Source organism: Heterodontus francisci, chromosome 7 (genome assembly GCF_036365525.1).
Source record: "Heterodontus francisci isolate sHetFra1 chromosome 7, sHetFra1.hap1, whole genome shotgun sequence".
NCBI classification, from domain to species: Eukaryota; Metazoa; Chordata; class Chondrichthyes; order Heterodontiformes; family Heterodontidae; genus Heterodontus; species Heterodontus francisci.
Window position 1 is genome coordinate 113609229 of NC_090377.1, and position 282869 is coordinate 113892097.

General features: G+C 43.1%; 2 protein-coding genes across 5 annotated transcripts; one reads left to right on the forward strand and one right to left on the reverse strand.

The window, feature by feature from the left end:
- Positions 1-16886: 16886 nt before the first annotated feature.
- On the reverse strand, positions 16887-215941 carry traf3ip1 (TNF receptor-associated factor 3 interacting protein 1). 4 transcript variants are annotated; one of them, XM_068035904.1, is made up of 16 exons: positions 215698-215941; positions 186196-186264; positions 180059-180220; positions 164011-164160; positions 147503-147937; positions 143484-143567; positions 140768-140797; positions 131056-131131; positions 115948-115968; positions 101255-101348; positions 100034-100117; positions 87531-87666; positions 76670-76706; positions 73119-73195; positions 37846-38069; positions 16887-23113 (listed from the first exon to the last, which is right to left on the reverse strand). In XM_068035904.1, the coding sequence occupies exons 1-16, from the start codon at positions 215818-215820 to the stop codon at positions 22948-22950; spliced, it is 1968 nt and encodes a 655-aa protein (XP_067892005.1). In that variant the 5' UTR covers positions 215821-215941; the 3' UTR covers positions 16887-22947. The 4 variants fall into 4 exon arrangements, with proteins under 4 accessions (XP_067892005.1, XP_067892008.1, XP_067892007.1 ...); XM_068035907.1 differs by lacking the exon at positions 147503-147937; XM_068035906.1 differs by lacking the exon at positions 140768-140797.
- A 24544-nt stretch (positions 215942-240485) lies between these two features.
- On the forward strand, positions 240486-279066 carry si:ch211-227n13.3 (uncharacterized). The gene is made up of 5 exons (XM_068034625.1): positions 240486-240613; positions 249011-249585; positions 272003-272081; positions 274196-274309; positions 277787-279066. Exons 1-5 carry the CDS (start codon positions 240507-240509, stop codon positions 278394-278396), a joined length of 1485 nt encoding a protein of 494 aa, XP_067890726.1. The 5' UTR covers positions 240486-240506; the 3' UTR covers positions 278397-279066.
- Positions 279067-282869: the final 3803 nt, after the last annotated feature.

Consider the following 282869-nt stretch of genomic DNA (forward strand, 5'->3'; position numbering starts at 1 on the left):
AATGCATTGTGATGGATAGAAAATTGGTTGGCAGACAGGAAACAGAGTAGGGACAAATGGGTCTTTTTCCAAATGGCAGGCAGTGACGAGTGGGGTACCGCAGGGATTTGTGCTAGGACCCCACAATATACATCAATGATTTAGATGAGGGAACTAAATGTAATATCTCCAAATTTGCAGATGACACAAAACTGGGTGGGAGGGTGAGTTGTGAGAAGGATGCAGAGAGGCTTCAGAGTGATTTGGACAAATTGAGTGAGTGGGCTAATGCATGGCAGATGCAGTATAATGTGGATAAATGTGAGGTTATCCACTTTGGTAGCAAAAGCAGGAAAGCAGATTATTATCTGAACGGCTATAAACTGAGAGAGGGGAATATGCAGCGAGACCTGGGTGTTCTCGTACACCAGTCGCTGAAGGTAAGCATGCAAGTGCAACAGGCGGTAAAAAAGGCAAATGGTATGTTGGCCGTCATAGCGAGAGGATTAGAGTACAGAAGCAGGGATGTCTTGCTGCAATTATGCAGGGCCTTGGTGATGCCACACCTGGAATATTGTGTGCAGTTTTGGTCTCCTTATCTGAGGAAGGTTGTTCTTGCTATCGAGGGAGTGCAGCGAAGGTTTACCAGACTGATTCCTGGGATGGTGGGACTGACGTATGAGGAGAGATTGAGTCAGTTAGGATTATTTTCGCTGGAGCTCAGAAGAGTGAGGGGGGATCTCATAGAAACCTGTAAAATTCTAACAGGACTTGACAGGGTAGATGCAGGAAGAATGTTCCCGATGGTGGAGGAGTCCAGAACCAGGGGTCATAGTCTAAGGATATGGGGTAAACCTTTCAGGATAGAGATGAGGAGATATTTCTTCACCCAGAGTGGTTAGCCTGTGGAATTCGCTACCACAGGAAGCAGTTGAGGCCAATGAGTGAATGTTGAAGATAGTAGATTGGGTGCCAATCAAGTGGGCTTTGTTCTGGATGGTGTCGAGCTTCTTGAGTGTTGTTGGAGCTGCACCCATCCAGGCAAATAGAGAGTATTCCATCACACTCCTGACTTGTGCCTTGTGGATGGTGAACAGGCTTTGGGGAGTCAGGAGGGGAGTTACTCGCTACAGTATTCCTAGCCTCTGACCTGCTCTTGTAGCCACAGTATTTATATGGCTACTCTAGTTCAGTTTCTGGTCAATGGTAGTCCCTAGGATGTTGATTTTGGGGGATTCTGCGATGGTAATGCCATTGAATGTCAAGGGGAGATGGTTACATTCTCTCTTGTTGGAGATGGTCATTGCCTGACACTTGTGTGGCGCGAATGTTACTTGCCACTTATCAGCCCAAGCCTGGATATTGTCCAAGTCTTGCTGCATTTCTACACGGACTACTTCAGTATCTGAAGAGCTGCGAATGGTGCTGAACATTGCGCAATCATCAGCGAACATCCCCACTTCTGACCTTATGATTGAAGGAAGGTCATTGATGAAGCAGCTGAAGATGGTTTCGCCTAGGACACTACCTTGAGGAACTCCTGCAGTGATGTCCTGGAGCTCAGATGATTGACCTCCAACAACCACAACCATCTTCCTTTGAGCTAGGTATGACTCCAACCAGGGAGAGTTTTCCCCCGATTCCCATTGACTCCAGTTTTGCTAGGGCTCCTTGATGCCATACTCGGTCAAATGTTGCCTTGATGTCAAGGGCAGTCACTCTCACCTTACCTCTTGAGTTCATCTCTTTTGTCCATGTTTGAACCAAGGCTGTAATGAGATCTGGAGCTGAGTGGCCCTGGTGGAACCCAAACTGAGTGTCACTCAGCAGGTTATTGCTAAGCAAGTGCCGCTTGATGGCACTGTTGATGACACCTTCCATCACTTTACTGATGATTGAGAGTAGATTGATTTGGCGGTAATTGGCCGGGTTGGACTTGTCCTCCTTTTTGTGTACAGGACATACCTGGGCAATTTTCCACATTGCCAGGTAAATGCCAGTGTTGTATCTATACTGGAACAGCTTGGCTAGGGGTGTGGCTAGTTCTAGAGCTCAAGTCTTCAGTACTATTGCAGGAATGTTGTCAGGGCCCATAGCCTTTGCAGTATCCAGTATCTTCCTGTCCGGAGGCCAATTGAGGTGACTTGTGGCTTTTTAACAGCCATTTAAGGCCTCTTCCTGCTGCCGCTGGGATCTAACCAGCAGCTGGGGGTTTCTCCACCAGCTGCGGAGGGAGACATTCAAACAAGGCATCCTCCCTGTGGGCTTGGGTGGGTGGGGGGTGGGGAGTTGTGCCTCCTTCGTGGAAAATCTGTAGCCCATGGAGGACGTCCCGCTGGCAAAACCTCCATCTCCATGGACCCCCTGTCCCCTGGACTTCATGTCCATTCTCTCACCAACCTCCTCACCCAAGCCTTCCAGACTCGTCCTGGAGACCCAGTCTCACTTAGCTGAGGTCCAGGGTTCCAGTCCTGGCCCTGGGTCCGGGTCCAAACCTCTGCAGTATCGGCAATGTCCACCACGAGTAGTGGCGCTGCTGATACTGCTGAGCTGCCAGCCCTGTGATTGGTCGGCAGCTCTTGTAGGCAGGATCCACGTCTTTAAAGGGAGAGGTACCCTGGTGCGGGACACTTGGGCAGCAAAATGACGGAGGATTGCTCTGGGCGCAAGAAAAGGCGGGAATCCCCTGCCTTCTCAGCCTGGCACCGGGAGCTTCACCTCCTCCACAAAATCCAGCTCAAGGATCGCACCCGGCAAACTGCAATACAACACAGGAAGACTATGCTACCTCCTGTTATTCTGTCAAACACATATACAAACAAGGGTGGATATATCTGGATTGGCATAAGAGGCTACGATTAGCCAAGGAGGCAGTGACAAAATTCTGGCAGGTGCGACAAGCTGACATGCAGCCTAAACTCCAATGCAAGCACAGCACTGCTGGTCACTCTGGCTATGATTGTTTTGCACTCGGCTCATTCTAAGGGAATATCAGTCAATCTGCAGTCCACATATGTATAAAGCAAGTGACTGACACATTATCTGCCATAACAACTTCATACTTTTGCCAATGGCAATAGAAAAAAGGAGGGCCCTGACCTTTGAGATTGCACAAGTTCCTGAAGTCCAATGTGTTATAGATTTCACATAGGTAAATCTGCATGCTCCTGCGTACAATGGTGTTATGAATTACAGCAACATTCACTCAATGTCCAATTCCTCTATGATCATTTCTACAGTGAGGTAGGCAATTGACCCCTTTTCCAGTGGCTGTCATGATAGCTTTAGTTTACAACAATTCATTATTCAAACTTGAATAAAAGTACAAAGTTGGCTTCTTGGAGATGAATGTTGCACCCTGCATCCCTGGTTGGTGGCACATGAACAGCATGCACAGACATCTTCCAAACACAGGTATAAATGAGGTACATGCATTAAAAAAGGCATCATCAAATGTAATAGAAGGATGGATGGTGAGAGTTTATATTTAAAGGGGAAAAAAACTTGCATGTATATAGCCCTTTACAGCCAATGAAATATATTTGAAATATAATCATTACTGTAAGAAATGCAGTTGCAAATTTGCCAAAAGCAAGGTCCCACAAATAGCATTATGATAATAAAAGCAAAACCCTGCAGATGCTGGAAATCTGAGATAAAAACAGAAAGTGCTGCAATTACTCAGTAGGTCAGGCAGCATCTGTGGAGAAAGAAGCAGAGTTAATGTTTCAGGTCGGTGACCTTTCATCAGAACTGGTTAGAAAAGTATTAGGTTTTAAGTAAGTGAAGGGGGTGGGAGGGTTTGGTGGGGAAGAGAACAAAAGGGAAGGCGTGTGATTGGGCAGAGGGCAGGAGAGATTAAATAACAAAGCGGTCGTGGGACAAAGGCAAAGAGCGTGTTAATGCTTGTGGTAAAAGACAAAGCATTAGTCCAGAGAGAGTGTTAATGGCCGAATAATGAGCAGCTCTGTCCACATGAAAAACAAGCACATAGTTAAAAAATAATATAAAATAATCAAAAATAGAAAAATATGAAGAAAGGCCAGTCATGCTCTGAAATGGTTGAACTCAAGGTTGAGTTCGCAAGGCTGTAGAGTGCCTAATTGAAAGATGAGGTGCTGCTCCTTGAGTATGCGTGGATGTTCATTGGAACACTGCAGCAGGCCAAGAACAGAAACGTGGGCATGAGAGCAGGATGGTGAATTGAAATGGCAAGCAACCGGAGGCACGGGGTCATGCTTTCAAACTGAACAGAGGTGTTCCACAAAGCAGTCACCCAATCTGCATTTGGTCTCCCCAATGTAGAGGCGACCACATTATGAGCAGCGAATACAGTACACTAAATTGAAAGAAGCTGCTTCCCCTGGAAGGACTGTTTGGGGCCTTGGATAGCGAGGAGAGAGGAGGTAAAAGGGCAGGTATTACATCTCCTGTGATTGCATGGGAAAGTGCGGTGGGAAGGGGATGAGTTGTCGTGGGTGGTGGAGAAGTGGACCAAGGTGTTGCAGAGGAAACTATCCCTTCGGAATGCTGACAGGAGAGGGGAAGGGAAGATGTGTTTGGTGGTGGCATCACGCTGGAGGTGGCTGAAATGGCGGAGGATGATCCTTTGGAGGTGGAGGCTGGTGGGGTGGAAAGTGAGGACAAGATGAACCCTGTCGTGGTTCTGGTAGGGAGAAGGAGTGGGGGCAGAAGTTCAGGAAATAGGTCAGACAGGATTGAGGGCCGTCAACCACAGTGGGGGTGAATCCTCGGTTGAGGATAAAGGATGACATGTCAGAAGCGCTGTTGCGGAAGGTTGCATCATCGGAACAGATGCGTCAGATATAGAGACTGGGAGAATAGGATGGAGTCCTTGCAGGAGTCAGAGTGTGACGAAGTGTAGTCAAGGTAACCGTGGGAGTCGGTGAATATTAGGAGACAACCTAGCCCCAGAGATGGAGACAGAGAAGTCAAGGAAGAGAAGGGAAGGGAAGTGTTGGAGATAGACCATGTAAAGGTGAGAAGGGTGGAAATTGGAAGCAAAGTTGAAGAAGTTTTCCAGTTTGGGGTGAGAGCAGGAAGCGGCACCAATACAGTCATCAATATACTGGAAAAAGAGGTGAGGGAGGGTCCTGAGGGAATAAAGAATGTTCAACATATCCCACAGAAAGATAGGCACAACTAGGACCCATGTGTGTACCCATCGCAACACCTTTTATTTGAAGGAAGTGAGTGGAGTTGAAGGAGAAGTTGTTCAATGTGAGAACAAGTGCAGCCAGGCAGAAGAGGGTGGTGGTGGATGGGGACTGATTGGGCCTCTCTTTAAGGAAGAAGCAGAGAGCCCTCAGACTGTCCTGGGGTGGGGAGATACAAAGAGATTGTATGTCCATAGTGAATAGGAGGTGGTTAGAGCCAGGAAACATGACAAAGGCCATATGATCTGTTTTAGTGATGTGGGTTGATGAATAAATATTGGCCAGGACACTGCGGGGAACTCCTCTGCTATTCTTTGAAATAGTGTCATGGGATATTTAACATCCACCTTAGAGGGCAGACAAGGCCCTCGGTTTTAACATTTAAGACAGAACAGCACAGAGAGTCAGCCTGCATTATGTGCTCAGGTTTCTGCAGTGGGACTCTGGAGTATATAATCCACATTCATATATACTCTCTTCTGGCCATAACATATACATAATGTCCCCATTTCATATTTCTCATCGTTTCAATGCATAATTTTTTCTCCTATATAACGTTACAAAAATGCCTCTGTTTTGTTAAATATATTTTTTGAGGATTCATTTTTGAAAGATTGAAGAAATGTTAAACTTTGGGGTTTGCAAAGGGGCTCATGTAAATGCCACTTGACTTTGAAAAACAGTCCCTGGAAATGTTTTTTTTTTAAAAGGGGCACTGAGAGGTCTTGTGAGGAAAACAAGCCTTTCTGGGAAACCACCTGACTTCCAACTCAATAAACAACAGAGAACTTTGGACACCTGGAGAAGTTGTTTACAAATAAGTGACAGGTCAAGATTGATGGAGGTCAAAAGGTTGACCCCTGTTGTCAGTTTTGCTTTTGAATTATTTTGAGTTGGGGTTGAACTGTATAAAAAGGGACAGAACTTCCTAGGAGAGAAGACAACTTCCAAGGAGAGAAGAGAATTCCCAAGATAGGAGAGACGACCACAACCCAGCTCAGCTTTCCAGCACCTCTCTAAAAGACCCTGAGAAGACCATTCTGTCAATTCATCTCATCTCCTGTCTTTGAAGAAAAGCCTGCTAAATTAATTCTCAACGCTGCCTGAAAAGAATAGTTCTAAACGATCCCAGTGACCCGTCTATGTGTACTCAGAGGCCAGACTCTGCCAGTTTTAGGAACACAACATATCTCATCTGATGTTTCTTCAGGAATGAGCAAGTATTCAGCCCAAGTGTTTTGATGTCTGCAATAGAGCTTTAAAAACAAAAATCCCTTTATTTTTCCGGTTAACCGGTGTGTGAGAGTGTGAGGGGCTAAGGTAAAAAGGGAACTTAAATATTTCAGTCTGTGTGTTTATGTTTTACTTCATTACTGGTTAAGACTGGTTTTATAATAAACTGATAATTTTGTTGTTTATTAAAGAAACCTGGTCGGTGTGTTTTATCTGGGATAAAAGTAGATTCTATGATTGATTGTATCAGTAAGTGGGAAATGTTTTAAATATATGTTGTCACCTGTGACAAGAAGTGGAACTAGAATAAACAGTGCAGTCCTCCCGCCTCAGTTGCAACATATAATTGGGGGCTCTTTGTGAGATAAACACAAAGCCGACGATGTACAATTGTAAGTGGGGTCATAATAATCGACCAGGTTTCTTGTGCAATAGAGTAAAATATACACCACCGGAATGTCTTGAGCAGTTGCTGCAACTTTTCTGGGGATGGAGGATGTATCCCTGAGTGATTTGAGGAACTTGGTTTAGAGTTAAAACCAGGAGCTAAGAAAGCAGACATTATTGAAGTAATAGCACATCATTTGCAATTAGAAGAAAGCAAACCAGAGGTTAGTGCAGTTGAATTAGCTAAAATTCACTGACAAATGAAGCAGCTTGAGCTTGAACAAAAAAAGGAGGAAAAAAATTGAAAAAATTTGAACTTGAGGAAAAGGAAAGGGAAAGAGAAAGAAAGAGAAGAAAGGCAATTTGAATTTTAAAAAGGTGGAGCTAAAACAAAGGAGTGGTCTTGACTTCAGTGAAAGTTCTGGTGAGGAAAGATCTGACTCCAGCCCAGGACCCAGTGGAGAGCTATTTAAATTTGCCTGAGCTCCTCCCTGCCCTCCTGTGCCCTGATTCTGATTGGCAGGTTGGTCCGCTGTCCGTCACATCACCAGAGGATGCATTGGCTCTGGCGCAACCGGTGGAGGCAGGGCAGATGCATTCACCAGGGAAGTTTCCTGGGGGTGGTTTATCGTAATCATAGCCATTTGGCCCTGGCTGTATTGCCAGGCTTCCTCATCTAACCGTCCCCAGTCGGGTGTATCATTACCCGAGTCGTCATCATCCTGCCCCCTAGATTTATCTCCAAACACACAAATGATTCCTCTTTGGACTGATAACTGATTTCTTAGCCTATTTCTTTCTGACATTTAGTGTGGCTAGCCAGCTCTTCGAGGTCTGATGCAGAACTTGTAGTGCAGCTTGGAGGTCGGTACATTTCTGTTCTACCTTCTGTTTTTCTTCCCGTGACTGTGTGGCATCTCTTTCCGCCTTACAACGACTGGACTCCGCCTTCTCAGCCTGAGTCTGAAAACTACTCAAATGTAACATATAACTGGCACACTGTTGTTCCCAGCGTTGTGCCTTTTCCTTGCACTCGTCAGCTTGTTTCTCCATTTGTTCCAGGCGACATTTTAAAATACCGCTTCTGCTTCCCTTTCTCCTAATTCTTACAGGCATCAAGTAATTGCTGCAGCCTTTCGGATTTCCGCAGCTTTCCTTGTACTGTTATTCCCATGAACCTTCATCCATATTGATTTGGACAAGGATCCCGGTCCCGCATAACTGTCTGTATAGTAGTCCATCCATTTGGGCCACTTCTTATTCACATAATCGCGCAATGCCACATACCACCTGGGCTGCTGCTCCATCATATTGTTGTCACCTATTGGTATATTTAAACTGCTGTTTCAGGTTTCGGACACAGCGGGGTCTCTTTAATTCTAGTTAACCCTTCAATCCACGCCCACCCAGGGGCACCAAGTTCTGTTGTCCAACTCCTGGCCAACGGCGTCAAGAGCCAACATGGTAACAGCAGCAAATGTTGCAGACTCCAGTCGTGAGTACAACATATTTTATTAATAAGTCACATAAGAAACCCAGTTACAAAGAATATGCAAACCTCACAATTCGCATACACATTACCCATGTCTAGCCAAGGTGATCAGTCTCGGACCTGTCGGTTCTGTCACTGAGTCCCTGACTCAGAGTTCCTCGTTCGAGTGTTGGTCCCCGGGGTTCTCGCTCGCGATCGTCCCGAGAGTTCAACCTTTATACCCTTGTCTACATGACTTGTCTCCTCTGTCCGAAACTGCCCCTTATCCCTCTTGCGTGACCAACCATCTCCTGATTCAATTATCACCTTTCTTTAAACCTGTTAACCCACTAGACATTCTAAACTACGTTAATCATGTATTGCAAAGCTGGCTAGCTAAAATAGATAAGCTTTATGTCAAGATACGTGAAACTAATGCTAAGTTCACTCTCAACAGAATACAGGAACACAAGAGCAGGAGTAGGCCATTCAGCCCGTTAAGCCTGCCCTGCCATTCAATACGATCAGGGCTGATCATCCACTTCAATGTCTTTTTCCCACACTATCCTCATATCTCCCTATGTCATTTGTATTTAGAAATCTGTCAATCTCTGCTTTAAACACACTCAATGACTGAGCTTCCACAGCCCTCTGAGGTAGAGAATTCCAAAGATTCACAACAATCTTGAGTAAAAACTTTTCTCCTCATCTCTGTCCTATGTAAAAATGTTGACTAATACGTGAGTTTATAAGCCCAAACCCTTTGTCCGTCAGCCCCACAAACCTGAGAAGGATAGAAGGTGGGAGAGTGAAAGGAAGGCAAGTAGCCGGGGACAAGAAGGGACAGCTGGGAACACTCTGGGATCTTCTTCTCAGGCCAGAAAGGAAGATGCCGAGAGTGGAAGTGAGGTCCGCAAGACTACATGTTACCATTGTCACAAGGTGGGACACCTGCGTGCAGAATGCTGGAAGTTGCAGGGTAAACCTTATTGGGGTGCACAAAGCTAATGTAGAGAAAGGGGCCCTGACTGAGAGTACAGCAGATCAGGCTGTAGCTCTGATTGCAGCTGTAAGGCCAAGTACAAAAACCTGAGAGTTATAGGGAATTCTTGTTGAAAGAAAAAGTAACTCCTTATCCCTCAAGTGAGGCAGGAAAACCTATAGTTATACTTAGGAATACAGGAGACACCCAAACACTTTTTCTGGGGAAAGGCATAACATTTCCACCAGAGGGAGCACTGAATGCTAAAGTTTAAGTGAATGGTATTGGCCGGGAGTATATAACCGTACTTTGTATCAGGTGCACAAAGAGTGTGACCTAATGTCTGGAACGGTAGCTGTGGGAGTTGTCCATAGTTTGCCAGAAGACGGAGCTGATCTACTCCTGGGGAATGATTTTGCTGGAGTGAAAATAGTAGCTTCTCCAGTAGTCACGGAAAAACCAAGTGAAGTTAAAGAGACAGAACAGTCGCAGGAAAAGGTTCCAGGAACTTTTCCTTCAGGTGTAGTAACCCAAGCAATGGCTAAACAAGTTCCATTGTTGGAGATAAAATTGGCACCACAGACAGATAGCCAAATATCTGAAACTTTCTTTGGGAATTTGGATAATCTGAAGGAAATGTTTAATAAGTCTTCTCTGATCCCAGCTCAGCAAGCTGATCCAGAGTTAAATAAATTGGCATAATCAGCTCTAACAGAAGCTAAGGCAAAAGGAGTTCCAGAAGGCTAATATATTAAAAATGGGATTCTGATGAGGAAGTGGAAACCTCCTCACAGACCTGCGGGCGAAGAATGGATGGTAGTTCATCAGATAGTGGTACCGCCAAAGTATTTCCGGGAGCTATTAAGGATAGTGCACACAATTCCTATCGCGGGACATGTGGGGATCCGGAAGACCAAATCACGTATAAGTCGACATTTTTACTGGTCAGGTCTTCCCAAGGACATGGTACAGTTTTGTAAAACATGCCATATGCGCCAGATTGTGGGAAAACCTGCCATAAAATCATCACCTCTAATTCCCATATAAGTTATTGGGGAACCATTTAGTAGGATGTTGGTAGACTGTCTAGGACCTTTACCGAAAATAAAAGCAGGACACCAATATATACTCACTATCATATTTATGGCTACTCCGTTCCCAGAGGCCATTCCCTTGAGAGAACAATTTCTGCTAAGGTTGTGGTAGAGAAGTTAACCCAGTTCTTCACTAGATATGGATTACTGCTTGAGATTCAGTCAGATCAAGGTTCCAATTTTATGTCTAAAATATTTCAGGAAGTTATGGGCAATTTGGGTATAACACAGCTAAGGTCTTCAGTATACCACTCACAGACACAAGTAGCTTCAGAAAGGTACCATCAGATCCTCAAAACGATGATCAGGGCATACTGTCATGAATATCCCCATGATTGGGATAAAGGGCTAGAATTTCTTTTGTTTGCCACTAGGATTAACCTAATGAATCTACCTGTTTTAGTCCTTTTGATTTAGTTAATGGACACGAGATAAGAGGTCCACTAAAACTAATTGAAGAAAGGTTATTAGAACAGAGGGATGAATCTTCTGTGCTAGTTTATGTATCAGTGTTCCGGGAACGGTTCACGAGAGCTTGCAATGTGGCTCAGGAACACCTTAAAGCTTTCCAAACATCTATGAAGAAATGGGCAGACAAACATGCCAAAACCTGAGCATTTCAAGCAGGGAATGAATGTTTGTATTACTACCTTTACAGGATGAATCGTTGAAAGCACGGTTCAGCGGTCCATAAAAAGTGGTCAAGACAATTGGTAAATTAAATTATTTGATTGACACCCCAGATCGCCAGAAAAAGAACAAACTGTGCCATATCAGTATGTTAAAACAATACTATCGCCGTGAGAAGGATAAGCAAGTACAGATATGTCAGCTAGTAGGGACAGTGAAGAATGAAAGGGATGGTGAGGATGAGGCAGTGAAGAAGGCCTAGACAATTCTTAAATTGAATGTCCTACTATCTGGTTAGCTAATACTGAATTGTTAGAGAGATTGGACACTACGCTTTCATATTTAGATACAGAACAACGAGAAGACCTAACAAGGCTACTCACAGCATTTTTAAAAATGGTCTGCAGGGATAAGCCAGGATGTAAAACCTTAGCCATACATGATGCGGATGTAGGGGAATCGTTCCTATAAAACATCAGAAACACTTTTGTAACACCTCCATCCTTGGAGGAATGAAACACCATTTTAAAATACATTTCATTACAAAGTGTTAAAAAAAAGATGAAAACATCTTAAAACACATTTTCACACTCAACCCCATTCACTCTTTACCTGTAGTTAATACAATTCTGCTCTGTACCCTCTTTTCATTCAGATAACTCAAAACAAAGTTAGATTCTTGATAAAGCATCTGCAATAACATTATTTTTGCCTTCAATGTGGATAATCTTTAAGTGATAAGGTTGTAATAGTAAACTCCATCGGAACAGTCTGGCATTCTGGTTTTTAAATTTTTCCACAAAGACTAGGGGGTTATGATCAGTATATACCAGTGTCTCTCTGTAGTCGTGGCGGACATAGACTTCAAAATGCTTAATTAGTTATACAAAGAAACTCTCATCCTCTTGTGTTTCAATGGTTGTGTAAAATTTTCTATAAGAAAGCTCCACTCCTCATCATCCAGAAGTATACCTCTTAGGTTGTGTTGTTTAGTGTTGTGCTGCAGTAATATTGTACACTGGAATTTATGTAGGATTCCCTCTGTGTCTATCATCAATTTAAATATGGAAGTATCACCTCAGGACCCAACTACATAGGTAGTTGTTTATCAAAAATGTTTTTTACAGTTAAAACATGTATAGAAGCAGTAATATTAGGTTTGTAGTACAGGGTACAAGATACTGTTATAAAAAAAAGTATCCGGGGTGGCGGGGTTTGGGGTGCAGGGGACAGCTAACTTGTTGCAGACAAGTGATTGAACCTGTGACCTTCCCAGTCTGTATGGTTCAGTTTCTCACTGTGTAAGCCTGTGGAGACACTGAAACCATTTGACATTCTTTTAACAGAGTATGGTTTAGTCCATGGGATGCACAAATAGTGAACTAGAATCCAACCTGAGTTCACCTGTTTTTTTTATTGCTTTTTCTGATAACTTCAGATAATGCAGATGCAGATAAACACTTCATTATGAATATGAAATTGAGCAAGTGATTGCATTTTCCATTTATTTCATGCACTCTTATATGTTTTGGAAAACATCAGGAATGGTTCCCAAAAATGTACTTTTGTCATTGGCCTGGTCTCAATGGGACTTAAAGTTCAGCACAACTCAAGGTCAAGATACGAAATGACCACAGACATTAGACAGGTTCTTTCTTAAATTAAGGGACCTCACAAAAATTCTGCACCATGCTTTAGCAATGTAAATCAGGAGAAAAGGCAGTGCAAAGTTCTGAAAGATGACTTCTGCTGCAACTAGTCTGGAGGATCAGTTTATCAAACGTTTGAGCATCCTGCATACAGTGACACAAGTGAAATAAAAGCAATCAATGATGTAATTATAAATGAATTCTGGTTTGTGGTACAGCATTTTTTCCTGCAAGTGTAGAGTGAAGGTTGAATATTGCAAGCAGAAAGGTCACAGCACCTTCTGCAGGCTGCTCAAAAATGGTGCAACAGGGAATAATACGTTTCTCGACATCCTAGAGTACTTCTCTTTTTAACTTAGTTAAAAATCAGAAATTTGAAGCAACATGAATCTGCCAAAGTATATAAAGCCTTGTAAATAGAATCTGCATTGTCAGTCCGCTGTTCCGAAAGACCCAATGCTGAATGTTTTATTTACTCTTTTTAAAGCTTAATTTCCCGGTACTGCTAAAATACCCATTTAAAATAAATTCTGAATAATACTGTTCCAATTTACTGTATTCTCTGAATACTCTTAAATGACATGTCATCCTTAATAGCATACCACCAACCAGGTAAATTGACAGAGACCTTTGGAGCTCTACAAGTGTTTCCTGTTACAATATTGTGCCAGTATTATAATTCAACAAAACATGATGATTCATATAACTTCTGGCAATCCCATCTATTGTGTACATTTCTACATGCTACTTATAAAAATATGAGGGTTTTTTTTTAATTTAAAGAAAATAGTTGCATTATTGTATTCCTAAAACTAACCAACAGCAGAAAATCCCATTATAAATTTCAACTGCAACACAGTCTTTCCCAGTGGGTGGCCAAAATGATGACTATGGAACCAAAGTTTTCACAGGAGGTTGTTCCAGTAACTGAACCTGGCTGAAAAGGCCGTTTAAAAACAAACACACCCACACATCCATTAATTTGCGAATCTGCCATTTTTTAAATAGCTCATATTTTCTTTTTGGTCGTTGCCTGATACAGCAAGATTACCATCTGGGGAAAACCCTCTAAAATAAGCAACCGATTGCCAATGCTTTTGAAGGTAACCTTAGGAGGGAATTTGCCAAGAGTCTCCCACATTTAGCGGTTTCCAGTCGCAAAAGTAAATTGCTGTTAACAGCAGCACTTGAATTGGGCTGGCCTGTAAATATAATTTTTTGTTATTTTTTTCTTTTTTTGTTTATTTTATTTTAGTTTGTTTCTACTGAGCCTACCCACTGCTTTTTTCATGTTTGTGCTTTGGCCAGGGCTGTTCATTTTTCTGTCAATTCACACCCTCTCTGCACTAAAGCTTTGTCTCTCAGCACACTATTAACATACCTTTTGCCTTTGCTCCCTGACCTTCTGGTCAGTTATTCTCCATGACCTTGTCCTATCAACACCTTCTCTTTTGTTATCTCTTGCCTCACCCCCACTTTATTTGCTTAAAACCTATTACATTTCTAATATTTGCCAGTTCTGATGAAGGGTCACTGACCTGAAATATTAACTCTGCTTCTCTCTCCACAGTTGCTGCCAGACATGCTGAGTATTTTCAGCATTTCTTGCTTTTTTTTCAGATTTGTAGCATCTGCAGTATTTTGCTTTTATATTATGACCACCTGTAAATTGTTGGCCAATGTGGAGCTTCCTCCCCTACAGAGAAAGGCCGCTGCTGAATAACATCATCTTTATGCTGTGTAGACAACAGAGGAGGAGATGAAGAGTTGTCTCAGACATTGCAATTCTGCATAGCCCAGGATATTGGAAAGACCAAGATAAAGAGGTGTGAAAAACCAGGCAGCTCAATAGGCTGATAACTGATACTATGGCCTGAGGCCCAGGGGTGGGACAGCATGACTGAAACACTATAAGAAAGGATAATATCGGAATGTGGGCACTGCAGTCAGGTGAAGACGAATGGGGACTGGTCATCTCCAGATCCAGGCCGACAATCAACATTGGTAACAACCAGCCGTGTGGATGATTGTAAGTTTTCAGTAAATCATAAAGGGATTTGTACTGTGGGGACTGCAGTCTGGTGAAGGACGGGGACCAGTCATCTCCAGATCTAGGCCTACAATTAACATCGGTAACAACCAGCTGCATGGGTGATTGTAAGTTTCAGTCAAACCATAGAGGGGCTTGTACTGTGATTTTGTTGGTCTAATAAACAAATTTAGTGTGAGCCAAAACCTGTTTTGTCGCGTGTATTTTGTTCTTGTAATTGCGAGGTCCATTGTAAGGAGGGAAGGGAACAGAAACCCTTACACTACTAAATGACTTGTGCATGCACAATCATTCCATTATTAAGCACTTAGGATGTTTTTCTGTTATGGGCACTATATAAATGCAAGTTGTTGTTGCTAAATCTACCTCACAATTTAAACAGAGTGCATTCAGCACAAGGGCATCAGGCAATAACCCACTGGGAGGGCTCCATAATAAAAATGCGGTATCTGTTTTCTTTGATGTCCAAAACCAAATCCACAAGCATTTTCTTTACTGTGTATTGGCACACCACCCGTATAATCTCCAGTTGTTTTTTCCTGCTGTTGATGTTTACTGTGACAGAGAAATAGTTTCTGCAGGAGGCCCGTCATCTATACTGGACTGTGTCTGCTGCTAAATCGTAATTTTGCTGCCTGACTTCAGCCAGCGTTATCTACAAAGGACAAAGTATTATCCTCCTGGGAATCCAACTCAGACCAACTTGATGAGTTCTATATTAGGTGAGGAAGATAAATAACAGGATATACAGGCTGCTTCAACTGGATATCAAAGCTGTTTTTAAATTATCACCCTGAATTCTCTGTAAAATTGCAACGACTGCAATGTTGCTGCCCCTAATTTTCTTTCTCTTCTAGCCAGGTGATTGGCACATTAAAATAATAGTACAAAATCTATAGTTAACAAAATGACAAATGCTGGCAATTCTGTGACAAGTTTGTTACTGGGAGAGGAGAATTTGTAGAGCCCTCATATTTTCTGCTTGACAGGAAAAGGCCAGCAAATCAATGACAGTCCTGACAAGGTATATCCAGCACCTACTAGAATAGATGAACAGTTTTGGATCTTGTTGGCTAAAGTCTGTTGCCTATCACAGTCAAAGGGATCCCTCTGGTCTAGTGTCAATGATTGATGAGACTCTCTCTAACAGACCTGTGAGAGTATCCTCAAGATCGAGAGAAAATCTATTCAGTTGGCATCTGACCCAGCAAGCCAAAATAACACTCCTCCTGCATGTTGATTGGAAGAACTGGTGGAGTGTATTATGCAGATCATAAGCCTTAATAAACTAGTCCAGTGAGAGGAAATGGACTCTGTGCTGCATTATCTAGTTAGCGGTAGGTCTGCAGTTGTGCATGATATTTGTGCTGAATCCCTAAAAACTGCAGGGGAGATAAGTGTTGGTATGGGGGAAGAGAGAAAATGGTTCCAGATAAAATTCACCAGCTACTAGAGAAGTTAAGTCTGAATATGATTCTGTTGATGGTGCATGTACTCCAGTTTTGCTGGGGCTCCTTGATGTCATACTTGGTCAAATGCTGCCTTGATGTCAAGGGCAGTCACTCTTACCTCACCTCTGCATTCAACTCTTTAGTCCATGTTTGGACCAAGGCTGTAATGAGATCAGGAGTTGAGTGGCCCTGGTGGAACCCAAACTGAGCATCAGTAAGCAGGTTATTGCTGAGTAAGTGCCGCTTGTAAGCATTGTCGACGACACCTTCTATCACTTTGCTAATGATTGAGAGTAGACTGATAGGGCGTTAATTGGCTGGGTTGGATCTTTCTGTGCATAGGACATACCTGGGCAATTTTCCACATTGCCGGGCAGATGCCTGTGCTGTAGCTGTACTGGCGCGGCCAGTTCTGGAGTACAAGTCTTCAGTACTATTGCCAGAATGTTGTCAGGGTTCATAGCTCTACAGATAAAGAATTTGCAGGGCTACTGGGAAAGGGTGAAGCCGTGGGACGAACTGAATTGCTCTTGCAGAGAGCGGACGTGGACTCAATGGGTGAATGGCCTCCTTCTGTGCTGTAACCATTCTGATATTCCAGTTTCATGTTGTACCTGTCAAATTACTGAGTGCATGAGATGCAGCACTAGCCTTTTCACTCTTCATGGATCAGAGGGAGAACAAGGAGAATTTTGTCAACATGTTTCCCACTGCTAATTCATATCCCTTTGATGAGCCTTCATATAAGCAGTGATTAGCTTAACAGCTAATGCAAACAGGGCGTTCAGTAAAGCCACACACTTTATTTCACTCCACTACAAAATTAATTTAACTATGTTACAGTGACCAAAATTTACAAAAATGTACAATAATGACAGTTAACAATGCATTGAACACCTGATGCTCTGTAAAGCATTTCATTTTAAATAAATTATCATGCCAATGAATGATCCGAACTCGCATTACTGCAAACTAGCAATCACCTGCAATCTAGTGGAGAAAATTGGCTGCAATGTCAATGGCTTCTTTTGCTTGAGAGCTGTAGCACCCTTTTCTGTTGCTCTATTGAATTACCAAGTATCAGCTAAAGTTTTGTTTGTCTACTACTCCTCAAGTATTGAAAACCAACAATCATTTGAATACAAGTCTTGGGAGGTAATAAATAAATTGCCACTATCATTAATTCACCTTTAGAGACATGCCAATTGTAGTTTTTATGTTATAGGACAACATTGTGAAATGTCAGATTTTTACCAATTTGTGATACTGTACCAATTTAGAAATAAATACAGCACATCTGTTCAGTTGTGAGTAAGAGTATCCCACTTTACTCACTGTATTGTAGAAATCACTTATCGGGACATAGGTTGTTTTTCAGGGAAATAGCTCAATATCAAAACCAAAATTGTTATTTTAACCTGAAAACTGCTGACAAAGGAGATTAAACAAAAACCATTTAAAAATGTGCTATTTGCACAAAACACTAAGAACTCCAGATTAAAGCAATAGAAATATTGTTTTTAATGTTTCTTCCAATGTTCTTTTTGATCATTGACCCTAAACAATTTTTCAGAACTTACATCTTGCTCTAGTTTTAAAGAGAGATAACTATTAAGAGATTTTTTAAAATGACCAATTATTTTTATAGTTTAATTAGTTTTCTCCCTCTCCTGAGGATGCAAACATCCTGCTCAATTTGTCAAATGACATTCTGTCATTTTTCATGTATGCATCAAAGCAAGGAATGTCAGAATAATCCTTTCCTTAGACTACACCTACATAGTCATACCTTTCAGCAGGAGTAGTCACTAGATAGCAATTAGTAATGGGAATCCTTGCTGATTTTCTTCGTCCCTAACCTGTGGAACTGAGACCAACTTCGTGCCCAAGCGGAGATCAGCTAATTTAGCTCAAACCTGGAATTCACTCAGAAAAGTGTGAAGTGATTCATTTTGGAAGGTTGAATTTGAATGCAGAATACAGGCTTAAAGACAGGATTCTTGGTAGTGTGGAGGAACAGAGGGATCTTGGGGTCCATGTCCATAGATCGCTCAAAGTTGCCACCCAAGTTGATAGGGTTGTTAAGAAGGCGTATGGTGTGTTGGCTTACATTAACAGGGGGATTGAGTTTAAGAGCCGCGAGGTTATGCTGCAGCTCTATAAGGCCCTGGTTCGACCACACTTGGAATATTGTGTTCAGTTCTGGTCGCCTCATTATAGGAAGGATGTGGAAGCTTTAGAGAGGGTGCAGAGGAGATTTACCAGGATGCTGCCTGGACTGGAGGGCATGTCCTACGAAGAAAGATTGAGGGAGCTAGGGCTTTTCTCATTGGAGCGTAGAAGGATGAGAGGTGACTTGATAGAGGGGTACAAGATGATGAGAGGCATAGATAGAGTGGATAGCCAGAGACTTTTTCCCAGGGTGGAAAGGGCTATCACCAGGGGGCATAATTTTAAGGTGATTGGAGGAAGGTTTTGGGGAGATGTCAGAGGTAGGTTCTTTACACAGAGAGTGGTGGGTGCGTGGAATGTGCTGCCAGCGGTGGTAGTAGAAGCAGATACATTAGGGGCATTTAAGCGACTCTTGGATAGGTACATGGATGATAGTAGAATGAAGGGTAGGTAGTTAGTTTGATCTTAGAGTAGGTTAAAGGTTCGGCACAACATCGTGGGCCGAAGGGCCTGTACTGTTCTATGTTCTAACCCTTCTGCAGCTTAATGTGCAACTTCTTTATACCCACTAGGACTGGTCATCACAGGAACTTTGATTATTCAAAAGAAGTCTTTTAAAGGAGCTATTAAAGCTTTAAACTAGGCCATCAAGCTAAGCAGTTGCTGCAATTTTGGATAATCTTAAAGGTACAGGGGAAATAGAAAATAAAGTTCATCAGAGCACATTGAGGCGCTCAGTGGGATAATACCAAGAAATATTAAACAAAAATAAATTTTCTTGGGAGTAATTGTAGTTAAAATATTGTACAGCTTGTTTAAATTGCAATTTTACTCTAATGAGCAAGTAAACAAACCATACAAGTGCTACACAAATATTTTCTTCAAGTATGTTTACACAAAAATGAACATGCCACGTACAATAGACTTTGGATGCCCAGAACAAGTGGCATAATCTCAATTATAGTCAGAATATTTGGAGCTTGGAAAGGGGCTTAGTTCCTTCACATTATCAATATCTTTTTAAAATCTGTGAAGTAAAGATATCTTACTACACAGGGCATTGGTGAGACTACACCTGGAGTATCGTGTGCAGTTTTGATTTCCTTACTCAAGGAAGAATAGACTTGCCCTAGAGACAGTGTAACGAAAGTTCACTAAACTGGTCGCTAGGATGAGGTGATTGTCCGACAAGGAGAGATTGAGTAGACTAGGCCTATATTACCCTTTAGTTGAGGGGTGGTCCAATTGAAACATATAAAATTCTTAAGGGGCTTCATAGATGTTGAGAAAATGTTGCCCCTGGCTGGAGAATCTAGAACACACAGAGTAACAGTCTCAAAATAAGGGGTTGGCCATTTTGGGACTGAGATAAGGAGAAATTTCTTATAGTCACTTGGTAGTACAGAACTTGAGTACTGCTGAAAGAGGAGACATGCTGTCAAAGCTTTCCATCTTACGCCTATCAAGACAGAAGCAAGAATGTCACATTTCAAAGGGAGCAACAATTTATACTGCATGAGAAAAGGGTGATTAGTTGGCAGGTCGACCCTGATTGGTATAGGCATTGCCATGGAGAATGCACCAGAGAACTATTGTTCCCCACGTTTTTGTTTAATTCAAAATGGCACAAAGCATGTGGCTCACTTATGCTTGCTAAAAGCTACATATATTCACACACAGGGACCTGTCCTCTGCAGGCAAAAGGAACATGTCCAGGCTTTGAGCTTTTTTTGAATTAAGGGATAGGAGGATGGTGCGGGGAGGTGGAGTTGAGGTAGAGGATCAGCCATGATCTTGCTGAATGGCAGTGCAGGCTTGAAGGGACAAACGGCCTACTCCAGCTCCTATTTCTTATATTCTTATGAAGTAAAGAAGATTTTAAAGATTCAAAGATAAATAGAAGTTGTAATACTACTAGATCACAAGCCACCTAATGATTGAAATGTATGCTCTATATTCGACCCAAAAGGTTTGCATGTGCAAATGGGGCCAAAATTGCTGGAAAGATGATTTTATAATTCTCAGATGGTACAAGTGCTGTTCCAAGGCAGTGGTATACACAGAAGTTTGGTCAATTAAACTAAAGATGAATTGTACAAAGTGTGCCACTGTCACAAGGAATGCACTCATTGCACACACAAAAACTCAAAGTAAGTCAGTCTTATTTGAAAGCATTCACCTTCCAGGGTGGGACGGGAAACATTTTTCAAGCTTTGGCTATATTAAAATTGAAGGGTTAGGTGACAGCGCTACTTTAAAAAAAGTGTTGATTTTCAAAGTAGTATTCTTACTGTTGACTTGGAATGTGTAAGGGCAAAAAACCTTCTACAACATTTCTATTCAGCTCAGCTAGGTTATAGATTCTGTCAGCCTAATAAATGTAGAAATTATCTTTTCTTTTTGCATGGGCAAATTAGCTGCATTGTCCTAGATAAAATCAGCTGGTAACAATGCAATTCTATTTGAGGGGGTGCTCATAATTTTGGATGGTAAAATTGGACCTAAGTCAAGGATATCCAATTGCAAAATATTATTTCTATTAAACCATTAGCTAATTTGTGATGGGGTATATATTGACCATAATAGAACATAAGAACAAAAGTCAGAATGTACAAGTGATTATCCTTTCCAAAGGCTCTCAGGAGTTGACTGATAAAAGATCATTAAACCTCAGTGTTACTATCTGTGATGCAGCGGCTTGTGAAATGCTGTGCAACACAGGATTTACATTTAACAGGTTAGTTATTGGAAAGCATTTGAAAAAAAATAGTAGGGTCTGGTTACATGTCCAAGTACTAAAGATAACAATTTCTTATTCAAATTGGCAAACGAGTTCATCAATAATAAAATTTAAAAAATATCAAGTCCCAGGCACTACACCTACTTGATTCCTAAAATTCATATCCCATCCAAAATAATCCTACATTAGCAGGAAAAAAGTGTAACCACTGTGCACGTATTCATGACAAGCAGCAGGTGGTGGTTTGGAATGTGAAGGATGTGTGTGGTTACTGTTGAAACAGCATTTTTAGTCATGCTCACATTCAAAAGTAAAAATAAACTTGTGGATTTTCATTTAGAAGTAAACCACTTCAATACCCGAATGTAGCCTTCAGCTTCGTCATCATCCTGACTCCTCAACCACCTCATACCTATTACACAAATTGTCTGCAGCTGAGGACTCCAATATTCAGTATTGCTTTTATAGCTAAAGTGGCTGAGAATACATCATGTCTCCTGACATCAACACACACTCAAGGATCTGTAAACCAAGGAGCAATATTTTACCCATAATGGCTCCCAAGCAGTGCTCAGTCCTTCATTATGTTCTTGAGTATAGTTAATTAAGGGCAACATTTTCACCCAGTGAACATTCAAGCAGGCCTGTGTTTTGTGATACAAATGGGTGACAATCTGCTTCACTATTTAATGAAGCTGTGTACATATATCAATGTCAGTGCAATGGAACTATTTTTATTCACCAGGTTGCCTCACTGACTTAATGCCTTGTTCCATCTGCATCACAGAAACATGAATTCTATATTTACATCAGTCCATGGCCAACAGTAGAGGGTGTTTGCCTGTGCTTAGGATATTCAGAAGGCAATAAATAGTAGATGCTTATCTGGTAACGCATTACGGCTCCATAGCCAATCGTGTTTAATAGAAGATAACAGGTACTTATTGGTGATCTGACTGAAGTGGTGATTTGACACTTTAAAGCCTAATGACAAAGCTCTGGGAACCTGAATCTGAACACCTAGATCAAATTACTAGCTTCAATTCACCAAGTATCATCACCTATTATTGTACAAACTGTCACAATGCTGCATTTCCATTATTTGTATAATGATATTGATATTATGTTAAAACTTGAGGATATATCAAATCTGTGACAATCACTGCTGTATTAGCAAAGCTTAACCTGTAAAATACAGGGACCTGTAAAGCCTTGTGTCTGTTCCATTATGATACAGCAAACGATCAACGATACCCAATTACCTTGCTTTTAAAAGACTTTCATATGTGTAAATGAAAAGATAAAATAATCTACATTCAGGTGGCCTAGCCCATCAGTCTCGAGTGGTATGGATAAACCCAGGTTCTTTTCCCCTAGCCGCGGGACAGGCAAGGTGTCTAGTGCCATGGGCAATGACCAGAATGTTGGATTGCTCTTATGCCTTGGTGCTGTGATGAGATCTATTGCTGCAGAGAACACTGTAGCTAGTTGGAAACATTCAGACATTTATGGGATTATCAAGAGTAACAATCAAACAAAGTGGGTGAAATTCCTCTGATCAATAATTTTACCATCCTGCTTTGTATGCACATTGACTATCTTGCTAAAATTGCCAGCAAGACTTTCAGACCAAAGAAGGTAATCAAAGAAGAAAACAGTACAAATCCTGCTTTCAGAGCTGCAAGCTATTTATAAACATTGCTTTTATTTGATGTATGCATTTGTTTTCTTTAAACTATGTAAGATAATAAGCTCTCTGGCAGAATGCAACTGATTGAGAGATAGGAATGCAAAGAAATGCTTTTTTATCCATGTACACGTTATTTGTCAGTCTGCTCTCCTACGAGGTTTGACCTCCCCATCATTTCTTCACCTTATTTGCTGAACTGCATTACTGATTTCTGTGCCAACTGTGCAATAGCCTCTCCTCCCTCACGTTCTTGAGGAGAAGTTAATACTTGAAATCATCTTCTGGATCTTATCCTCATTTTTCAGTATGTGAGCCTTGACAGCACAATTCTTATCCTGTTGATCCTTGATCAGTTGCTCCAATTCAGCGAGTTCAGTCTTTAATGGCTCCACAGCAGTGTCTGTGATGCTGCAAGGACAAAAAATAAATTAACTCACTCAAGTGTGTAATGTGGTCATTAATTGCCATAAAAGCTACATAGGTTTCCACAATTAAACTGGTGAAAAAACAGCAGTTGTATTGCTGTGGCCCACAGTCCAAGCAGCAATTGCTTAAGGGTTATTTAGGAATATTGTCCATCATGCCACAGTGGAAAGCTGCTGAGTAATCCTCTCACTTACGTTAAGGATACTGGAATATTCGCTATCTAATCATGTTGCTTATTCTCTGACTGGAGAGTTAGAGAAAGAGAAGGGACAGTATTGAATTTCAAATCTGAAAACACCCATTACTGGTTGTGAAAATATGGAATGCACATCTCCACAGTGCTACAAATGCAAAATAATTTCAGATACTTATTTGGGAAGCAATGGCATTAACAGATTTGCAGAAGTGGAATGGAACTAGGATTAAAAAGATGAAAAGCCACCATACATATCAAAACAGTACAGCTCAATGGGCCAAATGCTTTATCCGCTGTTCCCATAAAGGCCACAGGTATATATGGGGAGTAAATCAGTCAAGGGCCACAGGTGTGTAAGTCAGAGACAGCAATGTTCAAGCTGTAGAACTCTAGTCAGACTATACCTTGGGCCCACTTCTCATCACCACATCCAGTTCTGGTTACTGAGACCCAAAGGAAGATATTTAAACTTGAGGTAATTTAAAAAGAGTCACTTGACTGGTCCTTAGTGCCAGAAGACTGAGTTCTGATAAGAGTGCAGAAACATGATTTTCAGGCAGAAAATAAATGGAAGGTGACCTTATAGAAATATATAAGACATAGAAAGCTGTACAGAAAAGGTAGATCTGGAACAGGAATTCAAACTTAAATCATGACAGAAGGACAAGGGAGTACAGCTTCAAACAGTAAAAGGCAAATGTAGGACTGATATCATGAAGTGGTTCTTCATATAAAGAGTGATCAACATATAGAATGGGCTTCTGTGAAGAATAATGGAGGCATACACCTTGAAATCTTCTGAAGGAATAGATGGCTACCATGAAAGGAAGACTGTAAAGTTTTCTGAATGAATGAGTCAAGATATGGCAAATGGTCTTCTTCATCTCTATATGCGTTGAGATTCATGAGAAGTGTGCCCCAAATGCCCCAAACTATACTGAGTAACAAGTGTAAGTAATAAGTATAAAAGTTAAGAATTAGATTCCATTACCAAGCCAACTGAAAAGAAAAGGTACAGAACCACCATGATACTGTTGTTAGCAATATATTAAAGTTTTTGTATTTCAAAAGTTACATTTTTAAAGGATAAGTAAGAAAATTAGTGTATTTAACCTCCAACAAATGTCAGCTAGTTTCCCCAAATCATAATTGCAGAACTTAATGAGGTGGTGGGGTTGGTCGGGGTGGGGGGTGACCAGGGGGAAGAGGGGAGAAAGTTCCTGTGATCGCTCATGTAAAGAAGCAGACATAGTTCAGTGACATAAGGAGCATAGGTATTGTTACATTAGCAACAATGGGATTGAGGCATTTTTCTTTTATTCCTAGTTGAACATGTGCTAAAGGAGCTCAGCTACTTCTCCTGGCCAGTTTTTGGATGTCATCCACATTCACTGATAATTTACATTTAATTGAAATAGAGAAATAAATCATTCGCTGTAAGCTACATTCAAATTAAAATATTACAAAACTGTACAGAGGCTGAATTAGTACAATAAAAATGGTGGATTGGTTTGAAACAGCCTCTGTAGATCAACCAAAAGGATATGTTCAGAAATGGATACATAGCACCATCTGGAGGTTTTGTCTACGTTCCAGTTGCATACCAACCATCCATTCTGATAACATTCATTTCAATGTTGAAATTCTAGCAAGTCTTTCTGTTCTATACTGCAGAAAACAATTATGTAACTATACTTAGAGTATGCCCTTCAAAAGAAACTCAACCTCCATGTACTGTGGGAATTTCTGTCCTCCCATGGAGGAAAATTACCAGATGCTCTGCTTTTTAATGAAAACTTATGCCCTGTGCAGTGGGGATCTTACACGCACGCGCGCCCCCCCCCCCCCCCCACCCCCACCCCCACCCGTCGCCTCAACCTTGGTCTAACAGCGCTGACCTGCTTTCTGGAAAAGGCTGCACTAGGATATAAGGAAATGGAGAGAGTATTTAAACAACACAGTAGCAATAAACTTTTTTCTTTAAAGTCGCAGTATAACAGTTTCAAAGCATGCATGGTCAGATGAGAATAAGGGGTAGGCTGGGAACATAAGAATTAAGAGCAGGGGTAGGCCCTCCGAGCCTGCTCCGCCATTCATGAAGAGCATGGCCGATCTCCTACCTCAACTTCACCTTCCCACACTATCCCCAAATCCCTTAATCCCCTAAGTATCCAAAAATCTATCAATCTTTGTCTTGCATGTACTCAATGAATGAACATCCACAGTCCTCTGGGGCAGAGAATTCCAAAGATCCACAACCCATTGAGTGAAGATTGGGAACCTTGTGGTACAGAATTAATGTTCTTCCAAGAATGAGAAGGATTCTACCCAAGGTAAATAACCAACATTCTTCCTTATTCATTGATTATTTATATTAATGAAAGTATATCAAAGCTGTAAAGACTGATGGCAAGTCTTTGAGGACTGATACCTTGAACCCAGCTTTGAATACAACAAAGTCAAACCTCTTATTATCTTAAGATGTCAAGCCATGATCATCATGATGAAAGCATGCAGACTCACTCATTCAGGCAGCTGAAAATGCCTCTGAAAAGAACCTTTACAAGAAAAGAAAATTTATTTCCTATTTCCTTAAGTGCCCCTTGTAGTAGTTGCTCAGCATCAAAATCCACAGATTTGATAACATTTCAAGAGCTGTGCAGCCCAACTCAGGCAGTGCCAAAAGGTTACACTTCCAGCAGAAACTTGGTTAAGTGCTTGTGACCAAGATGATATGGTCATTCAGCTGGTGGAGACATCAAAGAATGACCAAATGAAAAGGTTGTGCCAATTTGGGATCAATGCTAGAGGGGCTTGTGTAGATCCAAGAACCTCCTGTTGCTTTCTCTCTGACACGACAAGCTGGTATTTAACATGGCTCAACTATCTTAAAAGGGTTGCTCTTGTCACTGCTCTGACAGAGACTTAATTTACTGTTTGACCTTTCACCTATGCTCAATTCCGAAATATCCCCTCTGTTGGGATGAAATATGCTTGCAAATTCCTGCCCCAAGACTCCTTCCCACAGCTGATCAGGTTTCACATGCAGAAGACATGTAGTGATGGAAGGCAATGGAGAGGCATCATTGTGAAAGAATCAAGGTATCTGTTATTAATTCTGAAGACAAGTTCCAGCACTGAAACAACGAGATAGCTATAAAAGACTAGAACCAAACTGGTTGAATAGAGACTGATTTGGCTATGATCCAATATGCAGTCAAATGTTACACAAACCAGTTTTTGAACTCTACTAATTGTTTAGTTTCTCCACCATTTCCCTATTCTCTATTCTAAATTCTCCTGTCACCACCTGAAATGGACCCACATTTGCCCTTGCTAATCTTTTCCTTTTCACATACCTAAAGAAGCTTTTACAGTCCGCCTTTATATTTCTCGCTAGCGTGCATTCATATTCTCTTTTCCCAATATTTATCAGTTTCTTGGTCATCCATTGCTGGATTCTAAATTGCTCCCAATCCTTTTTTTTCTGGCAACATTATAAACCACTTCCTTTGATCGAATGCAATCTTTAACGTCTTTTGTTAGCTATGGTTGATTTATCTTTCCTATTGGGTTTTTGTGTCTTAGAGGAATGTATATTTGTTGTAGACCATGTAATACTTCTTTAAATACTAGCCATTGCCTGTTTACTGTCAAATCTTTTAGTGTATTTCCCAATCGACCATAGCCAACTTGCCCCTCATACCTTCATAGTTTCCTCTGTTCAGATTTAAAACCCTAGTTTCAGAATGAACTATATCACTTTCAAACCTAATGTAAAATTTTATCATATTGTTATGATCGACCGTTCAAGTCAAAGCCCCCCAATCAAAATATACGAGCCTGATTGTGGGGGGAGAAACGCACTGATTTAGATTTAGTCCCATCTCTTCACAGATCACCTAACATATCATTTTAAACTTTACAAGTTAAAGGAAGACCCAGCTAAATTGGACCATCTATTAACCCCCGAATGAGGCCAACAAAGCCAGGTATCTTTAGATCAACAAATTAACTGTTTAATTAGAAGAACTAAATTCTTAAACACTACTAAGATATAAACATTTAAAATAGAAAGAATTATTGCATATTTATGTTCCTGCCGAAGTGAAATCTTCCAATGTGAAATAGTCCAAGGGTGCTTGAAGTCCTCACAGCCATCCGATACAGGGAAAAAAAAAGGTTCTTCAACAGTAGAACAGGAGATCAAATTGGCCAATGGTACTGATGTCCCCAGTGGAACATAAGAAATATAAGCAGGAGTAGAGCATACGGCCCGTCGAACCTGCTCCACCATTCAATACGACCATGGCTGATCTTTGGCTTCAACTTCACTTTCCCGCTCCCTGTATCCCTTGATTCCTTGACAGAAGCTTACAATAACCCAGTGGCAAAACAGTTAAGACTGATTATGACCTTAACTGTCACTGGCAATGTGGCGCTTGTGGTGGATGTCAACTGCAAGTTGGTTACAGCAACCTGTATATCTTTCTTGGCAAAGTGAAGATTCCACATTGGTATTATTTCTCTAACATTCTCCACCACTAATGGTCATGCCTTCAACTGCTAAGGTCCTGAACTCCCGAATTACCTCCCTGAACCTCTCCACCTCTCTTTCCTCCTTTAAGATATTCCATAAAACCAACCCTTTTGACCAAACTTTTGGTCATGTGCCCCAATATCACCTGATCTGGCTCAGTGACAAATTTTGTTTGATAATACTCATGCCAAGCACCTTGGTATGTAATATTACTTTAAAGGTGCCACATAAATACAAGTTGTTGTTAACAAATGAAGGTATTTGCATTTCTGCCTGCATATTACATGTGAGTACCAATGGATAAGATCTCTACACCTCTAGCACTGCCTGACCATCCCAGAAAACCTATTGTGTCATGTGAGAAATGATGATGGTAGAGGGGAGGGAGGGGGGGCGGGAACTGAAATAGCAGCCACACAGCTAAGGACCCAAAGTCAGATATCGAGGTAGCTTGCAATGACAAAGCAAAACACACACCCACAAAATGAGTTGGAGATTAACTTTAAACTGATGCCAAGAAAGGTGAGGCTATCTCATTAAATCCTCTTCCATCTTCTCCCTAATACTATGCAACAGGCAAAATGAGGAGTTAGTATAAATGAGGTTAGAAATGACCAGAGACAATGCATATGACATGATGCTTGCCTCATTAACATGAAACAGCCCAAAAACAGGCAGCATTTCCCCTGGCAGTGCAGGAAAAAAAGGGGGTCTGGACAGAGTAGATAGGGAGACACTGTTCCCACTCGTGAAAGGATTGCAATCAAGAGGGCACAGATTTAAAGTAAATGGCAAAAGAAGCAAAAGTGACATGAGGGAAAACTTTTTCACGCAGAGACTGGTTAAGGTCTGGAATGCACTGTCTGAGTGTGTGGTGGAGGCGTTAGGGGAGACTGTGGCATTGTGTTCGTGTTACTGGACTAGTAATCCAGAGGCCCAGGCTAATGGCCTGGGGATGTGGGTTCAAATCCCATCACAACAGCTGGTGGTTTTAAATTCAATTAATTTAATAAATAAATCAAATTAATTAATTAAATCTGGAATTGAAAGCTAGTCTCAGTAATTGTGCCATGCATCGATTGTCGTAAAAACCCATCTGGTTCACTAACGTTCCTTTGGGGAAGGAAATCTGCCATTTTTACCTGGTCCGGCCTACATGCGACTCCAGACCCACAGTAAAGAGGCTGATGCTTAACTGCCGTTCGAAATGGCCTAGCAAGCCACTCAGTTGTAAAGGACATTTAGGGATGGACAACAAAAGCTGGCCTTGCCAGCGTTCCCCCACATCCATGAAAGAATAAAAAAAGGCAGGTTCCATCATGGGAGTTAGACTGTTGTCCAAAACGGAAGAATGTGCAGGGTTACAGGGAGAAGGAGGGGGAATGGCATTAGGTGAATTGTTCATTCGGAGAGCAGGTGCAGTCATGATGGGCCAAATGGCCTCCTTCTGCGCTGTAACAATTCTATGATTCTAACAGCTGTGTAACAGAACTCTGCTCAACTTCCCAATTGTATCCATGCAGTCAGAAAATCAAGGTTTCTTTGTCTAGGTTCATACCAGTGGAGAAGATCTTCATCTGGGATTGTGATTAAAGCCTACTGCTGGGCCAGAAGGTAGCTTTACTTTGTACCTAATATTTGACCCCAAAGTAACTTCTGTTTTTTGAAAAAAACAGAGGGTGTTTAAATCAATCATTCAACTGATGGATGCAAAATAATTTTACAAAACAGAAAAATCAACATACAGAGCTTGCATTTTGGTATGAAGATAGGGTCTTTTTTCTGTGCCACTAAAATAGCCAAGTTCACAACTTCACAAGAAAGATACCATTGATACTCTTTGGAACTTATTGAAAATTTGATTTAATTTTGTTCCAGAATACTAAGCATTGTGACACGGAAAAAAAAGCATAACAGTGCCCAGCTGAAGACCGTACTTGAAGACCATGCCTCAGCTAATCACTGCTGAAACATTTAATAATGTCTGTTACCTCTAAACTTGACTTTGCAACACACTCCAGGCCATCCTCCCCATTTTCTGCCTTCCATAAACTTGAGTTCATTGAAAACTGCAGCCTGTATCCAAACTTGCACCATGTATTCACCCATCGCATCCCATACTTGCTGAACAAAGACGGCTCCTGGTCTGGGAACATCTCAATTTTAAAGTTCTCATCCTTGTTTTCAAATTGCTCCCCTCCTCATCTCTAACCTCCTCCAGCCCTACAACCCTCTTAAGATCTCTGTGCTCTTCCAAATTTGGCCTCTTGCCATTTAACTGTTCCACCATCGGTAGCCGTGCATTCAGCTGCCTAAGCCCTAAATTCTGGAATTTCCTCCTTAAACATCTCTGCCTTTACCCCTCTCTCCTCCTTAAGATGCTCCTTAAAACCCATCTCTTTAACCAAGCTTTTGGTCATCTATCCGAATACACTGGGATCCTGCTATAACATGGAACACTATGGACCCCAAAACTTTCATGCAAATTTATCATTTCAGAATATTGTTGAGGTACCTGTATAAATGGTCCACAAATGATTTAGAATTAGCCAATGAGATGGCACCCTTGTGATTATTCAAGGTGCCATTTTTCCCTAGATAAATACTGGTCAAACTTGCAAGGATACCTGAACAATGATCAACATGAAACCAGGTGTGCTGAATCACAAAAGAGAAACTCTTACACCATCGCCAAAAAATTGAAAATCATCACCCAGATCAAGGAAGATATGAAAGCATCAGTTTCTCAGAGAATGGGGATCGCTGAATTAAAACTTTGTGAGTGGCTTAAAGATGAAGAGAAGTTGAGAAGGGTTGGCGATGGAGATGGCTGAAGGTGGCCAAGTGAGAAAGAAAGCCTGAAATGCCAACAACACACCTCTCCACAAGACCATATACTGGTGGTTCACTTAGAGAGTTGACGCCACACCCATATCCAGTCCGGGGTCTAAGACCAGTATTTTAAAGTTAAATAAGGGCAATTATGAGGGCACGAAAGCAGAGCTAGCAAAAGCGAACTTGCAAAGTAGTTTAAGGGCTAGGTTAATAGAGATGCAGTGGAAGACATTTAAGGGGATATTTCCGAATACACAGAATAGATACATTCCAATGAGAAAGAAAAATTCCAAGGGGAGGACCCACCATCCGTGGTTAACTAAAAAGGTTAAAGATAGTATCAGACTGAAAAAAAAAGTATATCAATGTGCAAAGATGGGTGGTAGGTCAGAAGATTGGACAGAATATTTAAAATAATGACAAAGATTAATAAGGAGGGAAAAATCAGAGTATGAGAGAAAGCTGGCTAGAAATATAAAAACAGATAGTATGAGTTTCTATAGATATTTTAAAAAGAAGAATTAACAAAGTGAGCGTTGGTCCTACAGAAAGTGAGTCTGGGGAATTAATAAGGGAAAATAAGGAGATGGCAGATGAATTGAACAGGTATTTTGCATCGGTCTTTACCATAGAGCATACAGATGGCATCCCAGAAATAGCTGTAAATCAAGAAATGGAAGGGAGGGAGGAACTCAAGAAAATTACAATCACCAGGGAAGTAGTACTGAGAAAATTGTTGGAGCTGCGGATTGACAAGTCCCGGGGTCCTGAGGGACTTCGTCCTAGGATCTGAAAAGACATGGCTAGAGAGACAGTTGATGCATTGGTTTTAATTTTCCAAAATTCCCTAGATTCAGGGAAGGTTCCATTAGATTGGAAAATAGCCAATGTGCTCCTTTATTCAAAAAGGGAGGGAGACAGAAAGCAGGAAACTACAGGCCAGTTAGCTTAACATTTATCATAGGGAAAATGTTAGAAGCTATTATTAAACATGTTATAGCAGAGCACTTGGTGAGACCACATCTGGAGTAGTGTACACAGAATTGGTCTCCTTATTTAAGGAAGGATGTAAATGCATTGGAAGCAGTTCAGAGAAGGTTTATGAGACTAATGCCTGGAATGGGCGGGTTGTCTTATGAGGAAAGGTTGGACAGGCTCGGCTTGTATCCGCTGGAGTTTAGAAGAGTAAAAGGCGACTTGATTGAAACTTACAAGATTTTGAGCGGTCTTGACAGGTTGGATGCGGAAAGGATGTTTCCTCTTGTGGGAGAATCTAGAACTAGGGGTCATTGTTTAAAAATAAGGGGTTGCCCATTTAAGACAGAGCTGAAGAGAAATTTTTTCTTTGAAGGTCTCTGGCACTCTCTTCCTCAAAAGGCAGTGGAAGAAGTGTCTTTGAATATTTTTAAGGCAGAGGTAGATAGATTCTTGATGAGCAAGGGGGTGAGAGGTTATTGGAGGCAGGCAGGAATGTGGAGTTGAGGTCACAATCAGATCAGCCATGATCTTGTTGAATGGCAGAGCAGGCATGAGGGGCCTACTAGGGAGGGTCCAGCCGCAAGATCATTTCCCACTAAATTAACGATGACTTTACACGAAGGAGGATACACTGAAGAACAAATCATCATAAGAAAATTTGCTTCTAAAATCATTGCAATGCCAATACGCAAGTAGCGCCAAAGCCTGGATAACTTCATTAATTTTCAAAGATTGGTTCCACCATGAATTCGTACTAAACGGCAGAAAACATCTCAGACAGAACAAACTACCGAACAAGGCAGCCTGCTGCTTAATAACTGCCCTGCACACCCAGCCACAGAACCTGGTAACACAATAATCAACTGCATCAAAAAACCCTGGAAACACACCAGGGGTGCTGCATTTGAGACAGAAATCAACAGCGACAAGGAGGATTTCAAAGGCTTCCCTGAAGAAGAAATACTTCAAAGCCAGAAGAGAGCTGTGCACTACAATGGATTCAATGCCCATGCTTTAAACCATGCCACATCCATACTTGGAGCCGGATTAAATACTGACGACATCAATGCATGGCTGAATATCAATGCCCAAGAAGCAACCAATGAGATGAAGAAGACCTAGAAGAATTGCTGAGATAGTTGGAATCTAACGAAAAATCAACTGCTGCAAGAGTGGCACAACTTCAGAACATCCTATATCTAGCAAGGAGTAAACATAAATAGTTAAAAATTACGACTTCAACACATGTCCATCCATTCAAAAATGGCCATCTTATGGTTTTCAATAGTACGATTGTATATGTATATTTCACATTTTTGTTACCAGAAGAAATAAAATTGAATTTATTTGAATTGATTATCCTCATTTTGTTTGTTTTACTATTCTGGCTACTGGCTTGACGCTTTGGTACTTTACTTTCTGCCTTCAAGAAGGTAAACTTTGATCAGTGTGCTGTATATGAATACAAGGTTAAACATTTGATTCATGCATGAGCCCTTAATTGTGGTGTTGTACCACTACACTGCCCAGTAGAAAAATAATATACAATGGAAGACATAGGCTTGTCAGCTTATAATGCTACAAGGTACTAAATGGACCTTATTGTGGAATCTGTAGCATGTATGATGTATTAAGAGAGTCAAAGATTCAGACATTTGAGAAAACCAAAGATTACAAAAGATGCACTTGCACCAGACAAGTAACTTGAGGCAAGTTATTTCCAATAAAAACAGACAATGGAAACTTTGACAATCAACTGATCATATGGCAGTATATTATTGAGCTGTATGACAATTCAAGGTCCTGTTTCCTTATAAATGACTTGTTTATAGCTGAGCACTATATTCCAAAATAATTCCAAGTGTTGAGGACAAAAGGATGCCTATGAAAGGCATAAAGAAAATGTGCATAGCATGGTCAGAAAACCTAAAAAAAAAGAGACTTAGAATATTGTCAGTGCAGTCAACACTGGCAAAATTTAAAATAACATAAGAAACAGGAGCAGGAGTAAGCCATTCAGCCCCTCGAGCCTGCTCTGCCATTCAAAAAGATCATGGCTGATCTGATTGTGGCCTTAAACCCACTTTCCTGCTGACCCCCCCATAATCCTGGACTAAATTAAAAATGAGAAATATTGTCATCGACAAAGACTGCATCTCCTTTCCACTTGCCAGTTTATTGAATGCTATTACCCCGTGCTGTTTGCTGTTCAACGACAAAAGTAGCTGAAGAAGGGAAAAAGCTGTTGAAAGTCACTAAGGATCAAATGTAGCAGGAAAGATGAGGAAACAGCAGAGGTAAGAAGAGTATAGGAAGAGACACTGGTGTTACTTGCAATCTGGTGAGTTCCATTTTTGTTTAACCTTACCAGAAGCTGGAAACTCACTCCTAGCTAGCTGGCGAGTGGAACTTTCCAACCCTGACTGGAAGCTTATTAAACGTGATCTGAAATTTAGCCAACTTGGAGATATCATGCACCACTAATAACTACTCAAATCCCAAAATCAAGTTAAGATTCAACAACTATCATGGATTTTCAAATTTTAACCATACAAGTTCTGATCACACAAGACATTTTGTTCATTTGTTTACCTCACCCCTTTGGATAGGCATAAACTAAAAGATAACAGCCTATCGTAGGTTCTGAGAAATTTATTTAACAATAGAACAGACTTCTTTTCTTCTTTAAAAATTAATTCATGGGATGTGGGCATCGATGGCCAGGCCAGCATTTATCGCCCATCCCTAATTGCCCTTGAGAAGGTGGTGGTGAGCTGCCTTCTTGAACTGCTGCAGTCCATGTGAGGTTGGTACACCCACAGTGCTGTTAGGAAGGGAGTTCCAGGATTTTGACCCAGCAACAGTGAAGGAACGGCGATATAGTTCCAAGTCAAGATGGTGTGCGACTTGCAGGGGAACCTGCAGGTGGTGGTGTTCCCATGCATTTGACGCCCTTGTCCTTCTAGTTGGTAGAGGTCGCAGGTTTGGAAGGTGCTGTCTAAGGAGCCTTGCTGCATTGCTGCAGTGCATCTTGTAGATGGTACACACTGTTGCCACTGTGCGTCGGTGGTGGAGGGAGTGAATGCTTGTAGATGGGGTGCCAATCAAGCGGGCTGCTTTGTCCTGGATGGTGTCGAGCTTCTTGAGGGTTGTTGGAGCTGCACCCATCCAGGCAAGTGGAGAGTATTCCATCACACTCCTGACTTGTGCCTTGTGGATGGTGAACAGGCTTTGGGGAGTCAGGACGTGGATTACTCGCTGCAGGATTCCTAGCCTCTGACCTGCTCTTGTAGCCACAGTATTTATATGGCTATACCCAGTTTCTGGTCAATGGTAGCCCCTAGGATGTTGATAGTGGGGGATTCAGCGATAGTAACGCCATTGAATGTCAAGGGGTGATGGTTAGATTCTCTCTTGTTGGAGATGGTCATTGCCTGGCACTTGTGTGGCGCGAATGTTACTTGCCTACTTGCCACTTATCAGCCCAAGCATGGAAATTATCCAAGTCTTGTGCATTTCTACATGGACTGCTTCAGTATCTGAGGAGTCACGAATGGGGCTGTACATTGTGCAATCATCAGCGAACATCCCTACTTCTGACCTTATGATTGAAGGAAGGTCATTGATGAAGCAGCTGAAGATGGTTGCGCCTAGGATACTATCCTGAGGCTCTCCTGCAGTAATGTCCTGGAGCTCAGATGATTGACCTCCAACAACCACACCCATCTTCCTTAGCGCTAGGTATGACTCCAAACAACGGAGGGTTTCCCCCCTGATTACCATTGACCTCAGTTTTGCTAGGGCTCCTGGATGCCATACTCGGTCAAATGCTGCCTTGATGTCAAGGGCGGTCACTCTCACCTCATCTCTTGAGTTCAGCTCTTTTGTCCATGTTTGAACCAAGGCTGTAATGAGGTCAGGAGCTGAGTGGCCCTGGCGGAGCCCAAACTGAGCGTCACTGAGCAGGTTATTGCTGAGCGAGTGCCGCTTGATGGCACTGTTGCTGACACCTTCCATCACTTTACTGATGATTGAGAGTACGCTGATGGGGCGGTAATTGGCCGGGTTGGACTTGTCCTGCTTTTTGTGTATAGGACATACCTGGGCAACTTTCCACATTGCAGGGTAGATGCCAGTGTTATCGCTGTACTGGAACAGCTTGCCAAGGGCACAGCAAGTTCTGGAGCACAGGTTGTCAGTACTATTGCCAGAATATTATCAGGGGCCATAGCCTTTGCAGTATCCAGTGCCTTCAGTCGTTTCTTGATATCACGTGGAGTGAATCGAATTGGCTGAAGTCTGGCATCTGTGATGCTGGCGACTTCAGGAGGAGGCTGAGATGGATCAACAACTCGGCACTTCTGGCTGAAGATTGCTGCAAATGCTTCAACCTTACCTTTCGCACTGATGTGCTGGGCTCCCCCATCATTGAGGATGGGGATATTTGTGGAGCCACCTCCTCCAGTTAGTTGTTTAATTGTCCACCACCATTCACGACTGGATGTGACAGGACTGCAGAGCTTAGATCTGATCCGTTGGTTATGGGATCGCTTAGCTCTGTCTATTGCATGCTGCTTACGCAGTTTGGCATGCAGATAGTCCTGTGTTGTAGCTTCACCAGGTTGACACCTCATTTTGAGGTATGCCTGGTGCTGCTCCTGGCATGCTCTCCTGCACTCTTCATTGAACCAGGGTTGGTCTCCTGGCTTATGGTAATGATAGAGTGGGAGATATGCCGGGCCATGAGGTTACAGATTGTGATTGAGTACAATTCTGCTGCTGCTGATGGCCCACAGCGCCTCATGGATGTCCAGTTTTGCATTGCTAGATCTGTTCGAAATCTATCCCATTTAGCACGGTGGTAGTGCCACACAACGCAAAGGAGGATATCCTGAATGTGAAGGCGGGACTTCGTCTCCACAACGACTGTGCGGTGGCCACTCCTACCAATACTACCATGGACAGATGCATCTGCGGCAGGCAGATTGGCAAGGACGAGGTCAAGTATGTTTTCCCCTCTTGTTGGTTCCCTCACCATCTGCCACATACTCAGTCTAGCAGATATGTCTTTTAGGACTCGGCCAGCTCGGTCAGTAGTGGTGCTACCAATGGACATTGAAGTCCCCCACCCAGAGTACATTCTGTGCCCTTGCCACCCTCAGTGCTTCCTCCAAGTGCTGTTCAACATGGAGAAGTACTGACTCATCAGCTGAGGGAGAGCGGTAGGTAGTAATCAGCATGAGGTTTCCTTGTCCATGTTTGACCTGATGCCATGAGACTTCATGGGGTCCAGAGTAGATCTTGAGGACTCCCAGAGCAACTGCCTCCCTACTGTATACCACTGTGCCGCCACCTCTGCTGGGTCTGTCCTGCCGGTGGGACAGGACATACCCGGGGATAGTGATGGCAGAGTCCGAGACATTGTCTGCCAGGTATGATTCCGTGAGTATGACTATGTCAGGCTGTTGCTGGACTCGTCTGTGGGATAGCTCTCCCAACTTTGACACAAGCCCCCAGATGTTGGCAAGGAGGACTTTGCAGGGTCGACAGAGCTGGGTTGTCATTTCCGGTGCCTAGGTCAATGCCGGGAGGCCGTCCGGTTTCATTCCTTTTTATTGACTTCGTAGCGGTTAGATACAACTGAGTGGCTTGCTAGGCCATTTCAGAGGGCATGTAAGAGTCAACCACATTGCTGTGGGTCTGGAGTCATGTAGGTCAGACCAGGTAAGGACAGCAGATTTCCTTCCCTAAAGGACATTAGTGAACCAGATGGGTTTTTACAACAATCGACAATGGTTTCATGGCCATCACTAGACTCGCTTTTTAATTCCAGATTTATTAATTGAATTCAAATTCTATCTTCTGCTGTAGTGGGATTTGAACCCATGTCCCCAAAGCGATACCCTGGGCTTCTGGGTTACTAGTCCAGTGACAAAACCACTACGCCACCACCTCCCCAACAGATGCTTGTTCTGCATTTGCCCTATGCATTGCAATCCCTGCCTTATACTTGAGAGTTGCTGCATTTTAATCAAAGGACTGATTGGGGTTAAAGAATTCCATTCCGGAAAATATAGAAGGATGGCCAGTAACACTTACCTACCACCCCACACCAACTGTCCAGGTTTCTGCACACATTTTCACAGATATTCTACAGCTCCTAACCTTTGTTCTCTTAGAAGAGATTCCGCATGCTTCTTGTTTTCTCTGCGCCACATTGATAACTCATTCTGCATGGAATCCATGTCTTCCTGTATGTAGTCCATTATTTTTCCCAGAGGCAAGGCACTGCGGCACAGGGTCTGGATGGATGTGCGTAGTTTCTCTATTTCCTTGGCCACAAGTTCCCTCTCCTTCTTTTTTGCTGTTTCAGAGATAATGGTTTTCTCCTGAAAAACAATTTTGCAGCAACATTAAAGAAATAGAAGACTTGCCTTCGACATTATTCCCAACCATGTGAAACAGTAACATATTTAAATTTTAAATGAAACACAAAATTAAAATGGTGTCAATTAAATTGTGTGGATGCCAAGAAAAGCCGCTTACCAATCACAGCTTACAATTACACACAAAGTAAAAACAGCAAGTGCTGGAAATACACAACAGGCATCCAGCATCTGTAAAGAAACAGGCTAATGCTTCAGCTGCAGATCTTTTATCAGAATTGTTCTGATGAATGGAAGCTTTTTTGTAGTTCAGTAGTTAAACAGATAAAATAGAGCATCTTGCACTTTAGGAGATATATTACTGATCAATCAATTTCAATATATCTGTGCTATAATTGATAACATTTAACCACAATAAATTCAGCAGAGTGTTGTGGAGCTTAAGCTTGCTACACTAGGAATGTCAGACAACTTCCCAAAGTTAACGATGATGTCCAGAGAAGCAATAGAACAGGTACTTCTAGTACTGAACTTTTAAAAAGAAAGCAGACTTCAGTCAACAATTTGCTCAGCACAAGTCCTTGGCTTTCAAGAATATGTCGTTCTTTTTTATTCGATCATGGAATGTGGGCATCTCTAGCTCGGTCAGCATTTATTGCCCATCCCTAATTGCCCTCGAGAAGGTAGTGGTGAGCTGCTTTCTTGAACCACTGCAGCCAATGTCGGTAGGTGCGCCAACAGTGCTGTTAGGAAGGGAGTTCCAGGATTTTGACCCAGCGACAGTGAAGGAACAGCGATATAGTTCCTAGTAAGGATAATGTGTGGCTTGGAGGGGAACTTGCAGGTGGTGGCGTTCCCATGCATCGGCTGCCCTTGCCCTTCTAGATGGTAGGGGTCGCGGATTTGGAAGGTGCTGTCTAAGGAGCCTTGCTGCGTTGCTGCATTGCATCTTGTAGATGGTACACACTGCTGCCACTGTGCGTCGGTGGTGAAGGGAGTGAATGTTTGTGGATTGGATGCCAATCAAGCGGGCTGCTTTGTCCTGGATGGTGTTGAGCTTCATCCATCTAGGCAAGCGGACAGTATTCCATCACACTCCTGACTTGTGCCTTGTAGATGGTGGACAGGCTTGGGGAGTCAGGACGTGAGTTACTCACCTCAGGATTCCTAGCCTCTGACCTATTCTTGTAACTATGGTACTTATATGGCTACTCTAGCTCAGTTTCTGGTCAATGGCAACCCCCGGGATGTTGATCGTGGGGGATTCAGTGATCGTATTGCCATTGAATGTCAAGGGGAGATGGTTTCATTCTCTCTTGTTGGAGATGGTCATTGCCTGGCACTTGTGTGGTGCGAATGTTACTTGACACTTATCAGCCCAAGCCTGGATATTGTCCAGGCCTTGCTGCATTTCTACACAGACTGCTTCAGTACCCGAGGAGTCGCAAATGGTGCTGAACATTATGCAATCATTCGCAAATATCCCGACTTATGATTGAAGGTCATTGATGAAGCAATTGAAGATAGTTGGGCCTAGGACACTACCCTGAGGAACTCCTGTAGTGATGTCCTGGAGCTGAGATGATTGACCTCCAACAACCACAACCACCTGCCTTTGCGGTGAGAACGACGCCATACAGCAGAGGGTTTTCCCCCGATTCTCATTGACTTCAGTTTTGTTAGGGTTCCTTGATGCCATACTTGGTCAAATGCTGCCTTGATGTCATGGAGTTCAGCTCTTTTGGCCATGTTTGAACTTAGGCTGTAATGAGGTCAGGAGCTGAGTGGCCCTGGCAGAGCCAAAATTGAGTGTCACTGAGCAGGTTATTACTAAGCAAGTGCGGCTTGATAGCACTGTTGATGATACCTTCCATCACTTTACTGATGATTGAGTGTAGACTGATGGGGTGGTAATTAGCCAGGTTGGACTTGTCCTGCTTTTAGTCCTGGGCAATTTTCCACATTGCTGGTTAGATGCCATTGTTGTAGCTGTACTGGAACAGCTTGGCTAGGGACATGGCAAGTTCTGTAGCACAGGTCTTCAGTACTATTGCCAGAATATTATCAAGGCCCATAGCCTTTGCAGTATCCAGTGCCTTCAGTCGTTTCGCAATATCACGTAGAGTGAATTGAATTGGCTGAAGACTGGCATCTGTGATGCTGGCGACTTCAGGAGGAGACCAAGATGGATCATACACTCGGTACTTCTGGCTGAAGATTGTTGCAAATGGGAGACTGCATATGCCACTAGTTCAATAAACATATACATCTATTCCTCAGTATATGTACAACAAAAACAATACAAAATGCGATAAAGCAACTCGCAAGATGGGTTGACGACATACAAATGCCATGGAAGTTTGAGAGTTACTAATCCCTATGTCACTCAGGTTTCATTTTTTTCAAATGACTGCAGCACACCATGCACTAGACATCTTTTGTACACATTTCCATAAAATCGTAGGTGTGTTTTCTTTTGTTCGTTCCGGAGATTTGAGCGTTGCTGGCAAGGCTAGCATTTTTTGCCCAACCCTAATTGCCCTTAAGAAGGTGGTAGTCAGTTGCCTTCTTGAACCACGCAGTCCATGTGGTTTAGGTTCACCCATGGTGCTATTAGGGAGGGAGTTCCAGGATTTTGTCCCAGCAGCAGTGAAGGAATGGCAATGTAATTCTAAGTCACGATGGTGTGTGAGGAGAACCTGTAGGAGAACCATGCGTCTGCTGCCCTTGTCCTTGTACGAACATACAAATTAGGAGTAGAACTAGGCCATTCGGCCCCTCTAGCCTGCTCCGCTATTCAGTAAGATCATGGCTGATCTGTTTGTGTGTCAAATTCCACACTCCCATCTACCCCCGATAACCTTTGATTCCTTTGCCTAACAAGAATCTATCTACCCCCATCTTAAAAATATTCAATGACCCTGCCTCCACTACCTTCTGAAGCAGAGAGTTTCAAAGTCGCACAACCCTCAGAAAATATTTCTCCTCATCTCTTTCCTAAAAGGGTGACCCCTAATTTTAAAACAGTGCCCCCTAGTTCTGGACTCCCCACAAGAGGAAACATCCTTTTCACATACACTTTGTCAAGACCGTTCAGGATCTTATATACTTCAATCAAGTCCCCCCTCACTATTCCAAACTCCAGTGAATACAAGCCCAGTCTGTCCAACCTTTCCTCATAAATCAACCTGCTCATTCCAGGTTTCAATCTAGTAAACCTCCTCTGAACTGCCTCCAATGCATTCACATCCTTCCTTAAATAAGGAGACCAAAACTGCACACAGTATTCGAGATGTGGTCTCACCAATGTCCTGTATATAACTGAAGCATAACATGCTTCCTTTATTTTCAATTCCTCTCATTATAAGGGATAGCATTCCATTAGTCTTCTTTAGGATTTGCTGTACCTGTATACTAACTTTTTGTGACTCATGCACCAGAACACCTAGATCCCTCTGCACCTTGGAGTTCTGCAGTTATTCTCCTTTTAAGAAATACTCTGCTTTTTTATTCTTCCTGCCAAAGCGAACAACTTCCCATTTTCCCATATTATACTCCATCCGCCAGATTTTTGCCTACTCACTCAACCTATCTATATCGGTCTGCAACCTCCTTATGTCCTCTTCACAACATACTTTTCTACCTATCTTGGTCTCATCTGCAAATTTAGCTACCATGCCATCGCTCCCCTCATCTAAGTCATTGATATAAATTGTAAAAAGTTGAGGCCTCAGCACAGACCCCTGTGGGACTCCACTCGTCACATCCTGCCATTCAGAGAAGGACCCATTTATACATACTCTCCGTTTTCTGCTAGCCAGCGAATCTTCTATCCATGCAAATATGCTACCCACTACACCATGAGCTCCTATTTTGCGCAATAACCTTTTATGTGGTACCTTGTCAAATGCCTTCTGGAAATCCAAGTACTGTACGTCAATGGGCTCCCCTTTATCCACGGCACATGTTACTCCTTCAAAGAACTATCTAGGTGGTAGAGGTCGTGGGTTTGGAAGGTGCTGTCGAAGGAGGCTTAGCAAGTTACTGCAGTGCATATTATAGACGGTATACATTGCTGTCATGGTGCGCTGGTGGTGGAGAGAGTGAAAATTTAAGATGGTGGATGGGGTGCCGATCAAGCAGGCTGCTTTGCCCTTGAGTGTTGTTGGAGCTGCACTCATCCAAGCAACTGGACAGTATTCCATCACACTCCTGACTTGTGCCTTGAGAAAAGGGACAGGCTTTAGGGAGTCAGGAGGGGAGTTACTCGCCACAGAATCCCCAGCCTCTGGCCTGCTCTTGCAGCCACTGTACACTGGGACCTCGCTACTACGCGGTATGCCATAACACGGAACTCGATATGCGAGAGCCCGTCTTGGACCCCAAAATTTTTCATGTAAATTTATCATTTCAGAACATATTTCAGAACATTGTTGAAGTACCTGTATAAATGCTCCACAAATGATTTAGAACTAGCCAATGAGATGGCAGCCTTGTGATTAACTAAGGCACCATTTTTCTCTGCATAAATACTGGTCAAACTTGATACCCATAGAATGATCAACTTGAAAATGTGCACTGAATCACGAAAGAGAAAATCTTACACCATCACTGAGAAGCTGAAAATCATCACCCAGATCATGCAAGGCGTGAGGTGCGCATCCGTTTTGCGAAGATTGGGGATCACTGAATCAACACTTCGTGGGTAGCTTGAAGGTGAAAAGAAGTTGCAAAGGGTGCCCATGGAGATGGATGAAGGTGGTCAAGCAAGAAGGAAGGCCTGAAATGCCTTTGACAAAGCCATATATATGTGGTTCACCCAGCAGAGCTGAGGGCATACCTGTATCTGGTCTGTTATTCAAGCACAAGTTAAGAAATTTTGTCACCAAATGAATGAAAATACCAGTGTCCCAGTAGAGTTTGGAGCCATCAAAAGGATGGTTAGCAAGATCAAAGAACCAGAATGGCATTTCACAAGACACTATAAGAGAACAGTGGTCTTTTTCTTAAATCTTTCACCGGATGTGGGTATCGCTGGCAAGGCCAGCATTTGCTGCCCAACCCTAATTGCTCTTGACAATTGAGTGGCTGTTAAGAGTCAACCACATTGCTGTGAGTCTGAAGTCACATGTAGCCCAGACAATGTAAGGATGACAGATTTCCTTCCATAAAGGACATTAGTGAACCAGATGGATTTTAACGACAACCGATGATAGCTTCATGACACCATTACTGAGAATAGCGTCCAATTCCAGATTTTTATTAATTAACTGAATTTATTAATTCATTGAATTTAAATTCCACCAGCTGCCATGGTGGGATTTGAACACATGTCCCCAGGGCATTAGCCTGAGCCTCTCAATTACATCCAGTGACATTACCAGTATGCCAGCTACAACATCATTTCCTGCTGAAGTAAAGAAGATTTTACACGAAGGAGGATACACCAAAGAACAAATCTACAACTGAAAGAGACAGTCCTGTACTACCAGAGAAGATGTGAGCGACAAGCAAAACCACCAACAAAATGTCCAGATTTAAACAGAAAAAGAAAGGTTGACAGGCGTTCTCTGCTGCAACAAAACTGGTCGACACAAGCTGACTCCGCTCATCATCGGAAAATTTGCCAAACCACACTGCTTCCAGCATCCAATACTTGAGAAATGCCAAAGCCTGGATAACTTCATCAATTTTTGAAGACTGGTTCCACCATGAATTCTTACCAAACATCAGAAAACATCTCAGACAGAGCAAACTACCAAAGAAGTCCATCTTGCAGTTTGACAACTGCCCTGCACACCCATCCAGAGAACCTGGGAACACCAAATACATCTATCCAACAAAAAAGCACAATGTCCAAATTCAGCCCCTTGACCAAGGCATCATATCGACCTTTAAACGTAACTACAGAAAAGAACTGATCAAGAGAATGGTGGACAGTAAGGACGACATGACAACTTGCCTGAAGAAACGCAAGAGGAAATCTACATAAGCAGCCACCCCCATCAAGAAGTGATAATCGACTGTATCAAAAACTCCTAGAGGCAAGCCCTTGGTGCTGCATTCATGATGGAAACCAACAGTGATGACAAGGAGGATTTCGAAGGCTTCACTGAAGAAGAAATACTTGAAAGTGAGAGGAGAGTTGTGGACTACGATCAATTCAATGTCCACAATTTAAACCCGTGCCAGGTCCGTACTTGGAGCCGAATTAGATACTGATGACATCAATGCATGGCTGAATATTGATGCCCAAGAAGCTACAAATGAGATGATGACAGATGATGAAATATTGGCCAATGTAACCGATCCACACCCACAAGTCGTCCAGCAAGTTTAAGATGATAATGACGACAACGCTGAGACCGAGCCACAGGCATCTGCCCATACCTAACTACCATCCACTATTGCGAAGAATCGCTGAGATGGTTGGAAGCCAACGAAAAATCAACTGCTGCAAGTGTGACGACTTCAGAATATTCTACATCCAGCAAAGGCAGAGGCAAGTAGTAAATGTGAACACTTAAAAATTACTGATTTTTTTCAACACATTGACTTCAATTTTACGAGTGCTCCTTGATACCACACTCAGTCAACTGCTGCCTTGATATTAACGACAGTCACTCTCACCTCAGCTCTGGAGTTCAGCTTCTTTGTCCATGTTTAGATTAAGACTATAATGAGATCTGGAGCCAAGTTCCCTTGCCTGAACCCAAACTGAGCATCAGTGAGCAGGTTTTTGCTGAGTAGGTGCCACTTGATAGTACCGTCAATGACAGCTTCCATCACTCTGCTGATGATTGAGAGTAGACTGATGGGGCGATAATTGGCTGGATTAGATTTGTCATGCTTTTTGTGGACCGAACATACCGTGGCAATTTTCAACATTGTTGGGTAGATGCCAGTATTGTAGCTGTACTGGAACAGTTTGGCTACAGCTGTGACTAGTTCTGGAACACGTCTTCAGTACTACAGCCAGGATGTTGTCAGAGCCCATAGCCTTTAGCTGTATCCAGCGCCTTCAGCTATTTTTTGATATCACGTGGAGTGAATCGAATTGGCTGAAGACTGGCATCTGTGATGATGGAGATCTGAGGAAGAGGCCAAGATGCATCATCCACTCAGCACTTCTGGCTGAATATGAATGCAAATGCTTCAGCATTATCTTTTGCACTGACGTGCTGGGCTCTGCCATCATTGAGGATGGGGATGTTTGCAGTCTCCTCCTCCTGTTTGTTGTTTAATTACCCACCATTCATGACTGGATGTAACAGGACTGCACAGCTTTGATCTGATCCGTTGGTTGTGGGATCACTTAACACTGCCTACCACATGTCGCTTCTGCTGTTTAGCGTGCATGTACTCCTGTGTTATAGTTTCACCAGGTTGGCACCTCATTTTTAGGTATGCCTGGTGCTGCTCCTGGCATGTTCTCCTGCACTCCTCATTGAACCAGGGTTGAACCCCTGGCTCGATGGTAGAGTGAGGGATATTCTGGGTCATGAAATTACAGATTGTGCTTGAATACAATTCTGCTGCTGCTGATGGCCCACAGTGCCTCATGGATTCCCAGTTTTGAACTGTTCGATCTGTTCAGAGTCTATCCCATTTAGCACGGGTGGTAGTGTCACACAACATGAATTTTGCCTCCACAAGTACTGTCAAGCGATCAGTCCTACCTACACGGTCATAGACAGATGCATCTGTGACAGGTAGATTGGTCAGGGCAGGGTCAAGTAGGTTTTTTCCTCTTGCTGGAGGCCCAGTCCGGAACATACGTCCTTCAGGACTCGGCAGCTCAGTGTTACCAGCCACTCTTGGTTTGAACATTGAAATCCCTCACCCAGAGTGCATTCTGTGTCTTTGCTACCCTCAGTACTACTTCTAAGCTGAGTTCAACATGGAGGAGTAATGATTCATCAGCTGAGGATGGGCAGTAGGTGAAAATCAGCAGGAGGAGCAGCTCTACTGCAGAGTAGCTGATTAGTTAAGCAGCTAACCAGTCCAATCTGGTTGCTGCAGTTTCAGCTTCAAAAAGTATAAATACTGAGATCTGGGTGCAGCCTGCAAATGGAGTGCAGATTGCAAGCAGAGGGTGGAGATATGAGCTTGATGAGTGGGGAGTTTGGTGAAGAGGGAGAGGAGGTGCTCTTTTTTCTACTTTTTTTAAACCCTCCACCATTTAGTTCTTACTTTGGTGCAGTGGAAGGAGCTGGTTCGTGAGTCACTGGTAAGCTATTCCATTTATAATAAATAGTCTGTAAAGTTAAGGTATGGCAGGGCAGCTTGGCCGAGTGAAATGTACAGCCTGTGGCATGTGGGAAGTCATGTCCTGGACAAACACATCTGCAGGAAGTGTCCCTGGCTGCACAAGCTTGAGCTCCAGGTTTCAGAACTCGAGTGGCAGCTGGAGTCACTGTGGTGCATCTGCAAGGTAGGGAACTATGTGGATGACACGTTTAGGGAGGTCACACTGAAGGTTAGGAATATGCAGGCAGATAGGGAAGGGGTGACTGCTAGGCAGTCTAAGAGAACCAGACAGATAGTGCAGGAGTCTCCTGAGACAATCTTACTTGCTAATTGGTTTTCTACTCTATTTGGGTGATGATTCCTCAGAGGAGTGCACTCACAGCTAAGATTGTGGCACCACAGGTAGCTCAGCTGCACAGCAGGGGAGGAAGGAGAGTGGAAGAGCAGTACTGATAGGATTCATTAGTTAGGCAACAGACAGGCGTTTCTCCAGCCATAGACATGACTCCAGAATGGAGTGTTGCCTCCCTGGTACCAGGGTAAAGGACGTCACGGAGCGGCTACAGGACATTCTTCTGGGGGAGGGTAAACAGCCAGAAGTCGTAGTCCATGTTGGTAACAATGACATAGGTAGGAAGGGGGGATGAGGTCCTGAAGCAGGTTTGACAGAGCTAGGAAGGAGATTAAAAGCAGTAATCTCAGGATTACTCCCAGTCCCACATGGGAGTGAGCATAGGAATAGGAGAATTGAGCGATTGAACAAGTGGCTGGAGAACTGGTGTAGGAGGGAAGGCATCAGATTTCTGAGGCAGGTGGGACTTGTACAAGATAGACGGGTTGCATCTTAGCAGGACTGAAACTAATATCCTTGCAGGGAGATTTGCTAGTGCTGTTGGGGAGAGTTTAAACTAGATTGGCAGGGGGATGGGAACCTGAGAGGGAGCTCAGATTGGAGGGAAGCAAAACTGGTAACTTGTCAAGGATGTGGGAACCAGGAGCAAATATCAGAGAGGAATACCAAGGTGCACAGAATACTGAGAAGATAGATAGCACCAGAGTAGGGAATAGTAAGTTATTAGGTAGGGTCAGAGTAAGGGAGAAAGTAATAAAGTGTAAATTAGGGTGAATGTGTATGTATGCGAATGCATGGAATGTGGTAAATAAGATTGATGAGGTACAGGCGCACATTGCAATGTGGAAGTATGATGTTGCGGCTATAACAGAGACCTGGCTCAAAGAAGGGCAGGACTGGGTGTTAAATATTCCTGGATGCAAGGTGTTCAGGGAAGATAGGAAAGGGAAAAGAAAAAGGGAGGGGTGGTGGTATTGATCAAGGAGAGCATTGCAGCATTGGAGAAAAAGGATGTCCCAGAGGGGTCAAAGACAGACTCAATTTGGCTAGAGCTAAGGAACAAATAGCTGCAGTTACATTGCTCGGTGTTGTCTATAGGCCACCAGCTGGTGGGAAGGATGTGGAGGGACAAATTTGCAAGGAAATTACAGAGTGGTGCAAAAATTATAAGGTAGTTATAATGGGGGACTTTAATTATCCAAACATAGACTGGGATAGTACTAGTGTAAAGGGCAGTGAGGGGCATGAGTTCCTAGAGTGTGTTCAGGAAAGTTTTCTACAGCAGTATGTTGCTAGTCCAACAAAAAAGGAGGCACTGCTAGACCTGGTTCTTGGGAATGAGGTGGGCCAAGCGGATCAAATATCAGTAGGAGAGCATTTAGGGGATAGTGATCATTGTATCATAAGGTTTAGGCTGACTGTGGAAAAGGAGAAAGAGCAATCCAGAGTAAGATTAACTAACTCGGGGAAAGCCAACTTCAATGGGGTAAGAATGGAGCTGGGGCAAATAATTTGGAGTTAAAGGTTGTTAGGAAAAACAGTAGCTGAACAATGGGCTACCTTCAAAGAGCAGATAGTTCGGGCACCTTCAAGGTATGTTCCCTTGAAGGAGAAAGGTAGGGCAAAAAACTCCAGAGCTCCCTGGATGACAAAAGAGGTAGAGATTAAAGTAAAGAAGAAAAAAAAGTGCTTATGACAGGTACCAGGTAGAAAATATTATTGAGAACCAGGCTGAATATAGAAAGTCCAGAGGGGAAGTGAAAAAGCAAATAACAGAAGCTAAGAGACCATGAAAAGAGACTAGCAGCTAGCATTAAAGGGAATCCCAAAGTTTTCTATAGACATATAAATGGTGAAAGTGTGGTAAGAGGAGGAGTGGGGCCATTTAGGGACCATAAAGGGGATTTACACATGGAGGGAGAAGGCATAGCTGAGGTATTAAATGAATACTTTGCATCTGTCTTTACCAAGGAAGAAGATGCAACCCAGGCAATGGTGAAAGAGGTGGTAATTCAGACACTAGAAGGGTTTAAAATTGATAAGTAGGACATATTAGATAGGCTGTCTGCACTTAAAGTGGATAAAGCACCAGGACTGAATGAGATGCATCCAAGGAAAGTGAGGGCGTAAATCGTGGATGCACTGGTCAAAATTTTTCAGTCTTCCTTAGACTCGGGGGTGATGCCAGAGGACTGGAGAATTGCTAACGTTACACCCTTGTTCAAAAAAGGGTGTAAAGATAAGCCCAGCAACTACAGGCTAGCAAGTTTAACTTCGGTGGTGGGGAAACTTCTAGAAAAAATAATTTGGGACAAAATGAATATGAGGAGCACAGTAACAGATTTCAGGAGGATATGGACAGACTGGTAAAATGGGTAGACACATGGCAAGTGAAATTTAATGCAGGTAAGTGTGAAGTGATTCATTTTGGTTGGAAGAATATCGAGACAATATAAGCTAAATGGTACAATTTTAAAGCGGGTGCAGGAACAGAAAGACCTGCGCCAGGGTGGTGGGGAGGACGACAGTGTTGTACGTACACAAGACTTGGAAGGTGACAGGACAAGTGGAGAAAGTTATTAAAATAGCATGTGGAATCCTCATCTTTATTAATAGAGTACAAACGCTAGGAAGCTATGCTAAACCCTTTATAAATCACTGCTTAAGTGTCAGCTAGGGTAGTGTGTCCAATTTTGGATACCACACATTAGGGAGCTTGTCAAGGCCTTAATAGATGGTGCAGAGGAGATTTGTTAGAATGGCATCAGGGATGAAAGATTTCAGTTAGATCAGAGACTAGAGAAACTGGGGTTTTTCTCTTTACAGCAAAGAAGGTTAAACAAATATTTGATGGAGATGTTCAAAATCCTGAGGGGTTTTGACAGAGTAAATAAGGAGAAATGGTTTCCAGAAAGGTCAGTAACTAGAGGTCACAGATTTAAGATAAACGGGAAAGGACCGGAGGAGACACGAGAAAATAAAAAATTTTACGCAGCGAGCTGTCATGATCTACAATGCACTGCCTGACAAGGTAGAGGAAAAGAGAATTGTATAAATACTTGGAAGTGAAAAAATTGCTGGGCTAAGGGAAATGAGTGGAGTGGAACGAATTGGATAGCTCTTTCAAAAGAGTTGGCACAGGCATGATAAACCACCAGACCTTCTTTTGTGCTGCATCATTCTAAAAGTCTAAGTGGCTGAATGCACTGGACGCAGCAAAGGCTACGGCCCCAACAACATCCTGGATGTAGTGCTGAAGACCTGTGCTCCAGAACTAACTTCCCCTCGAGTCAAGTTGCTCCAGTACAGCTACAACATTGGCATCTACCTGACAACGTGGATCTTGTCCATAAAAAAACAGGACAAATCCAATCCTGGTTAATTACCACAGTATCAGCTTACTTGCAATCATCAGCAAAGGTGCCGACACTGCTATTAGCAGTACTTACTCACCAATAACCTGCTCACCAATACTCAGTTTGGGGTCTACCAGGACCACTTACAGCCTTGGTCTAAATATGAATACTAGACATGAAGTTAGAGTGAGTGGCCTTGACATCAAAGCAGCATTTGATCGAGTGTGACAACAAGGAGCCCAAGTACAACTGAAGTCAATGGAGATCAGGGGGAAATCTCTCCACTGGCTAGAGTTATATCTGACACAAAGGAAGTTGTTTGTGGTTGTTGGTGGACAATCATTTAGCCCCAAGACATCGCTGTAGGAGTTCTTCAGGGCAGTGTCCTAGGCCCAGCTATCTTCAACTGCTTCATCATTGACCTTCCCTCCATTATAAGGTTAGAAGCAGTGCTGTTCATTGATGACTGAATCAGCTTAATTCTTAACTCATTAGATAATGGATAGATTCATGCCTAAATGCAGCATGTGCTGGATAACATCCAGGTTTGGGCTGATAAGTGACAAGTAACATTCAAGGCACACATGTGCCAGGCAACAATCATCTCCAACAAGAGTACCTAAATACCTGCCCTTGATATTCTATGGCATTACCATTGCTGAATCCTCCACCAACATCCAGGGAGGGTCACCGCTGATCAAAAACTGAACTGGACCAGCCACAGAAATGTCGTGGCTCCTTGAGCAAATCAGATGCTGAGTATTCTGCTGTGACTACATCTCTCCGAACTCCTCAAATCCGCTCTATCATCTACAAGGTACATCAGGAACGTGATGGAATACTCTCTGCTTGCCTGTATAGGCGAAGCTGTAACAACCCAAGAGGCTCACCACCATACAGGACAAAGTAGTCTGCTTGACTGGCACCCTACCTACCACGTTAAATATTCACACCCTCCTCCACCAGCGAACCATGGCTGCAGTGTGTACTATCTACAAGACACACTGCAGCAGCTTGCCAAGACTTCTTCGACAGCATCTTCCAAACCCACGACCTGCACTACCTCATAGGACAAGGGCAGCAGATCCATGGGCAGGCTATTAATTTAAAGTTAATCTCCAAACTACATACAATCCAGAGTTAAACATATCGCTGTTCCTTCATTGTCACTGGGTCAAGATACTCAAACCCCCTACGCAAGCACATTGTAGGATTACCTTTACTATATGGACTGCTGTAGTCAAGAATGAGGCTCACCATAACTTTCTCAAGGAATAACAGGATGGGCAGTAATTGCAGGTACTCCTACAATGGCACCCATATTCTGAGAATTAATGCTTATTTTTTAAAAAAGCAGTTGAGAAAGAGTAACTTTTCAAATGTTATATTTTTAAGGCAAAATATAATCTCACAAATTAAAACACACTCAGTCATCAGACAGATAATATGCTAATAAAGCCTCTTCCTCTCTTCAACTACCACTGCACCACCACCCCCCCCCCCAACCCCCAGACTGTAGACAATAAAAAATTAATTAGAAAAGACTTTCATTTCTATAGCACCTTTCATGGTGTCCCAAATTGCTTTACAGCCAAAGCACTTTTGAAGTACAATCACTGTTGTAATATAGGAAATGTGGCAGCCAATTTGTGCATAGCAAGCTCCCACAAACAGCAATGTAATAAAGACCAGATAATTTTTTTTTGTGATGATCAAGGAATAAATATTGGCCAGCACACTAGGGATAACTCCCCTGGTCTTTTTTGAATAAGTGACATGGGATCTTTCATGCCCACCTGCAGGGCAGATAGATAGCACCTCAGTTTAATATCTCATCTAAAAAAGAACACTTTCAACTGTGCTGCACTGGAGTGTCAGCCTAGATTTCTGTGCTCAAGTCCTGGAGTGGGACTTGAACTCACAAACTTCTGACTCAGAGGCAAGAGTGCTACGAACAGAGCCGCACCCTGTCTTGATCAATAAATACTTCAAATGCATTGTAATGGGAAGCCTCTGGTCTAGGGCACAGCAGGTGTTGTCTGGCAGACCTGCTCTTCTGGCTGTGAACAGCAGTTAAGAGACAGGCAGTCAGGAGGGGTGCTTTTAAAGACAGAATGCTGTGACAACAGTCAAATCTACCAAAGACAATCAGCTTTGTTTGAAACAAAGGTGCAAAGGCAAGTTTTGGCCATGGGGTAGTTAGGAAATATGTTGTTTAAGTCAAGCAAGATGAGCTACTAATGTGGGAATGGTGACATGTTCATCATTTTTGTATTATTATGCAAATAGAACCTGTACTGATTGAGCCACAGTTATGATCACGTTCAATGAATTTAGTGTTCACTTGCTGTGAAATAAGACAGCTTAACCATCATTTAGCTGGGAAGAAAACCATTTGGTAAAATATTTTGACATATTCCAGAAAATCTATTTAAAGAGTCTTGGAATAAAATAAAGAGAATCAACAGCATTTTCTCTTTTTTTGCTTATTGTTCTTTGTTCTGGGATCTGAATTTAGCTAGTTAAACTAAATGCTATTCCTATAACATATGTAATTATATAAACATTTTGAGAATGTTGAATTATTCCAGTCTCTTCATAAAGAGAAGTCTATCCTCAGCAAGCCTACAGTAAATTTTTGTGGTGCATTTCTATATTGAGATGCACTACACTTCATACACCCTGAAATTACAACATTAAAATGCAATATCCCTTTTTTTAAACAAATGATACCAATTCTTCATCAACAATTCAGTTATAATTTGCCAATGGGAAGCATAAGGACTAAGGAATCTCAGTGTGCTCTTTTTAATAACTCAATCGTATTACTGACAGAGCTCATTGCACATTTTAACTCATTATGGACAACCACAAACCTGAGGATGGTCCATTCATCTTTCAAACTCATTTCATAGTCAAGAGCATATTTCGTTTGATCATTCTGATGTTAGACCCGATGCTAGGGAGACTATTACATGATATTTTTTGTTACACCAATCAGTACCATCAATAAAATCTTTATAAACGCACAGCTGATATTTAGAAGTTTAGCCTGCCTCTCAAGAACTGCCTGTGCCAAGTCATGTCAATCTGTCATCCCTCCCTCGCCCTCTCCCCACCCCCACCCCCTCCCCTTGGCCCCGTTTGCTATAGAAGCCCTGAACTGTTTGTACAGCTGTGTTTGTAAGCCCTGGGGAGACCTGCCAATTGCACCCAGTGCTAAAACTGCCTCCTGCCCATTACCACACTAAGACACACACATTTGTATCAAGAAATGAAACAAACAGCAGCGCAGACAGTATCCAGACTGAAGTTTATTCACTTGCTGTCAATTTTATAAACAATTCAGTTCAGCAGCACGGTATTTCTTTGCTCATTTTTATACAAATATGTGAAATAGCTGTGAAGCAGTTAATGTATATGGGTGAGTGTGTGGGTGGCTTTCTGCACTGAATTCTAATGACAGACACCCATAAAAATAAATCATGGTACATCTCTTTCTTATAACATGGGAATAAGAATAATTCAGACCATTTACTCCCAGTCTTTACTGCCTCCTTAAACCACCACTGTCCTGTCTCGACAGCAATAACTCAACTATTTATAGGTTCTCACCATGGCCGACAAGCTCTGGGTTCCTATATTTTTATTATCTTTCATGAGGCACCAAGAAAAATATTTATACTCATTGCAGCAGAAACAGTCTGATTTCCCCATTACCTCATTCAACGAGAAAAACACTGTTCCCATAGGTGGCAGGTGGCTAACAGACAACCTTTTTTTTTCAGAAAAAGCTTGAAAGTGACCCAGTTTACTTAATACTGACATATCCAAAAACATTTGAATATTAAAACTGAAACAAAGTAGTCATTAACATGTTAAAGCCCAGTGAGCAGCTGAAGTTTAGACATACTGTTATGAAGTATCTTTTGATTTCCAAGGAACTTTTGACAAATCTGTCAAATTTTGCAAGACAGCCACAAGCTTGACTAAAGTTATTTCAGATAAGAAGTTTTGCAGTGTACTTACAATTAATTTCATCATATCCTACTTCCAAACCTACTCTCAAAATATGCTTCAGTCAGCTATTCCGATTAACTACCATTAAAAGCACAAGCTCTAATTCCATCACTTGGTGATGCCAACGACTGAGTCACATCAGCCAGAGAAAATTGTATGGTCTGGAAAATCCTTTGTTAACTTCAAAGACAAGCAGCACAAGCAGAAAGATTTAAAAAATGACAGGAGAGATGTCAACAAATATGGCACCTCATGTCTTATGTTCACAAATTCTGGATGTAAGATAATGCATTATAGATGAATGTTGTGAAGGCGCTACCTCCAAACAATGACTATGTAAAATATACGTAACTTATAGCAAAAATATATACAGTACTGTACTTTATGAACATTAGTTGCTAGTCACTAAGCATGATATTTGTTTTTTTGCAAGTGATTGATAGGTTCAATATCTCTTATTTTTGCTAGCAACAGGAGCTCTCAAGGAATTAGTTCAGACACTCTCATCTCACTCTCAAAACACCAGAGACCCATAAAACCCATAATTAGTGGACCGTCTACTAATATTCATTATAACACACCAACTCCTACGGCTACCATGACTACACTTCCACACACTCTGTTTCCTCTAAGGACTCCATCCCATTCTCCCAGTTTCTCTGTCTCCGACGCATATGTTCTGATGATGCCACCTTTCACAACAGCACTTCTGACATGTCTTCCTCTTTGCACAACAGAAGATTCCAGCATCCTCCCCACCCCCTCCCCCACTGTGGTTGACAGGGCACTCAACCGTGTCCAACCTATTTCCCGCATTTCTACCTTCACCCCTTCCCCCCCACCTTCCAGAACCCTGACTCTAACCGTGGCAGGGCTCCCCTTGTCCTCACTTTTCACCCCACCAGCCTCCACATTCAAAGGATCATCCTCCACCATTTCCGCCACCTCAGCATGATGCCACCACCAAACACATCTTCCCTTCCCCTCCCCTATCAGCATTCTGAAGGGATCGTTCCCTACACGACACCCTGGTCCACTCCTCCATCACCCGCGACACCTCATCCCCTTCCCACGGCACCTTCCCATACAATCGCAGGAGGTGTAATACTTGCCCTTTTGCCTCCTCTCACCTCACCATCCAAGGCCCCAAACACTCCTTGCAAGTGAAGCAGCGATTTACTTGTACTTCCTTCAATTTAGTATACTGTATTTGCTGTTCATAATGTGGTCACCTCTACATTGGATTGGGCAGACCAAATGCAGATTGGGTGACTGCTTTGTGGAACAGCTCTGCTCAGTCCGAAAGCATGACCCCAAGCTTCCGGTTGCTTGCCATTTCAACACACACCCCTGCTCTCATGCCCACATTTCTGTCCTTGATCTGCTGCAGCGTTCCATTGAACATCAATACAAACTCGAGGAGCAGCATCTGATATTTCGATTAGGCACTCTACAGCCTTGCGGACTCAACCTCGAGTTCAACAATTTCAGAGGATGACTAGCCTTTTTTTATATTTTTATTGTTTTATTATTTTATTTTTTAACTATGTGCCTATTTTTTAATGTTTATTTATTTTATTTATTTAGAGATACAGCACTGAAACAGGCCCTTTGGCCCACTGAGTCTGTGCCGACCAAGAACCACCCATTTATACTAACCCTACAGTAATCCCATATTCCCTACCACCTACCTACACTAGGGGCAATTTACAATGGCCAATTTACTTATCGACCTGCAAGTCTTTGGCAGTGGGAGGAAACCGGAGCACCCGGCGAAAACCCACACGGTCACAGGGAGAACTTGCAAACTCCGCACAGGCAGTACCCAGAACTGAACCCGGGCCCCTGGAGCTGCGAGGCTGCGTGCTAACCACTGTGCCACCCACTGTGGACAGAGCTGCTCATTATTCTGCCATTAACACCCTCTCTGGACTAATGCTTTGTCTTTTCACAAGCATTAACACGCTCTTTGCTTTTGTCCCATGACAGCTTTGTTGTTTAATCTCTCCTGCCCTCTGACGCATCTTCCCTTTTGTTCTCTTCCCCACTAAACCACCACTCACCCCTTCACTTGCTTAAAATCTAATTCTTTTCTGACCTTTGCCAGTCCTGATGAAAGGTCACAGACCTGAAATGTTAACTCTGCTTCTCTCTCCACAGATGCTGCCTGACCTGCTGAGTATTTCCAGCACTTTCTGTTTTTATGTCAGATTTCCAGCATCTGCAGTATTTTGCTTTACTCCAATTAAGGATGGTGGGCGGGCTCACGAAGTTGGAGGGCCACTCAGAGTCCTTGCAGCTTGAAGGGGGCAGCAGGCTGCATGAAAGGTAAGGGAGAAGGTGCTCAGAACAGAAGTACCCTCTCTGGACTTAGCTTTAGGGAATGAAGCTAGGCAGGTGGAAGGACTATCAGTTGGGGAGCATTTTGGTGGAAATGGTCATAATTAAGTAGATTTAGAATAGTTACAGAAAAGGACAAAGATAGACCAGGAATAAAACTTCGCAATTGGGGAAAAGCTAATTTTATTAAGCAAAGATGTGATTTAGCTAAAGTGGACTGGAAACAGCTACTTGAAGATAAAGCAGTCCTGGATAAGTGGAAGGCATTCAAGGAAGTGAGATTCAGAACAAGTATGTACCCTTAAAGAAAAAAAGAGAGGGAATAACAAATCCAGAGCCCCCTGGTTGTTGAGGGGTTTAAAGGAGAGGAAAAGAAAACCCAAAGAAACCTGTGTGTAGGGGGGGGAAAGAGCGGGTGGGGGGGGAAAGAGCGGGTTGGGGGGGGAAAGAGCGGGTTGGGGGGGGAAAGAGCGGGTTGGGGGGGGAAAGAGCGGGATGGGGGGGGAAAGAGCGGGTTGGGGGGGGAAAGAGCGGGTTGGGGGGGGAAAGAGCGGGTTGGGGGGGGAAAGAGCGGGTTGGGGGGGGAAAGAGCGGGTTGGGGGGGGAAAGAGCGGGTTGGGGGGGGAAAGAGCGGGTTGGGGGGGGAAAGAGCGGGTTGGGGGGGGAAAGAGCGGGTTGGGGGGGGAAAGAGCGGGTTGGGGGGGGAAAGAGCGGGTTGGGGGGGGAAAGAGCGGGTTGGGGGGGGAAAGAGCGGGTTGGGGGGGGAAAGAGCGGGTTGGGGGGGGAAAGAGCGGGTTGGGGGGGGAAAGAGCGGGTTGGGGGGGAAAGAGCGGGTTGGGGGGGGAAAGAGCGGGTTGGGGGGGGAAAGAGCGGGTTGGGGGGGGAAAGAGCGGGTTGGGGGGGGAAAGAGCGGGTTGGGGGGGGAAAGAGCGGGTTGGGGGGGGAAAGAGCGGGTTGGGGGGGGAAAGAGCGGTTTGGGGGGGGAAAGAGCGGTTTGGGGGGGGAAGAGCGGTTTGGGGGGGGAAAGAGCGGTTTGGGGGGGGAAAGAGCGGTTTGGGGGGGGAAAGAGCGGTTTGGGGGGGGAAAGAGCGGTTTGGGGGGGGAAAGAGCGGTTTGGGGGGGGAAAGAGCGGTTTGGGGGGGGAAAGAGCGGTTTGGGGGGGGAAAGAGCGGGTTGGGGGGGGAAAGAGCGGGTTGGGGGGGAAAGAGCGGGTTGGGGGGGGAAAGAGCGGGTTGGGGGGGGAAAGAGCGGGTTGGGGGGGGAAAGAGCGGGTTGGGGGGGGAAAGAGCGGGTTGGGGGGGGAAAGAGCGGGTTGGGGGGGGAAAGAGCGGGTTGGGGGGGGATAGAGCGGGTTGGGGGGGGATAGAGCGGGTTGGGGGGGGATAGAGCGGGTTGGGGGGGGATAGAGCGGGTTGGGGGGGGATAGAGCGGGTTGGGGGGGGATAGAGCGGGTTGGGGGGGGATAGAGCGGGTTGGGGGGGGATAGAGCGGGTTGGGGGGGGATAGAGCGGGTTGGGGGGGGATAGAGCGGGTTGGGGGGGGATAGAGCGGGTTGGGGGGGGATAGAGCGGGTTGGGGGGGGATAGAGCGGGTTGGGGGGGGATAGAGCGGGTTGGGGGGGGATAGAGCGGGTTGGGGGGGGATAGAGCGGGTTGGGGGGGGATAGAGCGGGTTGGGGGGGGAAAGAGCGGGTTGGGGGGGGAAAGAGCGGGTTGGGGGGGGAAAGAGCGGGTTGGGGGGGGAAAGAGCGGGTTGGGGGGGGAAAGAGCGGGTTGGGGGGGGAAAGAGCGGGTTGGGGGGGGAAAGAGCGGGTTGGGGGGGGAAAGAGCGGGTTGGGGGGGGAAAGAGCGGGTTGGGGGGGGAAAGAGCGGGTTGGGGGGGGAAAGAGCGGGTTGGGGGGGGAAAGAGCGGGTTGGGGGGGGAAAGAGCGGGTTGGGGGGGGAAAGAGCGGGTTGGGGGGGAAAGAGCGGGTTGGGGGGGGAAAGAGCGGGTTGGGGGGGGAAAGAGCGGGTTGGGGGGGGAAAGAGCGGGTTGGGGGGGGAAAGAGCGGGTTGGGGGGGGAAAGAGCGGGTTGGGGGGGGAAAGAGCGGGTTGGGGGGGGAAAGAGCGGGTTGGGGGGGGAAAGAGCGGGTTGGGGGGGGAAAGAGCGGGTTGGGGGGGGAAAGAGCGGGTTGGGGGGGGAAAGAGCGGGTTGGGGGGGGAAAGAGCGGGTTGGGGGGGGAAAGAGCGGGTTGGGGGGGGAAAGAGCGGGTTGGGGGGGGAAAGAGCGGGTTGGGGGGGGAAAGAGCGGGTTGGGGGGGGAAAGAGCGGGTTGGGGGGGGAAAGAGCGGGTTGGGGGGGAAAGAGCGGGTTGGGGGGGGAAAGAGCGGGTTGGGGGGGGAAAGAGCGGGTTGGGGGGGGAAAGAGCGGGTTGGGGGGGGAAAGAGCGGGTTGGGGGGGGAAAGAGCGGGTTGGGGGGGGAAAGAGCGGGTTGGGGGGGGAAAGAGCGGGTTGGGGGGGGAAAGAGCGGGTTGGGGGGGGAAAGAGCGGGTTGGGGGGGGAAAGAGCGGGTTGGGGGGGGAAAGAGCGGGTTGGGGGGGGAAAGAGCGGGTTGGGGGGGGAAAGAGCGGGTTGGGGGGGGAAAGAGCGGGTTGGGGGGGGAAAGAGCGGGTTGGGGGGGAAAGAGCGGGTTGGGGGGGGAAAGAGCGGGTTGGGGGGGGAAAGAGCGGGTTGGGGGGGGAAAGAGCGGGTTGGGGGGGGAAAGAGCGGGTTGGGGGGGCAAAGAGCGGGTTGGGGGGGCAAAGAGCGGGTTGGGGGGGCAAAGAGCGGGTTGGGGGGGCAAAGAGCGGGTTGGGGGGGCAAAGAGCGGGTTGGGGGGGCAAAGAGCGGGTTGGGGGGGCAAAGAGCGGGTTGGGGGGGCAAAGAGCGGGTTGGGGGGGCAAAGAGCGGGTTGGGGGGGCAAAGAGCGGGTTGGGGGGGGAAAGAGCGGGTTGGGGGGGGAAAGAGCGGGTTGGGGGGGGAAAGAGCGGGTTGGGGGGGGATAGAGCGGGTTGGGGGGGGATAGAGCGGGTTGGGGGGGGATAGAGCGGGTTGGGGGGGGATAGAGCGGGTTGGGGGGGGATAGAGCGGGTTGGGGGGGGATAGAGCGGGTTGGGGGGGGATAGAGCGGGTTGGGGGGGGATAGAGCGGGTTGGGGGGGGATAGAGCGGGTTGGGGGGGGATAGAGCGGGTTGGGGGGGGATAGAGCGGGTTGGGGGGGGATAGAGCGGGTTGGGGGGGGATAGAGCGGGTTGGGGGGGGATAGAGCGGGTTGGGGGGGGAAAGAGCGGGTTGGGGGGGGAAAGAGCGGGTTGGGGGGGGAAAGAGCGCAGGGGGGGAAGAGAGTGCAAGCGTAAGAAATGAGATATAGAGATCAAGATCGCCACATCGCTCCATCAAGTTTGCGGGCAGACTTTGACTACTTGTGCAAGCAAAAACAATGCCAGGTATCTCGCTAAATAGGAGCAATGCATTTTAAATTTGACTGTGTTTTGATGGCATTAGGTAGGCTACACACTTTATATACAGATTATTGCCCCTATGTCTGTGGCTGAGTCAATAATTTTGTCAAATGTCCGTGGAGCAAAATGTTGGTGCCTATTCCTGGTGTGGAGGTACAGAACTTTGGTATGGTTCTTCATGAATACTTTGTGTCTGTTTTCACAAAAGAAAGGGATGATACAGACACTGCAATCAGGGAGGTGCAGTTTGAAATACTAGATGAAATTAACATAGTAAGAGACTAAGTATTAAAAGGGGTCTATCATCTTTGATAGTGGATAAAGCCCCAGGCCTGGAGGAAATGTATGCTAGGCTGTTAAGGGAAGCAAGAGAAGAAATAGCAGAAGCTCTGACCATCACTTTTCAATCCTCTCTAACTTCAAGTGTGGTACCAGAGGACTGCGGAACAGCTAATGTCGTACCATTGTTTAAAAAGGGAAAAGGGATAGACCAAATAATTACAAGTCAATCAGCCTAACCTCGGTGGTGGGAAAATTACTGGAAAAATTCTGAGGGACAGAATAAATCTTCATTTAAGACACAGATTGGTTAAGGGAAGCTGGTGGCTGACTAACATGATTACATTTTTTGAGAAGGTAACAAGGAGGGTCAATGAGAGTAGTGAATTTGATGCAGTCGATATTGATTTTAGCAAGGCTTTTGATAAGGTCCCACATGGCAGACTGGTCATCAAAGTAAAACGCTAGTTAGACCAGAGCTGGAGTACTGTGTATAGTCTGGTCGCCACACTATAGGAAGGATGTGACTGCACTGGAGAGGATGCAGAAGAGATTCACCAGGATACTGCCTTGGCTGGAGCATTTCAGCTTTGAAGAGAGACTGCATAGGCTAGGGTTGTTTTCCTTAGAGCAGAGAAGGCTGAGGGGGGACCTGATTGAGGTATACAAAATTATGAGGGGCATAGATAGGGTAGATAGGAAGAAACTCTTTCTCTTAGTGGAGGTATCAATAACCAGAGGGCATAGATTAAAGGTAAGGGGCCGGAGGTTTAGATGGGATTTGAGGAAAGCAATTTTCACCCAGAGGATGGTTGGAATCTGGAATGCACTGCCTGAAGGGGTGGTAGAGGCAGAAACCCTCACAACATTTAAGAAGTATTTCGATGAGCACTTGAAACGCCATAGCATACAAGGCTACGGGCCAAGTACTAGAAAATAGGATTAGAATAGACAGGTGCTTGATGGCCAGCATGGACACGATCGGCCAAAGGGCCTGTTTCTGTGCTGTATAACTCTGACTCTAAAAGTCCATGGGATCCAAGACAAAGTGGCAAGTTCCATCCAAGATTAAGCACAGAGTTAGAAAGAAAAGGGCAACGGTAGATGGATGTTTTTGTGACTGGAAGACTGTTTCCAGTGAGGTTTTGCAGGGCTCAGCACTAGGTCCCTTTCTTTTTGTGGTATATATCAATGATTTGGACTTGAATGTAAGGGCATGATTAAGAAGTTTGCAGATGATACAAAATTGGTCGTGTGGTTGATAATGAAGAAGAAAGCTGTAGACTGCAGAAAGATACCAATTGTCTAGTCAGGTAGGTGGAACAGTGGCAAATGGAATTCAATCCAAAGACACAGTGGTACAGTGGTTAGCACCGCAGCCTCACAGCTCCAGCGACCCGGGCTCAATTCTGGGTACTGTCTGTGCGGAGTTTGCAAGTTCTCCCTGTGACCGCGTAGGTTTTCGCTGGGTGCTCTGGTTTCCTCCCACAGCCAAAGACTTGCAGATTGACAGGTAAATTGGCCATTATAAATTGCCCCTAGTATAGGTAGGTGGTAGGGGAATATAGGAAAGGTGGGGATGTGGTAGGAAGATGGGATTAGTATAAATGGGTAGTTGATGACGCACAGACTCGGTGGGCCGAAGGGCCTGTTTCAGTGCTGTATCCCTAAATAAATAAAAAGTGAGAGGTAATGCATTTGGGGAAGGCTCACAAGGCAAGGGAATTTTTTTGTTTTTTAATTCTTTCATGGGATGTGGGCAGTGCTGGCAAGGTCAACATTTGTTGCCCATTCCTACACAATATATGGTAAGATAGTAAGAAGTGATGAGGGAGCAGTACCACAGGACATGCGCGATGCCAATATCATCACCCTCTTGAAGAACAAGGGTGACTGCGGTGAGTTCTTCAACTACCGTGGAATCTCCCTGCTCAGCATAGTGGGGTAAGTCTTTGCTCGGGTTTTAAACAGGCTCCAGAAGTTGGCTGAGCATGTCTATCCTGAGGCACAGTGTGGCTTTCGAACAGAAAGATCCACCATTAACAGGCTGTTCTCCCTTCACCAGCTACAGGGGAAATGCCGCGAACAACAGATGCCCCTCTACGTTGCTTTCATAGATCTCACCAAAGCCTTTGACCTCGTCAGCAGACGTGGTCTCTTCAGACTACTAGCAAAGATCGGATGTCCACCAAAGCTAATAAGTATCATCACCTCATTCCATGACAATATGAAAGGCACAATTCAGCATAGTGGTGCCTCATCAGACCCCTTTCCTATCCTGAGTGGCATAAAACAGGGCTGTGTTCTCGCACCTACACTGTTTGGGATCTTCTTCTCCTTGCTGCTCTCACATGCGTTCAAGTCTTCAGAAGAAGGAATTTTCCTCCACACAAGATCAGATGGCAGGTTGTTCAACCTTACCCGTCTTAGAGCGAAGACCAAAGTATGGAAGGTCCTCATCAGGGAACTCCTCTTTGCTGATGATGCTGCATTAACATCCCACACAGACGAGTGCCTGCAGAGACTCATCGACAGGATTGCGGCTGCCTGCAACGAATTTGGCCTAACCATCAGCGTCAAGAAAACCAACATCATGGGACAGGACGTCAGAAATGCTTCATCCATCAATATCGGCGACCATGCTCTGGGAAGTGATTCAAGAGTTCACCTACCTAAGCTCAACTATTACCTGTCAGTAACCTGTCTCTCGAAGCTCGTGTCCTCAGTACCTTGCTCTACGGCAGCGAGGCCTGGACAACGTATGTTAGCCAAGGGCGACGTCTCAACTCATTCCATCTTCGCTGCCTCTGGAGAATCCTTGGCATCAGTTGGCAGGACCGTATCACCAACGCAGAAGTCCTTGAGGCGGCCAACATCCCCAGCATATACACCCTGCTGAGAAAGTGGCGCTTGAGATGGCTTGGCCATGTGAGCTGCATGGAAGATGGCAGGATCCCTAAGGACACATTGTACAGCGAGCTCGTCACTGGTATCAGACCCACCGGCCGTCCATGTCTCCGCTTTAAAGACGTCTGCAAACGCGACATGAAGTCCTGTGACATTGATCACAAGTCGTGGGAGTCAGTTGCTAGTGATCGCCAGAGCTGGCAGACAGCCATAAAGGTGGGGCTAAAGAGTGGCGAGTCGAAGAGACTTTGCTGTTGGCAGGAAAAAAAAAAGCACAAGGAGAGAGCCAACTGTGTAACAGCCCCGACAACCAATTTTATCTGCAGCGCCTGTGGAAGCAGTCTGTCACTCTAGAATTGGCTTTTTTAGCCATTCCAGGCGCTGTTTCACAAACCACTGACTACCTCCAGGCGCTTATCCATTCTCTCGAGACAAGGAGGCCAAAGAAGAGGAGTAAGAAGTGCACAGGAACATAGGGACCTTGGAGTGCATGTAGCGGCAGAAACCGTCAAAACATTTAAAAAGTACTTGGATATGTGCTTGAGTGCTGTAACCTACAAGGCGATGGACCAAGAGCTGGAAAGCAGGATTAGGCTGGATGGCTACTTGACAGCCGGTGCAGACACAATGGACTGAAAGGCCTCCTTCCATGCTGTAAATTTCGATGATTCTATGAGTTCTTAATGTTTAAAACTTTCTTCTGTGCTTGAGCTAAGCTGCTTAATATTCAGCACTTGTTACTTTCAGTACAGTTCCATTTTGTTTGATGCAGCTCATGTGGAATTTAAAGTAGCATTTATTGTTTTGGTTAAGAAGAACAGCATATACAGGGTTATGGAGGGCCTCCAGACTGGCATTTTCACTCACCAGCTACAAGTTATTATGATGTTTATTTGGTCTTCAAGGAACCTTCATCAAGTGCAATTTTACGCATAAAATTGCCATATTAAGACATTGCTGCTGAAAATGCTTTAGTCTACAATATGAAAGCTGCACTGAAAATGTAGGTTATAATAATATACAAGGCGTTTGGGTCACACTAAAAGGTCACTTTACAATTCTGTGCAAGGCTTGGTTTAGTTACAGCAGAAAATAACTTTCTTTGAATTTACAATTTGTAAATTTCTAAATTTATTTCATGAAATGCTAACCAGACATTTGGTAAAACTTTCATAAAGTAATTTACTAGATTCAGAGTTATATATAGTAGGAGGACTTTGGAAATTGGTTTCTATTAGTTATCTTAAAACAGATGAGGAAGCCTGAATGAGCACACAAATTGAGTTGAAGGTGGTCTGAAAATTTCAAATATCTTTTGTTGTTAAACTGCTTGCTATCCATAATACGTAGTTGAAAGAATAAGTAATCAGTTACAACCACCAAAAATCACATGTTTTACTTCCATGTGCAGAGTACATGGATTTTAGTGGGTATTTTATCTCCACCCCACCTCTCATTTTTGTTTTAAAATCTGAAAACGCAATATAATCACGCTGAAATCATGTTGTGCCTTTGCCTCACCTGTCGGGTTACTATTGTTTGCAAAAATAGTTATACCAGGAGGGTACAAGTAGTTTCGCAACGTGCACACCATTGCCTGATTGCATCATGCCATTTATATTTAACCCCCATCTTACTCTATGACTTTTACATACTAGCAGAGTCGATGTGCTTTCAACCAGTTTGCTGTTTTCAGGTTTAACCACAATCCAGATATTTTTTTTATATATTAAAGGGTTGAAAACTGGATAAAGCCCAAAAAATTACAAGTTCTGTAAAAACACAGATTACATCTCAGAATGTGTGTTCTAGAAACAGAATACATTGATCCTTGTCTGACAGTTCCACTGGTGAATGCCCTTCCACATTTGTTCATCAGAAAGGGGCAAGAGCATCCAGTTTTATAGCATTAACCAATGTTTCACATTACATTGTATGACAAAGGGCTCTGAGCTAACTGCATCATCGCATATATGTTTGTAGTTTTGCAATATCTTTTGTTCAATGTATTGTTTATACATATTGTAGGTCAGCAATACTAGTAACTGTATGAAGACCTCACTGTAAAATAGTATGGCATCTGCTTCCATATCAGAAAGTGAAAGTACTGAAATCATTAGATGGTTGGGGAGTGGAATGCAAATTCCTGTGTTGATTACTGGCTTTGCATTAAGGTAGAAAATATTTTCCCATGGTTAAAAATCTAGCATAATATAGCAAGGCTCCTAAATTTATTTGATTTTTAAAGTAACACAAGGACAACCACAATGTCCATTTAAAATCTTATACCAGTATTATTTTCCTTCTTTTCTGGGAGGGAGGCATTTGTTAGTGAAAGGTATAAGCAGTAATCATGGTGGTGATGGTGGGGAGGGGTGGTGGCAGGGAGGGGGCAAAAAGAGAGATTCAGCCAAGTGCCACAGATTGGCGGATGGCATGCTCTTTTCAGCCACAGGTGGTGGGTAAGGATGTGGGAAGAGATCAGGCTGAAAGATCACATTTACGATTGCGAAGGGTGGAGCCTTGCCGGCTTTTAGTTCATTGCATCTTACAAGACAGCAGACCCTCTATGTGCTGTTTTTAAAAAAATGATAGATTGTAGAAAGCAACTTATGGTTTAGAAAGGCATCTGAGCTCAATTAATTTCAACATTTGCTTCCATTCACTCTTATCTTTGTCAAATAGTGAGCGCTACCCTCATGTATCTTACAAACAAATTCCACACAAAACAAGGAATGCAATGTAAAAACGCCAGTTGAATCCTCAGGCAATCTCTAACCCAGAATGATTTGCAATGTCGCAGTTTAAGGGACAACAACACATGCAGCAATGATTATAACTGTTAACTTTAAGGGAGAAGTTTATGAAGTAAATGTAAATTTATAGCTATTGACAATCCAAGATCTTCTTGTGAAAGAATGCATTTTAAAACAAAATGAAAGGTTAATTGTATGGGTTATTTACTAATGGCTTTGCATATGATTTAATAGCACATGAAACACAAATTAAAAAACGAGATCATTTAGTTACATTTAATCTTAATTAAACTCTGAGGGACCAATTGTGAAGCAGGACTACTATATACATAGGTGTTACCCTTATCATACTACAATTTTCATGCTCAATTTGTGTAATACAAATGCAAATACAAATATTAAAAAGTAGCCTAATCTCATTTTACTTAAGTGCCAAGAAAGTGCTATGTTATTAGAAGTGCCATCTTTCAGGAAGTTTTATCTGCCTATTCAGATAGAGATAAAAAATCCCATGGTACTATTCAAGAGGTGCAGGAGAGTTCTCCTGGTATCACAGGCAACACTTATCCCCATCCAACACCACCAAAAATAGATTAACTGGCTATTTATCGCATTGGTCTTTGTAGGGCCTCTGTGCAAACTGGCTGCCATGTCCGCCTACTTAATAATAGTAATTATTTCAAAAAGTACTTCGCTGGCTGTGCAGCACTTTAGGACAGACTGATGAAATGAAAGGTGCTATATAAATGCTCTTCTGTCTTTTCCCGCACTGACCCTCACCAAATGAGATGGTTGAGCAACAATGTATTAACTCCAGTCTAACAGCTGAAACTATCAGAATGCACTCTGCATCTGGACATGTACTGAAACAACACAATCTCTTCCGACCAGCATTTAATGTCTGTTCATCTGAATTATACTCATTCTACACAATGGGTTTTTGAACGTCAGAACCACCACTGAGCATGTGCACTATAGCATTCAGTAGAATACAAAGCACAAAGTGAGCATTTCAGCCAATAATGTGGCCCGAACACTGTGCCAGCTGCACCTGCGGAGAAAGTGATAGACCTCCCCAGATAACGTGCATCGGGCTGTACTGCATGCCTCACAGGCCTTAATGCCTGGTTGCCCAGGACAGCCACAATATTATCAGCCCCAGAGAATTCAACCTCACTGTCGCACACTCGTTGATATATTATGCGCTTCACAGTCATGATCTGTATCATCACTGTTGTACTTTTTCTTTAAATAACATTTATTCCAAAGAATACTATAAATGTATACATTTTCTATAATATAGAACCCCAATTTATTGTACTTTTAACATTTTGCAAAACAAATTACCCATTTATGATTATGAATTGATTGAATAAAGGGCAAATTATCCAATGACATCCTTGTGCTGATGCTGGATACACACACACAGGTGCAAAATACTATTTTAACATTTTGCATGCACTGGAATAAATTTACACCCTGCATTCTTGATATAGTGCATTTAATGTTAATTCTTTCCTAACTGACTGTCCAGTGATTATATTACCCTTTCCCCCTCCATCCCAAGCCTGGCTAACCTTTTTCTTTAAGCTTGCAACTTCTTCAGACCTCCAATCAGGTCCTCCAAGTGGTTACATATTTGGGGGCCAATTTCCCTAATCAAAAACCTACTTGCATTCCTCCAAAACACAGTTCATTAGGATGTACAAGGCTTGGTGAGTGAACAGGCTATTTTCTGTCATTGAGACATTTTCCTCCAAAATTGCCTACTCCACAACTGAATTAATCAGCTTTGACGTTTAGACTAGTTAAGGGTCTCATTAGCTGCTTGAGAAGTGTTACAGGTGCACTGTGAATTGCTATTTTACAGCTACTGCTAACAAAATTGTATTTTAGAACTCCATTCACTGGTTTTTATTAGCAGGTAACAAATTATGAAGAAAAGCAAGCATTTCTCCTTTTTTTGAAGAGCAGATAATCTAGCCGATGTTGTCCATAATTCAAGCTTACCAATGTCAACATGTAGTATATTACTAGGATACTAGGACTGCAGATGCAAACCTTGATTAGTTTTACAAAATATTGTCCCCATTTCCAACAAAATGAGAAACTGAATTGAGACAAGAAATATTTCAAGCAGAATTGAGAAACACAATGAGATTCAGATTTGTTTTGTTCAGAGAAAGGCCTGTGGTGCCACTATATTTATTTACCGAGTCTGTGCCGACCATCAACCACCCATTTATACTAATCCTACATTAATCCCATATTCTCGACCACATCCCCACCATTCTCCTACCACCTACCTACACTAGGCGCAATTTTTAATGGCCAATTTACCTATCAACCTGCAAGTCTTTGGAGGTGGGAGGAAACCGGAGCACCCGGCGGAAACCCATGCAGACACAGGGAGAACTTGCAAACTCCGCACAGGCAGTACCCAGAACTTAACCCGGGTCGCTGGAGCTGTGAGGCTGCGGTGCTAACCACTGCGCAGCAGACTAATTTTATTCAATTGCATTTTACATTGAATCCTTTCAAGTCAGGAAGGAAACAATTATAACTACCTTCAGCTGACTACACAAAAAAAAGTACAAAAATACACTAAATTCCTTGAGTGTGTAATGATCTTAATGAGGACCAGTTGTTTCCAGCCACCGATCTGCTAAATTTCTTTTTACACTTATTTAAAGCACAGCAGTCTCACTCCTGACCAATACACTTGTAAATGTTTCCTTGTGTAACTTCTTGTGTGTGCTTGGATCGCAGCTGTCAATGCTGGACAATTAACTCAGAGCACAGATGAACATAGTCAACTTAATTTAGGCAAATACCAAACTGCTGAAGGTTTAAGTTGTATAAAATTGAAAAAGGAAAAACGTCATTACTCATTTACACTGATTAATCCCTCACCATTACAAATAAATTAAAAATGAAGTTATACGAACAATGAGCACTGATAATATATTTGGGACAGGAGGTAGGGCAGGAGAAGTAACAGAACATGGCAGTGGGCAGGAGGGAGCTAAAGCATCAATAGTCACACCCATTCACTTGGTGATTCTCAGAACGGGCGGCACAGTGGTGCAGTGGTTAGCACTGCAGCCTCACAGCTCCAGCGACCCGGGTTCAATTCTGGGTACTGCCTGTGTGGAGTTTGCAAGTTCTCCCTGTGTCTGCGTGGGTTTTCCCCGGGTGCTCCGGTTTCCTCCCACAAGCCAAAAGACTTGCAGGTTGGTAGGTAAATTGGCCATTATAAATTGCCCCTAGTATAGGTAGGTTGTAGGGAAATATAGGGACAGGTGGGGATGTGGTAGGAATATGGGATTAGTATAAATGGGTGGTTGATGGTCGGCACAGACTCGGTGGGCCGAAGGGCCTGTTTCAGTCCTGTATCTCTAAACTAAACCTCTCACACTCTTCATTCAGCATCCTCATCCTGCTGAATTTTTAAATGTCAATGAGGCAATCCATATAGCCAGTTTTAAAGAGAGAAGAGTAACTAAATTTACCAACTCTGATCTTAAAAAAAAAGACAGGCCCATCTCACCCCATTTCCCCTTCGCCCTCAATCTCCTGGGGCAGACAAAAAAAACACCTTGTGTCAATCTAAGAAAAACTCATGAAAAATTCATCTTAGCAAAAGCAATCAAGCAAGTTCCAGGAAACAACTATGCTGGTACCATTATCTCTGTCAACCTATCTACCCTGTAACTCAAGAAGTCCTGCACTCAAAAACTCTTCCAGATCCCTTTTGAATGTTTGCAGAAAATCTACATTCACTGCACATACTGGAAACCTATTCCAGAGGTTCACACACTCTGCAGGAAAAAAAATCCCTTGGCATCTATCCTACCTCCATGCTTTTGTAATTGTACTGATGCCCCTGAGGTCTCAGTCTATCTAGCTCAAGTAATCTATTCACAGATAGAATCTAATCCCTTCATAATTTAAGGACCTCAATTATATCACCTTGAAGCCTAAGCTTTTCCCATGTAAATAATTCCAGCTCTCAAAGCCTGTCCTGATAACTAAGGGCTCTTAAACTAGGTATCAAGCAAGCAGTTTGCCTTTGAACCTTCTCCACAGCTGCAATACCTCATCATGTGACGGCATCACAACTGGACACTATTCCAAATGTGGCCAGATCCAGGCCTTATTTATGACCTGAACTGCCCCCACAAAAATGCATCATTCTACCCCTCTCAATGTTAAAAGATATATACCAGACATAGGACTATTCAGTATCCAATCTGTCTGCAACCTACTTTCTTCATCCAAGGACCTGACACCTGTACATATCTTCATTTCATCTGCAAACTTGTGAATTGTTTCTCCAATGACTTCATCACCATCTCTACTAATGTTCTGGAAGAGCAACGGCCCCAACACCAGTCCCAGCAGAATTCCTCCAGTGTCCAGTCCCAAGGCAGAGCATTAGTAACTATCTTGGTTGCAAATGCAGCCAATTCTTGAACTAGCCTAGCATCTGCCCATCAATCCCACAAGGTGCAACCTTCCTTAGCAGTCTTTTGTGCAGTAGTTTAATAAAAGACCCTTGAAAGCTCTGTTATACAATATCAACTGAGCTCCCAGCCCTTTTTGCAACCTCTTTGAATTAATCAAGTTTAGGAAATAGGATTTCTTTCTCCAGAACCTGTCCTGAGACTCCTAGTAAACCCTGCTCTATTAAGATGTTCATATAACACATCCCTAATAAATCCTTTGAGCAACTGGCCTTGATGTTAAACTAATGGGCATGTAATTTCCTAGTTGAGTTATTTCTCATTTTAAATATAAGCACCAAATCCACCAAACTCCAGTCCCTGGGAAAAATTCCAGATCGCAGGGAGTAATTAAATATATGAGCCAGTGGCCCACATGACAACGATCGATTTTTTTAAGCACCCTAGGGTGAATACCATCAGGCCAAGCAGCCTGATCAGCTTCAAGAGTTCCAATTTTGACAAAGATAATTTACATATTCACATTTACACATTTAATTTTAGCATGAACACTATGCTGCAATATTGGTAGTTAAGTATCATCATCAATAGTGACGACTGATGCAAAGTAGCCATGAAAACCCTCAGCTACATCGGAACTATACCCAAATATTCCCTTCAGAATCCCTCAATGACTTTGTACATTCCTCAGAGGCCTTCTGCCTCCTAACACAACATCTATTTTCCCCAACTCCTGTTATAATCTCTGTTCGATTCCCACCCTACCAACATTCTTCTGTCCTTCCCAGTGTCTGTTTCCCCTCTTCCAAGTCGTATTCCATGCCCATTTCCACCCTTGTGAAGTATCTTGGGGGATTTAAGTTAAAAGGTTTTATATAAGCACATTGTTGATGCTCTTGTACTTTAGTTTTCAAATCTCTTCTTTAACCACTGAAATTCAGCTTTGAGTTAAGTATCACTGCCTAAATCTTTAGGTTGCAAGATAATACAGTACATGATTTTAAATTTCAGATCGTACTTTAGAGTTAAGCACAAATACAATTTTAAAAATCTGAAAACGTAGTGTTATTTTCCTTATTTTTAATTTCAGATGTGGAGCAATTCTGGAAGGAATTGCCTTAGGTTTGTTTCTTAGTTGTCAATCACACCACCATGAACACAAAGTTATGTTTTAAAAAGAATTACAGAAATCGGCATCCAACTTTCCAACTGTAACAGTTAAACAGGCAATTTTATTTTAAAAGTATGTATAATAAAAAAAAATCACTTTTCTCAGGTTCAAATGGTCTTAGGACATCTGAAAATACCTGAATTATACTGGGTTTTGGTTTCCTTAAAAATATTTTCGTTGTAGCTTTGAATTTTCAAAAGTGAACATCGCAGTCCCTTCTTTCACAAGATCATCATCTACAGGATAATCTGTGCATTACAAGATTTCATTGGGGCGAATTTGAAAAGCTAAGAACACATACAGAATTAACTCCAACCTTTTCCAAAAAAAGCATCCTTGTTTACACAGACAAGATCAAAAACTATCACTGTATCTGCAATACTGTCACATACATAGCAACAGTTATATCAAGAAGGTCCCTTTAGAGTATTTTACAAATATTTAATTAAAACAAATAGATTTAATATGAACATCTGCTATAAAATCAGTGAAATGAACATCTGCTATAAAATCAGTGAAACGAACAAATGTTGCATTAACTCCCTTGTTATTCCGGTCATCAAAAGGATGGAGAAGTGCATTTAAGAAGGAAACTACTAGGCATCAGAGTGTTCTGCTCTAGGAGGTTAGGCACAACACATGAGAGAAAACTTGATAATACAATCTCAGAGGACCATCGCTTCCTGCATGGTTTACTTTCCCTACACAAACACAATTCTGGTTATCTCAGAATACAAGATGATTTGGATCAGATTTGCGGTAGAGAACAAATTACCAGAGACCAAGCACAAAAGTCATTTGTTCTAGATAGATCTATATCTCCTTTTTTTGGCTCAAAAGAATTCAGACCTGCTGCCCATAAGATGAATTTCTCCATTAAGATAAGCTAGAATGCAACAAAGAGCACATTACAGAACATTAATAACAAAACGTGTACGCACGCAAAAGCCAATAGTTTGTTAACTAAAATGGACTAGCTTTAATATCAGAGGTTACAAAGCTGCAGTTTCTTTTTAAAGCATAACTGAGTCACATGATCATGTCTACTTTTGGATTTTACATTGTTGAGTGATTTTATAAACAGTACAATCCAGGTAGCAAAACCAAAATCTGACTCAGATTTCTATTTACCAGTTATCTATGGCTATGTTTTTCAATCTGCTACGGGGAAGGAGAGCTAAACCACAATATTCAGTTTTTTATTCCAATTAAAAGACAGGAGAGTTTCTATATCAATATCATAGAGTTTTACTAAGCAACCATATAATACATAGAGGCATGTACACTGGATTGTATGATCACGTTTGTCAAATGTTTGGAAACATTTGAGTAAGCTACAGTATAGACTAAAGTTACTCTCCTTGTATGAGCTCCTGTATTTGTACTGTGAACAAAGCTATCTCTTCCCACTTTGGGTGGAAAATAAACAGTAGGGTGCTTCTAGAAGTAGGAATTCAATAATTGCATTCATTGAAGAAAAAAAAAACTATACATAGAGGGATCCATTAATATTGAAACTTAAATATCAAAATGAGATGAAGAACAGACTGGAGACTATTTTCCATCTAAACTTGTCATACTTAATAATAAAATGGTTAAACATTGATGTACCCAAGTTATAAAATGGCTGGCACAAGTACCGATTACAAATTATGGTTCCTGTAATTTTTCCTTACCTGGTCTTTGGGTTTTGTTGCAGACTTTGAAGATTCATAATCCTTCTTTGTTTCTAAAATCTTCCGGACAAGCCCACCTGTGACAAAAATAGATTTGCCTGAGTCTGCTAGCAGTGAAATTTGCATCATGTGCAAAATTCTTCCAACTTTTTTCAGGATTTTTTTCCAGTTTAAGTTGATCGAAATACAAGACAGACAAGAGGGAAACTGGCTCCCACTTTTTACAGCGAGTGTCAGTATCACAAATTCTCAATTCAAATGCAACAATTTAAATTTATATAGCGCCTTTAACACAATACAATATCCCAAGGGGCTTCACAGGAGCATAATCAAACAAAAAAATGACCCAGGTGAAGCATTGGGTGTAATGCAAAGCTTCCTCTAGCTTGGAAAATCACTCCCTACTGGAATATTTCGATGTTCCAGGGCAAACATTCTTATTGAGTCTGCTAATTTATTTTCTGTTGTAGATTCTTACCCACTGGGAATTAGAATGAAATCAGACAAAGTCATTTTGCTGAAGTCATAGACAGTAGTTTAATCTATCAGTTTTGATATGACTCAAAGTCAGGAGCCAAAGATGAAAGAAAATGCCGACAAACTGCACTACACAATCAAGAGCTTTCCTTCCTTCCACTTACAAGCAAGCTGTAAACATGTTTAGATACTCCAAAGTAACCCTCTATTAATGATCTTGCCAAAGTAAGTTTTATTTTTTCAAACCAAAGTTTTAGAAAAAAAAAAGCAACTCACCATGAAGTGGCTGGCGTTCCACTTGGGATTGCTAGCTGTATGGCACTTGCAAGGCTCAAGAATCAGAAAAATTACATTTTGGCTTTGGACCCCAGGATCTTTCTCCCTGATAGTTTCAGTAAGATACAACTGGATCAAAAACAAAATCCCTTAAAATTGCTGGTCACAGGAAGTTTGGGTCTAGATCTTCTCTGAAGAATTCCCTCTTCTCCTCCCACCCCTAAAAGCAGAATTTCATGAGGATCCTACACAAAACATATGTTCTCACACAGCTCCGGCTAGCAGCTTCAAAACATGAACATGGTAAGAGAGGAGCATTTACAAAGCAATAGTTGTAATGATCACTTTCTTTGAGAGTAAGTTACAGTTCAAAACAGTAAAATTTTCCACTCAAGTAGGAAACCCAATTTATTTAATATCTGGTACATTCACATAGGTATTACCGGATTAAAATTATGAAAACAGCAGATACAGAAATAAACATATCATGGGGGGCATACAAAGAATTTTTTCCCCTTTGAAATCTAGGGGAAAATCTAGTAATGACTTTGTGATTTCTCCACATTACAGGCTACGGATTAAAATGATTTAGTGGGAGCTCAACACCTTCACACAGCTGAGGTAAACAGAAACATGCATACATATATATATATATATACATTCTGACGGCATGTGCCACCAACCCTGTATACTCAGAATGATGCATGTATTTAACATGGAGTAATTACTATTTTGTATGAAAACAAATGCAGAAAGGTAGTAGCAGTTTTTCTTTGTATTGTAGAGAATTCCCCTGTGACCGACCAATTAAACCCTAGGGCTTAGATGTGAGATATATTTTCACGCATTTCTAATCCAACTCACCGTAACCATTCAAAAAAAAAAACCTGGCAAATACTACACAAGTAACAGATGTTTGACAATTCAACTGCAGTATTGTTTTCTGGCTTTCATCCGTGTGAGTAATACGTTGTTCTGGTAGTGGAAACTTGTAACAAACACAGGAAATAATACAATATTGAATTCAGATGTAGGTTGCACATAATCACTAATTTAAGTGACATTGCTGCAGAATAGATTGGTAATGATGACACTTAAAACTACTGAATGTATTGTGGAAAAACCCAACAGATTGTAACTTGAGCATTCATTTTTGTCAGCCTTCCACCTTAAATATTTTTCAATTGAAATTCCAAGTACTGAAGGCCATAGTAAGGCCAGGGAAGCAGCTGAAGATGGTTGGGCCTAGGACACTAACCTGAGGAACTCCTGCAGTGATGTCCCAGGACTGAGATGGTTGACCTCCAACAACCACAACCAGCTTCCTTTGTGCTAGGTATGACTCCAACCAACAGAGAGTTTTCTACCGATTCCCATTGACTGCAGTTTTGTTAGGGCTCCTTGATGCCATACTCGGTCAAATACTGCCTTGATGTCAAGGGCAGTCACTCTCACCTCACCTCTGGAGTTCAGCTCTTTTGTCCATGTTTGGACCAAGGCTGTAATGAGGTCAGGAGCTGAGTGGCCCTGGCGGAACCCAAACAGAGTGTCAGTGAGCAGGTTATTGCTAAACAAATGCTGCTTGATAGCACTGTCAACAACTCCTTCCATCAATTTACTGATGATTGAGAATAGACTGATAGGGCAGTAATTGGCCGGGTTGGATTTGTCCTGAACTTTGTGGAAAGGTCATACCTGGGCAATTTTCCACATTACTGGGTAGATACCAGTGTAGTAGCTGTAGTGGAACAGTTTGGCTAGGGGTGCGACCAGTTCTGGAGTACAAATCTTCAGTATTATTGCCGGAATGTCATCAGGGCCTATAGCCTTTGCAGTATCCAGTGCCTTCAGCCATTTCTTGATATCACGTGGAGTGAATCTGATTGGCTGAAGACTGGCATCTGTGATGCTGGGGACCTCAAGAGGAGACTGAGATGCATCATCCACTTGGTACTTCTGGCTGAAGGTGGATGCAAATGCTTCCGCCTTGTCTTTTGCACTGATTTGCTGGGCTCCCCCATCATTGAGGATGGGGATGTTTTTGGAGCCTCCTCCTCCTGTTAGTTGTTTCATTGTCCACCACCATTCATGACATGATGTGGCAGGACTGCAGAGCTTAGATCTGATCCATTGGGTGTGGGATCACTTAACCCTGTCTCTTGCACGCTGCTTCCGCTGTTTGGCTTGCAAGTGGTCCTGTGTTGTAGCTTCACCAGACTGTCACCTTATTTTTAGGTATATCTTAGAGGTTATAGTGTGCAGAACTGAATGCAGTATTCCAGATGGGATTCAACCAGAGGTTTATACAACTGTAACATAACTTACACCCCTTTGTATTCCAGCCCTCTTGAGCTAAAGGCCAACAATTCATTAGCCTTTTAAAAAAAAATCATGTCCAGTAGCTCTTCGCGATTTCTATACTTGGGGCCCCTAAATCTCTGCTCCTCTTCAATTCCTTGCTTCTTGCCATTTAGAAAATACTCTGATCTATCTTTATTAGGTCTAAGGTGAAGGCCCTCAACACTTCCCCACATCGAATTCCAGCAGCCATTGTTGCCCATTCACTTAATATAGCAATGTTCCTTTGCAACTTTCTGCTCCCATCTACACTGTTGTGTGACCTAACTTAGTGTCGTCAGCAAACTTACATATATGGCTCTCCATTCCTTCATCCAAGTCATTTATAAATATAATGAAAAGCAGAGGCCCCAGTACCGTCCCTGGGATAGACCACTAACAACACAAAGGGAAAAAGAAGTAAATTATCACATTAAGGAATATGTATTAGCTACACATACCATGGTCTTCACTGCTGTGCAATTCCACTGCTGTAACCTAGCAAAAAACAGAAGTAAAAACATCCAATTAACCATTTAAACACTCTAGGCCAAATGGCAATGTTTCATCTTAACAATAGCTTTGGAGATTGTATGTTTTAAAATACTTAAAAGTTTTCAAAATAAGTACTTAACAAGCAATACTGTCCAATCTTTACTGTGTTGTCATATCTGTCCATCATTGTAAAATACATGCTTTTCTAGCTTTGAAGTTTAAAAACATATTGAGGCTACAATCCCAGCATCAAACTGGGTCACTGTGCCAGCAAGGCTAGATAATATTTTTAAAACTCTCACAAAAAATGGAAAACTCGCAGACATCCCTCCAGTTCAGTGAATTAAGAAGCCCCTATCCACTTGTGATGGTATTGCAGTCGTGGGCAAGGGAAGCCCAAGGTTTCCTGGTGGGCTCAGAGGAGCACTCTTACTCCTCCTGGCTCACAAGGAACAAAAAAAATTAATTGACCTTGTCTGGCTCCAGCTTCTTTTGCCATCACATAGGCCTGATGGGGAAACCCCGTGCTGGCCCCGGGTTAAAATTGTAGTCAGGCGCCAATGTCATAATAGGAAACAAATTTAAAGCAAATTTAAAAGGAGGACCCTACTGGCTTTTGGTACGTGCCTGTCCTCTCGCCTGCTTAAAGAAGCAGGTTAAAATTCCAACCCACTGGAAGGCAGTGTGATCATAAGGACATAAGAAATAGGAACTAGAGTAGGCCATTTGGCCCTGCAAGCCTGCTCCAGCATTCAATAAGATCATGACTGATCTTCTCCCTCAACTCCACCTTCCCATCCTATCCCCATATCCCTTGATTCCCTTAGTATCCAAAACCTATGGATCTCTTAAATATACGCAATGTCTGTGCATCCACAGCTATCTAGGGTAGAAAATTCCAAAGATTCACAACCCTTTGAATGAAGAAATTTCTCCTCATTCCAGTCCTAAATGGCTGATCCCTTATTCTGAAACTTTGACCCTTAGTTTTGGACTCCCCAGACAGGAGAGCATCCTCCCAGCATTTACAAGAACTAGCCCTTTAAGAACTCTATGTTACAATGACACCACCTCTGTCTTTCTAAAATCGAGGGAATACAGGCCTAGTCTACACAATCTCTCCTCATTGGACAATCCCCTCATTCCAGGAATCAGTCTAGTAATCGGTGGACTAAATTGCTGTGACCATTTTAATTCTCCGCCCGGTTTCTGCTGGACAGGCATGATTAAAAACAGTCTTTAAGAGCCTAAATATATGGGGAGAAACAAAAGTGATTTCAAACAGACAATTTCAGCACAATAATAAATAAGCCAAATTTCTGTTCATTGCATCAGAGTTCAGATTTTCATCACTGTTTTGGCAATTTTTATTAATTTTTCCACGAAAACTACAAATCAATGGCTTTAATAATAGCAATTGTTAGAATATTCTACAGCCTTCTTGAGGAAATAAGGCCTTCTTAAAAAAAAAGTTCTAACTAATGTTGTAATATGTAATCACACCCGCAATAATAGAAACAACGGGCTGAAAAAAAAAGTGGCCCACATGTTGTGGAGCCGCCGCAATCTTCCGTGCGCCATTTTTAAAGGGCTGTCCAGCCCTACAGTGAAATCGCCGCTGCCATTACTATCAGGCCGAGCCCTCCCAGCATCGGGCTGCATGGCAGCCCTCTCTCCGAGGCATCTTCAGACCCCGATGCCTGGGGGAGAAGAAAATCCAGCCCAATATGTTAACTATTTTGGTGCTCATTAATAGAAACAATAGCAGCTGTACTGAAGTTCATATAAAAGTAAACTTGTGGACAAATAGCTGTGTGTTCAGGAAAGGTACTTTTTTGCGCTCAGATCTAGGCTGTTCACTTTCTAATCGATTTAATCCGCTAATTAGTAAATTGAACTGAGGTGACTGTGTGTGTGTGTATGTGTTGGCTATTGCTCTAAAATGACTGATATTCTCATCAAAACTTAGTGGATCAATTGTGTCTAACCAGGAGTATATAAATAGTATTTTAGTCATCCTTGGACATATTTAAAGTCAAAGAACTGGAGGAAATTTGCAAATAAAATCAATCATGTCCATTTATAATCTTTTGGATACTGTCCAGATTTATTTTCTATCAACTCTGGCTGCAGCTGTGGGATTTTCCTTTGCTCCTGGCCAGATTCTATATTTGTTTCACTCTTTCCCTTTCTCACTGATATATTTTCTTTGTTGCTGTCTTCCCTTCCCAACTCTTCAAAAGAAATTTCTCAAAAGAAACCGGACAGACCACCCGGCATCAACCTAGGCACTGGAAGCGACAACGACACACATGTCAAACCTGCAAAGTCCTCCTTGCTAACATTTGGGGGCTTGTGCCAAAATTGGGAGAGCTGTCCCAATTTTGTCAATGACACTAATGGTAGCAGTGACCACTGCACAGTCCCTGTGGAGACTGATACAAGGGATGGAAATTTAAGTTAAAAAAGGCACTACAAATTTGAATTCTCATCATAATGTACTTAGTGGATCATCAGTGTCGAACCAGGAGTATACAAAGAGTATTTTAGTCATCTTTGGACACATCATTGAGGATTACCACCATCGTGCTAAATGGGACAGATTTCAAACAGATCTAGCAACTCAAAACTAGGCATCATGAGGCGCTGTGGGCCATCAGCAGCAGCAGAATTGTATTCAACCACAATCTGTAACGTCATAGCCTGGCATAGTCCCCCCCACTCTACCATTACCATCTAGCCGGGTGACCAACTCTGGTTCAATGAAGAGTGCAGGAGGGTATGCCAGGAGCAGCACCAGGCATACCTAAAAATGAGGTGCCAACCTGGTGAAGCTATAACACAGGACTACATGCATGCAAAACAGCAGAAGCAGCATGAGATAGACACAGCTAAGTGATCACACAACCAATGGATCAGATCTAAGCTCTGCAGTCCTGCCACATCCAGTCGTGAATGGTGGTGGACAACGAAACAACTAACAGAAGAAGGAGGCTCCCACAACGGTCCCTATCCTCAATAATGAGGGTGCCCAATACATCAGTGCAGAAGACGAGGTGGAAACATTTTCAGCCAGAATTGCTGAGTGGATCATCCATCTCGGTCCTCCTGAGGTCCCCAGCACCACAGATGCCAGTCTTCAGCAAATTTGACTCACTACATGTGATATCACGAAACCACTGAAGGCACTAGATTCTGCAAAGGCCCTGACAACATCCTGGCAATAGTACTGAAGACATGTGCTCCAAAACTGGCTGCGCCCCTAGCCAAGCTGTTCCAGTACAGCTACAACACTGGTATCTACCCGACAATGTGGAAAATTGCCCAGGTATGTTCTGTCCACAAAAATCAGGACAAATCCAACCCAGCCAATTACTGTCCCATCAGTCTACTCTCGATCATCAGAAAAGCGATGGAAGGGGTCGTTGACAGTGCTATCAAGCGGCACTTACTCAGCAATAACCTGCGCACTGGCACTTGCTTGGGCCCCGTCAGGGCCTCTCAGCTCCTGACCTCATTACAGTCTTGATCCAAATATGGACAAAAAAGAGTCGTGCTCAAGAGCAGGTCAGAGGCTAAGAATTCTGCGGCGAGTAACTCACCTCCTGTCACCGCAATGCTTGTCCACCATCTGCAAGGCACAAGTCAGGAGTGTGATGGAATACCCACCACTTGCCTCGATGAGTGCATCTCCAACAACACTCAAGAAGTTTGAAACCACCCAGGACAAAGCAGCCCGCTTGACTCGCACTCCATGCACGACCTTCAACATTCACTCCCTCCGCCACTAAAGCACAGTGGCAGCAGTGTGTACCATCTACAAGATGCACTACAGCAATTCACCAAGGCTCCTTTGACAGCACTTTCCAAACCTGCGACCTCTACCACCTAGAAGGACAAGGGCAGATGTGTGGGAACACCACCGCTTGCAAGTTCCCCTCCAAGTCACACACCATCCTGACCTGGAACTATATCACCGTTTCGTCACTGTTGCTGGGTCAAAATCCTGGAACTCCCTTCCTAACAGCACTGTGGGTGTACCTACACCACTTGGACATCAGCAATTCAAGAAGGCAGCTCACCACCACCTTCTCAAGAGCAATTAGGGATGGGAAATAAATGCTGACCTAGGCAGCAGCTTCCACATCCCAGGAAATAATTTAAAAAACACCCTCTTTGCCTTAATAAAAACAAGAAATGCTGGAAATACTCAGCAGGTCTGGCAGCATCTATGGAGAGAGAAGCAGAGTTAACGTTTCAGATCAGTGATCCTTCTTCAAAATATCCTTAATGCCCTTGGTATCAGACCAGACAAAACGCTGAGGAGTTAGCACAAACGTTTGCCAAGCGGCTGTATGATGTGTACAGCCACTCTCAGAATGAGCATGCTGATGATCCCCCCTATGGCATGGAGAATGAATAATTTAAGCTCACTTTCCTTGATAATCTGGTGCCCTTCATCAAACAGACAATGGGTGTAAATGTGGGTTGGAACATCTGTTTCGTAGCATAGTAGACAGCACTACCCAAGCCTGGGACCTCATAAAAGGGACCAATGCAAAGGGGTTTTGAGCGAGAAACCAGCTGTGGCGGTGGAGGGCCCTGGATACGCTCCCAACCGGGGCCCCGGCCCCACCAATACGTCCCTGGCCTGCTATCACTGTGGAAGACTTGGTCACTTGGTCTGTGACTGTTGGAGCCATAAACCCCCTCCAAGAGATGGTAGGACTCAGGAACCACCGGAGCGCGATCCACCCCCAAATTATACCCCATTGCCTGAACCCAAGCCCTCAGGACTCGAACGGGAGCTTACACAACTAGTGGCATTAATGAAGACCCAAATAATTACCGGTGACCCCCAACCCATCTGCCCATTCACGTCGCCAAGTGCTCCTCTTCCCCCTCCTATTGAAGGGCCATTGGGGGCCAGGTTCCCTCTTGGTCTGAAGTGGAGTTCCGACGTGACGGTAACTGACGACCAGTCATCTCAGTTGCTCTACTGGGAGCCAGAAACAGACTATGCTAATTGATACCGGTTCCGCCAATATATACCCCACACCTTGAGCGCTTTGTGGTGGCGGGCAAGGTTTGCTTATCACTTTTGGGATTTGATGGAAAGGCTACTACTGCTTACACAGGAAAGGTCTCCGAACTTCGATTGCAAGGTCTCACCTGCATATCATCACCTTTGCTAATGTCTATGCCTGATGGATGAGGTATTTTGGGAACTGATGTTTTGAACCAATGCGGAGCTGCCATTGACTACAACCGAAATTGCATTTGGTTGGGGTCAGGCACACAATATTTTATTGAAGTTTATGATGCTCACTCTCTCTTGTTATTAAAAGGCCACACCCCCACTATCCTCCTGAACATGTGGACCCTCAGTTGTGTTGGCTTGTTCAGCAGCACTTGGACACTTTTGCTACGAGCAAACATGACTGTGGTAGGATGGAAGGAAAACAGTCTGTGAATGGACCCCCCTCACACCTTTGCTAAACAGTACCCCATCCCCAAAGATAGCTATCCTTACATCAGGGACACAATTCAGTCCCTTGTTAAACAAGGCATTGTCAGGCCTGGCACTTTCATGACCAATTCACCAATTTGGCCAGTTAAAAAAACAGATGGCAGCTGGAGGCTAACCATAGACACCGTAAACTCAATTCTGTGACTCCAGTATGTTTCCCAGTTGTGCGAGAAACTGCTACCCTCTTGTCACTAGTGCGGTAGGATCGAAATATTTCTCCACTTTGGATATTTCAAATGGGTTCTGGAGTATCCCCGTTGGAAGGGAAGATTAGTATAAGTTCACTTTCATGTTTGAAAACCAAAGCTATACTTGGACTTGCTTACCCCAAGGTATCATAATGCTCTGACAATCTTCCACAAGCAAATAGCAGCAGCTCTCAAAGGTTTTTCTAAACCTGACTGCCTTTTGCAGTATGTGGACGATCTGCTCCTAGGAACAGTAACTGTGGATTAGCACCTGTTACTGTTCGATGAACTGTTAATAATTCTGACATGGTCGGGACTTAAAGTAATTCCTAAGAAGGCCCAATTACTCCAACAGGACGTCACCTTTTTAGGAGTATTGATCTCCCGCTAAGGCACAAGTCCAGACACTCAAAGTTGGAATCATCTAAAGACTTCTGCTCTCTATCTCAAAAACCACACTTCCATCGTTCCGAGGCCGAGTTGGCTATCAGTGAAATTTTATTCTCGGTTTTGCCAAGTTAGCGAAGCCCCTGTACAAACTTTTAAAAGGCCTGATTAATACAGAATAAATATGTTTTATTATATATATTACAAAGAGATAGTTGCAAGTAACCTAGCATTCCGCTGTCACACAAACAAATCAGCTTCACGCTCGTGGTTTAGGAGTGCCACTGGAACAGTTCGATTGAAACACTGCTAGCCACATTGTTACATTAGCAATGCATAATTACTGTTTGCTTTCAGTGCAAGAGTTAACATCAAGAGATGTTTTACACAACCAGGTCTTTTTCCACAGTGTTGATGGAATCTGTACAGGAAATGCTTTCGGATCCAACTGAGCGTTGATAACATTTTCATTATAGTACAACTTTAAATGGGGCATATTCCAAATAAGGAAAAAGAACTGCAGCGTATAAATTAGATCCACTACTTCGCCTGAATGATCACATTGAAATAGTCCAAAAATGTATAACATGCTTTTTTTTTTAAATTTATGCTTATGCTAAGTTTCAGAAGTGATGCAAAAAAAAATTCTAATCTACAAGTCTTCAGCAGGTATGGATTCAGTATATAACCAAAAATCTGTTGTAGGAAAAGTATGAATTTTATTGTAAAAAAATTGTTTTCTCATTCTGAGCCAGACAGCCTATTTTCAGATGCACTCTATACCAGGGTTTCACAAAGTAATGACTATGCCATCGCACGTGACCATCGCATCGCAGATAAAGCCATCGCTGATCACTTCCTTGTATTACTCTCCACCCACATCATCCTTCCCCAACCCAACCCTACTTCCTTCGGTGTCCGCCCCAGAAAAAAAAGCTGTCCCAATTCACCTACACTGCACTTGCTAAATCCCACTGCCTAGCCTTAAGCCCTCCATTCAACACAATATTTCTGCAGCATCTGTTCAACCACATCCTCACCTCCACCTATGATAAAGCACGATAAAGTCTTGCTCTCATCTGCCAAACTGCTAACTATTCCGGGGTCACCCTGGAATGCAAAGATAATCCTCAGCTTCTTTTCTCTACTACAAACCATCTTCTTAAACCCCTCACCATGCCTCCTCCACCCTCAACTCCAACAAGTGCAAGGAACTCATGGACTTCTTTGTCACTAAAATTGAGACCATCTATTCAATTGCCTCTGCCGTTTCCCTCCCTTCCCCTAGCCCATTGGGTCAAACTTCCTCTAAAGACTGTCCTGCCCTAGCCTTGAACCAGCATCTTTCTCGAGTTTCTCTCCCATCTCCCCTCATGCCCTCTCCAAACTCATCTTGTCCATGATACCTGCCTCCTGCTCCCTCGATTCTAATCCCATTAAAATTCTGTCCACCCAACTTTCATTCCTGGTTCCCATGTTAGCTGATATTGTTAATGGTTCTCTCTTTTAGGCATCATCTCTGTCCCCTTCAAATCTGCTATCAACACTCACTCCTCAAAAAAGCAATCCTGGACCACTTGTCCTTGCAAACTACCACCCCATCTCTAACCTCCATTTCCTTGCCAAAGTCCTTGAACGTGATGTCGCCTCCCAAATCAGTGCCCATGTTTTACGCTACTCCATGTTTGAACTCCTTCAATCAGGCTTCAACCCCCGCACAGTACTGAAATAGTTCACAAATGACATCCTAAGTGATTGTGACTGTGGTAAACTATTCCTCCTTGCCCTTGGAGTTTGCAAACATGTATAAGCACCATCACTAAGAATGTCTATTGCACCTCTGTATCATCTGACTCTGCCCCACCTCGGTTCAGCTACTGCTGAAATCCTTATTCATACCTTTGTTACCTATACACTTGACCACTCTAATGCACTCAACCTCCCATCTTCCACCCTCCATAAACTTAAGCTCATCTAAATGTCTGCTGCCCATTCTTTAATTTATGCCAGGTCCACTCACCATCCCCTGTGCTTGCTAACCTACATTGGTTCCCGGTTAAGCAAGGTCTCAATTTTAAAATTTCCATCCTTGTTTTCAAATCCATCCACAAATTCACCCGTCTCAGAAACCTTTTCCAGCCCTCCACTCCGGTTCAGAATGCTGTTGGGGAATGTATTTGTGCTCTTCCATTTCTGACCTCTTGCGCATCTCCAATTTTAATCGCACCACCATTGCCTTCAGCTGCCGAGGCCCTAAGCTCTGGAATTTCTTACTTAAACCTCTCAGCCTCGCAACCTCGCTTTTCTCCTTTAAGACTCTCCTTAAAACCTACCTCTTTGACCAAGCTTTTGGTCATCTGTCCTAATATCTCCTTATTTGGCTCAGTGTCAAAAGAAAACAGTGGTTGGATTTGCAAGTTTTATCAGAGTATTTTGCCAGTCAGGTTAATATAAATCATATGACGAACACTTGTAAATGCTTCATGAGTTTTAACAACCGTCAAAAGAACCAAATACTTAAGTAAAAACTTTTCTAAGACATTGATGAGTCTCTAGCCAGATATTTGGGACCCACAGTCAATTTGTCAACCAATTCACTTTTGACATGAACCCGAAGAAAATCAAGTCACTCAGGAAGTTTGCTTAAAAATGACAAAGTGAGTTCAAGCTTTTAAGTCTGCAATCCTTATATAAAGTGACACACAGGGTGATGCTGTAGACAACTACAAAATGAAGGGATGTGTCACAATAATCCTGGTGATTACTGGAAGTACAGAAAAATTTAGACAGCTAGTATCAATGGACAGGCCTCCGATATCCTGCAGTTTAATGCATGTACCAAACACCCTGGGTCAGCAATTTATTAATGAATTTTGCATTTAAATTTCTACATACAAGGGGAAGAGTTCCAGTTGAGAATACTGTCTGGGAATATAGCTCCATATAGAAAAGATGCACTGCATGAAACTTTGGCACTGACATTTTGTGCAGATGTGTTGATGCACAAATTGAAAGCTGATAGCCAGCAGTATCAACACTGATATAAGTATAGTGGTCTTGTTAAAGTACTAGAAAATCTTGTGATGGTACTACAGTCATAATGCTAAAAAGGACTGATTAGTTCAATGTTGAAATAATTTTCTGGGCTATGTGAAGAAGGTCACCTCATTGACTACAGTTTGTACAGCTTTGGAGTGAGCTGACTCTAGCAGTAAACATTTGATTAATTTGCACTGAAGCCGATTTGACAACCACATAAATAGCAAGCGGTTGTGACTAAGATGTTCCACTGTGATTTCCATGACCTTTGGTGTGACTGAAAATTCTAAAATGTAGTTATTAGGATCTGACTTTCATTCTCTTCTTGAGGACAGACATGATGTTTGACATTTCGTCCATTCAGTGGCGCAGTGGTTAGCACCGCAGCCTCACAGCTCCAGCGACCCGGGTTCAATTCTGGGTACTGCCTGTGTGGAGTTTGCAAGTTCTCCCTGTGTCTGCGTGGGTTTCCTCCGGGTGCTCCGGTTTCCTCCCACAGCCAAAAGACTTGCAGGTTGATAGGTAAATTGGCCATTATAAATTGCCCCTAGTATAGGTAGGTGGTAGGGGAATATAGGGACAGGTGAGGATGTGGTAGGAATATGGGATTAGTGTAGGATTAATATAAATGGGTGCTTAATGTTCGGCACAGACTCGGTGGGCCGAAGGGCCTGTTTCAGTGCTGTATCTCTAAATCTAAAAAAATCAAAATAAAATGGAAAGCAAGTTCCGAGACAGTTGGAATAAGTGAGCCAGTAGGATCCTTAATTAGTTCACTAGGGGTTTGAAACCATATATAGATAGACCAATGGGACCTGTAGCTTTTACCAGGATCATATTTAAGAGTCTGGCTCTCTTGTACTTGATTTCAATTTGGCTGCTGCACTCTGATGGAACATTTCCTGGCCTTCGATTTTTCAGCAAATTATGTCCATCAACTTTGGCTGTTTCATAGAATGTGGCTTACAACTTGGTTGTTTCAGGAGTAAGTGGGGTTGAGTCCAAGATAAAAACAGTAAGACCTTTCTCCACTAGTCTTTTAAATTGTCTGAGAATCATGAAATTTGGAAATAGTTTTAGACTTGTACCTCTAGTAATCGTATGACAGGGGCATCAGAATAAGGTTCCACATGGCTTTTGATTACCTGAACTTCCCCATCTACAAAAGCAGTCGTGGCTCAGCATCCTGATCTTGTACACACATATATATATATATATATATAATTTATAGAGTACAGCTTCCCTTTATTACATCCTAACACTACTAGTCTAAAAAGCGTACCTCCTGCACTAGAGTGAACTTGCCCACTACTTTCACCAGCCATTATCAGAACTTTTTGAATAAATTTGTGTCCAAAAGCAAGTGTTCATTTGACAAAAGTCATTTCACTTAGTGCCTGTAGGCAAGTCAGAGCGAGGTTTGTAATCTTTCCATCTGAGCTAGTTTTGAACCCAATACCTAGACGTGGAAAAAGGCAGTGTACTAATCAATTGTGCCACTCAACTGCTTTTTTGAATTAACTAAATTAAGTCCTTCACCATCAATGAGCTGGATAACCTGGGCCCTCTTGTCAAAATATAAAGTGATTATGTGTGCACCATCCAGATGGTTAATACTGTAATACTAGTGAAGTCTTTCACTCTTATTCCCAAACCACATTTCAACACATGGATGTGACTTACAGGTTCCATCTCAGGCATATCTGGCAGCTGTGAGACTGCTTCTTCCACCACAAACTGTTCATCATCATCCTCTTCCTCTTCAACATTCTTTCTTTTATCCACAATTACATTAGACACAGGCTTTGCACTACCAATTCTGGAAAAGCACAACAAAGCAAGTTAAATTCGGTTTCAAAAATAATATTGTTATGACCGAGGCAGAAGGAGTGCACTGTCTTTTCTAGTTCCACTTCTCCACAGGTCACAACATACATTTAAAGGTTTACCCAGTTACCAATACGGTCAATCATGTACTCTACTTTTTATCCCTGAATAAAATACACCAATCCAGTTTCTTTAACAAACAACAAAATTATCAGTTTATTATAAAACAAGACTTATCCAGTAGCGAAGAAAAGCATTAACACACAGATTGAAATCCGAAAATTTCCTTTTTACCTTAGCCTCATGCACACACAGGTTAACCAAATAAGAGAGATTTTCTCTGCAGAGCTCTTTTCCAAAAAAAAACTTTAGCCAAATACTTATTAATTCTTGAAGAAAACTGATGAAACGTATCCAAAAATGGCATACAGTCTGGCATCTGAGTAGATGTAGACAGGTCACTGGTATCTTTTCTGGAGCAGTTCTTTTCAGGCAGCATTGAGAATTAATCTGGTAAGCTTTCCAGGAGCTCCTCAGGAGAAACGCGGCATTTCACAGAGACAAGAGGAAGGAGGAAAACTGGGCATTCCTCTCTTGGCAGGTTGATCTCCAACTGCTTTCAAACAGAATCCACACCCCAAATGAACCAAAACAATATCTCACAAGTGAAACCAAACAGCAAATCAGAACATCCTGACCTTCTTAAATCGTGACATGTCACTTCTCTGTAAACATTTCCCCCAGTAACCAAGGTTTCTGAGCTTAAGGCCTGTGACTTCCAGTAAAGGTTGTTTGCAAACAAGACCTCAAGTGTCCTTCTGGAATTACTTCAGTTCTCCAATGAATCCATCTCCACAATTATAAAACACAAATCCTCAAAACAAATATTAAAAAATAATAGAAGCACCTTCAAAACACCTCCATCCTTGGAGGAATGAAACACTATTTTTAAATGTGTTTCATTACCAAGTATGGAAAAACAGAAGATGAAAAAAAGTATTAAAACACACTTACACACTCATTCCCATTCACTCTTTACCAGTAGCTAATACAGTTCTGCTTTGTACCATCTTTGCACTCAGATAACTCAAAGCAGATTTAAATTCTAGACAAAGCATCAGCAATTACATTATGTAGGTCTGGCAGCATCTGTGGAAAGAGAAGCAGAGTTAACGTTTCGGGTCAGTGACCCTTCTTCAGAACTGACAAATATTAGAAAAGTCACAGATTATAAACAAGTGAGGTGGGGGTTGGGCAAGAGATAACAAAGGAGAAGGTGCAGATTGGACCAGGCCACATAGCTGACCAAAAGGTCACGGAGCAAAGGCAAACAATATGTTAATGGTGTGTTGAAAGACAAAGCATTCGTACAGATTAGGTGTGAATATACTGAATATTGAACAGCAGCAAGTGCAAACCTGAGGTTGTTTTTCTTCAGGTTTGCACTTGCTGCTGTTCAATATTCAGTATATTCACACCTAATCTGTACGAATGCTTTGTCTTTCAACACACCATTAACATATTGTTTGCCTTTGCTCCGTGACCTTTTGGTCAGCTATGTGGCCTGGTCCAATCTGCACCTTCTCCTTTGTTATCTCTTGCCCAACCCCCACCTCACTTGTTTATAATCTGTGACTTTTCTAATATTTGTCAGTTCCGAAGAAGGGTCACTGACCCGAAACGTTAACTCTGCTTCTCTTTCCACAGATGCTGCCAGACCTGCTGAGTGAATCCAGCATTTCTTGTTTTTGTTTCAGATTTCCAGCATCCGCAGTATTTTGCTTTTATTTTAGCAATTACATTATGTTGCACTGCAATGGGGATAATCTTTAAGTGATAAGGTTGCAATACTAAACTCCATTGGAATAGTCTGGCATTCTGGCTTTTTAATTTTTCCACAAAGGCTAGGGGGTTATGATCAGTATATACCAGTGTCTCTCTGTAGTCGTGGCAGACATGTATCTCAAAATGCTTAAGAGCTAGTAATAAGCCCAGGGTTTCTTTTTGCACTGTTGAGTATTTCTTTTGGTGTCAATTGAGCTTTTTGGAAAAGTATCCCACTGTCCTTTCTATGCCCGATTCATCGTCTTGTAACAGGACTGCACCAATCCCCAGGTCACTAGCATCAATTTCTACCTCGAAGGGCTTGGTGAAATTTGAGGCAGCGAACACTGGTTCGTGCCTCTCAAAAGATGTTTGGCACTCCCCTGACCATACTACCTTTGTTTTCTTTTTTTGCAGCAAGTCTGTCAGTAGAGCAGCTATAGTACTAAAATTTGGTACAAACTAGCAGTAGAAAGCACACATCCCCAAAAACCTCATGATTTCTCGCTTAGTCCTAGGGGTAGAAAACTCCACCAATGCTTGTACTTTTGCTGTTCTTGGCAACACTTGTCCTTGCCCTACTATATGCCCAAGGTAGATTACCCTCACTTTTGCAAATTCACTTTTGGCAAGGTTTATCACTAAATCAGCATATTGTAATTTTCTAAATAGATCTTCTAGTTGTTCCAAGTGGTCCTTCCAAGTGTCACTGTATATCAGTACATCATTAATGTAAACCACACAGTTAGAAACACTGGTTACCACTTGGTTCATTAGGCTCTGAAAAGTGAGTGGGACATTTTTTTTTAGTCTAAATGGCTTCACTCGGCATTGGAAAAGACCGTCTGGTGTGACAAAGGCCGATATTTCTTCAGCTCAGGGTGTTAAAGGAACCAGCCAGTATTGCTTTAACGGATCTATTTTTGTAAGAAACGTGGCACTGCTCACTCTGAATACAGTCTTCCAAGTGAGGAATTGGGTAGGAGTCTGCCTCTGTTACTGCATTAACCTTTCTGTAGCCTATGCGGAATCTAGTTGAACCATCAGGTTTAGGCTCCACATCAAAAAACAAGAAATGCTGGAAATACTCAGCAGGTCCGGCAGCATCTGTGCAGAGAGAAGCAGAGTTAACGTTTCAGGTTAGAGATTCTTCTTCAGAACTGACAAATATTAGAAATGTAAAAGGTTTTAAGCAAGTAAATTGGGGGTGGGGCAAGAGATAAAGGGTGAAGGTGTTGATAGGACAGGGTCACAGAGAATAACTGACCAGAAGGTCATGGAACAAAGGTATGTTAATGGTGTGCTGAAAGACAAAGTGTTAGTAAAGAGAGGGTGTGAATGACTGTAAAGCACAGAGCACTCCAAGACCACATTGTGAACAGCAAATACAGTATACTAAATTGAAAGTAGTACAAGTAAATCGCTGCTTCACCTGAAAGGAGTGTTTGGGGCCTTGGATGGTGAGGTGAGAGGAGGCAAAAGGGTAGGTATTACACCTCCTGTGATTGCAAGGGAAGGTGCCGTGGGAAGGGACGAGGTGGTGAGGGTAATGGAAGAGTGGACGAGAGTGTCGCGGAGGGAACGATCCCTTCGGAATGCTGACTGGGAAAGGGAGGGGAAGATGCATTTGCTAGTGGCATCACGCTGGATGTGGCAGAAGTGGCTGAGGATGATCCTTTGGATCTGGAGGTTGGTGGGGTGGAAAGTGAGGACAAGGGGAACCCTGTCGCGGTTCTGGGAGGGAGGGGAAGGGGTGAGGGTAGAGGTGCGGGAAATGGGCCAGACACGGTTGAGGGTCCTGTCAACCAAAGTGGGGGGGAAAAAGGAAGACATATCGGAAGCACTATCGTGTAAGGTAGCATCATCGAAGCAGATGCGTCGGAGACGGAGAAACTGGGAAAATGGAATGGAGTCCTTGCAGGAGGCAGGGTGTAAAGAAGTGTAGTCGAGGTAGCTGTGGGAGTTGGTGGGCTTATAATGAATATTCGTAGACAGCCTATCCCCAGAGATGGAGACAGAGAAGTCGAGGAAGGGAAGGGAAGTGTCGGAGATGGACCATGTGAAGGTGAGAGAAGGGTGGAAATTAGAAGCAAAGTTAATAAAGTTTTCTCATTCTGGGCGGGAGCAGGAAATGGAACTGATACAGTCATCAATGAAAAAGAGTTGGGGGAGGGGGCCTGAGCAGGACTGGAACAAGGAATGTTCGACATATCCCACAAAAAGACAGGCATAACTGGGACCCATGCAGGTACCCACAGCAACACCTTTTATTTGCAGGAAGTGAGTGGAGTTGAAGGAGAAGTTGTTCAATGTGAGAACAAGTTCAGCCAGGTGGAGGAGGGTGGTGGTGGATGGGGACTGGTTGGGCCTCTGTTCAAGGAAGAAGCGGAGAGCCCTCAGACCGTACTGGTGGGGGATGGAGGTGTAGAGAGATTGGACAGCCACAGTGAAGAGGTGGTGGTTCGGGCAAGGAAACTGGAAATTGTCAAAATGACGTAGGGCGTCAGAAGAGTTCGGATGTGGGTGGGAAGAGACTGGACCAGGGGAGAAAAGATAGAGTCAAGATAGGAAGAAATAAGTTCAATGGGGCAGGCTGAAACAATAGGTCTGCCGGGACTGTCCTGTTTATGGATTTTGGGAAGGAGGTAGAAGTGGGTTGTCTGGAGTTGCGGGACTATGAAGTTGGAAGCTGTAGAGGGAAGATCTCCAGAGGAGATGAGATCAGTGACAGTACTGTGGACAGTAGCTTGATGTTCAGTGGTGGGGTCATGGTCCGGGGGAGGTAGGAAGAAGTGTCTGAGAGTTGGCGCTGAGCTTCTGCAAGGTAGAGGTTGGTACGCCAGACAACAACAGCATCACCCTTGTCTGCAGGTTTGATGACAATGTCGGGGTTAGACCTGAGAGAAGAGTGCAGCAAGTTCAGAGGAGGGCAGGTTAGAGTGAGTGAGGGAGGCAGAGAAATTGAGTCGACCGATGTCTCGCCGACAGTTTTCAATGAAAAGATAAAGAGCGGGTAAGAAGCCAGAAGGAGGGGTCCAGGTAGAGGGAGAATGCTGGTGGCGGATGAATGGGTCCGCTGGTCGGGGGGGAGGACTCCTGGTCAAAGAACTGAGCACGAAGGCCAAGGCGACGGAAGAATAGCTCAACGTCATGCTGGGCATGGAATTCATTGAGGTAGGGGCGAAAGCGGATAAAACTGAGTCCTTTGCTGAGTACAGAATGTTCAGTGTCAGAGAGGGGAAGGTCAGAGGGTATAGTGAATACACAGCAAGGGGTCAGATCAGAAGGGATGGGGTCAGAGGGAAGTGAAGGGGAAGAAGGATCTGGAGGGGCATTAGACCCCATCAGCTGCTGGAGCTTGCGTTCCTTAACACCTGCACTAACATCACTGGGGAACTCTAGCTGCTGTGACTGGGTTCAATTAGGTGTTTTTCCAGCATGTATTGAATTTCTGCTTTTACCTTGGCCTGTTTCTCTGGACTTAAGCGATAAGGATGTTGTTTTATAGGAAAGGATTCCCCTACATGATCATGATGTATGGCTGAGATTGTACATCCCAATTTGTCCCTATGGACCCCTTTAAATGCTGTGAGTAGCCTGGTTAGGTCTTCTCGTTGTTCTGCATCTAAATATGAACGCATAGTGCCCAATCTCCCTAACAATTCAGTATTAGCTAACCGGATATTAGCAGGTTCAATTTGAGAATTGTCCAGGCCTTCTTCTGCCTCATCTTCTCTATCCCTACTAGCTGACATACCTGTGCTTGCTTATCCTCCTCCCGAAGATATTGTTTCACCTTATTGATCTGACACAGCCGATTCTTTTTCCGGCGATCTGGGGTGTCATTCAAATAATTTACTTTACCAATTCTTTTGACCACTTGATGTGGACCACTGAACTGTGCTTTCAGTGGTTCACCCTGTAAAAGCAGTAATAAGAACACCTCATCCCCTGGTTGATATGTTTGGGTCTTAGCATGCTTGTCTGCCCATTTCTTCATGGTTGTTTGGGAAGCTTTCAGGTATTCCTGAGCCATTTTGCAGGTTCTCATGAGCTGCCCCCAGAACACAGATACATACTCCAAAACAGAAGATTCGTCCCTCTGCTCCAAAAACATGTCTTTAATTAGTTTTAGAGGACCGCTTACCTATATACATAAACTAATTCAAAAGGACTAAAACGAAAAGACTCATTAGATGAATCCTGGTAGCAAACAAAAGAAATTCTTGCCCTTTTTCCCAATCATGGGGATATTTATGATTGTATGCCCTGATCATCGTTTTGGGGGTCTGAAGGTACCGTTCTAAAGCCCCTTGTGTCTATGGGTGGAATGCCGAAGACTTCAACTGTGTTATATGCAAATTACTCAACTTCTTGAAAAGGTTTAGACATAAAATTTGAACCTTGATCTGACTGAATCTCAATCGGTAATCCATATCTAGTGAAAAACTGGGTTAACTTCACTACCTTAGCAGAAATTGTTCTCTCAAGGGAATGGCCTCTGGGAACCAAGTAGCCATATCCATGATAGTGAGTATATATTGGTGTCCCGCTTGTTTTCGGTAAAAGGTCCTAGACAGTCTACCAACATCCTACTAAATGGTTCCCCAAAAACTGGTGTGGGAATTAGAGGTGCCAGTTTTATGGCAGGTTGCGGTTTTACAAAACTGCACCACGTCCTTGAAAAGACAAGGCCAGTAAAAATGTCGACCTATATGTGATTGGGTCTTCCGGATCCCCACATGTCCCACCATAGGAATTTCATGGGCTATCCTTAATATTTCCCGATGATACTTGGCCAGTACCACTAACTGCTGAACTACCGTCCAGTCTACATCCGCAGGTCGTGAGGAGGTGTCCACTTCTTCATCCGAATCCCATTTTTAGTATAGTAGCCTACCGGAACAAGCTCATAATCATCAGCAATCTCAGCTGCTTGTCTTGCTGTTGAAACCTTCTGGTTCTCCACCTGGGTTCTTACTAACAGAGGAAGTGAATTTTTAAATTTGTCCAGGAGAATTATTTCCCCAAGATTCTCATACGTGGCCTCCAATACCTGCATCGAACGAAAGTTAATTTGCTTTACCCTCTCAAATTCTATACAAGTCTGCCCAGGTTGTCTCCGGAGGTTCCAAAATTTCTGCCGGCAAGCTTCAAGGCCTAACTCAAACAGTGAGAATAGCTGTTTTTGCCATCTCATAATCTGCAGAAGCCTCCTCAGAAAGCATGGCATAAACTTCACAAGCTCTACCCATCAACCTGCTTTGCATAAACAGTGTCCAGCTTTCCTTTGGCCACTTCATCTGCCTGGCTATCTTTTCAAAAGAAATGAAAAATGCCTCTACGTCCCTTATCTCAAATTTCAGAAGAGCTTGTACAAATTTAAACAGCTCTCCACTGGGTCCTGGGCTGGTGTCAGATCTTTCCTCACCAGAGTTTTCCTTGGAGTCAAGGCCAAACTTTTGTCTTAGTTCCAGCATTTTTAATTCAAATTCCCTTCTCTTTCTTTTTCCTCAAGTTCAAGTTTCTTCATTGTCAATTCTCTTTCAAGCTCAAGTTTTTTCATTTCCAATTGCAATTCAATTCTAGCTAATTCAACTGAGCTACTATCTGAATCACCTTTTTCTTCTTTCAATTGCAAATGCTGTGCTATTACTTCAATTATATCTAGTTTCTTAGCTCCTGGAAGGATGTTCTTGCTATACAGGGAGTGCAGACTGATTCCTGGGATGACAGGACTGAATATGAGGAGAGATTGAGTCGGTTAGGATTATATTCGCTGGAGTTCAGAAGAGTGAGGAGGGATCTCATAGAAACCTATAAAATTCTAACAGGACTTGACAGGGTAGATGCAGGAAGGATGTTCCCAATGGTGGGGGAGTCCAGAACCAGGGGTCATAGTCTAAGGATACGGGGTAAACCATTCAGGACTGAGATGAGGAGAAAGTTCTTCACCCAGAGAGTGGTGCGCCTGTGGAATTTGCTACCACAGAAAGCAGTTGAGGCCAAAACATTGTATGTTTTCAAAAAGGATTTAGATATAGCTCTTGGGTCTAAACGGATCAAAGGGTATGGGGTGAAAGCCGGAACAGGCTACTGAATTGGATGATCAGCCATGATCATAATGAATGGTGGAGCAGGCTCGAAGGGCCAAATGGCCTACTCCTGCTCCTATTTTCTACGTTTCTATGTAACTCTAACCCCAATTTTGCTGCCAATGCTATTAGCTTAACCTTGATTAAGTTTGTAAAATCACTCAGGGATAAATCCTCCTTCTCCAGAATGGTCGTAGCAATTAACAAGTCCATTCTGGTGATGTAAACTTTACTCTAATGCACAAGAAACCTTTTTTTTTTCCTTTTGCCTTTTCAATTATCATTATCCCACTTACAATTGCACATTGTCAGCTTTGGGTTATCCCGCACAGAGGTCCCAGTTATATGTTACGACCGAGGCGGGAGGAGTGCACTATATTTTCTAGTTCCACTTCTCCACACATATATTTAACAAAGTGATTCATGACAACGCTTCGTCATCGCCGACATCATCAGGATGCGCCGCGGTGCGCACATTCCCTCTGTGCATGCGCTGCGGTCCGGCGGCTTGCCAGGACCGTTTTGCGCTTGCGCAGGCGACGCGGTACGCACATGCGCACACGGTCTCCTGATCTCTGCGCAAGCGCTGCGGTCCGGCTTGCCACGGACGCTTTGGGCATATGACGTCATCGCGTTACGTCGTCTTCCACGGGCAACGTGCCAGGTTGGCCTCTGCGCATGCGTCAATCTTCAGATATTCACGCATGCGTCAAAGCTTCGGCGCGACTTTTGGAGACTTGCTTCATTTTTATTAGACACAGGAGATTGTTCCAAGGTAAGTTGCTCTGCCTTTGTAAGTTGCTTTGAAAACATTTCCATTGTCTGGGGAACTGCATGTTCTCCAGTCCCTGTTGTGAGTTGCTGTGTGCAGGCAGTACATGTGCTGCAATGTACCATCTAAATGGTCACTTTCGTTTCACTGCAGAACTTAAAAAGGTGCACAACAGTAATTTCAGTGGATGGAGGGAGGCAAGCTCTGACTCTGATTTGCTTTATTTCTTTTCATGTAAAACATGCCGTCGAGAAAACAATCCTTGAGACTTAAGGTCAGCATTCAAGCAATGAAGGCAACTGGATCATGCTGCGGAGCTCGTCACGATGTGGAAAGGAACATTGCATTTATGGATGAATTGGGAATGCACATTGGGATGCGCTTGGGGGACATTCACCAAGAATAGACTGAGCTCAGACTCTTGTGACTTTGCCTTCTTCACATGGACAATACAGTAGTGGAATAGAGAGCCAAGCGTTCATTCACCACAAGGCTCTCCAGGAACAATCTCTTTAGCTGTGCGTAGCAGAGACTCGGCCTGTCTGTCTAACGGGAATGCTGGAAACACAACACTCATGTATCCATGCACAGCAGTGCCTCGGATGCTTAATGAACTTAATAAAACTTCTCAATAATTAACCCCAGAATTGTTGAGGCTTTGTTTTGCATGCTATTTCCCCAACTTTGCAACTGCACTTCAGATATTCAACTGTGGTGGAGGTAGTGGGGTAGGGGGGTAGAGGGAGGGGTGGAGGTAGGGGGGTAGAGGGAGGGGTGGAGGTAGGGGGGTAGATGGAGGGTTGGGTGAAGAGGGGGATGGAGGGTTGGGTGAAGAGGGGGATGGAGGGTTGGGTGAAGAGGGGGATGGCGGGGTGGGTGAAGAGGGGGAGGGAGGGGTGGGTGAAGGGGGGAGGGAGGGGTGGGTGAAGAGGGGGAGGGAGGGGTGGGTGAAGAGGGGGAGGGAGGGGTGGGTGAAGAGGGGGAGGGAGGGGTGGGTGAAGAGGGGGAGGTAAAGATGGAGAGGGGTGAGGGGTGGGGAGAGCAGGGAGGGGTGGGGAGAGGGAGCATGCAAAATGCAGGGACCAGACAGTTGCAATGCCTGAAGTACTGTGGAGAAGTAGGGGAGAAGCAACTGGATTGGGCATCCGCAGCTGGAGGGAACGGCTGAATGGAGGGGGCCGGAAGCGAGAGGCCGTAGAGAGCTGCGGGGAGCGAGTGTGCAAAGACCTTGGTGTCGCCGGGTCCAGGGACTGGCCGGTTAGTCTTTTGCTGTTGTGTTTCTGGCGCATGCACAGAAAAAGGCACTCCTCTTCCACTCCGCTGCTCCCCCCCCACTCTCCCCCACCTCCCACTCTTCCCCCCCCCCCTCCCCCCTCCCTCTCTTTCCCCCCCCCTCCTCTCTTTTCCCCCCACCTCCCTCTCTTCCCCCCACCACCCCCCCCCCCCCCCTCCCTCCCTCCGACACCCTCAACGCTGCTCTCCCCGGCCCCCGCGCTGCTTTCCCCGGCCCCCGCGCTGCTCTCTCACTCCGGCCATTGTATACTGCCACGTGCTCGTTAGGTTTCCTCTGTGTGATTCTTTGAGCAGCGCCATCTTTAGTCCTGGCAGCTGCGACAGTCGCAATCTGTGACGTTTTCGTGGCACATGCTGTATTTGCGCCACCTACCGTTCGCGTTGTCAACAAATGCGGTCTATATTTAAATGTTTACCCAGTTACCAATACGGTGAATCATATACTCTACTCTTTATCCCAGAATGCACCAACCAGGTTTCTTCAACAAACAACAAAATTATCAGTTCATTATAAAACAAGACTTATCCAGTAACGAAGCAAAGCATTAACACAGATTGAAATATGAAAGTTCCCTTTTTACCTTAGCCACACACGCACTCCAGTTAACTGGAAAAGAGAGATTTTCTCTGCAGAGCTCTTTTACAAAAAAAATTCTTGAAGAAAACGAATGAGATATGTTGTGTCCCAAAAAAGGCACACTGTCTGGGATCCAAGTACATGTAGACGGGTCTCTGATATCTTTTCTGGAGCAGTTCTTTTCAGGCAGCATCGAGAATTAATCTGGTAAACTTTCCAGGAGCTCCTCAGGAGAAACGAGGCATTTCACAGAGACAAGAGAAAGGAGGCAATCTGGGTGTTTCTCTGTTGGTAGGTTGATCTCCAAGTGCTTTCAAACACAGCCAATGCCCCAAATGAACCAAAACAATATCTCAGAAGCAAAACCAAACAGCAAGTCAGAACATCCTGACCCTCTTAAATCGTGACATGTCACTTCTCTGTAAACATCTCCCCTGAGTACCAAGGTTTCTGTTGTTTATTGAACTTAAGGCATGTGACTTCCAGTAAAAGTTGTTTTCAAATAAGACTTCAAATGTTCTTCTGGCGGCCTCTTTTAAAAATAAGTCCAACAACTATGGAATTACTTCAGTTCTCCAACGAATCCATCTCCACAATTCTAACACATGAATCCTCAAAAAAAAAATTTTCAATAAAAGTACCTTCATAAAAATATATTAAAGAAAGTTATGTGAAATTGAATAACACGTTTATGCTAAATGACCTCTCTCTGTGCTATAGAACTCTGTAATGCTACGAAAGCTGTCAAGGCAGTCATTAGTAACCAGTGTTTTTAATGTGTGGCAATATCTTTGAAAATGACGTACTGAAACTCATCCCTCTAGTACACAAATTCTCCCCGTTTATCATTCAATTACATTACGAGTGCCCTCTAAAGTCTATTAACTAGCCTGACAAATTATTGAAAAAATGTATTACCTTTTTTGAAATAATTTTTCTAATTTTAATATTGGCAATAATTTTTCACAAATTTAAATTTTTGCATTCTGGTCCCACTAGCCTTACTTCATTTGAGATAATATTCAGGGTTTATTTTCTATACCATTCGATGATTTGATATACTTTGATGAACCTTCTTCATTGAAGTTTTTTCTCCAGACTGCAGGTTTTCTAATCTTTCCTCAAAGCTTTTCCCAATCACATTTGGGATCGAAAAGGTATATAACTGTCTTGGAGACTGTATTACCACAATAATAATGGCACACAATATTTTGTCTCACTTCGCTATTTCAAAATCAAATTTAATCCCAACAATTTTCAAATACATGTGTGCCACATCTCACTCATATAACTATTTGCACCCAAAATTAGAGGAAACGGTAGCTTATTTATGCTTTGCTTTTAGCTGTGCCTAAGAGAAATCCATTGCCACTTAAACATAAATAAATGAAGCATTGCATTTCCAACATCATGTCAAGGATGCTTTTGTTTTCATAACATTGGTCAACTAATCTATCTCACTGAAAGGAGTAATCAATAAAGATTTCGAAGATCCATCCAATCATTTTGCATGCATTCATATTCTAAATATTTTGACCCATCCAAACTTATGGCTTGACACTCTGCCCAAATGGGATGATGTTAGTCTTTTGTCGTTACAGAGAGTTGTGAATCTTTGGATTTCTCTGCCCCAAAGCGCTGTGAATACTCAGTCAATTGAGCATATTCAAGAACAAGATCGATAGGAAAGGGTGTGATATAAAACCCAAGTATTTGCAGGATATTATTCTTTTGCTTTATATGCAGTGAATTTCATATGGCACCCACCAAATCACAATCATAAAAAGAAAACATCTACCTTTCTGATGGAGAGTCTGCACTTTCCTGCTTCTTGACTTTGGGAGGTGCTGGTCTTGCACTGCCTGGTCGAGCTATTCGCTTGCTGTTCAAAAAAATATCATTGTTTAATTGAGTCACATAAATATGGAAAAATGGGTATTTATTTGAAATTACAATGGTAATCAAGTAAGTTCCCTTGTGATCAAATCTCAACAAGTCATTTAGCAGCTAAACACCATGGAATATTTCCGGAAATGGAAAGTCAAGCCAAACCCCCACAAAACATTCACTATGTTCCATCGCGAAAACAGGAATGTTAAGCCCACCCTGAATGTGGCCATCTGTGACAATACTGTGCAATATGACCCCACCGACCTATTTCGCAGAGAAGTTAGGCTACACATCAACATTCCATGGCTACCTGAAGAAGGTAGATGCCAAAATGGAGAAAAGGGTCAACCTGGTCCAGAAACTGGGAAGCACAACCTGGGAAGCACCAGCGCTTCAGACATCAGCAATGACTCTTGTGCACTCTATAGCCGAGTACTGTGCGCTGGTATGGACCAGAAGTACCCACACTCTACTTGTTGATGACCAACTGAACACTGCAATGCGGTGCATCACTGGAACCTCTCAAGCTGACCACAACACCCTGGCTGGCCGTACTGTCGCACATTGTTCCCTATCCATTCGTCGCAATGCTCCGAACTTTTGGGAAGTCCAGAGGATCTAGGAAAATGAATGTCGCCCCATCCACCAGGACCTCAACAAGGTTCAACACTGCTTGAAGTCATGCAAGCCTTTTTGGACCCATTGGCTTGACCTTTGACAATACGACTTCAAATCTGATGAAGCTTGCAAAGCCGAATAGAGTTCACAAGCAGTCACAAGCAAACATCTCATGAAAGACCTGCGCAGAAAATACCTGGCTTCAATCTTCCGTGAAGCTCATGAGCAACCATAAACTGCATTCGCACAAACTATGGCAGATGCAAATACTTGATGCACAAATGGAAAATTAAAAAAACTTATCAGTTTGTGCCTGTGGGCTCCCAGAACAGAGCATGGAACATATAACGACTCAATGCCAATTCATAAGCACAAAGGAAGCAGCACAGTGATACACTCCACTATTCCTGATGCACCTGAATATAAAAGCTGTGGCTCTACATCAGCCATATGAAAAAAGATTTATCAGCTATGAGGGTCAAATATTTAAATAAATAAAACAACATCAAACCTCTGTACAATTTGGGAAGAAAGCTCATCAGGAATCTCTCCATTCACCTCAGCTGCATGCCTCTTCTCGATGGAATTGTGGGCAGCTTCAAGATCTGCAAATATTGATACATCAATGACGAGGATATGCAATATTAGCAAGGAAAGGAAGCAAGACAGATCTTAAACATTTAAATTGCTCAAACAAGTTACTGTAATATTCAACCAGGACTGGGTCTATCCTGCCCACTAAGCTGGTAAATTGCATCTTCTAAAACAAATGCTATGGAATAAAGTTAAAGATTTAGCACTCCCAGAACAGAGCTTTGCATGGTGAGGGCACATAGTGGGAATTTTGGCACAAAGATCAGCACATCTAATTTGCACCCTTTTTATGAAGCTCAAAAATACACAGCCAGAGGTCAAGAAACCTTTAACCACACTAACCAGAGCAAAAACTCCCTTTCCTGACTGATTTTGATCGACTATTTTTTCCAAAATTGTTTTTTTAAAAAAAACATTTAAGTACAAAATGACAAAACATTATAAAGGCCGGAAGAATGGCGTAGGCTGTAGTACATTTAAAGAGTTTTTCTTGCAGCCTTATCAATACAGTGTTACGGCCTTGAATGTAATTCTAACAATACATAATATTCAACTTTATTTAATTTTTAGAGCTTTTTCAGTCGGACTCTGAGCAGAGTTGGGAGCCTGTCACTGCTCCCTTCTGGCAGCAGAGATTTTCTTGAAGCTCTGTCACATGGCAAGGAAGATGACATTTTGTAACTAAATGATGGTAGACCAGGATTATAATGTGATAAAGTACGACAAATGTGAGCACTGTCCTGCATTAGTTATAAAGTATCATAACTTGTTCACGTTATTTTAGTTAGACCAATGTGTTGGTATTTTGAAATAGAACTCTTGTTGTTCGAATCTCCTTTGCTCTGAGGTGGGATGAGTTGCCTGGACTGGTATATCTGCTGCTAGCTCTCCCGGTTTTCAGTTCACTCAGCCCAACTGTATTTCCATATCATAGCCCTGAAGTGAGCTCCATGAATCTGCAGCAGTCACACTACATTCCACCAAAATACAGTTCAGATCCTGAAATGGAATCCTTAAGCATTTTAAAATGCTTTATTTAGATTTTAGAAAACCATTAATAAATACAACATTGCTGTTTATCTGCCACATTATTTTCCTTCTGTATCAATTTACATCTTTGATTAAATTTGACTTGCAGCTTTAGCCTCAACTACATGGTTTGTCAGTAAAGTGTTTATTTCCCACTTATCAAAACAATCAGGGGCATACTGTAAACATCTCATACAATTTCCAGTACAAACAGGGTTACTATCTTGTGGCGCATGAACACATTCATTCCATGCACCCAGCTTACAAATACAAAATGTTAATAAATAACTGATAAATAAATATAACTTGTGAAAGAGCCTAAACACCATTAGTTTACTGTGTCCACAGAGCACGTAAAATATATTTCTATTTAAAGATTAAAGACCATCGTAAGAGGTAAATAATCTCAATTATTTCTTCATTCCAGATCCTGATTCCAAGTGGCACACTAGATTCAGATATGGGCTTATAGTCCTCATCAAAGCACTCAAAATTCAGAGCAGTCTTAATCAGACATCTTGGATGTAGATTAGATATAAAAACACCTATACTTAATTCCAGAAAAAGAGTACTTCTGTTCAGTCAACCTATATACAGATGATGAATCAGCAAATACAGTGATGAATCCATGGCTGCAAGCTCTTTCATGGAGGTGTTTGTGATAAAGAATCATCAAAAATAATTTTCAATTGAGGAGAGCATCATGTGGATAATGTTACCACAGACAGATAGTGAATGGAACCCTGAAAGTCCACCTGAGGTACGTTCAGAATTATGATATACCTTTGCTAGGCCACTGACTTTACTAGAGAAAACCCTGAAGAAAGTTGAACCACCAAAAATGGGATCCAAGTTCTGTGAAGTTTACGTCATGCAGAATCACATTCAAAAAGATCCCTTCAATTCTGCAGCCACATTTATGAGATTTTGGTATTGGCCGCAACTATGTCTGTTCATTAATAAACCAAGGGCTGAATTGGCGGCCCATATGTTGCAGGGCCGCCGCAATATTCAGTGCGGTAGCTCATTGAAATAGACGGGGCGGGGCGGCCCCGCCTCCCCCACGATCATATAGAGAGGGCTGGCTGTCCATCCCCGGCAATGGCGTCACCTGCCTGTACATAGGCACTGATGCCATTTCTAAATGACAAGGGCAGCAGATGCATGGGAGCACCACCACCTGCTAGTAAATAAAAATAAATAAAGACCTTTCTTCTGCCCCTCCCAACCCCCCCAATAACAATTAAATTATTTGCCCTCTCCCCCCCAAAACACTTACCTTGTCCATTTGACCCCCCTCCCCCACAATTGCATAAACTTTAAACTCCAAACCTTCCCACCATCCTCTACACCCATGATGTTACTTTTATCCCCATTTCCACACCTCCCACACTGATAAACTTACATCCTCCCCCCTCCCCACCAGTGTGGAGCCTCATTTCATCGGACGGGATCCGAAGGCACGGGAGTGTCAGCCACCAGACCAAAGATCGCAGCAGGACATCAGGCAGTGGCATATCATTTATTCATTCATTTTACTTTATTTAAATATTCAAAGAGGGGGTCCTGTCGCCAAGCAGCAGAGGGCCACCACGAGGCCTCGCCACCACCGGTAATATCGGGTTGGGCCCTCCCGGCGTCGGGGTGCGTGGCAGCCCTCCCCCAGAGGCATCTTCAGGACCCCTCAACCACCGCCACGGAACCTGATGGCTGGGGGAGAACAAAATCGAGCCCCAAGTGTTTGACTCAATTTAAACTCCAGCTTGCCAAATAGATTTTTTTTTTTAATACTTGTTCATGGGATACTGGCGTTGCTGGCCAGGCCAGCATTTATTGCCCATCCCTAATTGCCCTCGGGAAGGTGATGGAGAGCTGTCTTCGTGAACCGCAGCAGTCCTTCGGCTGTAGGTACACCCACAATGCTGTTAGGAAGGGAGTTCCAGGATTTTGACCCAGCGACAGTGAAGGAATGGCGGGATAGTTCCAAGTCAGATTGGTGTGTGGCTTGGAGGGGAACTTGCAGGTGGTGGTGCTCCCATGCATCTGCTGCCCTTGTCCTTCTAGGTGGTAGAGGTTGCGGGTTTGGAAGGTGCTGTCTAAGGTGCCTTGGTGCATTGCTGCAGTGCGTCTTGTAGATGGTATTCATTGCTGCCACTGTGTGTCGGTGGTGGAGGGAGTGAATGTTTGTGGATGGGGTGCCATCCTGGACGGTGTCAAGTTTCTTGAGTGTTGTTGGAGCTGCATCCATTCAGGCAAATGGAGAGTATTCCATCGCACTCCTGACTTGTGCCTTGTAGATGGTGGACAGGCATTGGGGAGTCAGGAGGGGAGCTACTCGCTGCAAGATTCCTAGCCTCTGACCAGCTCTTGCAGCCACAGTATTTAAATGGCTACTCCAGTTCAGTTTCTGGTCAATGGTCGCCCCCAGGATGTTGATAGTGGGGGATTCAGCATTCGTAATGCCATTGAATGTCAAGGAGATATATTTCGGTTCTCTTTAATTGGAGATGGTCATTGCCTGGCTGTTATGTGGCATGAATGTTACTTGCCACTTATCAGCCCCAAGCCTGGATATTGTCCAGGTGTTGCCGCATTTCTACATAGACTGCTTCAGTATCTGAGGAGTCGCAATGATGCTGAACATTGCGAAATTATCAGCGAACATCCCCACTTCTAACCTTATGATGGAGGGAAGGTCATTGATGAAGCAACTGAAGATGGTTGGGGCTAGGACACTATCCTGAGGAACTCCTGCAGTGATGTCCTGGGACTGAGATGATTGACATCCAACAACCACAACCATCTTCCTTTGCACTAAGTATGACTCCAACCAGCGGAGAATTTTCCCCAATTCGGTAGGGTTCCTTGATGCCATACTTGGCCAAATGCTGCCTTGATGTCAAAAGCAGTCACACTCACCTCACCTCTGGAGTTCAGCTCTTTTGTCGATGTTTGAACCCAGGCTGTAATGAGGTCAGGAGCTGAGCGACCCTGGTGGAACCCAAACTGAAAATCACTGAGCAGGGATTGCTAAGCACGTGTCGCTTGATAGCACTGTCGACGACACCTTCCATCACTTTGCTGATGATCGAGATGTTACGACCAGGTGAGAAAGGTGTCTAGGGTCCCTTTCAGCCTTCACCTGGTCTTACTTTAACAGGGTTCTGTTTTAAACACTGTATTTTGAGCTCCCCCTTGGTGAATCCTTGTTCACTGCTTTCCAATTATAAGGCAAAGAAATGAGCACAAACAGACTTTCTTAGTTTTAAAAAAGAAAAATGAAATTTATTGAAACTTAAACTCTAATTTGGTTAATTAACACTTACGGATACACACCGCCCCCCCCCCCCCCCGCTAGCATGCATACGCGATAAGCACATGCAAATAGAGACAGAAAAGAGCAGAAAAATAGAGAGGTTTGAGGCAATCTCTGAAGAAGGGTTTTTGTTACTGCGCTTCGAGCCCGCTGTAGTCCTTGCTTGTAGGTTGATCTTGCTTTTCGTTGGGGCCCAGTATTCTTCTTAAACATTGTTCACAGTAGGAGACTTTTCTCTCTTGGGTTCATATGTCTTCAATGGATTCCGAAGCTGGTGAGAGTGAGATGAGAGCAGACAGGGGAGGCGGCGGCAAGCAAGCCACGAGATTTTGTCAGTTCAGGAACAAACAGCTTTCTCAGTTCAAATTCTCTGTGGCAAGTTCAAATTCAAAAACTCAGGCCGCCCAGCAGGTTAGTCATGTGACTGGGAGGGTGGGACCACATCCGTTTGTGTAATCAGCCATCATCGCAGTCAACCTGGAATGCAAGCTCCTCCACCCTGAACGTCTGGTAATCAAAAGTCCACAGTGGATTAAACTGGAGCAGGGAGTGGCCCCTTTGTCCTTTCCAAGTACTGTCTGTTACTATGCAAATGTCTTTCCAGTCAAGGGTCTGTTGTTGCTTTCTTTTAAAAAGCAAGTTCTTTCTTTACTCCAGTAACAGTTTAAAAATGAATATTCATGTGGCGAAATTATTGTGCCTCAGTCTTGGCGGGTGGGGCCCTGTATGACAGAGAGTAGACTGATGGGGCAGTAATTGGCCGGGTTGGACTTGTCCTGTTTTTTGTGTGCAGGTCATACCTGGGCAATTTTCCACATCGCCGGGTAGATACCAGTGTTGTAGCTGTACTGGAACAGCTTGGCTAGGAGCACGGCAAGTTCTGGAGAACAGGTCTTCAGTACTATTTCCAGAATGTTGTCAGAGCCCATAGCCTTTGCAGTATCCAGTGCCTTCGGTCGTTTCTTGATATCACGTAGAGTGAATCAAATTGGCTGAAGACTGGCATCTGCGATGCTGGGACTTGAGGAGGAGGCATGACTGCAGCCTTTATCTATAATAATTGAAAATACAAAATTTGCATTCCTAACAACTGGATAGTTAAGAGTGGAACCAAGCGAAGGCAGTCCCACTCATCTGGAGATTTGGAGGAGGTCTATGTGGTCGACCGTGTCAAAGGCTGCAGAGAAACAGAGAAGGATGAGGAGAGATAGTGCACCATGGTCACAGTGGATGTAATTTCGGGCTTTGATTCGGGCCAGTAAACTGATTGGAGATTCAAAACTGGAGTTTCAGGAAGATGAGCACCGATGTGGGAGCAGGAAAGTACCTAAGGACAAGGAACCATTTACAATGTCAGTTTGCATGGAGGCCTGCAACCGAAATTGGACAGTCGCTAGCTTAGTGGAAATAGAGAATGCAAGCTTGAAGAGGCCATGAAGGAAAATAGGAGAGATGTTGCAGAAGCATGTAGGTTCAGAGCTCGGGCAGCGGAGGTGAAGCAGTCTGTGTCCACATGCAGTAAGACCTGGACAGCATTCAGAATTGGGCTGAGAGGTGGCAAGTTACATTCATGCCACACAAGTGCCAGCCAATGACCACCTCCAATAAGAGAGAATCTAACCATCTCACCTTGACTTTCAACTGCATTATTATTTTTTTTAATTTTTATTTAGAGATACAGCACTGAAACAGGCCCTTCGGCCCGCCGAGTCTGTGGCGACCAACAACCACCCATTTATACTAACCCTACAGTAATCCCATATTCCCTACCACCTACCTACACTAGCGGCAATTTACAACGGCCAATTTACCTATCACCTGCAAGTCTTTGGCTGTGGGAGGAAACCGGAGCACCCGGCGAAAACCCACGCAGTCACTGGAGACCTTCGCGCAGGCAGTACCCAGAATCAAACCCAGGTCCCTGGAGCTGTGAGGCTGCGGTGCTAACCACTGCGCCGCCACTCAATCCCTCATCAGCATCCTGGGGGTTACCATTGACCAGAAACTGAACTGGACCAGCCATATGAATACTCTGGCTACAAGAGCAGGTCAGAGGCAGGGAATTTTGTCGCGAGTAACACACCTCCTGACTCCCCAAAGCCTGTCCTCCATCAACAAGGAACAAGTCAGGAGTGTGATGGAATACTCCCCACTTGCCTGGATGAGTGCAGTTCCAACATCAATCAAGAAGCTGGACATCATCCAAGACAAAGCAGCTTGCTTGATCGGCACCCAAACATTCACTGCCTCCACTTCTACCGGCATGTAAATAGTAAGCGGGTAGTAAGAGGTGGAATGGGGCCCATTAGGGACAAAGAGGGTAATATATGCTTACAGGTGCAGGACAAGGCAAATATACTCAATGAATACTTTGCATCAGTGTTCACTAAGAAAGTGGAATCTGACAAAATTTCAGTCGAAGCGGAGAGAGTAGAGGCGATGGATAGGGTAAGAATTGGGGCGGGGGGGGGGGGCAGGGGGAGAGGTACTCCAAAGGATGGCTATGCTTAGGGTTGATAAGTCACCTGGTCCAGGTGGCTTGCATCCCAGGTTGCTAAAGGAAGTAGGGATGGAGATAGCGGAAGGGCTTGCCATAATCTTCCAATCTTCCCTGGATAAGGGGGAGGTGCCAGAGGATTGGAGAGTGGTAAACGTGGCACCCTTATCCAAGGAAGGGTGTGAGCAACTATTAGTCAGTTAGTTTAACATCAGTGGTGGGTAAGGTTTTAGAAACAATAATCAGGGTAAAAAAAAAAGTACTCAACAGACACTTGGACAAGTTCGAGTTAATTAAGGATAGCCAGCACAGATTTGTAAAAGGCAGATCATGCTCGACTAATCTAACTGAATTAACAGTGCGGGTTGATGAAGGGAATGTGGTGGATGTTGTTTATAAGGATTTTAAGAAAGCATTTAATAAGGTACCACATAAAAACTGGTTAACAAATTAGAGGCTCATAGAATAGGAGGGCCAGTGTCCGAATGAATAAAAAAATTGGCTTAAGGATAGGTAAATTGGCCATTGTAAAAAAAATGCCCTTAGTGTAGGTAGGTGGTAGGAAAATTCAGGGAAGGTGGGGATGTGAGAGGGAAAAATGGGATTAATATAGGATTAGTATAAATGGGTGGTTGATGGTCAGCACGGACTCGGTGGGCCGAAGGGCCTGTTTCGGTGCTGTATCTCTCTATGACAGAAAACAGAGAGTCGTAGTAAATGGTTGTTTTTCAGACTGGAGGATGGTAGACCGTGGTGTTCCTCAAGGGTCAGTGCTGGGACCACAGTTTTGTTTGCTACATATAAAGGACTTGGATCATGGAATACAAAGTAGAATCTCAAAATTTGGTGATGATACCAAACTTGGGGATATGGCAAACAGTGAAGACAATATGAACCAGCTGCAACAAGACATAGATAGGCTAGCAGAACAGGCAGAGAGGTGGCAGGTGAGGTGATGCATTTTGGCAGAAGGAATAGGGAGAGGCAATATATACTTAAGGGCACAGTTCTAAAGACTGTGCAAGAACAGAGGGACCTGAGGGTGCATGTGCATCGATCTTTGAAGGTGGCAGAACTCAAGAGAGTGGTTAGTAAAGCACATGGAATCTTGGGCTTCATAAATAGAGGCATTGAGTACAAAAGCAGGGAAGTTATACTGAACCTTTATAAAGCTCTGGTTAGGCCCCAAGTGGAGTATAACATCCAGTTCTGGTCACTACACTTTAGGAAGGATGTGAGCGTCCATAAGAAGGTGCAGAGGAGATCCCTGATAACAGGGATGGGGGATTTTAGTTACAGAATTAGGTTGGAAAAACTGGGGCTGTTCCCCTTAGAATAAATGAGATTGAGGGGAGATTTTTTAGAAATGTACAAGATGACAGGCTTAGATAAGTTAGACAAGGAAAAATGGTTTCCATTAACTACAGGGACTAGGGGGGTCACAGATTGAAGGTTTTGGGATGGTACAAGGACTAGAGGACACAGATTGAAGGTTTTGAGCAAGAAATTCAAGGGGAATATGAGGAAGCACTTTTCCTTTTACACAGCGCGTCGTAATGACCTGGAACTCGCTGTCTACAAGGATAGGTGGCACAGTGGTTAGCACTGCAGCCTCACAGCTCCAGCGACCCGGATTCGATTCTGGGTACTGCCTGTGCGGAGTTTGCAAGTTCTCCCTGTGACCGCATGGGTTTCCTCCGAGTGCTCCGGTTTCCTCCCACATGCCAAAGACTTGCGGGTTGATAGGTAAACTGGCCATTGTAAAAATTGCCCCTTGTGTAGGTAGATGGTAGGAGAATTGAGGGAAGGTGGGGATTTAAGAGGGAAAAATGGGATTAATGTAGGATTAGTATAAATGGGTGGTTGATGGTTGGCACGGTGGGCCAAAGGGCCTGTTTCGGTGCTGTATCTCTCTATGACTCTGTGGTGGAAATGGAAACAATCAATGGCATGAAAAGGAAATTGGATGGCCACTTGATGGAAATAAATTTATAGGGCTAGAAGTATCAAGTGACTGAATAGCTATTTGGAGAGCCGGCACCGACTTGATGGGCCGAATGACTACCTTTTGTGCCATAAATGACTCCATGACTATCAGCGCACCATGGCAGCAGTGTGCCCCATATACAAGATGTACTGCAGTAACTCAGCAAGCTTCCTTTGACAACTCCTTCCAAACATTTGACCTCTGTCACCTAGAAGAACAAGGGCAGCAGAACAATGGGAACACCAGCACCTGTAAGTTCCCTCCAAGTCACACACCATCCAGACTTAGAACTATATCACGGTTTCTTTACTGTCGCTGAGTTAAAAACCTGGAACTCCCTTCCTAACAGTATTGTGGGTGTCCCTACACCAGATGGACTGCAGCGGTTCACCACCACCTTCTCAAGGGGATGCAGTAGAGGACCATGGGTTTTCAGGTATAGAATCACTAATGCACGAATACCACTATATGATGATGCAGAAGACATAAAAGCACAGGACTCTGCAATGGGAGTGGCTGAACATCGACAAGTTCAGAAGAGTCATCCAATGCCACTCTATCAAGTGTCACGACACAGTGCAAAACAATTTTACCCCACCACTATTGCAAATATTTAGATAAAATAATTTCAACATAATTTATGCATTAGTTTAATGAATTAATTGTTTCAGAAGTTAAAATGACAAACTGAGATACTATTTATATATAGTTCCAAAATTCTGTGAAATGAAAATACTTATTTGTTTTGTGAAGGAGGTACAAGAACCGCATCTCCACGTCTGATTCAGTTGGTAGCATTATAGCTGCACAGGTGAGTAAATTATGTTTTGCATTATTTTCAATTTGATGCAGAAGAATTATGTTATCATGAAGGTTTATTCCTACAATTTTGAAATCTGCTGCATTGTCAACATTATTCTGTCACCTGACTTATATGACAGATAGAAGGCAGATGAGAACTCACCAATGACCCTTTTTGCAGACCTTCACTACTGGACAGAATATCAAAGTCACTAATATTTTCCAGCAATTCACATCAAGAAATTTAAAGAAACCACTCGTATTTGCAGAATGCTTCGTCACATCGTTAAGAAACATCTCTAAATTTTCGCATACAATTTATTACTTTTGAATGCTTCATGTACAGTGAATTACTGTCGGGGATAGAGTTTCCACTTTAGGCGCAATTTGCGCTAGAAATTGCTTTGGTTTCCTGAAGTGAAGTTGCGGTTTCAGCTTTTGTTCAAACTTACTTGCATAATCACAAACATAAAATCTTCCTTTGTGGGCGGGGCTGTTTCCAGTACAATGCTTTTTAAACCAGCATTAAAGATCACAGAAATTCAATATGTGCTCGACTTAACTCGCGCATAAAATTCCTGAGTCTTTTGCACTGGTTTGGCCTATTACAGACGAATTGCATTTCAAGTGCAGTCTCCATTCTTATACACTTGGACACTCACCAGACACTTCAATACAGTACTGACGTAAAGCTGCATTGTCAGAGATGCTGTCTTCTGAATGAGATGCTAAACTGAGGGTTCCTTTGTCTGTTCAGCTGGATACAAAAGTATCCTATAATGCTATTTGAAGAGGTGCATGCAGTTCTTCCAGAGTCCTGGCCAGCATTTCTTTCAAGTAACTGGTCATTACTCTCATTTTCTGTTTGTGGGATGTTGTGTGTAAACTGTTTGCTGTATTTGTCTAAATAAAAACTGGTTCAAAAGCTAATTTGAAGTCCCTTGGAATGTCCTGAGGATGTGTTAAGGTGCTGCATAAATAAGAAGTTTTTTCTTTTGTAGGCAAACATGGCATCTATTTTGCATACAGCAAGGTCGCACATACAATAGTGAAATGGATGGCCAGTTAATGTGCTTCTGGTGATGTTGCCTGAGTGAAAGTGGAACTTGTTCGTAAGTTATTTGGAAATGAAATGAGGAAACACCTTTGCCATAAAAGAAAGTGGAGATCAGAGCTGTCTCCCAAAAGGCTGTGGACGTTGGGTGAATTGAAATTTTCAAAGCTGAGATCAACACAGATTTTTGTCAGGTAAGTGTATGGATATGGAGCGAAGGCAGGTAAATAGTATTTTGATACTGATCAGCTATGATCTAATTCAATGGTGGAACAGCTCAAGGGGCAGAATGATCTACTTCTATTCCGACGTTCAATTGCCACGAAACTTGTATTTATTTTCTCCTCGGATTGAAAACAGCGTGTGCCTTTCAGACTCTGTTTGAAAACAGTGTACCTTTAAAACTGAGCACAGGGTGCCAGCTGCACCTGTCCCTAGGCCACAGCAAGAGAGAGAGGTCACACGGTATAATATTTCAATTTGACTGTGTAAAACTGGCAAAAAATGGTCTGAACCAGACACCAGTGAAGCGTACTACTGAAGAAAAGAACTGTCTTTCTCAGCAGAAATTCTACAATGAGCTACAAGCAGTGTTAATTGCCTAAGGAGGAATAAACCTTTTGAAGAGACAGTTTTTATTGCTGACAAAGTTTCGACTGAGACACTGTCGGTTTTAAAATTCAAGTAGACCATTTGTTGTGCTCATCACTGAAAGAACGGTTTGATGCCTGCTGCAGCTGAAGTGTTTGAATGCCTATCTACTAAAGGACTGTTTCATTAAATCCTTGTGAAGACTTTGAGAGGCATTTGATTATTTTCACACTAGAATACCTCGCCCATCAGAAACGTAACCCACAAAGACTTATTTATTTTTAAGAAACAGCTAATTTTTTTTTTTAAAAACACCGCTTTTAAAACCGGTTAACTGCTAGTTTTGAATGTGTGTGTGTGAATGGGGGAGTTATTAAAATAAGTTATAAAGTCTTTAGACGTAGGGTTATCTTAATGGTGTTTAAGATTTAGTTTTTTAATAAATAGTTAATTTGTTGTTGTCTAAAGATACCTGATCTGGTCTGTTTTGTTCTGGGGGTTACTAGTGTTTAAATTTGGTTGTTTGCCAGTTGGGTGGAAAAACTTTAACAATATGCTGCGACCAGTGGAGTGATGGAACTGAACAAATGGTGCATGGCTCCTGTCTCAGTAGTAACACAATACCATGGAATTTTTTACCATTTGCCTCAAACACTGGAACAGATGGACAAGGTTCAACTTCTCATTTGAAGAATGGCATCTCCAACAGCTTAGTATTAAGGGTGTTGCAGCGTAAAGGTACAAGCCTAAATAGAAGTAGGGATTGAACTCACAACTTCTGAGTAATGTGAGTTCTACCAACTGAGCAAAGGTAATACGTAAATAATGAGTACAAGAATTATCGAAGAGATTGAGTGAGAGCAGATCTTTTGATGTGTGGTGTAACGCTTTTATTATTTCAGAAGGAAGGTGAAAACTCAGAAGTCCAAATTGTTTCCATCGCCTAAAAGTGTTTTTTTATCTGTTCAAAAAAAAAATAAGATACCAGACATTTGGATCAGTGATAAAGACAAAAAGTGCTGGAAGTACTCAGTAGGTCTGCCAGCATCTGCGGAGAGAGAAGCAGAGTTAACATTTCAGGTCTATGGCCTTTCATCAGAACTGGCAAAGGTTAGAAAAGAATTAGGTTTTAAGCAAGTGAAGGGGAGGGGTTGGGGGAAGAGAACAAAAGGGGACAGCTTTGATAGGGCAGAGGGCAGGAGAGATTAAATAACAAAGCTGTCCTGGGAACATGCCCCCCCACCACTGAACATCAAGCTACTGTACACAGGACTGTCATAGGCCTCATCTCCTCCGGAGATCTTCCCTCTACAGCTTCCAATCACATAGTCCGCAACCCCGGACAGCCTGCTTCTACCTCCATCCCAAAATCCACCAACAGGGCTATCCTGGCAGACCCATTGTTTTAGCCGTTCCTGCCACACTGAACTTATTTCTTCCTATCTTTTCTCCGCTGGTCCCGTCTCTTCCCACCTACATCGGTGACTCTTCTAACGCCCTACGTCATTTTGACAATTTCCAGTTTCCTGGCCCCAACCACCTCCTCTTCACTATGGACATCCAATCTCTCTACACCTCCATCCCCCACCAAGACAGTTTGAGGGTTCTCCGCTCCTTCCTCGAACAGAGGCCCAACCAGTCCCCATGCACCACTACCCTCCGCCGCCTGGCTGAAGCTATTCTCACATTGAACAACTTCTCCTTCAACTTCACTCCCTTCCTTCAAGTGGAAGTTGTTGTTATGGTACCTGCATGGGTCCTACTTATGCCTTTTTGTGGGATATGTCAAACATTCCTCGTTCCAGTCCTACTCAGGCCCCCACCCCCAACTCTTTTTCCGGTACATTGATGACTGTATTGGTGCCGTTTCCTGCTCCTGCCCCGAACTGGAAAACTTTATCAACTTTGCTTCTAATTTCCATCCTTCTCACCTTCACATGGTCCATCGCCGACACTTCCCTTCCTTGACTTCTCTGTCTCCATTTCTGGGGACAGGCTGTCCACTAATATTCATTATAAGTCCACCGATTTCCACAGCTACCTCGACTACACTTCTTCACACCCTGCCTCCTGTAAGGACATCATTCCAATCTTCCAGTTTCTCCGTCTCCGACGCATCTGCTATGATGATGCAACCTTCCACAACAGCGCTTCTGATATATCTTCCTTTTTCCTCAACCGAGGATTCCCCCCGTGGTCGACAGGGCCCTCAGTGTCCGGCCCATTCCCCGCACTTCTGCCCTCACCCCTTCCCCTCCCTCCCAGAACCGCAGCAGGGTTCCCCTTGTCCTCACTTTCCACCCCACCAGCCTCCAGACCAAACGATCATCCTCCGTCATTTTACCCACCGCCAGAGTGATGCCATCACCAAACGCATCTTCCACTCCCCTCCCGTCAGCATTCCGAAGGGATCATTCCCTCCGCGACACCCTAGTCCACTCCTCCATTACCCCCGACACCTCATCCCCTTCTCACGGCACCTTCCCATGCAATCGCAGGAGGGCTAATACCTGCCCTTTTACTTCCTCTCTCCTCACTATCCAAGGCCCCAAACACTCCTTTCAGGTGAAGCAGTGATTTACCTGTACTTTTTTCAATTTAGTAAGCGGTTTTCGCTGCTCACAATACGGTCTCCTCTACATTGGGAACACCTCCGTTCAGTTCGAAAGCATGACCCCGAGCTTCTGGTTGCTTGCCATTTCAACACTCCTCCTGCTCTCATGCCAACATTTCTGTCTTTGGCCTGTTCCAGTGAACATCAACACAAGCTTGAGGAGCATCACCTAATCTTTTGATTAGGCACTCTACTGCCTTGCAGACTGAACATTGAGTTCAATAACTTCAGAGCATGACTGGCCTTTTTTTGAAAAAATATTAAATTTTTAATCATGTGCCTGTTTTCATGTAGTCAGAGCTGCTCATTAATCTATTAACACTCTCTCTGGACTAATGTTTTGTCTTTCACCATGAGTATTAACACACTCTTTGCCTTTGTCCCAGGACAGCTTTGTTATTTAATCTCTCCTGCCCTCTGCCCTATCAAACACCTTCCCCTTTGTTCTCTCCCCCACCCCCTCCCCTTCACTTGCTTAAAACCTAATTCTTTTCTAACCTTTGCCAGTTCTGATGAAAGGTCATAGACCTGAAACGTTAACTCTGCTTCTCTCTCCACAGATGCTGCTGAGTATTTCCAGCACTTTTTGTTTTTATTTCAGATTTATAGCATCTGCAATATTTTGCTTTTATTTGGATCAGTGACCTTACTTAACAATTTATCTTTTATTTCCAATTTCAAAGCAGAGAGAAAAGGTTAATGCTGAAATATAAGTGCTTACCTCCTTCGACATCTGACTCATCTGGAAAGGGAAACAGAATATACTACAATGAGATGCTTGGATCACTAGTTCTATTTTCAATTTCAAACCTAAAACCATAAATCATTCAGAATTCATTACAGAGTTAGAGAGTCACAGAGTTATACAGCACAGAAACAGGCCCAACGCGTCTGCTCCGACCATCAAGCACCCATCCAATCCAATCCCATTTTCCCACACTTGGCCCGTAGCCTTGTATGTTATAGCGTTTCAAGTGCTCATCCAAATACTTCTGAAATGTTGTGAGGGTTCCTGCCTCTACCACCCACTCAGGCAGTGTGTTCCAGATCCCAACCACCCTCTGGGTGAAAATATTTTTCCTCAACTCCCCTCTAAACCTCCTGCCCTGATCCCTAATGGGTCCCACTCTTTCCCTGGTTATCCTCTTGCCCTTAATATATTTATAAAACGCCTTGGGATATTCCTTTATCTTGCCTGCCAGTGTTTATTCATGTCCCCTCTTCGCCCTCCTAATTACCTTTTTAAGTACCCCCCTACACTTTCTATACTCCTCTAGGGCCTCCGCTATTTTCAGCACTCTGAATCTGCCATAAGCCTCCTTTTTTTTCCCTTATCTAATCCTCTATATCCCTTGACATCTAGGGTTCCCTTGACTTGTTGGTCCTACTCTTCACCTTTCCGGGAACATGTTGGACTTGAACCCTCATTATTTCCTTTCTGAATGACTCCCACTGGTCTGATGTAGACTTTCCTACAAGCAGCTGCTCCCAGTCCACTTTGGCCAGATCCTGTTTTATCATATTGAAATCGGCTTTCCCCCAATTCAATACTTTTATTTCCGGTCCCTCTATGTCCTTTTCCATAACTACCTTAAATCTTAGAGTTATGGTCACTATCCCCAAAATGCTCCCCTACTGATACTTCTACCACTTGTCCGGTTTCATTCCCCAGGATTAAGTCCAGTACTGCTCCTCCTCTTGTAGGACTCTCCACATGCTGGCTCAAAAAGCTCTCCTGAATGCACTTGAAGAATTCTGCCCCCTTTAAGCCTTTTGCACTATTACTATCCCCTCTAAATAGGGAAGTTGAAATCCCCTGCTATTATTACCCTATTAGTTTTACACCTCTCTGAGATTTGCCTACATATCTGCTCCTCTATCTCTCCCTGACTGTTTGGAGGCCTGTAGTACACTCCCAGCCAAGTGATTGCCTCCCTTTTGTTTTTAAGTTCTACACATATAGCCTTATTTGAGGAACTTTCTAAGATATCATCTCTCCTTACTGCAGTAATTGACACCCTAATCAACAGTGCAATGCCACCTCCTCTTTTACCCCCTCCCCTATCACGTCTGAAGATTCTATACCTTGGGATATTGAGCTGCCAGTCCTGCCCTTCCCTCAACCATGTCTCATGGTAACAATAATATCATATTCCCATGTGTTAATCAGTGCCCTCAATTTATCTGCCTTACTAGTAAGACTCCTTGCATTAAAATAGATACAATCCAGCCTTACATTATTTGCTTGAGCCTTAACAGGTCTATATTTACTCTGTCTTCCAGACTGACTCCATTTCTCTTCTATATTTGATTGCACATCACCCCCTACTGTGCTTCCGTTCTGTATCCCATCCCCCTGCCAAATTATTTTAACCCCACCCGCTCTCAACAGCACTAGCAAACCTCCCAGCAAGGATGTTGGTCCCATTCCAGTTCAGGTGCAACCCATTCAACTTGTACAGATCCCACCTACGCCAGAAATAGGCCCAGTGATCCAGGAACCTAAAGCCCTCCCTCCTGCACCATCTCTTCAGCCATGCATTCATCTGCTCTAACCTCCTATTCCTATACTCACTAACCCGTGGCACCAGGATAAACCCAGAGATCACAACCTTTGAGGTCCTATTCTTTAATCTGCTACCTAGCTCCCTAAATTCTTTTTGCAGGACCTCATCCCTCTTTCTACTATGTCATTGGTAGCAATATGGACCACGACCTCCGGCTATGCACCCTCACCCTCCAGAATACTCTAACTGCTCGGTGATATCCATGACCTTTGCACCAGGGAGGCAACATACCATCCTGGAATCATGTCTGCGACCACAGAAATGCCTATCTGTTCCACTAATCATAGAATCCCCTAACACTATTTTCCTCTTGTCCCTTTTTCTCCATCCCAGCACAGTTGAGTCACCCATGATGTTCCGGTTATGACTCGGTGCATTTTCCAGAGGAACCCTCTTTCCCATCGGTACTCAGAATTGAATACCGGTTAGAAAGTGTGATGTCCTCTGGGAACTCCTGCACTACTTGCCCTGACTTCTTTGTCCGTCCGGCAGCCACCCAGTTCCCCCCAACTGTGCTTGCCTAGGCACCGGGTTTGTTACCTCCTGCAACATGCCATCCACGTAGCCCTCCACCTCACGGATGCGCCACAGTGACTCCAGCCGCCGCCCAAGCAGTGAAACCCGAAGCTCAAGCTTCTGCAACTGGAGACACTTTCTGCAGACATGTTCGCCAAGGTAACATGAAATGTCCATGACTTCCCACATTGCACAGGAGGCACATTCTGCTTGGCCAAGCTAGCCTGCCATTACTTAACGTTACAATGAAAACTTGCTAGTGTAATAACTTACCAGCTATTTACAATATGCTTTTATCCCCTGTATCTTTGAGGCTGAGAAAGAAAGAGATCAAAAAGCACTTTCCACCACCCCCAGCCAGCAAAAATATCCACACTCAACTTACAGCCTCACTCCGAGCAAACAGCACTAGTACAGCTAGTAATTACTAATAATTTACAGGTAGTTATCCTAGGGCTTTAATTTAAAAAGGAACCTCTTTTTTTTAACTCCAATCTATTTCAGCTATCCCCAGGCAATAACAGCTGCTGCTCACCAACCAATCAGCACACAGAATTTCAGTGATGTCAATATTAACGTTTTTCCCCACTTAACAGAGCGCACGCAGAAACAGTCAGTCAGAGAGCCTGCTGCTGCCCCGGACATTAGGTAGGTGAAGGGCTCAAGCCCCGCTCTTCCTTTTATATCTCTTCTCCGGCCTTGTTCCTTCCAGGTCTGCTACTGCCCCAGACGTCACGTCCGTGAAGGGCCTCGAGCCCTGCTCTTCCCTTTATAGCTCTTCTCCGGCCCTGTTCCTTCCAGGTCTGCTGCTGCCCCGGACGTCAGGTAGGTGAAGGGCCTCAAGCCCTGCTCTTCCTTTTACAGCTCTTCTCCAGCCCTGTTCCTTCCAGGTCAGCCATTGCCTGCCGCTGCCCCAGACGTCAGGTATCTGAACAGTGAAGGAACTTTAAAAGCACACACAAGGACAAGGTGTCAAATCAGGGAATGAATGATTGATACATCTGGGAGAGATCGGAGGACATTTTGTATCCAATTAAGAACACGCCTTTTCTCATGGTTGTTTTCTCGAATGTAAGGTAACCCACAAAAAAGACAATCTTTATTTTCCTGCCAGAAGTCCTGAAAAATACATCATCCAGATGTAAGGTCACCACAGCGCTCCAGAGAGTGGAAATTTTAATTTTCATGCACATGGCTGTGCTTGAAGCACAGCCACCACTGCATACAGGCATGCAGCCGGAGAACAAAAAGCTGCAGAGTTTGGAATGAACAGGAAAGCAGCAATAAGATGTAAAAAAATGCAGCCTTCTATGCATTACTTTTTCATACTATGTGGGTGTTGCTGGTTAGACCAGTATTTATTGCCCATCCCTAATTGCCTTTGGGAGAAGGTGGTGGTGAGCTGCCTTTTTGAGTCCTTGGGGTGTAGGTACACCAACAGTGCTGTTAGGAACAGTGATAGTTCCAAGTAAGATTGGTGTGTGGCTTGGAGGGGAACTTGCAGGTGGTGGTGTTCCCACGCATCTGCTGCTCTTGTCCTTCTAGATGGTTAAGGTCGCGGGTTTGGAAAGTGCTGTCGAAGAAGCTTTGGTGAGTTCTGCATTGCAGCTTGTAGATGGTACACACTGCTGCCACTATGTTTTGGTGGTGGAGGGAATGAATGTTGAAGGTGGTAAATGGAGTGTCAATCAAGCGGGCTGCTTTGTCCTGGATGGTGTCAAGCTTCTTGAGTGTTGTTGGAACTGCACCCATCCAGGCAAGCATTCCATCACACTCCTGACTTGTGTCTTGTAGATGGTGGGCAGGTATTGCAGAGACGGGGTGAGTTACTCACTGCAGAATTTCTAACCTCTGACCTGCTCTTGTAGCCACAGCATTTATGTGGCCTGTCCAGTTCAATTTCTGGTCAATGGTAACCCCCAGCATGTTGACAGTGGGGAATTCAGTGATGGTAATGCCATTGAACATCAAGGGCAGATGGTTACATTCTCTCATGTTTGAGATGGTCATTGCCTGGCATTTGTGTGCCGCAAATGTTCACTTCTCAGCCTGGATGTTGTCCAGGTCTTGCTGCATCTGGACACCGGTTGCTTCAGTATCTGAGGAATTTGAATGCTTCGCAAATGGTGCTAAACATTGTGCAATCAGCAGCAAATATCCCCACTTCAGACCTTATGATGGATAGAAGGTCATTGCGCCAGGTGGGAAGTATTCAAAAGCATGATTCTACAGGCACAGTGAAGACCTGTCCCCACAAAGATAAAATGTGTTACAGCCAAATCTAGAGCCCCCTGGTTATCTAGAAGCATGCAGGGTAAGATAACGCAAAAAAAGAAAGCTTATGACGGTCACAAAAAACTTAATACTTTAGAAAGCCTGGAGGAGTACAGGATGGACAGGGCTGAAGTAAAAATGGAAATTAGGAAAGCAAAGAGAGCACATGTAAAATTATTGGCAGGTAAAATCAAGGAAAACCCAAAGACGTTTTATCAGTACATTTAGAGCAAGAGACTAACGAAGGATAGGGTAGGGCCTATCAGAGATGTACAAAGGAATTTATGTGTGGATGCAGAAGATGTGGGCAGGGTTCTTAATGAGTTTTTTGTCTAGGTCTTCACAACAGAGAGGGATGATGCAGACATTGTGGTAAAAGAGGAGGAATGTGAAATGTTAGATACAAAAAGCACGAGAGAGGAAGTACTAGTGGGTCTGACATCCTCGAAAGTGGATAAATCACCAAAGCCAAATGGATTGTATCCCAGGCTGTTAAAGGAAGCCAGGGAAGAAATAGTGGATGCTCTGAGGATCATCTTCAAATCCTCACTAAATACATGCGAGGTACCAGAGGACTGGAGGTCTACAAACATTGTACCATTGTTTAAAAAGGGTGCGAGGGATAGGCCAAATAATTATAGGCCAGTCAGTCTGACCTCGGTGGTGGGTAAATTATTAGAATCAATTCTGAGAGATAGGATAAACTGCCACTTAAAAAGGCACGGATTAATCAGGGATAGTCAACATGGATTTGTTAAGGGAAGGTCGTGTCTTACTAAATTGATTGAATTTTTTGAGGAAGTAACAAGGTGGATTGATGAGAGTAGTGCCGTGGTCTACATGTATTTTAGTAAGGCGTGTGACAAGGTCCCACGTGGCAGACTGTTCAGAAAAATAAAAGCCCACGGGATACAGGGGATTGTGGCAGGATGAAACCAAAATGGCTCAGTGACAGGAAACAAATGGGTAGTGGGCGACAGATGTTTTTGCGACTGGAAAGTGGTTTCCAGTGGCGTTCCACAGGGCTCAGTGTTGGGTCCCTTACTGTTTGTGGTATGTATTAATGATTTGGACTTAAATGTGGGCAGATTGATTGGGAAATTTGCAGATGACACAAAATTTGGCACGCAGTTAATAGTGACGAGGACAGCTGTAGACTCCAGACTGATATCAAGGGTTTGGTTGAGTGGGTGGAAAAGTGGCAAATGAAATTCAATCCGAAGAAGTGTGAGGTAATGTATTTGGGGAGGGCAAACAAAGCGAGGGAATACACAACAAACGGGAGGATATTGAGAGGGGCAGAAGTGAGAGACCCTGGAGTGCATGTCCGCAGTTCCCTAAAGGTGGCAGGACAGGTAGATGGAGTGGTGAAGGCGGCATATGGAATGCTTTCCTTTATTGGCCGAGGTTTAGAATACAAAAGCAGGGATGTAATGCTGGGAAATGTATAAAACGCTGGTTAGGTCACAGCTGGAATATTGTGTACAGTTCTGGTTACCAAATAAAAGCAGAAAGATAATTGCTCTGGAGAGAGCACAGAGGAGACTTACAAGAATGTTGCCAGGGCTTGAAAGTTGCAGCTATGAGGAAACATTGGATCGGCTAGGGTTGTTTTCCTTAGAACAGAGGAGGCTGAGTGGTGACTTAATTGCGGTGTACAAAATTATGAAGGGTCCAGATAAAGTAGACAGGAAGGATCTGTTTCCCCTAGCAATGAGGTCAATTACCAGGGGGCACAGATTGAAGGTGATTGGTAGAAGGATTAAACGGGACATGAGGAAACACTTTTTCACCCAGAGGGAGGTGGGTTTATGGAATTCACTGCCTGGATCGGTGGTGGAGGCAGAAGCCCATAACTCATTTAAAAGGTACCTGGATATGCACCTGAAGTTCTGTAAGCTGCAAGTCTACGGAGCTGGTGCTGGAAGATGAGATGAGATTAGATTGGGCGGCTAGTTTTTTTTCAGGCAGCTCAGACATGATGGGCTGAATGCCCTGCTTCTGTGCTGTAACTTTTCTATGGTTTCTATGGTTCTATGGTGCAGCATCTGAAGATGGTTGGGCCTAGGACACTACCCTGAGGAACCCCTGCAGTGATGTCCTGGGACTGAGATGATTGACCTCCAACATCCACAACCATCTTCCTTTGTGCTAGGTATGACACCAACCAACAGAGAGTTCCCCCCCCCCCCCCCCCACCCGATTCCCATTGACTGCAGTTTTGCTCAGACTCCTTGATGCCACACATTGTCAAATACTGCCTTGATATCAAGGTCAGTCACTTTCACCTCACCTTGAGTTCAGCTCTTTTGACCTGAGTGGCCCTGGCGGAACCCAAACTAAGCATCAGTGAGCAGGTTATTGCTGAGCAAGTGCTGCTTCATATTACTGTCGACGACCTCTTGCATCATTTTGCTCATGATCAGGAGTAAACTGATAAGGATGGCAATTGGCCGGGTTGGATTTTTCCTGATTTTTGTGGACAGGTCATAAGTGGGCAACTTTCCACATTGCCGGGTTGATGCCAGTGTTATATCTGTACTGGAACAGCTTGGCAGTGGGCAGCTAGTTCTGAAGCATAGGTCCTCAGTAATATTGCCAGAATGTTGTCAGGGCCCATAGCCTTTGCAGTATACAGTGCCTTCAGCCATTCCTTAACATCATGCGGAGTGAATCGGATTGCCTGAAGACTGGCATCCATGATGCTGGGGACCTCAGGAAGAGGCCGAGATGGATCATCCACTCGGCACTTCCAGTTGAAGACGGTTGCAAATGCTTCAGTCTTGTCTTCTGCACTTATATGCTGGGAACCCCCATCATTGAGGATGGGGATATTTGTGGAGCCTCCTCCTCCTGTCAGTTGTTTCATTGTCCACCACCACTCACGACTGGATGTGGCAAGACTGCAGAGCTTAGATCTGATCCATTGGCTGTAGGATCGCTTAGCTCTGTCTATTGCATGCTGCTTCAACTGTTTGGCATGCAAATTGCCCTGTGTTGTAGCTTCACCAGGTCGACAACTCATTTTTAGGTATACCTGGTGCTGCTCCTGGACTGCCCTCCTGCACTCTTCATTGAATCAGGGTTAGTCCCCTGGCTTGATGATAATGGTGGAGTGGGGGATATGCCGGGCCATGAAGTTACAGATTGTTATTGAATATAATTCTGCTGCTGCTGATGGCCCACAGCGCCTCATGGATGCCCAGTTTTGAGTTGCAAATCTATCCCATTTAGCATGGTGGTAGTGTCACACAACACGATGGTGGGTATCCTCAATGTGAAGACGGGACTTTGTCTCCACAAGGACTGCGCGATGGTCACTCCTACCAACGCTGTCATTGACAGATGCATCTGCGACAGCTAGATTGGTGAGGACGAGGTCAAGTAGTTTTTTCCCTCTTGTTGGTTCCCTCACCACCTGGTGCAGACCCAGACTAGCAGCTATGTCCCTCAGGACTCGGCCAGCTCAGTCAGTCATGGTGCTACCAAGCCACTTTTGGTGATGGACATTGAAGTCCTGCACCCAGAGTACATTCTGTGCCCTTGCTACCCTCACTGCTTCTTCCAATTGGTGTTCAACATGTAGAAGCACTGATTCATCAGCCGAGGGATGGGGGGAGTGGGGGGGGGTTGGTGGCAGGTGGTATATCAGCAGGAGGTTTCCTTGCCTGTCTGTTGTATCTTTATTTTCAGAGTTAAGATCACATCCACTTAAAAAAAAAAGTCTGCTTGATACAACAACTCAGGATAATATGACAGTAGCAGTTAGCTGAGCAGCTGTCCATTTTGATTAAAATGTGACAAGCATCCTGTTATTGTCACTGTATAGGGGCAGAACATAAATTTGTGTATAAATATATATTTATAAAAGTAAAGTTGAGAATAGGTAACGCTCAAGATGGCAAACCCAGTTCCAGCACGTCCAGTTTTCAGGAGACGGCTTTAGTCTTTGGCTTCTAAGCACATTCAATGTATTAAGCTAAACGGCTCTCCAGGGAATCAATTCAACCTGGAGACAACTAACGTTTTATACATAATTCGTCAGGAATTTACTACAGACTCCCTAAATTTCAAAACAAAAATGGTGCATTCAGGTATGGGAAACTCTAGAGAAAGACACACAAAACACGAGAATCAGGATGGCCTTGGGTTAAATGAAATGAAAGCAAGTACAGGGGCATGTAATAGACTCTAACTGTATGTACTATCAGGCCTTTTTTACTGCTGCCATTATACTTGTTGTTCTTGCATTCTTACTTGTTTAATTTCTGCAAATAAATCTACGTAGTTAGTATAGAATCTGAACTAATATAGAGTCAGAGATACAGCACCGAAACAGGCCCTTCGACTCACCGAGTCCATGCTAACCATCAACCACCCATTTATACTAATCCTATATTACTCCCATTTTTCCCTCTCACATCCCCACCTTCCCTGAATTTTCCTATCATCTACCTACACTAAGGGCATTTTTTTTTTTTACAATGGCCAATTTACCTATCAACCCACAAGTCTTTAGAGTGTGATGTGTTAATAGCACTGTCCTCTGGAGTGTCTTGGATAAAAATAAAGTGCAGTGGATTGACAGTCTCCCTGGGAGCAGTTAAAGAAAATGCAGCAAGATCACTATAGGAGGTAATGGCTCATTGAAGTCCCCTCAAATTACATCTCACTGTGACAGCAATTAGTGAGCGATACTTGTCCTGTCTCAATACCTTTGCACAGGTCCTGAGTTATCATATTGGAAACAGTTTCCAAGAAGCTCAGGTCATAATCTGCACTCTCTGGTGCTGGTACAATTAGGACAGTATCATATTTGATGCCTCTGTTCACTAGTTGAACTTTTATATACTTGCCCAAGCCAGCTTACCTTTGAAATGAGAGAGAGAGAATGAAAGTGAAAGAGAAAGAGATCAGAGGCTTTGTAGAAAGTTAGGCACCTCGCTTCAAACAGCATTTTACTATAATCTTTAGCACAGGGGATGTTAGCACTATTTTCTATGTTTAGAGGAGGAATAGGTAGATTCTGTATATTATCACTATACAGTCCATATTTACAAGAACACAAGAAATAGGAGAAGTAGACCATGTGGCCCTTCGAGCCTCCTCCGCCATTCAATACGATCATGGTTGATCTTGGGCTTCAATTCCTGCCCGCTCCCCATATCCGTCGACCAATGATCGGTCTATCCCAGCTATAAATGTATTCAATGATGGAGCATCCACAACCCTCTAGGGTAGAGAATTCCAAAGATTCACAACCCTTTGAGTGTAGCAAGTTCTCCTCATCTTAATCCTGAATGATTGGCCCCTTATCCTGAGACTGTGCCCTCCACGTCTAGATTCCCCAACCCGTGGAAACAATCTCTCAGCTTCTACCCTATCAAGGCCTTTCAGAATCTTGTATGTCTCAATTAGATCACCTCTCATTCTTCTAAACTCCAAAGAATACAGGCCCAATTTACTCAGCCTGTCATCATAGGACAGCACCCCCCATCCCAGGGACCAATTTAGTAAATCTTCGTTGCACCGCCTCCAGTGCAAGGATATCCTTTCTTAAATGTGGGGATCCAAACAGCACACAGTATTCCAGGTGTGGTCTCACGAAAGCCCTGTACAATTTTAGTAAGATTTCTTTATTCCTGTACTCCGATCCCCTTGCAATAAAGGACAACATGCCATTTGCCTTCCAAATGGCCTGCTGCACCTGCATGTTAACTTTGTGCATTCCTTACACGAGTACCAAGTCTCTCTGAACATCAACACTTACTAGTTTCACACCTTTTAAAAAATATTCTGCTTTTCTGTTTTTACAACCAAAGTGAACAACTTCACACTTCCCTACATTATACTCCATTTGCCATCTTGTTGCCCACTCACTTAACCTGTCTATATCTCTTGCAGCTTCTCTACATCCTCCCTGCAGCTTACCTTTCCACCGAGCTTTGTATCATCATCAAACTTAGATACATTACTCTGTCTCTTCATCCAAGTCCTTAATATAGAGTGTAAATAGCTGAGGCCCCAGCACTGATATTTGCAGCACCCAACTATTCACTGCCTGCCAACTTGAAAATGCCCCGTTTATGCCCACTCGCTGCTTCCTATCTGTTAACCAATCCTCTATCCATGCTAATATATTACCCCCAACACCATGAGCCCTTATCATGCCTATTAATCTTGTATGTAGCGCCTTATCAAATACCTTTTGGAAATCCAGGTATACAACATCTACTGGTTCCCTTTTATCTACCCTACTAGTTACATCCTCAAAAAACTCAAATAAGTTTGTCAAACAGGATCTCCCTTTAGTAAAACCATGCTAACTTGCTGTTTGCTATTGTTTTCTTGCCCATTTATTAATCAATAAATTCATTCAACAGCCTAAATCACAAAATTGATGGAAAGTTTATTCTACAGCCTTTTGGCCTACTTTCAAACCCTAATGACCCAAATGTATAATATTTCATAGAAGTATATACACTATGCATGAAAAAATAAATTCAGCAAAATACTTGATATGTTATTTCAGTTTTTAGCTATATGCTCCAGATTAAAGGGAGCAGGTAAGTGGCTAACTAATTCCAAGACATGGACAATGCAGTTCTTCAGATGATTCATGTAGGAAATACATGAGTACAATCTAAATTGAGAAACATTCAACTTTGCCTCCTTCTGGGAATGTATCACGACCACTCTATATGCCAACTAAACTGAAACCTTGCTTGTGGGGAACTGTGGAAGAATATCAGCAAAAAATCAAAGTTTTTGTGTTTCTAACTTGGTTAGCAACCAGAACATTTATACTCTACAAATACAATATCATTAACCTACACCAAAGTTTGCATTTAAGTTTCGACAGAGAAAAGTTAATGTTTTTAAAAATGCCAGCTTTGAAATTTGCTGTGCATCCTAACAGACACCTGTTCAGTGCGTTACCAGAGGAAAAAATTTCATGCAATTTTAGAATAGGCATTAAACTGTGTATTTTAATCAGCTTACTACCTGTGCTAAAATATCTGAAGAATGACCTTCATGAAAGTCAGAACTAAGAGGTGAAATGCATTTTGCATGACTGAATTAAATATTTGTACGCTAGATTCCGACAGCATAATTTAGAGGTTGTGCTGTAATTTTGTATTTTAAGGACATTTAAATCAGTAGCAACATATTAAGACCAGTGTAAAGATGAAATTACCATTTATTTAAAAGTAAAATTGGTTAATTTTAGTTTTGAAGTGGTAACATTGGAAAATTATATACTAGCAGTTTGCTGTCTCTTGCTACTCTTGTAGTCTATCCAGAAGTCAATCTGTCATTTCAATCTTACCTAGCTTGATTATAATGGTCTCTTTCTCAGGTTTTTGCTCTAGCATCTCTTGCTGACTAACTGATGTTTTAGATTCTTTCTCTTCCTCTGACAGACAGTGGCAAAAAGAATAAATTAGTGTTACAAGTCGCTCTTAAAATATTTCATCAATGATTTTAACATGAAAAAAATCCATTGTCTAGCTGGCAATACATTATTTTATTTATTTTATTATGGTAAGAGCTGGACAAAAGCAGAACACACCAGTATGCATCCTAAATAAATGGCTTAATGCTAACATGGATTTACAAGAATTGTTTGTCTTTCTTATGGGGTTTGTAATCATACTGATGTGACACACACTTATTAAACAGCAAGTTCTGAATTCTAATCAAGCTTTCCAGGGAAAGAACTTCTTTACTGAAACGGAAATATTTCAGTCACAGAAGGTAAACTCCTAATAATGTACTCAACACTTTAAGCTTAAGCCAGATAGCAGGTAGCTTCCAATTTCCACCCTTCTCTCACCTTTACATGGTCTGTCTCTGACACTTCCCTTCCCTTCCTCGACTTCTGTCTCCATCTCTGGGGATAGGTTGTCTACCAATATCCATTATAAGCCCACTGACTCCCACAGCTACCTCGACTACACTTCTTCACACCCTACCTCCTGTAAGGACTCCATTCCATTCTCCCAGTTTCTCCGTCTCCGACGCATCTGCTCTGATGATGCTACCTTCCATGACGGTGCTTCTGATATGACCTTTTTCCTCAACCGAGGATTTCCCCCCACTGTGGTTGACAGGGCCCTCAACCGTGTCCGACCCATTCCCCGCACCTCTACCCTCACCCCTTCCCCTCCCTCCCAGAACCGTGACAGGGTTCCCCTTGTCCTCACTTTTCATCCCACCAGCCTCCATATCCAAAGGATCATCCTCCGCCATTTTCGCCACCTCCAGCGTGATGCCACTACCAGTCACATCTTCCCCTCCCTTCCCCTGTCAGCATTCCGAAGGGATCGTTCCCTCCGCGACACCCTGGTCCACTCCTCCATTACCCCCACCTCGTCCCCGTCCCAGGGCACCTTCCCTTGCAATCACAGGAGGTGTAATACCTGCCCATTTACCTCCTCTCTCCTCACTATCCCAGGCCCCAAACACTCCTTTCAGGTGAAGCAGCGATTTACTTGTACTTCTTTCAATGTAGTATACTGTATTCGCTGCTCACAGTGTGGTCTCCTCTACATTGGGGAGACCAAGCGCAGACTGGGTGACCGCTTTGCGGAACATCTCCGCTCAGTCCGCAAGCAGGACCCTGAGCTTCCGGTTGCTTGCCATTTCAACACTCCCCCCTGCTCTCATCTCTGTCCTGGGATTGCTGCAGTGTTCCAGTGAACATCAACGCAAGCTCAAGGAACAGCATCTCATCTACCGATTAGGCACGCTACAGCCTGCCGGACTGAACATTGAGTTCAATAATTTCAAAGCATGACAGCCCCCCACTTTACTTTCATTTTTAGTTTTTTTTTCTTCCTTTTTTTTTGCATTCCTTTTTACATTTTTTGCATTTATTTCATTTCATCTTAGTTTGTTCAGTTTGCTTACCCACTGTTTTTTTCAGGTTGTTTTTCTTCAGGTTTGCACTTGCTGATGTTCTATATTCAGTATATTCACACCTAATCTGTACTAATGCTTTGTCTTTCAAAACACCATTAACATATTGTTTGCCTTTGCTCCGTGACCTTTTGGTCAGCTATGTGGCCTGGTCCAATCAGCACCTTCTCCTTTGTTATCTCTTGCCCAACCCCCACCTCACTTGTTTATAATCTGTGACTTTTCTAATATTTGTCAGTTCCGAAGAAGGGTCACTGACCCGAAACGTTAACTCTGCTTCTCTTTCCACAGATGCTGCCAGACCTGCTGAGTGAATCCAGCATTTCTTGTTTTTGTTGTAGCAGGTAGCTTGCTTGACTTATTGATCAGGGAGCTGTGTGTGCCATAGGAAACAGTGTGATAAATATATACAGTTGTGAAAGGTGTTGAATTTTCCAAGATGCTGTATGCATTTGTCAAAGGGTCACAAAAGGAGGCTTTCATTTGTCATACTCGAAGCAGCCTGAGTAGTATAAGCAATAGTAACAGTCGGTCTTGGACCCCAGAACAAAAAAACTTCCTGCAAACTAACATTGGTTTAACTATAATGTGGATCAAAATCCAGCATAGGCTCAGTGAGGAATTGAGACACATTGACAGACCAGGAAGGTTCTACAATCTTGGTTGAGTTGGTGGATATGAGGTAAGGCGGCACGGGTGGTGAAACAACTGGCTTCATTGCCCCCCACCCACCAGTTAGGGCTAAAGGAGAAAAACAGCCAGAGAACCCGGCTAGAATTGAACATCTGCAAACGTTAGTTGAGGGCAGGATTAGGCTCAGCCCAGATGCTCCTCAACAAATAGCCTGTTTTCTCACTATTTATGCTCACACATGAAGCATGCCACCTTGAGTGATTTGCTGAAGGGCTGGAGGACCATGAACAGAAAAGTGAAATATAATCTATTCACTCCTAATTGTGAAACTACTAATGTTTATGTCAGCAATATACTTGGAAAATCTCAAGATTTTGACAGTTTCAGGTCACAAACCAACCATGCATCTTCACAGTTCCCAATAATTTAAGATTTTCAAATTAGTTCAAGCTTCTGGAATCTGAAACTGGTGCATTCAAGAAAATGTTTTACAAAGCAGAGTTCAAAACAAGTTGGTCGCTGCTGGTTGAATAATTTAGGTTTATAAGCTTCTCTCTTGAAATTAATTTTAATATGTGTATTTCAAAATAAGTACTTTTTTAACACATCATTAATTGCTTGCAATTTCCTGTTACAATTCTCAATTTCAGAAAAACAAGTAATGAGGGAGGCCATTCAACCCATCCACTTATCCATAAATACCTATGGTTTTAATCATCTCATGAAGGATTCCAGATTATTTTGCTTTCCCTATCCGACTCAAAAGGTGAGTCGGTTATTGATTATACTTTGCAGAAAACAACCTATTATGAAATCAAGCATAAAACATCTATATTCTTCCTACATGAACTATACATATTAGAATGCATAAAAGGATTTTTGTCACAGCTAGGCTAGTTTATGGTAAAACTTAATACCTTCAACTCCTGATTTTGGTTTTCGTCTTTGGCCCTTTGCTGATGAGGGTCTGGGTATCCTCACAGGGCTCTCAGCCTTCAAAATAAAAAGCATCTATAAATTCACAAACACTGCAGAAATTCCGCATCATAATTACAAGTAGGTCACTGCCAATTATTTAAAGAGTCTAATTCTAGACATTTATGATACATCATAGCCAGTGAAAAACGATTCATAGTGACACATTTGAATTGACAATATAACTACTATGAAGGTTACAGTCAGCCTTGTGACTGGAGATATTAATCATTCCACAATGATTAAGATATACTGGGGACTAAATCAAGCTCTGTAGTGCCTTTTTTTTTTTAAGGTGCTGCGCAGCAAACTAACACTCAAAAATGCAGTCCGAAATGCACGCTTCCCAAAGAAAGTGCGCAGGATGCCATTCGTAAAGATGCTTGCACCTAACAATAAAAACTTGTATTTATATAGCGTCTTTCCTAGTAAAACATTGCAAGGTGCTTCACAGAGGCATTATAAAGAACAAAATATGACACCAAGCCACATAAGGAGATAAATTTGCCAGATGACCGAAACCCTGGTCAAAGAGGTAGGTTTCAAGGAGCTCTTAAAAGGAGGAGAGAGCAAGAGAGTGATGGAGAACGAGGGAATCCAGAGTTTAGGGTCGAGGTAGCTGAAGGCCTGGTCACCAATGGAAGAGTAATAAAAAAATCAGGAATGTTCAAGAAGCCAGAATTAGAGAACTACAGATATGACAGAGGGCTCTAGCTCTGTAGGACATTTCAGTGAAAGGGAAGAGCAAGATCATAAAGGGATCCAAAAACAAAAATGAGAATTTTAAAACTGAGGAGTTGCTTAACTGGAGCCAGTATAGGCTAGCCAGCACAGAGGTTATGGGTGAACAGGATTTGGTGCAAGTTGGGATACAGGTAGCAGAGTTTTGAATGACTTCAAGTTTACGGAAGATAGAACATGGGAGGCCAGCCAAGAATGTGTTTCAATAGTCAAGTCTAGACAAAGGCATTGATGAGGGTTTCAGCAGCAGACAAGCTGAAACAGAATGGAGTCAGGTGATGTTAGAGGTGGAAATAGGTGGTCTTCGTGATGGTGCAGCTATATGTTTGGAAGCTCATCTCAGGGTCAAATATGACACCAAGGGCACCAACAGTCTGGTTCAACCTCAAACAGTTGCCAGGGAGAGGGATGAAGTTGGTGGCTAGGGAGCGCAGTTTGTAGTGGGGACTGAAGACAATGGCTTCGGTCTTCCCAATGTGTAATTGGGAGAAAAATTCTGCTCATCCAGTATCGGATGTCAGACAGCAGTCTAACAATTTAGAGGCAGTGCAGAGGTTGAGAGAGGTGGTTGTCAGGTAGAGCTGAATGTCATCAGCATACATATTATTATGAATGCTGGACTTTGTAGCACGATGATGTTTTAAAAACTGAGATTTTTAAATGTAGGGTAAAAAGGATTCGGAAGAGATATGTGACCTCACACCAACTCTGCCTAGAGACTAGACAGGGATCTTGGTTACCATGACTGTTAGAGAAACTTTCAAGCCCGTTTGTGAAGAAGACACTGAGACTAGGATGCTTTGGTCGGGACTGTTTATTGCTTGCCACAGAGCTTACCTCTCCAGTCCTAACAACACCCAGCCAGTACTGGTTGGCTCTTTATATACATTTGAGTACAATTAACTAATTAACACCCAACACCTGTTCACCCTATCACCTTCAACTACCAGGAATTTAACATCCATTAACAGAGCTTGTTGGACACCAACAGATTCCCCTCTTAAAATTAAATACATATATATAAAATGAAAAAGACAAAATCATGATACATTTTTCATTATCTTATTATAGCATCAACCTTCAACAGCACCAGCCATTAACATACCATATAATCCCTTTTTTTTTTAAACAAAAAGACTTGTTTAAAGAAGTACAAAGCAATCTTAATATTAAAGATTTTTCATGTTTTCTTAATTCATCATAACACAAGATGGCCTTCTTTGAGGATATCCAACAATTTCTTTGAACAAGCACCTCTCTTCGTAAAACAATCTGACAACTGATGACTTGCGTTAACCCATTTTATTTTGGAAATTTCTTTTCTTTACAACATTTCTTCTATACTCGCGAGATCAATCCTCAACCTCTTTTCCGTGACTTTTTATCTAACAGACATTGTCCCAGAGACAATGGTTATCTATATAGCATTCTATAGGAAAAATTTTCTCTGAATGCCCGTTATACAAGAGTTCCTTTAAAATACTCGATAAATACATACCCATATCTATCGCTTCTATCAGTGCAAGTGTCTCAGCAGCTAAGATGCTTTTAACTATCTTCTTTATTTTCTTCAATTCCCACGCTAGTGGACAATATTTATCATTTCTTCCCACCAAATATATAGTGAACCCTGCTGCACTCGAATAACTATCGGGAAGAATAGCTTGTGAGGCGTCACTAAAAATTACTAATTTCATTTCTTCTGGGTCATCCAATGCTGGAAACTGGAGTGTACATTTGTCTAAACTCAATTTCTTCAATGTCTTATTGGCTTTCAGCACTTCCCCAATAGTAGCATGTTTTAGCATGGCACTCAATTCTAATACATCATAGCAAGTGTCCGGCCTACTTTGTGTGCACAACCAGTTTAATTGCCCGATTAAGCTCCATAACTGGTCTGCTTCTTTCTTGGTTGGAGTCTTTCTTTTGTGAGGATCTGGCCCGATTTATTGGCATCATATTAACATTCTCTAGTTAAGACTGTTGATTTAGGGTTACCCACACCTTCGCCTGCCTAACATTCAACCCTATATATTTAAAAGCTCCAGAAGCCCAACTTCCAATTTTAAATTCCTGTAGTACTTTATTTACCACAAATTTCTGAAATGCCGCAGATCCTCCCAACAGAAAATGCGTGCATCAAGAAAATGCCTACTAGTTTTTCTTCATAGTACCAATAAAACATTGTCGGATCTGCTTTTAGCTGAATACAACCAGCTTTTAGTAGGGTGGACCTAACTGCAAAATACCACACCCTGGATGCATCATTTAGCCCATAAACACACTTGTTTAGCATCCATAATTTCCCCTTGACATCTCAAAGCTACCAAAGGAAGCTTTAAAAATTTCTCCCCTTGCAAAAATGCGCTTTCATGTCAATGGACTTACATTCCCATGAGTGTGTCGCTAAAAGGGCTAGGAAAATCCTCAAACTTGCTTTTGCTGCTATTGGGCAGCCTACTCTAACTTCTTGGTCACCTAGTTGTTCCTCAAATCCCCGAGCTACAAGTCTGACCTTAATTTTATACATACCATCGGGAAGTACTTACTTTCTCTGTACAGATCCATCTATGGGACAATGCTGGTTGTCCTCTATCTGGCACCTCCGTGTATATGCCAAACTCTCTCCAACTATCAAGCTCTTTTTGTTTTGCATTCTATTATCACTAGAGCTTCTCTATCGTAAGAGTTCCTACTTCTTGTGGCGCTCCTCACCTGCTCTCTGGTTCTTGCGCTTGCGAAACCAAGTCCCCTACAAGATTTTCTATACCTTTCTGGATGACTACTACTCCACCTGCCCCTCCTATGACCAGACTTCCTTTCACAAGTTTATAACCTTTTCCTTGGACTATGATTATCTGCAGGCCCACTATCTGAACTTACACTGCATTTTCTGGCCTTCCACATTTTCACCTCCTTCGGCCAATCTATACATCTGATATCCTGTCCCTTATCTTGCACATTCAACCCAATGTTTGTATTTCCCTGTGGCCTTTTCAGTCCTTCCTATAATGGTGGCCTCCCTCCATTCACCATCCCCTTCCGGCATATATGTCACTCTAGTCCCAACATTCGGTTGTTGACCTTTGGGATAAGTGGCCTTATCTTGATCTTCACTATCATTTGGTCCATGCTCAGTTAGACCATTATCTGCCACAATCTGTTGCTGGTAAAGGACCAACATATGTGCATGCGAAGTACATGGTGCATCATTGGTGTCCATTTGTTCAGATTCTGTCAATATATAATCAGTGCCAATAAGCTATGAGGAATGTCTCCTAATGGTTTGGTTGCCAGAGTAGTTAAGGAAGTGGCCCTAGAAATAGTGGATGCATTGGTGGTCATCTTCCAAGATTCTACAGACTCTGGAACAGTTCCTACAGATTGGAGGGTAGCTAGCATGACCCCACTATTGAACAAGGGAGATAGAGAGAAAGCAGGAAATTATAGACCAGTCAGCAGGACATCGGTAGTGGGGAAAATTCTAGAGTCCATTATCAAAGATTTTATAGCAGAACACTTGGAGAACAGTGTAGAATTGGACAGAGTCAGCATGGATTTACAAAAGGGAAATCATGTTTGACAAATCTACTAGAATTCTTTGAGAATGTAATTAGTAGAGTTGATGAGAGTCAGCCAGTGGATGTGGTTTATTTGGACTTTCAGAAGGCTTTCGACAAAGTCCCACATAAGAGATTAGCATGTGAAATTAAAGAGCATGGAATTGGGGGTAGTGTATTGCGATGGATAGAAAATTAATTGGCAGACAGGAAACAGTAGAGATAAATGGGTCTTTTTCCGAATGGCAGGCAGTGACTAGGGGGGTACCGCAGGTTCGGTGCTAGGACCCCAGCTATTCACAATATACATCAATGATTTAGATGAGGGAACTAAATGTAATATCTCCAAATTTGCAGATGACACAAAACTGGGTGGGAGGGTGAGCTGTGAGGAGGATGCAGAGAGGCTTCCGGGTGATTTGGACAAGTTGAGTGAGTGGGCTATTGCATGGCAGATGCAGTATAATATGGATAAATGTGAGGTTATCCACTTTGGTAGCAAAAACAGGAAGGCAGATTATTACCTGAACAGCTATAAACTGAGAGAGGGGAATATGCAGCGAGACCTGGGTGTTCTTGTACACCAGTCGCTGAAGGTAAGCGTGCAGGTGCAACAGGCGGTAAAAAAGGCAAATGGTATGTTGGCCTTCATAGCGAGAGGATTTGAGTACAGAAGGAGGGATGTCTTGCTGCAATTATGCAGGGCCTTGGTGAGGCCACACCTGGAATATCGTGGGCAGTTTTGGTCTCCTTATTTGAGGAAGGATGTTCTTGCTATAGAAGGAGTGCAGCGAAGGTTTACCAGACTGATTCCTGGGATGGCGGGACTGACGTATGAGGAGAGATTGAGTCGGTTAGGATTATATTCGCTGGAGTTCAGAAGAGTGAGGGGGGATCTCATAGAAACCTATAAAATTCTGACAGGGTAGATGCAGGAAGGATGTTCCCGATGGTGGGGGAGTCCAGAACCAGGGGTCATAGTCTAAGGATACGGGGTAAACCTTTTAGGACTGGGATGAGGAGAAATTTCTTCACCCAGAGAGTACTGAGCCTGTGGAACTCGCTACCACAGAAAGCAGTTGAGGCCAAAACATTGAATGTTTTCAAAAAGGAGTTAGATATAGCTTTTGGGTCTAAAGGGATCAAAGAGTATAGGGCGAAAGCCAGAACAGGCTACTGAGTTGATCAGCCATGATCATAATGAATAGCAGAGTGAGCTTGAAGGGCCAAATGGCCTACTCCTGCTCCTATTTTCTATGTTTCTAAGTTGCTTCCAGATATGGGTGGCCTGGTAGGCCTTATTCTGGGAATTGAGCATGATTTAGGAGAATGAAGTGAGGCCACGAGTAGGACAAGCTTCTAAAAGAAGGGGAAGAAGGGTTCTCAACTGGAGGCCATATCTTCCTAAGATCTTTAGGGAGTAATTCTCTTACGACTTGAAACAGCTTTGCTTCACAAAAGAGGCAGTGACTGAAATCTGCTCAAAGCAGGGCAAGGACAGCATTGCCTGAAGCTGTCAAGGTGACCATGGCTCTTAACCTTTGTGTGTCTGGCTCCTTCCAGACTGCTGCTGAAGATATATGGAGCAGTTTGTTGCATAAGGAACATCACTGAAGCTCTCTATACACAGAAAGACAGCTTCATCTCATTCCATCTAGTCAGTGACAACCAGGCGGCATGAGTACAAGGCTTTACAAGGATTGCAGGGTGCCCCATGGTTCAGAGTGCCATTGACTGCACGCCTTGCATACGGTTCGTGTAAACTCTGGCATTTTGATGAACCAGTAGGGATTCCACTCCCTCAATCACAGACAGGTGAATGCCCGTTATCCTGGCAGCAGTCACAATTCCTTCATTCTGTGGCAGTCCATGTGTAGGTTACCCACCACAACTAAAGGTTGGCTACTAGATGACAAGGATTATCCACTCATGACATGGCTCATAACTGTAGTCCGGAACCCATACACTCATGCACACAGCATACGAGAACCATGCAATGAACATTATACAGCACACCATCCGCGCCTTCAAGCATCACTTCAGCTGCCTGGAGGAGCCCTGCAATACTCAGCTGAGTGGGTATCAGGGTTTGTGGTGGTATGCTGCATGTTGCACAACCTTGCAATACCCCTTGCTACCAACTATCCAGCAATAGGCTGTGGAGCAGGAGCATGAGGAAGAGGACAAGGACAAGGAAGTGCAACAGGAAGTGGAGCAAGACCAAGTGGAAAAGGAGTCTACAACATAAACAACCCCTTTCTGCCTGGGATTTACATGATCAAATAATTCATGAGTCATACCAGTACCAACTACACCTCTCCATTCACCAACAGTCCCACACTCCTTACCTTTCCTGTATCATTGACCATCACATTGTCCTCAAAACAAAAACCACTAGAAAATGCACATTCCAATCCAAATGTATAAATTCAATCATTACAGAATGTGTGCAAAGATGAACTAACTACCCTTGTGTATTCCCTTAATGCCCGTCTTCCACGTGACTTTGCCTATCCTAGTAGCTTCCTCTGTGGCTGCACCATAGCTGGTGGAAGGCTGCTGACCTTCAATTATCAAGCCAGGCCTTGGAGGGTGACCTGGGGCAGCTCTGGCCCAGAAGGACCAGATTCATACTGCACTGTTTCAGGGTAAGCTACAGCAGTCTGTGCTGCCTGGCAGACAGGCAAGGACACTGGGGGAGAAGGAATGCTGCCAACCTGAGGAAGAACAGCAAGTTCATGCTCCACGGAGCCACTACCACTCTCCAGGGAGGCACCTCCACAATCCTACTGATCTGTTGGAAAACACACTGATGGACAGCAGTGATGCACTGGAAGCCCCCTTTGAACATGGTATTGGAGCCATGGTGGCAATCTGTAAAAACACAGATTTACACCAGCAGCCAGAAGAAAAAAAATCAACTAACCTTGTAGTAGTTCCAAATCCCTTTAAGTAGATGTTGTGGAGTTTCCTCCATTCTGTTCAGTTGTACGAGGTTAGGGCAGGGCGTTGGCATTTGAAAATGGCAACACTGGAGTCAAATCTGCGTTGCACACTGAGGCAATAACCTGCTCGATTGCTGCAGTGGAAGCAGCCCTTCAGACCTATGATGAAAGCTGTTTGCACTACAGTGGAAGCTGCCTGTGCTACAATGAAAGCTGTGACATCAGCCATCAGACACTGGATCACGGTGGACTACGTAGGCGTGCTGCTAGAGGTGACCACCCCGTCCCATGTTGGAAAGGACAGGCTCTAAGCTCTGTGCAAAGCTTTGTATCAAGTTGGTGCTGGACTCCTCCATGCTCCAACACTGAGCACAGGCTTTCTGACAGGTTTTCCAATGCAGTCAGCATTTTGGTTATGTAGATGCATCAACCTTCTACTCTAACTTGGCACATCAAAGTCCTCATCTGACTCCTCTGCAGCAGAATAATTGTGTGATTTCACCCTCCGACAGACTGGCACCTGCGTTATCCTTTCTACCCCGTCCTGTGCACTTGTGCCTGGTGCGGCACCACATGTAGATTCTTCCTCTATCCTAGCCTCTAAAATATGTGCAATGTCAGGCTCTGAGCTGGTGAGTGCGTGTGTAAGATCAAGTCATGTTGTGCCTTCACCTCCATTGTCTATTTCCGCTTCCTCCTCTGACTGGGATTTTCAAATTCTGGGGTTCATGAAAAAGGGACAAGCGTTCAGTTGTAGTGAGTGGAGAAGAGAAAGTACAAGTGCATGCTTCTGCAACTTGTGAGTCAGAAGAAATTGTCGGGTGAGGGGAAAATGGTGGAGGGTGTGTAAGAGTAGTAATGGAAGGAGGATTAGGTATGCAGATACCCCCATCAAAGATACCTCCAGCCTCTCCAGTGGTCACTATCTCAGTGATTTGCCCTCCCATGATAACCAGTATTGTCTCCTCCATGTGGTTAAAGCATGCAGGTACACTTGTCCTCCTTCAGTTTTTTTCTGCTGCCTACTGTTATGCGCCACCTTCTCCTCCAAAAAAAATTAAGTACGTCAGTGAGTGTCATGCAATATGTTTAGATGATGTGGTTGTCATGGTTGAATAGTTGTCAATGTGTGTGCGCTGAGTGTTGTGGGTGTGAGTCTTGCAACAGTGCTAAGTGTGTGAGGGTGAGGTAAAGCATATGAATGAAGGATTTAGTACTGATTGATAAATAGGTGGCTGATGGGGGTGTAGTAAATTGAGCAGTGAATGAGGCTAGTGGTGTAGTTGGTAGAATATGCCATTTGAAAATCAACTCATTCATCTTGACAACTCTTATCAGATTGGTAAACTTCTTCCTGCACTGCATCCATGTTGCTAAACCTAGACTCCTAGTACTGACCTCTGCCGCTACTTCTTCCCCCACCTAAGTATTAGTCTGGAGGGCCTCCCACCCCCACTGTGGATATAGGATGTCTTGCCTTCTTTCCGCAAGTTCAGCTATTGTTCAAAGTATGAGAGCACAGACTGAGTTTTCAAATGATTCCCACCACTTCTTGCAGCCACAACTCAGCTCCCCTTTAAGAGGTGCCGGCTGCCTTTAAGTAGCACTAGCCAATTGGGATATTGGGTCCCTTGCTGATGCATGTAACCAATGAACAACGTGGTGAGCAATGGCTGCAGTGAGATAGCCAAAGTTCTAATTTTTGCATTCCGTACACATTGAGCTGGCAAACTACAGGAGAAATCATTTAAAACAGCAGGCAGCACAAAGATATCACACAATATACAGGTGCGAGTTAATCACATACTGCAACCCCCCACACCCGTTTCTGGGGTGGCTAGTTAATTTAAACCCCATTACTTTCATATCACTGGGGGGCATTTTCCTTCAGTAAAATTATTGGGAAATAAATTATGCATCATTTGTGCTGGAAGTTATTTCACTAAACAATTAGTTTACAAATAGAAATTTAGTAACTCAGATGGGGGTTTAGTGTTTTATCTCAAATAGAAATCAGTGTTAAAATTATGGAGCTGCCCATTATTCAAGCTTCCTGTCTCAATCTGCAGAAGCTTTTCCTCTGTATATTTCACTACTTGTTCCCCCCAACTTTCCCCACCTCTGATCAGTACGCACTTACAGAAAAAGCTGATTGTCAAACTCCTCTGTCTACTTAAGTTACACCTCTTGCTGACCGGTTATAGGCTAGAATAGGATGTGGTCCACTATGCAAGATCACCCTATGGGATAAGGAATGGAGCATATTATCTGATAAAACATGGGTTTTTGAGAATTAAAATTAAGCTTTCTGGAATTATTTGAAACTTTTTTTTTTAAAAAGGCGGTCTTACTTATAAAATTAACTCACAAAATAAACATCTACAGGAAATGTGTAAACAGTGCACTACCTTTGCTCCAGGAATCTCAACTACTTTATCCTGTTTGCAGTAATTAAAATGAAAATTATTAGTGACTGAACAGAAAAACTACAAAATTATTTTACAAATTGCAATAGTACAAACATTAAAGTTAAGTCTATATTAATTATTCAAGATTCGCAAGGTTTTTTTTAATATAAAGTGCACACTGAAGGGAAATTTCGATGAATTAATATACAGCACTATACCATCATGAAAAGCAGGGAGATAATTGAAACCCAAAATCACATTAATTTGATTTTAGAAATAAAAGCCAACAATTTCTTTATTGCACAGCATTCCATCAAAATAATTCTCCACGTTAAAAATCCCTGCAAGCAACAACCGCCAGCAACTAATCTTTAAAAAATGTGTTCAATTGCATATTGTGGGTGTGAACACTCCAATGCTATATGCCCTTAGCATCTAACATGAAAAAGGACAGGCAAAGACCAGCTGATCTATCAAGCCTGTCCCATTCCACTTGGTGCAATTTGCAGGAACCATTAAGCCCTTCCCACCCTGCAACCCGCCCCCCCCCCCCCCCCTCTCCCCTCTGCAGCCACACAATCGCCTGGGACAGGTAGCAAAAAGGAAAAAAAAAAACCAGGCAATTTCAGAAAAAGTAACTCCTGGAAATTTCTCTATGACCCCGGAAAGCAATCAAGCAAGCTGCAGGAGACCACAGTAGTTGGTAAAATTGTCGCTGTCAGTCTTGCCATCTTTTAAAACTCTAGATGTATTTTGTGTGCAGAAACTTGTCCAGCTCCATTTTGAATGGTGTACAATACTCATATCCTTTGTTGTGCTATGGAACCAATGCCACTAGTTTCCTCATGCAGGCACTAAAACTACATTATAGAACTGCCGATACTGACCCAACCCTCCAAAGGTTTTATTCTGCTCATCAACCAATAGCACTAGCTGAGGTGAAATGGGCCAAATGGCTTCCTCTAAATTACCATTTCTACGACTTTACAGCTGCACCTGACAACAACCATGGCATTTTCAAAGAGTATCTTGCTTCCTTTCAGGTGTCAGCGGTGGTTCAGTGGGCAGCACACACCTCTTATTCAGAATGTTGTGGGTTCAAGCCCACTGAAGAGATTTGAGCACATAATTTCAGTTGGCACTCTAGTGCAGTACTGAGGGAGTACTACACTATTGAAGGTGCAATCTTTCGGATGAGTCTTGAAACCGATACCTCATCAGGTGGACATAAAAGATTTCAGGACACTCTTTGAAGAGCAGGAGAATTCTCCCCAATGTCCTGGACAAAGCCGGTACATTCACTTCAGTACCTGTGTACAAGCCCACATCTTCCCTTCCCTCACCCCAACTGTATAATTTGACACTCCATTCACACTTCATCAAAACTGATGCCTGGCCTTGAATGGAATAGCTAATCATAACAAGAGTGTCAAGTTTACTTGACAAAGATTGAGCTATTCCACTCAGATTTACAAATAAAGCTGAAAATGGTCCTGATTTGTTCACAAATATATTCATGACAACATAATTCATGACATGTAAACTGTCTTTTTCTCTCTACTTACAAAAATTATCTGCTAATTTCATGTGTGACCCTTGACAGCAAGTGTCGAGTCTAATCCTGTACTCATCTAATGCCCAAGAAAGCACATGAAAGGATCTCTTGATAATGATCTGAATCCCTGCCTTATGCTGACTGACTATTCCACACTCCCATCTACCCAGATAACCTTTGATTCTCTTGCCTAACAAGAATCGATCTACTCCTGCCTTAAAATTATTCACTGACCCTGCCTCCACCATCTACAGAGGCAGAAAGTTCTAAAGTCGCACAACCCTCAGAAAAAAAATTTCCTCATTTCTGTCCTAAAAGGGTGACCCCTAATTTTAAAACACTGCTCCCTAGTTCTGGACTCCCCACAAGAGGGGAAACATCCTTTCCACAACCACCTCGTCAAGGCCATTCAGGATCTTATATACTTCAATCAAGTCTCCCCTCACTCTTCTAAACTCGAGTGAAAACAAGCCCAGTCTGTCCAACATTTCCTCAAGGCAACCCGCTCATTCCAGGTATCAATCTAGTAAACCTCCTCTGAACCGCCTCCAACACATTCACATCCTTCCTTAAATAAGGAGACCAAAACTGCACAAGTATTCGAGATGTGGTCTCACCAATGCCCTGTATAACTGAAACATAGCATCCTTACTTTTATTTTCAATTCCTCTTGTAACACCTAGATCTCTCTGCACCTCAGAGTTCTGCAGTCCTTCTCTGCTTAAGTAATACTCTTTTTCTTTATTCTTCCTGCCAAAGTGAAGTTATGTTTGCTCTGGTGTTGTAACAAACCAATGCAGCTTTGCTGCACTTTTGTACATGGAATTTGGAATACACTGGTACCATTTTTATCCCAAACAGCCAGCGAAACGAGATAACAAGAACAAATCCACATAAAAACGTTAACAAAAATATACCCGTTCTTTGCAAAGAAAAATGTACGCCTATGGATGGAATTTCATATTATAAACATGATTAATCAGATTACTTTGACTGGTTTAACTTGCTGATAGAATATTTTTTGCAAACACCATAAGATTTGTTTACAGGTAGAGTTCAGATTGAGTGTTGCACTTAGTTTATAAACTTTATATTTCTCTACAATAAATAGTTTGCAGGCACACAATGAATATTCTCCTGGGTTAAATGCGCACTGCATACCTCCTGGTCTGCATCAATTTTGCTGTCTTTCTTCATCACCTCTAGATGCTGTTTAGGTGGTTTTTCCTCAGCTGCAACTTTAGGCTACAGAAATAAAAAGCAGCATTAAAACAAGTTAGAATAATATATATTTTAAATATTTCTAAATAAAAACAAGTATCACTTGTATTACACAAGTGATTAAGTCTCAAATTCTGCACAATGTACAGTCACAAACTCATTTCTGGTGAACAAAGTCCTTCAGTTCATTTGCTCTCATCCTTCTAGGGTACATATGTCTAACCTAACACCTTCCCATTAAAGCATCTTGCAGTTTCTTAAATGAATCCAGTATCTTATCCTCAACCAACTTTCTTGGCAATGTGTTCCAGCTATCTTGTTAACTTGCGTTTGAAGAAATACTTCGTAATTTCTGCCCGAAATTTGCTCTCTATGAAAGTATTGATTCAGGTTCATCACTTACTATATCCCATTTTATGACTTTATGCGGCCTCTTGTGAGAGACTGCTTTAAGGCTGAAGAATCCCAGTTTATTAAGTTACTTTGCATAGCTCTTCTGACACTATGGGTTAGTCTCACTGCTGTCCACTATGCTAACTCCAAAGCCTGGATAGTCACTTACATTATGACGACCAGCAACGTACACAGTACTCCAGGTGCAGACTGCACACTTTCAGGATGAACTTCATTTTGAATTGACCTTATTTAATGAGATAACCAGGTATTCTTTCTGCTTTGTTTATTGCCATCTCTTATGATCATGGTGAGCAATGAATCAGCCAAAAATTCTAAGCCTCTTTGAACTTTCCTCTTGGTTAAGTTTTATCCCACCTAAGGAGTACATATACCTCCTATTTTCACTAATGCAGTAACTCACATTTGTCCATAATGAAATTAGTTTACCAACTGTGAACTTCAATTGCCACTGATCAGTCCAACAAATCCTTTCTAATTCTCTTTGTAAAACCTTGGGAGGCTTTTAAAGAGAGGTTGATTAGCGTGCAGGAGAGACATGTTCCTGTGAAAATGAGGGATAGAAATGGCAAGATTAGGGAACCATGGATGACAGGTGAAATTGTGAGACTAGCTAAGAGGAAAAAGGAAGCATACATAAGGTCTAGGCGGCTGATGAAAGACGAAGCTTTGAAAGAATATCGGGAATGTAGGACCAATCTGAAACGAGGAATTAAGAGGGCTGAAAGGGGTCATGAAATATCTTTAGCAAACAGGGTTAAGGAAAATCCCAAAGCCTTTTATTCATATATAAGGAGAAAGAGGGTAACTAGAGAAAGGATTGGCCCACTAAAGGACAAAGGAGGAATGTTATGCTTGGACTCAGAGAAAATGGGTGAGATTCTAAACGAGTACTTTGCATCGGTATTCACCGAGGAGAGGGACATGACGGATGTTGAGGTTAGGAACAGATGTTTGATTACTCTAGGTCAAGTCGGCATAAGGAGGGAGGAAGTGTTGGGTATTCTAAAGGGCATTAAGGTGGACAAGTCCCCAGGTCCGGATGGGATCTATCCCAGGTTACTGAGGGAAGCGAGAGAGGAAATAGCTGGGGCCTAAACAGATATCTTTGCAGCATCCTTAAACACGGGTGAGGTCCCGGAGGACTGGAGAATTGCTAATGTTGTCCCCTTGTTTAAGAAGGGTAGCAGGGATAATCCAGGTAATTATAGACCGGTGAGCCTGACGTCAGTGGTAGGGAAGCTGCTGGAGAAGATACTGAGGGATAGGATCTATTCCCATTTGGAAGAAAATGGGCTCATCAGTGATAGGCAACATGGTTTTGTGCAGGGAAGGTCATGTCTTACCAACTTAATAGAATTCTTTGAGGAAGTGACAAAGTTGATTGATGAGGGAAGGGCTGTCGATGTCATATACATGGACTTCAGTAAGGCGTTTGATAAGGTTCCCCATGGCAGGTTGATGGAGAAAGTGAAGGCGCTTGGGGTCCAAGGTGTACTAGCTAGATGGATAAAGAACTGGCTGGGCAACAGGAGACAGAGAGTAGCAGTAGAAGGGAGTTTCTCAAAATGGAGACGTGTGACCAGTGGTGTTCCACAGGGATCCGTGCTGGGACCACTGTTGTTTGTGATATACATTAATGATTTGGAGGAAAGTATAGGTGGACTGATTAGCAAGTTTGCAGACGACACTAAGATTGGTGGAGTGGCAGATAGTGAAGGGGACTGTCAGAGAATACAGCAGAATATAGATAGATTGGAGAGTTGGGCAGAGAAATGGCAGATGGAGTTCAATCAGGGCAAATGCGAGGTGATGCATTTTGGAAGATCCAATTCAAGAGTGAACTATACAGTAAATGGAAAAGTCCTGGGGAAAATTGATGTCCAGAGAGATTTGGGTGTTCAGGTCCACTGTTCCCTGAAGGTGGCAACGCAGGTAAACAGAGTGGTCAAGAAGGCATACGGCATGCTTTCCTTCATCGGACGGGGCATTGAGTACAAGAGTTGGCAGGTCATGTTACAGTTGTATAGGACTTTGGTTCGGCCACATTTGGAATACTGCGTACAGTTCTGGTCGCCACATTATCAAAAGGATGTGGATGCTTTGGAGAGCGTGCAGAGGAGGTTCACCAGGATGTTGCCTGGTATGGAGGGCGCTAGCTATGAAGAGAGGTTGAGTAGATTAGGATTATTTTCATTAGAAAGACGGAGGTTGAGGGGGGACCTGATTGAGGTGTACAAAATCATGAGAGGTATAGACAGGGTGGATAGCAAGAGGCTTTTTCCCAGAGTGGGGGTTTCAATTACTAGAGGACACGAGTTCAAAGTGAAAGGGAAAAAGTTTAGGGGGGATATGCGTGGAAAGTTCTTTACGCAGAGGGTGGTGGGCACCTGGAACGCATTGCCAGAGGAGGTGGTAGATGCGGGCACGATGGAGTCTTTTAAGATGTATCTAGACAGATACATGAATGGGCAGGAAGAAAAGAGATACAGAACCTTAGAAAATAGGCGACATGTTTAGAGAGAGGATCTGGATCGGCGCAGGCTTGGAGGGCCGAAGGGCCTGTTCCTGTGCTGTAATTATCTTTGTTCTTTGTTCTCTGACTGCATAGTCTGCTCTCATTTGGTGTCATCTTAGAAATCAACTACCTTTCATTGAATCTGAAGGGTATCTCGGATAACCTACATAAAGGTTTTTTGCCCAATACAACTTTTCTGGTCAGACACCAATGTTTACTTCCTTCCCTTTACCTAGCTACTAATCCATATTAATGCTTTTTCCTGAATACCCACCGACCATAGCTTCGAAAGGAGTTCAGCAGTTTATCAAAGACCATTTGAATCAATTGTATTACAAAAGTGATTAAATCTCAAATTCTGCACAGTGTACAGTCACAAACTCACTTCTGGTGAATAAAGTCCTTCAGTCCATTTGCTCTCATCCTTCTAGGGCACCTGTCGATGCTAACATCTTCCCCTACATCAGATGACTTCCCTATTAATTTGGGATGTCATTTCCTCCAAAATGCTTACTAGACTGGACAGGCAAGATCGATCTCTGATAAACCCATGTTGGTAGTCATTTAATAGTTGGTTGTTAAACTGATTTGCAAATTTAAATGCACTGTAATATAGTCATTTAAAGAAAAATTTAATATATTTACAATAATAGAATGGTTAAGAGTTTGACAACTGTATACGGTTTCTAGGTTAAACAGAGCAAGTTAAATCTGGTATTCAATTCTAGAAATAAGAGTATGAGTTACAAGATTATATACACTTGTCAGAAGTGGGCTTCAACAGAATCTTTTTTATATTCATTCATGGGATGTGGGTGGGCATTTACTACCCATCCCTAATGAATTGGCATAATTGGAAGTTAACTGGTTTCCAGAATGGCAAAAATCACATGGGTTTGTTTTGCACTTGGCTGCACGCATTCTTTTAACATCTGCAAAACATTTGCTCAACTTAATTGCCATATTTTGCACTGTACACGTTACCATATCCCACTAACTAAAATAAAGTCATGCAATTTATAATTACCCTTCTATCTGTTTTTTCCTGTTCTTTGGCTTTTTCCCTTTCCACTTCTTGATCTCTGGCTTGGTCTCTTGAATGCTCACGCTCTTTGTCTTTCTGTCTTTTTTCCCTCACTTTGTCTTTGTCTCTGTTTCTTTCCCTTTCTTTGCTTCGCTCTTTGTCCTTTTCCCCATCTCCTCTAAATTTATCCTTTTCTACTTTTTCTCCATCTCGAGTCTTGTCCTTTTCCACTTTTTCTCCATCCCCTCGATTCTTGTGGTTTTCCTGATCTCTTTCTTTTGCTCTTGCTCGGTCCCTCTCCAGTTCCTTTCCCTTTTCTCGTCTATCGCCATCTTTGTGTCGGTCTCTTTCTTTGTCCACTGGTTTCCCTTGTTCCTTTGACTGTTCCTTTTCTTTTCTGTCTCCACTAGTGTGCTTAATTCCATTCTCATTTCTTTCCTTAAGAGAAAAATTGGAAAAATACGGTTCATAAACACTGCAGTTGTTGAAACGTACTACACAGAAACTCAAAAAGGTTACAAGATGTGTAGCAACTGTACCAGTAAACAGGCTATTTTCGACTCAATTTTCAACTTACTGATTCAACATGCAAAGTTGCTTCAATGAAATCTTCTAATTTTCAATCAGAGTGCAAGAATGGTAGCTCGACATTCCTGGTGACAGGGCTTTCAGGTAAGATAGACAGGGGGATTAAAAAAGGGGAGTCCGCAATATTGGTTAATGAAACAATTATAGCTGTGGGAGAGGAGGAATGATATGGTGGAAGGATCAAATGAGGCCATATGGGTTGAACTGAAAAAACAAAAAAGGACAATTACACGAATGGGAGTGTGCTATAGACACCAGTCAAAGGAGATAGAAGTGCAGAAACAATAGGGTAGTAGGGGATTTCAACTACCCTAACATTAACTGGGATAGAATTACTGTGAAAGGCACAGAGGCAGCAGAATTCTTAAAATGCATTCAGAAGAACTTTTAGCCAGTATGTAGCAAGACCATCATGAACATAAGAACTAGGAGCAGGAGTAGGTAATTCAGCCCCTCGAGCCTGCTCCGCCATTCAATACGATCATGGCTGATCTCATCTCGGCCTCAACTCCACTTTCTTGCCTGTTCTCCATAACCCTTCAACCCATTACTAATTCAAAATCTGTCTCTCTCCTCCTTAAATTTACTCAATGTCCCGGCATCCACCGCACTCTGGGGTAGTGAATCCCACAGACTCACGACCCTTTGAGAGAAGTAATTTCTCCTCATCTCGGTTTTAAATCTGCTACCCCATATCCTAAAACTATAACCTCTCGTTATAGATTGCCCCACAAGAGGAAACATCCTCTCTATGTCTACTTTGTCAATCCCCTTAATCATTTTATATACCTCAATTAGATCTCCTCTCATTCTTCTTAACTCCAGAGAGAAAAGGCCTAAACTGCTCAATCTCTCTTCATAAAACAAACCCCTCATCTCTGTAATCAATCTCGTGAACCTCCTCTGAACTGCCTCCAATGCAAGTACATCCCCCCTTACTTGAGTAAGGGGACCAAAACTGTACGCAATACTCCAGGTGCAGTCTCACTAATTCCAAAATTCCTTGTACAGTTGCAGCAACACTTCCCTATTTATATACTCTATTCCTTTAGCAATAAATGACAAAATTCCATTTGCCTTCCTTATGACCTGCTGCACCTGCATACTAGTTTTCTGAGATTCATGCACGAGGACACCCAGATCCATCTGCACCAAAGCACTCTGAAGTTTCTCTCCATTTAGATAATAATTTGCCTTTCTATTCTTCGGACTAAAATGGATAACCTCACACTTAACCACGTTAAACGCCATCTGCCAAATTTTGGCCCATTCACCTAACCTATCCATATCCATTTGTAAATTTATTTCTTTATTGCAACTTACTATCCCACCTATTTTAGTGTCATCTGCAAATTTGGCTATAGTACATTCTATCCCTGCATCCAAGTCATTAATATAGATTGTAAATAGTTGGGCCCTGAGGACCGAACCCTGTGGCAGCCCACTAGTTAAATCTTGCCAACCAGAAAAGGACCCATTCATCCCGACTCTCTGTTTTCTGTTGGTCAACCAATCCTCTATCCAAGCTAATAAATTGCCCCTAACCCCATATGATCTTACCTCGTGTATTAACCTTTTGTGCGGCACCTTATCAAATGCCTTCTGGAAGTCCAGATATACTACATCGACAGGATCCCCATTATCCACTTTACTTGTTACATCTTCGAAGAACTCTAGCAAATTAGTCAAACACGAGTTACCCTTCATAAAACCATGCTGACTCTGATGGATTGCATTTTGACTTTCTAAATATCCTGTTATTACTTCCTTAATAATGGATTTTAACAATTTCCCAACGACAGATATTAAACTAACTGATCTACAGTTTCCTACTTTCTGCCTCCCTCCCTTTTTGAATAATATTAGCATTTTTCCAATCCACTGGGACCTTCCCCGCATCCAGGGAATTTTGGAATATTATCACCAATGGATCCACTATCTCCACTGCCACTTCCTTTAAGACCCTAGGATATAGGCCATCAGGCCCTGGGGACTTGTCTGCCTTCAATCTCAATAGTTTGCTCAGTACTTTTTCCCTAGTGATGATGATTGTTCCAAGTTCCTCCCTTTCTATAACCCCTACATTACCTGTTACTGTTGGTATGGTACTAGTGTCCTCCACCGTGAAAACTGAGGCAAAATACTGATTTAGTGTCTCCGCCATTTCTGTGTTCCCCACTGTTAACTCCCCATTCACATCTTCCAAGGGACCAACATTCACTTTAGCTACTCTCTTCCCTTTTATATACTTATAGAAGCTTTTGCTTTCTGTTTTTATATTTTGCACCAGTTTTTTTAATAATTTACCTTTGCTCTTTTTATTATTTTTTTACTAACCCTTTGTTGAACTTTAAAAGTTTCCCAATCTTCCAGCCTGCCGCTGGCCTTTGCAATATGGTATGCCTTAGTTTTTGTCTTTATGTTATCCTTAACTTCCTTGCTTAGCCATGTATGTTTTTCCGCACCCCCCCTTGCAATCTTTCTTAGTCTCTGGAATATACTTTAGTTGAGAGGAATCGAATATCTCCTTAAACATCTGCCACTTCTCATCAACTGTCCTACCTTTTAGTCTTCCTGCCCAGTCCACTAGGGCCAAATCTGCCCTCATGCCTATGTAATTACCTTTGTTTAACTCCAGAATGCTAGTGTGGGACTCCAGTTTCACACCCTCAAACTGAATTTGAAATTCTAGCATGCTACGATCACTCTTCCCTAGAGGATCCTTAACAATGAGATCATTAATTAAACCCACCTCATTACATTATACCAAATCTAGAATAGCCTGATCCCTGGTTGGTTCCACAACATATTGCTCCAAAATAAAAATACATTCTAATGCATTCAATGAGCTCTCCCTCAAGGCTACCCTTGCCAATTTGATTTATCCAGTTTATATGCATATTAAAATCACCCATGATTATTGCCGTACCTTTCTTACAAGCCCCCAGTATTTCCCGGTTTATACTGTGCGCCACTGCGGAACTACTTTTGGGGACCTATAGATTATTCCCACCAGGGACTTCTTTCTCTTGCTATTTCTTAGTTCTACCCAGACTGATTCTACGTCTTGATCTCCAGTGCCTATATCATTTCTCACTACAGCACTGATCTCTTCCTTTACTAACAAAGCTACACAACCTCCTTTTCCTTCCTGCCTTTCCTTCTGAAATATTGAGTACCCTTGGATATTCAATTCCCAAACCTGTTTCCCTGCAACTACATCTCAGTAATCACCACTAAATCATAACCATTCGTCTCTATTTGCACTGTTAACTCATTAATTTTATTCCAAATGCTTCGTGCAATCAGATACAAAGCCTTTAAGTTTGTTCTATTATCAAATTTCCCTACTCTTGTACGATTCCTTGGTGCAATATGACGTTCACACGTTCTGTCCCTACTTTTTATTTTCTGGTAACAATCAGCCTCATCACTAACCTGCACTCCTACCTTCTCCTTCAACTTTGACTTCCTAATTTTTCATGCAACTAAACCCTCCCCCGCACTATTTAGTTTCAAGCCTTAGTTATGTGGTTCACCAGGACTCTGGTCCCACCATGATTCAGGTGGAGCCCACCCCATCGTAACAGCTCCCTCCTTCCCCAGTACTGGTGCCAATGCCCCATGAATTCGAACCCATTTCTCCCACAATCTTTGAGCCACACATTTACCTCATTAATCTTACTGACCCTGTGCCAATTAGCTCATGGCTCAGGTAGTAATCCGGAGATTATTACCTTTTTTGGTTCTGCTTTTTAATTTAGCCCCTAGCTGCTCATGTTTCCTCATCAGAACCTCTATCCTTGTGCTACCTATATCGTTGGTACCCAAGTGGACCACGACAACTGGATCTTTCCCCTCCCACTCCAAGTTCCTCTGCAGCCCAGTTGAGATATCCTGAACCCTGGCACCAGGTAGGCGACACAGCCTTCGGGACTCTCGATCCTGGCAACAGAGAACAGTGTCTATACTATAACTATGCTATCCCCGATTACGACTACATTCCTCTTTTCTCCCCCCTCACTTGAATGACTCCCTGTACCACAGTGCTATGGTCAGTTCGCTCATCCTCCCTACAGTCCCTGCTCTCATCCACACAGGGGGCAAGAATCTCGAACCTATTGGACAAGGACAAGGGCGGAGGCTCCTGCAACACTACCCCCCTGGATCCCTCTACCTGCCTCACTCAGTCACACCCTCCTGTCCTTGACCACTGTCCGAATTCAAGGTAGTTAATCTAGAAGGTGTGTTGATCTCCTGAAACACTGCGTCCAGGTAACTCTCCCCCTCCCTGATGTGTCGCAGTGTCTGAAGCTCAGCCTCCAGCTCATCAACTCTGAGCTGGAGTTCCTCGAACAGCCAACACTTGCTACAGATGTGGTCACTAGGAACCACAATGGGGTCCACCAGCTCCCACATCATGCAAGTACAACTAATCACCAGGCCCTGCATCTCTATTTTATTTAATTAAATTTTAATTTGTTTTTTAAATTTCCGACTGGTCTTTAGTTTTTAATCTGTAAAATATTTCTCCTATTCACCTTTAATCTGAAATCAATTTAGAATAGGTAATTCAACTAGCAATTACTTACCAACCAATGAACTTACTGTTTTCCTGTGATGTCACTCTTAGTTTTTTTTCTCTCTTGTTTTAACTCCCTTAAAATACCCTCTCTCTCTCTTGTGGTCTCCGACTCGGTTCCTTTTGGCGTGCTTTTTAAAGCTCTGCTCCCACTGTCTTTTCTCCCTCTCTCTGCTCTGGAGAGGGAGCGGTTCTGGACTTAGCTATAGGGAATGATGCTAGGCAGGTGGAAGGGGTATCAGTTGGGGAACATTTTGGTGGAAGTGATCATAATTCAGTTAGATGTGGGGTAGTTATGGAAAAGGACAAAGATAGACCAGGAATAAAACTTCTCAACTGGGGAAAAGCTAATTTTATTAAAACTGAGATGTGATTTAGCTAAAGTGAACTGGAAACAGCTACTGAGAATAAATCAGTGCCAGATCAGTGCAAAGCATTCAAGGAAGAGATGGTCAGGATTCAGAGCAAATATGTTCCCTGAAAGAAAAAGGGTAGGATGAACAAATCCAGAGCCCACTGGATGTCAAGGGGCTTAAAGGAGAGGGCTCAAAACTGCAGAAAACTAAGAGTATAAAATGTGTAGGGGTGAAATTAAAAGGAAAATTAGGAAAGCAAAGAGAGGGCATGAAAATATGTTGGCAAGTAAAATAAAGGAAAACTCAAAAGTTTATCTTTATAAATACATTAAGAGCAAGAGGATAACGAAAGAAAGAGTAGGGTCTGTTAGGGATCAGAAGGGTAATTTGTGTGTGGAAGCAGAGGACGTTGATATGGTTCTTAATGAATACTTTGCATCTGTTTTCACAAAATAAAGCAATGATACAGACATTGCAAAAAGGGAAGAGGAGTGTAAAATATTAGATGAAATTAACAGAGAGGAAGTATTAAGGGGTTTAACAACTTTGAAAGTGGATAAATTCCCAGGCCCAGACAAAATGTATCCTAAGTTGTTAAGGGAAGCTCTGACCATCATTTTCCAATCCTCTCTGGCTACAGCTGTGGTGCCAGAGGATTGGAGGACAGCTAACGTCGTACCATTGTTTAAAACGGGTACAGAGTAATTACAGGCCAGCCAGCCAAACCTCGACGCTGGGAAAACTATTTGAAAAAATTTTTGAGACAGGATAAACCTTCATTTAGAAAGACATGGATTAATCAAAGACAGTCAGCACAAATTTGGTAAGGGAAGATAGCGTCTGACTAACATTGCATTTTTTTTTTGAGGAGGGTCGCATTTTATGTCGTCTATATGGTTTTAGCAAGGCTTTTGATTAGATCCCACATGGCAGACTGGTCACAAAAGTAAAAGTCAATGGAATCCAAGGCAAAGTGGATCCAAAATTGGCTCAGATGCAGGAAGCAAACATAGAAACATAGCAGCAGTAGGCAGCCATTTGGCCCTTTGAGCCTGCTCCGCCATGCAATACAATCATGGCTGATCATCCAAACTCAGTAACCTGTTCCTGCTTTCTCCCCGTATCCCTTGATCCCATTAGCCCTAAGAACTATATCAAGGGTAATGGTCAGTGTTTGTGTGACTGGAAGGCTGTGGCCAGTGGGGTTCCGCGGGGCTCAGTACCAGATCCCTTGCTTCTGTGGTATATATCAATAATTTTGAGTACTTGTGAAATTTTGCATTGAGAGACTGGTCTCTAATGAGTCCCTGCAGATCTAGATGACAGCCATGCAAGCTCTGAATGCCAATACGTCTACCAGACTTACACAGGCTGGCAGATATATTAGATGTGGAGGGTGGGCTTCCAAGGCATCATCGATCACCTCCAAGCTGCTCTCCCACAGACAGGCAGGAGTGATGTTCGCTGGCCAGTGGAGGGAGGATGGCTATAAGGGAGAACAAAGTGTGCACTCCTCTCAAAGCGTGTGCACATTTCACCCATTACCACCCATCATCCCCCCTCCAAACCAGTACCCGAAATGTTGCTTCCCCTCCCGCTGGTCCAGTCTGCCCCTGCACAGGTGCAGGTGGAGCAGTCATTGGCAGAGACCTCACGGGTTCCAACACCCAGAGGGTGTAGGCTGTGAATGCCTCAGAAATTAGACCAGGGATCAGAGCAGTCCGCCAGGACCTCTGCAGAAGTTGCACCGCGCAGAAGAGCCAGGATCAGAAAAAGAAAAGTTTTATGCATATGGGTGTTTTTGAATACCGTAGACCATCGATCACAGATTGATCCAGCGTATAAGACAACCACATTTTTCTGGCATCAAAAATCAAGTTTTTCCATATACTTGGTGTATAAACTGTGCCCCCCCCCCACCTTTTCAGCCACAACATACCATACTCGTATTCATAGTAAGCTTTAATTTTTCACCCCACAAACGCATGTTTTACATACCTTATAACTGGGTGCAAGAGATCAAGCAAGCGATATGGCTGTGGTGCGAAGATGTGCAGAAGTTTAAGACAGACCCAAACAGTGGATCCCACATGGCGAACGACAAAGTAAAATAGATTCTCCAGCAAAACAAATGAAGCATGAAGCTGGTCTCAAGCCAGAGGTCGTAACATTTGCTAACTTGTCAAATAACTGTGCTGTAGTGTAGGAGTTCAGTGTAAGTGAAAAACTGGTGCGAGAATGGAAGAAAGAATGAATCTGCCCTGAAGATGATGTCCAAGGTCCAATGCACCATGAGAATTGGGCCCATTCACTGGCCTGATCTTGAGAAGCATGTATCGAAATCGTTCTGAAAAATCATCAGAATGGTTACATCGTCACCAGAAATGCAATGCACTTTTGTGGGCCAAATCAAACCCCGAGTCCAGCAAAGATTTCGGAGCAAAGGCTAGTTGACATAGCCATTTTATGGAACAAAAACATCTAGTATTGCGGCAGAAGACCCAGCATTGCTCAGAGATGACCAAAAGACTTCGATGCCAAAATTACCAGTTTCCAGCGATCATCAGACAGTGGCAAAAACAAAAGTACCCATTATGTCACACTGACATCAGGAATAAAATGTCCATGAATTTCGATATGCTGAGCAACTGAACTGTGCAGTGAAAAGGTTCGAAAACAGTTCTAGTGAAAATTACAGGACGTGAGAAGATAAGATTCACAGTAGTACTAGTCTGCATGGCTGACAGAACGAAATTAATGCCTATGGTAATTTTCAAACATAAAACCATGTCCAACATCAAGTTTCCTACAGGAGATTTTGTGCATGTCCATGACAACGATTGGATGGATGGGGATAGAGTGAACAAAGAACAGTACAGCACAGGAACAGGCCATTCGGCCCTCCAAGCCTGTGCCGATCTTGATGCCTGTCTAAACTAAAGCGTTCTGCACTTCCGGGGTCTGTATCCCTCTATTCCCATCCTATTCATGTATTTGTCAAGATGCCTCTTAAACGTCGCCATCATACCTGCTTCCACCACCTTCCCCGGCAGCAAGTTCCAGGCACTCACCACCCTCTGTGTAAAGAACTTGCCTCGCACATCCCCTCTAAACTTTGCCCCTCGCACCTTAAACCTATGTCCCCCAGTAACTGACTCTTCCACCCTGGGAAAATGCTTTTGACTATCCACTCTGTCCATGCCACTCATAACTTTGTAAACCTCAATCATGTCGCCCCTCCACCTCCGTCATTCCAGTGAAAACAATCAGAGTTTATCCAACCTCTCCTCATAGCTAATGCCCTCCTGACCAGGCAACATCCTGGTAAACCTCTTCTGTACCCTCTCCAAAGCCGCCACATCCTTCTGGTAGTGTGGCGACCAGAATTGTACACAATATTCTAAGTGTGGCCTAACTAATGTTCTGTACAGCTGCAGCATGACTTGCCAATTTTTATACTCTATGCCCCGACCGATGAAGGCAAGCATGCCGTATACCTTCTTGACTAGCTTATCCACCTGCGTTGCCACTTTCAGTGACCTGTGGACCTGTACGCCCAGATCTCTCTGCCTGTCAATACTCCTAAGGGTTCTGCCATTTACTGTATACTTCCCACCTGTATTAGATCTTCCAAAATGCATTACCTCACATTTTTCTGGATTAAACTCCATCTGCCATTTCTCTGCCCAAGTATCCAACCGATCTATATCCTGCTGTGTCCTCTGACAATCCTCATCTCTATCCGCAACTCCACCAACCTTGGTGTCGTCCACAAACTTACTAAATCAGACCAGCTACATTTTCCTCCAAGTCATTTATATATACTACAAACAGCAATGGTCCCAGCGGAACACCACTAGTCACATCCCTCCATTCAGAAAAGCACCATTCCACTGCTACCCTCTGTCTTCTAAGTTCGAGCCAGTTCTGTATCCATCTTGCCAGCTCACACCTGATCCCATGTGACTTAACCTTTTGTACCAGTCTGCCATGAGGGACCTTGTCAAAGGCTTTACTGAAGTCCATGTAGACAACATCCACTGCCCTTCCTTCATCAATCATCTTCGTCACATCCTCAAAAAACTCGATCAAGTTAGTGAGACACGACCTCCCCTTCACAAAACCATGCTGCCTCTCACTAATAAGTCCATGTGTTTCCAAATGGGAGTAAATCTGTCCCGAAGAATCCTCTCCAATAATTTCCCTACCACTGACGTAAGGCTCACCGGCCTGTAACTTTCTGGATTATCCTTGCTACCTGTCTTAAACAAAGTAACAACATTGGCTATTCTCCAGTCCTCTGGGACCTCACCTGTAGCCAAGATACAAAGATTTCTGTCAAGGTCCCAGCAATTTCCTCCCTTGCCTCCCTCAGTATTTTGGGGTAGATCCCATCAGACCCTGGGGACTTATCTACCTTAATGCTTTGCAAGATGCCCGACACCTCCTCCTTTTTGATAGCGACATGACCCAGACTATCTACACTCTCTTCCCTAGACTCATCATCCACCAAGTCCTTCTCTTGGGTGAATACCGATGCAAAGTACTCATTGAGTAACTCACCCATTTCCTCTGGCTCCACGCATAGATTTCCTCCTCTGTCCTTGAGTGGGCCAATCCATTCCCTGGCTACCCTCTTGCTCTTTATATACGTATAAAAAGTCTTGGGATTCTCCTTAATCCTGTTTGCCAATGACTTTTCATGACCCCTTTTAGCCCTCCTGACTCCTTGCTTAAGTTCCTTCCTACTTGCTTTATATTCCTTAAGGGCTTAGTCTGTTCCCAGCCTTCTAGCCCTTACGAATGCTTCCTTTTTCTTTTTGACTAAGCTCACAATATCCCTCGTGTTCCAAGGTTCCCAAAACTTGCCAAACTGAAGCTATGGATCGATAATGTGTGGAATAGGCGTCCCGGTGGCCTACGTAAAGAATGCAACTTATTAGTGTGGCACATGTTCAGATCCCATATAACCGATGAGATCAAGAGGTGCCTGCGAAGAAATAACACTCACACTGCAGTTATACCAGGGGAGTCTAACGTCTGTAGTTCAACCTTAGATGTGTGCTGCAACAAGCCATTCAAGGATCATGTTTGCGCCAAATGGAATAGCTGGATGGTTGATTGAGAAAAAACATTCGGAAAGACTGGAAACATGCGCGCTGCAATGCAGATTATCCAATTTAATGGATGGAGAGGAAAATGATTTCTTGTGGAGGGATGATTATGAAACTGAAAGCACCACATCTGATCCAGAGTGGGATCGTTAAGACGATGCCATTGTCAAAGTGACTCAGAACGAATTCGATGAACTCTTTGCATCAGATGCCAAAAGCAATCAATTTGAGAGGGTTTTAAAACACTTTGATTGTGGTTAAAACTATCTTCGTAGAATTAATCTGTTCAATAAACTGTGCCACATTAATTTAATATGAATTACTGGTGTTTTTTTTGTCCACATTTCAAAATGGCAGCCAGCCACACCGGCAGATCACATTTTATACTTGGATATAAGTTGACCCCCGCCTTTTGAAACAATATTTGGAGGCTTCAAAGGTCGCCTTATACGCTGCTATCTACAGTATCTGTTAATATAGTTAATTTCTTACTTCACATTAAATCTATCAACTTTCCATGCTCCCCATTCTTCAATGGCAAGTGCCAACTCTGCTTTTCATTTGTTTGGTGCTGAATGAGAAGACATTAATTAACTGACACCAACTGGTGGATGTGGAACAAATAGATGGATGATTGCAGGACTTCTTGTATCAGCAGTAGGGATGGGGGGGGGGAAATGGGGGAGGTATGTTATAGTTATTTTGGTCCAGTGCAAGTGACTAACAAAGCCTTCAAGCAATTAGGGCATCCCAGCAATCTCAAGCAGCAATATGACCCGCTGGTTTGCTGTTTTGCACCCCATCTCTCCTGGCCACTGGAATCCTCATCAGATGAACAGCGCTGAGCAGCTTGTTCCTCCTACACCTCGAGTCCTCACTGCTGCACTATGCCGTGCAGAACACAGCACACTCTGATTATCCTGGAGACTCGCAGTGGAGTACTGAATGGCATCTCCAAACAGTTCCAGAACCTGAAGCTTAACTTGAACATGTCAATGGCTTGCTTGATGACACATTTGGTTGTCATATGGCTTGTGTCGTCGAGCTCCTGGTGTTCATCAGTGGGGTTTCTCAGGTGTCAGCGTCCAGCAGCCTCTTTAAGGCTGGTTCCAAATCTGAATATGTTGGACTGCTGCAGTATGAAAGCATCATGGCAGCTTCCAGGGAATCTGGCTCAGACCTGCATGAACCTTTCTTTGCGGTTGCACACTGATGGAATGAAATCTCTTGCGGTTGACAAGCACTGCTGGTTGATCAGGGGTGTTCAGATTATCACCTGTGTGCAGTCGGTGGTATCTTGCATGTGTGGGAAGCCAGCCACAGATGTGAATCCAAGCACCCACTCATTCTGGTTATTGTCACCACAGAGGAAATTTATATATCTCTCAGGCCTGGCAAACAATCATTCCGTTACTTGCCATATGCATTTACGTGCAGCCGATTGAGATCCTTGCTGTGTCTCCAGTAGCACCCCAGAAGGAACCAGAGGCAAAAGAAATTGAGGGCAGTGGTGACTTTCACAGCAACTGGTAGTGCATGACCGCAAGGTCCAGCAGACCTTCTTCTAGGTCTTCTTCTAGGAGTCTGCAGATGTCTGCGACCCCCTGAGATGATAAACTCAGCCTTCAGAAGCACTCCTTCTCCGACAGTTCAAGGAAGCTGTGCCTCTGTCTGTGCATCCTGCAACCTTGATCCCCATGTTTCCCCTTTGTCAGCCGGCACCTGCAGCACCCTCCAAAGCACGTCCTTGTTACTGTTGACCCTCATTCGCTTCCTCTTGCAAACTCCAATCAAAATCATCAAAGTGCCACCCACCACGAGCTTCCTTATCTGTACCACTTGTCACAACCGAGGTTGCAGGAATGCACTGCCTTTCCCTATTTCCACTACTCCACTGGTCACAATATATAGTTAAATGTTTTACCCAGTTACCGATATGGCCAATTATATACTTTATCCAGATTAGTTTCAGAATAAAAATCCGCCAACCAGTTTTCTTTAACAACAAAATTATTGGTTTATTATAAAACAAGACTTATTCAATAAAGATGCAAAGCTTATTAACACAGTTTGAAATATGAAAGTATAAATATCTAACCTGCTAAAATAACCGAACATACACACGCCGATTAAAAAAAGAAAGAAAAATGAAAAAACTGGCTCTGCGGAGATAAACTTTAAAAAAAACACTTTGGCCAAGTTATTGTCAATTCTTGAAGAAAAAGGATAAGAAAGATATGAAACGCTCCAGACGGCCTTTGGTCTGGCGTCCCGATACAAGTAGACACTGTCACTGGGATCTTTCTGGAGCAGTTCTGTTCAGGAGACACGAGTAGTCGTCTTGCAGGCTTTTGAGGAGAATTACTGCATCCGTGGGTTCAGCTATCACACTGGATTCTCAGAAGATTTTTCAAAACAGGTAGCAAAGGATGAGTTGGCTGTTTCTCTCTTAGCAGGCCATCCACCAACTGAGCATTCAAAAACAGTCCACACCCAATGCATTTCATTATGAAGTATGGACAAAAAAAAAATTAAAACATATTTACACTGTCATTCACTCTATCTGTAATTAACAGTTATGTCAAAAAATAATAATGGAAGCACCTTCATGACACACTCAAAACTCTCCAAGTAAGTCTCTCATACCAGCACTCACCTAACTGTGTCCCAGAGAAAACTGAAAAAGCAGCTGTGAGTAACATTTATTTAGATTGGTCTTCCTGAAATTTAGGTCTGTTTCACGACCAAGTTTCCCAACCCCTGGGAAGCACAGGCAGCAGTCGTTAATTCCAAATTGGGCTCCCAATCTCAATATAGGAACCCGTTTAACATACATTAATGACTGTCCCAACTCTTCACAGCAGGGATACCTGGACAACCCAACAACTTTCTTCTAAGCAGTGGGTTGAGGAGGCATTTCACATATTTGACTGTTTAACAACCACAACCCCCCTCGACCCTCTCCCACATGTCATAGGCCCAGCATTGTCTGAAAACTGGAGCTGAAATAACAACGCAAGTGCATGGAATGCAGACTTTCACCGTTAAAGATCACGGCAATGCTGGGTGAGACTTGCACCTCTTTTTTACTATGCCCAAATTTCCTTGATATTTAACACCATTTCTGCTAAACCTCTGAAAAATCCTCCGCCACTCCTTGATGCCCATGCAAATTTCCTGAATTTATGCCAGTTCTGAACAGGCAGTAAATTCACACTTAAAATTTTGTGTCATCTCTACAAGACATTTGTTCGACTTCAATTAGAGTTCTGCAAGCAATCCTAGGCACATGGTTATGAGGATATTAAAGCCAGGAAAAGCACACAAAGACTGACGAGAATAGAACCAGGAACAAAATGTTATAATTATGAAGAAAGGCTTTGTTACAGACAGGTGGGAAGTAGTGAGGGTGACTTCCACTTTTCACCTCTCAACTGACCTCATAGTATTTGAAAAAATAGTGTTTTAGTCCCGGAGTGTTTTAAGCATCAAATAAATAGACAAATGACAGATTTTCTCATAGTTTAAAAAAGATAAATATTTATTTCACACAATTACCAAAAAATGTTCCTCGCCCACCATTCACTCACACACACACACACACACACACGCACACACACATACGAACACACACATACGAACACACACATACGCACACAAGAAAAGATAGAGAGTAGAGTGGGGTCATGCAGTTAGAGTCCAATCGTTGTACAAGAGCTCATTGTTTTAAGAAAACCTTTTGAAGCTTTTCAGGAGGAAATCTTTCAATCGTGTCGGCCTGAATGTTCTTTGGCTTGAAAAGGGAGACGTTAGCAGGCACATTTTGGTTAAGCCTCAGTCCGAAGTCAACGGTGGAAATCCTGGTTCACTTTCACAGATGGGGAGTTCCAAAGTCACCTTGCAATTTCTCAGCTGCGTTGGTTAAAAGGTGTTATCAGCAGGGCTCCTGCTTAACTGGAACAGTCTCACAGCTGTTCTGGCAGGAAAAGACATCATCTGGCTGTTCTGCCTCTCTCTCCCGAGAGATAGTTTTTAAGGTAGAAACTTGTCAGGTTGGTGTTGGTCAGGTGACTAAGGGCTCTCTCCTCCCCCGCCCCCAGGGTGATTCATACAACGTTCAAGGATATGGGAACCATTGTTACATGGTGACGTATGAATGTGGTACAGTCTGATAAATAGATGGTGTTACTTCACACCTAGTATTTTTGCCTTGGCTTCGGAGTCAGTCTGCTAAAGTCTTTGTTAGCTCCATTCTGCAGATATGAGTTATGAAGATGGAATGGGCAATTTTCCATTTCAATGGGTTTCCCCCAAAGCTAATTCAGACATGTATAATGTGTTTCGTCATCAACAAACAGGTGTATTGAACATTATAGGAAGGGTCACCTGACCTCTACTCCTTTTTGTCTGTGGCACAAATGTGTCCACGTTCAACAGTTGACTTTTATTTCACAATTCCTCCAGTTCATTTCATATTTCATCACTGTTCCCTTCATAAATGTGACAGCTTGAAAATTAAGATATTATTCACTGAAACAGAGAAAATCAAGTCAGGAATCTAATAGGGATTTTAAAAATGCCAAAAAATTTGGAGGACATAGTGAAGGTTGTTCTACTGATTGGGGAATTGACAACAAGAAAGTAAGATAGAAAATCATAAGAATGAAAGAGAAAGTTATAAAATTTTATTTTATCTGGATTTGGGACAGACATTTAAATTGGAAAGGAAACTGGATAGGTATTTGAAAAAGAATATAAATGAATACAGGGAATGGGGATGGAAATGGAGATGCAGCAGATTGCTTCAGTAGATCTAGAGCCAGCATGGGCACGGTGGCCCAAATGGCCCCCTTTTCTGATGTAATTTTTGATTCTATGAATCCTAATTTACATGTGCTATCATTGTGGGGAATCCCTTATTTTGCACAATTCCTGCCAGAAAAATGGACATGTGGAAGGACTCCAACAGTTATTTAGGCTGGTCTTTCCACATTGTGGCCAAGATCTTCAAAAATGTCATAATAAAATCCTTAATCTGGTAAGCAGCATGGCAAACATATGCTGGTACAGCACATATGAATCAGTGAGCTTAGCAAAAGTACAAACACAGCAGTATGGGTAAGCTAGAAATCTACAGAGTATGATTAAATAAATAAAACGCACTATTTGAAAGAACAATTATGAAACAGGAGGTAAGCAAAAGCAAACAGAGGAAATAAAAGGAAATTTAAACATCAAGATGTAAAAACAAAGATAAACAGTAACATTTTGTGAGATACGGATTACATGAATAAACATACCAACATACAAGAAAAATATGGACATAGTTTCGCTGTGGTAGACTACTGAATTCAAAATATCCAAAACCAATTTCACTTTTGATTGAAATAGATTGGATATGCATATATAATCAAAGATTCATAAACTGTACATCAGGTTAAATTGTTAACTCCCGAATACATAAAAGTATAAAATAATCAACGCCGTAAGATGCCCACAGGACATCTCAAGGTGCTGCACAGCCAACAAATTTCTTCACAAAGTCTAGTTACTTGGGTAAGTACAAGACAACCATTAATAGTGAAGTCATAAACATGTTTTTATAATTTCTCTTATAAATAGTGGAAAATCTGTTTAATGATTTACTATGTACAATAATGTCTATACTGATTATACTATTTGCACAACACCCTTAACTAATTTTAATATTTGTTTTTAAAAAATCAATACTGTGAATACAATGGAATTTCAGGGTTGCTTCCTTTGGTTAATAATTTTGGGCATACTGGCTTGTCCTAAGCACTTTAAAAATGTGACAAAAGTTCAGGACTTTGTGCATTCCCTGAGCGACACATGAAAGCCTGGGGTTACCTCCTGGTCTTTGTCCTTCTGCCTCTTGCGCTCATCATCTTTTTTTTCTCTGTTTTCTTTGCCCTGAGATTTGGAACTGGATAGTGCTTTTGCTTTAAGGTCTATCTTTTCACCAGCAAGGACCCTCCTCACAGAATCATCACTGGAAAGCTGGAGACCAAGAAACAAAATGGATTAATACTGCTCTTAACTCTACTTTTTTCAAAACTGAAATGGTCACTGATCCACTGTGGACAATACTATAAAATTTTACAAGGGTTGGCAGAAAACACAATTCTTGGTTCAACTACATTTATGTTTCATTACAAGTATTTTGTGTTCAACTAGTTTTGCAAGTGTGTTCTCCCACCTTGCTAAGGAAGTGTCACAAGCAAGGTCACTAAGGCTTGTGCAGAATATAACTGGCAGACTGTAAAAGTGTTACTTCACCACAATTCAAAAAACAACTTGGAGCAGTTACATCAAATCTGACACTTGTAATTCTTCGAGAAACCATGAAGAGACTATAGCAAACTCAAAATCTCAAGTTACTACCACAATGGCTGCATTCATCAGTTTCAGAGTGTAAACAGTCATCTTAAAACAAGAATAAAGACTGACATTCTTCTGTCAGCCATAATAGCAAAATCTCTCAAGAAATCTATTTGAAATTTCGTGACCACAAAGTCTGGATCCCAAAAATCATCAACAATGCCAGCCAGCTAAGGCAAAGTCACTCTGATGATCCTACATACAAATGGGGAGACGCGGATGTACTGAAATTGTGAACCAACAACCACAGAAGGAGTAGGAAGCCCAAAGACTTACTTCTCCAGTGCAACGTTTTCTCAGAGTTTGAAAGCTTAGTAACTAACACCATTGCTCAAACAAAAAGCACAGGGTTGCACATCAACCAATTAAGTCCAATAAAGGCATTCATCAAACGTGTTCCTATGCTGCTTATAATGTATCAGACTACCATTGTACTATCTATCCAAAGCACACCTTTTGACTTCACCATTTGCCAGTCAGGGACATTTGTTTTTGACTGCGTGCGGCACCTCAAATTTGCTTTGGGCACCTCTGTCCGTTAAGCACACACATACAATAATACGGTAATGTCACTGGACATGTAATCCAGAGCCCAAGCTAATGCTCTGGGGACATGGGTTCGAATCCCACCATGGCAGATAGTGAAATTTGAATTCAATTTATAAATTTGGAATTAAAAGCTAGTCTAATGGTGGCCATGAAAACATTGCTGATTGTTTTAAAAACCCATCAGGTTCACTAATGTCCTTTAAGGAAAGAAATCTGCTGTCCTTACCTGGTCTGGCCTACATGTAATGTCAGACCCACAGCAATGTGGTTAACTCTTAAAATGCCCTCTGAAATGGCCTAGCAAGCCACTCAGTTCAAGGGCAATTAGAGATGGGCAACAAATGTTGGCCTCGCGAGCGACACCCACATCCCACAAACTAATTTAAAAAAATACGGGGCTCCACTTTAAATGTCAATAATATTTTTAATTTTTGAGAAGGATAACAGCACAGGGATGACTGAAAACCTGCTGGTGAAACAGTCCAATACGACTACCTAGACATACCTCTATGGACCCTCCAGTCATGAAGTCTAAACTATGAGTAACAATAGAATGACTGAGAACTACTGCGCAACTATTTCCCCTTATAGTTACATGTCCTGTCAATGGAATATACTTTCTAAGTAACTTGTAACTTACATTATTCACCATTGTCTCTCTTGACTAGTGAAGCTCATATTCTCACTTAAAAATACAACACTTATGTCAATCAAGACAAAGGGTGGAATACTTCTGCCCACAAAAAACATTAAGATACTGTAACTAATTGATTGGGTATTACTTGATACAGTTTCCATTAATAGCTAAAGGAGGTGACCAGATTGAAATCAAAACACTTACATTTAATTATAACTTTCAAATTGGCTAATCAAAGTGCTTCGGTATGCAGCAATTCCTTGGTTATGTAGGTGATTACATACTAGAAAATCACTACTGTGAACAGAAAGCAGAGTATAGCCAAATGAATGAAACAGACCATCTGGGTGCCTTGACACTTGAATAAAAAAGTTGATGTCAATCTGACCTGGCAGTGGGTAATTTTCTTTTCCCATTACAAGAATTCCTACAAGTTGGATTCTTCCTTTGTAACAGAAAACAGATTTTTAGAAATCATTTTCTTCGCCCTTCCCATTCTGATTTCCTGTCTCCATAAGAAATGCTTGAGCTTCACAGTAATGATTGGGAACGCACCAACATGAAGAATAGCACGAGTGAGGAGGATAAACACTAATTTAGTAACGTCCGTTTGGGTCAAACCGCCTGTTTCCATGTTGGATTTTAAGAGGTTATAATGCCCCTTGATCACCTTTCTCGATCACCAAATGAGGGAAGTTTCAAAATTCAGCAACAAAAAGACAATGGTTACTGTAATTAACATCTGTTGTAAGCATCATCCATACCCAAAAGGAGGGCTCACTGTCCACTTTCAACAACAGAAATTTGGGCAGGGAGATGTTCTTGGAAGACCACAAACTGAGGAGATATGACTGAAGATACTTCTGGAGGAGACAGCTTTTGCTACACTGGAACAGGAGTAGGCCATTCAGTCATTCAAACATGTACTGCCATTTAATTACATCATGGCTGACTTGCATCTTAACTCAATTTACCTGCCTTGATTCCATATCCCTTAATACCCTTACTTGATAAAAATCTCAATCTTTAAATTTTCTATTGGCCCAGCACCCATAGCCTCTTGGGAATGAATTTCAGATTTTCACTCCTTATATTTAAAGTTGTTTGAAGTTGAAGAAGCGTTTCCCGACATCATCCTTGAATAGCCTTGTTCTAATTTTAAGGTTATGTCCCCTTGGGGCTGAATTTAATAGGCCTCTTGGAGACAGGTTAGGAACCGGCGGCGACCATCACAACGCAATTAAGTTGGGGGCGGGATAGGCTGACTAGCGCTTTCCAACCCAGAGGCCAATTGAGGCCCTTAAGATGCCTACTAACAGCAATTTAAGGGCCTCTGCCAAGCAGGGAGGCAGCCCAGTGATGGCAGCACTTGGAAGCACCCGTCTTTAAAGGAACAGGGTCTTGGTGCCACAGAATCACAGGGGGGGGGGAGGGTCCGATTTCCAAACGGCCGAGGCAGGAATCTCACCACCTTTTCAACCAGGCACCAGGAGCCCACATGACACAACTAAATTCAGCCCACGTTCTACACCCCCCACCGCAGGAAATTTTTTCTCTATCCACCTTATCATATCCTTTAATCATCTTAAACATCTCAATTAAATTAAAAGCAAAATACTGCAGATGCTGGAAATCTGAAATAAAAACAAGAAATGCTGGAAATACTCAGCAGGTCTGGCAGCATCTGTGGAGAGAGAAGCAGAGTTAACGTTTCAGGTCAGTGACCCTTCTTCAGAACTGACAAAATATTAGAAATGTAAAAGGTTTTAAGCAAGTAAAGTGGGGGCAGGGGAGGGGGGCAAGAGATAACAAAAGAGGTGTTGATTGTGACCTTGTCCTGAGAATAACTGACCAAAAGGCCATGGAACAAAGGCAAACGGTATGTTAATGCTGTGCTGAAAGACAAAGCATTAGTACAGAGAGGATGTCAAGCACAAAGCATTCCAAGCACATTAAAATGTTCAGCGATTCCTGACAACGCAGCCAGCCACTGACATCAGCAGGCTGCACTAAGGTGCGCACATGCGCAGACGGGCTCCAGCTCTCTGCGCGTGGGCTGCGTTCCGACTTGCCAGGACTGGTTAGCACATGCACCGATGACGTCATCGCGTGACGTATGCAACTGCGGGCAACCTGCCTGGTCGGCCTCTGCGCATGCGCTTTACGGGTACAGCAACGCAACGCCAACAGATATTCATCCATGCCTCAAGCTCAACTCTCCCCCTCGCTGCTCTCTCCGGCCGCTCTACTCTATACCTCACTGCTCTCTCTGGCCGCTCCGCTCTTTCAGCCGCTCCACTCTTTTGGCTGCTCTGCTCCCCCCCTTGCTGCACTCTCCGGCCACTCCGCTCTTTCAGCCACTCCACTCTTTTGGCTGCTCTGCTCCCCCCCTTGCTCCACTCTCTGGCTGCTTTGCTCCCTCCCCCCGCTGCTTTCTCCGGCTGCTCCTCCCTTTCCGGCTGCTCCACTGGCTCGCACCCTCCCCGGCCCGCTTCGCTCCCCCACTCCATCCCGCTCGGCTCCCCCCGGCTCCCCGCCCGCTCGGCTCCGTCCCGTCCCCGGCCCGCTCGGCTCTCCCCACCACCCCCCCCACCCCCCTCCTATCCCCGGCCCACTCGCTTGCTCGCTCTCTCCCTCCAACCATTGTGTGCTGCCATGTGTTTAGGTTAGGTTGCCTTCGTCTGATTATTTGAGCAGCGCAATCTTTAGTCCTGACAGCTGCCTGAAGTCGCAGACTGACGTTTTAGTGGCACATACTGCATTTGCGCATGTGCCACTGCAGCGCCACCTACTGGTAGTGTTGTCAGCAAACGCAGCCTAAATTTTTTTTTTAAAACAAACAGTGGGTAGGCACAGTAGAAACAAACTAACCAAACTAAAATAAATTAACCAAATAAAAAAGAAAAAAAAACTAAACATAAAAGGGGGGAGCCCCGTCATGCTCTGAAATTACTGAATTCAATGTTCAGTCCGACAGGCTGTAGCGTGCCTAATCGGTAAATGGATGCTGTTCCTTGAGCTTGTGTTGATGTTCGCTGGAACAATGCAGCAATCCCAGGACTTCTGAGAGGGGGCGGGGGGGGGGGGGGGGGGGGGGCGGGGTGGTGTTGCAACCGCCAGCAACCGGAAGCTCGGTGTCATGCTTATAGACTGAGGGGAGGTGTTCCGCAAAGCACCCACCCAAACTCCGTTTGGTCTCCCCAATGTAGAGGAGACCACATGGTACTAGAAAATGGTACTCTTTCAATGTAGTATACCATATTCGCTACTCACAACTACATTGAAATAAGTAAAAGTAAATCACTGCTTCACCTGAAAGGAGTGTTTGGGGCCTTGGATAGCAAGGCGAGAGAAGGTAAATGGGCAGGTATTACACCTCCTGCGATTGCAGAGGAAGGTGCTGTGGGAAGGGGACGAGGTGGTGGGGGTAATGGAGGAGTGGACTAGGGTGTCGCGTTAGGGAATGATCCCGTCAAAATACTGACAGGGGAAGGGAGGGGAAGATGCATTTGGTAGTGGCATCACGCTGGAAGTGGCGGAGGATGATGCTTTGGATCTGGAAGCTGGTGGAAACTGAGGACAAGGGGAACCCTGTCGCGACACTGGGAGGGAGGAGAAGGGGTGAGGGTACAGGTGCGGGATATGAGCCGGACACGGTTGAGGGCCCTGTCGACCACAGTGGGGGGGGAATCGTCAGTTGAGGAAAAAGGAAGACATATCAGAAGCACTGTCATTGAAGGTAGCATCAGAGCAGATGCGTCGGAGCTGGAGAAACTGGGAGAATGGAAAGGAGTCCTTACAGGAGGCAGGGTGTGAAGAAGTGTAGTTGAGGTAGCTGTGGATTTCGGTGGGCTTATAATGAATATTAGTAGACAGCCTATCCCCGGAGATGGAGACAGAGAAGTCGAGGGAGGGAAGGGAAGTGTCGGAGATGGACCACGTGAAGGAGAGAGAAGGGTAGAAATTAGAAGCAAAGTTGATAAAGTTTTCTAGTTCCAGGCGGGAGCAGGAAACGTCACCGATATAGTCATCAATGTACTGGAAAAAGAGTTGGGGGAGGGGCCTGAGTAGGACTGCAACAAGGAATGTTCGACATATCCCACAAAAAGACAGGCATAACTAGGATCCATGCGGGTACCCATAGCAACACCTTTTACTTGAAGGAACTGAATGGAGTTGAAGGAGAAGTTGTTCAATGTGAGAACAAGTGCAGCCAGGTGGAGGAGGGTGGTGGTAGATGGGGACTGGTTGGGCTTCGGTTCAAGGAAGAAGTGGAGAGCCCTCAAATCGTCCTGGTGGAGGATGGAGGTGTAGAGAGATTGGACGTCCACAGTGAAGAGGAGGCAGCTGGGGCCAGGAAACTGGAAATTGTCAAAATGACGTAGGGCGTCAGAAGAGTCACGCATGTCGGTGTGAAGAGATTGGGCCAGCGGAGAAAAGATAGAGTCAAGATAGGAAGAAATAAGTTCAGTGGGGCAGGAACAGGCTGAAACAATGGGTCTGCCAGGACAGACCTGTTTCTGGATTTTGGGAAGGAGGTAGAAGCGGGGCTATGAGGTTGGAAGCTGTAGAGGGAAGAACTCCAGAGGAAATGAGATCAGTGACAGTTCTGTGGACAGTAGCTTGATGTTTGGTGGTGGGGTCATGGTCTAGGGGGAAGTAGGAAGAAGTGGCTGAGAGTTGGCGCTGAGCCTCTGCAAGGTAGAGGTCAGTACGCCAGACAACAACAGCACCGCCCTTTTCTGCAGGTTTGAATGAGAATTAGAACATTACAGCGCAGTACAGGCCCTTCGGCCCTCGATGTTGCGCCGACCTGTGAAGCCATCTGACCTACACTATTCCATTTTCATCCATATGTCTATCCAATGACCACTTAAATGCCCTTAAAGTTGGCGAGTCTACTACTGTTGCAGGCAGGGCGTTCCACGCCCCTACTACTCTCTGAGTAAAGAAACTACCTCTGACATCTGTCCTATATCTATCACCCCTCAACTTAAAGCTATGTCCCCTCGTGTTTGCCATCACCATCTGAGGAAAAAGACTCTCACTATCCACCCTATCCAACCCTCTGATTATCTTATATGTCTCTATTAAGTCACCTCTCCTCCTCCTTCTCTCCAACGAAAACAACCTCAAGTCCCTCAGCCTTTCCTCATAAGACCTTCCCTCCATACCAGGCAACATCCTAGTAAATCTCCTCTGCACCCTTTCCATAGCTTCCACATCCTTCCTATAATGCGGTGACCAGAACTGCACGCAATACTCCAGGTGCGGTCTCACCAGAGTTTTGTACAGCTGCAGCATGACCTCGTGGCTCCGAAACTCGATCCCCCTACTAATAAAAGCTAACACACCATATGCCTTCTTAACAGCCCTATTAACCTGGGTAGCAACCTTCAGGGATTTATGCACCTGGACACCAAGATCTCTCTGCTCATCTACACTACCAAGAATCTTCCCAGTAGCCCAGTACTCTGCATTCCTGTTACTCCTTCCAAAATGAATCACCTCGCACTTTTCCGCATTAAACTCCATTTGCCATCTCTCCGCCCAGCTCTGCAGCCTATCTATGTCCCTCTGTACCCTACAACATCCTTCGGCACTATCCACAACTCCACCGACCTTAGTGTCATCCGCAAATTTACTCACCCACCCTTCTACACCCTCTTCCAGGTCATTTATAAAAATGACAAACAGCAGTGGCCCCAAAACAGATCCTTGCAGTACACCACTAGTAACTAAACTCCAGGATGAACATTTGCCATCAACCACCACCCTCTGTCTTCTTTCAGCTAGCCAGTTTCTGATCCAAAGCTCTAAATCACCTTCAACCCCATACTTCCGTATTTTCTGCAATAGCCTACCATGGGGAACCTTATCAAACGCCTTACTGAAATCCATATACACCACATCCACTGCTTTACCCTCATCCACCTGTTTGGTCACCTTCTCGAAAAACTCAATAAGGTTTGTGAGGCATGACCTACCCGTCACAAAACCGTGCTGACTATCGCTAATGAACTTATTCTTTTCAAGATGATTATAAATCCTGTCTCTTATAACCTTTTCCAACATTTTACCCACAACCGAAGTAAGGCTCACAGGTCTATAATTACCAGGGCTGTCTCTACTCCCCTTCTTGAACAAGGGGACAACATTTGCTATCCTCCAGTCTTCCAGCACTATTCCTGTCGACAATGACGACATAAAGATCAAGGACAAAGGCTCTGCAATCTCCTCCCTAGCTCCCCAGAGAATCCTAGGATAAATCCCATCTGGCCCAGGGGACTTATCTATTTTCACACTTTCCAAAATTGATAACACCTCCTCCTTGTGAACCTCAATCCCATCTAGCCTAGTAGCCTGAATCTCAGTATTCTCCTCGACAACATTTTCTTTCTCTACTGTAAATACTGACGCAAAATATTCATTTAACACTTCCCCTACCTCCTCTGATTCCACACACAACTTCCCACTACTATCCTTGATCGGCCCTAATTTAACTCTAGTCATTCTTTTATTCCTGATATACCTATAGAAAGCCTTAGGGTTTTCCCTGATCCTATCCGCCAATGACTTCTCGTGTCCTCTCCTTGCTCTTCTTAGCTCTCCCCTTAGATCCTTCCTGGCTAGCTTGTAACTCTCAAGCGCCCTAACTGAGCCTTCACGTCTCATCCTAACATAAGCCTTCTTCTTCCTCTTGACAAGCACTTCAACTTCTTTAGTTTGAAGACAATGTCGAGGTTAGACCTGAGAGAATGGAGTACGGCAAGTTCAGAGGGGGGCAGGTTAGAGTGAGTGAGGGTGGCAGAGAAATTGAGACGGCCGATGTCTCGCCGACAGTTTTCAATGAAAAGATCAAGAGTGGGTAAGAGGCCAGAGGGAGGGGTCCAGGTAGAGGGAGAATGCTGGAGGCGGGTGAATGGGTCTGCTGGTTGGGGGGTGGACTCCTAGTCAAAGAAGTGAGCACGGAGGCGAAGGCGACGGAAGAAGAGTTCAACGTCATGCCGAGCACGAAATTCATTGAGGTGAGGGCGCAAGGGGATAAAATGGAGTCCTTTGCTGAGTACAGAACATTCAGCATCAGAGAGGGGAAGGTCTAGTGAATGCACCCATCTGCTCCGATGATGCTACCTTCCACAACAGTGCTTCTGATATGTCTTCCTTTTTCCTCAACCGAGGATTCCCCCTCGCCCCCCCCCCCCCCACTGTGCCCTTAACCGTGTCCGGCTCATTTACCGCACCTCCACCCTCACCCCTTCCCCTCCCTCCCTCCCAGAACCGTGACAAGGTTCCCCTTGTCCTCACTTTCCACCCCACCAGCTTCCAGATCCAAAGAATCATCCTCCGCCACATCCAGCGTGATGCCACTACCAAACGCATCTTCCCCTCCCATCCAGTCAGTATTTTGAAAGGATCGTTCCCGTGACACTCTCGTCCACTCCTCCATTACCCCCACCACCTCGTCCCCTTCCCACGGCACCTTCCTCTGCAATCGCAGGAGGTGCAATACCTGCTCATTTATCTCCTCTCTCCTCACTATCCAAGGCCCCAAACACTCCTTTCAGGTGAAGCAGCGATTTACTTGTACTTCTTTCAATGTAGTATACTGTATTCGCTGCTCACAATGTGGACTCCTCTACAGCGGGGAGACCAAACGCAGATTGGGTGACCACTTTGCGGAACACCTCCGCTCAGTCTGTAAGCATGACACCGAGCTTCTGGCTGCTGGCCATTTCAACACCTCCCACCTCCACCACCACCCAGCTCTCATGCTCACATCTCTATCCTGGGATTGCTGCAGTGTTCCAGCGAACATCAACGCAAGCTCGAAGAACAGAATCTTATTTACCGATTAGGCACGCAACTGAATTCAATTATTTCAGAGCATGACGGGCCTCCCTTCTTATGGTTAGTTATTTTTTCTTTTTTTTTAATTTGGTTATTTTATTTTAGTTTTTTTTAGTTTGGTTAGTTTATTTCTACTGTGCCTACCCAGGGTTTCTGTTTTTTTTAAAAATGTTTTTAATTTTGTGCTTGGAGTGCTTTGTGCTTTACAGTCAATTCACACCCTCTCTGTACTAATGCTTCATCTTTCAGTACACCATTAACATACCGTTTGCCTTTGTTCCATGACCTTCTGGTCAGTTATTCTCTGTGACCTTGTCCTATTAACACCTTCTCTTTTGTTATCTCTTGCCCCACCCCCCGCTTAACTTGCTTAAAACCTTTAACATTTCTAATATTTTGTCAGTTCTGAAGAAGGGTCACTGATCTGAAACGTTAAACTCTGCTTCTCTCTGCACAGATGCTGCCAGACCTGCTGAGTATTTCCAGCATTTCTTGTTTTTACCTCAATTAAATTACCTTTTAATCTTCTATACTTCAGGGAATACAAGCCCAGCAACATGTCCTCCTAATTTAACTCTTTTAGCCCTGGTATCATTGTGTTGAATCTGCACCGCACCCCTTCCAAAGCCAATATATTCTTAACGAGTTGCGGTGCCCAGAACTGAGCACAGTACTCCAGATGTCATCTATCCAGAGCTTCGTACAACTGCAGCATAACTTGCCCCTCTGTATTTTAGCTCTCTTGAAATAGAAACCAACATTCCAAAGCTTTTTTTAATTACCTTTTTGTATCAGTGCACCACTTTTTGGTAATTTCTGTACATGGACCCCTAAACCTCTCTGCTCCTCCACAGTTCCTAGATTCTTGCCATTTTGAAAATACACTGATCTATCTTTCTTCAGTCCAAAGTGGATGGCCTCACACTTTCTCACATTGAACTCCATGTGCCGCAGTCTTGCCCACTCACTTTATCTATCAATGTCCCTTTGCAACTTTGCACTCCCATCAACACCACTTTCTGTGCCACCTAACTTAGTGTCATCAGCAAACATGGATACAAGGCTCTCTATTCCTTCATCCAAGTCACTGATAAATATAATGAAAAGCCGAGGTCCCTGTACAGATCTCTGGAGGACACGACAAGTCACATCCTGCCAATTGGAGTACATACCTATTATTCCTACTCTCTGTCTCCTACCTCCTAAACAATTTCCTACATGCTCATAATGCCTAATATAAACTAATATTTTACTTATGTTGGACAAGACAGTGTGTTCTGACTCAGAAGTATGATACTTTGCATATTTTATTGGAACCTTACCAATATTCCAGCAAAGAAAGGCACTATCTGTTTCTTGATGCCGAAAAAAGGTTGCTTTGGCAGAAAGACATCAATAGAGCAGTCTTAGATCTGGCTTCCATGTACCTTATGATCAGAGGTGATCATATCTGGCAATGCTCCAAATTCACGATAAACCTGAACAATCCGAACAGGAGAACTGAACTGACAGAATGCCACACAGCAACAGCCTGACTGATTACTGATTTGGAACATGAAACGTTGCACATGCCTAATTAGCAGTATGGAAGAATATGCAGTTTTGGATGTTGTGTATGCCACAGGAAAGGGAACCTCATGTTGAGAATTGCATAACATGTTGTTGAGATAGCTTTTGACTACACTGTTAAACTGGATTTAGATCACTAATCAAGGAACAAATGACAGATCACTTAAGCAAATAAAATTGTTTCAACCTTTCAATCTATTCTACTAAATCAGCTTGGACAATGTATGAACTAAATATCAATTGTTCATATTGGATTTCTGGGACAAACAACTTTCGTCTCCTGATACTATATGGTCAATAATTGCAGCTTTCTAAAGCACCTTAACTTTCTGATCTGTGCTGAACTCAATGGCACCAAACTATCGTACAGAATCATAGAATGGATCATGCCGGCTCTCAGCAAGAGCAACTCAATTAATCCCACACACCCGCCCATTCCCTGTAGCCCTGCAAATTTTCTCTCTTCTTGTGCTCATCCAATTTCATTTTGAAAGCCACGATTGAACTAGCCTCCAACACACTCTCAGGTAGTGCATTCCAGATCCTAATTAGTTCTTTTGCCAATCATAAATTAGTGTCCGACATATGAATATGAATATATGAATTAGGAGCAAGAGTAGGCCACTCAGCCACTCAAGCCTGCTCCGCCATTCAACACCATCATGGCTGATCTGATTGTAACCTCGACTCCACACTCGCGCCTACTCCTGCTATCCTTTTACCCCCTCGCTTATCAAGAATTATCTACCTCTGCCATAAAAATATTTGAAGACTCTGCTTCCACTGCCAACGACTCATAACGCTCAGAGAAAAAATGTCTCCATCTGTCTTAAATGGGCAGCCCCTTATTTTTAAGTAATGACCCCTAGTTCTAGATTCTCCCACAAGAGGAAACATTCTTTCCACATCCACCCTGTCAATACCCCTCAGGATCTTATCAAGTCGCCTCCTATTCTTCTGTACTTCAGTGGGTACAAGTCTAGCATGTCCAACCTTTCTTCATAAGAAAGCCGCCCATTCCAGATATTAGTTTAGTAAACCTTCGCTGAACTGCTTCCAACATATTTACATCTTCCTTAAATAAGATGACCAATACTATACACAGTACTCCTGAAGTAGTCTCAACAATGCCCTGTATAACTGAAGCGTAACTTCCCTACTTTTGTATTCAATTCCCCTCACAATAAACAATAACATTCTATTAGCTTTCCTAATTATTTGTTGTACCTGCATACTGACCTTTTGCCATTCATGCCCTGGGACACCCAGATCCTTCTGCATCTCAGAGCACTGCCATCTCTCACCATTTAGATAATATGCTCCTTTTTTATTCTTCCTGCCAAAATGGACAATTTCACATTTTCCCACATTATACTCTATTTGCCAGATCTTTGCCCACCCACCTGACCTATCTATATTCCTTTGTGGCCTCCTCATGTCCTCTTCACAACTTAGTTTTCTACCTATCTTTGTGTCATCGGCAAATTTAGCAACGATATCTTCGATCCTTTCATCCAAGTCAATTATATAAATTGTAAAAAGTTGAGGCCACAGCATTGACCCCTGCGGCACAACACTCATTACATCTTGCCAACCAGAAAATGATCCATTTATGCCTACTCCCTGTTTCCTGTTAGCTAGCCAATCTTCTATCCATGTTAACATGTTACCCCTTACACCATGAGCTTTTCTTTCCGCAATAACCTTTGCTGTAGCACCTTATCAAATGCCTTCTGGAAACCGAATTACAGTACATCCACCAATTCCCCTTTATCCACAGCACATGTTGCTTCTTCAAAGAACTCCAATAAATTGGTTAAACCTGATATCCCCTTTACAAAACCATGATGACTCTAACTGATTACCTTGAATTTTTCTGTGCCCTGCTGTAACGTCTTTAATAATAGGGAAAATGTTGGAAGCTAAGACAGATGTTAAGCTAACTGGCCTATAGTTTCCTGCTTTCTGTCTCCCTCCATTTTTGAATAAAGGAGTTACATTCCCTACATTCCAATCTAATGTAACCTTCCCCAAATCTACGGAATTTTGGACAACTGAAACCAACGCAACGACTAACTCACTAGCCACTTCCTTTAAGACCACAGGATGAAGTCCATCAGGACCTGGGGACTTGTCAGCTTGCAGGTCCAACAATTTGCTCAGTACCACTTCCCTGGTGATTGTAATTTTGAGTTTCTCCCTCCCTTCCATTTCCTGATTTACAGCTATTTCTGGGATGTTACTTATATTCTGTATAGTGAAGACTGATGCAAAATACCTGTTCATCTGCCCTCTCCTTACTTTCCCTTATTAATTCCCTAAACTCACTTTCTATAGGACCAACGCTCACTTTGTTACCTTTTCTTTTTGAAATATCTGTAGGAACTCTTACTATCTGTTCTGATACTTCTAACTTGCTTTCTCTCGTACTCTAATTTTTCTCTCCTTATTACTCTTCTAACCATTCTTTGCTGAAATTCTGTCCAATCTAGTGACCTGTCACCCATCTTTGCACAATTATATGCTTTTTCAGATACAGAGCCTTTAGTTTTGTCCTTTTACTATTTGTGTAATGTCTAGCCTTGACTGCTGATCTACTCTTAGATTTTCTATGTTTCTATTTGCACTCTCTGTCCCTTCCCGTCAGTCTGTTTGTCATCTCCCATATTTATACCTTTCTCTCTTGTCTCGTCTCTACTCTTTGATCTGCCAGATCTTCCCAAATTTAATCCCTTGCCCCCACTGTTCAGTTTAAAACCCTCTCCACTTCCCGAGTTATGCGGCTCGCTAAAACACCAGCCCCAGGACAATTCAGGTGTCGACCGTCCCAACTGTACAGCCCCCACTTTCTGCAGTACTGGTGCCAGTGCCCCACGAATCAGAACCCACTTCTACCACACCAGTCTTTGAGCCACGCATTCATTTCTCTAATCTTATTTACTCTGTGCCAATTTGCATGCGGCTCAGGTAATAATCCAGAGATTATTACCTTTGAGGTTCTGCTTCTTAATTTGGTGCATAGTTCTTCATATTGACTATGCAGAACCTCCTTCTTTGTCCTGCCTAAGTCATTGGTACCTACATCGATCATGAAGACTGGATCCTCCCCCTCCCACTGTAAGTTCCTCTCCAACCCTGAGAAGATGTCCCAAACCCTGTCACCGAGCAGGCTACATAGCCTTCTGGACTCTCGCTCTTTGCTGCGGAGAATGGTGTCGATTCCCCACTACCACTACATTCCTATTTACTCCCCACTCTGGATTATTGAAGGACTTCTGGATTCCATCTTCAGGAAAAAGTTTCTAACAGGGGATTGTCCTACTGAAATACTTCAACAAAAAAGTATGGTTCAAAAGGGTATAATGTAAAGGTTCCTGGTTTTCCAGTCTTATTTTAAAATAAAATAAGATCAATGAGGCTTTTCTATCAATTTCAAATATTCTGAAACTTCCCCTGCCCCCAACTTACACCCCAATTCCCAAAATGTAACTGTTCATTTAACACTCGCACTTAAAACTATGGAATAACTCTGTTATTTATCACTTTCTTTAAAAACAATTTTAAGGAGCTACAGCTAAATTGACCAAATAGGTCTATCTGCCCCTTTTCTGTGGTCTGATTGGTTGTTTAAAAACAACTGTTAAGATTGGTAGGAAGAATTCAATCTTTTTAGTGTAGACATATGACCCACATTTTGCTACAGCAGGGCATCTAAGAGCATCGACCATTAATTAGATTTACTCTTGGACATTTAGGTTTTTACATTTTTTGCATGGCAAGTTTCTGAAAGAGCAATCTGACAACGCTGCAGCACGGGAAATATGGCATCTGGGACCTGTGTGACAGGGCTAGCAACTGTGTATTTCCTTAACCAATCAGATTGAGAAATTAACAGCGCAAGGAAAAAAAGGAAGTGCAAAATTAGAGTGGGTGATTTCAAAGTCAAATCAGGTACAAAAGGAGAAATAGAGAGAGGGAAGGAAAACAGATTAAGAGATGGGGAGAAAGAGACAGAAAGAAAATGAGACAACACTTGTAATAATTTATTTTCAGTGTCAGAGAGGTTGATTGGCAATAACTAACATTTATCAATCACATTGTTATAAGGGTAGGCTGGAATGGACAAGACTTAACCTCTCTGAGGTGAGTTTATCTACCGTGCAAATAGAGCAAATTCAAGCCATACAATGCATTTCAATGGCATAGCAGTCAGCAAGATGCTACTTTCACAAAGCTAACATTAGAGTGGCGCAACTCAGAGAGCAACTTTTGGATATTTGAGTTTAATCATGCTCCTTGCCTGAAGTTGCTGTACCATTTGCACATTAATAACGGCAAGCACCAGTAGCCTCACCTTTATTTTGACAGCAAAATCTGGACCAGAGAGCTGCAGTGTTTTATCACCCATTACCCACTGCTGTGTTGACTACCTCTACTTTGGTGTTGTATTATGCAATGACAAGAATCATGAAAAATTAGCATAAGACATTAGTGGAGCGTGCAAGTACATATAGAACTAACGTGCATAATTGCATCCCACGAAGTGCAGTTCGCATAGCAGTTGGACGTTTTATACACAACTTGCTGTTGAAGTGCTCCTCCAAAACATCTCTCAATTAAACATTAATTGGCAGTGTTGGGAAAACACAACAATAGTTAGAGTTGGACAGTACCACAGTGGTGCAGGATGGCTACAAGACTGTGGTTAGGCAACATTCTGTTAAATCTATGACATAATTCTCCAAAGACTGCTCCACACAGACAATGAATGCCAAAAGCAGAGAAATGCTACTTTCCTCTCCCCACTTCGATATCTCTCACCTCTCGAGGAGTACCTAAAAAAAAAGGATGCTACATAGCCATTTTGATTCTTTCACATACTTATGGTCGTTGCCCCCAAAAAGCATTTACCTTGTTGAGACAGCATTTTGCAATAGTTTGCAACAGCTCATTAGTTTTCTCTGGTTCGTGACCCGCCACTATACGTGCAGGTTTCACAGTCAAAGGATCACCAGACACCATCATCACTACATCAATAGCCTTCTGCAGGAATGCAATTTTAGCATCTTTATCCTAACAAGAAAGCAGAGGAAGATAAATTAGCTGGGTAAGCTAAAATCAGAACTTTCAATTTATAATATCTGTACCTAGCAAACGAAAAGAAGTTTGCATTTATATAGCACCTTTTACAGCCTGTGTCGTGAATCTTACCCTGGCAAATGTGGCAACAATTTTTATATAGCAAGTGAGATAAATAAGCCGTCTTTTTTTCGGTGGTGTTAGCCGAGGGATAAATGTTAGCCAGGACACAAGGAGAACTCCCTTCTCCTCTTCAAATAGTGCCATGGGATTTTATTTCATCCTCCTAAACAAGCAAATAGGGCCTCAATTCAACATCTTATGCAAAAAGTGGTTCCTCTAACAAGGCAGAGCTCCTTCAATACTGCACGGAAATGTCAGCTGAGATTATGTGTTCAAATCCTGGTGCGGGGCTTGAAGGCATAACCTTCTGCTTGAGGCATATCTGTATCACCATGCCAAGCTGACATTCATACCCTTAAGTATATTTTTTTTTAATTGAAAAAGTTAAGTGAAGGGAGATTTAAGCAGAAAGAAAAGATGAAGGGAGATCAACATTACACAATTTAAAGAGCAAATTAAGAAAGGAAAATAGTGCAGTAAGTTTTGATTTCAAGACCGATAACGCAGGAAGGTGGAAAAATACATCAGTTGATGTATCTTTCAACGAACAAGGGAGGAAAGATCAGAGAAGCAATGACCACAGACAGAAGTACTGAAATTACGGGTTACATTTTACTCTTGAACATGGTATTGGCCACTGCTATGACAAAGTAGAAATGTGAGACACTCCTGCTGCTGGAGAAGGTTCCAGCTCATTCAGTTCCCACAGGCAGATGGGAATGCAAGTTACTTTGGGAAATGACAAAAACAGCAACAGAAATTTCGTTTACATCTTTTGAGTCAAATGAACAAAATCAAAATTGTTGTACAAATCATAATTTAAGGAATTAACTTTTCCAGCATGTTCAAGTCCATATGTCCATCTACTATAATTTTGAAGTAATGGCTAACTCACCACAAAAATTTTAAAAACGTAAATGCAAGACAGCTGACCCTTTAAGCAATCAGATGTTAAAGGGTGATGTAATCAATCTGCTTATTCAGTTCGCTCCTAAGTACATCTTGTTTGAAATCACTGCATTGTTTCTAGGTAACCTGCCACTCAGTCTGGAACTCTCTTCTTGGCATTGTATCAAAACAAAAATATACTGAAATACTTTAAAAATATAGAAAGAAACATTTGTGAGCTCAGGGAAGAAGTGGGTTTTCCTCAAGCTACTCTGGCAACCTATAAAGGGAAAAAAGGATTAAATGCCTATTTGAACCGAAAACAACAATTTTGGGGACTGGTTAACGCAGCATCTTCTCCTCTGGAACTTGGATTCAAAACCAAGTCAGACTAATGCAATAGTGGTCCATCTGCCAGTTTTAAGAGGTCTAAGTGAAATAACTCTGAGCATTTCAAAAGTCTTAATCCAGTTCCTTATGTGCATGGATTCTCAGCAGAAAACTGCCCCTAATTCAATGCAAATTGATAGTTTAATTCAAGGAGTATAAGTACAGCTGATGTGGAAAATGAAATTTGGGTGTTCTTCATGCTGCAGAAGGCAGAGAAAGCTTTATTCTGCACCTGGTTATGCTATCCCCAACTTGGAAACAATTGAATCTGACAGTAGGTACCCATTGTGGACAAATATTCCATTCCCCAGCACTGCCATCCTTCACATTAATTACCCCAAATCCAAAATCCCTCCCAGCCCCAAATTATACAGTATTGAAATACAACTGTGCCACAATCATATTTACACAAGATAATCTAGACACAAGGCAATATTGTTTACTAACAACATTTGCACTGCAAATAATTAGGTTAAAAAATTGAAACAAGATACATGGCTTAAAACAAATTGTGACAGGAGCTTTTTATCTTTAAAAAACCCCCCAAAGAAACAATATCCTCAACAGGGATGTTAAAAATAAAAGATTTATTGCATGCCCCTCCTTTAATTTTTTCTAATGACAGCATAATTGACCATTAAGCACAAACCATCAAATAAATCAGCAAAGTATCACAGGTTTAAATTACAGTACAGAGCACAAGCATTGCAATGAAAGTGGTTTATAACATAAAACAAAAGCAGCCATTACTTACAAATTTATCATGCATGTAGGTCATTAAGGCACTAAATGCTATGCTTCAAGATTTAGGATATAGACTAAAAGCAGTTTATACTCCCTTGACTTTTTGGTGGATAAACAGTTTTGTTAATTGAACCTTTTACAATATAAACATGTAACTTTTACCTGACGTTAGGATTTTATTACGATACTAGTATATCGCCTGTTGCATTGCTCATGGTGAGTCAGAGAAATCTCTATTTTATAATACAGGTATGTCAGGATTTCAGGATTTTTGATCATTTGGCCAGAGGGATCGATGTATAATTTATATTAAAGCATAGATCTTAAGTTAAATGTTTTTCCAAAAATGGCTCAGGTTTATAAGCAAGTAACCTGCTGGATTCTATGTGACGAAGAATATGTTAACAGGTTCTTCCACAAGTTAATGAGCAGACATTGAAACTATTATCCTTAACAATCTGAGACAACAGCTGGTTCAATATCCTGGCCCAGAAATTCTTGCAGCTGCGCATCACACAGATTGGATTTTTCACCTCACCCTTCAGATCGTATTATTTTTGCGCTACAAATTGCTGCAAATGCAAGCTGATAACATGCCAATGTCAATGAGGCATCTGGGATCTCCTGAACATCAGGTACAATGGACTAGCTCTTTAACCAATTAAAGATACAGGGCGGCACAGTGGCGCAGTGGTTAGCACCGCAGCCACACAGCTCCAGGGACCCGGGTTCGATTCTGGGTACTGCCTGTGCGGAGTTTGCAAGTTCTGTGACTGTGTGGGTTTTTGCCGGGTGCTCCGGCTTCCTCCCACAGCCAAAGACTTGCAGGTTGATAGGTAAATTGGACATTGTAAATTGCCCCTAGTGTAGATAGGTGGTAGGGAATATGGGATTACTGCAGGGTTAGTATAAACGGGTGGTTGTTGGTCAGCACAGACTCGGTGGGCCGAAGGGCCTGTTTCAGTGCTGTATCTCTAAATAAAATAAAATAAATAAAAAGAAACTGAGTGAACAGCAGCAAAGGAAATAGTGTGAATTCGAGTTAAATTAGGTAGAGAGGTTTAAGAGCAGATTAGAGAGAAGTAAAAAGAAACACAAAATAAAAAAGAGAAAAATTAAAATTAGAAACATTCTGAGCAATTAATTACCTGCTGGCGTGACACTCGACAGCTTTATTTTTCTCTTTCTGGGCCTCCAAGATTGAATGGCGGTCAGGACCATAAATCATGTCATGAACAGTGTCTTTACACCATGAATTGCCAATCCAAAATGACGACAGTGAGATTAGTTCGTATTTATGGCACAAATGCAGCAATTTCTTGACATTCTTGGGAAGGTTGATAGCGAGCCCCTGTTTTTATGAGGCAATTGTTGGACCCCTGCAAATTGTCCAGCAATTTGTGGCTATTCGAAACTCATGCCTTATCCTTACCTTGCCACAAATTGTTTTTTTTCTTGAACACACCAATAATGGCAGGCTGCAAACTCGGCATTGTTTCTCCAGCAATTTCTGGGCCCATGTTTCAACTACTTCCAGAAGCCATTCACACTTGAGATGTCAGATGGATAGGAATACCTGCATTCACATCAACTGTTAGTTGACGGAGGCCTCCATTGGCAGCACTACTGACCAACTCCTGAATAGGCTGACTGTGAGTACAAGCAGCCCTCAACTTTCTGTGCTCATTGTCAACAAAAGAGAGAAACACATCATCTTGTCCAGTTGGTAATGTCTGCTGAGAAAAGCAGTCAGGCCATGACCAGTCTCCCTGTTGAAGACAGCCAAGTCCCAGACCAAACCATGGTCTGATTCAGTGATTGAGCTAACCAACAGCATGTGCTGTTTAGCTTTCTAACTGGAACAGGGTAAGTGCAGTTTATTATATTTCTTATTTACAAGGTGGGATCCACAGCAAAATACTGTGGATGCTGGAAATCTGAAACAAAAACAGAAAATGCTGGAAATACTCAGCAGGTCAGGCAGCATCTGTGAAGATGGAAATTAATTGGAGTAGGGTGAGTTCTGGGGCTCTGAATTGTCACTTACTGAAAGCAGATTTACAATTTGTATTTGGTCTTGTCTTACTAAAGTTTCATGAAGTCAACCTTTTGGAAGAAATATGAGAGAGAACACATGCAGCAGATTATAATATCAAGTCTATGATAGCAAGAGGCTTTATTGTTAGACCTCTTGGGCCATACTATCTAGATATTGGGCAGTGAAGACAAACTCCTAATCATGAGGAATGCTTACAGGGCTAACAACTAACCAGACAGAATAACTGGGATAGGTCTGAAATTTGTAGCAGGGCATTTACACCACATAGGGGATAACATTAGGAAGAGTGATTTACACTGCTGATAAAAGTGAAATTCCATTTTATTGAATATTTTGGGAATTATTTTCCATTGCTTTGGGGATTAAATTCCACAACTTTATATCCATTATTCTGTATAAACCTTAAATGAGTAGTCTTTATAAGTATTTTGCATCCCTGTCCATATTTAAAAACAAAAGATACATGGCAAGATGCAAATATTGGAGGAAAAGTATCCACTGTGGAGCATTATTGGAGAGGAATAATAGAGCTTAGCAAAATTCATAGGCAGTCCTGTGCTTTGGTTACAATGGTGGGGTGGGGGGTGCAGGGTGCTGGTTATAGGCTTTGGTAGCACTAAAGGCCTCTTCAAATTGTTGAAGTTAGCAATTTATCTTTCTTGACTCCATATCCCTTTCAATTGACCCAGTATTGCATTTTAGGAAGAGTGTTCCAGATTTTCACTACCCTTTATGTGAAAAAGTGTTTTCACTCCTAAATGGCCCAGCTCTACTTTTAAGATTATGCACCACCCACCCCACGATTAATTAGTTTCTCTGTATTGAAACTGTCTATTGAAACCTTATCATTTTAAGGACCTTGTTTAAACCACCCATCTACCTTTTCAACTCAAGAGAACAGAAACCAAGTTAATGCTGCCTGTTCTCATAAGTTAACCCTCCAAACCCCAGCACCATTCTGGTGAATTTGCACTGCACCCCTTCGAAGGTCAATATATCCTTTTCAATGTGTGGTGCCCAAACTGAATCTGGATGGGGTCTTATCAAGGGCTCTATACAACTGAAGCTGGATTTGCGATAAATGCCAACATTCCATTAGCTTTTTGATTGCCTTAAGTATCTGTCAACTAGCTTTAAATGATTTGTTTACATGGATTCCCAACTATTTTTGCTCCTTTACAGTTCCTAGCGTCACCATTTAAAAAATATTCAGATTTACCTTTCTTAGGTCCAAAGTGGATGACCTCACACTTGCCCACATGAAATACCATCTATCTTAGTTTTGCCCACTCATTTAACTTGTCTATGCCCTCTTGTAACTTCCTGCTCCCATGTGAACTACTTATACCCCCTCCTAATTTAGTGTCATCTGCAAACATCCTTCATGCAAGTCATTAATAAATACGGTGAAAAGTTGAGGCCCCAGAACAGGTCCCTGCGGAAGACCGCTTACCACATTCTGTCAATCTGAGTACATGCCCTTTCTCCACACTCTCTGTCTCCTACCTCCCAACCAATTTCCAAACCAAGATAAAGGGCTCCCTCCCAATTCTGTGCACTCTCATTTTTCCAACCACAGGTGAGAGGATCAGCTCGACAATGTTGTAGCCATATCTCTTGCCCGCATGCCTCCCCACTGGTAATGCGAGATTGGTGAATTAACCCTCATGTCAATTATACTGCACTAGAGATTTTTTTTTATGATTTAATCTAAGCAGCCTCCTATATAAACTCTGTTCAACGTATGCAATTAATTTCCACTTACCTTGACATTATCAGATTTCATCTCAAACTCTGTAAACAGTCCTTTCAAAAACCCAGTGGTCCTTATAACCTATAAATAGAAAAGAGGAGTAATTCGAACACATATTCATTCAACTATTACTCATATCAATAGTTTGTCCTCCTCAGAGACCAGGCTCTTTCCCTTTCAAAACTGCTGTCCTCACTCCCTCTTCAATAAACCCACCTTCAACCCTTTCATTCTCACTAAACATCCCCAATCAAAAATTGCTCAAGGTCCATAAATGTGTTGTCACCTCCCAGTACCATGCCCCTCTTTCCCACTACTCCATGTTCAAATCCTTCCTGTCCGGTTTCCATCCTTCTAACAGCTAAAAAACAGACCTAACCAAAATCACGAATGAAATCCTGTGTGAACACACTTTATCTCTCCTTGACCTCTTGCCAGTGTTCAACACAGCGATTATGACATTCTTCTCTAACACTTCTCCTTTAGTGCTCAGCTTAATGAAACTGCCCTTACTTCGATCATCATTCCATTCTTACTTATCCAAAGATAGTCAGAGCATTTTCATTTGTGGCTTCATCTACACACAAATACCTATACCTCAAGTGTCACCCAAAGATCTATCCTTGTTCCCTCTCTTTCCTCCTCATCTACACACTTTCCTCAGCGACATCATCAACAGACGTAGAATCACAGCTTCTACCCGTATGCTAATGATTATTGTAGCCCAGCTACACCTCTCCACCATTTCATGACTCTGCGACTGCCTCCATGCTGGCAAACTGATCATCTGCCCTCCAGTCTGGCACAAGCCTTAAAATCCTCCAGCTCAACGCTGAAACCATAACTATCATCTTTGACTTATTATAAATTCCACTCCCTCCACCTCTTGTCATTTCTTTTTTTTAAATCCCCTCAAAAACCTTTCACTTCAACAACAACTTATAGAGTCATACAGCACAGAAACAGGTCCTTCAGTCTACTGTGTATGTGCTGGCCATCAAGCACCTGCCTATTCTAATCCCATTTCCAGCACTTGGCCCGCAGTCTTGTATGCTATGGCATTTCAAGTGCTCATCGAAATACTTAAATGTTGTGATGGTTCCTGCCTCTACCACCTCTTCAGACAGTGCATTCCAGATTCCAACCACCCTCGGAGTGAAAAATGTTTTCCTCAAATCCGCTCTATACCTCCTGCCCCTTACCTTAAATCTACGCCCCCGGAAATTGATCCCTCTGCGAAGGGAAAAAGTTTCTTCCTATCTAATCTATCAATGCCCCTCATAATTTTGTATACAACTTATATTTATATAGCACCTTTAACACAATAAATTGCCCCAAGGCGCATCAAAGCAGCATTATAAAACAAAATGACACCAAGCCACACAAGGACACATTAGGTCCGGTGACCAAAAGCTTGGTTAAAAAAAAGCAGATTTTTAAGGAGAGAGGGACAACACTTGAAGAGAGAGAACAGTTAACAAAATGGGATAACAAGAGAATGTTGGGTGGCCAGCAGTACAGTGGGAATAGGTCGAGGTGGATCTCATGGACAAACTGAACCCAGAGAGAGCACGAGGGGAAATAGGAAAGGAGCTGGAGAAAGATGCAAGTTTAGGGCAAGGGCAGCGGGGGCATTAGAGGAAGTTTGGCCAGGTAGGCTAGTGGAAGGGAGGACACGGCAGGGACAATTGATCAGATGGTCTTGATCTTAGCGACAAAGAAGTCCATGCCATCATCACCCCTCGCCTCAAAAAACCAACCCTTGACCCCATCGCCCTTGCAAACTACTGCCCTGTCTCCAATCCCCCTTTCCTCTTCAAAGCCCTTGAACGTGTTGTCGCCTCCCAAATCTGCTCCCATCTTTCCCAGAACTCCATGCTTGAATCCCTCCAATCAGGTTTCTGCCCCTGTCACAGTACCAAAACAGCTCGTACCAAAGTCACAAATGACATCCAATGTGACTGCGACAAAGGTAAACTTTCCCTTCTCATCCTTCTCGACCTGTCTGCATGCAGCCTCTGACACAATTGACCATACCATCCTCCTCCAATGCCTCTACACAGTCATCTACCTGGGTTGGGCTGCTCTCACCTGGTTCCATTCTTATCTATCTAATTGGAACCAGAGAATCATGTGCAATGGCATCTCTTCCGGATCTCATAGTGTTACCTCTGGTATCCCCAAAGGATCTATTCTTTGCCCTTTCCTATTTCTCATCTACATGATGCCTCTCAGTGACATAATCTGAAAGCACAGCATGAGTTTCACATGTATGCTGACGGCACTCAGCTCCATCTCACCACTACCTCTCTCGACTCCTCCACAGTTGCTAAACTATCAAATGGGCAAATGCATGGCAGATGCAGTATAACGTGGATAAATGTGAGGTTATCCACTTTGGTTGCAAAAACAGAAAGGCAGATTATCTGAATGATGATAGATTGGGAAAGGGGAGGTGCAACGAGACCTGGGTGTCCTTGTACACCAGTCGCTGAAAGCATTCAGGTGCAACAAGCAGTTAGGGAGGTGAATGGTATGTTGACCTTCATTGCAAGAGGATTTGAGTACAGGAGCAAGGATGTCTTCCTGCAGTTACACAGGGCCGTGGTGAAACCACATCTGGAGTACTGTGTACAGTTTTGGTCTCCTTATCTGAGGATGTTCTTGCCATGGAGGGAGCGCAAAGATGATTAATAGGTTGATTCCTGGGATGGCATGATTGACGTATGAGGAGTGATTGGGTCGACTAGGCCTATATTCACTAGAGTTTAGAAGAATGAGAGAGGATCTCATAGAAGCCTATAAAATTCTAACAGGATTAGACAGGCTAGGTGCAGGGAGGATGTTCCCAATGGCTGGGCAGTCCAGAACCAGGGATCACAATCTCAGGATACGGGGTATGCCATCTAGAACAGAGATGAGGAGAAATTTCTTCACTCAGAGGGTGGTGAACCTGTGGAATTCTCTACCGCAGAAGGCAGTGGAGGCCAAGTCATTAAATATATTCAAGAAGGAGATAGATATATTTCTTAATGCCAAAGGGATCAAGGGATATGGGGAGAAAGTGGGAACAGGGTACTGAATTAGATGATCAGCCATGATCTTTTTTGAATGGCGGAGCAGGCCCAAATGGCCGAATGGCCTACGCCTGCTCCTATTTTTTAATGTTCTATGTTTCTATCAGACTGCTTATCCGACATCCAGTACTGGATGAGCAGAAATTTCCTCCAATTAAATACTGGGAAGACTGAAGCCGTTGTTTTCAGTCCCCACTCCAAACTCTGTTCCCTAGCTACTGACTCCATCACTCTCCCTGGCAACAGTTTGAGATTAAGCCAAACTGTTCGCAACCTTGGTGTCACATTTGACCTAGAGATGAGCTTCAGACCTCATATTCACACCATCACTAGGACCGCCTATTTCCACCTCCGTTAACATCGCCCGACTTCGCCCATCTCAGCTCATCTGCTGCTGAAACCCTAATTCGTGCCTTCGTTACCTCTGGACTTGACTATGTCAATGCACACCTGGCTGATCTCCCACATTCTACCCTCTGTAAACTTGAGGTCATCCAAAACTCTGTTGTCCATGCCTCAACTTGCACCAAATCCCATTCACCTATCACTTCTGGGCTCACTGATGTCAAGAAAACACAATATGCCAAATGAGAAATGTTAATTAATCGGTTGGAAAGTCTAACAAGAAGCACAGCCAGGACAATGCTTTGGCTAACTGAGTAGATTATCCATATCACCCTCGTTAGCAGGACATTCAAAGTCATCTTGAGGCATTCACGAATGGAGATGTCCCTCTACGGGGTAAACACGGACAATACCATTTGGGTTTTAGACTTTGGACTTCATTAAAAACAAAGGAGATTGAGAGAACCATGTGACCATCTCCACAGGCTGTGAAAACTGGGAGTTTTGTTACACACAAGAGACAAGCAGTAACTGAGTGTGCAGCAGCAGAGAAGGCTGTGTACCTCCCTTACTCGCTCTCTCTTTCTCTCTTCCTCTCTCCAGAAAACATCAAGTTTGAAAACCATCTGCGACTGTGGACCTTCCCAGCCTAAGACCAGGGGAAAGAGAGCCACCGACAATTCTGCCTCCAAGAAAACCCTGAGCAAAGTGGGCCAGCCACAAAGTGCACCTTGAGCAGCTAAGATTTCAAGAAAACAATTCCATCCGGAAGACCACCAAATCACCCAACCTCAGACGGTGTATTTAACTTTTATTTATTCTGGACTTTAATTCAAGCAAAAAACCTACTTTTCACTTTGTAACCTATTTGTGTGTGTGTGCGATCCTCTTGTGAATGTGTGCGTGAATATTTAGCGTATTTTTTCTTATTTTAGATCGGGTTTAGCTTGTTGAGTATAATAAACTTACCTCTTTCTTGTTTAAACTCAAGAAAACCTGTGCTTTCACGATCACATTAAAGGGAAAAGGTAAAACACTCGCTGAGGTGGTAAGCACAACCACTGTTTAAAAAGGGAATAAACACTGAAGGGAATAAACCCTGCTGCGATCAAATAAGAGGAAGGGCAAGAGGGGCAAACTGTGACCCCCCCCCCCCCCACCCCCCACTCCCCACCTTGGCCGTAACACTGACCTACATTGGCTCCAGGTCAAGCAACACCTTGATTTTAAAATTCTCATCCTGGTTTTCAAATCCCTCCATGGCCTCGTCCCTCCCTATCTCTATAATCTGCTCCAGCCCCACAAGCCCCCAAGATTTCTCTAATTCTGGACTCAAGTATCCCTGATTTTAATCGCTCCACCACTGACGGCCGTGCCTTCAGTTGGCTAGTCCCTAAGCTCTAGAATTCCCTCCCTACTTCGCTTTCCTTCTTTGAGGCACTCCTTAAACATACCACTTTGACTAAGCTTTTGGTCATGTGACCCAATATCTCGTTATGTGGCTCAGTGTCATACTTTGTTTTATAATGCTCCTGTGAAGTGCCTTGAGATGTTTTATTATGTTAAAGGCACTATATAAATATAAGTTATTGTTGTTGATGATGAGCTCCTCGCACTAATGTTGGAGGTGAGGGTAAAGGGGACAGTGGAGAGGAGTTTAAGAAGACAGCTTGCAGTAGAGTAAAGAAGCCGGGGGTTATCTCTGCATTCCAGGATGATTCTGGAAATCTGAGCAGTTTCAGCAGATGAGGGCAGGACCTGATAGTGTCTTGGACCAAACTTTTGGTTACTCCTCTGGCTCCACTTATTTTGTACACACTTATCTGTGTAATCTTTTAGGATTATTTTGTATTAAAAGAGCTACATAAAAGCAAGTCATTGTTCTTTTGTGAACTGTGAAGTCTTCATCCAGACTGTAATAATTCCATAAAAAAGCAACATATTCACTTGTAAGAATTCTAAGCAGGGCTAAGCGATCCCACAACCAACATTTCAGATCTAAGCTCTGCAGTCCTGCCACATCCAGTCGTGAATGGTGGTGGACAATTAAACAACTGACAGGAGGAGGTGGCTCCACAAACATCCCCATCCTCAATGATGAGGGAGCCCAGCACATCAGTGCAAAAGATAAGGCTGAAGCATTTGCATCCATCTTCAGCCAGAAGTGCAAAGTGAATGATCCATCTCGGCCTCCTCCTGCGGTCCCCAGCATCACAGATGCCAGTTTTCAAACAATCCTATTCACTCCATGTCATAGTCACAGAGAGATACAGCACTGAAACAGGCCCTTCGGCCCACCGAGTCTGTGCCGACCATCAACCACCCATTTATACTAATCCTACATTTATCCCATATTCCCTACCACATCCCCTCCTACATTAATCCCATATTCCCTACCATTCTCCTACCTACACTGGGGGAAATTTACAATGGCCAATTTACCTATCAAGCTGCAAGTCTTTGGCGGTGGAAGGAAACCGGAGTACCCGGCGGAAACCCACGAGGTCACAGGGAGAACTTGCAAACTCCACACAGGCAGTACCCAGAACTGAACCCAAGTCGCTGGAGCTGTGAGGCTGTGGTGTTAACCACTGCGTCACTGTGCCGCGTGATTGAGAAACGGCTGAAGGTACTGGATACTACAAAGGCTATGGGCCCTGACAACATTCTGGCAATAGTACTGACTTGTGCTCCAGAAAGAGCCGTGCCCCTAGCCAAGCTTTTCAAGTACAGCTACAACACTGGCATCTACCTGGCAATGTGGAAAAATTGCCCAAATATGCCCTGTGCACAAAAAGCAGGACAAATCCAACCCAGCCAATTACCACCCCATCAGTCTACACCCGATCATCAGCAAAGTGATGGAAGGGGTCGTCAACAGCACTATCAAGCGGCACTTGCTTAGCAATAACCTGCTCAGTAACGCTCAGTTTGGGTTCCGCCAGGGCCACTCAGCTCCTGACCTCATTACAGTCTTGGTCCAAAACATGGACAAAAGAGCTGAACTCCAAAGGTGAAGTGACAGTGACTGCCCTTGACATTAAGGCAGCATTTGACCAAGTATGGCATCAAGGAAACTAGGAAAACTAGAGTCAATGGGAATCGGGGGAAAACTCTCCGCTGGTTGGGGTCATACCTAGCAGAAAGGAAGATGGTTGTGATTATTGGAGGTCAATCATCTCAATCCCAGTATATCACTCAGGAATTCCTCAGGGTAGTGCCCTAGGCCCAACCATCTTCAGCTGCTTCATCAATGACCTTCCCTCCAGAAGGTCAGAGTGGGGATGTTTGCTGATGACTGCACAATGTTCACCACCATTCGCGACTCCTCAGATGCTGAAGCAGCCCATGTACAGATGCAGCAAGACCTGAACAACATCCAGGCTTGGGCTGATAAGTGGCAAGTAACATTCGCGCCACACAAGTGCCGGGCAATGACCATCTCAAACAAGAGAGAATCTAACCATCTTCCCTTGACGTTCAATGGCATTACCATCGCTGAATCCCCCACCATCAACATCTTGGGGGGTCACCATCGACCAGAAACTGAACTGGACCAGCCACATTTTTTAAAAATTCATTCATGGGACATGGGCGTCGCTGGCTAGGCCAGCATTTATTGCGCATCCCTAATTGCCCTGGAGAAGGTGGGGGTGAGCTGCCTTCTTGAACCGCTGCAGTCCGTGTGGGTACACCCACAGTGCTGTTAGGAAGGGAGTTCCAGGATTTTGACCCAGTGACAGTGAAGGAACGGTGATATAGTTCCAAGTCAGGATGGTGTGTGACTTGGAGGGGAACTTGCAGGTGGTGGTGTGCCCTTGCATTTGCTGCCCTTGTCCTTCTAGTTGGTAGAGGTCGTGGGTTTGGAAGGTGCTGTCTAAGGAGCCTTGGTGCATTGCTGCAGTGCATCTTGTAGATGGTACACATTGCTCCAATATGCGTCGGTGGTGGAGGGAGTGAATGTTTGTAGATGGGGTGCCAATCAAGCGGGCTGCTTTGTCCTGGACGGTGTCAAGCTTCTTGAGTGTTGTTGCAGCTGCACCCATCCAGGCAAGTGGAGAGTATTCCATCACACTCCTGACTTGTGCCTTGTAGATGGTGGATAGGCTTTGGGGAGGCTGGAGGGGAGTTACTCGCTGCAGGATTCCTAGCCTCTGACCTGCTCTTGTAGCCACGGTATTTATATGGCTACTCCAGTTCAGTTTCTGGTCAATGGTAGCCCCTTGGATATTGATAGTGGGGGATTCAGCGATGATAATGCCATTGAATGTCAAGGGGAGATGGTTAGATTCACTCTTGTTGGAGATGGTCATTGCCTGGCACTTGTGTGGCGCAACTGTTACATGCCACTTATCAGCCCAAGCCTGGATATTGTCCAAGTCTTGCTGCATTTCTACACGGACTGCTTCAGTATCTGAGGAGTCACGAATGGGGCTGAACATTGCACAATCATCAGCGAACATCCCCACTTCTGACCTTATGATTGAAAGGAAGGTGAAGGAGCTGAAGATGGTTGGGCCTAGGACACTACCTTGAGGAACTCCTGCAGTGATGTCCTGGAGCTCAGATAATTGACCTCCAACAACCACAATCATCTTCCTTTGCGCTAGGTATGACTCCAACCAGTGGAGGGTTTCCCCTCCGATTCCCATTGACTTCAGTTTTGCTAGGGCTCCTTGATGCCATACTCGGTCAAATACTGCCTTGATGTCAAGGGCAGTCACTCTCACCTCACCTCTTGAGTTCAGCTCTTTTGTCCATGTTTGAACCAAGACTGTAATGAGGTCAGGAGCTGAGTGGCCCTGTCGGAGCCCAAACTGTGCGTCACTGAGCAGGTTATTGCTAAGCAAGTGCCACTTGATGGCACTGCTGATGACACCTTCCATCACTTTATTGTGATGATTGAGAGTAGGCTGATGGGGCGGTAATTGTCCGGGTTGGAGCTGTCCTGCTTTTTGTGTACAGGACATACCTGGGCAATTTTCCACATTGCAGGGTAGATGCCAGTGTTGTAGCTGTACTGGAACAGCTTGGCTAGGGGCACGGCAAGTTCTGGAGCACAGGTCTTCAGTACTATTGCCGGTATATTGTCAGGGCCCATAGCCTTTGCAGTATCCAGTGCCTTCAGTCGTTTCCTGATATCATGCGGAGTTGATTGAATTGGCTGAAGTCCGGCATCTGTGATGCTGAGGACTTCAGGAGGAGGCCAAGATGGATCATCAACTCGGCACTTCTGGCTGAAGATTGTTGCAAATGCTTCAGCCTTATCTTTCGCACTGATGTGCTGGGCTCCCCCATCATTGAGGATGGGGATATTTGTGGAACCACCTCCTCCAATTAGTTGTTTAATTGTCCGCATAAATGCTGTGGCTACAAGAGCAGGGCAGAGGCTGGGAATTCTGTGATGAGTAACTCATCTCCTGACTCCCCAATGCCTGTCCACCATCTACAAGGCACAAGTCAGGAGTGTGATGGAATACTCTCCACTTGCCTGGATGGTGTAGCTCCAACAAGAAGCTCAACACCATCCAGGACAAAGCAGCCCGCTTGATTGGCACTCCATCCACCACCTTCAATATTCACTCCCTCTACCACCGACACATAGTGGCAGCAGTGTGTACCATCTACAAGATGCACTGCAGCAACTCACCAAGGCTTCTGCGACAGCACCTTCCAAACCTGCGACCTCTACCACCTTGAAGGAAAAGGGTAGCAGATGCATGGGAAAACCGCCACCTGCAAATTCCCCTCCAAGTCACACACCATCTTGACTTGAAACTGTATCACCATTCTTTCACTGTCACTGGGTCAAAATCCTGGAACTCCCTTCCTAACAGTACTGTTGGAGTACCAACACCCCAAGGACTGCAGTGGTTCAAGAAGGCAGCTCACCACCACCTTCTCCACGGCAATTAGGGATGGGCAATAAATGCTGGCATAGCAAACACCCACATCCACTGAACGAATAAAAGAAATACCAAAAAGTTGTGATATGCCATCTTATACAAAGACATTTAAGGAAATGATAAAGTAATGCAAGCTGAAGGAGCAATGTCAAAGACTTGCAGGTTGATAGGTTAATTGGCCATTATAAATTGCCCCTAGTATAGGTAGGTGGTAGGGAAATATATAGGGACAGGTGGGGATGTGATAGGAATACGGGATTAGTGTAGGATTAGTATAAATGGGTGGTTGATGGTCGGCACAGACTCGGTGGGCCGAAGGGCCTGTTTAAGTGCTGTATCTCTAAACTAAACTAAAATGTTGACAGATTTCCCAATGGTCTTGATAGACAATATTTTTTAAATCACTAAAGAAAACTGTTCATATAACCAAGTGAATATTGAACACATGGGTGTGCAAATAGCAATGTAAACATAATGACAAAATAAGTAATTCAGAGAAAGGGTGCATGGAACACAGCAGATGGACAAATACCTACAAGAGAAAAAAAAGTAAACATTACAAAAATGGAGACAGAAATTGTGTTTCAAGTAAGCCCAAGTCTTGAATGTTGCTCCTATATCCGTATTAAGATTGTTCTATAACCTCCCTCACACTCCTCGACAAGGTATAATACTGAAACAAAACTCTGATATGCAACACTTCGCACCTTCAGCCCACATGACAATTTCTTTGGTCTCTTATCTGTTGTGGCCATCGCTCTTCTGGCCTTTCTTGCTCTACACACTTCACCTCATGTCTTAAGCTCCCAGCTCATTTGAGCCCTGGGAAAGAATGACATCTGATACAAAAACCTGGTTTTCTCTAATATTTACACTTATGATAAAATGTTCAAGTTAAAAAGTTCTGTTTCCAGGGTTTAAAATTGAACCTACAGGTGAATTAATATGTTTATTTGCTTCATTTCAAATCCTCCTTTCAGCATTACTGAAAGCTTTTGCACAGTTGATAACAATTGCCTGGTAACACCAATGCAAACAAATGAGTTCAAATGTAATTGATATCATCCATTTACAGAGATGGATCAGACAGGCGACACAAACAACTACTTGATGTAATGCATCTTTAAACAGTTGGATTTAAATATAGCATTCAAAATACCCTCCACAGATTCAGTACAGATCAAATCAAAGCACAAAACTGATAGCTATTATTACAATCCAACTTTCAACCATATCTTATTTGCTAATTTCTTCCCCTCCCCTCGTGAAAATTATGGTCCAGATTTTAGGTCAATAACAACGGTGAGGCTAATAGCGCTCAGTGTTATTATGCAGTAAATCGGACAGCAACGTCTGTGACTGCACAAGTGCATTTAAATGCGAAAATCCAGAAATCGCTGTCAGAGACATCCCACTCCATAACAGTAACTTGCCGACAGACTGGACATTGAAAGACGGCTGCATTTGCTGAAAACACAACCACTAGGTGGCATTGTACTAGCAATCCACTTAAACGCACTGTCTGCGACATTCAGGCTGCTGCCAGGATTAAAGATGGTGCTGCTCAATTTATCACAGAAAAACAACTTCCACCCATGGCAGCACACAACGGACATGTTTGATACACGGAGAACATTGCACCGTTTAAAGTCTCATCAGAAAGACAGCACCTCTGACAGTGCTGCACACCCTGCGTAACTCTGAGTTTTCAGTGCCATCCCGCTCTCCGGCCGCTCACTCCCCGCTTCCCCCCCATAAAAAGATAAATTGTTAAATAAGGTCATTGATCCAAATAAAAGCAAAATATTGCAGATGCTGGAAATCTGAAATAAAAACAGAAAGTGCTGGAAATACTCAGCAGATCATGCAGCATTTGTGGAGAGAAAAGCAGAGTTAACATTTCAGGTTTGAGACCTTTCATCAGAACTGGCAAAGGTTAGAAATGAAATAGGTTTTAAGCAAGTGAAGGGGGTGGGGAGGAAATAGAAGAGAGCAAAAGGGAAAGTGTGTGATAGGGCAGAGGGCAGGAGAGATTAAATGACAAAGATGTCATGGGACAAAGGCAAAGGGAGTGTTAATGGTTGTGGTGAGAGACAAAGCATCAGTCCAAAGAGCATTAATGGCAGAATAATGAACAGCTCTTTCCAAAAGCATAAACATGAAAAACCAAGTTTAAAGCAGACACATGGTTAAAAAATAATAAAATATAATAAAAGAAAGGCCAGTCATGTTCTGAAATTGTTGAACTCAATGTTGAGTCCGCAAGGCTGTAGAATGCCTAATCGGAAGATGAGGTGCAGTTCCTCGAGCTTGTGTTGATGTTCACTGGAACACTGTAGCAGGCCAAGGACAGAAATGTTGGCATAAGAACAGGGTGGTGAATTGAAATGACAAGCGACTGGAAGCTCGGGTCATGCTATCGGACTGAGTGGAGGGTTTCTGCAAAGCGGTCACCCAATCTGCATTTGGTCTCCCGAATTAAAGGCAACCGCATTGTGATCAGCGAATACAGTATACTAAATTGAAGGAAGTACAAGTAAATCGCTGCTTCACCTGAAAGAAGTGTTTGGGGCCCTTGGATGGGAGGAGAGAGGAGGTAAAAAGACAGGTATAACACCTTTTGCGATTGCATGGGTAGGTGCCATGGGAAGGGGACAAGGCATTGGGGGTAATGGAGGACTAGGGTGTCACAGAGGAAACAATCCCTTTGGAATTCCGACAGGGGAGGGGAGGGGAAGATGTGTTTGGTGGTGGCATCACGCTGGAGTTGGTGGAAATGGCGGAGGATGATCCTTTGGATGTGGAGGCTGGTGGGGTGAAAGTGAGGAAAAGGGAAACCCTATCGTGGTTCTGGGAGGCAGGGGAAGGGGTGAGGGCAAAAGTGCGGGAAATGGGTTGGACATGATTGAGGGCTCTGTCAACCACAGTGGGGAGGAAATCTTCGGTTGAGGAAAAAGGAAGACATATCAGAAGCGCTGTTGTGGAAGGTTGCATCATCAGAACAGATGCGTCGGAGATGGAGAAACTGGGAGAATGGAATGGAGTCTTTACAGGAAGCAGGGTGTGAGGAAGTGTAATCAAGGTAGCTGTGGAAGTCGATGTGCTTATAATGAATATTAGTAGACAGCCTATCCCCAGAGATGGAGACAGAGAAGTCGAGGAAGGGAAGGGAAGTGTCAGAGGCAGACCATGTAAAGGTGAGAGAAGGGTGGAAATTGGAAGCAAAGTTGATGAAATTTTCCAGTTTGCGGCAAGAGCAGGAAACGACACCGATACAGTCATCAATGTACCGGAAAAAGAGTTGGGGAAGGGGGACTGAGTAGGACTGGAACAAGGAATGTTTGACATATCCCACAAAAAGACAGGCATAACTAGGAACCATGCAGGTACCCAAAGCAACACCTTTTATTTAAAGGAAATGAGTGGCGTTGAAGGAGAAGTTGTTCAATGTGAGAACAAGTTCAGCCAGGCAGAGGAGGGTGGTGGTGGATGGGGACTGGTTGGGTCTCTGTTCAAGAAAGAAGCGCAGAGCCCTCAGACTGTCCTGGTGGGGGATGGAGGTGTAAAGAGATTGGACACCCATAGTGAAGAGTAGGCAGTTAGGGCCAGGAAACTGGAAATTGTCTAAATGACGTAGGATGTCAGAAGAGTCACGCATGTAGGTGGGAAGAAACTGGACCATGGGAGAAAAGATAGAGTCAAGATAGGAAGAAATAAGTTCAGTGGGGCAGGAACAGGTTGAAACGATGAGTCTCCCAGGTCAGTCCTGTTTGTGAATTTTGGTAAGCAGGCTGTGTGGGGTTGCGGGACTATGAAGTTGGAAGCTGTAGAGGGCAGATGTCTAGAGATGAGGTCAGTGACTGTCCTGGAGACAGTGGCTTGATGTCGGTGGTGGGGTCATGGTCCAGGAGGTGGTAGGAAGAAATGTCTGAGAACTGGCGCTCAGCCTCTGTAAGGTACACCAGACAACAACAGAACCACCCTTGTCAGCGAGTTTGATCACAATGTCAGGGTTAGACCTGAGAGAACGGAGTGCAGCATGTTCGGAGGGAGACAGGTTAGAGTGAGCAAGGGGAGTGGAGAAATTGAGACGGCCAATGGCACGCCGACAGTTCTCAATGAAAAGATCAAGAGTGGCTAACAGGGCAGAGGGAGGGGTCCAGGTGGAGGGAGAATACTGGAGGCAGGTGAACGGGTCTGCTGAACAGGGGGAAGACTCCTGATCAACGCAGTGAGCCTGCAGGCGTAGGGAACGGACGAAGGGCTCAACATCATGCCGAGCGCGAAAGTCTTTGAGGTAGGGGTATAAGGGGATAAAACAGAGTCCATTGAGTACAGATCAAGCAGCAGAATGGAAATGTCAGAGGGTATTGTGAATACACAGCAAGCGGTCAGATTAGGAGAAGGGATGGGGTCAGAGGGAAATGAAGTCCATGCTAACAAGAAACAGAGTTGGGATAAATGAGGCATTTTCAGGTTGGAAAACTGCAACAGGGGTCAGTGCTGGAGCCTCAACTATTCACGATCTATACTAACGACTTGGATGAAGGGACCGAGTGTATTGTCACCACATTTGCTGACGATACAAAGATAGGTAGGAAAGCAAGTTGTGAGCAGGACACAAAGAGTCTGTAAAGGGATATAAATAAGTGAGTGGGAAAAAAATTGGCAGATGGAGTATAATGTGGGAAAATGTGAGGTTGTCCAGTTTGTTGAGAAGAATGAAAAGCAGATTATTATTCAAATGGAGAGAGACTGGAGAATGCTGCGATACAGAGGTGTCCTCTTGCATGAATCACAAAAGGTTAGTGTACAGGAAGTGGGATGCAGTAGAAAAGTAGGGAAGTCTTGCTACAACTGTACAGGGCATTGAGGAGACTGCACCTAATGTGCTATGTACAGTATTGGTCTCTTTACTTAAGGAAGGATATACTTACATTGGAAGCAGTTCAGATAAGGTTCACTCAGCTGATTCCTGGGATAAAAGGGTTGTCTTATAAGGAAAGGTTGAACAGATTGGGCTGATACTCATTTGAGTTTAGAAGAATGAGAAGTGATCTTATTGAAATGTATAAGATTCTGCATGGGCTTGACAGGATAGATGCCAAGAGGACATTTCTCCTCATGGGGAAATCGAGAGCTAGTGACGCAGTTTCAAAATAAGGAGTCTCCCTTTTAAGATAGAAATAAGGAGGAAATGCTTCACTCAGAGGGTCACTAATCTTTGGAATCACTCGCTGGAGAGCAGTGGAGGCTGGGTCATTGAATATATTTAAGACTGTTTACTGGTTAGTCAGAATTTTGATCAACAAGGGAGTCAAGGGTTATGGGTGGCCAGCAGAAAAGTGGAATTAGGGACACAATCAGATCAGCCATGATCTTATTGAATGGCAGAGCAAGCTTGAGGTGCCGAATGGTCTTCTCCCGAGTTCACCATAACTTCCTTGCTTTTGTACTCTATGCCTCTATTTTTAAAGCCCAGGATCCCGTATGCCTTAGTAACTGCTTTCTCAACCTGCCCCACTACTTTCAACGATTTGTGCACATACCTCTGCGCCCCCCCGCCCCCCCCCAGGAGTTCCGGACTCAGACTAAGGGGTCAGCCATTTAAGACTGGAGATAAGGAGAAATTTCTTCACTCAAAATGTTGCGATCTTTGCAATTCTCTACCCAAGAATGTGAATGCACATCATTGAGTACATACAAGATAAAGATCGACAGATTTTTGGATACTAAGAGAATAAGGAATATGGGGATAGTGTGGGAAGGTGGAGTTGATATAGATCAACCATGATTGTATTGAATGGTAGTGTAGACTTGAAGGACCGAATGGCCTACTGCTGCTCCTAGTTCTTGTTATTCAGTAGCAAGTCTCGAAGGTGAATGTCAGCAGGCTATTTGACCTTGGGTACATTATAACCAAGCCCAACCCTGTCCTTGCTAGACAGGTGCATACTTGCTGGACAGTAATGAGGATCTGGAATGACAACTCTTCGTTCCCTAACCCAGAGGCAGATTTATCTGTTGTCCCAGCTGATATCAACTTACTGAACCAAGGATTAAAAATTTGGAATATTACAACAATGTCAGTAAGAAATAAACCATTGGTCCATCTACCCATCCAACATCCCACAAGATTACTTTGATATACTTTAAAATTTAATGCTCCTGAATTTTATGTGTTGACAGGAACTTGTCTTGTCTCTTTTAGAACCCTGTATTGCTCTCATGCTTTACTACTCTTTGATGCAAATCTGTTCTACAGGTTTTTATACTGCAAATAAATTTGCCCAAATTTCTGCTTTTTCCTTTGTGACCATAATTTGAAAATATAACCCGTTCTTGAATTTTATGCCAGATAGAAAACTTATCTGAATCCACATTCTCTAAATCCCTCAGTTTTAAATTCTTCTATTATATGACCCATTTCTTTTCAAAAGAAAAGTACCAGGGTAGCCAATATCTCTCAAGAGCTATGTTGTGCATTAAACACTGGTTCACAATTCTAGATGTTAGTGTCTGACCTGGTGCAGCTGCTTAGCAGCAACAAACAGTATCAAAACTGCCCACTCCTCACACAAATATGGACAAGGTAGAAGAGAGATTTCACAGAAAGCTTCCATTAGGTGCCCATTGAACAAAGCACTGACAACTGTAAAAACATACCACCATCACAAACCATGTTGCAAACAAATGGTATTTTCCATTCAAAAATTTTAATGTTTTTCATACTTCAGCATGTAGAAACATAGTGACCCACCATTTGTTGTATTTGGATGTGCAACGTCTTCATATTGCTACGAGCATGGTTAAATGCAGACACATCTCTAGCTCGGGTTGTGGAGCGATTATCTCCCTACTTTATACTCTCGAACTCTATAGGGGAGATGATGAAAGAACATACGCGCTCTTATTTTGTTCAAGGATAGATGAATTATCGATGAACTAAACAGGACAAGGTTTGCTTAATTCATGTTCAATTGTGCATAAACTGAGCGATTACACAGCAATAATAATCTGCACATTTTTGATCAAAGGCTGCAGTGAATGTGAAAAACTGATTGCATATAAAAGCTATTCAGATAAGCTTTAAAAACCTACACTGACAATTAGTAGTAGGCTGCAAAAACTAACACCATGTCCATATTCAAAAGATGTGATAGCCAGGTGTGATAGACCCATTACTGTAACTTCAATTCAGTGTGAAGTAATGGAATCAATTATTCAAAGTAAATTTGATTATCCATATTCCTGCAAAGGGGAAAATTTTGCCTCATGAAGGGCTATTAACAAAGTTCAAAGCTATGAGTATCCACGGTAAATCTTGAGAATGGATAATACAAGATTGGCTGAAGAGTAGAAAACATGAGGTATTTGTTAGAGGAGTTATACTGGGGATGGGAAGGGACAGTGTTGGGACCACTACTCTTTCTAACTTATATTAATGATTCGTACTCAGAAGCTCAATCAAACCAGTCAAACTTGAAGATGATCCCAAACTGGGGAGGTGCGGTCAATGGAATTGAAGGTGGCAGCTCAGAAATTACAAAGCACGTTTGACAAAATACAGTGGCTAAAAAGACAAGTGTAAAGCAGTGCACATAAGAAGAAGAAAAGATAGGTGACACAGATTCTCTGATTGATGCTGAACTTGCTAAGTTCAGAGAGACTTAGGACTCTTCATAAACTCAACACGCTCAACTAATGCAGAGTAGTAATCAATAAAGTTAAAAGAATACGGAAATATGTCAGAGGAGGTTGTGATCAAATTGTACAATGCTCTGGTCAGACTACACCTCAAGTACTGTGTTCAGTGCTGGTTGCAGAGAACCAATGAAAAGATTCAAGAACTGGAGGCAGTTCATAGAAGAATCCGAGGCTGTTCTCTAGTGTAAAAGATTTGAGCTGATTGAAACTTCACAAGAAACTTGGGCTTTCAGCCAGGAAAAAGAGGCATGATCTTAAAGGTATATAAATTAGTGTGGAAAAGCTAGATCTAGAATGTTACTATAAACTAGGATGAAGATGCAAGTTAGTTAAAAAATAAATTTAGGTCTGATAGATCAGGAAGTTCTCTACAGGGTGATCAACACATGCAATCAACTTGCAGATGAAGTAGTAGAAAAAAAAGCCCTGGAATCATTAAATAAGCATCTTGATACTACAACGTAAAGATGGATGAACTAAAATAGGTCACACGGCCTTACTCATCCATAATTATCTGGTGATTGCTCATTGCAAAACACAATATAACTTCTACAATATTTTAACTATTAGAAGTAATCTATCCACTTCCTTTGCATCACCATCGGTGACTGTGCTTCAAACGTCGAGGTCCCAAGCTCTGAAATTCTATCTCTCCACTTCTCTCATCTTTTAATACTGTCAGCCTCCCTTCTTGGTTTGCACCTTGGTGGTCAAATCTGTGTTAAACATCACCTGGTGGGGCTCAGGAGCCCCACTCTGGCATGGCAGTCTCTGCCGCACTTGCTGCAGATGAAGGCAGTAGGCAGGATTCGCGGGCTTCCGTTTTCTCTTGGCCCTCTTCTCAGCCAACTGAGCTTTCCATGCCTCCTTACCTCTTCTGATACCCCTCCAAACAGTCAGCCTCCAGAGGTTCCAGCCAACATCAACTTTTTCCCAGTTGTCTGTGTCAATGTCCGCTATCTTCATATCTAGCTTGCAGATGCCCTTGTAGTGAAGGCACGGACGCCCAACAGGTTGTGACCCAGTTGCCAGTTCACTGTACCGCAGGTCTTTGGGTATACAGCTGTCATCCATCCGATCAATGCGGCCGAGCCATCGCAGATGTCATTGACTTCTTAATGAGTGTATGCTGACAGAATTAGGATACTCCAAACCAGTGAGCTGGTGACCTTGTCCTGCCAAGAAATGCCGAGGATACATCGGAGATGGTGAAAGTGGAATCTGTTCAACCTCTTCTCCTGCCTAGCATGTGTTGCTTTAATACCCTCCTTAAAACTTAACTCTTTTACCAAACGTTTAGTGACCCCTCTTAGCATCTCTTTCTTTAGCTCAGTGTCAATTTTGTCTGATTATGCTCCTGTAAGCACCTTGGGGTGTTTGTCTACATTAAAGGCACTATATAAATTGAGATTGTTGTTGTATTAGGAGCATATTCATAAAATAATGTAATATCAGAATCAGACAGGTAGGATCTTGTTCCACTGGATTAAAAATTGGACCATCTGCAGTGGTTCCATTCTTACCTATCCAATCGTAGCCAGAGAACCACTTGCAATGGATTCTCTTCCTGCTGCCGCACCATTATATCTGGAGTCCTCCAAGGATCTATCCTTGGCCTCTCCAGTTTATCATTATCATGCTGTCCCTCAGCGACATCATCAGTGAACAGAATGACAGAGTCCACATGTACAGTGACAATATCCAGCTCGACTGCACCATTTCCTCTCACAACCCCTCCACTGTCGGCAATTTTTCACACCGCTTGCCTGACAACAGTACTGGATGAGCAGAAAATTCCTCCAGTGAAAGATTGGGAAGACTGAAACAAACGTCTTCTCTCCTCAGCACAAACTCCATTCCCAAGCCACCAATTTCATCCCTCTACTTGGCAAATGTCTAAAGCTGAACCATGACCTTGCCCTTTCCCCAATTCTGTAGCTCCAATTGTGCATCCCCGATTTTAATCACTCCACCATTGGTAGCCATGCCTTCAGCTCTAAGCTAGGCTCTAAGGTCTGGAATACCCCACTAAGTCAGCTATATAAAAACAATATGTTATTAGTCAAAGTATAATTAAAGCTTGTTGTTTGCTACCACTTGGGGCTGAGTCATGTGAAGGTTAGAGCTGCAGAACTAATCAAACTTTGTTGCAACCATAACCACAGGAAATCCACTAAAACTGGCATCCCTGAATGGGCCTGTGTTTTTAAAAATAAGTATTAAGTGACTGACTGATTCTGGCTTGAGACTTTCAAGGAATATTTAGTTGTGACTGAGTTATAAATGATAACTAACCCTTAAGTAAACAAAAATCAGAAGGGATTATTTGGTTGTGATCGATTTGTAGACAGTAGCCAACCTCACAAGTAAAAGAAACGAGAATGGCGTGTGCAGAGTATTTATGTTCTACAAAGCAAAAAGATGTGGAAAAATCGGTAGGGTTGTGCATCTCCTGTGTTTTTTGCCTGCTGAATCAAGAACAGCTTGAGGAGTTAGCTAAAATACTAACCAAAGAGAAGTGTTTAAAAAAGAAAAATTGTAAATCTGTGGTTGTGTTCTGGTAAGGACAGCAAGTAATAAATATAAAGAAATAATTAGAAGCAGCAAGCAATCGCTGCAAGAGAGTGGACAATTCAATTAGAGCAAAATACCCAAAGAGATAGCAATTGCATCAAAACCTTAAAACACTCCAATAGATCAAAAAGCCAAAGAGAGCATGATCTCAGTCACATCAGTAGATTATATTCAAGCTGAAGGTGAAAGGAAATCCAGAAAATAGGAGCATGTAAGGCAAAGCAAAAAGAACAGAAGAATTTAAACAAGATGTTGGAACAAAGGGTAGAGGAATTAAGCAGTGCCTTAAGTGGTGTCCTCAAACAAAAACAGGAGAACTGACATAGTGGTGGAGACACAGAGATCATTGATGCTATCAGAAGAAAATACAGGAGCTGGAGGAGAGTTTAAAGCAAAAAAAAGGTAACCAGTAACCTCACTTAGCAAAAAGATAGCAAGAGCAGTAATTCTTCATGGGAAGAGGTAAACTCTAGAGAACTAGCGGAGGCTGTTAGCAAGCATGATAGAGAGAGGGAGGAGGACCAGGATCCAGAACCATGACCTCAATGACATATACCAAACTTCCCAAATGGTGATGAAATCGTAGGAGGAGCAAAAAAAGGATATAATAGGCATTGACGTGGGGATCTCCAATATCTGTGGGGCGGCACAGTGGCGCAGTGGTTAGCACTGCAGCCTCACAGCTCCAGGGACCCGGGTTCGATTCTGGGCACTGCCTGTGTGGAGTTTGCAAGTTCTCCCTGTGTCTGCGTGGGTTTTCTCCGGGTGCTCCGGTTTCCTCCCACAAGCCAAAAGACTTGCAGGTTGGTAGGTAAATTGGCCATTATAAATTGTCACTAGTATAGGTAGGTGGTAGGGACAGATGGGGATGTTTGGTTGGAATATGGGATTAGTGCCGGATTAGTATAAATGGGTGGTTGATGGTCGGCACAGACTCGGTGGGCCGAAGGGCCTGTTTCAGTGCTGTATCTCTAATCTAATCTAATCTAATCACCTGAGCGGGAAAGTGTGCGACAATGTGCGGAACTTTGCTGACCTACAAATGTTTAACGGAGCTCTAGGTAGTTTAACCCTCTGTAGTCTTGTCTTTGATGTTGCAAGCATATGAACCATTTTACTCAATGCCTTTTCAATTAACATATCCTGTTTTAAGTTTTGTTATTGTTTTCTCTAGATATGCATAAATAAGTATGTGTATTATTTTGAGATACCATGAGTCATGTTTTGGTTTTGAACTGATTTTCAAACTGTGACTTTTCCAGACATTGATAATGAATAGCACTTACAAAATTAAAGATGAAATCAAGGAGCTGCCTGTGTGCAGTATAGGGGAACTCACAGATGATTATCAACAAATGAAATAAGGCCAAAAGGAATGATTGGAGCAATACATATGTTGTGTGCTTATGTAAAAGTAATGTTAATCAAATGTAAACTCCAAGATGCTGTAAGGTGAGGTCAGAAAGATAATTAATGGGTAAAGTGAAAATTGACCAAGAGTGGTTCCACTGAAGTTCAAAAGGAGGGAATGTTAGGTCATTGACTATTACTAGACTATCTTCCCATCAGGCTTGCCTTGTGTACAGCAAGTTAAAAATGTACTAGCTGAGTTTACAAATAACAGGCCTTGTTTTGTAACAAACTGTAAAGAACAAGACACTTACAGATAGAGCCTACACATTTTAAAGGACAATAACAAGCCTGTAAGAGAGATTAGGATGCTGCATAAACAGCTCAGCATGGCAACAGCTTGGTGGGACAATAAAGCAATACTGTTATGAGTACATACATCCCAAAGGTGTGAATCAGTGAAGTCAGAGCTCTCGCAGCTTGCTTTAATGGTTGCCCACAAAGGTGAAAGTCTGATCATCTTGGACTTTGTGGAAAAAACAGGTAGGATTAATTGCTTGTTATTTAATGTAATACTTTAGAATAGTAGTGTCAGCACAATACCTTTATTAGTGAATTTAAGTTCGTTGTTTAAAATCACCAGATCATGCACAGGTTATTACTGCAGGACGAACAACCCTTTGTTGTGACCGTAACTATGGGAAATCCACTAACAGGCATTCTTCCTACTATTTTGACAACAACCTCTTTGATATCTTTCTATCACGGATATTTGGATGCACAGATATTAATGCCATGTAAGTAACCTCTCCATTTGGCACACTGAATAAAAACTACTTGAATGCTACAGTTGAAAAGTTGGTTTCACACGTTTGTGATGAATACCATTTTACATGTTTGGAGTGATTAAATTCCAGTTTCTTAAATTGCCACAGATAAATCCTAATCCATGGTCCCAATTATGTAAGAAAATAAAACAATTTTTCTATCACTATAAACACCCTGGAAAATGGTGGGCAGCTTTTTTTGTTGAAGCCCCTTTGGAAATTCACCCACATCACTTTTCTGTCAGCAATCTAGATGATTCTGCGTAGTGATTTATTTGCATATTGGTTGATCGTAATTCTCATTTGTTTCATGAAGCTATGTGGTGCTTGGCATTTTCCTATTTTAAGAATCACATGCAAGTTATTTTCTTAAAGTAGGTTGCTGAATAAAATGCATGGGCAACTTTGAATCAATATGTGGGAGCATAAAAAACATTTTTTGCATCATAGAATATATGCGATTCTCTTTCAATTTCTGGTAATAATTTAAATTTCATGCCGTTGAGCAGAAGGGGAAAAAAAAAGAGTAAAAATGGAACAGTCAAGATCTATATTAAAAGCATTTGTAACAAGAGACTTTTGAGACAACCCCTTTGTTGTGTTCATTTCCATGTACCATAGTGACAGCAGAAACAAATACAACATCCACGCAACACAAACAATTTAAAACTTCAGTTGTTCATTAGTTCACACCACTACCTGAAATGGGCATTGTTCCACTTGAAGTACATGAACAAATATGTACAACCTGGTAACAAGTTAACGAGGCAACTACATTAAGTAATTTTGATTTTCTGTTCTATAATGGGCATCAACAATGTTGTGCCTTCTTAATGAGTTCATATCAACCTGTCCATAGCTAGAGCAGATCATCACGAACTCACTGCCGTCAATTTCTCAAAACTAGGAACTCCATATGAGGAGCTCCATCTTCTGGAATTTAGGAAAAAAGAAAATGTCCTTCAGTTTAATCTGACCCCTAACATGACTGTTACGACCACGTGGTCTGACATGGGTGATTCCCACTATTCAACTCCCCACAGCAAGTGTATTTGTATTAGAGTTTAGCCCCTTGGTTTTATTTCTCAAATAAACAGACAGCAATAAGTTTCTTGTAGGTTTTAAAAACAGAAAGTCAATGGTTTATTGATCAATACGGCTTATCCCGCAATTGTCGCAACTGCATCCACTCGCACGTGCACGCACACGCACATACAAGAGACAGATAGAGAAGGGAAAGAGGAAAGTGGTTTTCAGTGGGGGGGAGGGGGGGTGGGGAGAAGTTTATAATAAACCTGTTGAATTCTTTTGAGAATCAGATTCTAGATGGACATAAGCCTGAGATCATTGTAGATTTCTCTCTTGGAGGTTCTGCTGAAGATGGTGGGTTACTTCTAGCTCTCACTGCTGTATACTGTGGATGTCGGATTGTTTCAGCAGGGCACATGCTGCCTGGCCTGGTGAGCTCAAGCTGTTACAAGGTAGGTGGGTGGGTGGGTCTGTCTCTCTCTCTCATCAAAAAGTCAATCTCCTTTTCTTCAGTGGCCATTTTGGACCATTGTTCACTTTTAAAAATAAAAGGTTCTTTTTTAAAAAAAGACAAAGTTAGTTTTTCATAACTCTTCAGAGTTAGTCCATGGTCATTGTATCATTGCATTTCCAGGATGCAGGACATAACCAAATATATTAAAATATTATTTAAGCAAATACGATTTCAATACAGAAGCACAAGGCATTTCATCATGCAATTTCATTGTTTACAAAAATGTTTCCCTGTTCTACAATTTATTGATTTAGTTACCAATCTCTGATAACTATATTAGTATCAGTAAATCTTATTGCCCAAGACTATTAAATGGAATTGACAAATTACTAATGTTAATTTCCATAAAATAATTTATATTCCAACATTTTTCTAGAGAACATAATCATCAGTGCATTACTTTTCAATGCTTGGGCAACCACCTGACAAAGGGATTTTAAACTATAGAAAAGTTCAAAGTATAAGGTTTAAAAAAAAATTCCTGGGTGGCATTGTGTAAAAGATGTACAGTACCTATGTATATAGTAATACAGGCAAAGACAATAACAGCGCTCAAAATAAGGCTGAATTCAGTGGGGAGAGTTTGGACATTATAATGATGAGCTTTGATGGGCTGAATCGTCTTTTCTTATAAGCACCTGAGTGAATGTTACTTTTAAGCAAGCTGACTAGACCATATGATAAATAATGATCATGATAGGAGCCCAGCCTACTTTTACTCACTTTAGAGAGGAATGTTTTCAACAATTTTTTTAAAAAATATATCTAAAGAAATTAGTTAACCCACCAGGATAGCATTACAGCTATCAGATATTCTCAGTCTCAAAGAACACCATTTCTAATCATATTCTGGATCTTTAAAGCTTGTATTATGGGATATAGTTTCTCAGAAGTTACAGTCTAACAGCCCTCTTCCACATAACTTCAAAGCAGCATATTATATCAGGCATGCCGTATCCTGCATACAAGAGAGCATTTGATGAGAGGTGTCCATTTAAATGTATGGACATAAAATAGAAAAGTAAATCACCAATTTATATTTATACAGTGTCTCTAACATAGAAAACGTTCATGCCGTGACCAGTCATAAATGGACACCAGGCCAGAAGATGAGATATTAGGGGAGCTAACCAAATGATTAGTCAAAGAAATGGGCTTTAAGGAAGACTGTAAAGCAAGAGAGGCAAATAGGCTTAGGGATGGAATGCTGGGGTATGGGGCCTAGATGGCTATGGACAAGGCCATCAACAGTTGGCCGAGGGTGGGGGGGGATGTGGGCTGCATATATAGGAAGGGGCAAGACCATGAAGGAAATAAAAAAAATTAGGATTTGAATTTTAAATTATAGGCAAAGAGAGACACGACCTAATGTAAACTACAAAGACAGGAGTGATGTGTGAGTGGACTTAGTCCAGGACAGGATACTGGAAGCTTTGAATGAGCTGAAATTTACAAAATGTCGTGGATGGGAAGCCAGCCAGGAGAGCACTAGTTTAGTTGAGTCTGAATCTAAAAAGGCATGGGGTATAAGATTTTCAGCAGCAGATGGGTAGTGGCAAGAGCAGAGAACGGCAATGTTACACAGGAGAAAATAGGCAATCTTTGTATTGGACAGAATAGGGGATTGGAAGCTCAGCTCAGGATTCAAAAGGCCAGAGGTTGCCAGCAATCTGGTTCAACCTCACAGAGGCTAGGGAGGGTGAAGAAATAAAGGTTACAGAGTATATGGCAGGGTCAATGTTGATGGTTTTGGTCTTCCCAATGTTTAAATGAAGAAAATTGCAGCTTACATCAGACAAGCAATCCAACACCACAGAGGCAATGGAGGGAACGAGACAGGCGGTGGAGAGCTTGAATAGGTGTCATCAGCATACACCCAAGATAATCCCATATATTTTCAGATGATGTCGCTAGAGGAGGAAGAGGTAGCCAAGAATAGATCCTTTGGAGACTCCACAGATACAAGGGTGGGCAAAAAAGCCATTGGTGGTGACGTTCCAACTATGATTAAAAAGCCAAGAGTAGAGAACCAAACAAGGGCCGTTCTACCGAGCTGCCTTTAGAAGTGACTACAGTGATCAGGCTGTAAAGTACTTTGCGATGTCCTGAGGTTGAGGCAGGCACTATAAATCTCATTTTCATGGATACCAGTATACAAAGGAAATCCTACGCATCATTCCAAACATTAACTGTTTACCCAAGATACTATGGCAGTCTACCTAAGCGATAAGATCTCATTTCAGTTCATAGGAGGCACAGGCTAGCCTATAAGAGCTTTTGTGTTAGGCACTAGATAACGTATCTGGAAAAGCCCAAACTGTAACACCATAAGTAAAAAAAAACTGAAATTGGCAAAGACATTAGTTACAGTCCACCGAGTGCCATGGATATTTACGAAATGAAAACGTTTCCCTTACTCCAATTGTGACGAGGAGAGTATTAAAAACTAGAGATTCTAATTTCTTGACTAACAAAAATGGAATGCAAGATTCAACATGAAATACGGATATGTCCATCACCAGACAATCACAACGCCAAATCCACTAATGTTTACTGACAATTAATACCTGGATCACATCAATCATACACATTTAAATCAAAGCCCTCTATGAGTCTTAAGTACCAAAAGATTCAAAAGGAAGATATATTAATTTGTGCAATACCTGAATGAAGTCCCATTTCAGAGGTGATTCATCTAGCTTTGGTTTTTAGACTTCCCTTTGGAAGAGACTTTAGAATCTTTGAATCCAGACAGGATCGCAAAAGACTCAGGGGGAAATCATATTAACATGGATGGAGCTAGGTTTCGCTGTTGTCAGCGACTGCCAATTTTCACACACCAAGGGCTGGATTTTGTGCTGAAGGCGGGGCTCCCGGCGCCGGGCCGAAAGGCAGGGGGAATCCCGACTGCCTTTTCATGCCCCCCCCAGTGATCCTCTGGTCTTTTGGAGTCAACGTTTTACGAGGCTGTATCCCCGTCCCTTTAAAGACAAAGGGTTCCGCATCCTGCCTCCAAGAACTGCCAACCAATCAAAGGGCTGGCAGCTCAGCAATATCGGCAGCGCCACCAGGAGTGGTCACCACCGTCGCTAATGCAGAAGCCTCGGACCCAGGACCACTGGTGGAACCCTGGACCAGAGGAAGGTGAGGCGGGATCTCCGGGGTGTCTGGAAAGCCCCAGCAAGGGGGGGGGAGTGGTGGTCGTTCTGTCCAGTGGGAGGGGGGTCCCAGGAGTAAAGCTGTTCCCAGTAGCAATCCAAGGGCCACAAATTGCCCACGAAGGGCCCTGCCCCCAACGTCCGCAGGGAGGGGGCCTCGTTTTACAAGACATCCTCTCCGTGTGGTGGAGGCCCTCCTGCCGCTGGTAAGAGCCCAGCAGTGGCAGGAAGAGGCCCTTAATGGGCCACATAGGGCCTCAATTGGCATCTGGGTGGGAAGACCATCGTTGGCCTATCCCGTCCCCGGGAAGATCGCTGGGCGATGGGGAGGCGACGGACATTCTGCCCTGCCGCAGCCTCATCACCCATCACAATTCTCTGTGGTCACCACCACCACCGCCCCCATCTCCAACCCTGCCTCGGAGGGGCCCATAAAATCCTGGCCCAAGCTCCCACAAACTGCAATGACATGAATAAGGAGTTATAGAATGATCTGTTGTAGATTGAGGGATAAATGTTGGCCAAAACACTTGGAGAACTTCATGTTTCTTGGAAAAGAGCCATGGGATCTTTTACATCCAGCTGAAAAGGTGGACATTACCTCAGTTTAATGTTCCATCTGAAAAGCAATATTACCAATAATGAAGAACTCCATCACTGCTGCATTGAAATGTCAGTCTAGGTTATGTGCTCAGGTCCTTGGGGCTAATTTTAACTTTTATCACCAGATGAAAAAGGCTGTTTTACACCTCACCTTATTTTCTCAGTTAGAAGCAAGAATGCTCCCAGAACAAAGATCTCACATGTAGTAGTACACGCAGAATGTATGGAAGTCTTGTGGTATTATTGTTCCTTTCTTTATCAATGTTGTTTGTAGAATCACAGTGGGCAGTTTTAGTCAGTGTATACTATACAGTAGATGCACCTGGTACTAACAATTGAGAATCATTGCAAATTTGTTGAACCATAATCAATACCATTGGTTTCTATTGTTTCAGATAATTAGTTTGAATTATAGATTGTGACTCACAAAATACCAGTAAGAACCATTTGGTAGCCCTAGTGGCAATCTTGATCTATGACCCAGAAATCACAAAACTTAACAGGGAGAGTGCTGCTTGCGTTTATCTCTATAAAAGCTTATTTAATGGCTAGTTTCTCACAGCACGCACAGAATTAAAGTTAATCAGTTGCTGCTAGCTACATGGAACATATGACAGTCTCGCTGATATTCATATCTTAGATAAGCAGAGGGATGACTTGGTATATTGCTGTCTTTAGATTTAGATGGGAACCTGTCTAATTGGACACTGAATGTATTAGTTACAGATCAATTAATTAAGCTCTGTGTTAAATAACAAACTGTGACTGACCGGCCATGTTATTAGAGTTACATTTTTTAAAACTATTGTTTGTTGTGGTGTGCCTTCAAAGGATTTGACTTAAACATTTTTTTAAAGTCTGACTTACTCCCAGTCAGCCTCAGCTCATCTGGCATACAAAGCTCATCAGAGGCTCTGGACAACATTTTGCTTCATAAGTGAGGGACCATGTTTTAAGGATCAATTTTATGTTAAGAGTTAACACAGGAAAAGTCTTTGTTGCTTTGATATTTGGACTATGTTAAAGGACTTAAATAAACGTAAGGTGTTGTTAAATGTCAAATAAATGTGTTTGCTGGTTTGTAACCTGAGTCACTGTCTAATGGTGTAAATCCTCCCACCTTCCAAAGTCATATATTCTACATGACTGAACACTGTATCAAGGATGTCTGTTCAATCACAGAGTCTTGCTATAATTACCTAGACATTGGGCAGATAAAGACACATCTCAGTTCATAAGGAACACGTGGGTCACTTACTGCAATGACAAAGAGTCCAAAGAAATACCTAACATTAAAAAACCAAAGTAAATGTACACCCCTGATTGTGGTGGTGAAGAATTTTAGGTCTTGAAACGGATACAAACATTAAATACTTCCTACAAGTTACATTTTTGGGAAATAGGTGTGGAAGAATGGGTATTTGGTGCACACAGTACTTATATAGGCAAAGTTCTAGCTCCAATCATAACTTCCAGCATATATAAAAATGAAAAACTGACAGCTTATACTTATATAGTACATTTAAAGTAATAAAACATCCCAACGTGCTTCACAGGAACCCAAAATGCAAAATTTGAAACCGAGCCACATAAGGAGATATAAGGGCAAATGGCCAAAAACATGGACAAAGAGGTAGGTTTTAAAGAGCATCGTAAAGGAGGAAAGTGAGGTAGGGTAATTCAGAGGTGGAGGGAGGGAATTCTAGAGCTTAGGGGCCAGGCAGCTGAACGAACAGCCACCAATGGTGCAGCGATTAAAATCAGGGATGCTCAAGAGGCCAGAATTCAAGGATTCCAGATAACTCAGAGGGTTGCGGGGCTGGAGGAGATTACGGATGGGGAGGAGCAAGGCCATGGAGGGATTTGAAAACAAGGATGTGAATTTTTAAATCAAGACGTTCCTTGACTGGGAGTTAATACAGGTCAGTGAGCACAGATGTGATCGGGGAAGGGAACTTGGTGCGAGTTAGGGCAGGGGCAGTAGCGTTTGGGATGACGTCAGTTTATTGAAAGTAGAATTGAGAGTATAGTTGACTGCATTTAGTATAGCTAAGTGTACTGAGCCTGGCATTTTGTACTGTGCAACCAGGTGCTTTGAGAAGGAGGGACCCTTTGCCATCCTTTAGTCTCCCAAGCAAACTGGAGTCAAGGATTAAACATACACACACAGGGGATGGGTCCTTCTGAAATTCAACCCACAGCTTGACGATAATAATCTTCCCTAATGTGTTGTCTAGAGGGGTTGATATGGTCTAGAGGGGTTGATATGATCTAACACCAAAAGTAAGATATGAAGCGGACTCCGATATGTGTTGCAAAGCCCGATGGCGTCGCGATGAGTCCCTAGCAACCAGACAGCCAACTCTCGCCGCCCTTGCCGTTGGGCCAGGTTTACGTGCGCCAACTCCACGGTTCCCTGCTCACCTCGGTGAAGATGTCGTGTAAGTAGCGGAAAGGCGGCTTGCTGAGCAGCTTCTCGGTCAGCGGCGGCTTCTTGATCACTCTCCCGAGCGAGTCCTGGGTCCGCTTCACGAACGGACCGCTCATGGCTTGCGGGCTTTCTTTACCTCATGTGGGTGGCTGAGGGTTGGGAAGCGGAGGAATGAGCTGATCGCCGAGGCCTTGAAACCAATATCGGCGCTAGCTGCGCTAACCGCCACTCCGCGCGCCTGCGTCACCACATGCGCCGCCAACGGCGTGACGCGCCTCCCTAGCAACCGCAGCAACAGCTCGGTTACCTGACCAGCCCATTTGTGCCTCCTGAACTCCCCCATGGCATCATTACCTTTACCTATTCACCACCGAGTTCCATATTCTCGCCGGTTTGTGTACCATTACATCCACCTTATTTAGAGAAAAATCTTGCATTTATATAGCGCTTTTCATGACCACCGGAAGTCTCCAAGTGCTTGAAAGGCAATGTACTTTTTGAAGTGTGGTCACTGTTGGTTAGGCCACAGCTGGAGTATTGTACAGGTCTGGTCACCCAATTACAGAAAGGACAAAATTGCTCTGGAGAGAGTATAGAGGAGATTTACAAGAATGTTACTAGGGCTTGAAAGCTGTAGCTATGAGGAAAGATTGGATAAGCTAGGGTTGATTTCCCTGGAACTGGGAGGCTGAGGGGAGACTTAATTGAGGTGTACAAAATTACGCAGGGCCTAGATAGAGTGGACAGGAAGGATCTGTTTCCCCTGGCGGGGAGGTCAGTTACCAGGGGACACAGATTTAAGGTGACTGGTAGAAGGGTGGTGGGTGTCTGGAATTCGCTGCCAGGAACGGTGGTGGAGGCATAAACCCTCAATTATTTTAAAAGATACCTGGACATGTACCTGAAGTGCTATAACCTGCAAGGCTATGGACCAGGTGCTGGAAGGTGGGATTAGATTGGGCGGCTAGTTTTTTCAGCTAGCACGGACATCATGGGCTGAATGGCCTCCTTCTGTGCCGTAATTGTTACATGGTTCTACTCCTCCCTTTCAAATCAGCCATCATGACTCACTCTCCAATATATCCACCTTTAACCTTTCCATGCTTGCAAACTACCACCCTAGACTGAATTTTTCCAGACCTATGGCGACAAGCTAGGAGGCAGGAGGGCCGATAATATGGCGGGGGAAGGTGTTGGAAGGGATGCCTGAAATCTTCCCACTGCCATGGCATATTACAAGCAGTGTAGATCGCCAGAACCCTGGTGGCCACCCAACGGGTTCTTCGTGGGGGGCCTCCTCAATGGCTGCTCCTTGGCTGACAGTGGGGCCCTCCCCTCCCCTCCCCTGTTGGCAATTACCTCCTCCTCAGCTAAGGCACCACCACTGTAATATAACCCACATTGTAACCTCCCCCCACCCTCCGCAACCCATCACTGGAGCTTGCCTGCCTGGCCTCAGTTCTTTTAAATTAACTACCTGGTCTTTGAGGGTGCCTTGCCATTGAGGCACCCTCTCCTTCAGCTTTCAGCCTCAACAGTGGCCACTTCAATTGGATGGTGGCCTATTAATTGGCAGCTGCCTGCAAAATGCCACCTCAAGGTCCAGCCACCCACCAGCATGGCGTCTGCTCCACTTTTGGCCCTCGCAGCGGGACTGCTGTCATGGTGGCAAAATCCAGCCCCCCATCTCCAACCTTTTTTTCTCCAAAGTGTTGTTGTCTCCCAAATCTATGCCCATCTTCTCTGTAACTCCCTGTTTGAACATCTCCAATCAGATTTTTACCCCTGCCGCAGCAATGAAACAGCCCTAATCAAAGTCACAAATGACATCCTCTGGAACTATAGCAGACTATTTTTCCTCATCCTTCTTCACCACTCTGCAGATTTTGACTCAAGTCAACCACACCATCCTCCTACAATGCCTCTCTGACATTATCCAGCTGGGTAGGACTGCCCTCACCTGGTTCCACTCTTACCTACACAATTCTTCTTTCTTTCTTTTGGGCCTCCTTATCTCGAGAGACAATGGATACGCGCCTGGAGGTGGTCAGTGGTTTGTGAAGCAGCGCCTGGAGTGGCTATAAAGGCCAATTCTGGAGTGACAGGCTCTTCCACAGGTGCTGCAGAGAAATTTGTTTGTTGGGGCTGTTGCACAGTTGGCTCTCCCCTTGCGCCTCTGTCTTTTTTCCTGCCAACTACTAAGTCTCTTCGACTCGCCACAATTTAGCCCTGTCTTTATGGCTGCCCGCCAGCTCTGGCGAATGCTGGCAACTGACTCCCACGACTTGTGATCAATGTCACACGATTTCATGTCGCGTTTGCAGACGTCTTTATAACGGAGACATGGACGGCCGGTGGGTCTGATACCAGTGGCGAGCTCGCTGTACAATGTGTCTTTGGGGATCCTGCCATCTTCCATGCGGCTCACATGGCCAAGCCATCTCAAGCGCCGCTGACTCAGTAGTGTGTATAAGCTGGGGATGTTGGCCGCTTCAAGGACTTCTGTGTTGGAGATATAGTCCTGCCACCTGATGCCAAGTATTCTCCGAAGGCAGCGAAGATGGAATGAATTGAGACGTCGCTCTTGGCTGGCATACGTTGTCCAGGCCTCGCTGCCGTAGAGCAAGGTACTGAGGACACAGGCCTGATACACTCGGACTTTTGTGTTCCGTGTCAGTGCGCCATTTTCCCACACTCTCTTGGCCAGTCTGAACATAGCAGTGGAAGCCTTACCCATGCGCTTGTTGATTTCTGCATCTAGAGACAGGTTACTGGTGATAGTTGAGCCTAGGTAGGTGAACTCTTGAACCACTTCCAGAGCGTGGTCGCCAATATTGATGGATGGAGCATTTCTGACATCCTGCCCCATGATGTTCGTTTTCTTGAGGCTGATGGTTAGGCCAAATTCATTGCAGGCAGACGCAAACCTGTCGATGAGACTCTGCAGGCATTCTTCAGTGTGAGATGTTAAAGCAGCATCGTCAGCAAAGAGGAGTTCTCTGATGAGGACTTTCCGTACTTTGGACTTCGCTCTTAGACGGGCAAGGTTGAACAACCTGCCCCCTGATCTTGTGTGGAGGAAAATTCCTTCTTCAGAGGATTTGAACGCATGTGAAAGCAGCAGGGAGAAGAAAATCCCAAAAAGTGTGGGTGCGAGAACACAGCCCTGTTTCACACCACTCAGGATAGGAAAGGGCTCTGATGAGGAGCCACCATGTTGAATTGTGCCTTTCATATTGTCATGGAATGAGGTGATGATACTTAGTAGCTTTGGTGGACATCCGATCTTTTCTAGTAGTCTGAAGAGACCACGTCTGCTGACGAGGTCAAAGGCTTTGGTGAGATCAATGAAAGCAATGTAGAGGGGCATCTGTTGTTCACGGCATTTCTCCTGTATCTGACGAAGGGAGAACAGCATGTCAATAGTCGATCTCTCTGCACGAAAGCCACACTGTGCCACAGAATTTCCTGCAATGGCTTCTCTTCCAGTTCTCACATTATTACTTCTGTAGTTCCCAAAGGACCTTTCCATAGCCCCCTCTTATTTCTCGAAAGAGAGAGAAACCAGAAAATTATAGAGCTGTTAGTCTAATACTATTATGGGGAAGATATTGAAATCTATAATTAAGGGCAGAGTGACTGAGCATTTAGAGAAATTTGAGCTGATCAGAGAGAGCAAACATGGATTTGTGAAGTAAAAACAGAAAATGCTAGAAAGACTCAGCAGGTCTGGCACTGTCTGTGCAGAAAGAAACAGTTAACATTTCAGATCTATGACCTTTCATCAGAACACACAGTATTCTTTTAACAGTTTATTATACCACCAATAACTTTCTAACATCAGTATCCTGCTCCCTGCAAGTTAAATTAATACTTACAAACACTGTCCCTTAATTTCCGAACTGCACTAACCCGGTTAGTAACTCATTTGTCCGGATGATCAATCCCGCCTGCGGTTGCCTTGTAGGTCCCTGCTCTTGTCCCGTAGGTCCCTGCTCTTGTCCCTGAACAACGTTTCTTAATGTACAAAAATCACACCGGTGACAATGACTGATGCACATCTCACCCGCTTTCGATTGTAACTTCATAAATCTTGCAAGAGTTTTACATAGTCCTAAACATATGAAGGTGTTTCAATGGTGAAGTTCTGGCTTATCAGCATCAATAGACTGATAAAGAGTATCGCCCTAATGAAACAGATTTTGGGATGAGCGTTTCCAAGGAATGCGAGTGTCCATCCAGGCATATTGGAAGTCAAAGCTCGTTAGCTTGTAAGTGCTATTTACAATCTGGCTACAGGGGTTCAGTGGTTGAGATAAGTCACTTAAACCTGGATATACGCATACCATTGTGTTGTCTGATTGTACAGCTATCTCTTGACTAGTATATTCATGAAGATGCTTGATTGTGTGATGTTTCATTTCAATTCCCTGCTTGTTTTAAAAGTTCAGTTAAAGGTCTTCTTGATTCCTGAGATAAGAAACTTGGCCCATTTCTGGCGATTGTCAATTTACAAACTGCCTTTGCAGTACAGCTGCATGTCTGTTTTAAGTTAAAGACATTCTTGCTGCAGGTCTGGCTACAGTCACAAAGAGTGCCTACTTCCACTTTCATAACATTGTCTGTTTCTGCCAAATCCCTCATCCATTCTTTTGTTACCTCCGGACTTGACCATTCCAATGCACTCCTGCCCAGCCTAGCATCAGTCACCTTCCATAAACTTGAGTTTGTGTAAACCCTACTGGCCAAACCCTAACCCACACCAAGTGCCACTCGCCCATCACTTTTGTGCTCACTGACTTACATTGACTCCCAGTTCCCCAATGCCTTGATTTTAAAATTTTCATCCTTGTGTTCAAATCTCTCCCAGGTCTCACCAATCCCTATCTCTCCCCTCTCTCTGTATTGTCCTCGCTCTCTGTGTCCCTCCTCTCTCTGTCCCCTTCTCTCTCTCTATGCCGTCTCTCTCACTCTTTGCCCCCTCTCTCTTTCTCTCTGTTCCCTCCTCTCTCTCTCTGCCCCCTTACAAACATACAAATTAGGAGCAGAAGCAGACCATTCAGCCCCACAAGCCTTCTCCGCCATTCAATAAGATCATGGCAGATCTGTTTGTGTCTTGAATTTCACACTCTCATCTACCCCCGATAACCTTTGATTCCCTTGCCTAACAAGAATCTATCTACCTCTGCCTTAAAAAATAATCAATGACCCCGCCTCCACCACCTTCTGAGGCAGAGAGTTCCAAAGTCGCACAACCCTCTGACAGAAAAAATTTCTCTTCACCTCTGTCCTAAAAGGGCGACCCCTAATTTTAAAACAGTGTCCCTAGTTCTGGACTTTCCCACAAGAGGAAACATTATTTCCACATTCACCTTCTCAAGACCTTTCAGGATCTTATATACTTCAAGCAAGTCTCCCTCGCTCTTCTAAACTCCATCGAATACAAGCCCAGTCTGTCCAACCTTTCCTCATAAGACAACCCACTCATTCCAGGTATCAATCTAGTAAACATCCTATGAACCGCCTCCAACGCTTTTACATCCTTCCTTAAATAAGGAGACCAAAACTGCACACAGTATTCGAGATGTGGTCTCACCAATACCCTGTATAACTGAAGGATGACATCCTTACTTTTATTTTCAAATCCTCTCATAATAAAGGATAGCATTCCATTAACCTTATGACTTGCTGTACCTGCATACTAAATTTTTGGGACTCATGCACTTGATCACCTAGATCCCTCTGCACCTCGGAATTCTGCAGTCGTTCTCCGTTTAAGTAATACTCTGCTTTTTTATTCTTCCTACCAACATGAACAACTTCACATTTTCCCACATTATACTCCATGTGCCAGATTTTTGCCCACTCACTCAACCTGTCTATATCGATCTGCAACCTCCTTATGTTCTCTTCACAATATACTTTCCAACCTATCTTTGTGTCATCTGCAAATTTAGCTACCAAGTCATCGCTCCCCTCATCTAAGTCATAGATATAAATTGTAAAAGGTTGAGGCCCAGCACAGACCCCTGCGGGACTCCACTCATCACATCCTGCCAATCAGTAAAGGGCCCATTTATGTATATTCTCTGTTTTCTGCCAGCCAGCCAATCTTCTATCCATGCTAATATGTTACCCACTACACCATTAGCTCCTACTTTGTGCAATAACCTTTCATGTGGCACCATGACAAATACTTACTGGAAATCCAAGTACAGTACGTCAACGGGCTCCCCTTTATCCACAGGGTATGTTATTCCTTCAAAGAACTCCAATTAATTGGTTAAATATAATTTCCCTTTCACAAAACCATGCTGACTATTCCCGATAACCTTGAGTTTTGCTAAGTGCCCAGCTTTAGCCTCCTTATGGGCCAAGAATATCAGCAGAAAAATAGTTTAAAAATATGAACACTTTCTGCTCCCAGATTTTTTTTATGATTGACAGCGAGACTAGCCATTCATAGACATTAGCGTGACTCAGTGCTTGTAAGTTGTGCCCCCACCACTCCTGTGTACCAGTGGTTAATGATGAAAACCTCTAGCTCACTTGATTGTAGGTAGTCTTGCTGTTCATCGGAGCCCAGTGTTCTTCTTAAACCTTGTTCACGTCGGAGACTTTTCTCTCTTTGAGGTTCACGTGTTTTCACAAGACTCAGTTCCAGTGGGAAAGAGATGGAGGCAGGCAGGACTGGAGACGGGAGCACACATCTTTCTCAGTTCAGATCCTCTGTTGCAAGTTCAAATTCAAAACCTCCAGCAGTCAGTCAGTCATGTGAACAAAACTGGTCTGACCACTTCCTCTGTGTAGTGAGGAAGCAACGACTGGGTCCCCATTGTTCCAACACTGTCAGTTACTATGCAAATGTCTTCCATTCAGGGGCTTGCAATTTTAAGTTTTAATGTTCATATGGCAAAATCATGTGTGCTTCAGTCTTGGCAGGTGCATGGTATGCCTGACAGTTGGCCACAACAAAGTCTTGTGGTAAGAGGATGAAAATCTTCTTTGAACACAGAAGACACTTTACCATAGTGGATGATGTGCTGGTTTATGATAAGAGATTGGTGATTCCAGAGTCACTCCGGGTGGATATCTTGGAGAAAATACACCATTTATATGGGCATACCTAAATGTAGAGCACAGGCTCAGGCATCCATGCGGTGACCAAGAATATCAAAGAATATAGAAGAAATGATTTCAAATTGTCACAAGTGTGCAATTCTCAAATAGAACTTCTTATCTCGACCCAATTCCCAATCAGACCATGGTAACGTTTGGCAATAGATCTAGTCCTCTTTGATGGAAAATCCTATCCAATTATAGTAGATTACTTTTCAAGATGGATCGAGGTTAAACATGTGTACACAACAAGAACTGAAGCAGTGTTACAAGAAATCTTTGCAACACATGGTATACCTGATTAGATAGTGTCCGATAACGGACCACAATCTGCAAATGGTTACTTCAAAAACTTTGCGGAAATCATATAACTAGTTCCCCTAGGTATCCACAATCTAATGTAGATGCTGAGTGAGCAGTCAGAATTATTAAAGCACTGCTAAAGAAAAATCAAGAATTCCAATCAGCACTTCTGAACGACAGAACTACTCCATTGTTATGCGGATTAGCACCATCCGAAATGTTAATGGGAAGAAAACGTAGGAAGCAACTTCCCATTTTACTTAAGAAATTACTTCCACGGATACAAATCCAGGATTATCAGAGAGTTCAAGACAGAGAAAAGTCTTACCAGAAGAAACAAGTCCCAAATTATAAGAGGAAATACCATACCAGGAACCTACTGAAGTTGTCAGAAGGGCAAAAGGTATGGTACAAGATTAAAATAGAGGAGTAATTCTCCAGGGAGAATGAATCAACAGTGATCTTATTTACTGAGAACTTCAGAAGGTACTATACAAAGAAACAGAAGGAATCTCATTTCTTTACCATACATTTGGACGAATCAGATGTTGAACCTGAAATTCAGAAAGCTCAGGATACTTCAAACCTTAATGAAGGCCATCCATGTCAAGAGACAAGAATTCAGAGAAAGACTACCAATCTTCCACACCTGATGACAACAAAATCAGGGAGGGTTGTGAAGCCTCCTGACAGATTGAATCAATGAAGTCAGAGACTTGGGGGAGATGGGGTTGTATGTAAATAAAAAGTGAATGTATGTAAAGACTTGAGGGGAGATGTAGTATAATGATCTGAAAGGGTTAATCTTGAGAGTGTGTAAAAAATACCTCATACAATAATGATGTAAGAGATCACATGAGAAAGACATGAAGCTGGATGCAGCATGGCTTTGGAGGAGTCACTCAGACTAGTGTGAAGACGTACATAGTTATACTATGATAAATATTAATGTTCTAACTGCTCTAGACTACCAAATCTCTCTAAGCTAGACTAACAAAGGTGGCAGTGTATCAAACAATCATACAACAATGGCCCCACACTCTGGAATTCCCTCCCTAAACTTCTGTCTTTCTACTTCTCTCTTCCTTTAAGATGCTCCTTAAAAGCTACCTCTTTGACTTAGCTATTGGTCATCCGTCCTGATATCTCTTCCTGTGGCTGTGTCAAATTTTTATTGATAATGTTTTTGTCAAGTGCTTTGAGATGTTTTGCTGCATTAATGGTGCTATATAAATGCACACTGGACCTCCCTCAAAGCTGTGCTACTCCGCACTTTCATTTCATCCTTCATCTTATCCGACGCATTAACAAAGAACTTTTTTTCTTCCTTTCAGGTGTCAAGGAGCGCAAGATCCAGCAGCTGATGAGGACTAATGCCCCTCCAGATCCCTCTTCCCCTTCACTTCCCTCTGACCCCACCCCTTCTGATCTGACCCCTTGCCGTATATTCATTATACCCTCTGACCTCCCCCTCTCTGACGCTGAATGTTCTGTACTCATAAAGGACTCCTTACGCCCCCGCCTCAATGAATTTCGCACTCGCCATGATGTTGAGCTCTTCTTCGGTTGCCTCCGCCTCTGGACTCAGTTCTTTGACCAGGAGTCCTCCCCCCCCGATCAGCAGACCCATTCACCCCCCTCCAGCATTCTCCCTCTACCTGGACCCCTCCCTCAGGCCTCCTGCCCGCTCTTGATCTTTTCATTGAAAACTGTCGGAGAGACATTGGTCATCTCAATTTCTCTGCCCCTCTCACTCACTCTAACCTGTCCCCCTCAGAACTTGCCGCACTCGTATTCTCAGGTCTAACCCCGGCATTGTCATCAAACCTGCAGGCAAGGGTGGTGCTGTTGTTGTATGACGTACCAACCTCTACCTTGTAGAGGCTCAGCGCCAACTCTCCGACACTTCTTCCTACTTCCCCCGGACCATAACCCCACCACCAAACATCAAGCGACTGTCCACAGGACTGTCAATGATCTCATCTCCTCTGGAGATCTTCCTTTTACAGCTTCCAACCTCATAGTCCCACAACTACCTCCTTCCCAAACTCCACAAACAGGACTGTCCTGGAAGACCCATTGTTTCAGCCTGTTCCCGCCCCACTGATCTTATTTCTTCCTATCTTGACTTTATCTTTTCTCCGCTGGTCCAGTCTCTTCCCACCTACATCCGTGACTCTTCTGACGCCCTACGTCATTTTGACAATTTCCAGTTTCCTGGCCCCAACCGCCTCCTCTTCACTATGGACGTCCAATCTCTCTACACCTCCATCCCCCACCAGGACGGTTTGAGGGCTCTCCGCTTCTTCCTTGAACAGACGCCCAACCAGTTCCCATCCACCGCCACCCTCCTCCACCTGGCTGAAGTTGTTCTCACATTGAACAACTTCTCCTTCAACTCCACTCATTTCCTGCAAGTAAAAGGTGTTGCTATGGGTACCCGCATGGGCCCTAGTTATGCCTGTCTTTTTGTGGGATATGTCGAACATTCCTTGTTCCAGTCCTACCCAGTCCCCCCTCCCCCAACTCTTTTTCCAGTACATTGCTGACTGGAATGATGCTGTTTCCTGCTCCCACCCTGAACTGGAAAACTTTATCAACTTTGCTTCTAATTTCCACCCTTCTCTCACCGTTACATGGTCCATCTCCGACACTTCCCTCCCCTTCCTTGACTTCTCTGTCTCCATCTCTGGGGATAGGCTGTCTACTAATATTCATTATAAGCCCACCGACTCCCCCAGCTACCTCGACTACACTTCTTTACACCCTGCCTCCTGCAAGGACTCCATTCCATTCTCCCAGTTTCTCCATCTCCGACGCATCTGCTCTGATGATGCTACCTTCCATGACAGCGCTTCTGATATGTCTTCCTTTTTCCTCAACCAAGGATTTCCCCCCACTGTGGTTGACAGGGCTCTCAACCGTGTCCGAGCCATTTCCCGCACCTCTACCCTCACCCGTTCCCCTCCCTCCCAGAACCGCGACAGGGTTCCCCTTGTCCTCACTTTCCACCCTATCAGCCTCCATATCCAAAGGGTCATCCTCCACCATTTCCGCCACCTCCAGCGTGATGCCACTACCAAAGACATCTTCCCCTCCCTTCCCGTCAGCATTCCGAAGGGATTGTACCCTCCGCGACACCCTAGTCCACTCCTCCATTACCCCCACCACCTCGTCCCCTTCCCACGGCACCTTCCCCTGCAATCGCAGGAGGTGTAATACCTGCCCATTTACCCTCTCTCTCCTCACTAGCCAAGGCCCCAAACACTCCTTTCAGGTGAAGCAACGATTTACTTGTACTTCTTTCAATGTAATATACTGTATTCGCTGCTTACAATGTGGTCTCCTCTACACTGGGGAGACCAAATACAGACTGGGTGACCGCTTTGCGGAACATCTCCGCTCAGTCCGAAAGCACGACCCCCAGCTTCTGGTTGCTGGCCATTTCAACACACCCCCCTGCTCTCATGCTCACATCTCTGTCCTGGGATTGCTGCAGTGTTCCAGTGAACATCAATTCAAGCTCAAGAAACAGCATCTCATTTACTGATTAGGCATGCTACAGCCTGCCAGACTGAACATTGAGTTCGATAATTTCAGAGCATGACGGGCCCCCCATTTTACTTTTATTTTTCCTTATTTTTTTCTTTTTTGTGTTTATTTTATTTTAGTTTGTTCAATATGTTTCTACTGTGCCTACCCAGTTTTTTTCATGTTTGTGCTTGTGGCTGTTCAGTTTTCAGTCCATTAACACCCTATCTGTACTAATGCTTTGTCTTTCAGCAGACCATTACCATATTGTTTGCCTTTGCTCCATGACCTTCTGGTCATCTATTTTGTGTTGTCCTATCAACACCTCTTTTGTTATCTCTTGCCCCACCCCTGCTTTACTTGCTTAAAATCTTTTACATTTCTTATATCTGCTAGTTTTGAAGAAGGGTCACTGACCTGAAACGTTAACTCTGCTTCTCTCTCCATAGATGCTGCCAGACCTGCTGAGTATTTCCAGCGTTTCTTGTTTTTATTATTCTATATAAATGCATGTTGTTGTTATGAGAAAGCGGGAAGCAGAAGCTAGGGAGACTGGGGTCAGGAAGGAGTTGTGAGAGGAGTGATTTACTGCAAAAATCACCTGTGGTCAGAAATTAAGAGATGTAAATTACCAATAATATTCTGGTAATAATATAAAATGGGTGTGACAACAAGCATGCAGCCAATGGAAAGAACCAGCAGGATAAGGGTGACATGAGAAATGATAAAATGTGACCATTTAGCATGGGATCAATTGAAGGAATGATGGGATGAGCAAAAAGCATAAGACCAGCATGAAGCAATCGTTTGGCCAGATAAACCAGAGAAAAGAAGCTCATAAATCCACAACAGGCATCAAAAAGATATCAGTTCACTGAACTCTGTGTACCAGATAAAGTACACTATTGAGAGCCACTGGAAACAAAGACTGTACATTATCAACAGTATTTCAGTTTTTGCATCAATGGAATTTTTGGTTCTGCCTTACGGTGTATTTTTCCCCTAAATTAATCATTTTCAAGGACCTTTATCTTTGTGGAAGTGTCATTCTTTCAGGTTGTTATTTAAAAATTCATTTATGTGTACATATAAATATCACACAGAGGTTGTTTCGATTTATGCTGTTTTTTCACTTTATAGGCTGTGTTGAAAAAGAATGTGACAACTGTACCAATACGTAAACCTGTGTACTTTTTTTTTTACAAAAACAAAATACTGCTGGTACTGGAAATCTGAAATAAAAATAGTAAGTGCTGGAAATACTCAGGTCTGGCAGCATTTGTGGAGAGAGAAACGGAGTTAAAGTTCCAGATCAATAATCTTTCACCAGAACTGGAAAAAGTTATAGATGTAAGATGTTTTAAGCATGTATAGAGGCAGGGAAAGAGTGGGGAGGGGAGGGGGGAAGGGAAAGTCTGTGATAGGGTGGAAGGCATGGGAGATTAAATGACAAAAGTGATGGTGCAAGGCAAAAGGAGATGGTAATGGGACAAATAAAGAAACAAAATATGGGTTGAGAGTAGGTGTGAACAGGAAAGCAGAATCGTCACCATCAGCTGTCGTCTTTATACTGTTCTTGGAACTTACTGAGTTCCACCTTTTCGCAGTTGTAAATATTGGTGAGGTAGTGGGGATTGGAAGAAAGAAAGAAAAACATAAACTGCTGGAACTACTCAGCAGGTCTGGCAGCATCTGTGGAGAGAGAAGCAGAGTTAAAGTTTCAGGTCAGTGACCTTTCATCAGAACTGGCAAATGTTAGAACTGTTATAGGTACCAGACGTGCTGAGTATCTCCAGCATTTTCTGTTTTTATCAGATTTCCAGCATCTGCAATATTTTGCTTTTATTATATTGGAATAAGAAAGGTCGCATGTGGGATTAGTTGAATTTTAGGATTCTACAGTGAGTGGGGAGCAGCCAGCATGGGCGGCACAGTGGTTAGCACCGCAGCCTCACAGCTCCAGCGACCCGAGTTCGGTTCTGGGTACTGCCTGTGTGGAGTTTGCAAGTTCTCCCTGTGACCGCGTGGGTTTCCGCCGGGTGCTCCGGTTTCCTCCCACCGCCAAAGACTTGCAGGTTGATAGGTAAATTGCCCATTGTAAACTGCCCCTAGTGTAGATAGGTGGTAGGGAATATGGGATTAATTTAGGATTAGTATAAAAGGGTGGTTGATGGTCGGCCTGTTTCAGTGCTGTATCTCTCTCTGACTCTATCTGTCTTTGCAACAAGTTAGAAGCAGCTAACAGCGCCCAAGAAGAGCAGGTCAGATCAGAAGCAGCCAGAAACACTGAGAAGCAAATTGTTCAGAAGTGGCTGAAACTGCCTAAAGTGAACAAATACACACAGTTGCAGAGAAAGTGAACCACAAGAACACAGGAAAAGATTGAAGCAAAGATACCTTCAGGGATGGAGAAAGAAAACATAGATGCACACAAGGGGGGAAAAAGAAATCAGACACACACAGACATATAGAATTGTCAGCGGCTGTCTCTCGATTTGAGGATGACGTCAACTCAAGATCGTGAGTTTCTGATGTGGTGACTGAACAGGCCGATTCTCGACCCCCAGATCTTTGGGCACATGAGGCAGGACATCTTAAGAGGTAGTGGGATCCAGAGTACAGGATTTGTTTCCTTTTCTTTCTTTCTTTGCCGCCACTCTGCCTCATCATTAAGGCGTTTGGACTCAAAGCATGATGCAGCTTGATGGACAAGTTGTCACCAAAATCAAGGTGAAACCAAAGATGTTTTATCAATACATTAAGAGTAAGAGGATAACTAAGGAGAGAGTAGGGCCCATAAAAGAGCAAAAAGGTAACTTATGTGTAGGGGCGGAAGATGTTGGTATTGTTCTTAATGAATACTTTGCCTCTGTCTTCACAAAAGAGGGGGACGAAGCAGATATTGTCATATAGGAAGATGGGTGTGAAGTATTGGATGTGATAAACGTAGGGAGAGAGGCAGTATTGGTGGGATTAGCATCCTTGAATGTAGATAAATCACCAGGGCCAGATGAAATGCACCCCAGGCTATTAAAAGAAGCAAGACAGGAAATAGCAGAAGGTCTGACATTCATTTTCCAGTCCTCAATAGATACAGATGTGGTGCCAGAGGATTGGAGAATTGCTAACATTGTACCTCTGTTTAAAAAGGGAGTGAGGGATAGATCAAATAATTTCAGGGCAGTCAATCTAACCTCAGTAGTGAGCAAATTATTGGAATCTATTTCGAGACATGATAAACTGTCACTTAAAAAGGCACAAGTTATTCAAGGATAGTCAGCATGGATTTGTTAAGGGAAGATCTTGTCTGACCAACTTGATTGAATTTTTTGAAGTAACAAGAAAGATAGATGAGGGTATTGCAGTTGATGTGGTCTGATGGAAGATGTCATCAACGGTGCCATCAAGCGGCACTTGCTTAGCAATAACCTGCTCAGTGCCGCTCAGTTTGGGTTCCGCCAGGGGGACTCAGCTCCTGACCTCATTACAGCCTTGGTTCAAACATGGACAAAAGAGCTGAATTCAAGAGGTGAGGTGAGAGTGACTGCCCTTGACATCAAGGCAGCATTTGACCGAGTATGGCATCAAGGAGCCCCAGCAAAACTGAGGTCAATGGGAATCAGGGGGGGAACTCTCCGCTGGCTGGAGTCATACCTAGCTCAAAGGAAGATGGTTGTGGTTGTTGGAGGTCAATCATCTGAGCTCCAGGACATCACTGCAGGAGTTCCTCAGGGTAGTGTCCTAGGCCCAACCATCTTCAGCTGCTTCATCAATGATCTTCCTTCAATCATAAGGTCAGAAGTGGGGATGTTCGCTGATGATTGCACAAAGTTCAGCACCTTTCATGACTCCTCAGATACTGAAGCAGTCCGTGTAGAAATGCAGCAAAACCTGGACAATATTCAGGCTTGGGCTGATAAGTGGCAAGTAACATTTGCGTCACACAAGTGCCAGGCAATGACCATCTCCAACAAGAGAGAATCTAACCATCTCCCCTTGACATTCAACGGCATCACCATCACTGAATCCCCCACTATCAACATCCACGGGCTACCATTGACCAGAAAATGAACTGGAGTAGCCATATAAATACCATGGCTACAAGAGCAGGTCAGAGGCTAGGAATCCTGAGGCGAGTAACTCACCTCCTGACTCCCCAAAGCCTGTCCACCATCTACAAGACACAAGTCAGGAGTGTGATGGAATACTCTCCACTTGCCTGCATGGGTGCAGCTCCAACAACACTCAAGAAGCTCGACACCATCCAGGACACAGCAGCCCGCTTGATTGGCACCCCATCTACAAACATTCACTCCCTCCACCACCGACGCACAGTGGCAGCAGTGTGTACCATCTACAAGATGCACTGCAGCAATGCACCAAGGCTCCATAGACAGCACCTTCCAAACCCACAACCTCTACCAACTAGAAGGACAAGGGCAGCAAATACATGGGAACACCACCACCTGCAAGTTCCCCTCCAAGTCACACACCATCCTGACTTGGAACTATATCGCCGTTCCTTCACTGTCACTGGGTCAAAATCCTGGAACTCCCTTCCTAACAGCACTGTGGGTATACCTACCCCAAATGGACTGCAGCGGTTCAAGAAGGCAGCTCACCACCACCTTCTCAAGGGCAATTAGGGATGGGTAATAAATGCTAGCCTGGCTAGTGACGCCTACATCCCGTGAATGAATTTAAAAAAAGGAAGATATTGATGGTCTTGTCAGATGGCCAGAAAAGTGGCAAATGGAATTCAACCCGGAGTAGTGTGAGGTGATGCATTTAGGGAGGTCAAACAAGGAAAAGGAATACACGATTAATGGGAAAATACTGAGAAGTATAGAGGAAGTCAGGGACCTTGGAGTGAATGTCCACAGATCCCTGAAGGTAGCAGGATAGGTTGATAAGGTGGTTAAGAAGGCATATGGAATCCTTTCCTTTATTAGTCGAGGTATAGAACATAAGAGCAAGGAGGTTTTGCTGGAACTGTATAAATCACTGGTTAGGCCACAACTTGAGTTCTATGTGCAGTTCTGGTCACCTCATTACAGAAAGGATGTAATTGCACTAGAGAAGGTACAGAAGAGATTTATGAGAATGTTGCCAGGACTGGAAAAATGCAACTATGAGGCAAGATTGAATAGGCTGGAATTGTTCTTCTTGGAACAGAGAAGACTGAGGGGAGATCTGATTGACACGTACAAAAAATGCAGCTATGAAGAAAGATTGGATAGGCTGGGGTTGTTCTCCTTGGAACAGAGACAGCTGAGGGGAAATCTAACTGAAATGTACAAAATTTTGAGGGGCCTGGATAGAGTGGAGGTGAAGGGCCTATTTATCTTAGCAGATAGGTCAGTGACTAGGGGCATAGATTTAAAGTGATTGGTAGAAACATTAGAGGGGAGTTGAGGAAAAATGTTTGCAACCAGAGGGTGGTGGGGGTCTGGAACTCACTGCCTGAAAGGGCGGTTGAGGCAGAAATCTTCAACTCATTCAAAAGGAGTCTGGATATGCACCTCAAGTGGCGTAATCTGCAGGGCTTCGGACCAAATACTGGAAGGTGGGATTAGAATGGGTGGATCGTTTTTTGGCGACACAGACACGTGGCCTCTTTCTGTGGCTTAACGTTCTATGATTCTATTCTGTGATTCTATTTTAAACGATTGATAGCAAGCTCCTCCTCATCATCAATGTAAATGCTGCCACACTTCAAAGAGAGCTTCAGAGTGTCTTTGAAGCGTTTTCTTTGTCCTCCCCTGGAACGTTGGCCTTTTGAAAGCTGAGAAAACAGGACCTGGATTTTGGAAACGTTCCTGCAGACTGGAAAGTAGCAAATGTAACCCTGCTATTTAAGAAGGGAGAGGGAGAATGGAGAACTACAGACCAGTTAGACTGACATCAGTAGTAGGGAAAATGTTAGAATCTATTATAAAGGATGTGATAACTGGACACTTAGAAAATAATGGTAAAATTGGGCAGAGTTAATATGGCTTTATGAAAGGGAAATAATGTTTGACAAACCTATTGGAGATTTTTGAGGATATTACTTGTAGCATAGATAAAGGAGAACCAGTGGATGTGGTGTATTTGGATTTTCAGAAGGTTTTGATAAGATCCCACACAGGAGGATAGTAAATGAAATTAGAGCACATGGGTTTGGGCATGGATATACTAGCATGGATTGGGAATTGCTTAAGTGACAGAAAGTAGAGTAGGAATAAACAGGTCAGTCTCAGGATGGCAGGCTGTTACTAGTGGGGTGCCGCAAGGATCAGTGCTAGCGCCACAGCTGTTCACAATCTATATAAATGATTTGCATGTGGGAACCAATTAAAATATTTCCAAATTTGCTGATGCACAAAACTAGATGGAAATGTAAGTTGTGAGGACAATGCAAGGAGGCTACAAGCAGACTTGGACAGGCTAAGTGATTGGGCAAGAACATAGCAGATGGAATATAATGTGAATAAGTGTAAAGTTATCTAGTTTGGTAGAAAAAACAGGAAGACAGAATATTTCTTAAATGGTGAGAGGTTGGGAAGTGTTGGTGTCCAAATGGGCCTGGGTGTCCTTGTTCATGAGTCACTAAAAGCTAGCATGCAGGTGCAACAATCAAGAAGGAAGGGAAATGGTATGTTGGCCTTCATCACAAGGGGATTTGAGCACAGAAGTAAAGATGTCTTTCTGCAATTGAATAGAGCCTTGGTGAGACCGCACCTGGAGTATTGTGCACAGTTTTAGTCTCCTGATCTAAGGAAGGATATACCTGCCGTGGAGGGAGTACAGGGGAGGTTCACCAGATTAATCCCTGGGATGGCGGGATTGTCTTATGAGGAGAGATTGAGGAAACTGGGCCTGTATTCTCTAGAGTTTCGAAGAATGAGAGGTGACCTCATTGAAACTTACAAAATTTTTATAGGGCGTGACAGGGTGGATGTAGATAGGATGTTTCCCCTGGCAGTGAGTCTAAAACCAGGGGACATAATCTCAGAATAAGGGGTAGGCCATTTAGGACTGAGATGAGGAGGGTGGTGAATCTTTGGAATTCTCTGCCCCAGAGGGCTGTGGAAGCTCAATGATTGAGAATGTTCAAGATAGCAATCAATAGATTTCCGGAGACTAATGACATCAAGGGATATGGAGACAGTGTGGCAAAGTGGTGTTGAGGTAGATGATCAGCCATGATCTAACTGAATGACAGAGCAGGCTCGACGGAATGAATGGCCTACTCCTGTTCCTATGAGAGACAGTTTTCGGCCATCAGGACTCAGTGTCCCGTCCATCGAAGTTGGCAGGAATTTTGCCTGGATGCTTGTTGAGCTGGCTTCAAGGAGGTCACAAGTGGCTGTTCGATGATCCTCGCATTGAATCTGGAGACGGCGGAGGCATTGATGATGGAATTTCTCTGGTGCTCTTATGTGTTGCTGATACACAGTCCAGGTCTCACTGCAGTACAGGACTGTGGTGACAACAACTGCTCTGTACACTGGGGCTTTTGTTGACATGCGGAGGTCTTTGTTGTCAAACACTCACTGTCATAGTTTGTAAAAGGTTGAGCTGGAGCAGCGGATCCGATGTAGGATCCCCTCATCAATGCTGGCCTTTTGAGAGAGATGGCTGCCAAGGTATGGGAACTGTTCAACATATTCCAAAGTCTCTCCTACAACATATATGGGAGGTGGAATATTTGGCTGACCAGGTGTGAGTTGATAACCAAGAGAGAACTGTAGATGTAAAGGGATGGAGAGAAACACAGACACATATAACTACAACTTACATTTATATAGGCTAGGGTTGTCCATCACTTTTATCAGAACTTCCTGCCTACTATTAGCTACACACTTAACGCACTTACCAGCACCATTATAACTCCTAAAAGTGTACTCCTGACTGGGCTTACAGCCACTGCTGTAATTGCATAAGTGGTGAGGAGTTGGGGGTAGAAATAGGTCTTTTCACTTCCACAGCTAGATTAGCGGGAAAGGAATTCACAGACACGAAGCTCTACTTTTCTCCCAAGTTGCTAGCAGTAATGCCCAAAAGATTCATTTTCTATTCCTGAAGACTGCCAGAGAATCTGGGATGGTTGGTAACCCTAACTCCACAATACAGGGAAGGATGTTAAGATCCAGCACAGATTGACGAGGATGCTGCCTGATGTGAGGAAATACAAATATGAAGGAAGACAAAAAAATTGGGGCTACTTTTGTTAGAACTGAGGAGATCACAAGTGATATGAATGATGTTTAAAATTATGACGGGATGAGAGAGAAACATTGATTGAGGGGTCTAGAATGAGGGTGGGATATTTGTCCAAACATGGACAAAAGAGCTGAATTCCAGAAGTGAAGTGAAGTGAGAATGACTGTCCTTAACATCAAGGTACCATTTGATCGAGTGTGGCATCAAGGAACCCTAGTAAAATTGAAGTCAGTTGGAATCAGGGGAAAACTCTCCACTGGCTGGAGTCATACCGAGGACAAAGGAAGATGGTTGTGGTTGTTGAAGGCCAATCATCTCAGACCCAGGACACTGCTGCAGGAATTCCTCAGGGTAGTGTCCTCAGCCCAACCATCTTCAGCTGCTTCATCAATGACCTTCTCTCTTTCATAAGGTCAGAAGTGGGGATGTTCGCTGATGAAGGCTCAGAGTTCAGTTTTTTTTGCATTTTCTTTTGAACACTTTCATGTATTTGCAGATGAGAAAAATGGCCGTTACATTGGACTGGGCAGTTGGGAGCAGAATTGAGTGACAAAACCTCCAGGAATACATCTAAACAGAGATGGCAACTCTACTGAAGACGTGTCAACTCTCACGAATTATCTATAAGTCACACATATTTCATATCCATCTCACAATCTCACGACAACATGCTCTAAACTCACAGAAATCTTTTACACCCTAGCATCTGTTCCTATTTGCAGGGCAAATAGGTACGAATAATCCAGAAGTATTCCCTGAGTAGCTGATGTAGGGGTCATCAAGGCAACATGGTGTGATTGACAAGTGACAGCCAAATTGTGACACAGAATGGCCTGGCAACAGGTATGGCAGATTGACTGAGCGTTTGGATGAATATGAGCTGATCAGAGAGAACCAGCATGGATTTGTAAAGGGTAATTCATGTCTAACGAACCTAGCTGAATTTATTTTGAGGAGGTAACTAACAGAGTTGTGTACAGAATGTCTGTGGATGTTATTTATAAGGACTTTCAGAAGGCATTCGATAAGGTTCCACATAAACAAAAATAGGAGTGCGTGGAATTGGAGACATCATATTGCTTGAATAGGGAATTGGTTAGGAGGTAGGAGACAGAGAGTAGGAATAATCGATTTGTACTCAAATTGGCAGGACATGATGAGTGGTGTCCCCCCGGGACCTGTACTGGGGCCATGGCTTTTCATAATAATTATTAATTACTTGGATAAAGGAATGGAGAGCAGTATGTGCAAGTTTGCTGATGACAATAAAATAGATGGCACAGTAAACAGTGTAGTTGGGAGCAGCAAGTTGCAAAGGGATATTGCTAGATCAAGTGAGGTAAAACTGTAGCAGACGGAATTTAATGTGGGAAAGTCTCAAGTCATTACTTTGGATCTAAGGCGATAGGTCGGAATATTTTCTAAATGGCGAGAAGCAAGGAATAGTCGGGGAAGCAAAGAGATTAAGGGGTCCAAGTACAGAAATTACTGAACGCTACTGGTTAGCTACAAAAAATAATTATAAGGGCTAATGGAATATTGGTCTTTATCTCAAGAAGGCTGGAATATAAAGGATGGAAGTTATGCTGCAGAGCTCCAGTATGTACAGAGCTCTAGTTAGACCCCACCTGGGATACTCCAGTTTTGGGCACTGCACCTCAGGTTCACTAGAATGATATTGAGACTAAAAGGATTAAATTATGAGGATAGGTTGCATAGACTAGCCTTGTATTCTCTTGAGTACAGAAGATTAAGCAGTGATCTAATTGAGGTGTTTAAGCTGATAGAGAGAAACTAATTTTTTGGTGGGGGAGTCCAGAACAAGGGGGCATAACCTGAAAATTAGAACTAGGACATTCAGTGGGGATGTCAGAAAGCACTTCTTCACACAAAGGCAAGTGAAATGCTGGAACTCTCCCAAAAAGCTGGCGGTCAAGTGAAAATTTCAAAACTGAGATTGATAGACTTTTGTTAGGCAAAGGTATTAAGGGTTACATAACCAAGGTAGGTAGATGGACTTAAGATACTGATCAACGAAGATCTAATTGAATGGAAGCACAGGCTCGAGGAGACTGAATGACCTCTCCTATTTCAATGGAGGAGGAGTGGAGGTGCCTCCTAGTGTCTACATGTGTCACTTTACTTCCCCGTAGATGTAAACTACTCAGATTTAGGCATCAGGAGCACATCTGAAATTTTACTGATGACACGAAAGTAGAAGGTTTGACAACCAGTAACAATACTGTAAGTGAGATCAGGAAGGTTAGTGAATGGCAGATGGGTTGCAGATGCAGTTTAATGTGAAGAAGTCTGAGGTACATCAACTCCTGATCTGGCAACTTCCTGATTCCAAAATTTTCATTGTTGTGTTAAATCCCTCCATGGCCTCGCCCCCACCCTATCTCTGTAATCTCCTATAGCCCGACAAAGTTCTTGATAAACTTCCAACCACATATCTGTGTCATCACTAAATCCACCTATTTCCACCAGAGTAACATCACTTGACTCTGTCCCAACTTCATTCATCTGATAAAACCCTCATTCATGCCATCGTTATCTCTTGACTTAGCTATTCTAACGCACTCTTGGATAGCCTCCCACATTCAGCCTCTGAGAGTTGTAAATGTTACACCCTTGTTCAAAAAAAGAGTATAAGGACAAGCCCTTGCCCTATAGGCTAGTCAGTTTAACCTTGGTGGTGGGAAAACGTTTAGTAATGATAATTCGGGACAAAATTAAGTCAATTGGACAAATGTGGATTAATTAAGGAAAGCCAGCACAGACTTGTTAAGGGAAAATCATGTTTAACTAACTTGCTTGCGTCTCTTGAGGAGGTAACAGAGAGGGTTGATGAGGGTTGTGCGGTTGATGTGGTGTACATAGATTTCCAAAAGGCATTTGATAAAGTGCCACATAGCAGGCTTGTCAACAAAGTTAGAGCCCATGGAATAAACAGGACAGTAGCAGTGTGGATACGAAATTGCCTGAGTGACAGGAAACAGAGGGGAGTTGTGAACAGTTGTTTTTTGGACTGAAGGAAGGTATAAAGTGGGGTTTTCTAGGGGGCGGTGTTGGGACCCCTGCTTTTCTTGATCTATATGGATGATCGAGACGAGGGTGTACAGGGCACAATTTCAAAATTTGCAGTGACATAAAACTTAGAAATATTGTGAACGGTGAGGAGGATAGTGATAAACTTCAAGAGGACATGGACAGACTGGTGGGATGAGCGGACAAGTGGCAAATGAAATTTAATGCAGAAAAGTGTGAAGTGATTCATTTTGGCAGGAAGAATGATGACAGGCAATATAAATTAAAGGGTACAATTCTAGAGGGGGTGCAGAAGCAGAGGGACCTGCATGTTTATGTGCACAAATCATTGAAGGTTGCAGGGCAGGTTGAGAAAGCAGTTAATACAGCACAGGGATCCTGGGCTTTATAAATAGGGGCAGAGGGTACAAAACAAGGAAGTTATGATAAACCTATATGTAACACTGGTTTAGCCTCAACTGGAGTATTGTATCCAGTTCTGGGCACCACACTTTAGGAAGGATGTGAAGATTGCTTTCGAAAGGGTGCAGAAAAGATTCATGAGAATGTTTCCAGGGATGAGGAACTTCAGTTATGTGGATAGATTGGAGAAGATGGGTCTGTTCTCCTTGGAGAAGAGATTTGATAGAGGTGTTTAAAATCATGAGGGGTCTGGACAGAGTAGATGGAGAGAAGCTGTTCCCATTGGCCGAAGGATCCAAAATCAGAGGACACCAATTTAAAGTGATTGGCAAAAATAAAACTGTGACGCAAGGAAAACCTTTTATACGCAGCGAATGGTTAGGATCTGAAATGCACTGTCTGAGAGTGTGGTGGAGGCAGATTCAATCGAGGTCTTCAAAACAGAACTGGATAATTATCTGAAGAGAAAAGATTTGCAGGGCTATGGAGAAAAGGCCAGTGAGTGGTACTAGGTGAGTTACTCTTGCAGAGAATCAGCACGGACACATTCTATGATTCCATAAACTTGAGGTCATCCGAAACTCTGCTGCTTAACACACCAAATCCAGTTCACCCATTGCCTATGCTTGCTGACTTACACTGGCTCCTGGTTAAGCAACACTTAGATTTTAAAATTCTTATTCCTCTTTCCAATCCCTCAATCGCTTTGCACTCCCTATCTCTAATCTCCTCCAGCCCATAATCCTCCCAGATATCTGCATTCCGCTAATCCTGGTCTCTTGAGCATACCTGATCACTCCACCACTGGTGGCTATGCCTTCAGCTACCTGGGCCCTAATTTCTGGAATGTCCTCCCTAAACCTCTCTGCCTCACTTTCCTCCTTTAAGATAGTCCTTAAAACCTACTTCTTTGACCAAGCTTTTGGCCATTTGTCCTAATATCCCCATCTGTGGCTCAGTGTCAGGTTTTGTTATATAATACCCATGTGAAGTGCCTTGGGCTGTTTTATCTATTAAATGCACTATACAAATGCAAGTTATTATTCATTTACTTCCTGTGTAATTCAATTACTGGTGTAAATTTGTGCTTTAAATCAGTTAAAAGATTTGAGTTAGTTTCTCTGGCATCATTATATCACCAGCCATTTTAAATTGATTTGGAATCAGAGAAGGTTGAGGGAAGATTTGATATGTGTTAAAAATCATGAGAGGTCTAGACACAGTAGATAGGGAGAAACTGTTCGCATTGGTAGATGGGTCGAGAATGACAGGACACCAATTTAAGATGATTGGTGAAAGAACCATAACAGCTACTGGTTAGTCTCTGGAATGCACTGGGTGAGTGTGGTGGAGGCAGATTCAATCGTGGCTTTCAAAAGGGAATTGAATAAGCACCTGAACAGAGAGAATATGCAGGGCTACGGGGAAAAGGTGTGGAAGTGGGACTAGCTGAGTTGCTCTTGCAGAGAACCGGCATGGCCTCGATGGGCTGAATGGCCTCCTTCTGTACCATACCTATTCTATGATTCCATAAAAAGCCATTGGTCCAACACCAAGAAGTCAAATTCAGAAGCACAGCAGGCTTAAGGCTTCATTACAAAACCATTGGGCCCCACAAATCAAATGACGCCACATTCATAACTCCAGGGTTTTCAATATCTGAAAGGAAGCTGATTATTTATTTCTTGCCGGGATTCCTTGTTGATTCCTGTTCCGGGTAGCGTTCGGGAGATTATCTCCTCACTAACATCAATACTTAAAAAAAAGGTTTGCATCTTGGCTGTCGCTGGTCTGAAAGATAAACACCGAGTCTGGTCCTGTTTCCGTGTTGTAATTCCATTTTCATCGATTTGTTGTTATTGTTGTTGTTTCCAGACAAAAAGCATTGGAAAAATTTCACCGATCCTCCAGAAATTCAAACCACCGGACCACAATGCCCGCCCTTCCCCTTGCTCCAATTGGGCAAGTGCGTGTGACTGACAGCCGCCTAGTCCAATCTGTTGAGCCGGAAGGTGGGCTCAAATGGGCCGTCTCGAGGGTGCGGGAACGAACGCTTCATCTCGCTCCTATTGGACGGGCTTGTGATTGACGGTAGAGTGGACCAATTGGATGAGCCTGTGGGGGGGGGGGCAGCGTGCGGCGCAGATTCGAATGGGCTGGGGTGCGGCGCGCGGTGAGAGTGAAGGCGATGAGGAGACAGCAGCCGTTGTTTGGTGGTGCCGATTATTCCACTGCTACCTCTCGGCAAAGCAACACCTTCAGCCAGCAGGAGGTGGAGAGTGCTTTCCAAGAATTGTAAGTTTTTAAATCTATATTTTGTAAAGCGTGTCTTTTGTTTGTTGCTGTGTGCTGTTTAATTTACAATATTTCGTTATGCCGCGAACGCAAACTGCCCAGAGCACAGTTGAGATTGGTTATGTGGTTAGCCAATTGCCAACTAATGAACTTGAGTTCGGATTATCAGCCTTAACATGTTTTACTGAAATGTACCGCCGTCAGTAATCAGGGAACGTGTGATGAGCGATGATCCTGGAAGACCGGAAATATCATGCCCAGGAATGGCGTAAAATCACGGAACATAAAGGCGAACACATTAGGCTGAAGGCTTTACTTTCAATTCATTTCGTGTGGCAACTGAGATTCAGGAACCTGGAAAAATCTGGATGTAACTGGTAGAGAAAGCCAAGTCGTGCACTATTTCTGCATTCACATAGCATCCTGCAACAGTAGAGCAGAAGCCGCTTACTGTGGAGTGTGTCCTTAGAGTCATATAGTTATACAGCACAGAAACAGGCCCTTAGGCCCATCGTGTGTGCCGGCCATCAAGCACCTATCTATTCTAATCCCATTTTCCAGCACTTGGCCCGTAGCCTTGTATGCTATGGCATTTCAAGTGCACAACTAAATACTACTAAAATGTGAGGGTTTCTGCCTCTACCACCCCTTCAGGTAGCGTGTTCCAGATTCCAACCACCCTTTGGGTGAAAAGGTTTTTCCTCAGATCCCCTCTAAACCTCCTACCTTAAATCTATGCCTCCTGGTTATTGATCCCTCTGCTAAGGGAAAAAGTTTCTTCCTATCTATCCTGTCAATGCCCCTCATAATTTTGTATACCTCAATCAGGTCCCCCCTCAGCCTTCCCTGCTTTAAGGAAAACAACCCTAGACTATCCAGTCTCTCTATATAGATGAAATGCTCCAGCCCAGGCAACATTCTGGTGAATCTCCTCTGCACCTGCCAGTGCAATCACATCCTTCCTATAGTGTGGTGACCAGAAGTGTATACAGTGCTCCAGCTGTGGCCTAACTAGTGTTTTATACAGCTCCATCATAACCTCCCTGCTCTTGTATTCTGTGCCTCAGCTAATAAAGGCAAGTATCCCATATGCCTTCCTAACCACCTTGCCTATCTGTGCTGCTGCCTTCAGTGATCTCTGGACAAGTACATCAAGGTCCCTCTGTACTTCCTAGGGTCCTACCACCCATTGTATATTCCCTTGCCTTGTTAGTCTCCCAAAATGCATCACCTCACACTTCTCAGGATTAAATTCCATTTGCCACAGCTCTGCCCATCTTACTAGCCCATCTATATTGCCCTATAATCTAAGGCTTTCTTCCTCACTATTTACGACACCACTAATTTTCGTTTCATCTGCAGGTTTACTGATCATACCTCCTATATTCATGTCTAAATCATTAATGTACACTACAAACAGCAAGGGTCCCAGCACCAATCCCTAAGGTACGCCACTGTTCACAGGCTTCCACTCGCAAAAACAACCCTCGACCATCACCCTTTGCCTCCTGCCACTAAGCCAATTTTGGATCCAAATTGTCCTGGATCCCATGGCTCTTACCTTCTTAACTAATCTCCCATATGGAACCTTATCAAAAGCCTTACTGAAGTCCATGTAGACTACATCAACTGCCTTACCCTCATGTACACACCTAGTTACCTCCTCTCAAAATTCATTCAATTTTGTTACACAATCTCACCCTGACAAAGTCATGCTGACTATCCCTGACTAATCCCTGCTGCTCCAAGTGGAGATTAATCCTGTCCCTCAGAATTTTTTCCAATAGTTTCCCTACCACTGATGTTACTCACTGGCCTGTAATTACCTGGTTTATCCCTGCTACCCTTCTTGAATAATGGTACCACATTCGCTGTCCTCCAGTCCTCTGGTACCTCTCCTGTAGCCAGAGAGGATTTGAAAATTTGTCAGCACCCCTGCTATCTCCTCCCTTGCCTCACGTAACAGCCTGCGATACATCTTATCTGGGCCTGGGGGTTTATCCACGTTTAAGCCTGCTAAAACCGCTAATACTTCCTCCCTTTCAATGCTAATATGTTCAAATATATCTCAATCCCCCCTCCCTGATCTCTACCCTACATTGTCCTCCTTCATAGTGAACACAGATGAAAAATAATCATTTAAAACCTCACCTATGCCCCCTGGCTCCACAGACAGACTGCCACTCTGGTCCCTAATGGGCCGTACTCTTTGCCTGGTTATCCCCTTGCCCTTTAATATACTTATAAATCGCCTTCTGTTTCTTTTCAAATTAATTAATTAAAGTTTGGTGCAAAAACAAGACTTTGATATCAAAACAAAATACTACGGATGCTGGCAATCTGAAATTAAAAACAGTGCTGGAAATACTGTTCTCCGCAGACAAATATTTTGGGAAGGTTGTAGTCATTGGTTGCAGGGCCGGTGGCGACTAGTCAGGCCTATCCGTGACCGGCAGATTCTACCACAACGGGTGCGTGAAGGTGTAGTTACTGCTGGGGGCAATTGGATCTATCCTCCTTTTGTCTTTCATGCTGGTTCTTTGCTCAGTCTCAAAGATGTCTGTACCATCTCCAGGCATCACGATCTATGGCCTGCACTTCCTGCTGGCGATGGTTGATGTGGCACGCAGAGTGACTTCTTCAGGGAGTCCTTGAAACATTTGCATGGAGCCCTTTTTTTCTTTTACCCATAGTCAGCTCTCCATACAATACTATCTTGGGCAGTGACTGTCGTCCATCCAGGCAACGTCACCCGCCCAACGCAGTTGGTTTTGCAGGAAGTTGGCTGTTTCTAGGACTTCAGTGTTTGAGATGCAGTCCTGCCAGCAGATCTTGATGCTGACGTGGAAGCGCTCTCGAAGGTGTACATGACAGCAGTATAGAACCCATGACTCGGCGCCATACAGAAGGGTGATGAGGACTATGGCTTTGTACACTGAGTTTGATCTGTGCTGAGGTTGCTCCACACATGTTTGTAGAGTCTGTCAATGTACTGTTTGCTTTTGAGAGCCTATTGTCCAACTTCCTTGTCTATGGTGGCATCAAATGAGATGACGCTCCCCATTCAGCTCAGTTCCCTCGATGACCATGCTTGGTGGCCTATATTTTTCTTGGGGTGCAGGCTGATGCAGGACTTCAGTTTTCTTTAAACTGATTTTTAGTCTGAAGATTTGTGCCGTCTCGGAAAAATGTGCTTTTATACATTGCAGGTCTGACTCTGTGTCAGGAGAGCATAGTCATCGACGAAAAGAAGTTCGCAGATGAGTTTTTCTTGTGACTTTGTGTCAGTCTGAAGACACATGAGGTTGAAAAGGCCTCCCTCAGTCCGGAAGCATACATAAACCCCTTCCTTAAGGTCTTCCATTGCCTGTTGCAGCATCGTGCTGAAAAAGACGGCGAATATGGTCGGGACCAGCACACATCCCTACTTCACACCATTCGAGATACTGAAGGGACACGAGAGGTCGCTGTTTTGCTTGACTTGTCTGTACTGATTTTCATGAAACTGCTTCACCATGGCCAGAAACCTGGGTCGGCATCCAAGTTTTTCAAGGATTTTCCAAAGTCCATCTCTGTTCACAGTTTCGAATGCCTAGGTGAGGTCTACGAAAATGGAGTACAGGCCTTTGTTTTTCTCGCAATGCCTTTCTTGTAATTGTCTGAGTGTAAATACAATGGCTGTGGTGCCTCTGTTTGCTCTGAAACCACACTGGCTCTCTGGGAGGTTTTCTTCCACAATGGTAGGCACAAGCCTGTTCAGATGTATTCTAGCCAGGATCTCCCAGCAATAGAAAGGAGACTGATCCCATGGTAGTTAGAACAATCTGATTTTTCTCCTTTTGTTTTTGTACAAGGTGGTGATAATGGCATCATGAAGATCCTGTGGAATCCTGCCCTGTTCCCAGCAGGCTGTGAAAAACGCATGGAGCTTGGTGTATAGGGCAGGGCCACTACGCTTCAAGGCTCCGGGTGGAATTCCATCGGCCCCGGGGCTTTGTTCTTCATCATCTGGTGTATGGCAGTCACAGTTTCCTCCAGAGATGGGCTCTCATCCGGTTCTTCTTTGACAGGCTGTTGTTGGATGCGATTGATGGCAGTATCATGCACTGTGCACTTGGCGCTGAAGAGAGTTTCAAAGTGCTCTGACTAGTGATCCAGGTCTGACTCCTTGTCGGTGTGTAGGATCTTGCCATCGGCGCTCCTCGGGGTTATTATTCATTTATTTAGAGATACAGCACTAAAACAGGCCCTTCGGCCCACCGAGTCTGTGCCGACCAACAACCACCCATTTATACTAACCCTACAGTAATCCCATATTCCCTACCACCTACCTATACTAGGGGCAATTTACAACAGCCAATTTACCTATCACCTGCAAGTCTTTGGTTGTGAGAGGAAACCGGAGCACCTGGCAAAAACCCACGCGGTCACAGGGTGAACTTGCAAACTCTGCACAGGCAATACCCAGAATCGAACCCGGGTCCCTGGAGCTGTGAGGCTGCGGTGCTAATCACTACGCCATTGTGCCGCATTGGGTTTGTTATGCTGGTCCATAGACAGATTTTAGTTCTTCATAGAAACTTGTCGCCAGCATCAGTGTACAGTTAAGTTTTTGTCTGTAAGTGCAATCCACCAGTCATTTTGGATGTTCCTCAGTTTACATTGAAGGGTGCTGCATGCTTGTTGACGATAGTTTGTCTTTTTCCCTTGGCTGGCCAGGTGAGCCTGAAGAACTGAATTTTTTTTATTTTTAGCAGAACTTGAAATTCCTTGTCATTTTAATCAAACTAGTCCCTATTCTTCTTGGTGCTGGGTCCGATGACCTCTTTAGAAGTAACTAGTACTGCAGCTTTGATGTGTTCTCAGAGTTCTTCTGGAGTGGAATCAACAGTGAGATCAGGATGTTCCAGTCTCGTCTGTAAGGTTGCTTGATATCTATCTCTGCAAGATGAGGTTTGCAGGTTGCTGACTCGAAATTTCTTTGGGTTGTGTCTAGGCCTGTTCTTCGGCTTGGGCTTGAAGTGGAAGTTCAGCTTTGAATGAAGGAGCCAGTGGTTTGTATGACAGTGAGCACTGGGCATGACTCTCGTATGTTGGAAATACTCAGCAGGAGAGAAATAGTTAACGTTCGAGTGGATATGACCCTTCAGAACCGAAGGAAGGTTATGGATTTTATTCCATGGGAAGGGGAAGGAAGAATAAAAGGGAAGGTCTATGATGGGGTAGAGGAGGGCGAGATTAAATGACAAAGATGTCATGGAATAAAAGGCAAAGGGAGTGTCAATAGTTGTAGTGAATGACAAATCATTTGTCCAGAGAGCTGTTCATTATTCTGCCATTAACACTGTACCTTCGGTTCTGAAGAAGTCATATCTGACTCAACGTTAACACTTTCTCCACTGATGCTGCCAGACCTGTTGAGGATTTCAAAACTTTTATATTTTGTCCTGATGAAAAAAAGGCCATTGAAGCAATCTCAGCTTCTGGCCTGGAGAAACTGGTTACAGTTGGACGACGTGCTGCACACCCCAATTTAACAGTTCATGTGCCATGCATCTATTCCACATTGTAGACATGTACTGTATATCTCAACCAGGCAGGTATTGTATTTAAAAATGTTGTACACACTACAAAAGTTGTTTGTGTTACTGAAATAAGGATGCTCTTTTATATCTAAGGTTCTCTTGTAAAATGTTTTAGAATAACATGGCTGTAATTGCTTCAAGCTGCTTTTGAAATAAAACTTACATGTTATCATTTGGAGCCTTGTTTTCCACACCCATGCTGACTTCCTCCGAGATGTCTTCCCTTCTCTGTTTGCCTCTGTAGTAAATGGCTCAACATCCTTTGCTGATTTCACCTCCGCCTCCAGTCCCCTAGCCCTCTGACTTCACTACTCACATCCCCTCTCAATTTCACCCCTCCTAAATTTCCATTGACATTCATGGTGTCTCTGCACCTAAGATCCTGATTTCTGACTACTCCATCTCTCTTACCACCCACATTCTCATACTCTACCACAGTCCCACTAATATCAAAAAAAACTTCCCCTCCTCTCCGGGCCTCTTAAAACCTTATTTATATATTCCCAACCTCTTTATCTGTTTAGTCCTTCACTTGTTTCAATATCTCTGCTAATGTTGACTTGGTTAAATGCTCCCTAGCCTTTACTTTTGCCCTTCTACTTACTGTTAGCCACTCCAATACAGTCTCCAGCTTCTCTAAGTTGAGCAGGTGCAAACTCTAACCACCTATTGAACAACTGCTGGCCTAACTGTTCATCAGCAGGTCTTGTTTGCCACAAGTCAAGCATTCTGGTGTTTTGCTGTTTGCACTGAAAGTCACCTGCCTCTTCAGTATCATCTTGAAGGACAAATTAACCCCAAGTGTGTGCTCTCATGACAAACTATCTGCTTTAACCCTTTTCTTCATCCCTTTCAACCTTATCACAGACATCAAGTGCAGGGAACTCATGGTTTTCTTAGTCTCTGAGATGGAGACCATTATGCAGCTTTTTATTCCTTTTTTCTTCCTCATTCCCAACTTTTATTCTAGCCTTTAACTCCTTTTTTGCAGTTTTTCTCCAGCTTCCTACCTTCAGTACATCTCATACACAAGCTCCACCTGCTACTGCAATTCTCTTCCTTGCCTCTGTACTAATTGACATCATCAATGGTGCCTGTTCTTGAGCACAGTTTCCCCCCACCCCCTTCAAGCTCCTGTCACTCAACTCAAAAAAACCCACTCTTCGTTCATTCTATCCAACTATTCCATCTGTTTCCACCTAAACCATTTCTCACCTCCCTTTCTTATCCAAGGACCTTGACCATCTCATTACTTCCAACTGTTCTATTTGAAGATTAGGAAAACAAGGAGACGTGTGTCAATTCCAGTAAGCAAATTACAGCAATAACCTTCTGTTCAATCCCTGGACAATGCTACATTATTACATGTTAAACATACAAGGTCACACTTTTTCCTTTAGGGAAAGATGAATTGCTTACTGGAGTGGTCCTTAAGCACAAGAGGAATATTTGGATTCTGATGCTCATCATCCATTCATTCAGTCACTGCCTTATGTCAGCTGTAGTCATATCTAGGTTCTTGTGTACAATGTGCTTTTCTTGATCTTTCCTAACAACTTAGAGTTGAGTGTACAGGGCATAATTTGAAAATTTGTGGGTGACACAAAACTTGAAAATAGAGAATTATGAGGTGGATTGTGATAAACTTCAAGAGGACATAGGCTGGTGGAATAGATGGACAAGAGGCGGATGAAATTTAATGCGGAGAAGTGTGAAGTGTTTCATTTCAGTAGGAAGAATGATGAACAATAAAACAATTAAAGGGTACAATTCTAAAGGGGGTGCAGGAGCAGAGGGACCTGCGTGTTTATGTGCACAAATCATTGACGGTTGCAGGAGAGATTAAAACAGCAGTTAATAAAGCATAGGGGATCCTGGGCTTTATAAATTGGGGCATCAAGTAAAAGAATAAGGAAGTTATGGTGAAACTTTATAAAACACTGGTTCGGCCTCAACTGGAGTGTTGCATCCAGTTCTGAGCACCATGCTTTTGAAGGATGTGAAGGCGTTAGAGAGGGTGCAGAAAAGATTCATGAGAATGGTTCCAGGGATGAGGAACTTCAGTTATGTGGATAGATTGGAGAAGCTGGGGCTGTTCCCCTTGGAGAAGAGAAGGTTGACAGGAGATTAGATACAGGTGTTCAAAATCATGTGGGGTCTGGACAGAGTAGATAGGGAAAAGATGTTCTCATTGGCAAAGGGTCGAGAACCAGAGGACGATGGTTTAAGGTGATTGGCAAAAGAAGCAAAGGCGATATGAAAAACTACTTCATACAGCAAGTGGTTAGGATCTGGCATGCGCTGCTTGAGAGTGTGGTGGAGGCAGATTCAATCATGGCTTTCAAAAAGGATGGATAATTATCTGGAGAAAAAAACAGCAGGATTGTGGGGGGGAAAAGCAGGAGTGGGACTAGCTGAGTTGCTTTTGCAGACATGACAGGCCAAATGGCTGCCTTCTGTGCTGTCACGATTCTATGATTTTGGAAATCCTTCTGATTCATAAACCTAAAGACTATGTGTGAATGTAGACTTGCTTTTGAAGAAATTCCTTTGCAAATGAAGTTTGACTGTATTCCCCTGCTACAAAATCTGGTGTTGCTCTCATTGTATTATGTACCAGTGTAATTATTGACTTTATTAATGCTCTCCACTCTTTCACTTCGAATTGGTGCCTGTTTGTAATATGAACCCAAGCCAGCATGAAACATTTATTTATAAATGGAAACTAGGCAATAATGGAGTTAGAAGCTTTTTTTTAAAGTTTACTATCCTGAGAAATTTGTGCCTCATTTACTGTTTCATATTCTTATAGGTATAATTCTTTGCTCGGCAACCAAGAAAAAGTTGATAAAACAGCACCGAAGGAGAATCATTATGCTCACACCACGATACATCATAATTTGTACAACCACCTAGTATTGGAGAATTGCCCCCAAAATGTGTCTCAAGATGTCCTTAAAATGGATTATTCTATCCCATCTGAGCACGTAACGCTGAGGAATAGCAACAGTGGTACAGCCATTGCTAGAATCTGTAGCAGCACAGCTGAAATTTCAAGGCTTCCTACCAAAAGACCCAATCTAAAATGCAATGCATTTCCGAGGAAAGCAAAAGAAAGCTTGAAGTCAAACACTGAGACTCCTGTCTTTGCTGTAAAGCAACCAATTCTCCAAACAGTGGGTTCAAACCCCAGGCATAGTGATAGGAATGAAGAAAGTTTTGAATTGTCCTGTGGTGGTGATGATGATGATGCTGTCTCAGTGACCTCTGGAGAGGATTACAGAGAAACGGTCACCTGTGAGGCCTGTTCGGAGATGTTTTGGAAAGTAGTAAATAAAAGGGAAACTAAGAAAAAGAGACATGCGTCAACCAAGAAACAACCTTATGGTAGGATGGTGCATTTTCACAATTTTTCCTTAATGCTGACTGTCTATAATATACCATGTATGCATATGTCCCAGTAAGCCAGCATTTGTACCATCCCAATACTGCTATGATAGATAATATTTCATTTTGTCCTTCATTTCTTTAATGGTAGTGAGAGCCTGTCGTCAGTTTGAATGCTTGACACTTTTTTTCCCCCCCAATTCTGTGTTGCTGGATTGTCTCTATATCTAAAAGCACTTGCACACTGCTGCTATTGACTGTCTCCTTGCAGCGCCTCAAATGGAAAGGGAGCAGCCTCTCATGTCCTGGTGATACTGTGGGCTCAGATTTTCCTGGGACCTGTGAGTTGCAATCCAATTATTTAACTCCTGGTAAATATGTTGAGTAGACTCCATGTGTCTGCATCAGAAGAACTGCATACAGTATTTTTTTTATTCATTCATGGGATGTGGGCGTCGCTGGCCAGGCCAGCATTTATTGCCCATTCCTAATTGCCCTTGAGAAGTATTGTAGCAGTTATGTAACTGGCTAGTAATCCACAGGGTTGGACTATTAATTCAGAGAGTGAGTGTTCAAGTTCCACAAATTCAGTTTAAATAAATCTTGTAATAAAAAAGCTGGTATTAGTTGGAGTCACCATGAAGCTCACTTTATAATTTTGTCATTTAAAACCGATCTGGGTCACTAATCTCCTTTTTAAGGAAGGAAATCTTTCGCTCTTACGCATGGTCTCATCCATGTGTGACCCAAACCAACATAGAAAATAGGAGCAGGAGTAGGCCATTCGGCCCTTTGAGCGTGCTCTGCCATTCATTATGACCATGGCTGATCATCCAACTCAGTAACATGTTCCCACTTTCCCCCATATCCTTTGATCCCCTTTACCCCAAGAGCTATATCGAACTCCTCCTTGAAAACATACAATGTTTTAGCCTCAACTGCTTTCTGTGGTAGCGAATTCCACAGGCTCACCAATCTCTGGGTGAAGAAATTTCTCCTCATCTCAGTCTTGAAAGGTTTACCCCGTATCCTTTAGACTGTGACCCTTGGTTCTGGACTCCCCCACCATTGGGAACATCCTTCCTGCATCTACCCTGTCAAGTCCTGTTAGAATTTTATAGGTTTGTATGAGATTCCGCCCGCGCCCCTCCCCCCCCCCCCCCCACCCCCTCACTCTTCTGAACTCCAGCGAATATAATCCTAACCGACTCGATCTCTCCTCATACGTCAATACCATCATCCCAGGAATCAGTCTGGTAAACCTTTGCTGCACTCCCTCTATAGCAAGAACATCCTTCCTCCGATAAGGAGACCAAAACTGCACACAATATTCCAGGTGTGGCATCACCAAGGCCCTGCATAATTGCAGCAAGACATCCCTGCTTCTGTACTCTAATCCTCTCGCTATGACGGCCAACATACCATTTGCCTTTTTTATCGCCTGTTGGACCCGCATGTTTACCTTCAGCGACTTGTGTACGAAAACACCCAGGTCTCGTTGCATATTCCCCTCTATCAGTTTATAGCCGTTCAGATAATCTGCCTTCCTGTTTTTGCTACCAAAGTGGATAACCTCACATTTATCCACATTATACTGCATCTGCCATGCATTAGCCCACTCTCTCAACTTGTCCAAATCACCCTGAAGCGCCTCTGCATCCTCCTCACAACTCGCCCTTCCACCCACTTTTGTGTCATCTGCAAATTTGGAGATATTACATTTAGTTCCCTCATCTAAATCATTAATGTATATTGTGAATAGCTGGGGTCCTAGCACCAATCCCTGCGGTACCCCACTAGTCACTACCTGCCATTCGGAAAAAGACCCATTTATCCCTACTCTTTGTTTCCTGTCTGCCAACCAATTTTCTATCCATCGCAATACATTACCCCCAATCCCATGCACTTTAATTTTACACGCTAATCTCTTATGTGGGACTTTGTCGGAAGCCTTCTGAAAGTCCAAATAAACCACATCCACTGACTGACCCTCATCCTCAAAGAATTCTAGTAGATTTGTCAAGCATGATTTCCCTTTTGTAAATCCATGCTGACTCTGCCCGATTCTACCACTGTTCTCCAGGTGTTCTGCTATAAAATCTTTGATAACGGGCTCTAGAATTTTCCCCAGTGCCAACGTCAGGCTGACTGGTCTATAATTCCCTGTTTTTTCTCTCTACCTCCCTTTTTTAAATAGTGGGATTACATTAGCTACCCTCCAATCTGTAGGAACTGTTCCAGAGTCTATAGAATCTTGGAAGATGACCACCAATGCATCCACTATTTCTAAGGCCACTTCCTTATGTACTCTGGGATGTAAATTATTGGGCCCTGGGGATTTATCAGCCTTCAATCCCATCAATTTCCGCAACACCATTTCTCTACTGATACTGATTTCCTTCAGTTCCTCTCTCTCACTGAACCCTGTGTTCCCCAACATTTCTGGTATGATATTTGTGTCCTCCTTTGTGAAAACAGAACCAAAGTATGCATTTAGTTGGTCAGCCATTTCTTTGGTCCCCCTAATAAATTCCCCTGTTTCTGACTGTAAGGGACCTATACTTATCTTCAATCATGATTTACTTTTAACTGTCAGCATCTAGGAATGGCTAATAAATGCTGGTGCTGTCTTTGTCTCAGTTGGTAGCACACTCACCTCTGACTCGAGATCAGTTCAAGTCCTACTCTATAGGCTTGAATGCGCAACCTAGGTTGACACTTGAGTGCAGTGCTGAGGGAGTGTCATGCTGTCAGGCTTTCTGGTTTGGGTTGGGACTGTTTGAATGTCAGTTGGTGTAGGAGAGAAGCCACCCAACTCAGCCTTTTCCACCTGTTTTAAACAATCTTCTGAGAATCCAACGTGATTGATGAACCCACTAAATGTGGTAATTCTCCCGAAAAGCCTGAAAAACTACCCCTCGACATCTGAACAGAATTGCTACAGAAACATCCTAGTGACGGCCATCCATGTGTACCCAGAAACCAGACCAGAGGCCATTTGGAACATTCCATATCTTATCCTACGCCCTTCAAGAATTGACAACTTGGCCAAAGTATGTTTTTTTTAAAGTAGATCTCTGCAGAGCCATTTTTTTCTTCATTATTTTTTTCCATTAACTAGTGTGTGTTAGATTATTTTAGAAGGGTAGGATTTTATACTTTCATATTTCAAACTGTTGAGCTTTACATCTTTTATTGAATAAGTCTTGTTTTTCAATTTTATTAAAGAAACCTGGTTGTCGGATTTTTATTCTGAAACGAATATAAAATTGGCCATATCGGTAACTGGGTAAAACATTTAAATATATGTTGTGACCAGCGAGTATTGGAACTGGAGTAAGAGTGCATTCCTCCAACCTCGGTCATAATGCATAATTGGGGACTCTGTCTGGGATAACACAAAGCCGACGAAGTGCAATTGTAAGTGGGTAATAATAATTGAATAGGGAAAAAGAAAAATGACAGGTTTCTTGTGCATATGAGTAAAGTTTACACTACCGGAATGGCTACTTTTGATGCAAGTATGTTTGTGCAGCAGTCTGGAATAAATTATGATTCTTTAAAAGCGTTGTCTCCTGACAAGCTGTCAAGTGTGGCGGAGCACTTGAAGATTAGATCAGAAGCTAGGAGACCTGAAATTCAGAGACGAGTGGCCAGAGAGCTAAAGATCGAAATGAAAGAGCCAGAGGGGCGAGTAGAATGAAGAAAACAAGGTAATATTGGCACAGATTCAGTTGGACAGGAAGAAGTTAAAGCTAGAATTTCAGAGAGAAGGAAAAGAGCATTTGGAAGGGAGCAAGCAGAGTGGCAGGAGAGAGAAAGGGGATACCAGCTTAAAAGACTAGAAGTAAAAAAAAAAGATGGCCTTAACTCCAGGGAAAATTCTGATGAAGAATCTGACCCAGGGCCCAGTGAGCTGTTTAAATTTGTGGAAGCCCTCCTGAAATTTGAGAAAAGGAACATAGAGGCATTTTTCACTTCTCCAGTTAGATTTTCAAAACATAAGGTGGTTGAAAGAAAACTGGGCACTGCTCATGCAAAGCACTGATAGGCAGAGCTCATGAAGTTTATGCTATGCTTTCTGAGGATGCTTCTGCAGATTGAGATGGCAATAAAGGCTATTGGGTTTGTCCCTGAAGTTTACAGGCAGAAATTTTGGAACCTCCGGAAACACCCTGGGCAGACTTGTATTGAATTTGAGGGTAAAGCAAATTAACTGATCGTTGGATGCAGCACTAAAGGTAGAGGCCAGGTATGAGACCCTTGGGGAAATAATTTTTAAAATCCTGCAGAAGAACTAATTCCCTCCATTAGTAAGAACCCATGTAGAGAACCGGAAGGTTTCAACAGCCAGACAGGCAGCTCAGATGGCTTATGATTGAGCTTGTCTGCAAGTCCAAACCCTTTTTCCGTTACTTCCACAAACCCAAGAAGGATAGAAGGTGGGAGGGTGAAAGGAAGGCAAGTAACCAGGGATGAGAAGGGACAGCTGGGAACAAACCAGGATCTCCTTGGGTGCTGAGGGTGGGAGTGAGGTCTGGAGGCCTTGGTGTTTCCATTGCCACATGGTGGGACACCTTCGTGCGGATTGCTGGAAGTTACCCCTGGGACTTATCTGGGTACACCAGGCCAATGCAGAGAAAGAGGCCCTGACCGCGTGTATGGCAGATTAAGTTGTAGCTCTGACTGCAGCTGTAAGGCCAAGTACAAAAACTGCTGTGATTGCAGGGGAGGTGAACAAGATACCTGAGGGCTATAGGGAATTCTTTTTGAAAAGTAACTCCTTATTCTTAGTGAGGCAGGTTGTATTCAGTTATATTTAAGGATACAGGAGCAACCCAAACTCTCGCTGGGGAAAAGCATGCTTTCTCTGCCAGAAAGCGCATTGCCAACGTTTTCGCGAACGGTATTGGCGAATATATAACAATATTGAAAGTGCTGGTCCCTTTAATGAAACAGGTTTCATTTCACTAATAATCGAGAGCAGGTGATGCTCATTATAGCTTCGCATTTAAGGGCTGGGTTTTTGACCAGAGGGACCTCCCCCACTGGGCAAAGAGTTAATCCAGAAGGGAAGAGTGGGTACTGATATTTGGACTGAACTATTAATTGACAAAACAGTTATGGAACAGAGACTGTCATCGGCTTCCTCATTTTGGTGAATGGATATCTGCCTGTTGAACCATATATACCTGTACCTTTTGTATCGAGTTCACCTGGAGTGTGGCCTAGTGTCTGGAACAGTAGCTGTGGGATTTGTTCATAGTTTGCCTGTAGATGGAATTGACTTCCTGTGGGATCATTTGGCTGGAGCGAAGGTCAAAGCTTCTCCAGTAGTCGCCGAAAAACCAAGTGAAGTCCAGGAGACAGAGCAGTTGCAGGAAAAGGTTCCAGGAATTTTTCCTTCATGTGTCGTGACCCGAGCAATGGCCAAACAAATTCCATCGTCCGAGGTCAAATTGGCACCACAGACGGATATTTGTTTATCTGAAACTTTTTGGGGGGATTTGGATAATCCTAAGGACATGTTCAGTAAGTCTTTGATCGAGGCTCAGCAGAGTTAGGTAAGGTGGCACAATCGTCTCTAACAGAAGCTGAGGCAAAGGGAGTTCCAGAAGGCCACTATATTAAAATTGGCACTCTGATGAGAAAGTGGAGACCTCCTCACAGACCCGCAGATGAAGAATGGATGATAATTTACCAGATAGTGGTACCGCCCAGGTATCATCAGGAAATATTATGAATAGCCTATGAAATTCCTATGGCAGGACATGTAAGGTCTAGAAGGCCCAAGCACATACAAGTTGACATGTTTACTGGCCAGGTCTTTGCAAGGACGTGGTGCAGTTTTGTAAAATGTGCCATACATGCCAGACTCTGGAAATGCCGCAACCTGCAATAAAACTAGCACCTCTAATTCCCATGCTAGTTTATGGGGAACTGTTTAGGGTGTTGGTAGACTGTATAGGACCTTTACCAAAAAGAAAAGCGGGACACCAATTCATTACTAAAGGCCTGCTCAGGTCTGCAAAAAAAAAAAAAACCCGACCCGAGCCCGATAGAACCACGCCTGGCCCGACCATCGGTTAACTTGCCTTCCGTTTTTCACTTTGCTGATCTGCACAAGCTTAAAATAACTAACAAAACCACCTTTCTAGTCCAAAAATTAAATTAACAGCGGAGCCACTTACCTGTGATGGAGCGTGCCCGACCCGAAACCGACACGTCGTCAGGATTTACTCACTATCATGGATATGGTTACTCGGTTCCCAGAGGTCCTTCCCTTGAGAACAATTTCTGCTAAGCTGGTCGTAGAGAAGTTAACTCAGTTATTCACTTGATATGGATTACAGGTTGATACAGTTGGATCAGGGTTCCAATTTTTTGTCTAAAATTTTTCAGGCAGTTATGAGTAAGCTGGGTGTAACAGTTAAAGTCCCCAAAATACCACCCACAGACACAAGGGACTTTAGAACAGTACCATCAGACACTCAACAATGATCAGGGCATACTGTCATGAATATCCCATGATTGGGACAAAGGGCTGGAATTTCTTTTGTTTGCCACCAGGGATTCATCTAATGAGTCTACTGTTTTTAATCCTTTTGAGTTAGTTTATGGACATGAAGTAAGAGGTCCTCTGAAACTAATCAGAGAAAGGTTTTTTTAGAACAGAGGGACGAACCTTCCATGTTAGATTATGTATCCGCGTTCCAGGAGAAGCTCACCAGAGCCTGTAAAATGGCTCAGGAACACCTTAAAGCATCCCAAGCTGCCATGAAGAAATGGGCAGACAAGCATGCCAAGACCTGAACATTTCAACCAGGGGATGAGGGGTTCGTATTACTGCCTTTACAAAGTGAACCACTGAAAGCACAGTTCAGTGGTCAAAAGAATTGGAAAAGTAAATTATTTGACACCCCAGATCGCTGGGAAAGAATCAGCGGTGTCATCAATATGCTGAAACACTATCACCGGGAGGAGGGTAAGCAAGCGCAGGTATGTCAGGTAATAAGGACAGTGAAGGATAAAAGGGATAGTGAGGATGAGGCAGAAGAGGCCTAGACAATTCCCTAATTGAACCACCTCCTATCCAGTTAGCTAACACTGAATTATTAGTAAGATTGGATACTATGCTTTTATATTTCGATGCCGAATATTGAGGACACCTAACAAGGCTACTCACAGCATTTAAAGGGGTCTGCAGCGACAAATCAGGATATACAACCTTAGCCATACATGATGTGGATATAGGAGAATCCTCTCCTATAAAACAGCATCCTTCTAGTTTAGGTCCAGAGAAACAGGCCCAAGCAAAAGCAGAAATCCAATACATGTTGGAAAGCCACCTAATTGAACCCAGTCAAAGCAGCTGGAGTTACCAATCATGTTAGAGTCTAAGTCTGATGGTTCAACTAGATTTTGCATAGACTACAGAAAAATGACTGCAGTAACAAAGGCAGACTCCTACCCAATTCCTCGCTTAGAAGACTGAGTGGGCAGTGCCACGTATCTTACCAAAATAGATTTGTTAAAGGGATACTAACAGGTTCCTTTAACACCCCGAGCTAAAGAAATATCAGCCTTTGTCACACCAGACAGTTTTTTCCAATGGCGCGTGATGCCATTCGGGCCAAAAATTGCCCCAGCAACTTTCCAGAGACTAATGAACCAAATGGTAGCCAGTGTTCCTAACTGTGTAGTTTACCTTGATGTGACACTTTGAACAACTGGAAGCTGTGTTTAGAAAATTATAGTTGGGTGATTTGGTGATAAAGCTTGCCAAAAGTGAATTTGACGAAGTGTGGGTAACCTACTTAAGGCATATAGTAGGGCAAGGACAAGTGTTGCCAAGAACAGCAAAAGTACAAGCATTGGTGGTGTTCTCTGTCCCTAAGACTAAATGAGAAATCAGGAGATTTTTGGAGATGTGTGGTTTCTACCAAATGTCAGCATTAAGCTCCTCCACTGACTGATATCCTACAAAAGAAAGCCAAGGTAGTATGGTCAGGGGAGTGCTAAGCATCCTTTGAGAGGCTGAAAGTAATTTTGACCCATGAACCAGCAGTGTTGGCTGCCCCAAATGTCATTAGGCTCTTTAGGTAGCAAGTGATGCTCGTGACCTGCGGGTAGCTGCAGTCTTATTTCAAGATGACGAATCGGGCACAGAAAGGCCAGTGGGATACTTTTCCAAAAATCTAAATCAACACTGAAAGAGATGCTGTATAGTGGAAAAAGAAAACCTGGGCTTACTACTAGCTTTAAAACCTTTTGAAGTATATGTCTACCGCTACAGGGAGACGCTGGTATATAATGATCATAACCCCCGCCCCCCACCCCCCCAACCCAATTCAAAAACCAAAATGCCAGACTATTTCAATGAAGTTTTACTATTGGAGCCCTATCACTTAAAGATTATCCACATTGTGGGGGGCAAAGCAATGTAATTGCTGATGCTTTGTGTAGAATTTAACTTTGCTCTGAGTTATGAGTACAAAGATGGTACAGGGCATAACTCTAATTACAGATAGTGAATGAGAATACGTGTAAATGTTTTAATTTATTTTTGTCCACATTTTATGATGGAAAGTTTAAAAATGCAGTTTCATTTCTCCAAGGGTGCAGGTGTCATGAAGGTGCTTCCATTAAATTTTTTTTTTTTGAGGACTTGTTTAAAAGTTTGTAAAAATTGGTTCACTTTAAAGACTGAGATGATGCCTGATCTGTTTTTTTTTTAAAGGTTACTGGAAAGATACTTTGTCTCTTCCAGTAAGTGTTTTTTTTAAAAAAAATCCCAATGAAGTGCTAAATAAAGATGAGGAGCCTTGCTGGCTATTGGAGTTATTTACAGAGAAGTCACATGTCTAGGTTTATGGTTGTTAGGAGTTTTGGCTTTCTGATTTGAGCTGGGACTGTTTGAATGTCAGTTGGTGTATAGCCTCCTAAAAGAGAAGCCACCCAACTCCTCCTTTGCACCTGTTTTGAAAGATTTCCTGAGAATGCAGTATGATAGCTGAACCCAAGGATGCAGTAATTCTCCCAAAAAACCTGCAAGACTACCCCTCGATGTCTCTTGAACAGAACTGCTCCAGAAAGATCCCAGTGACTGCCATCAACGTATACCCGGACACCAGACCAAAGGCCATCTGGAACATTCCATATCTTTCCCCATGTCCTTCAAGAATTGACAATAATTTGGCCAACGTATTTTTTTTTAAGTTGATCTCTGCAGAGCTTTGAGTGAGATTATTTTAGAAGGGTAGATATTTATACTTTCCTATTTCGAACTGTGAATAAGCTTTGCATCTTTATTGAATAAGTCTTGTTTCATAATCTAATTTTGTTTATTAAAGAAACCTGGTTGGTGGATTTTTATTCTGAAACTAAGTATATAGTTGGCTGTATCGGTAACTGGGTTAAACATTTAAATATGTTGTGACCAGTGGAGTAGTGGAACTAGAGCAAGACCGTGCATTCCTCTAACCTCATTCATAACATTCTCAATTACACCACCACCAACATTAAGCTGATAGGTCTGTAGTTAACAGGTGTATCTCTCTCTCTCTCCCCTTTTTAAACATGGGTGCAATATTTGCAATTCTGCAATCCTCCGGCACCATCCCCAGTGTCCAAGGAAGATCAGAAAATTGTGGCCAGAGCCTCTGCAATTTCCACCTTTAGCTTCCCTCCGCAATCTAGGATGCATCCCATCTGAGCTTGGTGACTTTTCAACTTTGAGGACTTGGAACTTTTTAATTACCTCTTTATTTTTATCTTATCCACTAATCACTACTGCCTCCTCCTTTAGTGTGAAATTGGCAGCGTCCTCTTCTCTAGTGAAGACAGATTCAAAGTTCCCATTTGGAATCTCAGCCACTCCTGCCTCCAAGATGTCAACTTTGGTCCCTAATTGACCCCCCCCACCCACCCCCAGCAACCTTTTACTGTTTGTGTCTCTCGAAGACTTTTATGTTAGCCACTAATAGATTCTCATAACTCTCTTTGCCTCTCTTGTTCCCTTTTTAGATTTCACCTGTACTTTCTATATTCAGCCTAATTTTTTACTGTATTAGAAATCATATTTTTAGAAGCCTCCTTTCTCTGTCTTATTTTAATCTCTATATCTTTAGTCATCCAGGAAGTTTCATTTTTGGATGCCCTTTATTTTATCCCTCAGGAACATGTCTATTCTGTACAAACCATCTCCTCTTTGAAAACCAATCCCTTTGTTCAATTCTAAATTTAAAAGCAAAATACTGCAGATGCTGGAAACTGGAAATAGAAAGTGCTGGGAAAAACTCAGCAGCTCTGGCAGCATCTTTGGCGAGAGAAAGAAGTTAGCGTTTCAGGTCTGTGACCTTTCATCAGGAGTGGTTGAAGTGAATTGTATAGATGCGTTTAAGTGGAAGCTAGACAAGCATATGAGGGAGAAGGGAATAGAGGGTTACAATGGTAGGAGGCTCAAGTGGAGTATAAACACTGGCATGGACTGGTTGGGCCAAATGGCCTGTTTCTGTGCTGCATATCCTATGTAATATGTAAAAGATGTTGAGAAGCCTATTTTTATTTGTGTTTAGGATCTGAGAAAGCCTTTCCTCTTATCCTGTTTCTCAGAAGTATCTTAAAACACTTCATAACGAATTACTTAAACATGCAGTGGCTATTATATAGGCCAATGTGCCTGCCATTTTATGAATAGCCCACTGGTTGAAGGAGGAATGTTGAACCAGAGTATCAGGACAACTTCCTGCTCTTGGAGTAGTGGTGTGGGATTTTTAACCTCTGCATGAATCGCCAGCATCAACTTAATATCTAATCCATAGGAAGGCACTCAACAATACAGCATTCTCTCTATTGCATTGAAGTGCCAACATAGTTCATGTGCTCATATCCCAAAGTGGATCTTACACTATTAAACTTCTGCTTCAGAAGTCGAATTGGTACTGAATAAGCCAAGCAGGTGCTGCAAATAATTTGGTGTGGCAAATTTTACTGTTGCTCCAATGAGATAGGATTGTTCATGAAATGTAGCTTGAATATTTGTTTTAAGTGAAATACTCAGTACATAGTCATCAGATTGTCAGATACTTTTTTAAATGCACCACAACTGTTTTATTGCAAGTTGAATTTAAAATTTCAACTTTGGTAAATTGAAAATCCTGGAGTTTAATTACATTCATAGTAAAGTACCAAGCAATAATCAGATAAATTACTGAACCATGTCCGATCAAGCAATGTTGAATTGAGAGATAATTGAGGAGGTTCACTAGCTTGATTCCAGAGATGAGGGGTTAGTCTTATGAAGACAGATTGAGCAGTTTAGGCCTTTACTCTCGGGTTTAGAAGAATGAGAGGAGATCTAATTGAGGTATATAAGATGATTAAGGGGATTGAACAAGTAGACGTAGAGAGGATGTTTCCTCTGGTGGGGCAATCTAGATTGAGAGGTCATAGTTTTAGGATAAGGGGTAGCAGATTTAAAACCAAGATGAGGAGAAATTACTTCTCTCAAAGGGTTGTCAATCTGTGGAATTCGGTGGATGACAGGACATTGAGTAAATTTAAGGAGGAGATAGATTTTTAATTAGTAATGGGTTGAAGGGTTATGGAGAACGGGCAGGAAAGTGGAGTTGAGGCCAAGATGAGATCAGCCGTGATCGTATTGAATGGCAGAGCAGGCTCGAGGGGCTGAATTGCCTACTCCTGCTCCTTGTTATGTTCTTTTATAATGGCTAATGTGTTTGGGAAGGTGCCGTTGATGCACTTTCAACATCATATGCACTAGCTGTCCTTAAAAATGGCATATTGCATGATATAAAAACAGAAGATGCTGGAAATACTGTTATAGACAGGTAGTAAGTGGTGTGGGTGGCTTCCACTTTTCACCTCCCAACTAACCGCAGATAATGTTTTTTTAATAATGTGTTAGTCCTTGAGTGTTTTTAGGGTCAGGTAAACAGAAAAACAACAGGCTTTCTCGTAGGTGTTACGAAAGTGCATCTATTTAATTTTTTTTTCCAAGGATCCACATTATGGACATCGGTTTATTGGGAAAACTGAAAAGATTCAATGTTTTTTTTTACAAGGGTCACAGAGGTCTTGTTTGAAAATAACCTTTACTGGAAATCACATGCCTTGAGCTCAATAAACAACAGAACCTTGGTGACTTGGAAGATATTTTACAAGAGAAGTGACATGTCACGATTTATGATGGTCACCTTTTGGGATATTTTGACTTTCTGGTTGGGTTGTGGACTGTTTTGAGTTAGATGGAGATCACCCTGCCAAGGGAGAAACGCCCAGCTCATCTTTCCTGCACCTCCTGAGACCCAAAGAAATCCAGTGTGTCAGCTCCTTTTTCTCTACCTCTTTGAAAAGCCTGCGAATCCAGAGTGGGATAACCAGTGGCTACAGCAGCTTGGTAAAAGGCGCCTATGCCAAAAACAATAACTCAGCGTCATTTGGCAGCTTCACGTGCGGCGCTTGTGGCAGAACCTGCCTCTCGAGGATTGGCCTTCACAGCCATCAGCAAAGGTGCACCAAGAGAAGGCACCCCACCTAAATAAATTGTTACCTGCGTGTCCATCTTTCGTAGATGGTAGGATGCCAACTCACCCACAAAGGAAAACTTTCAAGCATCTTCATGATGCATGTTAGTGATTTCTGATGGGGCGGTACTGTAGAATTTGAGCTATGTTATGATTACAGTAGAATTTAAGATTGGGAGTCTGGCTTCTGGGGCTTTTAAGTATATTGGTTTAGATATGAGGCAGAGTAGGTCTGGAGTTGCTTTAAATCAACACTCTTATTTAGAGATCACTCCATTCCGGTTAATCATGCTAAGTCATCACCGAACAATCTTAAATCTAAAGAAGAGACGGAGCAATTGCGAAGCTTGATTGGCCAGTTGAACTGGTTGTATACTCAGATTAGACCAGATGCTAGTTTTGATATGTTGGAGTTAAGTATTACAATGAAACATCCTAGAGTTGAGAACGTTTCTTGAAACAATATGTTCTAGAATCAACCCCGGGAGCAGGCCATTTTGGGCCTGGTAATGTGTAATGGGACAGGGTTAATAAATTACCTCATAGTAAAGAATCCTTTAGGTAAGAGTGATCATAACATGATAGAATTTTACATTCAGCTTGGTGAGAAATTTGGGTCTTACCCTTGTAATTACCTTTATTTAAGTTTATGAAGACAGAATTGGCCAAGGTGGACTAGGGAAATAGATTAAAAGGTTAAGACAGTAGAGAAGCAGTGGCAAAGATTTAAGGAGGTAATTTATAACTTTCAACAAAGATATATTCCATTGAGAAAGAAACTGCATCCTCCTTCTGGAGTCTCTGGGAAAGTTAAGCATGGTGTCAAATTGAAAGAAAAAGGCATACAATGCTGTGAAGAAGAGTGGGTAAAATTTTAGAAACCAGCAGAGGATGGCTAAGAAATTAGTGAGAGTAAACTGGCAAGACCTATAAAAACAAACAGTAAAAGCTATGAAAATATAAAGAGGAAGAGAGTAGCTAATGTAAATGTTAGTCCCTTAGAGGGCAAGACTTGGGAATTAATGGGGAACAAGGAAATGGCAGAGACTTTGATCAAGTATTTTCTATCTGTATTCACTGGAGAACACACAAAAGCATCCCAAGAATAGTAGTAAATCAAGAGGCAGAAAGGAGGGAGGAACTTGAAAGTACTAGGAAAATTAATGGGACTGGAGGCTGACAAGTCCGCTGGACCTGATGGCCTGCATCCTCGGACCTTAAAAGAATTGGCTGCAGAGATAGTGGATGCATTGGTTGTAATCTTCCAAAATTCCCTAGATTCTTGAAAGGTCCCAGTGGATTTGGAAACCACAAATGTAACACCTCTGTTCAAGAAGAGGAGACAGAAAGCAGGAAGCATGCAGCCAGTTACCCTAACATCGGTCATTGGGAAAATGCTACAATCCATTATTAAGGAATTAATAGCAGGACATTTAGAAAATCATAATGCAATCAGGCAGAGTCAACAAGGCTTTAAGAAAGGGAAATCGTGTTTGACAAATTTATTAGAGTTCTTTGAGGATGTAACAAGCAAGGTGGATAAGCGGGAACCAGCAGGTGTAGTGTATTTTGATTACCAAAAGGCATTTAGTAAGGTGCCACATAAAAGGTTACTACACATGGTAAGAGCTCATGGTGTTCGAGTAATGGCATGGATAGAGACTTGGCAAACACTGAACAGTTGAGACAAAAAGAGGCATTTTCAGGTTGACAAACTATAACCAGTGGAGTGCCACATGGATCAGTGCTGGGGTCTGAAATATATAGGATCTATATGAATGACTTGGATGAATGGACTGAGTGTATTGTAGCCAAATGTGCAAACAATACAAAACTAGATCGGAAAGCAAGCTTTGAGGAGGACAGTGTCTGCAGAGAGATGTAAAAAGGTTACGTGAGTGGGAAGAAATTTGGCAGGTGAAGTATAATGTGGGAAAATGTGAGTTTTTCCACTTTGGTGAGGAAAAATAGAAAAGCAGAATATTTACATGGAGAGCGAGACAGCAGAATGCTGTGGTACAGAGGGATCTGGGTGTCTTTGTACATAATCATAAAAAGTGAGCATGTAGGTACAACAAGTAACTAGGAAGGTAAATGGAATCTTGGCCATTTTTGCAAGGAGGATGGAGTATCAAAGTAGGGAAGTCTTGCTACTCCTGTACAGGATATTGGTTGGATGGCACATAGAGTACGAGAATCATAGAAAGTTTACGGCACAGAAAGAGACCACTTGGCCCATCCAGTCTGTACCGGCCAAAAAACGATCCACCCATTCTAATCCCACCTTCCAGCATTTGGTCCGTAGCCTTGCAGATTACGGCACTTGAGGTGCATATCCAGACTCTTTGAATGAATTGAGGTTTTCTGCCTCAACTACCCTTTCAGGCAGTGAGTTCCAGACCCCCACCAACCTCAGTGAAAAAGTTTTTTCTCATCTCCCTTCTAATCTTCTAACCAATCACTTTAAATCTATGCCCCCTGGTCACTGACCTCTCTGCTAAGGTGAATAGACCCTTCACCTCCACTCTATCCAGGCCCCTCAAAATTTTGTACATTTCAATCAGATCTGTCCTCGGCCTTCTCTGTTCCAAGGAGAACAACCTCAGCTTATCCAATCTTTCCTCATAGCTGCATTTTTCCAGTCCTGGCAACATTCTCATGAAATCACCTCTGTACCCTCTTATTACATCCTTTCTGTTACGAGGTGACCAGAATTGCGCACAGTACTCAAGTTGTGGCCTAACCAATGATTTATACAGTTTCAGAATAGCCTCCCTGCTCTTATAATCTATACCTTGGCTAATAAAGGAAAGGATTCCATATGCTGCCTTAACCACCTTTATCGACCTATCCTGCTACCGTCAGGAATCTGTGGACATTTACTCCAAGGTCCCTCATTTCCTCTACACCTCAGTATTCTCCCATTAATCGTGTATTCCTTTGCATTGTTTGACCTCCCCAAATGTATTACCTCGCACTTCTCAGGGTTGAATTCCATTTGCCACTTTTCTGCCCATCTGACTAGACCATCAATCTCTTCCTGCAGCCTACAGCTATCCTCCTTGCTGTCTACCACATGGCCAATCTTTGTGTCATCTGCAAACTTCTTGATCAAACCACTTACATTTACGTCCAAATCGTTAATATATATCACAAAAAGCAGGGGACCCAGTACTGAGCTCTGCAGAATGCCACTGGAAACAGCACTTCAGTCATAAAAACACCTGTCAACAATTATCCTTTGTTTCCTGTCATTGAGCCAATTTTGTATCCACTTTGCTGCATTTCCCTGGATCCCATGGGGTTTTATTTTTTTAACCAGTCTGCCATGTGGACCTTGTCAAAAGCCTTGCAAAAATCCATGTAGACTACATCAACTGCACTACCCTCATCTATCTTCCTTGTTACTTCAAAAAATTTGATCAAGTTGGTCTGACAAAGATCTTCCCTTAACAAATCCATGCTGACTGTCCTTGATTAACCTGTGCCTTTCTAAATAGTTTATCCTGTCTCTCCGAATTGATTCCAATAATTTACCCACTGCTGAGGTTAGACTGACTGGCCTGTAATTATTTGTTCTATCCCTTGCTCCCTTTCTAAACAGAGGTACAACTTTGCAGTCCTCCAATCCTCTGGCACCACACCTGTATCCAGTGAGGACTGGAAAATGGTCAGACCTTCCACTATTTCCTGTCTTTCTTCTTTTAACAGCTTGGGGTACATTTCATCTGGCCCTGGTGATATATCAATTTTCAAGGATACTAATCCCATTAATACTTCCTCTCTCCCTATGTTTATCACATCCAATACTTCACACCCCTCTGCCTTAACTACAATATCTGCATTGTCCCCCTCTTGTGTGAAGACAGACGCAAAGTATTCATTCAGAACACCACCAACATCTTCCGGCCTTTATCAAAGGTTACCTTATTTCCTTTTTGATTTCACCCCTCCACTTTCTATGCTACTCTCGGCTTTCTGTAGTATTGAGTTCTCTGTATTGGACATAAGCTTTCATTTACTGCCTTATCTTGCCCCGTAAGCTCCTTAACATCCATGGGGCTTTAGATTTGGCCGTCTCAGCCTTTTTCTTTGTGGGAACATGTTTACTCTGAACCCCTTGAATCTCCCCTTTGCCTCACACTGCTCTGACGTTGATTTACCTTCAAGTAGCTGTTTCCAGGCCATATGTGCTAAATAGCTCCTCAACTTAGTAAAATCGGCCTTACCCCAATTGAGAACTCTAGCTCCTGTTCTCTCCTTGTCCTTTTTCCATAATTATATTAAAACTAACTAAATTATGATCACTACCACCAAAATGCTCTCCCACTGCCAGTCCTTGCACCTGCCCAGCTTAATTTCCTAAAACTAAGTCTAAAACTGCACCCTCTTATTGGACTTGCTATATACTGGCCAAAAAAGTTTTCCTGAATGCACCTCAAGAATTCTGCTCCCTCGATTCCTTTCAGGCTAAAACTATCTGTTAATATTGGGGTAGTTAAAATCCCCTACTATTACTGCGTTATTCTTGCACTTCTCAGAGATTTGCCTACATATCTGCTGATGTTTGATTAACCTTCCAACATATCATCCCTCCTCAGCTGTATTTGTTTCTTTGACCAAAATTGCCACTCCCTCTCCTTTCTTAGCCCCCTCCTATCGCGTCTGAAAACCCTGTAACCAGGAACATTGAGCTGCCATTCCTGTCCCTCCTTAAGCCATGTTTCTGCAATAGCTATATCATACTGCCACGTGTCTATCTGTGCCCTCAGCTCATCTTTATTTGCTTATACACCTTGCATTGAAATAGCCTTAAGCACTGCCAAACTCTCTCTATTTTCTAACCTTTGTTTCATCTGTCTTCCACACTCATCCATTAATTTTCTGCCTTCCATTTTCATTTATGATTTTGTCCCAACTGAGTCTATCGTCAGGTCCCTATCCCCCTGCCAAACTGGTTTAAACCCTCCACAACAGCACTAGCCAACAAACCACTAGGAACTCAGTCCTGGCTCTGTTCAGGTGCAACCCATCTGGTCTGTACAGGCCCCATCTCCAGAACCAGTCCCAAGAATCTAAAGCCCTCCGTCCTACACCATCTTTCCAGCCACCCATTCATCTGTTTTATCCTTCTATTCCTGTACTCGCGTGTGGCACTGGGAGTAATCTGGAGATTACTACTTTTGAGGTGCTGCTTGCTAATTTCTTACCTAGCTCCCTAAATTTTGACTGCAGGACCACATCCCTTTTTCTCCCTATGTCGTTGGATCCAATGTGGATCACGACTGCTGGCTGTTCACCCTCCCCCTTCAGGATGCTCTGCAGCCACTCAGTGACAGGCTTGACCCTGGCTCCAGGGAGGCAACACAGCATCCTGGATTCGCATCTGTGGCCACAGAAACGTCTGTCTGTTCCCCTAACTAATGAATCACCTTTCACTATGGCTCTTCCATTCTTCCCTGTACCCCCCCCCTGTGCAGCTGAGTTACCTGTGGTGCCACTTGGATATGGCTGTGGCTGCACGCCCCAGATGGACCATCGCTTTCTTTAGTATGCAGAACCTGTCAGGGTGAGATGCACTCGGATCTCCTGCACTACCTGCCTTTACTTTCTGACTGCCCGGCAGTCATCCATTCCCTTTCTCCCTGTACACTCTTAAGCTGTGGGGTAACCACATCTACAAACATGCTATCCACGTAGCTCTCATCCTCACAGATGTGTAGAGTTTTGTTTTCCTTAATGGAGGCATATACTTGTATTGTAAGCAGCTTGGACAAGTTTCACTAGACTGATTTCTGAGGTGAAAGGGTTGTTTTATGATAGGTTGGGCCTATACTCATTGGAGTTAAGAATGAGATGATCGTATTGAAACATGAGATTCAGAGTGCAGTTGACAGAGTAAATGCTGAGAGGCAGTTTCCCCTCATGGGGGAATTCTAGAACTAGGGGACACAGTTTGAAAATAAGCTGTCTACCCTTTAAGACTGAGTTGAGGAGGAATTTGTTCTGAGGGTTGTTGATCTTTGGAATTCTCTTCCCCAAAGATCAGTGGAGGGTGGGTCATTTAATATATTCAAGGTTGAGTTACAGATTTTTGATCTACAAGGGAGTCGAGGGTTACTGGGGGTCAGGCAGGAAAATGGAGTTAGGGCCACAATCAGAAAAGCCATTATCGTATTGAATGGCGGAGCAGGCTCGTGGGGCTGAATGGTCTACTCCTCGTATTTCTTATGTTTTAAGGGAAAATCGAACATTCAAAAGGGTGAATTTTCAGGTGAAGCAGCAATTTACTTGTACTTTCAATTTAGTATCCTGTATTCGCTGCTCACAATGTGGTGGTCTCTATATTGGGATGACCATTTTGCGGAACACCTCCGCTCAGTCCAAAAACAGGACCCTGAGCTTCCAGTCACTTGTCTTTTCAACACGCCCCACTGCTCCCATGCCCACATATCCTGTCCTGGGCCTACTGCAGTGTTCCAGTGAACATCACAAGCTTGAGCAACAGTGCCTTATTTTCAAATTAAGTATGCCACAGCCTCCTGGACTGAATGTTGAGTTCAATAATTTCAGAGCATGACTGGCCCTTTATTATTTTATTTTGTTCCATCGCTTTTTTACCATGTTCCTGCCTACTGTTTTTCTCATGTTTTGTGCTTTTGGCTAGGGCTGCTCATTATTCTGTCATTAACACTCCCTCTGTGCTAATGCTTTGTCTTTATCACACCATTAACACACTTTTTTTTGCCTTTGTCCCATGACCTTGTCAGTCAATCTCTCCAGCCCTTTGTCCTATCACATCTTCCCTATTTGTTCTCTTGCACCCTGCCCCCGTCCACCACCTTCACTTTACTTGTTTAAAACCTATTGCATTTCTGGCCAGGATGTAAACAGGTCTTGTTTCCAATAAGTACCAGGGGCTTTTCCCAGGCTGCCACAGTTCCCAGAAGGATGGTTGCGATAATCCCATCTTTCCAATTTGCCATTTTCCTGTTGGGAGAAATCAGAGTACACGGATTGTCACTGTTTAAAGGCGCAAAGAATAATAAGGACTAAAGGGTTTAAGTTGGATCCAATGTTTCCATCTACCCTTTCATATCGACATGTGAAAGTGTCGCTGATCATTCAGATCTCCATAATGTCCTTGCCACTTGGGGGCGAAACCTGCATTTTTAGGTAAAATCTTGAACATTACCTGATCTCCTACTCGCAGTATATATTTTTTCCTTTCCTCCGCTCCATCCTTTTCCATATCTCTAATAATCTGCTGGTCCCTGATTTTACGCCTCAGTTTATGCAACTGTTTACACAATTCTTTAACAAATCTCCTAACTCACTCCTTTGCAGGGCCCACACTGTCGCTCTCTGTGCTTGCGTCCATTGGCAACGTCATTAGCTCTGTTATGACCAGGTGAGGAAGGGGTCAAGAGCTGATTTCACCCGAACACAGCTAATAGCTCCCGCCCCACTGGTGGCTCTTCCCCACCCGCCCCCCCCCTCCAACTTGCTCCAGGGCTCAACTCTTCGTGCCCTCAGCCGCTCGCTCCAGACCTCGCTGCTTCCTCCCCCGCAGCCCCAATTCCCTGGCCTATTGTTCCCGGCTCGCGCCACCCCGCTCTCCGGTCGCTCACTCGCTCCCCGCCCTCCTCCACTCCCCTCCAGCCTTTAGTCATGGGCGGCATCGCTTCACTCCTCTCAGCCACTCGCTTCCATGTTTGATCCGTCACCAGGCGGCGTGGCCTAGAGCTAGCAGCTGGAGAAGGGGGGCCAGAGAGCAAGGTGGTGCGAAGCGAGGAACAGTCGGCCAGGGGATTGGGAGGAAGCAGTGAGGTCTGGAACAAGCAGTTGATAGGAGGAAGCATCGTAGCCTGGGGAGAGCGGCCAGTGGGGCTGGAGTAAGTGACGGGGATCTAGTTTCAACCTCAAAGTCTCCCATTCAGCCGCTTCCTCCAGCCAAGTGGGGGGTTGGATACCCAATGACGCTTTATCGCGCATGTGTGAAGTTGGGCCAGGCGCAGATACACGATGACGTCATCCCACGCATGCGCCACCTAGTCCTGGAAAGATGTAGCCGTGCATGTGTGCAGCTTGGCGCACTCTGACATCAGGTCACTGCACTTGGTTGTTTTAATTATCTAGCTGTTCCAGGGCCATCATTTTGTAATTGAGGTTATACATTATTTGCAGTGTTAGCAGTTTTCTACTCCACTGGCCTACCTAGCAGTGTTAATATTTTTTAGCATTCTTCTTGCTAATTATCCCATGATTCCCAACTATAAAAGCTAAGAAAATAAAGGCTGTTAAAAGTACTTTGGCTGTTGAAACACTGGCCTTCGTGGAGGCAGTGTATATGGGATTCTATTTTTCCAATATTTTAAGTGAGATTGTATGTATACAAGGGGCATATTGAAGTTAATATTTTCATTGAACGTTATGTGGATAATAGCTCATTTTGAGGTAATGTACACTCTCCAAAAAGTGAGAGAAAAGGTTAAAGATTGACTCTACTAGCATGAAACATGCTGGACAGCAAGGAAATCTCTAAAATTAAAGGGTTGATGTAAGTCATCAACTTGCAAAAATAAATACTTTTATGAAGAAATTGTTCAGGATCCTAGATGAGGGGGGCATCTTGCAATGTAAATGCTTTGTACAGAAATAGAAGTTCTCTCGATATTTGTTTTGAAATTTTGTTTTTGTATAGGAACTCTTCAGTTTTATTTAAAGAGAAAGAAGGAATCTGTTAATTGCATATGAATTGTGTATTCTATTCAGGTGGAGTATGTTAATTGGGGTTTCACTTAAGAATGTATAAAGAGACACTAACTTGAAACTGTGGTGTGTTTGAGTTGGGAGGTGTATGCTTGTAATGTTTCACTCTGTAAATAAATCTTTGAGTAAAGACTGGCTCCAGTACTATCGTTCACCAATTGGCTTTCTGAAGTATAACATCTACATCCTGATCGTAACATTCTAGAATTCATCTAGTCTTTGTATTTGGAAATAGACACTCTCTCCTTATAAAAAAAAAAAAATTTGTTTAGATCTAATGTTGCTGGACATTTTGGTGCCTGGCATGGGGAATGTTCCAGAATTATTCTGGTGATGTCTCTGGGTCACAAGTTTCTGGGGGCGGGGTGGGGGGGGGGGCTGTTGTCTATTATCTGGCAGGCTGGGATGGGTTTCAGTGCCTTTGTCAATATCCTATATCTGCACTTTATCAATGGGTTTGTCATGTTACTGAGGGAGTCTTTCTTCCAGGTGAACTATTTGAGGAATGGTAAGGTTTGCACTTCCAAGAGTGATGGATCACCTTTCATGGAATCAGAGTACAGAAGGAGGCCAATCGGCCGATTGTATATGTGCTGGCCCTTTGTTTAAGGACAACTAATTTTTATGCATGAAAAAAAATACCTGTGTTTCGGGGGATCTGTGGAACTTTTACATCATGGGATGGGGGAGTGGAGGTGAAAACTGAAGTACAAAGATTGAGAACCCCTTTGGTAGAGTGTGGTTTTTATCCCTCCCTTTTCCTCCGCCTCCTCTAAACCTTGATTGTGGCTTGGGTTTGTGCTGAGTTAAGAGCCTAAAATTCAATCAGAGAAGAGGGGGATTTGCAAGTGTTTTTTTTTTGTTGCATGTCACTTCTAAAATGAAGCTGGCCATCCTTAAGGCACTGTACAGTCATTGCTCATTATCAAATTGCTCCATGCAGGAATCCATTTAGGTCACCAATATGTACATTGAGTATGCCATGAATCTATACTTTGGTTGCTCTTAACTGGGCATGATTCCACAAGTTGATTTTTTAAAAATTTGTTCTGAAGGGATCGGTGAACCAATGAAATGAATATTAGTTTCTCTTTCAGATCCGACCTCTCTATCCTGTGACCAATGGGTCTTGAAAAAGCCTTTGTTGCCTCGAAGTGATCTACAGAAACGTAGGCGGTAAGTATTTTTATAGATAGTTTTTGAATTATTGAAAATGTTTGTCTGCTGTCGGCTTTTAAATTGAGTTACCATTGAACGTATCTTGCATCATGAGCAATGTGCACCAGATTCCTTAGTGGAGTCAAAAAGTCTGCTTATCTATATTTTTAAAAAAAATGTCTGCACACATCCTGGCTATAAAATTTTACTTCAGTTGTCACATTTTGTCCACATCTGTAATAGTAACAAACAAAATTAGAAAATGTTGGAAATGACCAGAACTGTGAAAGAAGGTGGAGATTTACGTTTAGAAGCAATGGAGATGAACAAGGTTTAAATAAAAAAAAGACGAAATGGAACTCCCATTGGAAGATCAACGCTTCGAGATGGCCGTTCTTCTTTGCTTATAAATTGTTAATTCTCCAACAGAATCATAGAATTTTACAGCTCAGAAGGAGGCCATTCGTCCCATCATGCCTGTGCCGGATCTCTGGTAGAGCTATCTAATTAGTTCTAAAGCCCTGCAAATTGATTCCCTTCAAGAGTTCATCTAATTCTCTCTTGAAAGTTAGAACTGGATCTGCTGCCATCCCTTTTCAGGCAGTACATTCCAGATTATGACAACTTGTTGTGCTTTTAAAATAAAGTTTCCTCGTTCTGCATTTGGTTCTTTTGCCAATCACCTTAATTCGGTGTCCTCTGGTTATCAAACCTTCTGTCACTGGAAACAGAATAAATTGGGAGAAACTATCAAACTCTGTCATCGAGTTCTATAAAAAAGACACTCCTTCAATTATACCTTTTAATGCCAGGGGAAATGTTTCTGCACTGGCAGAATCACCCCAAGGAGAAAGACTGGATCAGTGTAGTGAACTCAAGTCTCTTGTCTCATGTTTCCAGCATTTTCTATCTTAATTTCAAATGGTAACTACCTGTGTAAAGTTAGCATGCTGTAATCGCATCCTTCCATTGGTGATCCTATAGTACCTCAGCCTGCATCTTCCAGCTCTCAGCCTGCACTGCAGAGAAACTTCTATTCTCTGCTGCTTAAATTCCCCTAAGATTTTCTACTACACTATAATATAAAATCAATGTATCAAAAAAAAGAGCACTTTAAAATGGGACTGAACTTGACGTGCACAAACTACTCCAGTTATTCTCCCTTCAACCCTGTAGTGGTGGTCCGCTCATTTCTCCACACCTCGCAGTCCTGCACTTTACTCTTCGGTTACTCGTAAGAGCCTCCCTTTTTAAACTTCTGTGAGAAATGTGCAATATAAAGGGAAAAAAAGTACATGAGGTAGTTTCCCGTTGCCTTCCTTTTGTGTTTTAAAAGAAACACAAATCCTCTTCCCAAAGGATCCTCCACCTGTAAGCAGCCATTGTCCCTCAAGGTTCCAGCTGGTTCCACTGTTGGCCATCTGCTTCATCTGGAGGACTGCACTTTGTCTTGACTCCTTGTGTGCACAGGAGAATTACTAGCAACTAATTTTTTAAAAGGTCATCAGCTAAGAGAAGTTGCATTTTAAAAGCAATTTTTAACATTTATAAAGACTGCATAAATTTGAACATTTTGGACCATTTGACATCATAAATCAGATATGAGGTAAAAATGCTTTGTTAGTTGCAAAAATGTGTATTACTCAGTGCTTACTGTTTCTGGTTCGCCCCCTATTATGGGTGAAAAAGCGCCACATTGCCATATATATAATATATATCTTCTATAAATCCTGACAACTTTACAAACATGATCGAGCTATATAAACATAAATTTCACAATGCTACTTTGCATCATGATGTAGATGCAGAGAAGCAGCTCAACTTAACTTCAAAAATGGATGTATTTGGGGTTTTATAAACTTCTGTGCTTTTTCTTTTTTCTTATGAATTTTATAAGGGGAGACATCTAATGTTGGCACTGAAATTAATTTTTTTTGGAGCCCTTCAAAATTCAAGCGTTTCCAACTGATCAATTGTAGTTTCTTTGTTAGAACCGCACAAAAAGGCAACATTTGTATTTGCACCTTGCATCAGTTTGTTCATGTATTGATATTTTTGGTTAGTTTCTGCATTTGTGGCAGAGTTAAGTTTGACGTGTGTGGTGATCTCATGACTTATGGTTCTAATTGCAGAGAGATTCGGTCACCAGTAAGGTACCTGAAGAAATTGGTGGGCTCATCTGCACAGAGTAAAGTTGGTAGAAAATGGATTCCACAGTGTTCCCGACCTCATGTGTTTCTGCAGAGGTAAAAATGGTGTGATCCTCCCCAAGTTGCTGTATTGCCGTATTGAAGTACTACTTAATGTGCTCTTGATTTTTTTTTTTTTGCCTGCACTACTCTTCCTTAAGGTCTAATCCATATGTTGATCACTCTCTGTGGGAGGACCATCTTGATACATATCCTAAATTTATCTTTCAATTGTTTTGATGTGTGTCCTCTTGTCCTACTGTCTCATTTTATCAGAGCTCTTAGACATTTACTCTCCAGGATGAAAAGTCTAAGTTTCTCCAGTTTATCCTTTTGACACCAGTGATCAGCCTCGTGACTCTTCTCTGCACTATCTTCAGTAATAAAATGCCTCCTTTGTGTCTCAGATTATGATGGAGCTGTGTAAAACACATGTTCAGCCTCAGCTGGAGTACTGTGTACAGTTCTGGATACCCCACTATAGGAAGGATGTGATTACACTGGAGAGGGTGCAGAGGAGATCCACCAAGATGTTGCCTTGGGCTGGAGCATTTCAGCTATGAAGAGAGACTGGATATGCTAGGGTTGTTTTTCATTAGAGCATAGAAGGCTGAGTGGGGACCTGACTGAGGTATACAAAATTGAGGGGTGTAGATAGGAAGGAACTTTTTCCCTTAGCGGAGGTATCAATGACCGGGGGCATAGATTTAAGGTAAGGGGCAGGAGGTTTAGAGGGGATTTGAGGAAACAATTTTTCACCCAGAGGGTGGTTGGAATCTGGAACACACTGCCTGAAGGTGTGGTAGATGCAGGAACATTCAAAACATTTAAGTATTTAGATGAGCACTTGAAATGCCATAGCAAACGAGGCTACAGGCCAAGTGCTGGAAAATGGAATGAGAGTAGATAGGTGCTTGATGGCTGACATGGACGTAAAGGGCCTGTTACTGTGTTGTATAACTCTGAATGACTGCCCTTGACATCAAGACAGCATTTGACAGAGTATGGCATCAAGGAGCCCTAGCAAAATTGGAGTCGTACCTTGTGCAAAGGGAGGTCAATCATCTCAGCTGCAGGATATCACTGCAGGAGTTCCTCAGGGTAGTGTCCTAGGTCCAACCATCTTCAGCTGCTTCATCAATGACCTTCCTTCTATCATAAGGTCAGAAGTGGGGATGTTTGCTGCTGATTGGTGCTGAACATTGCACATTCGTGGCTCAGATACTGAAGCAGTCCATGTAGAAATGCAGCAAAACCTAGATAATATCCAGGCTGGGGCTGATAAGTGGCAAGTAACATTTGAACCACACAAGTGCCAGGCAATGACTACCTCAAACAAGAGAGAATCTAACCATCTCACCTTGACTTTCAGTGGATGGTAATGCCATTATCAACATCCTGGGGGGTTACCACTGTCCAGGAACTGAGCTGGAGTAGCCATATAAATAGCTACAAGAGCAGGTCAGAGGCTAGGAATCCTGTGATGAGTAACTCACCTCCCTGACTCCCTAAAGCCTGTCCGCCATCTACAAGGCTCCATTGCAGGAGTGCAATGGAATACTTTCCACTTGCCTGGATGAGTGCAGCTCCAACAGCACTCAAGAAGCTCGGCACCATCCAGGACAAAGCAGCCGCTTGATTGGCACCCCATCCACAAACATTAACTGCCTCCACCACTGACGCACAGTGGCAGCATTGTGTCTCATCTACAAGATTCACTGCAGCAATGCACCAAGGCTCCTTAGACAGCACCTTCCAAACCTGTGACCTCTACCACCTAGGACAAGGACAGCAGATGCATGGCAACACCACCACCTGCAAGTTCCCCTCCAAGCTATACACCATAGATACCAATGGTGTAGCAATTTAAAATCGGGGATGCTCAAGGCCAAAATTGAAGAATGCAGATATCTTGGAGTGTAAGGCTAGAGGAGGTAACAGATAAGGAGGAGAAAGGCTATGGAGGGTTTGAAAATAAGGATGAGAATTTTAAAAATCAAGGCTAAAACAGGAACCCATATAGGTCAACGAGCACAGAGAAACTAGAGAAAGATGCAAGTTCAGCACAGATGGGAGGGGAACTTTAGAGATTTGGCCCAGTGGGCTAGTGAAAGGATCGCGGCAGAGGCAGTTAATGGGTGGTCTTGATCTTCGTGACAAAGAAGTCCATGAGTTCCTCGCATTTAGTGTTGGGAGGTAAGGGTGGAGGAGACAGGTTTAAGAAGGTTTGCAGTAGACAAGAAAAGCTGGGGTTCATCTTTGCATTCCAGGATGATCTTGGAATAATCAGTTTCAATAGACAAGAGCAGGACCCAGTCATGTTTTATATGGTCCAGCCAGATCTGGCAGTGAATGGCTAAACCAGTTGACTGTCATATTCCTTCAAGCCCCATTATAATCCTTTTTGCCTTGCACTACCATCTCTTGTTATCTAATCACTCTGGCCCTCCACTCTACTCACGATGCCTGCAGTCAGTATATTTATTTGGCTGGGGTACAAGGTATCCCAATCCAGTGCACGAACTATTTTTCTTTATTTTGCCAATGACTATTTTCAATAAGCAATTTGAGCAAGATTCTATTCCACAGTAAAATGAACTAATGGGCCTGGACAGTGCGATGATACAGTACTTGGGTTCAAGCCCAACACAGACTGTCTTCTCTCTCGCTTGCTGGCTAGATTGAATGAATTTTAAGTACACCTAACATCTGCATAAAATTTCTTAATGCTGACCTGATGGTTGTTGGAGGTCACAGCTTTGGGGAACAATTGGGCAATAAAACTTCAGTGAGACTTCTAATTTGAGAGGATTTAATGCTGTTACTAGATCTGAAAAAGTGGAAAAGATTTGTTCCATAGCACTTCATCCTGATGTACAGAATTAATCTTTCAAAAAGAAAATTCAGTCTTGGTCTCCTCTCGAGATTCAGACGCTGAGAATCTACTGAAATTCTTTTAAATGGGTTACTTCAAGTTTATTTTTGTAATGGAGCAAGATCCCATTTAAAATTAAGTTGTATGCTTTTTTAGTAAAGCGGTTCTTTCCTGTCTTTGCATAATGCAAAGTATTGAAGCACATTGGCTATAAATAGAAATGCTGAATGGTAGGAAAAGGAGACAGCAGTTACATTAGAAAATGTGAGGCTATAATGCACTTCAGGGGCTGAATAAATTTTACATTTAACATTCCATCTGATATGGCTTTTAACCTATATTGTGATGGAATGTCTTGATAAAATAATTCCTCTTCCTCAGTGTAGATTGAAACTTCATCCTGTGAAAGTAACAATGATTGCTCCCTAGTGCATATTGAGGAAAGATGTTTTCATAATTGAATTGGGGCTCTAGATTTTATATTCTGGTAACCATAAAAACAATGTTGTAAAGTCATACATGAGTTTAATGCTCAGCTTTAGGGTATTACAAAACATCTGCCTGTCAGTTGGGTAACCTTGTCCAGGTTTTTGTTTCTTTTATCTATTGCAGAGATCATTTTTGGATGTGTAAATTAAACTACAGTATTTTAACTGCAGGAATCTACAATCTTGTAAGAGAAAAGTCGATGAATTTCTTGCTGGGCATAGAAAAAATCAGTCTCAAGGAAAGACAAAAAAAAGATCAAGGAAAAAAGAGCTCTTTGTTTTCAAGCTTCCTGAAACTCCCCTATCTTCCATTCTACTCTCTGATAATGAAGATTCTGAAATGGAGATCAGTACTGTTAAAAGGAAACTAACCTCAGCAGTCGTGAGCAGAGGGGACAGGACCAAAAAAGGCAGCTGTGATTTTTCTGACAATTCGAATACCTATGAAAGTGGTTCTTATAACTCAGACAGTAAATCGGTGCAGTGCGAGAGTAACACCTATACCAACCTGGATAAGCTTGCATTTGATTTCAGACCATTGAATTTTAGAACAGGAAAAACACTGCCTGCCTTTTCAACTTCTGCTTCACTATATCCTGACAATCAACTGTATTCTCAAAATGAAAAAGCAAAAAACGGGGAAGAAACACCGAGTAAAAAAAATTCTAGGATGGTTCCTCCAGTTTCTTTTGATTGGTTAAAACCTGGTGGTTTTACATCTATGATTGCAAAATTGAAGGCTAGACCTCTAACATCAGGCAGTGTTGTTAAAGAGACATGACTTTCAGGATTTATTACAAAACTATACCCACATAGTTTGTGACATTTTGTTATTTCACCAATTTTAATTTTGCAGAACTCAGTTAATGTTTGTTTTTGTTAATATATTTATTAAACAAGCACAGCAGTGATTAAAATTGTGTTTTCTATCCCATTTAACCTTTTAACTATTGGCTTCACCCAGAATTTTTGACCCTTCTCCAAAATGGATTTAAAGTAGAATTGAAAACGACCATTGTGGGTAAAAGTAAATAGTTTAATTTAAAACCTACTATGCAGCTAAGTTGCAGCAGTTGGTAAAAGCAAGTGAGCCCACTGCCTAGTAAATGAACAGCCAGTTCCCAGCTCAGGTGATGAGTTACAGCTTCAATATAGATTTTTTTTTTTTGTGTAGGTGACATCTGTATTTTTTGATAAATGTACTAACTTTTATGTTGATTCATGAAATAGTATGGAAAATCACTATCCTTTTCTCTGGTTCACATTTTCTTGCTATGATTTTCAAAATAGCCAGGAAGTAGACTATCTTGGAGACAATACAGTATACACCATTGTGTAAAAGTTTTGTATGTTATACTTCACATGACCAGCTCAATTCCACAGCAATATTAACTCAAGTCAGATTTTGCTCCTAATTCAAGGGATAAAAATTCTGCAGATCTGTAGTAAGTGTCCCAAATATTTTTTGAATAAAACGTGCTGTTTCATATGCAGTTAAAATGAATTTAAAGTGAAGAGTCAAACAGTGGGGACTGGCCTTCTGTGCTCACTGGCTATCTGCACCTACCCTAGTCATCAGGTGTGGAGGAAAAGCAATGCTGCTCAGACCTCAACTACAACCATCCATATCCCTCCTCCTCTGACTGGCAGAGTGAGGATTAAAATAAGAGAATATGAAAGTGGCTTTAAATAAAAATGGGCCTGGTGTGAAACCAATCCAGCACCTACATAGAAAAGGGGCTGAAAGGTCTACTGCCCCTTTGAATATTGTCTGTGTGCATTGTCTTCCACCATCACAGGTGCTATTATGGAGATGTCCAGGCTATGATAAACATTGGGCACAGTGGAAGCTCTGCTGTACTCTATTCTGTCACAAGGGCATAAAAAATACTTCTGCTGCTGCAGCTGCATAAACAGTAGGTGCTTTACACTTTTAGCATGCATGCTGATCTGGCAAGTTTATTTCAGGCTGGTTGTGAATAGTGCTGTATTTTCAAATGTGAAGTGTTGGTCCCATTTATTTTCATTTAGAATATACAATTTAATGAATTTTTATATGGAAAAAATTGACAGGGGATCTGTAGAATTTTTATGGTGGGGTGATAGCAAAAAAGATTGAGAACCTCTACCTTAGGGTATCTGCTAAGATACTTTTTTCACCTTTAGTTCAACTCCAGATCAAAGAACTCTATCTAATTTATATTGGCCTTTATTTCAAAACATTGCTCCATAAACATAAATTGCTCTTACTAATCAAAATTTTTTAAATTAAATTACATAAAACTAAAAGCAGCAAAGTTGCTTATTGTGGCCAGTAACATGAAGGGAGAAGGAACCTGACCCATGAGAACCAGTTTAGGACCACTGAATAAACTGCATCACTTACTGCTGTCCTTTGCAAACAGGAACTTGAAAGGTTGTTTGATGGCTGGGCTTGAGGGAATGGGAGCTTATATACAATCAGTACATACATGTACAGGCAAATGCGCCTCAGCCACTTCAGTCTTGCAGTGGTTATCTGAACTCAAACCTCATACGCTCAAGCTAAGACTTTACACAGGGAACAACTAGAGATCCTTGGCTTATAACAGGAAAGGCATGGAATCATCAGACCACCATCTAAAAATTCCATATTTAGTTGAAGGTTGAGTTTCAGAAAAAAAAGTTCTGGTTTTGATCAGACAAGGGATCCACCGCAACAAAATTTTAGCTGTTCTGTCACCTTTGTACAGGTGGAATCTTTTGGGAAGAAAAAAAGATTACAAGGACACGGGATTGTACTGGAGAGGGTGCAGAGAAGATTCACCAGGATGTTGTCTGTGCTGGAGCATTTCAGCTGAGAGACTGGATAGGCTAGGGTTGTTTTCCTTGCAGCAGAGAAGGTTGAAGTGGGGGGGGGGGGGGGAGACTTGATTGAGGTATTCAAAATTATGGGGGACATTGATAGGAAGAAACATTTTCCCTTGGAGATATCAGTAACCAGGGAGCATAGAATTAAGGTAAGGGGTAGGTGGTTGAGGGGATTTGAAGAAAAACTTTTTCCACCCAGAGGGTGGTTGGAGTCTGGACCACAGCCTGAAGGGGTGATAGAGGCAGGAACCCTCAACATTTAAATATTTGAGCACTTGAAACATACAAGGCTATGGGCAAAGTGTTGGAAAATAGGATTAGAATAGATGGTAGGTACTGGATAGCCAGCACAGACACAATGGGCTGAATGGCCAATGCCTTAAGCATTGGTGCATCTTGGAACTATCAGTCTAACCCTGAACAGGCTACCCGTGGATTCTATCCAAGTATCATTTCTGACCGCCACAAAAATATGAAGTCTCCCAAGTGTTGTATTGTGCATGTATAATAGCATAACAAACAATTCACGTCATCCCACTCCCTTTCCCATATTCCTGCAATTTTTATCCAGTTCCCTTTTGAAAGCTACTTTTAAATGTGTATCCACCACCTTACATCAGACACTGCATTCCAAATCCTAACTATTTACTATGTAGAATGGCACCTCTGGTTCTTGACCCTTCAACCATTATAAACAGTTGCTTATTGTTTATTGCACTTCCAAGTTTCAAAATTGTGCCCTATGACCAAGTCATTAATGTCCATCAAAAACAGTAGTCTTAACTTTAGGGAACATCACTTGTATACCTCCCTCCAGTCTGAAAAACAGCCATTAACAACTATAGAACCAGACAAATTACAGCACAGGAGGCCATTCAGCCTGCTGAGAAAAAAAACTAGCTGTCCAATCTAATTCCACTTTCCAGCACCTGGTCCATAGCTTTGAAAGTTACAGCACTTCAGGTGCATGTCCAGGCACCTTTTAAAAGAATTGAGGGTTTCTGCCTTCACCAATGTTCCTCAGTGAATTCTAGACACCTACCACCCTCTGACAAAATTTCTCATGTCCCCTCTAATCCTACCAATCACCTTAAATCTGAGCCCCCTGGTAACTGACTGCTAGGGGAAATAGGTCCTTCCTGTCTACTCTATCTAGGCCCATCAATTAAGTCACCCCTCAACCTCCTCTGTTCTAAAGGAAAACAGCCCAAGCCTATCCAATCTTCCTTCATAGCAACTTTCGAGCCCTGGCAACATTTTTGTAAATCTCCTCTGTATTCTCTCCAGAGCAACTATGTTTTCCTGTAATGTGGCCAAACCAGTATTTTATGAAGTTCCAGCATTACATCACTGCTTTTGTATTCTATACCTCAGCCAATAAAGGAAAGAATTCTGTATGCCTTTTTCCCCCCACTTTATCTACCTTTCTTGCCACCTTTAGGGACCTGTGGACATGCACTCCAGGGTCTCACTTCTTCTGCCACTCTCAATATCTTCCTGTTTGTGTATTCCCTCATTTTATTTGCTCTTCCCAAAGTGCATTACCTCACACTCCTCCTGATTGAATTTAATTTGCCACTTTTCCACCCACTCAACCAAACCATATCGTTTAGTTTCGAGATACAGCACTGAAACAGGCCCTTCGGCCTACTGAGTCTGTGCCAACCATCAACCACCCATTTATACTAATCCTACACCAATTCCATATTCCTACCACATCCCCACCTGTCCCTATATTCCCCTACCACCTACCTATACTAGGGGCAATTTATAATAGGTAAATTGGCCATCAACCTGCAAATCTTTGGCATGTGGGAGGAAACCCACACGAACACGGAGAACTTGCAAACTCCACACAGGCGGTACCCAGAATTGAACCCGGGTCGCTGGAGCTGTGAGGCTGCGGTGCTAACCACTGTGGCACTGTCTACAGCCATCCTCTTCACTATCAACTACATGACCAATTTTTGTCCTCAGCAAATTTCCCAATCATGCCTCCCATATTTAAGTCCAAATCATTAATATATACCACAAACAGCAAGGGACCCAACACTCAACCCTGTAAATGCCACTGGTAACAGCTTTCCATTCACAAAAACATCCATTACTACCCTTTGCTTCCTGTCACTGAGCCAATTTTGGATCGAACCTGCCACATTCCTCTATCACATGGGCTTTCATTTTACTGACCAGTCTGATAATGCGGGACCTTGTCAAATGCGTTACTAAAATCCATGTAGACTTTTCTATCCCTTAGCCAATTTTGTATCCATGTGGCTACTGCCCCTCTTATCCCATGAGTTTCAAATTTTGCTACAAGCCCAATATGTGGTATTTAATCAAATGCCATATACACTTCAACTGCATTGCCCTCGTCCACCCTCTTAACCCAAAAAAAAAAAAT

What these genes read in the sequence shown, in the direction of transcription:
- traf3ip1 (XM_068035904.1), bottom strand. Translation starts at nt 215,820, where the DNA reads ATGAGCGGTCCGTTCGTGAAGCGGACCCAGGACTCGCTCGGGAGAGTG. An exon ending in CAAAATGCTGTCTCAACAAG is followed by an intron (nt 164,161 to 180,058) that starts GTAAATGCTTTT and finishes CTTGGTCTCCAG; the next exon opens with CTTTCCAGTGATGATTCTGT. An exon ending in AGGAAAAAACAGATAGAAGG is followed by an intron (nt 143,568 to 147,502) that starts GTAATTATAAAT and finishes TTATTTCTGTAG; the next exon opens with CCTAAAGTTGCAGCTGAGGA.
- si:ch211-227n13.3 (XM_068034625.1), top strand. Translation starts at nt 240,507, where the DNA reads ATGAGGAGACAGCAGCCGTTGTTTGGTGGTGCCGATTATTCCACTGCT. An exon ending in AACCAAGAAACAACCTTATG is followed by an intron (nt 249,586 to 272,002) that starts GTAGGATGGTGC and finishes TTTCTCTTTCAG; the next exon opens with ATCCGACCTCTCTATCCTGT. An exon ending in CCTCATGTGTTTCTGCAGAG is followed by an intron (nt 274,310 to 277,786) that starts GTAAAAATGGTG and finishes TTTTAACTGCAG; the next exon opens with GAATCTACAATCTTGTAAGA.